This window comes from Pongo pygmaeus, chromosome 20, assembly GCF_028885625.2.
Source record: "Pongo pygmaeus isolate AG05252 chromosome 20, NHGRI_mPonPyg2-v2.0_pri, whole genome shotgun sequence".
Taxonomy (NCBI): domain Eukaryota; kingdom Metazoa; phylum Chordata; class Mammalia; order Primates; family Hominidae; genus Pongo; species Pongo pygmaeus.
In genome coordinates, this window is record NC_072393.2 from 54143154 (window position 1) to 54413269 (window position 270116).

The 270116-nt window shown below is 46.0% G+C and overlaps 5 protein-coding genes and 1 long non-coding RNA gene across 39 annotated transcripts in view; 3 read left to right on the forward strand and 3 right to left on the reverse strand.

The window, feature by feature from the left end:
* Positions 1 to 18264, reverse strand: part of PLA2G4C (phospholipase A2 group IVC) — a 63535-nt gene extending 45271 nt beyond the window's left edge. For 2 of the 6 annotated variants that reach the window (XM_063657272.1, XM_063657271.1), the window contains exons 1-7: positions 16955 to 17559; positions 12991 to 13030; positions 11876 to 11987; positions 11100 to 11236; positions 6183 to 6372; positions 4684 to 4804; positions 2015 to 2155 (exon numbers count right to left, since the gene is read on the reverse strand). In XM_063657272.1, the coding sequence (XP_063513342.1) occupies positions 2015 to 2155; positions 4684 to 4804; positions 6183 to 6372; positions 11100 to 11236; positions 11876 to 11987; positions 12991 to 12998 (709 nt within the window). In that variant the 5' untranslated portion in view covers positions 12999 to 13030; positions 16955 to 17559. Of the gene's footprint in view, positions 1 to 2014; positions 2156 to 4683; positions 4805 to 6182; positions 6373 to 11099; positions 11237 to 11875; positions 11988 to 12990; positions 13031 to 16954 lie in introns of those variants that run through there. The other 4 variants (XM_054462015.2, XM_054462017.2, XM_063657269.1 and 1 more) reach the window with 4 other exon arrangements.
* A 3659-nt stretch (positions 18265 to 21923) lies between these two features.
* On the reverse strand, positions 21924 to 75782 carry LIG1 (DNA ligase 1). 3 transcript variants are annotated; one of them, XM_054462024.2, is made up of 28 exons: positions 75467 to 75782; positions 71368 to 71441; positions 68593 to 68682; positions 67701 to 67836; positions 63379 to 63505; positions 60276 to 60371; positions 57791 to 57895; positions 56647 to 56769; positions 56323 to 56401; positions 50463 to 50543; positions 50123 to 50179; positions 46544 to 46716; positions 44110 to 44276; positions 43596 to 43672; positions 42684 to 42775; positions 42338 to 42437; positions 40618 to 40703; positions 39614 to 39729; positions 37718 to 37813; positions 34556 to 34666; positions 33924 to 33995; positions 29828 to 29972; positions 29588 to 29670; positions 27806 to 27958; positions 25815 to 25868; positions 24123 to 24266; positions 22352 to 22444; positions 21924 to 22211 (listed from the first exon to the last, which is right to left on the reverse strand). In XM_054462024.2, exons 2-28 carry the CDS (start codon positions 71382 to 71384, stop codon positions 22128 to 22130), a joined length of 2757 nt encoding a protein of 918 aa, XP_054317999.1. In that variant the 5' UTR covers positions 71385 to 71441; positions 75467 to 75782; the 3' UTR covers positions 21924 to 22127. The 3 variants fall into 3 exon arrangements, with proteins under 3 accessions (XP_054317999.1, XP_054317998.1, XP_063513320.1); XM_054462023.2 differs by having other exon boundaries at positions 57791 to 57898; positions 75467 to 75781; XM_063657250.1 differs by lacking the exons at positions 40618 to 40703; positions 42338 to 42437 and having other exon boundaries at positions 57791 to 57898.
* Positions 75783 to 75798: 16 nt separating this feature from the next.
* ZSWIM9 (zinc finger SWIM-type containing 9) lies at positions 75799 to 103444 on the forward strand. Of its 4 annotated transcripts, none has more exons than XM_054462021.2 (4): positions 75799 to 75940; positions 77009 to 77292; positions 88580 to 88892; positions 100477 to 103444. In XM_054462021.2, the coding sequence occupies exons 2-4, from the start codon at positions 77018 to 77020 to the stop codon at positions 102649 to 102651; spliced, it is 2763 nt and encodes a 920-aa protein (XP_054317996.2). In that variant the 5' UTR covers positions 75799 to 75940; positions 77009 to 77017; the 3' UTR covers positions 102652 to 103444. The 4 variants fall into 4 exon arrangements, with proteins under 4 accessions (XP_054317996.2, XP_054317995.2, XP_054317994.2 ...); XM_054462020.2 differs by having other exon boundaries at positions 75868 to 75936; XM_054462019.2 differs by having other exon boundaries at positions 75939 to 76618.
* Positions 103445 to 113987: 10543 nt separating this feature from the next.
* Positions 113988 to 228121, reverse strand: CARD8 (caspase recruitment domain family member 8). 22 transcript variants are annotated; one of them, XM_063657261.1, is made up of 15 exons: positions 227939 to 228108; positions 221860 to 221956; positions 221632 to 221742; positions 213119 to 213220; positions 210679 to 210828; positions 206698 to 206838; positions 206192 to 206275; positions 204754 to 204794; positions 203961 to 204111; positions 203078 to 203307; positions 202739 to 203001; positions 192415 to 192540; positions 183072 to 183213; positions 178423 to 178467; positions 176101 to 177601 (listed from the first exon to the last, which is right to left on the reverse strand). In XM_063657261.1, exons 4-15 carry the CDS (start codon positions 213175 to 213177, stop codon positions 177336 to 177338), a joined length of 1698 nt encoding a protein of 565 aa, XP_063513331.1. In that variant the 5' UTR covers positions 213178 to 213220; positions 221632 to 221742; positions 221860 to 221956; positions 227939 to 228108; the 3' UTR covers positions 176101 to 177335. The 22 variants fall into 22 exon arrangements, 21 of the variants coding, with proteins under 21 accessions (XP_063513334.1, XP_063513337.1, XP_063513336.1 ...); XR_010124818.1 differs by lacking the exon at positions 221632 to 221742 and adding an exon at positions 178877 to 179108 and having other exon boundaries at positions 177569 to 177601; positions 227939 to 228118; XM_063657264.1 differs by lacking the exons at positions 176101 to 177601; positions 178423 to 178467; positions 183072 to 183213; ... (2 more) ...; positions 203078 to 203307; positions 206192 to 206275 and adding exons at positions 113988 to 117902; positions 121245 to 121289; positions 124891 to 125032; ... (1 more) ...; positions 136622 to 136884; positions 136961 to 137190 and having other exon boundaries at positions 227939 to 228117.
* LOC129019466 (uncharacterized) lies at positions 227804 to 230356 on the forward strand. The gene is made up of 2 exons (XR_008495638.2): positions 227804 to 227941; positions 228499 to 230356. It is a non-coding gene; the product is annotated as an uncharacterized LOC129019466 (long non-coding RNA).
* Positions 230357 to 246657: 16301 nt separating this feature from the next.
* ZNF114 (zinc finger protein 114) lies at positions 246658 to 262597 on the forward strand. 3 transcript variants are annotated; one of them, XM_063657285.1, is made up of 6 exons: positions 246658 to 246688; positions 246858 to 247020; positions 247298 to 247399; positions 254690 to 254767; positions 257335 to 257461; positions 260760 to 262597. In XM_063657285.1, exons 4-6 carry the CDS (start codon positions 254759 to 254761, stop codon positions 261869 to 261871), a joined length of 1248 nt encoding a protein of 415 aa, XP_063513355.1. In that variant the 5' UTR covers positions 246658 to 246688; positions 246858 to 247020; positions 247298 to 247399; positions 254690 to 254758; the 3' UTR covers positions 261872 to 262597. The 3 variants fall into 3 exon arrangements, with proteins under 3 accessions (XP_063513355.1, XP_054320621.1, XP_063513356.1); XM_054464646.2 differs by lacking the exon at positions 247298 to 247399; XM_063657286.1 differs by lacking the exons at positions 246658 to 246688; positions 247298 to 247399 and having other exon boundaries at positions 246843 to 247020.
* The last annotated feature ends 7519 nt before the right edge of the window (positions 262598 to 270116 follow it).

Below are 270116 nucleotides of genomic sequence, written 5' to 3' on the forward strand. Positions count from 1 at the left end.
TTCTAAGTTTACACACCCACCCCAATCCATGCTCAGAGAGAGAGAGAGAGCGAGACGTTTTACAATATAAACTGAATCGGTCACCACCCTAATTAAACTGCCTCCCTGGCTCTCCCATCGCACTTGGAATCCAAACTAAACTTCATCTGTGTCCTTCAGGGTCCCATATGATCTGGACCCTGCCTACCTCTCCAGCCCTCTCTCTCAGCCTCATTCAGGAGGCTCCAGCCTCACTGGTCTTCTCATTGGTTCTAGAGTAGGACAAGCATGGTCCTGGCTTAGGGTCTGATATGGTTAAGCTTTATGTCCCCACCCAAATCTCTCGAGTTGTAATCCCCAGATGTTGAGGAAGAGACCCGGTGGGAGGTAATTGGATCATGGGGGCAGTTCCCCCCATGCTGTACTCATGACAGTGAGTGAGTTCTCACGAGATCTGATGGTTTTATAAGTGTTGGGTAGCTCTTCTTTGGATTGCTCTTCTCTCTCCTGCCACCATGTGAAGAAGGTTCTTGCTTCCCCTTCACCTTCTGCCATGATTGTAAGTTTCCTGAGGCCTCCCCAGCCATGTGAAACTGTGAGTCAATTCAACTTCCTTTGTCTATAAATTACCCAGTCTCAGGTAGTATCTTTATAGTAGTATGAAAATGGACTAATACAGGGTCTCTGTATTTGCTCTTCCCTCTGTCCATGATGCTTTTCCTCTAAGATATCTGCATGGCTTCACTTTTCATCAGGTCCATGCTCAAAGGCCATCTCCTGTCAGAAGCTCTGACCCTCAATTAAAAATAATACTGTGGTCACTCTCCAGTCCCTTACCATGAATTATTTTTTAAGATAGCATTTACTATGATCTGACATTATAATATATACTTATTTTTGTGTGTGTTCATTCATCATCTCCTTCCCTGGAGTGCAAACTTCATAAGGGAATGAGCCTTCACTGTCCTGCTCATGACTGAATCCCCTGCATTTAAAATAGTATCAGGCTCCTAGTGTGCCTCAAAAGTGTATGCTAAAATCATGGAGATTCAACCATCCTTAAATTCCTACCATGTGCTGGGCACTGAGCTGATTGTTTTATTTGTAGATCATACCCAACTCTCACACCCACATTTTGAGGTAACTACTTTCCCTATGAGAAAACCGAGGCTCAGGTAACATTAATGACTTTCTCAAGCTGGCATGGTTGGTCCTATGTAGGGGAGCTGTCTGCCCAGCAGGGTAATGCCTTCAGACCCTGAGTGCTGAGAAGATTATGAAGCCACAACTAAAAGTGATACCAGTGTGTAAGCTACAGTCAAGGACATTTAATCAAGTTCTGATTTTACTCACTATGACTGTTTTGTTTTTGGTTTTTGTTGTAATTTTTTCTGGAAATACCCTATTTAAAAAAAAATTGTATGCCCCTTGCTTTGCTGGTGCCCAAAACACATTCTAGTTTTTTGGTTTTTTGTTTGTTTTGAGACAGGATCTTTCTCTGTCATCCAGGCTGGAGTGCAGTGGGGCAATCATAACTCACTGCAGCCTTGAACTCCCACTGCCTTCCACTGCCTCAGCCTCCTGAGTAGCTGGGACCACAGGCACATGCCACAATGCCTGGCCAATTTTTAAATCTTTTGTAGAGACACAGTGTTGCTATGTTGCCAAGGTTGGTCTCAAACTCCCAGTCTCAAGGGATCCTCCCATGTCAGCCTCCCAAAGCACCATGTAATCCCAAACACATTCTGAATCTGCCTATTGGAAGCCACAGCCCTGGACTTGAGCCCCTCTATTAAGCTCCCTCTCCTGGATTGTTTGATAGGATATCAGGTATCTGCCACATTAAGGAGACCTTTGACAGACACTGAAGACTCAGCAGGAGGAACACACCATTCCTCTTTCTGGAAGCCTACCAAGTCCTTTTCTTTCCCCCCAGAAATTTAAGAGCTGGGCAAAGCTAGACCCTCGGGAGGAAAATTCTCGCCTCCCCTCCACTTCCCACTCCCATTTAATCCCCTCTGACCCCAGCGCTGACCTCTCAGGAAAGTCAGGTCTCTCTCAGGGTGAGTTCTGACCAGTCTTCCCTTCTTGAATTTGCTTCCGAAGTGGGTTATGGAAACATAGGCCCCCAGTGCAGGGAAGCCAGCGTGGTGAGGGGTGAACTCGAACCAGGTCTCTGCAGAGGAAATACAAGGGCAAGTGAGTCCCAGCACAGAACCTAGAATGTAGCGGGTGTGCAAGAAAAAAAAAATCTATTATGAGGAATTACAACCATGACAGGAGAATGCTAGAGATGGGCTGTGTGGTATCAGAAACCACTGGGGATCTCATCCTCAGACCTGAGTCTTTACGCTGCTGGTGGCAGCTCATAACTTCCACAGCAGCCTGTTTCCAATATTTTCCAGAGCTTGAACCCTCAGCCCTGCCTCTCTCTTCCGTCTCATTGTGGCTGCAACTCTATGGAATCCTGGAGTGCAAAGGAAGAGTGTAGCCACACGATTGCACGGACGATTGTCTGTGGGCATAAATCTAATGCATGATTCCAACGTGAGTCATTAGAATATTCCAGGGAAGAAAATGACATGATCAGATTTTCATCCTGGAAACTTCCATCAGGTAGCCAGGGAAGGAGGTGGACAGCTTGGGATGGGCGGGTCAGTGAGGAACTAATTACAAGAGTCTCACAGGAGACTGGGAGACCTGGTTGGGGGTGATGTAGAAGAGCACAAAGGATGAAAATGAGGAGGGGGTGATTTCTAGGTCTGGGAAGGACTGAATTTGTGGGGCTTATGGAAAGGACGGAGTCAGCTGTATCTGCTCTGGTGAGAAAACAGCACAAGGATCCACACCAAGGAGATAAAACATTCATAGCCGGGCACGGTGGCTCATGTCTGTAATCCCAGCACTTTGGGAGGCGGAGGTGGGTGGATCACCTAAGGTCAGGAGTTCGAGACCAGCCTGATTAACATGGTGAGACCCTGTCTCTACTAAAAATACAAAAATTAGCCAGGCGTGGTGGTGCATGCCTATAATCCCAGCTACTTGGGAGGCTGAGGCAGGAGAATCACTTGAACCCAGGAGGCAGAGGTTGCAGTGAGCCGAGATCATGCCATTACACCCCATCCTGGGCAACAAGAGCAAAACTCTGTCTCAAACAAACCAACAGACAAACACCATTCACACTGGGGGCTTCTGAGCCTTGAGATGCCAGGAGATGTCCAACCACAGGTAACTGGTAACATTGCCTGATGTATCGTGAGAAACCAGGACACAGTTGCTGAACAAGTGAGTGCACTTTATGCTTAGGAAATAGGGTAAGGAGGTCTGGATCTCAGGAAAGAGATGAGCTCAAAAGAAAAACTGGAATGTCTGGAGAGCTGCCAGCATTTGGGTGATAATTGGACCTATGGAGAAGAAAGACATCTAAAAAGTGAGAGACGGCCAGGCGCGGTGGCTCATGCCTGTAATCCCAGCACTTTGGGAGGCTGAAGCGGGTGGATCACCTGAGGTCAGGAGTTCGAGACCAGCCTGACCAACAGGGAGAAACCACGTCTCTACTAAAAATACAAAATTAGCAGGGCGTGATGGTGCATGCCTGTAATCCCAGCTACTCGGGAGGCTGAGGCAGGAGAATCGCTTGAACCTGGGAGGTGGAGGTTGTGGTGAGCCGAGATTGTGCCATTGCACTCCAGCCTGGGCAACAAGAGAGAAACTCCGTCTCAAAAAAAAAAAAAAAAAAAAAAGTGAGAGACAGCCCCAGCAACCCACCCTGCCATCCTTCAAACATCCCTTATTACAGTTTTCTTTCCTTTTTTTCTTTTTTTTCTTTTTTTGAGACAGAGTCTTGCTCTGTCGCCCAGGCTGGAGTGCAGTGGCGTGATCTCAGCTCACTGCAACCTCCGCCTCCCAGGTTCATGCCATTCTCCTGCCTCAGCCTCCCGAGCAGCTGGGACTACAGGCACCCGCCGCCATGCCCAGCTAATTTTTTGTATTTTTAGTAGAGACGGGGTTTCACTGTGTTAGCCAGGATGGTCTCGATCTCCTGACCTCATGATCCACCTGCCTCGGCCTCCCAAAGTCCTGGGATTACAGGCGTGAGCCACCGTGCCCAGCCCCTTTTTTTCTTTTGTCCCTCCTCTCCTCTCTTTTCTTTTTTCTTTCTTCTTTTTGGGGGGACAGGGTCTCACTTTGTCACCCAGGCTGTAGTGCAATGGTGCAATCACAGCTCACTGAAGCCTTGAATTCCTGGGCTCCAGTGATCCTCCTGCCCCAGTCTCCTGGGTAGATTCTTCAGGTTCCTGCCACCATGCTTGGCTAATTTATTGTGTGTCTTTTTTTTTTTTTTTTTTTTTTTAATGTTGTTGTTTTGAGATGGGCTCTCACTATGTTGCCCAGGGTGGTTTCCAACTCCTGGTTTCAGGCGATCCTCCTACCTCAGCCTCCCAAAGCACTGGGATTACAAGCGTGAGACACCATGTTGGCCTCTTAAAGGTTTTCTTGATCCATGCAAAGCAAGTGCATGTCCTCTGGTCACTTCTGGGACTTCCCTCTTCTCTCCTCTAAGCTGAGCACCCTGTTTTCTGCAATCCTGAGCCCTTCCCTCTTCCTGGGCTCCCCAAGGGAAGGGCAGGGAAACATTCTTCCATTTCACTCCGTGCCGTTCCATCCCTTACTACCTCTCCCTCCCTCTAAATGTTTGCTTACCTGGTGCTCTTGCCTCCTGCCAGGAAGGTTGCAGGTCATTGTCAATGGCTGCAAATATCGGGTAGGGTAGTGTCCCTTCTTCCACGGGCTTCTTCATATTGGACAAATGGGACTCTGACAGCTTTGGGAGAAGGTGCCAAGACAAAGTGTGAGGGAGGCATGTGGGTCCCACAGGGTGGAACCTCTGCACGTAGGCCGCATTTTTTTTTTTAGAGGGGTCTCAGTCTGTCACCCAGGCTGGAGTGCAGTGGTACAATAATGGGCCACTGCAGCCTCAACCTCCTGGGCTTGAGCAATCCACCTGCCTCAGCCTCCCAAGTAGCTGGGACTACAGATGCATGTCACCATGCTCGGCTAATTTATTTTTTGATAGAGACAGGCTCTTGCTATGTTGCCCAGGCTGGTCTCGAACTCATGGCTTCAAGCAATCCTCCCGCCTCGGCCACCCAAAGTGCTTGGATAGGCTAGGTGCAGTGGCTCACACCCATTATCCCAGCACTTTGGGAGGCTGAGGTGGAAGGATCACTTGAGCCCAGGCTTTGGAAACCACCCCAAGCAAAAAAGCAAAACCCTGTTTCTAAACAAAAAAAAAAATTAGTCAGGCCCAGTGGTGTGTGCCTGTAGTCCCAGCTACTTGGGAGGTTGAGCTGGGAGGATTGCTTGAGCCCAGGAGGTCAAGGCTGCAGTGAGCTGTGATTGCACCACTGCACTCCAGCCTGGGAGACAGAGTGAAACCCTGTCTCAAGAATAAACAAAAAACAACAAAAACCCAAAGTGTTAGGATAGGCTGGATGCAGTGGCTCATACCCGTAATCCCAGCACTTCGGGAGGCTGAGATGGGAGGATCACTTGAACCCAGTAGTTGGAGGATTGCTTGAGCTCAGGAGTTTGAGACCAGCCTGGGCAATATAGCAAGATCCCTGTCTCTACAAAAAAAAATTTAAAAATTAGCCAGGCATGGTGGTGCACGCCTGTTGCCCCAGCTTACTCAAAAGGCTGAGGCAAGAGGATTGCTTGAGCCCAGGAGGTCGAAGCTGCAGTGAGCCGTTATCTCGCCACTGCACTCCAGCCTGGGTGACACAGCAAGACCCTGTCTCAAAAATAAAATGAAATAAAATAAAATAGTAAATTCAAGACATCAAATGGCCAAGCAGAGATGGAGAGGAAAGTTGTCTTAGGTGTGACACTTTCCCTATTTCTGCCTTATTCCATCATAAGTCCTCATTGTTCTTCTTGCCCTGGATGTCTGTGTATCTTTCTAGTAAATCATATCACTTTATTTTTTGCATAAACGTAGCAGAGCCAATTTCTGTCACTTGCAACCACAGTAATCCTGATATACTTTAGTTTTGAGGCATCAACCGAAGTGCCCAGATTTTGATGCCTTGAAAGTCCTGAAGGACTTAGAAGGTGGTGCTGGTCAGGATCTTTGGTAACCCCACACCCTGAGACCTCTTGCTCCTATCCCCACCCCAGGTTCCCAGCTGGGAATGACTTACTTCTCTGGTGTGCTTGGAGATAACCATGTAGGCCCAGAAGTCGGTCAGAGAGTAATTCTCAGACCTCGCTGCTTGGATGGCTTTCTGTAGGCTCTTAGCCAAGTCCCACTCCTGTCGGGTAAATCGATGTTTCAGGTCAGCCTCGAGAGCTTCCATGTCCCCATCGCTGGTATAGAGAGAAGATATTGCCCTGGAGGACAGAGGAAGAGAGTGAGTTGGGCATTGTAAGTGTGGACGATGAAGACTGGGGAAGGATGTGTGCGAGGAGGTCCTTCACAGGAACACCTGCCTCATGGAGAGGGTGACACACAGAGGAAACGGAAAATTTACATGAAATAAATATAACTGCAGAACGATCAAGTTCAAAGGAGGACTCAAAATCATCTGGGACAATCCTTCCATTTCATAGGCAGGAAAATGAGAGCATGATGGGAGAAAGGCCTCATCAAATGATTTTTGCAGCCAGCACTTATTAAAGGTTTATATGTGACAGCAACAAACTGTCTTTAGTCTTTTATACCTATTAACTCATATAATCCTAGAAAATCAATGAATGGGGCCAGGTGTGGTGATTCATGCCTGTAATCCCAGCACTTTGGGAGGACAAGGTGGGAGGATTGCCTGAGGTCAGGAGTTCGAGACCAGCTTGGCCAACATGGTGAAACCCCGTCTCCACTAAAAATACAAAAAAATTAGCCAGGCATGGTGGCATGCGTGGTGGTGGGTACCTCTAGTGCCAGATACTCAGGAAACCCTGTCTCTACTAAAAACACAAAAATTAGCCAGGCATGGTGGCACACGCCTGTGGTCCCAGCTGCTCGGGAGGCTGAAGCAGAGGAGTCGCTTGAACCCGGGAGGCAGAGGTTGCAGTGAGCTGAGATTGTGCCACTGCACTCCAGCCTGGGCGACAGAGCGTGACTCCATCTAAAAAAAAAAAAAAAAAAAAAAAAAAAAGCTGGGCACGGTGGCTCACGCCTGTGATCCTAGCACTTTGGGAGGCTGAGGTGTGCAGATCACGAGGTCAGGAGATCGAGACCGTCCTGGCTAACACGGTGAAACCCCGTCTCTACTAAAAATACAAAAAATTAGCTGGGCGTGGTTGCAGTCCCAGCTACTATAGTCCCAGCTACTCGAGAGGCTGAGGCAGGAGAATGGCATGAACCCGGGAGGCGGAGCTTGCAGTGAGCCAAGATCATGCCACTGCACTCCAGCCTGGGCAACACAGCAAGACTCTATCTCAAAAAGAAAAAAAAAAAAAAGAAAAAAAAGACTTGATATTCATTTGTTCACTCAATAAATATATGTATATATATATTAATTTATAAAGAAAAGAGGTTTATTTAGCTCACAGTTCTGCAGGCTGTACAAGAAGCATGGTGCAAAAAGCTTCCACTCATGGCAGAAGGCAAGGGAGGTGGTGTGTCACATAGAGTCTATATATATATTTTTTTTTTTTTGAGACAGGTCTTGCTCTGTTGCCCAGGCTAGAGTGCAGTGGCATGATCCTGGCTCACTGCAGCCTCAAACCCCCAGGCTCAAATGATCCTCCCACCTCAGCCTCCCAAGTAGCTGGGACCACAACCCACCAGGTGCATCACCATGCCCTGCTCATTTTTAAATTTATTTTCTGTAGAGACAGAGTCTCACTATGTTGCCCAGGCTGGTCTCAAACTCATGGCCTCAAGCAATCCTCCCACCTCAGCTTCCCAAAATGCTGGGATTATAGGTGTGAGCCACTGTGCCTGGGCTCAATAAAAATTTTTGATGTTCTTAATGCTGCTTATCCGGTGCTATCTACCCTCACACCGTCCAATGTATTAAACACACATCGTAGCTCTTGAGTCCCTGAAGTGTGGCTAGCATGATTTTAAATCTTTATTTCATTTTAATTAGCTTAAATTTAAACACTGGTACTCCATTCAGTTATTGGGAAACTCTGAAGTATGTTTGGAACAAGCTGGGTATGAAAAGTTCTTTCCTTTAACATCTTTTTTTTTTTTTTTTTTTTGAGATGGAGTTTCGCTCTTGTCACCCAGGCTGGAGTACAGTGGTTTGATCTCGGCTCACTGCAACCTCTGCCTCCTGGGTTCAAGTGATCCTCCTGCCTCAGCCTCCCAAGTAGCTGGGATTACAGGTGCGTGCCACCACACCCAGCTAATTTTTGTATTTTTAGTAGAGACAGGGTTTCACCATGTTGGCCAGGCTGGTCTCAAACTCCTGACCTCAGGTGATCCATCCGCCTTGGCCTTTCAAAGTGCTGGGATTACGGGTGTGAGCCACTGCCCCGGGCCTCCTTTAACATCTAATGAGACTTCTGCATCCAACTTGGAATGCGCTCAGTATAAAATGCCCAGCAGTTTTCAAAGACCTAGTCTGACAAAAGGAATATCAAATATCTCATTAACAATTTTTTTCTTAATGATGTGTCAAAATGCTAATATTTTGGATATATTGGGTTAAAGAAAATGGATCGTTCATTTCACTGTTTCTTTTCACCTTCTTGAAGAGGATACTAGAAAATTTAAAATGGGCCGGACATGGTGGCTTACGCCTGTAATTCCAGCACTTTGGGAGGCCAGGGCAGGCAGATCACCTGAGGTCAGGAGTTTGAGACCAGCCTGGCCAACATGGGGAAACTCCGTCTCTACTAAAAATACAAAAATTAGCTGGGTGTGGTGGCAAGTGCCTGTAATCCCAGCTAATTGGGAGGCTGAGGCAGGAGAATCATTTGAACCCGGGAGGTAGAGGTTGCAATGAGCCAAGATCGCGCCACTGCACTCCAGCCTGGGCGACAAGAGTAAGGCTGTGTCTCCAGAAGAAAAAAAGAAAAGAAAAGGAAAGAAAGAAAGAAAGAAAATTTAAAATGATAGAATAGATGTGGCTCATGGTATATAGTTCTACTGGATAGCTCAGGTTGGGACCATTTGCATGTGTTTCATCATTTAATTCTCAAACAGCCCTGTGAGATCAGCACAGTTTGTTGCTGTCACATGTAAACCTTTAATAAGTGCTGGCTGCAAAAAACATTTGACTCTGATGAGGTCTTTCTCCCATCGTGCTCTCATTTTCCTGCCTGTGAAATGGAAGGATTGTCCCAGATGATTTTGAGTGCTCCTTTGAACTTGATCGTTCTGCAGTTATATTTATTTCATGTAAATTTTCCGTTTCCTCTGTGTGTCGCCCTCTCCATGAGGCAGGTGTTCCTGTGAAGGACCTCCTCGCACACATCCTTCCCCAGTCTTCATCGTCCACACTTACAATGCTCAACAGCGGAGGAAACCAAGGCACAAAGAAGTATGTCTGGGCTCATAACAGCCCACGAAGGACAGCTCCAGGAACTAACCCAAAGCTGTTGAAATATAAGGCTTTCGTTGTTGTTGTTTGTAGAGATGGGGTCTTGCTATGTTGCCCAGGCTGGTCTTGAACTCCTGGGCTCAAGAGATCCTCCCACCTCGACCTCCCAAAGTACTGGGATTACAGGTGTGAGTCCCTGTGTCCAGCCAGGCCTCCCTTTTTAACCACAGCAGTCTCGGAAAGATTGCAGAAGAAATCATGTGGTTCCTATCTCAACAGCGCCCCCTGGAGTTCTGCAATGTGCAGTACGGCTAAACCCCCACGCCATGTCACTCAACATGTTAGATGAGTCTTGGAGGAATAGAGGGGTCCGGTGTGACTCTGCAGGACCTTTCCCACTCCCAAGCTCTGCAGCTCTGCTCTTCATGCTGTCGTCTCCATGAACCTCATCCTCCACATCCAGCTCAGAACCCAGCTCCAGATCAAACTTTGAGCACAGAAAGGAAAACAAATCAGGCCGGCCAGGCTCAACATTCATGCCTCTGCCCTGCCTATCTCACTCGAGCCTCTGCTGCTCTGCCTAGCCGTACCTGCTGCTCTGAAAATGTGCCAAGATCGATTAGTCATGTCTGCCCTGGGCTTGGCAACAAACACGCAGACACGAGTGTTTCATACCTGCCATCTGGGGCCTCCTGAATGAGACAGTCCTACACAGATTAATGCAATACTTTATCATAGAGGCTGATAAGTTAAAAGGGCTGTATTCTATCCACCTGCAGTGTGAAAAGTGCACCTGAACATGTAAATCCTCCTTTAATGTCAGAAGATAAGTATTATTATGCTTTGTCCATGGCTTTGTGTAGTAAAGAAAGATACTTGGTGTTTTCCCCTGCTTCCTGGTGCAGAGTTCCTAAAACCCTTGGAATTTTCTTTTTTAGAAATTTTTTTTTTTTTTTTTTGAGACAGGGTCTCTCTATCACCCAGGCTGGTGTGCAGTGGTGTGATTGTAGCTCAATGCAGCTTCAGCCTCCCAGGCTAAAGCAATCCTCCTGCCTCAACTTCCTGAGTAGCTGGGACCATAGGCATGCACCACCATGCCTGGCTAATTTTTTCACTTTTTGTAGAGACGGGGTCTTGCTATGTTGCCCAGCCTGGGTCTCAAACTCCTGGACTCAAGCGATCTTCCTGCCTCAGCCTCCCAAAGTGCTGGGATTACAGGCGTGAGCCACCACACCTGGCCCATCCTTTGTAATACACCAGCAATTGTAAGTAAAGCGTGTTCCTGAGTTCTGTAAGCTATTCCAGTAAATTACTGAACATGAGGCGGAAGCTGTGGGAAACCCCAAACTATTGCCAGTCGGTCAGAAGCACCAGCGGCTAGGTAATTGCAACTCGTGTCTGAAGTGGCAGCAGTTTTTTGGGACTGAGCCCCTTTCACCTGTGGAATCTGACGTGAACTCCAGGTAGACAGCATCAGGATTGCTCAGAATTGTAGGACACCCAGCTAGTACCAGAGAGCTCGAGAAGCAGCGTTGGAATAAACCACACACATTTGGTGTCAGGAGGGAAAAAATAATCCCATTTATGTGTCAGAAAGCAATCTGAAACACGAGTGATGCTTACCAAGTGGATCCAGAGACCCCTGCGAGGTACGTGACAGCATCCAACAGACCCTGTTCTTTCATCTCACTCAGGACCCCAAGGCAGGCAATGTGAGCCCGCAGTCCTCCGCCTGAGCCCAGCACAGCAACAACTGGGGCCTAGGCATTGGGGAGAAAATCGATCAGAGGTTCAGAGCCTGAGGATGGAGGTGGGAACAAGAAGAAGGGTACCTGGGGCTGGGCACCGTGGCTCACGCCTGTAATCCCAGCACATTGGGAGGCCGAGGCAGGTGGATCACTTGAGGTCAGGAGTTCAAGACCAACCTGGCCAACGTGGTAAAACCCCAGCTCTACTAAAAATACAAAAATTAGCTGGCCGTGGTGGCACACACCTGTAATCCCAGCTGCTCAGCGGGCTGATGCAGAATAGCTTGAACCTGGGAGGTGGAGGTTGCAGTGAGCCAAGATCATGCCACTGCACTCCAGCCTGGGTGACAGAGCGAGACCTTGTCTCAAAAAAAAAAAAAAAAAAAAGAAAGAAAAGAAAGAAAAAAAGAAAAGTAAAAGAAAGGAGGAGGAGGAGAAGGAGAAGGAGAAAGAGACCTAGGATCTCCCTTAGGCAGGGGCAATGCCTGTCCCATAGAAGTTCATATCCTTCTATTTCTGTCCCATAGAAGTTTGTGTCCTTCTTATTTCCTCCCTTCGGTCCAGCTCTCCCTGGCTGAGATGGGCCCTGGACACTGGGCACAGAGGGGGCGATTCGGGGATCTCTGGGGCCACCCTCCTCCCCTCACTTACCTCATCGGCCTCAATGCTTAGCTTCTTCAGAGCTTTCAGCACATGAAGTCTTCGTCTCTCCACGGCCGCCTTTTCTTCTTTCTGGAGCCCAGGAATTATGGAAACCTCAGAGCTTCCCAGGAGAAAACACAAAGAAGTCCAGAAATTTCACAGGGAAAAGGGATAAAACACAGAATTTGACCTAGAACTGGGCTGTCCAAGCAGGTAGCCACCAGCCCACGGGTACACGGTTTCCTTTTGGGGCGAGGAAAATATTCTGAAACTAGATAGAGGTGATGGTTGTACAACACTGTGAATGCATTGAATGCCAGTCAATTATTCACTTTTCAAAATGGTTAATTTTGGGGCCAGATGCGGTGGCTCACACCTGTAATCCCAGCACTTTGGGAGGCTGAGGAGGGTGGATCACTTGAGCCCAGGAGTTCAAGACCAGCCTGGCCAACATGGTGACCTACCTACCTCCCTCCCTCCCTCCCCTTCCCTCCCCTCCCTCCCTTCCTTCCTTCCATCCTTCCTTCCTCCCCTCCCTCTTTCCCTCCCTCCCTCCCTCCCTTCCCTCTTTCCCTCCCTCCCTCCTTTCTTTCTTTCTCTCTCTCTCTCTCTTTTTTGAGACAGAGTCTGGCTCTGTTGCCCAGGCTGGAGGGCAGTGGCGCAATCTCAGTTCACTGCAACCTCCACCTCCCCGGTTCAATGATAAGACAGGGTCTTGCTCTGTTGCCCACCACCAGTGCGGTGGTGCAATCATAGCTTACTGCAGCCTTGAACACCAGGACTCAAGTGATCCTCATGTCTCAGCCTCCTACGTAGCTTGGACTACAGGTGTGTACCACTATGCTTGGCTAATTTTTAAAAATATTTTCTTTTATTGTAGAGATAGGGTTTCACCATGTTGCCCAGGTTAGTCTTGAACTCTGGGGCTCAAGAGATCTTCTTGCCTCAGCCACTAAAAGTGCTGGGGTTACAGGCATGGGCCACCATGCCCGACCTTCAGCTCTTTCCATCTATCTCCACCAAGCGAGAGGAACTGTCACAGCCCTCACCTCTTGACACTCACAATGCATTCTATTACACAAACGCTCTGCTTCCCCATGGTGGTCAGCTCTGAGAGGACTTACCTTCCCATGGTGCACTGCGGTCAGAAACTTCTCAGTCCTCCTGCCAAAGAAATGGTTCTTCTTAGTCCTGTGCCCACTGTTGGGCTTAGCAAAGGCAGTGGGGGAGGGCTGGGACTGTCACGGGCTCATGGGTTCTTCTTGTCCACTGCCCAGACAAAACCAATGCGAACAGCAGGTGTTGCAGCAAAGAGAGAGAGTTTAAGAAGCTCAGGGGCGGCCAAGCAAGGAGAATGGGAGAAATATTTCAAGCGCGTCTCTCTGAAAATTTGGAGGCTAGGGTTTTTCCTCTCTCTTTCTCTTTCTCTGCCTCTTCCTCTGTCGCTGTCTGTCTCTCTCTCTCTCTTTAGATGAAGTTTCCCTCTTGTTGCCCAGGCTGGAGTGCATCGGCATGATCTCGGCTCACTGCACCCTCTGCCTCCCGGCTTCAAGTGATTCTCCTGCCTCAGCCTCCTGAGTATCTGGGATTGCAGGCATGCACCACCACGCCCGGCTAATTTTTGTATTTTTAGTAGAGATGGGGTTTCTCCATGTTGGCCAGGCTGGTCTTGAACTCCCGACCTCAGGTGATCCGCCCGCCTTGGCCTCCCAAAGTGCTGGGATTACAGGCGTAAGCCATCGCGCCTGGCCTGAGACTAGGGTTTTTTAAGGAAACTTTGGTGGGCAAGGGGCTGGGGGAACTGAAACAATTGATCGGCTATGGATGAAATCACAGGGGTGTCCAAAACTATCTTTGTATAGCTGAGTCAGTTCCTGGGAGTGGGTCTCAGGACCAGGTGGTAGCTCTTGGTCTGCCAAAATGCTCACTCTGAAAACTATCTCAAAGACAAGTTCTTTTTTAAAAAACAAAAACAAAAACAAAACGAAACATTATTGCCAGGAGCAGTGGCTCACACCTGTAATCCCAGCACTTTGGGAGGCCGAGGCAGGCAGATCACTTGAGGTCAGGAGTGACCAGAAGACAAGTGTGAGCCCTCTGTCACGCCCGAACAGGGCCACTAGAGGGCCCCTTGGTCTAGGGGTAACACCAGAGTCTGGGAAGACGCACATTGCCTAGCGGACCTTGGTCTAGCGGTTGTGTCAGTGCCTAGAGACCGGGAAAGGGAGTCAGAGAAGACTCTGCTCCACCGCCTCTTGTGGAGGGCCTGAGTGATGTCAGGCCCGCCCGCAGTTATCCAGAGGCCTAACCGTCTCCCTGAGATGCTGTGCTTCAGTGGTCACGCTCCTGTTTCACTTTCCTGTTCCACTCTGTACACCTGGCTCCACCCTCTAGATAGCAGTAGCAGAATTAGTGAAAGTACTAAAATATTAAAGTCTTTGATCTTTCTGAAAAGAACATAAAAGAAATAATGACGTAAGCTGTCCTCTCTCTCTATGCCTTGGCTACCTAACAGGGAAGGGCCCCCGTCCAGTGGACACGTGACTCACCTGACCTTATCAATCACTGGAGATGACTCACACTCCTTACTCTGCCCCTTATTATCCAATAAATAACAGCGCAGCCAGGCATTTGGGGCCACTATCGGTCTCTGCGTCTTGGTGATAGTGGTCCCCCAGGCCCAGCTGTCTTTTCTTCTATCTCTTTGTCTTGTGTCTTCATTTCTACGATCTCTCGTCTCCGCACATGGGGAGAAAGACCCACAGACCCTGCAGGGCTGGTCCCTACAGTGGCGCAATCATAGCTCACTGCAGCCTCCAACTCTTGGGCTTAAGCAATCCTCCTGCCTTGGCCTCCTGAGTAGCTGGGACTAGAGGCATGTGCCACCATGTCTGGCAAAGTTTTAATTTTTTTGTAGAGATTGAGGTCTCACTATGTTGCCCAGGCTGGTCTCATTCTCCTGGGCTCATGCAATCCTCCTGCCTCAGTCTCCCAACAAGTGGGGATTACAGGTGTTAGCTACCACACCCCACTAAAAAGATGAGTTCTGTGTTTCACAATAGTGATATTATTTATAGGAGTAGCTGGGGAAATTATAAATCATGTGACCCCTGGTTACATGACTCTGGAGGACATATAGAAAAGGAAGCTAAGGGATGGCAGGTCATTGTTCAACCCACGACTGTTCTTTAGCAAAGTTCCAGCACCTTCATGATTCTAACCTTGTATTATGAATGTGGCTTCAGGCCAGGCGCAGTGGCTCATGACTGTAATCCCAGCACCTTAAGAGGCCGAGGTGGGAGGATCACTTGAGGTCAGGAGTTGGAGACCAGCCTGGCCAACATGGTGAAACCTTATCTCTACTAAAAATACAAAAGTCACCTGGGCATGGTAGCGGCCGCCTGTAATCCCAGCTACTCAGGAGGCTGAGGGAGGAGAATCACTTGAACTCGGGAGGTGGAGGTGCCAGTGAGCAGAGATCATGCCATTGCACTCCAGTCTGGGCAACAAGAGTGAAACTCTGTCTCAAAAATAAATAAATAAATAAATAAATAAATAAAAAGTAAATGAATGTGGCTTCAATCTCTCAACAAGGACTGGGGGTCAGTTTTCTTTGTCTCAAAGTTTAACTATGAATTAAATTCCTCTCATGGTAATTTTGGCCTCTGCACTAGAATAAGAAAAAAAAAAATCTAGCCTGTGAGGTTAGAAACAAGATGGTCAGTCATGTTAGCTTTCTCTCATTACTTACATTTCTGCGAAGGCAGTTTCAAGACCCCCCTTATGAAATTAATCAGCTTCCCCTCACCACCTCCAAATTCATATGTTGGACTTGTAACCCCCAGAACCTCAGAATGTGACTATACTTGGACATAGGATTCTTTTTCGTTGTTTGCTTTTTGAGACAGGGTCTTGCTTTGTCACCCAGGCTGGAGTGCAGTGGTGTGATCATGGCTCACTGCAGCCTCAGCCTCCTGGGCTCAAGGGAGCCTCTCACCTCAGCCTCCCGAGTAGCTGGAAGTGCAGGTACATGCTACCATCTCCAGCTAAATTTTTTATGTTTTGTAGAGATCAGGTCTTGTTATGTCACCCAGGCTGGTCTTGAACTCCTAGGCTCAAGAGAGCTTTCCACCTTGGCTTCCCAAAACGCTGGGATTATAGGCATGAGTCATCGCACTCGGCTAGATATAGGCTCTTAAAGAGGTGACTAAGTTAAAGTGGGGTCCTGAGGGTGGCCGGGAATTTGGTTTGATTGGTTTATTTTATTTTATTTTATTTTATTTTGAGACGGAGTCTCGCTTTGTGCCCTAGGCTGGAGTGCAGTGGCGCAATCTCGGCTCACTGCAAGCTCCGCCTCCCGGGCTCACGCCATTCTCCTGCCTCAGCCTCCCGAGTAGCTGGGACTACAGGCGCCCACCACCACGCCCAGCTAATTTTTTGCATTTTTAGTTGAGACGGGGTTTCACTGCGTTAGCCAGGATGGTCTCGATCTCCTGACCTCATGATCCGCCCGCCTCGTCCTCCCAAAGTGCTGGGATTACAGGCGTGAGCCACCGCGCCCGGCCTGATTGGTTTTATAAGGAGAGATTAGGGCCTCTGCAAGAGGCTTCAGGAGAAACCAACCCTGCCAACACCTCGATCTTGGACTTCTAGCTTCCAGAGTGTTAGAAAATAAATTCCTGGCCGGGCGGGGTGGCTCACGCCTGTAATCCCAGCACTTTGGAAGGCCGAGTGGGGTGGATCACGAGGTCAGGAGTTTGAGACCAGCCTGGCCAACATGGTGAAACCCCGTCTCTACTAAAAATACAAAAATTAGCCGGGTGTGGTGGTGGGTGCCTGTAATCCCAGCTACTCGGGAGGTTGAGGCAGGAGAATCGCTTGAACCCGGGAGGCGGAGCTTGCAGTGAGCCGAGATCGCGTCACTGCACTCCAGCCTGGGCGACAGAGCGAGATTGTCTCAAAAAAAAAAAAAAGAAAAGAAAAGAAAAAAGAAAAAGAAATCCTGTTATTTAATCACACCCAATCCCTGGTACTTCGTTATGGCCGCCCCAGCGGGATGAAACAGCCCTCCCTGCCCCCGCGGCTTGCCTGAGCCTGGGTCTGGGGCGTGTGCGCATGCGCGGTGGAGCTGGTACTCCGGAATCCGGGGCGGAGGCTTGGGCTCCCTGCGCTTAGCGATGTAGTCGCTGGACAGCTCCTTCTGCCGGAATCTCCGTGGGTGAAGACTGCGGGGATCCTCGGTGCCAAAGCTTCTGTGGTCCTCCTGCTTTCCTTTTCCCCCTGTGGGAGGAGGTCGCGGGCTGGAGGTGTTTCCTCCTGGTCCTGAGCAGGGCCAACCTGGAGGTAAAATGGCCCCTGCGCTTTTATACAGCCCTCCTCGGCTTGTGGGCCCTGCTTGGTTGCTCCAGCTTTTTCAGCTGTTCCAGAGCTCACCCGGAGCTATTTTCATCGGTGGAATCACGTGGAGGCCTGGGACTTTCCAGGCTTCCTTAATGATGTCACCCTTCTGTCATTAGGCACCCGAGACCAGTATTCAAAAAAAGGATGTTGTCGTTATATAACTACATTGGAGATAAGTATTCCTCAAAACAGATTAGGTAATCTTCCTATGCAACTAGCTGTCTAATAACCATCATGTATAATATCATACTCAAATACCCAGAAAAAGAAGTATTGAGGCCAGGCGTGGTGGCTCACGCCTGTAATCCTAGCACTTTGGGAGGCTGAGGCAGTTGGATCACGTGAAGTCACAAGTTCGAGACCAGCCTGGCCAACATGGTGAAACACCTTCTCTACTAAAAATACAAAAATTAGCTTGGCATGGTGGTGTGTGCCTGTAATCCCAGCTACTACTCGGGGGGCTGAGGCAGGTGCTTCATCCTGGGAGGTGGAGGTTGCAGTGAGCCAGATCCTTAGGGCCAACTCTGGTTCATTTAATGTCCACTTTTAGAAAATCTGTGAGCTCCATCCACAGTGAAGGTTTGAAGCCCAGACGTGGCCTCCCAACAGGGTACCACATTTCCCAGCACCTTTGCAGCTAGGTGTGGTCACGTGAGCGAGTTATGTGGTCATGTGACTGAGTTCCAGTCAGTGCAATGGAGCATCTGTGGGGAGCACCGCTTCCAAGAGTGGTTCCTAGAAACCTCCCTCACTACCCTCCTGCGCAGTCTTCCTGAAGCCCAGCACTAAGTGTCATCCCAACTTGATGGGTTTTGAATTACTTTTTTTTTTTTTTTTTTTTTTTGAGATGGAGTCTTGCTCTTTGTCGCCCAGGCTGGAGTGCAGTGGTGCGATCTCAGCTCACGGCAACCTCCGTCTCCTGGGTTCAAGCGATTCTCCTACCTCAGCCTCCCGAGTAGCTGGGAATATAGGCATCTGCCACCACGCCTGGCTAATTATTTTTGTATTTTTAGTAGAGACAGGGTTTCACCATGTTGGCCAGGCTGGCTCGAACCGCTGAACTCAAGTGATCTACCTGCCTTGGCTTCCCAAAGTGCTGGGATTACAGGCACGAGCCTCCGCACCCGGCCTGAATTCTTATTTTTTAAAAATAGATATGAGGCCGTAGTCCTAGCACTTTGGGAGGCCAAGGCAGGAGTATCACCAATTTTAGAACAGGATTTCACCAGGGGGGAAGATGGTCTCCCCTGCTCCCCCTAACGCCAGGCTCACCTCTTCAGTGCCCGCAACTCCAGCCATCGCAGGATCTTTTCACTCCTAGACCTGACCATGCCACTGCCCCGCCTGCGGGATAAGGTTCCACACCTCACAGGGGCTCATGAGGCTCTCCATAGTATAGTTAGTAGTTATAGATGCAGGGTCAAGGAGCTGATGGCATGGACCAAACCCTGGCCCACCACTTCCTAGATAGTGGACCTAGGGAAGGTAACTTACATCCCTGCGCCCCTCAGTGTCCTCATCTGTTAAATGGGGAGAATAAAAGTACCTACCTGGTGGAGCTATCATGAGGATCACTGAGGAGTGACGATGACCCTGACTAGCTCTAGCAGAAGGACATGGCGGCCGTGTGTGGCAGATGTGTTCCTGGGGCCCTGCACTGGTGCAGGGAGGAAGAGCCAAGCCCAAAGGAACCATGGTCTCCACGCAGAGCCAGACAGTGATGTGGGGATCCCCTGACATACAATATTTAAATACATATTTTTTTTTTTGCCTTAAACATTGTATTTGAAATTGAAACACAAATGCACACTAATTTGCCAGTTCTTTAAGGCAGAGCTGTATCAGGAACTCTGAGCTATGAGAAACAAAAGTCTTTTTAAATTTTTTTTTTGAGACGGAGTTTTACTCTTGTTGCCCAGGCTGGAGTGCAATGGCTCGATCTCGGCTCACTGCAACCTCCTCCTCCCGGGTTCAAGCGATTCTCCTGCCTCAACCTCCTGAGTAGCTGGGAGTAACAGGCATGTGCCACTACGCCCGGCTAATTTTGTATTTTTAGTGGAGACGGGGTTTCTCCATGTTGGTCAGGCTGGTCTTGAACTCTCGACCTCAGGTGATCTGCCCACCTCAGCCTCCCGAAGTGCTGGGATGACAGGCATAAGTCACTGCGCCCGGCTGAAAGCGATGTTTTAGAGTGGCATAATCGCCCTGGGACTTATTCTTCCCTACTCCCATAAACAAAAGCCCACAGTTAGGCAGCTGCTGCCCTTGGCTCGCCGGTTTAGGGTCGTCAGGAGAGTTTGTTACTCTCCTTTTTCCTCATCATTACAAGATGGTGACTTGGCTCCAGCCATCATCTCTAGTCAAGGCAGGAGGAGGAGAGGAGCTGCCACAACCAGGGCTGTCCTTTTTGGTCAGGAAAGATGTTTCTCCAGAAGCCCCCAGCAGCCCCTGTGCTTATGTCCCCTGGGTCTGCCCACACAGGGCCACAGGGCCACTGCTAGCCCCAAGAAGAATGGGAAGGCAATGTTGTATTCTTGGTCTATGACAAATAGAAACAAAACGCCCAAGAGATTGTGTGCACAAGAGACGATGGAGACACAGGAAGAGAGACAGGAAGGGTGAGTCACAGTGACAGACAGCAAAGTAAGCCTGGCACAGACTTGCACGGCAGAGAGCAAGGCCTCGCAGATACAGAGAACGAAGGGGAGACAGGGCGGGTGGGAGACAAGGGCAGAGGAACCTGATGAGAGAGAAGGGAAGAAGGGAGGGCAGATGTGAGAGGCAGAAAGAGTGTGAGGGGCAGGGGACGGCTAGGAGCCCTTTGTCCCTCCTGCGGGAGTATCAGGACATCCTGACACTCTCATGTCCAGAAGCTCATGTTCCACGCTGGGCCCCAAGGTCAGAGGCCTCCTGCTCTAGAAGACCCAAGCCTGGGCCCCACTCCGAGTGCAGCTGTTTTCCCCAACCCAGCCCCGTGGTGCCCAGGGCTGGGTGGGTGTCCCAGGCATCCCGCTTGCCTTGTCTGACCATTTCCCAATGGTTTTCCTCTAAGATATCATCCCACGTGGGGTGGCTGGAATAATAACAGCCCCCAGAGATATCCAGGTCTTAACTGCTGAAATCTTTGATGTGATCTATTTTTTTTTTTTTTTTGAGATGGAGTCTCGCTCTGTTGCCCAGGCTGGAATGCAGTGGCACGGTCTTGGGTCACTGCAACCTCTGTCTCCCAGATTCAAGTGATCCTTCTGCCTCAGCCCCACTAGTACCTGGGATTACAGGCACGCACCACCATGCCCGGCTAATTTTTGTATTTTTAGTAGAGACGGGGTTTTGCCATGTTGGCCAGGCTGGTCTCGAACTCCTGACCTCAGGTGATCCACCTGCCTCAGCCTCCCAAAGTGCTGGGATTACAGGCGTGAGCCACCACGCCTGGCCCTTTTACATTTTTATTAATTTTTATTAATTGTATTAATAAAATTAGAGGAGATGAAGTCTGGCTGTGTTGCACAAGCTAGTCTTGAACTCCTGGCTTCAAGTGATCCTCCCACCTCACCCTCCTCAAGTCCTCCCCAAGGCGTGAGCCACTGTGCCCGGCCTCTGTGAATGTGCGATCTTATGTGACTAAAGGGACTTTGGGATTGAGTTAGGATCCTGAAATAAGATTATCCTGGATCATCCAGGGGGCCCTAAATGTAACCACTTGAGTGCTTGGAAGAGAGAAACAGAGATCTGAAGGAAAGGACATGACCTGATGACCTCAGGAGAGAGATTTGCAGGCACGATGCTGCTGGCTTTGAGGACGGAGGAAGAAGCCATGAGCCTAGGAACCAGGTGGCCTCTGGAAGCTGGAAAAAGCAAGGACACAGTTTCTCTCCTGGAGCTCCCAGAAGGAACCGGCCCTGCCACCACTTTGATCTTAGCCCAGTAAAACTGAATTAGAACTTCTGACCTCCGAAACTGTAGGAGAATACATCTGTGTTATTTTAAGACACTGCATTTGTCTTCCTTAACAGGGCTCACGATGGTGCCTCCCTGTGGGATGGCTGGAAGGTTAAACAAGTTAAAAAATATATGTATGTAAAGATTTTAGACTACTGCTGTCCAGTACAAGTAAATAAAATATTTGGTATGGCTGGGTGTGGTGGCTCACGCCAGTAATCCCAGCACTTAGGGGGGCCGAGGAGGGTGGATCGCTTGAGGCCAGGAGTTCAAGACCAGCCTGGCCAACATGGCGAAACCCCATCTCTACTAAAAATACAAAAATTAGCCGGGCGTGGTGTCACATTCCTGTAATCCCAGCTACATGGGAGGCTGAGGCAGGAGAATCACTTGAACCGGGAAGGTGGAGGTTGCAGTGAGCTGAGATCTCGTCATCGCACTCCAGCCTGGGCAACAGAGCGAGACTCTGTCTCAAAATCAAAACAAAATAAAACAAATTTGCATCCTCTGTCATGCTGGCCACCTGTCAAGGGCTTGAGCATTGCAGGTGGCCAGTGGCAGTCACACTGCACAGAGCAGATACAGAAGACGCCCACCACTACAGGCAGTTCCATGGCTGGTACTGGCTCTGGCAGTTCCTAGGCCACGGCTACATGCTATGCAGGTGACATCCATGAGAGCTTTGCTCCCAGAGCTCAGCACAGACCTTGTCACAAAGTAGCTATCCAATAATTATTTATTGAAAGAAATGATGGGATGAATCCCAGACTCCGGAGTAAGCCACCCCCTCACACACACACCCCTCCCCTGACTCTCAAAAACCACAGCCTGCCACAGCACATTTGCTAAAAAGCAAAGGCAATAATAACCCTGGGTTCCGTCCAACTCATGCCCTGTACCCAGGCCCTAGGAGGGCGAGGGCTTAGTAGGTATCTTCAGGGTCAGAGCCTGAGTCCTCGCCTTGTTGGTTCTGAATCTGACTTTGCTTCCGGTACAAACAGGCCACCTGCGGAGAGAGGGTGGGACAGGGTGGTCAGAAGCTCCCTGGCTGCTCCCACCTCCACAAGGTTCCAGAGAGGCCACCACGCTAAAAAGCTGGTAGGGCCAAGCAGCTGGGCGGCCCACCCCTGCTTCCCAGGGCCTCACCTGGGCACTGGTGGTGGCCTGCTCCGGCTGCTTGTCTTCACGGACTCGAATAAACCGAGGGAAGCGAAGGGAGATCCCCTTGTCACTATCCACCTGCGGAAGCGGGATGGAGACTCCTGCAGTCCAGCCCCAGCGACTCCCTGCTCAGTCTCCTCCCTCCTCCACTCTGGACTGCTTCCTGATCCACACGAGGGGGCCGAACGATGGGTTGTCATAAGGATTAAACAAGTTGACAAAGTGCTTGGAACCGTACCCGGGGCACAGTAAGTGCTTAAGAAATGCCGCCTGTTGGCCGGGCGCGGTAGCTCACGCCTGTAATCCCAGCACTTTGGGAGGCCAAGGTGGGTGGATCACGAGGTCAGGAGATCGAGACTATCCTGGCTAACACGGTGAAACCCCACCTCTACTAAAAATACAAAAAGAAATTAGCTGGGTGTGGGGGTGGGTGCCTGTAGTCCCAGCTACTCGGGAAGCTGGGGCAGGAGAATGGTGTGAACCCAGGAGGCGTGGAGCTTGCAGTGAGCTGAGATTGCGCCACTGCACTCCAGCCTGGGCGACAGAGCGAGACTCCAACTCAAAAAAAAAAAAAAAATGCCACCTGCTACAGCCGTTACGATAATGATGGTAATTCGGGCTGAGAGGCTGAACTATGGGGCCAGGGCATGGGTTCTAGAACCTGACTGTGGGATTCCGATCCCAGCTCCCAACTCTCAGGACCCACGTGATCCGGGGCAGTTACTCAGGCTCTCTAGGGTTCTACATCCTCACCTGTAAGATGGAGATGCTTGTGTCACTATGTCTTAGGGATTTTGAGAGGATTAAATGAGTGTCTATGAGTGACATGCTGATGACCACACAGCACCCGCTGCACAGCAAGGGCCGGATACACACCGGCTCCTGTCCCTTGTTACTAAGGGTCCCTGGCTCTCTAACGTGCAGCATGGTAAAAACATTTTTAAAAATTAGATCAAAAATGTAAGTTCTTGGCTGGGCATGGTGGCTCACGCCTGTAATCCCAGCACTTTGGGAGGCCGAGGTGGGCGGATCACTTGAGGCCAGGTGTTTGTGACCAGCCTAGCCAACATGGTGAAACCCCGTCTCTACAGGCACAGGTCACCATACCCAGCTAATTTTTGTTATTTTTTGGTAGAGGTGGGGTTTCACCATGTTGGTCAGGCTGGTCTTGAACTCCTGACCTCAAGTGATCTGCCTGCCTTGGCCTCCCAAAGTGCTGGGATTACAGGCATGAGCCACTGTGCTTGGCCTGGGAATTCTTTTATTTAAGAAAATAATTTTTTTTTTCTTTTTTTGAGACAGAGTCTTGCTTTGTCACCCAGGATGGAGTACAGTGGTGTGATCTCGGCTCACTGCAATCTCTACCTCCCAGGTTCAGGCGATTCTCCTGCCTCAGCCTCCTGGGTAGCTGGGACTACAGGCACCCGCCACCACACATGGCTAATTTTTGTATTTTTGGTAGAGATGGGGTTTCACCATGTTGGCCAGGCTGGCCTTGAACTCCTGACCTCAAGTGATCTGCCTGCCTTGGTCTCCCAAAGTGCTGGGATTACAGGCAAGAGCCCCCATGCCCAGCCCATTTTTAAAGAAAAAAGGTTTTGACCTTTTTTATCTGACACTCAAATAAAATGCAAGCTCATCTTCCTGATCCTTACCTGGAAGAGCAGACGTGAGCTAAGGTCCCCTCCCTACTCTGCTCTCTGTGTGCCCGCCCAGAATCCCACACAGGGCCACGCCCAGGTCCTCTGCCACTCACCAGGCCCCGCGCAGCAGGGTAGATGGGGGAGAGGGAGAGGTCAGCACACTTCACCTCCCACACGGCGCTGGGGTCCAGCCAGTGGTCGGGAATCACAGCACCATCTATCCGCACGTAAGGGCGTGGGCTGGGCAGCACCAGGGCCTGCAGTGAGCAGAGGAAGAGAGGAACAGAGGGTCTGGAATCTCAAAGTCAAGGCCAAGTGTTGGAGGGCTGGGGAGAGGGAGGAAGGGAAAAAAACAGACACCCCCTAGAAGTAAACAGAAATAGAAAGTGAAAGAAGGGAAAAGAAACAAGACACCCCCTTGAAGTAAACAGAAATACAAATAGAAACAAAGTGAAAGAAGGGAAAAGAAACAAGACACCCCCTTGAAGTAAACAGAAATAGAAATAGAAACAGAAAGTGAAAGAAGGAAAAAGAAACAAGACCCCCTTGAAGTAAAAAGCTGGGAAAGGTGGGAGTTGGGAGGAATGGGAGATGGAAAGAAATGAAAGGCCCTGGGGGCTGAAGCAGGACATTAAAGACAAAAAGAGGCAGAGAAAGGGCCAGAGATCTGGAGGAAGGAGACAGAGACACAGTGGGACAGGGACAGAGATGTAGAGAGAGAAGGCAATGGAGAGAGAGAACCAAAGAATGGGACAGAGATGGTGTCAGGGTCCGTGTGTCCCCACCCACATCTCGTCTTGAATAGCTCCCATAATCCCCATGTGTCATGGAGGGACCTGGTGGGAGGTAACTGAACGATGGGGGCAGGTTTTTCCTGTGCTGTTCTCGTGATAGTGAGGAAGTCTCACGAGATCTCACGGCTTTATAAAAGGCAGTTCCCCTGCACATGCTCTCTTGCCTGGCGCCATGTAAGATGTGCCTTTGCTCCTCTTTTGCCTTCTGCCATGACTATGAGGCCTCCCCAGCCGTGTGGAACTGTGAGTCCAGGAAATCTCTTTTTATAAATGACCCAGTTTTTTTTTTTTTTTTTGAGACAGAGTCTCACTCTGTTTCCCAGGCTGGAGTGCAATGGCATGATTTTAGCTCACTGCAACCTCTGTGTCCCGGGTTCAAGCAATTCTTCTGCCTCAGCCTCCTGAGTAGCTGGGATTACAGGCATGTGCCACCACACCCAGCTAATTTTTCTATTTTTAGTAGAGAAGGGGTTTCACCATGTTGGTCAGGCTGGTCTTGAACTCCTGACCTCAGGTGATTCACCCACCTTGGCCTCCCAAAGTGTTGGGATTATAGGCATGAGCCACCACGCCCGGCAAGTCTTGGGTTATTTCTTCATAGCAGTATGAGTATGAAAATAAACTAATACAGATCCAATATGTAGGACAGACACTCATGCCTGAAATGCCTGTGACCATGACAACATACATTCACATTGATCAGGGCTCACAGGCACTTCACAAGGAGCAGCTATGGCACCTGCTGTGTCCTGTGGCTAACCCCTGATGTGAATGAGGCACAGGGCTTAGGGAGGTGAGGCTCCTTGAGCAGGATCACCAGCTAGTAGCTGGCAGGGCTGAGACATGAACCCGGAGATGCTGGACTCCAAAGCCAGCTCCACTGCCTGCTGCCCTCCTGCCCACACCTGGAGCCCCAAGATGGTGGAAGCCAAGAGCCCTGCATGGAAGGACTGTGCTGTCAGGGGCAGAGGGGAGAGGGGTGGAGGCTGAGGCGCAGCCGCCATGGCTCACCTTGAGGCTCTGGTGATGCTCCTCCAGCTCCTCGTCGCTGAAGCCAGTTCCAAGCTGCAGGGAGGAAGCGGGAGGTCAGAGGCTCAGCCGGCCACAGGCCCAGCACTTGCTCCTGCCATCTAAAGCTGTGTATACTCGTAGCCCCCACCCGCTTCCGGTCTACGCAGTATCCACAGAAAACCAGGGAAGTAGGGAGCTGGGGGTGTGGAGCATCCAGCCAGAGACTCCCGGGTGGGAATGCTCTCCCAGCAGACCTGCCGTGAACCACTCCCTGTCTTCCGCTTTATGGAGAAACTCTTGCTGCTTCCACTGACTCCCTGGCCCCAGGAAGTCACTCCCTTATGCCCACCCACAACCTCACTGCCCAGTAACTGGCTGTCCTCACTTCCAGTTTTTTTTTTTTTTTTTTTGAGACAGGGTCTAGCTCTGTCACCCAGGCTGGAGTGCAGTGGTGCAATCTTGGCTCACTGCAACCTCCACCTCCTGGGCTCAAGCGATCCTCCTACCTCAGCCTCCCAAGTAGCTGGGACCACAGGCCTGCGCCACCACGCCTGGCTAATTTTTTAAAAAAGTTTTTGTAGAGGTACGGTCTCACTTGTTGCCCAGGCTGGTCTCGAACTCCTGGGCTCAAGTGATCCTCCCGCCTCAGCCTCCCAAAGTGCTGGGATTACAGGCGTGAGTCGCCATGCCCGGCCCATCTCCAATGTTAACATTGCCAAGAGCTTCTTTCACCTACCAAAATAGGAAAGGCTAAAAACTAGCAGTAATGCTCGATGCTGGCAGATACGCAGCAAGTGGGCAATAACGACTGATATAAACGTCACCTGGAAAGCCCCTTTTGCATTGAGAGTCTTAAGGATTTTTTTTGCTTTTTGTCCTGACAATAGCTCGTTTAAAAATCATTCTAAATAATGCAAAATGGTGGCAATGTAGATTGGTGGCCAAAATATTTGTGAATTATAAAAATCACTTCTGTCGCTGATCATTTAGCTTAACGGACACTAAGTAATCACGTTACCCATAAGAACAAAGCTGGCAACAACTTGCCCACACAGCCACAGGGAGCTGTTTCAGGGCACTGGGGCATAGCACTTGAAAATTCTTGTGCAGGCATTCAAGTCCTGTTGCCATATTGCTTAAGGGCATATATAACATTGAAAATAAAGTACTTCCACAGTAAAAAGGCAGAAAATAAAATTACTCATAGAGAAGGATCACAACTTTGCAAAAATGTAAATAAAACATTCCCTCAAATGTCACTACTGTGTGTCTCTGGGCGGTGGGATTCTAGGTGATATTTTGTTCTGTTTCTGTGGCAAAAGACCCAGATTTGTTGGAGAGGGGAATATGGGAAATACATAAGAAAATCTAGTCCAAAATGTGCACAGCTTTAAAGAAAAACTTTAACTTGAAAAAAAGTAAATCACTTCACATTTCCCAGAATTCCTTCCGGCTAGGGGTGGGCCATGGAGCAAAGTGATGAGTAACAGAACTTGAGCAGAAGGTGTTCACTGGCTGAGGCTGACTCAGGGTCCAACCCCCTTTGCTCCTTCCTGGTGCGTGGAGCAGGCACAGCCATGAGGGCTGGAACTCCTGCAGCCACATTGTGATGATGAGGCCAGAGGCACACGACAAAAAAAAAAAAAAAAAACGTGGGGAGAGACAGGAGGAACCTGAATCCCTAATGGCATCAGACTGCCCCCTCCACACTTCTCATTTCATAAGAAGAAAAACCCTTTTCTACCACTATTTGTAGCTAATCTCAATCTCTCACTGACACACATTCCTGACATCTTTCTATCCCAGCCCATTTTTCTATATGAAGCAAGAGTTGCTTATAGAACCAGAAAAAGTAAATAAAAACTGGGGAGAACGAATCCTTCGCAGGGGGATGTGAGCGCCCCTCGGTCTGGGTTGTGCAATAGGAAGTCCCCCCGGGAGTCTAATCTCCTTCCCTCCTGCTTCTGTCATCAGCCCCAGTCCCCCAGGACCTTGCATATGGCCTGCAGCTCCTCACTGTCCTCGTCGTAGGAGGCCAACAGGAAGCCCCCGTACCGGCCGGCCCGCTTCCCCCGGCCCAGGTAGGCGCCGATCACCACCAGGTCCAGGGTGTCACCCACGCCATCAAGGTAGTCCTTCTTCAGCTGGGAGAAGGGGAGGCAAGAGATGAGAAGGGGGAGCGCCCAAGGCGGGGGCCTCACTGCTGGGCAGGGGCTCCTTGGTGGACTGAGGAGGGACTGGAGGTAAGTCTGAAGGGAACTTCCAGAAGGAACCCCAAGGATGGCCCCTGGGAAGAGCCTGGACATGGGAAGGGTTTCTAGGTTTAAATAAGAACAAATGGGGCCAGGCGCGGTGGCTCACGCCTATAATCCCAGCACTTTGGGAGGCTGTGGAGGGGAAGTGCGGGGGGTGGATCACCTGAGATCGTGAGTTCGAGAACAGCCTGACCAACATGGAGAAACCCTGTCTCTACTAAAAATACAAAATTAGCCGGGCGTGGTGGCGTGTGCCTGTAATCCCAGCCACTCGGGAGGCTGAGGCAGGGGAATCGCTTGAACCCGGGAGGTGGAGGTTGCAGTGAGCCGAGATCGTGTCATTGCACTCCAGCCTGGGCAATGAGAGCGAAACTCCGTCTCAAAATAAATAAATAAATAAATAAATAAGAACAAACGGGAAACGCAGGCGGGATCGATGGGACCTCAGGAGTCAGCCTTGTCGCCCTCCTTCTCTCAGGACAGAGACGTGGCCAACTCACTCTGGCCACTCCTCCAAAGGGAGAGCATTTTCCCATTCATTCAAACACGTTCACTAAGTGTTAACCATGTGCCAGGCAGAAGCTCAGCCTTGGGGGCACAACAGTGCAATTTCCTGAGACAGGAAAGGTCTGTGCTGGAGGGAAACCAGCCAGACAGACATAAGTACACAGGAAGAGCAGGTCAGCAGGCCTGGCCGGCTCAGTGCCACAGTGCCTCCCGCTCCGGTCCCCTTGTCCACCCCTCACTGCCCCTCTCCACTCAAACATCCATCAACTCTTACTAATGACAGGCTCCTGCTCGCTGGCCCTCAACACACCCGTCCTCCACTCAAGGGGAAACCCCAGGAGCTTCACACAATGATAACCTGACTGTGACTCCCGGCACGGAACCTCCACTGACTTCCTGAAACCCTCAAGAGGAAGATCCAGCTTTATCTCACAGTGGCCCCAGGTGCTGTCATCTGGGGCCTGCTCCCCACTCTGAGCTCACCTCGCGCCTCGCCTGCCCTTGCTCCCTGCACACGCAGAGCCTGCTCCTCCCTCAGGGTCTCTGCACCGGGGTTCTCCTCCCTAGTGCTCTGTCCCTCACCTTGGGAAAGGCTCTTTCCTGATCACCCGGGGCACTCCCAGCCCCTCCTTGCTAGTCCGGAGCTGACTTGCTTTTGTTCATGGCGCCCACTCCTGCCTGTCTTTCTCTTATTCATGTCCTGGCTGAATTCCTGCCCAAGAGCCTGGCCCAACACGGGCAGCAGGCTCAGGAGAGAGAACCCTCATCTACGCTGTACCTCGTGGGATCTGCGGGGCTCAGGCTGGGGCTGTTCTCAATCAGAACTCGTGAGCAAGGGCTTGCAGCAGGGAGAAGGTCTGAATTCGGCTTCAGCAGGGGGCTGGGGTGGGATTGTGAAAAGGGGCCCTGAGCTCAGACAGGGTACACAGTGGAGGCTCGAAATCCACTGCCCAGCTGGGACAGACCTCCAGACCCGGGGCGGGGAAGGCCTGGTTGGGGGGCGGGAATCACCTTGAGCCAGTTGTGCGATCTCTTGGCGATCTCGTAGGTGGCATCAACATCCAGGGTCTTCACCATCAGCCCCTCGCAGGAGTCTGAGGGAGACACAGAAGCGTGGTCCTTGGGAAGCCCTGGCTCATAAGCGCTGTAGCAGGCAGGATTCTGGTCAAACGGTCCAGGACTGGGGACAGGCTGGGAGGCCGGGGTCAGCGCAAGCTGCAGACCTCGGGAGAGAAGAGTGAGCACCCTCACCTTTCACCGACTGCTCCAGGAACTCAGCGATCTGCTCGACGTCCTTGGTGTCCAGGGAGGTGGCGAAGACAAACTCGCCCTCCGTCTCCACAAAGTTCTCCCGGAGCAGCTGCCGGCGCCGGGAAAGGGGCTCACGTACCAGGGACTGCAGGGCCGGGGAGGAGAAGAGAGATGAGACATCTTTGTGAAAATAGACAATAAGCCCTAAATGTGAGGCAAACAGGACATGTGTGGGTCACAACTAGTGACAGGGTTCGTGGAAAGCCTTGAGAGGGAAGAACCCCGATGTCAGAAGGATTCTGAGAGCTTAAAGCATGGGGCTAGTCACTGGCAAGAGGGCCCGACACCATTTAGAGTCGGTGACTTCAGGAGCATCAGACGGGGGGCTGCGGCCTCACTGGAGCTTGAATTAACACTTTATGGGCATCTCATCAGTTTTTTTTTTTTTTTTGAGATGGAATCTCGCTCTGTCGCCCAGGGTGGAGTGCAGAGGTGCGATCTTGGCTCACTGCAGCCTCCGCCTCCTGAATTCAAGCGGCTGTCTTGCGTCGGCCTCCCAAGTAGCTGGGACTACAGGTGCACGTCACAAGCGATCCACCCACCTCAGCTTCCCAAAGTGTTGGGATTACAGGCGTGAGCCACTGCACCCGGCCTCATTCCCAAGATAATTAAAAAAGAAAAAAAAAAAAAGTCCTCCTTTCCTTAGAATTCCAAAAGTTTTCACCGAGTTTTTCCAGTACATTTACAGTTTTGTGTTTTGCTTTGAAATCAGTTCCAGCTGGACCTTGCAAGAGTGTGTGTCAGAGAGGAAGGGGGTGATCTGAATGTTTTTAAACAAAGGACAAAGCAGTTGTCTCCACATATCAACACTGACTAATCCGTCTTGTGGCTTTGAATTGCTTTTCTCTTTTGTTTGATTGGTTCCCATCCACGCGCAGTGTTTCTGGTCTGCGCTTTGCTCAGGGCTTCTCTGTGTTGATGTTAAACTACCTTCACCGCTTGCCCTCCAGGGGGACATTCACGTGTTTTCCATCGACAGTTTTTTTCTGTTGTAAAATTGTGTTCATGAACATTTTGTATGAAAAGACGAGAGAGAGGAGCCACAAGGGTTAAGCAGGTACAATTTATCTGGGGTCAGACCATTTCAGGTTTACATCCCAGCCACACACTTCCTAGCTGGTGACTTCAGGCAAGCGTTTACCTCTGTGCACCTCAGAGCTCCCGTCTGTAAAATGCAGCAATACCTACTCAGGGCATGTCTGGGAAGATCAGCTGAGCCCATGCTACCCAGTGTAGCCGCCACCAGCCATGTGTAGCAATTGAGCCCTTGAAATGTAGCAAGTTCAATCTGAGATGTGCTAAGGGCAAAACAGTCATGGGCTTTAGAAGACTTAATCCAAGAAAAGAGTGTAAAATTCCATGTTATTAATTTCTTATATTCATCACACATTGAAAGGATAATATCTTAGACACTGGATTAAAGAAAATATGATTTTATCTGTTTCTTCTTACCTTTTAATATGGCCAGTAGAAGCTCTAAAATTAGAAATGTAGGCTACTGCAGTGGCTCATACCTGTTATCTCAGTGCTTTGGGAGGCGGAGGTGGGTGGATCACCTGAGGTCAGGAGTTCAACACCAGCCTGGCCAACATGGTGAAATCCCAACTTTACTAAAAATGCACAAATTAGTTGGATGTGGTGGTGGGTGCCTGTAATCCCAGCTACTTGGGAGGCTGACACAGGCGAATCACTTGACTGCCAGAGGCGGAGGTTGCAGTGAGCCAAGATCACACCACTGCATTCCAGCCTGGGTGACAGAGTGAGACTGTCTCAAAAAAAAAAAAAAAAAAAAATCTTGGGGATGAGGACACATTAAAGAGAAAAAAAATGATATACTTGACTACATAAAAACAGTTCATCCTTGTTCAACTACTACTAATAAAAAAATTTGTAAAAGTAATAGCTCAAACAAGTCCTATACAGCAAAATAGGCCATCAACAAAGTTTAAAGAAGGAATATTTGAAGGAATGAGAAGAAATATTTGAAATGCTCATGGGAGACAAAGGAACCAGCTGAGCAGGGATGATCAAATCCTGCAGAAAAATGCACAAAGTATCCAGCGTTTGGAAAGCACCTGATGCTTGATTTTCCTCTCCCCAGATATCACAGTAAACAAAAATCAGACTCCAACTGTCTTCCTACAGTAATTTCATGCAGTGAAACATCAGTTTGCATCATAAAATTGGGAGTTTGGGCACCGAAGGCATCTCTGCATTAGAACCACTACCAGCTCCACCTGTCCCGGCGAAGGACAGATGGACCTAACAGAGAAAAAACGTTTTCAGACCTGGAAGACATGAGTGAGAACCCACCAGACAGGCAGGCAAAAGACACGCGGAGGCAAGTCACGGAACAAATGCACGCAGCCAACAAACCTGAAAAGATGATTGATCATCAATATTCATTAATAAGACAGAAGTTACCAAGTTATCACAAGATCGTTGTTCATCTACCAGATTATCATCTGGGATGGGCCGGGCGTGGTGGCTCACGCCTGTAAATCCCAGCACTTTGGGAGGCTGAGGAGGGCAGATCACGATGTCAGGAGACCATCATGGCCAACATGGTGAAACACTGTCTCTAATAAAATACAAAAAATTAGCCAGGCGTGGTGGTGCGTGCCTGTAATCCCAGCTACTCGGGAGGCTGAGGCAGGGGAATCACTTGAACCCAGGAGGCGGAGGTTGCAGTGAGCCGAGATCATGCCACTGCACTCCAGCCTGGGCAACAGAGTGAGACTCCGTTGCAAAAAATAAATAAATAAATAAATAAAGATTATCTGGGATGATGATGATTGCAGCTAATTTTTTTTGAGAGCTTCCATGTACTAGCTACTGAGTTCCACACCCCTGTCCCACCGTTTAGCCCTCACCCTAACAGATAAGGCACCTGCCACTGTTAGCTCCTTACTGTAGATCAAGAAACTGACACAAAGAGAGGCTGAGTCATTCATCCGTAGCCACGCCGCTAGGAAGGTTAGGGCTGGGATATGAAGGCGTGTGGCCTGGCTCCAGATTCCTGACACCCTAAAGCAAGCTGTTCTCAAACTGTTGTCTTGAGACCTCTTTACACTCTTAAAAATTATTCAAGGCCAGGCATGGTGGCTCACGCCTGTAATCCCAGCACTTTGGGAGGCCAAGGTGGGCAGATCACCTGAGGTCAAGAGTTCGAGACCAGCCTGGCCAACATGGTGAAACCCCATCTCTACTAAAAATACAAAAATTAGCTGGGCCTGGTGGCGCACATCTGTAATCCCAGCTACTTGGGAGGCTGAGGCAGGAGAATCGCTTGAACCTGGGAGGAGGCAGTTGTAGTGAGCTGAGATCGCTCGTGCCACTGTACTCCAGCTTGGGTGACTGAGCAAGACTCTTATCTCAAAAAAAAAAAATTCTTCAAGACTCACTCCATAGAGCTTGTTCATGTAGGTTACATAATATTATAGTTATACCTATTAGAAATTTAAAATGAGAAATTAAAAAAATAAATCCAATATGCTAACCCAAATAATTTTTTTTTTTTTTTTTAATAGACACAAGGTCTTTCTATATTGCCCAGACTGGTCTTGAACTCCTGGGCTCAAGAGATCCTCCCGCCTCCCAAAGTGCTGGGATTACAGGTGTGAGCCACAGTGCCTGGCTCTAAATAACATATTTTGATGAAACATAACCTATGTTTTGAAAAAGTGGTGAGACTAGAGGCATTATTTTACACTTTTGCAAATCCTCTAATATCTGGCTTAACAGAGGCTGGATTCTCCTACGTGTTTCTGCGACACTCTTCTCATTGCAGGACCTGAGGAAGATGCACCTCACGCCAACGTGGAGTTGGAAAGAGAGGGACCTCGGAGATGTCCTTGAAAGAGTCTTAAGGAACCTCAGGGGTCCTCAGACCACACTTTGAGAACTGCTGCCCAAGTGTGGCCTCCTGGCCATGTGAAGTGGCAGAGTCGGAAATGGAAGTCAGATGGGCAGCTGCCAGGCTCACACCCCACCCCATCACCCCTCAGCTGCCCCTGGACAGGAAGCTGGAACTCACCTCTCCATTGAGGTAGATGAGGTCGAAGGCGTACAAACACACCTGCACCTGGATCTCGGATGCATCCACCTCCTGGGTTGGGGCACAACGGAGTTCGTGAGTGCAGGAAGGTGAGACGGGGCACTGTGCCTGAGGCCGACAGCATTCATCTACCGGTCTCCCTCTCACCCCACCTAACTGGCTGCCCATCTGTGAGGGCAGCCATGCTGCTGGCTCCAGGTGCTGGATCGTAACGGCTCTCAGCTAATTCCGACAACCTCATTCCCCTTCACCAGATATTTGCTCTCCTAGCCTTTTCTGCAGCTAATGGCAGTAACATGGCACAGTTCTGGCCAATGAGATGGAAAAGGGGAAACCTGTGGGGTACAGGTTGTGGGGGTTTCCAGAACAGATCTTCTTTCATAGTAAAACAACAGAGATGCAGGAAAAGGGCCCTTCCCCTCTTCCTACGTGGGATGCTGGGATGAGAATGTGATGGCTGGAGCTGTGGCAGCCATTCTGCAGAAGGCTGAGAGAACTGCATCCAGACTGACACTCTGCCCTTCTGGGCACTGGGCAGGACCTGCAGCCAGGACTGGGCGGAAGATGAGGAATTATGGGGCCTTGGCAAGCAGTGGAGCGGGTGATGCTACCTTGCGTTTGCGGGTGGTGAGCACTTGGAATGGCTGGATCTGCTTCTTTTCATGGTCCCAAGCCACAGCTTCGGTGTCCAGGATAAAGGATGTGACCGATGGAAGTTTAATCTGAAAAGTGAAGGGAGAGACCCAGGGCCTGTGAGAGGTGGAGGATGAGGTGGAAAGACAAACACGGGGAAATAAATTCCCTTTTCCTTCTGCAGCTCTCAAGATGCACTAACAAAGAGGCACGTGCACACAGATGCTTTTCTCTTATTCCCCACCAAGAGCATACAGAAACTAATGTCTCTGAGAATGAAATATTTGGTCCCACAAGCTGGAAACCCAGGAGCTCTTGTCATTTCCCTCCTCCTGTCACCCACATTCAGTTCCTCAGTAAACTTGATGATTTCCTAAGCCGTCCACTTCCCACGTCCTCAGCTCCGCCTACTGGGCTTCCCTGTCCTGCACCGACCCCCTCCAATCCAGCTTCCCCATAGCAGCCAGGGTGACACTGGCAAGCCCCAAATCCGATCACAGCACCTCCCTGCTAAAAACCATCCCCATGATTCCCCAAAGCTGTGGGGACTCTCCTGGGTCAGCCTGGGTTGTCCCTCGCCTCACCTGGCTCCCTGAGCCTCTCTTCACCCCAGCACGTGAGCCTCTCTGTTTCTCAAATAAATAGGTAATGTCTCTTCCACCACTGGGCCTTTGCACGTGCCGTTCCCTCTAGAACCCCTGCCCCTGTCTGTCTCCTCCACTGGGAAGCCTTCTTTTCCCTCAAGGGAACACTGTTGCCCAAGCCAGGGGCAGCATTCATGTTGTATCCTGGAGCCAGGTAGCTTCCCTGACACCAAGTCTAAGCCACGCCTGTTTCTTTTTGAGTCAGAGTCTAGCTCTGTCACCCAGGCTGCAGTGCAGTGGCGTGATCTCGGCTCACTGCAACCTCCGCCTCCCAGGCTCAAGCAATTCTCCTGCCTCAGCCTCCAGTGTAGCTGGGATTACAGGCACATGCCACCATGCCTAGCTAAGTTTTGTATTTTAGTAGAAACAGGGTTTCACTGTGTTGGCCAGGCTGGTCTCGAGCTCCTGACCTCAAGTGATCTGCCTGCTTTGGCCTCCCAAAGTGCTGGGATTACAGGCATGAGCCACCACGCCTGGCCTCTTTTCTTTTTTGAGACAGTCTCCCACTGTTGTCCAGCCTGGTGTGCAGTGGTGCAATCTCCGCTTAGTGCAGCCTCTGCCTCCCAGGTTCAAGTGATTCTCCTGCCTCAGTCTCCCAAGTAGCTGGGACTACAGGAGCATGCCACCAAACCTGGCTAATTTCTGTATTTTTAGTAGAGTCAGGGTTTCGTCATGCTGGCCAGCCTGGTCTCGAACTCCTAACCTCCAGTGATTCGCCCGCCTTGGCCTCCCAAAGTGCTGGGATTACAGGAGCCACTGCGACCGGCCAGGCCTGTTTGTTACATAGGCTCACAGAATGCTGGTCCTTTCCCGTGGAGCCCGGATCTCCACGTATAATTACAGAGCCAACTGCAGGACTCCCTGGTGAAGGTCTGCCTGCTCTGCTGGGCTGTGAGCTCAGTGAGGGCAGAGACCATGGCAGGCCTGCTACACTCCCAGCCTCCAGCACGGGACCTAGCTCGGAGCAGATGCCCAGTAAATACTTGCTGAACAAATGAGCAAAAGCAGCCAGATGCAAAAGACTAGTGCCGTATTATACCACCAACAGGAAGCTCTAGAACAGGTAAAACCAACCTGTGGCGACAAAAAAGCAGACTTGGGGTTCCCTCTGGCGCATGCATGGTGTGGGGCAGAGGAGGAGGCCTTGCTTGGCTAGGGACACGAGGAAATATTTGATTTTTTATTTTTATTTTTTTGAGATGGAGTCTTACTGTCACCCAGGCTGGAGTACAGTGGCCCGATCTCAGCTCGCTGCAACCTCCGCCTCCTGGGTTCAAGTTATTCTCCTGCCTCAGCCTCCTGAGTAGCTGGGATTATGGGGCACCTGTCACCATGCTCAGCTAATTTTTGTATTTTTAGTATAGACGGGGTTTCACCATGTCAGCGAGGCTGGTCTTGAACTCCTGACCTCAGGTGATCCACCCGCCTCAGCCTCCCAAAGTGCTGGGATTACAGGCATGGGCCACCGCGCCCAGTGGAAATATGATAGAATGATGAGAATGTGGAAATATTTTACACGTTTATTGGGGTGTTGGTTACTTGGGTGTACGAACTTTTCAAAACTCATCAAACAGCATAGCGCACACTGAAAATCACTAACTTTTAGGGAAATTACATCTTAAGAAAATCGATTTAAAAAACAGTGCTTGGCACTGAACAGGAGCTCCCCTAACACATGCACTGAACTGTGCCTCTCACCGTCACTGTCTCTAACAGGCAGAAAGCTGGGCACTGTGCCCCCTGCTTTCTTAAATAACTTATTTCCTATTTAATTAGGGGCAGGCAAAGAGAAAGGCTCTTTGATAGGGGACTCCTCGAACAGGCACAAGACCCCTACTGGGTGCAGAGAAGTCCTCAACTCTGGGGCCTGTGAGGCCCAGCCCTGTATGACTCTGAGCTGCTATTTCTGAGGCTTGGGGCCTATCCATGGGCTGGCCCCCTCCAAACTCGTCCTGACTCCTTCTCCCCACGTTCCTGGCTGGAGAGGCTGCAGAGTTAGACTCTGGCTTTCCAAGGCTTTGTTGCACTAGGGTGGCCATGGAACCCAGTGCTGGACAGTGACTCCCAGCTGCAGTCCACGGTAGGGGTGTGGGTGTGGGTGGGAGGTGTCCAGGAAAGTATTAACTCAAGCTAGAATCCCTTTTCCCTCTTTCTGTCTGGAAGAGTGACATCTGTTTGGGAAACTCTAAAGGGACAAGCACTGGCACTAAAAGCCAACCAGCCAAGGACAGCAGGGGATAGAGGTAACGATAAGCTGGGTTCAGCAGGACATCAGTGCTCAGCCAAGTCAGTGCTGGGGTGCCCGCCTCTAGATGTGAGAAAAAATCATATGTGCTTACACCATGCAGGACTGAGTGCTCTGTCATTTGCAGCCAAATGCAATCTGATCCCTCCCAATAAACCCTGCACTGTGCCACACTGGCCTAGATGGGCCTCAGGCCTTTGCAACCCTGACCACAGACCCTGGCAGAGTGCAAGTGCATGGCAGACGCCCACCTTGGGGATGCGGCTGATGATGTCCGGGTACTTCCCAGTGTTGTCTTCCTGATTCCTGCTGAAGATCTTCACCTCCCCGCCTTCCAGGGCGTGGATCTGTCAGGATGGGAGAGGGGAGGGGAAATCAGCCGAGTCCCCTCATGTGGCCTCACCTTTCTCTTCTGACCCCACCTGCACTGGTAGAAGGTTCTGGAAGCTCTGGAGGAGGAACTGGTGCGGAGCCTTGAGCGAATCATCTCCTCAGTTCCAACAGCACCTCCCAGCCCCGTCTCTGGAAGCCCCTACCATCATTTTCTTCTTCATTTCCAATCCCTACGCCTCTCCCCATGTAAGCACATGCACCTTGCTGCATGTGGGTGCTGATTTGTTTAAATGTCATTATGCTCTAGATCTCATTCTGATTTTTTTTTGAGGCGGAGTCTCGCCCAGGCTGGAGAGCAGTGGTACGATCTCTGCTCACTGCAACCTCCACCTCCCGGGTTCAAGACAGCCTTCCGCCTCAGCCTCCCAAGGAGCTGGGATTACAGGCGCCCACCACCACGCCTGGCTAGTTTTTGTTATTTTTAGTAGAGCCAGGCTGGTCTCAAACTTTCGACCTCAGGTGATCCTCCCACCTTTGCCTCCCAAAGTGCTGGGATTACAGGCGTGAGCCACCACGCCCAGCCTCTATGTCTATTTATTTTAAGACAGTCTGGTCACAGCCCTTGAGCAGGGCGGCATATATAGCATCTTATATGTATGTTATTATTTCGAGGAACAGTTGTCAAGAAATCATTGTCACTATCATAAATCATCTTGTGTCTTTTTTCTCAACACTATTTTGGAGAACCATCTCTGATCCTGTGTCTATTGGATCCATCCTTTTTTTTTTTTTCTTAAGATGGAGTCTCACTCTACCATGGAGGCTGGAGTGTAGTGGCACGATCTCGGCTCACTGCAACCTCTGCCTCCCGGGTTCAAGCAATTCTCCTGCCTCAGCCTCCTGAGTAGCTGGGATTACAGGCGCACGCCACCACACTGGCTCATTTTTGTGGTTTTAGTAGAGATGGGGTTTCACCATGTTGGCCGGGCTGGTCTCCTCAGGGGTCCACTTCCTATAACTGCCCTGAGCCCTGTGGCTTCCACCCACTTTGCCTGCTTACCTATCCCCAGGTGAGAAGGCCCCACACTTGCCAGGACAGAAAAGACACAACACATTCTTACAGACCCCAGGACCAAGGACGCCTGAGGCCCTGGATCACAGGACACACATGCACGTCACAGCATGAAGGGGTCATGTAGGCACCTCCCAGAATGGCTGTTAAAATGAACACACCCACCAGCAGCCATCAGCGGAGCCCAAGTTTCATGAGCTCCCACTATCATCGGTCAAGACTCTGGAGGATTGTAGCTTCGGATAAGCTGGTGAGGTAGTTAAGACCACACCCTAGAGGCCAGGCACAATGGTTCACACCTGTAATCCCAGCATTTTGGGAGGCCGAGGTGGGTGGATCATGAGGTCAAGAGATCGAGACCATCCTGGCCAACATGGTGAAACCCCGTCTCTACTAAAAATACAAAAAATTAGCCGGGCATGGTGGTGCGCGCCTGTAGTCCCAACTACTCGGGAGGCTGAGGCAGGAGAATCACTTGAACCTGGGAGGCAGAGGTTACAGTGAGCCGAGATCACGCCAATGCACTCCAGCCTGGGTGACAGAGTGAGACTCTGTCTCAAAAAAAAAAAAAAAAAGACCACACCCACTGCATGGAGGTGGATGCTGAAGCCCAGAGGGATGAGCAAGGGCACCTGGGCAGTCTGTGGCACAGGCTGGCTTGGAGCTCAGGCCTCAGTGACCCCACACCCCTGCTCTTTGACGTTTTCCTGTCTGTGGAAGGGACATGTCCCACTCCCCATACCTGTGCCCTCTGCCCATCATATTTGTATTCACAGGTGAAAGCTGCCTCCTCAAAGCGTTTCAGGACCTCGCTGACGCCCCGCGTGGGATGGGCCAACATTGGTTTCAGGGGAATCCCTGGGAGAAGAGGAGAGTGAGTTAGAGGAGAGGGAAGGCAATGGATTAGAGGGGGAGCATGGCGAGGAGAACTGCTAATGGGCCCCAGGACCATTCTCCTTTCTTGCTATTCAGTCACGAAGCCTCCCACATTTTAGAAGGGGACCTAGCCTCCCACTGGGCACTACAGCCCCCAGCCTTCCTTCCAGCTGGGAAAGGCCATGTGATTGGAACCCACGCAGCATGTGCAATGCCTGGCTCACATCCTTGCAAGGAATCTGGTTGCCTCCCCTCCCTCCTCTGCGTCCCTCCTCCCACAATTAGAACAGGGAAGTGAGCCACATTTGATCACAGACATTGGGGTGACAACCTGTGGAGGGCAGAGGGACAGGACACAGGAACCTGGGTCCCCGGGTCATCCCTGGGACACAGCTGCACACCTGTACCTTCCCTGGCCACCTCCCTTGCTCTGAACACTTCTGTGTGAGAGAAAGAAATTCTATCCGGCCTGACCCACTGCCTTCTGGCCCATTTTTATTTACTTATTTATTGTCTCACTCTGTCATCCAGCTGGAGTGCAGTGGCGCGATGACAGCTCACTGCAGCCTTGAACTCCTGGGCTCAAGTGATCCTCCCACCTCAGCCTCCCGAGTAGTTGGGATCACAGGCACACGCCACCATGCCCGGCTCCTGTTTATCACAGCAGCGACGCCTACACCCTATCTACTCCACAAGGGGAAATTCCAAGGAGAAAAGCAGTGGGTTTCACCACCAGGGAGGAGCATTTGGTTTTGGTGGGGAAGAGGACCCTGCAGGTTCTGAGAGGGGCGCCTACGATGGCCACCCTCACACCGACTCAAGAGGGGGCAAGGCTGCTGCCGGGCTGGTGAGCGCCCCTGGGGCCTGTACCTGGACTCAGCTTGCAGTGCTCCGGGAGACGTTCCAGGCCGTGCTCCAGCAGCACGGGGATAATTCGGTCCAGGTCGGGAACCTCGCTGGGGTGGGGGGTGAGAACAAGATAGGGGAAGCCTTTCTAGAACTCACAGTTTGGAAAGAGAGCTCGGCCTGCTCCCAGAAGCCTGGGCTCCCGGATGCCTCTGCCCACCTCAGTCAGCACCTGCCAAGCTCCTCTTGCCACCCTGTCTCTGTGCTCTCCCTTGGTGTCACTATCTGTTACTTTGTTTCCCTTAGTCTGGCCCTGCCCCTGTTCCCTATCTGTCACCACAAAACCAGCAATTACCTACTCGGCTACACGAGACCACTCAAGGATATAGTTTTTAAGAAAATGTTTTTGGCCTGGCATGGTGGCTCATGCCTACAGGCATCCCAGCACTTTGGGAGGCCGAGGTGGGTACATCACTTGAGCCCAGGAGTTCAAGACCAGCCTAGCCAACATGGTGAAATCCTGTCTTTACTAAAAATACAAAAGTTAGCCAGGGGTGGTAGCACATGCCTGTAGTCCCAACTACTCAGGAGACTGAGGCAGGAGAATCACTTGAACCCTAGAGGTGCAAGTTGCAGTGAGCTGAGATTGTGCCGCTGCACTCCAGCCTGGATGACAGGGCGAGACTCTGTCTCAAACAAAATAAAAATAGACAAATAAATAAAGGTTTTCAAGGCTAGGTTCCACCTACAAAGATTTTGATGTAGCTGGTGTGGGGTAGGCCTGAGGTCAGCAGCTGGTAGAGCCCCACATGCAGGCAGAGTTGAGCTTGCTGACCGGACCTGTTCACCGCTCTCTGCTCAGCACCCAGGGGGGGCCCTGGGCCCAGAGCAGCCCTGGCCCAGAGCAGGTGCTCTGAGGGCATCTGTGGAACTGCCATCGGCCCTCCTGCCTCTGACATCCTCTCTGGGGCAGTCATGATCTTGGAGTCACCAGCCCAGGGTCAGCTGCTGGCCTAGGTCCCTCCACATGGCTCTCTCTGGAGCCCTCGTGACCGCTCCATGGATGTCCTCTCCATGACTATCAAGACCATTCACCATGTGTCAGTCACCTGCTCTCTCTGGGTCCCTTAAGGCCTTTCTGCACGCACAGCCCTGTCTGGAACTCAGAAACCTCATGATGCCTGCTGCCCTCCCTTGCTGTCAGCCCCTTTCTTTTTTTTTTTTAAGACAGAGTCTCACTCTGTTGCCCAGGCTGGAATGCAGTGGCGTGATCTCAGCTCACTGCAGCCTCTGACTCCTGGGTTCAAATGATTCTCGTGCCTCAGTCCCCCAAGTAGCTGGGATTACAGGCTAATTTTTGTATTTTTAGTAGAGACGGGGTTTCACCATGTTGGCCAGGCCGGTCTCAAACTCCTGACCTCAAGTGATCTGCCCGCCTCGGGCTCCCAAGTGCTGGGATTACAGGTGTGAGCCACTGCACCCAGCCGCTGTCAGCGTCTTTCTATATCTCTCCTAGGGTCACTGACCCTTCACTGTTTGCCACCTTCCTGATCTTTGTCACCATCCTTGTGCCAAGCACCAGTCTTGTCTAGATCACCACCTCTGCTCTCAGTCACCCAATGACTGGCACTAGTGATGCCTGTCCATCACTTCACTGGCCCTGCCTACTGCTCCTCTGGCTCCGCCCCATTCCTGGCACTCTGCCCACAGCCCCTGGCAACTCCGCCCACAGCCCGGCTCTCACCAGAATGTCTGCTTTAGGATCATGCCTTGCTCCTCCAGCCAAGTCTTTCGGGCCTCTGCTGTCTTGCCCTTCCCAGCATCCACCACGGCTGGTGGGAATTCTAAGAAAAGACCCACCAGAGGCTTTGGAAGGCGCCCAGTCCTTGGCTACACCAGGGTGCACAGTGGGTGGTTTGCTGTATGGCAAGGAATGCAGATGCCACGGCCCAGGATGCTCCCCCCAGGGGAGAGGAGCCTGGGATGGCAGGGGCCTGCTGGGGAAGGGACGGGCATGGGCCTCTGAAGAGGAGGGGGGAAGCCCAAGTTAACTCCAGCGAGGGACACAGAGACAGGCCACAGGAGCTCACCTTGGCCTGGGGGCGTGAGGCTCACGGCTTGGGAGAGGGCGGCCAGCACCGACTGCTCTGCCAGCCCAAGGCGCAGCCGTCCGCTCAGGGACCTGGGGAGAGAGCAGGCCAGGGAAGGGGGCTTGTCTGCACCTCCCCGATCTTGCCTCCTCCCTTCTCTGGTCTCCCCAACCTTGACGTGTGTAGACCCTCTCCTCAAAAACCAGAAGAATTTTCTGAGCCTGGAAGGGACCCCAGACATCACACAGTCCCATGTGACAGATGAGGAAACTGAGGCCAGGCAGTAATGATCCTGCCCACTAGCATGGACTGGGGAGGGGCACAAGTAGGTGCACCAGCACCTCCCATCTCAGCTGCCCTGATGACTGTGATGGTCAGGACCCCAGCATGGTCCTTGCTTTGAGCCAGTAGCAGGAGGCAAGTGGCTTAGTTTGCCTCCCCGTGTCTCCATTTCCCCTTCTATAAACTGGAGGTGAGGGTAACAAGACCAATCTCACAGAGTTGCTGGTAGGAACTGATGAGATAAGGCACGTGGCACAGGGCAGGGCACCCAAGAAATGCTCCATGATGTGAGCCGTCAATGGATTTGCTCTCACTGTCAAGGCAAACAAACCCCGGCTTCCTGCTGCAGGGGCCGCCCCAAGCCGAGGCAGACCTCACTAATCAATCACAGCACGATTCACCCACAGGGGCCCAAGGGCCTTCTCTAGACAGCACTACCAAGGGACAGAAGCTGGCCTGTGAAAGGAAACAGTGTCCCTTCCCACTCTTCAGGAGCTGGGCCTCCTGCTCATGCTTTTCTCATCCAAGGATGGTCAGGGCATTTGTGATGATTCCAGCTGCCAGTCCCTCCCTCCTTTCACCTCCAAGCCTGCAGTCCCCCTCTGTAGCCTCACAGGCCCACACACTTACCTGGCGATGAACCGGGCTTCTGAGTGGTGGCAGGCCACAAAGAGGCCTTTGATGATGTCTATCTTCTTGGCTGTGGACTGGAGAGTCAGGGGAAGAGCCGTCAGTGCCTGGTGAAGGCAGGGACCACACCTCCACCCCACCAGCCGTGCTGCTGCCTTGCATTTTGGAATACCTGCTCTCCTTCCCTCACCCCATCCCCATGTCCCAGCTCCCATGGCCGCCCGCTCTTAGGGCAGTAAGAACAAGCTAGCTCTCCTCCTTGCCTCCCTCTCCCTTTATCCAGGAAGTATTTACTGAGTCCTGTCATGTGGCAGCCACAGCATTAGGTCTGCTAGACTCTGGAGAGGAGAATCCCCTAGGCTTGGGTACAGGAAGGAGGAGAGGAAGCTGTGCACCCCACGAGAAGGACTGATGCGACCCAGCTGATGGTCCACCCAGAAGCCTTCCTGACACACGCGTGGCCTCAGGTCCCCAAGATGTCTGGGGTCCGGGGTGAGCGGCCCGCCCCACTCACAGCACTGCCGGTGAGCCTGGCGATGTCGCGGAACTTGCTGAAGACCCCGGAGGCAGTGAGCGGAGGTGGTGGCAGCATGAGCCTCTGGGTGCTGCGGCTATTCTCGGCCACAAGCCCCATGTCGCCTTTCTCGGCTGCCTCAGCCCGGACGGACTCCAGATGCCGACCTTCAGGGGAGAGTGCGGGTGGGGGTGTCGAGGGTGACAGTTGTGGCTGCGTGTCTCCCTTCTCTAGTGGCCTGGATGAATTTTCTCCAGCTGTGTGCGCTTGTGGCGAGTCCCTGCACCTCCCTGTGTCTAACGCTCGCCCACTTGGTAGAAATGGCTTGAGGAACATGCCCCCAGCTACGCTGGCTGTAGGAAGCCGGCAGGAAAAGCAGTGGATGAACGAACATGACCACACTCGGCAGAGATATCCGGGCCGGTGTCATCAGGGCGCGGATGGGATTTAAAGCCACACGTGGGGCAAGATCACTAGGGAAGTGAGTGTGGACAGAGCAGAGAAGGCCAAGGGACCCTTTCCTCCGGCGGGTCATGAACATCTCTGGCAGTGACCAATGACCCTTCGGCTTGTTTTGGAGCCACCAGCTTACACACGTGGGATGTGCTCTGGCCCCACTTACTGTCCAGAGCTGGGTCCCGTGGGTGCCTGGATGTAAGAGCTGGGGAGGTAGAGCCTCAAGTCACGGTGACAGCTGTGACAAGCAGCTCTCAACCTATCAGAACCAACACACCCTTGTCACCAGATACTGTGTGTCACCTCTTTTCTGGTCTGAAATGAAATGGGGAGATAACATAACCTGCCTACACCTATCGAGATAGCACCCTAACCCTAACACAGAAAAGAATGAAAGGGAAAGCAATCCGTAATGAATGAACAAGCGCGCGTTTCAGTCCACAGACGCTCAGCCGCGGCACAGAGCACATGAGGGTGGGCCTCGCGCCCGATGCGAAACTGCCACAAATGGGAGAGCCGACGGTGTGAGCTTCATTGATGGGACGTTATCGAATCACACGTCAAAGGGGATGGGATTCTCCAAAGTGGCCAACAACTCACAACAAACCCGGGACTTGGACAGCCGCGGGGGCCACAAGGCAGCACAGCGAGGAGTGTGAGTGTGAACACGACACATCAAGGCTGGAGGCATGAGACAGTGGGAGAGGCCCTGGCTGCCATGGATTGTTGGGCAGGAAAGCCAGCATCTGCAACTTCTTTTGTGAGAAAAACAGATCCTTCTTTGTCCAAGCCAATGTAGTTGGGTTTTCTGTTACCTGCAGCTCAGAGTATTCTTAACCGACCCCGTGTGTGCTGGGTCTGGTATGACGTCAGTGCTCCCAAAACACATCTTGAGTGAATGAGTGAGAGAATCTTGAGTCTCATCTCCTCTGGCTTCCATAAGCCCGTAACTCTTTCCTGATCCAAGTCAACCTTTCTCAGTCCCTCTGTCCGCTCATGAAAGCCTGAAACCCCCGCCTTCTCTAAACGTTGGTCCCCATGGCCCTAAGCCAGCTCCAGTGCTCCCAGCACATCCTCTCCCCAGGCAGATGAGAACTCACCAGTGGGTTGTCATCCCTCCTACACTGACCACTACCAAACCCTGGGCTCTGAGCCAGACCTGACGAGCCTCAGACCCCTGTTTCCAAACTTCCTGGATGGCCCTGGGGGCCCACAGATAGAGGTTGCTCATGCCTGCCCCATGCTGGGGTGATTAATGCCCCCTGCAGGTGCCTGCCCCTCATCAGGGTCCCAAGCTGCCAATGGCTTTGTCATCCATCCAGTCACCCAGGGAGATCCTGGAGGCATTCCTCCTGCCTCCTCACCCTGACACCCACTGTCTGCCAGATCTCTCCTGCCCTCTTCTCTCTTCTCTACAGCTGGGGTCCAGCTCCTCTTCCCCCCGGATGCTGCCCCTTGCCTGCTTACAATCTTCCGTGGCTCCCCAGTGTCCTCACGATAAGCACCGAGCACTCCAGGCCCTTGGCAGGCGGGCCATCCGCATCACCAGCCTTTCCACCCAGCACTGGCGGCTGGGCCCCTTCAGGCTGCTGGCCCCCCACACGCCATGTTCTTTCCTCCTACTCCTTCCAATCCCTCCAGTCAAAGTCCTTTCAGACCTCTCTAAGCCCCAACCTTCCATCTCAGCCCCCAAATACTGCTGTCTCTGCCTCCAGCATCTTTCCCCAGCCCTCCCCTTCCCTGCACCCCACGGCCCCTATCCCAACACAGGCCTGGTCCTCCCTCACCTGAACTGCTGCCCCTATGTTCTCTCCCACACCCCTGCAAATCTGTCCCCATCAGGTTCTCCTCCCTCTGAGCCTTTTCCTCAACCCCGTTTCACAGCCTCTCTCCACCATCTCTCCGATCCACCTGACCTCTGCATTTTCTCTGGCTGAGCTCCTGTCCTTCCAGTCCCTCCAACCACAGTCCCCCTTACCTGTGGCCTGGGCCACCGCCTTGAGAAGGACGCCATCACCCACGCCAAGCTCCAGGCCCTGCTGGGGTGGCCCAAGGTGGTTGAGGCTGAGGTAGAGGACAGGGAGGAGGTCTGGAGGCGACAGGGCCACCACGGAGCGCAGCAAGTTGCTCAGCGTCTCCACCATCCGGAGCCTGGAGGAGGGGACGGGGGTATGAACACGTGGTTCTTCAAGGTCAAAGTGTGGTGTAGGGGTGGGGTGGGGTTTAAGGGGGCGGACATGAGAAAGAAATGGAGAAAGAAGAGGAAAGGGCTCAGAACAGTCCCAGGCTCTGGGGCCTGGGGCCATGAGGACAATCACAGATTGCCGGTAGTGAATCCGCCTTTGCGAAACCGTAACTGAGGAAACTATGACAGTGGAAAGAAATCACACCTAACCGACTCCATCTTGCTTCTAACCTTTAAGCTGTCCTTGTTCAGTCCCAGGCACAGGCAGAACTAACTTGGGGAAGGAATTCGGTTCATGGCTTGACTCTGAAACGAAATTCGTAATAGCCCTTTCTGGAAAAGACCCCTTTTTGCCTAAGGACCTGCCTTTGCCAGACTCACAAATTAGCTACAAAATTAGAAATTTAGGTTTAGGAGTCACGCAGCCTCTGGCTCCTCAGATTTCTCCTGGGAATAACATCACTGTGGTAAAACCTAAGATGAGTGCTTGAGATAGTTTGCAGACCCTGCACTCAGTCTGACACCACCCAGACTGTAATCTGGCTCAACCAGTTCTGCCATCCCACCCAGGAACAGAAGACAGCAAGAAAACCTCCCTTCGACCCCCTGTGAGTCCATCTCCAACCTGACCAATCAGCACTCCCCACTTCCCAAGCCCCTACCCACCAAATTATCTTTTAAAAACTGCTCCCCAAATGCTCAGGGAGACTGATTTGAATAAAAATGAAACTCCGGTCTCCCACACAGCTGGCTCTGCGGGAATTACTCTTTCTCCACTGCAGTTCCCCCGTCTAGATAAATCGGCTCTGTCTAGGCAGCGGGCAAGGTGAACCCACCGGGAGGTTACAGTGGGGGAGTAAGTGAGTGGGATGGTAACAGTGATAAAGATGGTGATGATCAGCCCAGAGAAATGACAGCTGATGCTACGGAGCATTTTCTAAATTCAGGAGCTGGCTTTGAGCACTTTGCACCTTTTTTTTGAGACGGAGTCTCACTCCGTCGCCCAAAGTGGAATGCAGTGGCACGATCTCAGCTTACGGCAACCTCCACCTTGTGGGTTCAGGTGATTCTCCTCCGGAGTAGCTGGGACTACCGGTGCGCACCACCATGCCCGGCTAATTTTTTTTTAATTTTTAGTAGCGACGGGGTTTCAACATGTTGGTCAGGCTGGTCTCGAACTCCTGACCTCAAATGATCCGCCCGCCTCGGCCTCCCAAAGTGCTGGGATTACAGACGTGAGCCAACACGGCCAGCCTTTTGCACCTTTTAACTCATAGAATCTTCACAGCTCCCCTCTGAGGTAGGTACCATTATTATTTCCGTTTTACAGATGAAGAAACGGAGGCACAGAAAGAGTCCGTGGCTTGCCCAAGGTCACAGATCGAGTAAGTATCAAGCTGAGATGTAAACCAAGGCCGTGTCCCTGAGGACTGTGCTCCCAGCCACTAAGCTGTGCTGCCTCTAAAAAGAAAACCGTGTTTCTGTCTAAAACATCAAAGCTGGAAAGAATGGGTTTGTTACTGGCAAACTTAGGGGGCCTCATTAGAAAGAGAAGCCATGTTTTTCTTACAGAAGTCTCATTACCAAGGTTTTTAAGATGCAGAGAAGAAATACAGAAACCAACATTAGGGAAATCCCTCAGTAATAACTGTAGGCAAGAGTCAGCACTGGATGGTGGAGTGGGTGGAACAGCCCCCACCAAAATGCATGTCCACTCAGAGCCTCACAACATGACCTCATTTGGAAATAAGGTCTTTGCAGAGGTACCTGTAGATTAACACGAGATCACAGTGAATTAAGGTAGGCTCTGAATCCAAAAAGCATCCTTACAAAATACAGAAGAAGGCCGGGCACGGTGGCTCAGGCCTGTAATCCCAGCATTTTGGGAGGCTGAGGCGGGTGGATCACTTGAGGTCAGGAGTTTGAGACCAGCCTGGCCAGCATAGTGAAACCTCGTCTCTATTAAAAATACAAAATTAGGGCCAGGCGCAGTGGCTCACGTCTGTAACCCCAGCACTTTGGGAGGCCAAGGCGGGTGGATCACAAGGTCAGGAGATCGAGACCATCCTGGCTAACACGGTGAAACCGTCTCTACTAAAAACACACACAAAAAAATTAGCCAGGTGTGGTGGCGGGCGCCTGTAGTCCCAGCTACTCGGCAGGCTGAGGCAGGAGAATGGCGTGAACCCGGGAGGTGGAGCTTGCAGTGAGCAGAGATCACCCCACTGCACTCCAGCCTGGGCGACAGAGCGAGACTCCATCTCAAAAAAAAAAAAAAAAAAACAAAAAAAACAGCGTGCTGGGAACAGCCTGAAATGCTCCACTCATGTTGGAGAACTGAGAAATGACATGTGCTATGTGAGAACGAAGGGACACTATCCAGCAGTCACAATAGGCTCGAACCACTTAACCAACATGGACACATGTGGAAACGGGGTTGATAGTGAAGGCAAGAAGCAGAATGAGCCGTACCCATGATAATTTTGTTTGTTTGTTTTTGAGACAGAGTCTCACTCTGTCACCCAGGCTGGAGTGTAATAGCGTGATCTCAGCTCACTGCAACCTCTGCCTCCTGGGTTCAAGTGATTCTCATACCTCAGCCTCCTGAGTAGCCGGGATTACAGGCACCCGCCACCATGCTGGGCTAATTTTGTATTTTTAGTAGAGATGGGGTTTCACCATGTTGGCCAGGCTGGTCTTGAACTCCTGACCTCAGGTGATCCACCCACCTCGGCCTCCCAATGTGTGGAATTAAGGCATGAGCCACTGCGCCCAGCCTCCATGATAATATTTATATAAACTAAATACACAGGGGTGAGTGCAGGGGGTGAGGAGGACAAGGAAAGAAGAGGAAATGGGGACAGAGAAGGGGGCTGGGCAGGGACAAGCGATGCTAACATGCTGCTGAGAAGGACCAGGGTGGGGCAGTGCCATGCACTGGGCATCACTGGGGTGGGGCGCTCTGCAGGGAACCTCTGTGAATGAGTAGGGGGTCCTCGCTATAACTGAGACCTGACCTTCTTTCGTGAACATGGAGACATGTAAGCAAGACTGAAGTCACTTTTGATGACTTAGGGTGGACTAGAAGTAATCACGGACTGTCTGCAGCAGTGCCAGCCATCCCAAGATGGAGCCTGTCTCCCGTGCATCTGGGCTCGCCATTGTGTCTTGCTCTGACCATGAGAATGAGGCAGAAAGTCAAGAGGACCTGCAGCCGCTTTTGTGACCATGTCTGACATCCATGATCATACGCCCGAGCGGGGTCAGAGGCCAAGTTGAAAGGATTTGGCGGAACAAGGCAGCACGGACTGCCATGCAGAGGACAGACCCAGAAGCGTCCCCGACCCCGCCCAGGCAGGCCTGATTAGTTACCGAGCAGACACCTCCTCGATCTTCTCAAACGTCCGGGCCACGGCCAGGTAAGGGACCCTAGGGAAGGAAAAGAGACGCAAGAGCTACAGTGGTGCAGGCTATACTACACTGCCCGTCTGGACCCTTGCTTCCTCACACCTCCTCGGGACACGCTTGCCAATACCCAAATGCATGAGCTCACTGCCCAGGGCTGTCTCTCTGTCCCTTTCAATGCTGCTGATTGTCGCCAAAACACAGGAGGGAGAGACTTGACCATTTCTCCCAACCAAGGCTCTGCTTAGAGAGCCTCCGGCGGCAACAGGAACTGGAGGGAGACAGTCTGAAAAGGGAGAAACCTCACTTCTGGCCCGGTTTCCAGCAGGCATCTTCCAAGGGATGATAGTTGTTCTTGGCAGGATTGTAACCGCATGGGTCCAAGGGTCTACGGAGGCAAAAGGGAGATTGAATTGCATAGAGCCCTGGGTCAAAGCGAAGTCATTCCTCCAACTGTGATGTGCCAGGCTCTGTTCAAGGCACATGGTGCAGAGCTGGATGAAAACAAAGTTTGCTAACCCGGAGCTCACACTCCAGCAGGAGAGTCAGAGGAAAGTGGGCAAAAAGCCCCCACATAAACACATCATTAATTTTAGGTGTTAAAAAAAATCTTTCAGAAAACAAAAGAAAGCCGAGTAGAGGGAGAGGATGAGATGACAGGTGCTGCTTCACAGGGTGGTCAGGGAAGGCCGGAGACATCTGGGCAGAATGAGGGGAGGGGTTAGCACAGTAAGCAGCAGGGGAAGAGTATTCCAGGCAGAGAGAATAGTGTGTGCAAAGGCCCTGAGGTGCAGACACACTTGAGAAACAGAAAAGGGATTGCATGGCTGGGGTGGGACAGAGGGAGGCGCGTACAATCCTGGGTGTCGCAAAGTGCCAGGTGCCGTGCTAACACCACATCGATTAACAATCAGACCTGGGAGGAAGGGACCTTTCCTTTTTTCTTGAGACAGAGTCTCACTCTGTTGCCCAGGCTGGAGTGCAGTGGCATGATCTCGGCTCACTGCAACCTCTGCCTCCTGGGTTCAAGTGATTCTTCTGCCTCAGCCTCCCAAGTAGCTGGGATTACAGGCACGCACGACCACAGCTGGCTAATTTTTTTGTATTTTCAGAAGAGATGAGGTTTCACCATGTTCGCTAGGCTGATTTTGAACTCCTGACCTCAAATGATCTGCCCGCCTCCGCCTCCCAAAGTGCTAGGATTATAGGTGTGAGCTACCGTGCCTGGCCGGAAGGGACCTTTCTAACTTCCTTTTCCAGATAAGGAAACTGGGGCACAGAGTGGTTAACTCACCCATGGCCACACAGCTGGTAAGCAGCGCAGCTCTAGAGACCGTTCCCAACCTCTATTTTTTTTTGAGACAGGGTCTCACTGTCACCCAGGCTAGAGTGCAGCAGAGCAATGCACACTGCAGCCTCAACCTCCTGGGCTCAAGGGATTCTCCTACCTCAGCTTCTCGAGTAGCTAGGACTACAGGTGCAAGCAACCATCCCCGACTGATCTTTGTAAAGATGGGGTTTTGCCGTGTTGCACATGCTGGTCTCCCACCTCGACCTCCCAAAGTCCTGGGATTATAGGCATGAGCCACTGCGCCCGGCCTCAACCCTTATATCCTGAGTGGCTCACACTGACCCCAGCCAAACTCTGCATTCAGACTCATCTGGGTTCCAATCTGCTCTGCCTCAGCCAGCTGTGCCTGCTGAGGAAGCAGCTTCCCCTCTCTGAACCACAGCATCTCCATCTGTCTGGGGAGCTAAGGGGTCCCTACTATGACAGGTTGTCCGGAAGGTTACATAAAAAATGACAGTGAGGGTTCCCACTCCTGGGTGCATTTTATGGAACAATGAGGACTCCCCAGCCCCAGGCCTACAGCTGTACCAAAATGGGGACAAGGGTTGGGGGCAGAAAGAGACCTCAGGATATTTTTCAGCTCTTCAGCTGATTCTGATGCTTACACAGGGCATGGATGGCCAAGACAGATAGTGCCACTGCAGGGCTGTGCACGGCCTTTGGTATGAACTTGGGTTTAGCAAGCGGTGGCCGTCATTACAATGCGGCAGCAGAATGTGGTGGGCAGGGGACTCTAGAGCCAGTCAGCCTGGCTGGAACCCCAATGCTGCCACTCCCCACCTGTGTGGCCTGAGCAAGGCACTAAAAACAAATAAGAATAGTAGCACCGTGACAATGTGCTGATCATAATCAACGCCAGACCCTGGGCTAAGTCTTTCAGATCCTCAGAAGAGAGACACAGAAAGGCTAAATCACTTCCTCAAGGTCACACAGCTAAGAGAGGTGGAGCTGGGATTCCTAGCCAGTCCTCAATACTGTCCCACCTCCCTGCTTTACTTTTCTCATCCAGGAAACCAGGACAACAACAGAATCTACTCCTAGCAGTGTTACGAGGATTTGGAGCACTGGGTCAGGGAAAGCCTGCTGCTGAATGCCTGGCACGTGGGGAAGAGTGAATGGAAGAACATGCTTCCTTTCATCACTCTGCCCCCATCTGAGAGGTGAGGAAATTGGAGGGTAGGAAAGTTTGCCTGTCTCTTGGAGGCAGCCATCGGAGACAGAAGGGAAGTGACCATGCTAGGAACGGTGCAAGAAGAGCAGTCAGGCCGGGCGCAGTGGCTCACGCCTGTAATCCCAACACTTTGGGAGGCCGAGGCAGACAGATCACTGAGGTTGGGAGTTTGAGACCAACCTGTCCAACACGGAGAAATTAAAGGTGTTTGGAATAATCCCTGCTGTTCAGCAGAAAAGACAGGTGGGTTAAAAAGTATGATGCAGTGAGTCCAAAATCTCTTTGATTTGGTGCCTCTAAAAATGAAACAGATAATCACAAGAAATTCTTTCAGCTTTAACATTTCATGATTAAAGTTTAAGTCTAACAAAAAAGTGTCCGTCTCTACTAAAAATACAAAAGTAGCCAGGTGTGGTGGCGAATGCCTGTAATCCTAGCTACTTGGGAGGCTGAGGCAGGAGAATCGCTTGACTCCGGGAGGCAGAGGTCGCAGTGAGCCGAAATCGTGCCACTGCACTCCAGCCTGGGCAACAAGAGGAAAACTCCATCTCAAAAGAAAGAAAGCAGTCATAGTATCACTTGAAATAGAAAACGGAACTTTATATACAGTAAGACATTGATTTTATTAGGGAAACATATTTATAAATACACAAACACGGACACACACTCAGGAGGCACGATATGGCAATGGGGAAGAAATAACTGCTAGGAGCCAAAAACATTCCTTAGGGTCCCAGGCCTGGCCCTACCCCCACCTCCCTGTGTGACCTGGCGAGGCCGACCTAACCTCTCTGGGCTAATCATGTCAATGTGTGTAAAATGGCTAAAGTGCTCCCTTCCTCCACAGGAATACTGCAGAGAGGAAGTTAACGTGCTATTTAACCTCCCTGATAAGGTCTCAACTGGGGGTGCAAAATTGATGTCAAGAATCCTCCGAACACTTTTTTGTTAGACTTAAACTTTAATCATGAAATGTTCAAGCTGAAAGAATTTCTTGTCGTTATCTGTTTCATTTTTAGAGGCACCAAATCAAAGAGATTTTGGACTCACTGCGTCATACTTTTTAACCCACCTGTCCTTTCTGCTGAACAGCAGGGATTGTTCCAAACCCCTTTTCTGTTAATTTTTTTAGCTTTCAGGACATCAAGAATTCAAGAGGGAATAAAGTCCACACTGCTAACACCATCACATTGTATTTGAAAACACAATCAATCTTCAGAGGAAAAAAATAACTTTAGATGGATATATGATTATGTAAGAAATCAGGCTGGCCGCGGTGGCTCATGCATGTAATTCCAGCATTCTGGGAGGCTGAGGTGGGAGGATCACTTGAGCCCAGGAGCTCAAGACTGGCCTGGGCAATGTAGTAGGACCCCATCTCTACAAAAACTAAACAAAAATTAGCCAGGCATGGTGGTACATGCCTGTAGTTCCAGCTACCTGAGAGGCTGAGATGGGAGGATCCCCTGAGCCCAGGAGCACCACTGCACTCCAGCCTGGGCAACAGAGCAAGACCCTGTCTTTAAAAAAAAAACAAAAAACAAAAAACCCAAGTTCTATAAAGTGGAATTTTTGTCTGATTTGTTTCCTACCAGATCTCTAGCATCTAAAATCCAGTAGCTAACACACAATCAGTCCTTTGTAAATACTTACTGAGTAAATAAATGAGTCCATGATTGACTAGTGAAAAAAAAAATCTGAAAGTGCTCATTTAAATTTCTTTCGTGGCAGATTTCCTGGGCTTCCTAGGGGCCAGCCCCAGTGCTGGGAGCTAGGCAAGAAGACTAAGAAGGCTGGGACCTCGCACAGCCCTGGCTCTGTGGGAAGGAGCTTATGTCTGGTTAGGGAGGCTCTTTACCATGTGACAAGACATAAAAGAAAGTCTGACTCAAGTGCTGGGGACACGCACCTCCTCTCACACACAAAGGGAGAGGCACCAGGCTTCCCCAAGCAGGTGCAACAGGAGCTGGGGCCTGAGGGAAGCGAGCTGGGGCCTGAGGGAAGCCTGCCGGGCAGGGTGGGTTGGGAACAGTGTTCTAGGCCGGGGGCAAGCATGTTCAGAAGCAGGGAGGAGGCTGGGTGTGGTGGCTCATGCCTGTAATCCCAGCACTTTGGGAGGCTGAGGCGGCTGGATCACCTGAGATCAGGAGTTTGAGACCAGCCTGGCCAACATGGTGAAAACCGGTCTCTACTACTAAAAATACAAAAATTAGCCAGGCTTGGTGGCAGGCACCTGTAATTCTGGCTACGTGGGATGCGGAGGCAGAAGAATCGCTTGAACCTGGGAAGTTGAGGGTGCAGTGAGCTGAGATCGTGCCACTGCACTCCAGCCTGGGCAACAGAGTGAGATTCTGTATCAAAAAAAAAAAAAAAAAGCAGGGAGGAACGACAGGACATGGGGACATGGTGTGTGGAGGGAGCAGGAAAAGGCTGCAGATGTCAGGAGGCTGCAATGTAAGGTGGACAGGGCTGGCTCATGAGGGCACTGGGAAGCCCAGCATATCCTCTATGCTGGGGAGAATCGCAGATGGGTTTTCAGCATGGCAGAGATGGGGGGTGACCTCATCACTTTATAGGATATTTATCCACCCACACATCCTATCATCCATTCAACCAATCTTCAGTGCAGCCTCCTGTGTGCATGTTAGGTGTCGTGGGAATCAGCCCAGACATCTCTTCAAATAATTAACAAAATTACAGTGAAGCAATTAATTGCTTAACAACCTATTCAGTGTCCCACAGCCCCAGCACACTATGCATATCACAAGGGCCGGGGCAGGGCGGCCAGCTCTCTATGGTTCATCCCCGTGGGCCGCCCAGGGCTGGCAAAGAAGGGGTGTTCAGTGAATTTTAAGGCAGAGTAGACATGCCTGCAGGCTTCCAGCGCATACACTAAATCTGGTGAGTTCAGGTCAGGTGTACTGGCTCACGCCTGTAATCCCAGCACTTTGGGAGGCCGAGGTGGGTGGATCACCTGAGGCTAGGAGTTCAAGACCAGCCTGACCAACACGGTGAAACTGTGTCTCTACTAAAAATACAAAAATTACCTGGGTGTGGTGGCATGCACCTGTAATCCCAGCTACTTGGGAGAATCGCTTGAACCTGGGAGGTGGAGGCTGTGGTGAGCTGAGATAGCACCACTGCACTGCAGGCTAGGGGACAGAGCAAGACTCTGTCTCAAAAATAAAAAATCTGGTGAGTTCAGAGCCAGAGAAATAGAGAGGTAGGAAGTGAGGCCAGAGAGGGAGGTGGCGGCCAGTGGCCAAATGGGCTTAGATTTTCTCCTGAGGGCTCTGGGGAACCCTAGAGGGGCAGAGTCAACTGTGGGTGTTGGAGAGATCCCCCAGGCTCTACAGGGATCAGACTGAGGATAAAAGACTGGAGGCGGGGTCAGGGGGTGGCTGGGGCCATGGTCAGCAAACTCCGACCCTGGACCGTTTCTACAGGTTCTGGGAGCTAAGAATGGTTTTGCAACAGGGGCCAAATGTGTCCCATAAAGCCTAAAATATTTACTCTCTGGCTCTTTATAGAAAAGTTTTGCCAAGTCCTGCAAGAGGAGGAAGCCTGAGCTGGGGGTGGGGCTGTGGGAATGCAGAGAAGGAAACACACCTCGAAGACCCTTTCCAGACCTGGACACTGACTCACCCCTCAGCAGTTCCCTCCTTTCCTGGAGCCCCCGGCTTCTCTTCCTTCACTTCTTTTTTGATTGCTGGCTTCCGGGGGGCTAGGAATGAAGACAGAAAACAGTGGGTCTTTTCTCCTTCCAGTAGCCCCCACCTCCCATCCATTCTGCACCCAGCACCACGCCAGTGCTCAGGGAGACGGGAGACAGGCTGGTAGAGACAAGGCCGACTTTCCAACCAGCAGTAAAGGAAGAAGGGTCTCGCAGCATCTCAGGCCTCTGGAGAGAGGCTCACCAGCCTTCTGCCTGTACAACCCCGGGAGGTGGGGTGAGCAAGGGAAACTCACTGAAGAAGCTGCTGAGCGTCTTGGGAGCTCTCGGGGGAGGCTTGGTCTGCTCCTCCTCCTCCTGCAGTTCCTGCTTCGTGGCCTCCTCAGGCTCTGAAACGCTTTCCGTCGGGGTCTCTGCTTCTGCGGTGAGAGAGCTCAGATGGTGATGCAAACTCTTTGACCCTGAGACTTTTTTTTTCTTTTTTTTTACCCCCAAGATCATTCTGACCCTGCAGATGGAAGATCTAACTACACCTACCCTTTTCCTTTCTGTTAGCTTTGAGCTGAGATCTCAGGCCTGCTGTCTACTCCTCAGTGCTAACTAGCAGAATTCCAGCACTTGGCCTGAAATAGGAGACTTAGGAATAGTGGTAAAAAGAAATCTCATCGTCATGAGAAGAAAATATTCCCACTCCTCCCAGCAGCTGCAGAAAATCAGATACAACTCTGTATCCCTAAAATTCTCCCTGCAAGTGTTGTTTCTAACACAGGGGCCTCATGGACACTTGGACCACCCTGGGAGGGTAACTTCAGCCTCTAAAATCCTGTAACTCAGTTTGGTTGTCTAACTTAATTAATAACATTTAATTTACACCTATGACTTCTGAAAGCTATGAATACTTTTTATCTTTTACTTTTTCTGAGGTGGGGGAGTTCTTGTTCTGTCACCCAGGCTGGAGTGCAGTGGTACAACCATAGGTCACTGCAACCTCCACCTCCTGGGCTCAAGCGATCCTCCCACCTCAGCCTCCCAAGTAGCTGGAACTACAGGTACGTGCCACCACACCCAGCTCATTTTTGTATTTTTTTTGGTAGAAATGGGGTTTCGCTATGTTGCCCAGGCTGGTCTTGAACTCCTGGGCTCAAGTAGTCCACCCATCTCAGCCTCCCAAAGAGCTAGGATTACAGGTGTGAGCCACCATACGTGGCCTAGGAAGATTTTTTAAAGAATAGCTGGCTCTTTCCTTCTTTCCCACATGCATGGGGAAAAATAATAATTAAAAAAAAAAATCCGAGTAATAAAAACTATTATTCTTCTAGATTTGGCATTTAAACAATAAGTTTGAGAATCTATGCCTTGTTTAAATTAATCGTCCTCCAAAGACTTCTGACCCCAAAATCAGGAGGTGGGGCAGGGCGGAGGAGAGGACCAGAAACTCACTGGAGGTCTTCAGGGGCTTGGGAGGCGTGGTGGGCTGGTCCCCGTCTTCTCCTTCCTTCTCTGTTGCCACTTCAGCCTCTGTGAGGCTTTCTTTCGTGGTCTCTGCTTCTGACGACAGACAGAACGGTCAGATGGCAAAAAAATCCCATTGAACCTACAAGGGCATTTTGACTCTGGAGACAGTCTGCCCTCATCTGTCATCTGTTCTTTTTTTTGAGACAGAGTTTCGTTCTTACCGCCCAGGCTGGAGTGCAATGGTGCGATCTTGGCCCACTGCAACCTCCGCCTCCTGGGTTCAAGTGATTCTCCTGCCTCAGCCTCCCGAGTAGCTGGGATTACAGGCGCCTGCCACCACATCCAGCTATTTTTTTGTATTTTTAGTAGAGATGGGATTTTACCATGTTGGCCAGGCTGGTCTTGAACTACTGACCTCAGGTGATCCTCCCGCCTTGGCCTCCCAAAGTGCTGGGATTACAGTTCTATCTTGTACCAATCCAATGTGCCTGTAAAGCAGCGGGCCATGTAAGACCCTGCTCCTTGTCAACCCCAAGCAAGGCAGCGACCTTGAGGGGGTCCAGCCCCCATTTGCCTATGTAGCTGAGACATAAATGGTGTGTCTTTCCTTACAAATGATTCCTTTAGTGTTATTCACCCCAAAATAGAATCTGAAAGGGTTAAAAATGCAAATGACAGCCTGTTATAGACAAAAATAAAAATCTTTAAAGTTAAAAAAACTTACCTCTAGGGTCACAATAAAAACTGCAAAAACCAACTTGGGAAAAATCTGCCTTAGTAGAAAGAGGCCACCCCCGCTGCCCCTCACTGGACACTGACAGTGGCTAAAAGTGTAGTTTACAGTAAAATTTGTACTAAAAATTGTCAATAAGACATCAAATCTTTTTTTTTTTTTTTTTTTTTTTGAGACACAGTCTCCCTCTGTCACCCAGGCTAGAGTGCAGTGGCACGATCTCGGCTCACTACAACCTCCACCTCCCAGTTTCAAGGGATTCTCGTGCCTCAGCCTCCTGAGTAGCTGGGACTACAGGCGCGCGCCACCACACCCAGCTAATTTTTATAATTTTGGTAGGGATGGGGTTTCACCATGTTGGCCAGGCTGGTCTCCAACTCCCAACCTCAAGTGACCCACCCGCTTCGGCCTCCCAAACTGCTGGGAGTACAGGCGTGAGCCACTGCACCTGGCCAAGAAATCAGATCTTAACCAAATTTAAATCTGCCCTGGGAAAATGGACCTTTTATTTGTTTGCGGAAACAAAAAACCCGACAACGTTAAAGGCTGCAATTGGTGTAATCTCATGCAGGCCCCAGAGGATCAACGGATCAGATCTTTATGGTTGTTTTCGGTGGGTTCACCACATGCAGGGAACTCACTGGGTACTGCAAGAGATTTTAGATTTTTCAAAGGAAACCCAGCGACACCTGCTGGCCACTGTGTGAACTACTAGTTCGAGGTATTTCAGTTTTCAGTATTAAATCACATTCCTTGCAATGACATTGCATCTCTGCAAAGCTGGGTTTTCATAGGTTGCTGCTATAAAAATCAAGTACTGTACAAAAATCAACATAGAACAGGAAATGATGGTGGCAGTTTTCAATTGGATTCCACTGTTTAAGATGTTACAGAGTATCCAAGGCATTTCCCACAAGTAATTATGGTTATTTAAGAACAAAATACAGGCTGGGGGCGGTGGCTCACGCCTGTAATCCCAGGGCTTTGTGAGGCCGAGGTGGGCGGATCATGTGAGCTCAGGAGTTCCAGACCAGCTTGGTCAACATAGTGAAACCCCGTCTCTACTAAAAATACAAAAATTAGCTGGGCGTGGTGGTGTGTGTCTGTAATCCCAGCTACTCAGGAAGCTGAGGTGGGAGAATCGCTTGAGCCTGGGAGGTGGAGACTGCAGTGAGCCCAGACTGTGCCACTGCACTCTAGCCTGAGTGACAGAGTGAGACACTGTCTCAAAAAAAAAAAAAAAAGCACAAATACTACTTTTTTTCCAATGTATGTATAGTATCTAATAGTTGTTTGGACATAACTACTTAATCAATAGAACTGACAAGGTATTGGCCTAGGGGCATCATAAAAAAATTACTAAGACATCAAGGGTGCTGTGAACTAAGAATTTTAGGAACCTCAACTTTATGGTAAAATTTACAAGGAAAAGGAAATCATTTAGAGGAAAAATAGTTTCCATTAAATAAATATAAAAACAGCAAATAAAAATGGGAAACTGTGCCTGAATTATTACTAAATTAAGATGTCCAAACAAATATATCCCACAATGTTTTCAGAACAAAAGTTCCCATATTGGTAGGTGGAATTCCTGGGGTTGACACAGGCATCAAATCGGCAGGGTCTAAACATCCTGAGCTCTCAGGCCCCTGCCCTTGTGGATCCCCCAACGCGCGCACGCGCGCGCGCGCACACGCACACACGCACACACACACACACCTCCTCCTGGGGGCTCACCTTCCTCCTCCTTCTTCCTCTTGGCGTCTCTGTCCTCGTCCTCACTCTGCTCTTCCAGGACTTCCTGAATGGTCCGTTTCGGGAGCTGCTTCCGAGCTGGGGAGGCAAAGGGCTTGGTGTGGCTGACCTCGCTGGCTCATGTGCTCCCATCCCGGATAGCTCAGACCCACTGATGTAGCCCCTGGAAGGCTCTGGGCTCTCTCCCCTTCTCTGCCTGCACACAGCCACTGCCCCAGTGCAGGCCGCACCCTTCAATCCCTGCTGCTTCCAGGCTGTGTGACCTTGGGCAGGTTACTTAATTTTTCTGTGCTTTGCTCTCTCACGACTGCAGAATGGAAATAATCCCCACGAGTAAACAATGATGTAAGGTAATCGGCATAGTACCGATTCCAGCAGGTCCCCTGAGCTCCTCACTGCTCCCCTCAGATCTTAACTGCCTCCACGTGTTCCAGACAGCTTCCCCGGAACCTCAGAAATCTGGAAGTGGCAGGGAATAAACTAGCCCCAGGAGAGGCCCTCACCCCATGATCGGCAGGAATTGGTGGATAAATACCCTAGCTGCCTCACATCTCGGGGGTCACTCTGGAGCATTTACACCGTTCCCCAGAGAATCCCACAAAACTAAGCTCCAGCTGCCCAGCGTGTAGCAGACCCAACAGCACATCCTATGTTGGCTGCTCCCCTGCCCTGAATCACCCTCTGTTCCCTGCACCTCCTAAACAAATCACTTGCACTTGAATCCCTGTTTCAGAGCTTCAGAACCTGCTTCTCTAAAAGCCTCAAACTCAAGTGAGCTCATGATGAAGAGCTCACACAAAGTATCTTCACTGTTATATCTCATGTTGGCCATTGTGCCACCTGGTCCCCAGTCTCCCGGCCCCCAGTGGCTCCTTCACATGGCCCCAGAGGGACCTTCTATCAGCAAGGCTGGCACTGTCTCTCCCTGCTCAAAACCCTTCCATGACTCCACATTCTCTGCTTTATCCAGGATAAAGTCTTTTGATGTCTACTCCGATCCTACCTAATCTCCATCTGACCTTCTAACCCTTCCCACACCACATACTCCACCTTCTTTTATATCACTGCTAAACTGGGGTGTTTCCAGACATACCAAGTGGTTTCACCCCTCCAAGCCTCAGCATGTGAGGTTTGGGACATAGCTCAGTGTCGCTCCCTCTGAACAAGATCCCCTGACACACCCCCAAGGCCAACCTCAGCGTCCACCTGGAGCTCCCAGCATGCCCTCAGCCACACTATGACTTCCTTATGGCCACCTTTCATTCAGGGATGAACCTGCCTCCCCAGCTCACAGCCTTTCCATGGCTCCCAGGACCCACAGCACGAAGCCCAGGCTCCTTAGCTGGGTGCACAAGACCTTTTGAGATCTAGCCCCCACTCTCCTCTCCAGCTCACCTCTCACCACGTGCTATCCTCAAACTCTCCCTGCTCCCCAGATCGCATCCGATTCTCCAGAAACAAGGAAGTGGATGAGAGGCCCCAAACATCCCGTGCTGTTCCCACCTTGAGGCCTCTGCACGCGCCTTTCTTGTTTGAAACGCGTGCCTCTGTCCTTTCTCAACATGGCCAACCCCAACCCATCGTCTAAGACTCGGCTCAGCCATCACCTCCCCTGGGCTGCTTGACTTCTGAGCTCCCAGAGTACCCTGCGTCACCCAGCATCGTCCGATGGAAAGATCTGGCAAGCTACGTATGTAACCTTAAACTTTCTTGCAGCCACGTTAATAAAAAGGGGGAAAAAACCAGGTTGAACTTGGTTTGAAGACTCTATCTTGCTCAATACACCTAAAATAGTATGATTCCAACATTCTTTTTTCATGCTACGTCTTCAAAATCCAATGAACTCACTGCACATCTCAAGTTGGACACCAGATTTTCATCGGAAACATGATCTGTGTAGGTTTCATAAAATGTACAGCTATTCACATACCAAAGCTGTTCCAAAATGACGTGGAAAAAGTGCAAAGTCTTTACTCACTGAATCACATATTAGCTTTCAAATGCAAATTCAACTGAAAGGATCTAACATGAAAGATTCAGCTCCTCTGTCACACTCACCACGCTAAAGGGCTCAGTAGGCCGGATTGGACAGCAAGGACTCACGCTGCCCCGCGTTACGTGTGGGTCTCTTGACCTGTTCTTCCCCCACAGCAAACATTACCAGTCCCTCTTAGGTCAAAGACGCTGTTCCCCAGGCTGGCTTTCCAGGACCTTCTCACCTAGTTGCTCATCGTCCCCAATCCTGTGCTCTACACGCCAGCACACCAGGCCCTCAGTGGCTCCCAGGCCTTCTCAATTTCTATGTTCCCCTTGCCTAGCATGCTCCCCTCTTCCTTTGCTTGTTGCCTCTTCTTTGTCCTAAAGGGCTCAGCTTGGTTAGCCTCTCTTCTGGATGTCTCCCTTGAGCCATGGCCCCATACTTGTGTTCCCATATGAGCTGTGAGGCCTCCATCTCAGTGGATAACTGCAATCACAATGACCCACAATGACTGAGCCCCGACTGAGGGCTGGGCCCAGTTCTGAGCAGCGTACGCGCGTTATCTCCTAACTCAGATATTTCTGTGCGGTAGGTGCTCTACAGATAAAGCAACCTAAGCTCAGAGAAGGTCAGTCATTTGTCCCAGGTCATACAGCCAGTGGATGACTGTGCTCTTAACCACAACCCTAAGACCAGAGCGGTCATAAGGATGACTACCTTGGATGGGAATCCAAGCAGGGAAAAAGGCAGGTGACTGGCCGGGTGTGGTGGCTCACGCCTGTAATCCCAGCACTTTGGGAGGCTGAGGCAGGCGGATCACAAGGTCAGGAGTTCGAGACCAGCCTGGCCAACATAGTGAAACCCCATCTCTACTAAAAATACAAAATTTAGCCAGGCATGGTGGCATGCTCCTGTAGTCCCAGCTACTCAGGAGGCTGAGGCAGGAGAATCGCTTAAACCCGGGAGGCGGAGGTTGCAGTGAGCCGAGATCGTGCACTGCACTCCAGCCTGGGCAACAGAGCAAGACTACGTCTCAAAAAAAAAAAAGAAAAGAAAAAAAAAAACAAAGGCAGGCGACTGAAGGGGCAGGGGCCCGTGTGTTCTCACCTGTGCGACGCTTCGGGATCCCTGATGGGGAACTGTCCATGGGAGAGGTGTCAGAGAGGGAAGCGTTGTTTTCAGGAGATGTGGCAGGACAGGGCGGGGAGACCTGTGAGCAGTCTGGGGCAGGCTTCTGCAAGAGGAAAGAACAATTCTGGAGCGAGCGGGGGAAGGAGGGACTCCATTTCCCAAAAGTTGAGAGTAGAGGGGACTGAAACCTCTCTCTGTGTCTACCCTCCTTTCTGACCCTATGGTCTCAGCCCTAACTCAGAGCTGGCCTCTTCATGGTCCCATCAAGGACCCCCATAGCTCTTCTGTTTTCTGCAGTAACAGAATCTTCGATTCTCCTGCCTCAGCCTCCCGAGTAGCTGGGACTACAGGCCTGCACTACTATGCCTGGCTAATTTTTGTATTTTTAGTAAAGACGGGGTTTCACTATGTTGGCCAGCTCTACACAATGGGATGTCAGGGGAAATGATATACACCTCTTCGTATAGTTTTATGTTTATTTATTTATTTATTGAGACAGGGTATCATTCTGTCGCCCAGGCTGGAGTGCAGTGGCGTGATCTCAGCTCACTGCAACCTCTGCCTCCCAGGTTCAAGCAATTCTCCTGCCTCAGCCTCCTGAGCAGCTGGGATAATAGGCACCCGCCACCACGCCCAGCTAATTTTTGTATTTTTTTTATAGAGATGGGGCTTCACCACGTTGGCCAGGCTGGTCTCAAACTCCTGAGCTCAAGCGATCCTCCCGCCTTGGCCTCCAGAGCACTGAGAATACAGGCGTGAGCCCCCGTGCCCGGCCTTCTCTCCATACAGTTTGGATATTTGTTCCCTCCAGATCGCATGTTGCAATTTGGTCTCCAATGTTGGAGGTATGATCTGGCGGGAGGCATTTGGGTCACGCGGGCAGATCCCTCATGAATGGCTTGTACCCTCCTTGTGTTAGGAACCGAGTTCTTCCTCTACTGGTTCACATGAGAGCTGGTTGTTTAAAATTCCTCTCTTGCCATGTGACACGCCTGCTCCTCTTTCACCTTCTACCATGACTGGAAGCATCCTGAGGCCACCAGAAGCAGATGCCGGCACTATGCTTCTTGTACAGCCTGCAGGACCATGGGCCAAAATAAACCTCTTTTCTTTATAAATTAACTGGTCTCAAGTATTCCTTTATAGCAACGCAAAATGGACTAACATGCATTTGCTGGTTCAAATAACACCCACTTAATGTTGAGTGGGGTGCCCGCCTCTTCCTGTTGGCAGAATATGGATGTTCACAGGGACAAGGGCATCTACAGAGAGCAAACGACAGCACAGAGGAAGCCTGGGCCTCTGACCCTGTGAGACAGTCACATGAATCCCGGACTCCGCACTCAGGAGAGAGAAAAATAAGTTTGCGTCTTGCCTAAGCCACTGCTACCGTGTCTCAGTTTCAACCACTCACTTATCTTCTTACGGGGCCCTGTGCCAGTTATTAAGTGATTTTCTTTCAGCTCCAAACCTGTCACTGTCCAGTCTCCCTCGTGATGCCAGGACTGGGACCCCACAAATCTCCTTGCTCTGGCGCCACCTCGGCATCAGGCAGTGCCAGTGGAGGGAAGCAGAGGGTACTGCATGATTGGAGGCACAGCCGGCTTGCCGGGGGCAGCTGCTGGATCCCACTGACAGTTTTTTCTAACGCTCAGGGGGCTTGCCACTTGGTACCTGATCAGAGACCCTGGCGTCTCCCACCCAGTGCTCCCTTCCTGAAAGATCAGAGTCGCAGGCTCTCAGGGCACCTTCTCTAAGCTCAGAGACCTGCCAGCAGTCCCGCCACAGAGGTGTGAATTTCAGCTCAAAAGCCACAGGGATAGTCACTGCACCCCGCAGTTGCTACCTCCATGATGCCTTAGAGTTAGTTCTCTTTTTATCCCTTCAGTTACCTATTTAACAACTGCATACCTAGTGACCATCCTTTAAACTCCCTCTGTTCAAATCACTGGTATGGTTTCTGTCTCCCATTGAGACCCTGATGGAGATACAGGTCTCAGATAATTTTTTTTTTTTTTTTTTTTTTGAGATGGAGATTCGCCCTGTTGTTCAGGCTGGAGTGCAATGGCACAATCTCGGCTCACCACAACCTCCATCTCCCAGGTTCAAGCAATTCTCCTGCCTCAGCCTCCCAAGTAGCTGGGACTACAGGCCCGTGCCACCATGCCCGGCTAACTTTTGTATTTTTAGTAGAGACAGGGTTTCACTATGTTGGCCAGGCTGCTCTCGAACTCCTGACCTCGTGATCCACCCACCTCAGCCTCCCAAAGTGCTGGGATTATAGGCGTGAGCCATCGTGCCTGGCCAGAAGAATATTTTAAACACTGCCCAGGACTAAATGAGCTCTGCCTCTCTTCTGCCCAAAGCTCCTCCTAGCTCCCCAGAAGCCTCAGGGTAAAGTCCAAGCTCCAAAAGAGATCTCTATTCTAATACCTGGAATCTGGGAATATGTTAGGTTACATGGCAAAGGGTAATTGAGGTTGCTAATCAGCTGACCTTCCGATAGTGGGATTAGCCTGGACTATCCAGGTGGGCCTGATATAGTCAAAGGGGCCTTCAAAGTGGAAGAGGGTGGCAGGAGAGGAAAGTCAGGGTGAGATGTGGCCACAGAAGAAAGGCACAGAAGGAGGCAATGCCACTTGCTTATTTATTTATTTATTTTTTGAGACAGAGTCTTGCTCTGTCACCCAGGCTGGAGTGCAGTGGCACGATCTTGGCTCACTGCAAGCTCCGCCTCCCAGGTTCACGCCATTCTCCTGCCTCAGCCTCCCGAGTAGCTGGGACTACAGGCGCCCGCCACCACACCCGGCTAATTTTTTGTATTTTTGATAGAGACGGGGTTTCACCATGGTAGCCAGGATGGTCTCGATCTCCTGACCTCATGATCCGCCCGCCTCGGCCTCCCAAAGTGCTGGGATTACAGGCGTGAGCCACTGCCCTCAGCCACTTGCTTTGAAAATGGAGAAAACGGGATCTCTAGCAGCTGGAAAAGGCAATTCCTGGATTCTCCCCTAGAGCCCCCAGAAATGAACGCAGACCTGCTGACACCTTGATTTTAGCCCAGTGCAACCCATTTCAGACTCACGACTCCCAAACTGTAAGACGATAAACTGACATTGTTTTAAGCCACTGCGTTTGTGGTCAATTGTCATGGCAGCAAATGGGAAGCTAACATAGGTGGTGAGGAAAGTTTCGCTGAGGAAGTGATATCTGAGCAAAGCGTGGAAGAAAGCAGGGGACTGAGCCAGGTGTGTATCTGGGAAAGAGAGTTTTAGGCTGGGAAAAGAGGCAGTGGCCCAGAGGTGGAAGTGCCCCTGGTGGGTGTGGGAAGCCAGGATGGAGCAAGCCGAGGAAGAGATGTAGATGCGGCTGCAGATGTGATGGGCAGGTGGAAGAGCGGAGGAGCAGAAGGGGCCTGGTAGGTTTCCACAAGGTCTGGCTTTGGCCTGTGGTGGTAATACCAGGGGGTTTGGGCAGGGAGTCATAGGACCTGACCTCATCATTGACAGAATAAGCAGCACCACACTTTGGACATCATCCACAAAGCAATGAACAAGCATTAAGTGACTTAAACAGGGGAAGAGGGTGATCCAATGTATTTGGAGAAGTTAAAAAGCCCTCTGACCGCAGGAGAGACTAGATATACTTTTGAACCCTTATTTTTTTGCTTTTTTTTTTGAAGCAAGGTCTTGCTCTGTCACCCCGGCTGGAGTGCAGTGGTACAATCATAGTTCACTGCAGCCTTGAACTCCTGGGCTCAAGCGATCCTCCTACCTCAGCCTCCCAAGGAGATGGCACCACAGGCATGCGCCACCACACCTGGCTAATTTTTAAAACATTTTTTTGTAGAGATGGGGTCTCGCTATGTTGCCCAGCCTGGTCTCGAACTCCTAGCCTCAAGTGATCCTCCCACGTTGGCCTCCCAACGTGCTGGGATTACAGACGTAAGCCATTGTGCTGGGCCTTGAGCCCTCGTTTTACATCAGGCATTATTCTCAGATCTGTATGTAAATCGACTCATTTCATCTTCCCAGCTACCCTATGAGGAAGGCGTTACCAGGAGCTGCATGTTACAGGTGAGGCACCCAAGACCTAACGTGGTGAAGGAGACCACCCGAGGTCCTAGGGCAGGGGCAATTAGGACCAGGTCGTGTCTGCACCTGACACAACCAGGAAACGCATCCACCTCTCCCGGGCAATTTCTCCAGAATTCTCCTGAACAGCTGCTGCACTCTGTTCCAGAGGCTAATGGGAATTAGTTTCTTCTGGTAAAAATGGGCAGGGTGATGGGGACCTACCTGGCCTTTAGCAGGGCTAAGGGCTTCATCCTCCTCTTCCCCTTCGCTGCCCAGGACCTGGGCCGCCTTCCTCCCTGGCCTCTTCACTGGAGAGTCACTCTCGGACACCACTCCATTCCACTCCTTCAGTGCCGCCCTGGAAGGTGGGGAAATGGGGGTGTAAAGGGGCGACTACAGCAGGCAGAGTGGGGGCACTGCCCGCAAACACTCTGGTTTCTTTGCTGTTTCCTCCCCTTCCTTTCAAGCATCCAATGAACATTTTCTAGTTGTCTCCTCAGCGAATCTCATCATTTCATCCATCAATGCATTAATCCACCCGCCCACTCATCCACTCACCCACCCATCACACATCTCTGGAAGCCTCCAGAGTGCCTGCCCTGTGATGGGTGATGCTGAGGAGCAAGTGGAGTCCCTGCCTAAGGCTGCCATTGGTCTCCAGCATCTATTGGTACGCCTTCCTTTTTTTTTTTTTTTTTTTTTGAGATGGAGTCTTGCTCTGTCGCCTAAGCTGGAGTGCAGTGGGCTGAGATCATGCCATTACACTCCAGCCTGGGCGAGAGTGAGACTCCATTTCAAAAAAAAAGAGTCCTGTTGTCTTCTACTTAGATGAGACAGCATAAAGACGTGGCCAGTGGCCAGCTTCTCTGCATCATGGAGAATGTCTGCTTCTAGAACGAGGCCAAGACCTGCAGAAACAGAGACCTACAGACAACTCCGAGGCCCTGGATCCAGTTGTGCCTGCAGCTGCTCTTGCTCTTGGACTTCCGGCCGCCTGGCTGAAAAAGTTTTTTGGGCCCCAAGACATTTTGCATTAGCTTTGAACACTTGCAACCAAGACAATCCTGACTCTGCTAAAGGAAAGAATTCACCACATCCCGGCCCTGTGACATACTTTGGAGGCGGCTCCGTCTCTCTGCTGCTGTTGGATGCCTCCTTCTCAGGCTTCTTCACTTTACCCTCTTTCTTGGGGTGGAAAAATGACCTAGAGGAGCATAAAAGGGGGTAAAAAAAGGAGAATAACAGCACCAATACCCTGCCTATCTATGCTGCATCCTATAACTTCCTTTTTTTTTTTTTTTTTTTGAGACAGAGTCTCGCTCTGTCGCCCAGGCTGGAGTGCAGTGGCGCGATCTCAGCTCACTGCAAGCTCTGCCTCCCGGGCTCACGCCATTCTCCTGCCTCAGCCTCCCGAGTAGCTGGGATTGCAGGTGCCCGCCACAACACCCAGCTAATTTTTTTTGTATTTTTGGTAGACACGGGTTTTCTCCATGTTGGCCAGGGTAGTCTCAAAACTCCTCACCTTAGGTGATCCACCCACCTTGACCTCCCAAAGTATTGGGATTACAGGCATGAGTCACCGCGCCCAGCCTAAAAAAATTTTTTTTGAGATGGAGTTTTCACTCTTGTTGCCCAGGCTGGAGTGCAATGGTACAATCTCGGCTCACTGCAACCTCCGCCTCCCAGGTTCAAGTGATTCTCCTGCCTCAGCCTCCTGAGTAGCTGAGATTACAGGTGGCCACCACCACGCCTGGCTAATTTTTTTTATTTAGTAGAGAAGGGGTTTCACCATGTTGGTCAGGCTGGTCTCAAACTCCTGATCTCAGGTGATCCACCTGCCTCCCAAAGTGCTGGGATTACAGGCGTGAGCCACTGCACCTGGCCTAAGCACTTATTATGTGCCAGGGCCTGTTCTGGGCCTGAGGGGTTTGGCAGTGACCCAGACACATGAAGTTCCTGCCTTCAAGAAGCTGACACTCTGGTGAAGGGCACAAATATTAAGCAAACAACTAAATATAAAACGTTGGAGCCTGGCGCAGTGGCTCACGCCTGTAATCCCAGCACTTTGGGAGGCCGAGATGGGCAGACCACAAGTTCAGGAGATCGAGACCATCCTGGCTAACATGGTGAAACAGCGTCTCTACTAAAAATACAAAAAAAATTAGCCGGGTGTGGTGGCGGGTGCCTGTAGTCCCAGCTACTTGGGAGGCTGAAGCAGGAGAATGGTGTGAACCTGGGAGGTGGAGCTTGCAGTGAGCCAGGATCGCGCCACTGCCCTCCAGCCTGGATGACAGAGCAAGACTCCGTGTCAAAAAAAAAAAAAAAAAAAAAATGTTGGAAGGCATGAACATTAAAAAAAAAAAATCTGGTAAAATCTGAATAATAAAGTATAGAGTTCAGTTAAGAGTAATGTACTGACATTGGTATCAGTGGTGAGAAACAGATCGTAGTAATGTACGATACTGACAATGGAAACTGGGCAAGGCTATACAGGACCTCTCTGTACTGTCTTTGCAACTTTCCCGTACCTCTAAAATTATTTCAGAATAAGAAGTTTATTTGATCTTCAAAAAGAAAAAAAAGAAAAGGAAAATCATGCAAAAGCAAGGGGACAGAAAGCAATCGAAGGCACCATCAGCCCTGGAGAGATAATCCCCAGATTCCTCATCACGGGAGAAAAATGGAACCCAGGATTTGTGTAAGCCACTACCGCCCAGGTCTGGGTCTCTCTTCCATCCATTTTCTCCTCCTGCTAACAGCCCCTCCATTTTCCTCTTCGGATGCTTCTTACCCCACGTTCTCACAGTACACATGATTTGAGTGGGCTGGCCCTTTTGCTCGTGACCAGGGGTGGACACATGACCCAGGCTGCATCCCTGTGGCTGGTTCAGGGATAGGTATGTGGCCCAAGCTGGGCCAGTGAAACTGGGCTCTAACACCCTCTTTCCATGGGGACCGCTAACCAGGGGAGAGCCCGCCTCAGGGTGAGGACAACCTCAAGGACAGCAGAGCTGAACAATGGAGAGAGACAGATTCCCAGGGAGAAACTTTTGGCAAATGATCGAACCAAGCCTGAGGCTGTTTACTCCAGCAGGTTTCAATGACATAAGTCAAGTCACACCCTTTCTTGTCTTCCTGAAGCCAGACTGCATTACCACAAGGTTTCTCAGCCTAGACACTACTGACATGTTGGACCTGATGGTTCTGTGTTGTGGGGGGCTGTCCTATGAACTGAAGGATATTTAGCAGCATGCCTGGCTTTTAGCCACTAGATGCCAATGGCAAACCTTGTGTCCCTAGGTCGTAACAACCAAAAATATCTCCAGACACTGGCCCGGCACGGTGGCTCACGTCTGAAATCCCAGCACTTTGGGAGGCCGAGGTGAGCAGATCACGAGGTCAGGAGTTCGAGACCAGCCTGACCAACATGGTGAAACCCCATCTCTACTAAAAGTACAAAACTTAGCCAGGCATGGGGGCACGTGCCTGTAATCCCAGCTACTCAGGAGGCTGAGGCAGGAAAATCACTTGAACTCAGGAGGCGGAGGCTGCAGTGAGCCGAGATTGCACCACTGTACTCTAGCCTGGGTGACAGAGCAAGACTCCAACTCAAAAAAAAAACTCCAGACGCTGCCAGATGTTCCCTGGGGAGCAAAACTGCTGCTGACTGAGAACCACTGCGTTAGGGTTTCTGTTCCTTGCAACTAAAAACTATTGTTCAACACACTGTCTTCCATATCCTACAGCTCATTTTCCATACTACTCGACTCCTGGAAATTCCAACGCAAAATCTAACGTAAGGGTTTTTTTTTTTTTTTTGGTACAGATTTAGAGAAAGAAACAGAGGACTTGGGGAATGAAAGACTCAGGGGCAAGGGAGGGTCCTCACATGATACTCCGCTGCATATTGGCGTCAGAATTCTCCCTTCTAGTCCAGCACTTTTCTTCGTCTGTCAGCTGCTCCTGGAACAGAAATCCAAACACTTGTTGAGGTGATTGGTTGTGCAGAGATCCAAACACACATAAAACCCTTTCTTTCAGAAAGAAAGAAAAAAAAAAAAAAAACAGAAACACGAATTTCCCCTTCAAGAAGAAACTCCTGTTTTTATGAACCAAATAATTTCCTGGTGAGATTTACTGGTGAAGAATAAAAGTTCCAAATCAGAGAAAAAGAAAAGAGGCCTCCTTTACCATAAGAAGACTGTTTTTCATCTAATATGAAGAATAGACTGAGGACCCGAAATGGGATTTTTTGGAGTTAAGTTTAAAGGTTAGTGAAAAATTGTTTTAAGGTGATGACATAATTCCCTAAAACAACTGTGGAAGCTTAAAAAATTGTACCTGCTGGTCTACATAAATTAGCTGTTGGACAATTTCTAAGGTATGCTGTTACTTCAAACAAAGGGCAGAATATCACAGGGTGTGTGCTACTGTACTGTGTAAAAGAGAAAGGCTATAGGCCAGGCGCAGTAGCTCACGCCTGTCATCCCAGCACTTTGGGAGGCTGAGGTGGGTGGATCACCTGGGGTCAGGAGTTCAAGACCAGCCTGGCTAACATGGCAAAACCTCGTCTCTACTAAAAATACAAAAATTAGCCAGGTGCGGTGGTGTGCGCCTGTATTCCCAGCTACTCTGGAGGCTGAGGCAGGGGAATTGCTTGAACCCGGGAGGCGGAGGCTGCAGTGACCCGAGATTGTGCTATTGCACTCCAGCCTGGACAAGAGTGAAACTCCATCTCAAAAAACAAAAACAAAAGAAAGACTATAAATGTAGCCACATACCTTGTATATGTACAGAACATCTCTGTTGGAAGACAAAAAACTGGTGATGCTGTCGCCTCAGGAGGGACAGACACTGGAGGGAGATTTTTTAATACACATACTTTTGCAGGCAGAACAATCGGAATACATTACCCCTTCAAAATATATTTTTAAAAATTAAATACTTTTTTTTCAAGTCTATTATTTAATGAAATCAATAACAGTCACTGGTGCTTCCACAGTTTAGAGTAACTCTAATGAAAGGGTTCCTAGGCCGGGCGTGGTGGCTGCTGCCCATAATCCCAGCATTTTGGGAGGCCGAAGCGGGTGGATTGCCTGAGGTCAAGAGTTCGAGACCAGCCTGGCCAACATGGTGAAATCTCGTCTCTACTAAAAATACAAAAATTAGCCAGGTGTGGTGGTGGGCACCTGTAATCCCAGCTACCGGGGAGGCTGAGGCAGGAGAATCACTTGAACCCAGGAGGCAGAGGTTGCAGTGAGATCACGCCACTGCACTCTAGCCTGGGCAACAGAGTAACACTCTGTCTCAAAAAAAGAAAAAAAAAAAAAGAGAGAAAGAAAAAGAAAAGAAAGCGTTCTTAATCTGGGGTCCACAGAACCCAGGAGTCCAAGAACAGAACTCAAGTGGTCTATGAAATTTGACAGGAAAGAAATTACGACTTTATTCTTGTAAACTTCTAATTGGAACTGAGCCTTTCCTTCCATTATAAATATTAAACATATAAAAAATTATAAATTTTCTATATCTTTAATATTTATAATGGAAGAAAATAAATTACACATTATAATTATGTAATTATAATTATTTACATTATATTTCCTTCCACTATGAATATATTTTTTAAAAAAGTACTAGCAGGACCTCTGTGTGGATTGCTTGAGTTGAGACCAGCTCAGACCAGCCTGGGCAACAGGAATGGTTTTCTTTGACTTTCCCTTTCTTTGTACAGAAATCTTCTTCAACCCATGGAGTCCCCTTTCATTTTCTAGAATCAGTCCTCTCTGTGCCGCACCACACGCCTCTAAGTCTCCACTCCTCTCTACAGCCTCGGCCGCCACATGCTGGCACCAGAAACTCAAACTCAATTTTGGAATAAAAAAACTCAGTAGGCCGGCGCTGTGGCTCACGCCTGGAATCCCAGCACTTTGGAAGGCTGAGGCAGGCAGATCACGAGGGGAGGAGTTCGAGACCAGCCTGGCCAGCATGGTGAAACCCCATCTCTACTAAAAATGCAAAAAATTAGCCAGGCATGGTGGTGCGCGCCTGTAATCCCAACTACTCGGGAGGCCGAGGCAGGAGAATCACTTGATCCCAGGAGGCGGAGGTTGCAGTGAGCTGAGACTACACCACTGGACTCCAGCCTGGGTGATGGAGTGAGACTCCGCCTCAAAAAAAAAAAAAAAAAAACCTCAGCAATTTCCAAACAGAGTTTCGCAGGGCCAGTTGGGGAGCAGGAAGTAAGCAATGCTTCAACCAAACAGTTCACAAAGAAAGCAGGTTAGGGACTTAGCCACCAAAACCCTGAGGGCAAAGGAGAAAACTATTACAATCCCTACTGAGTGTTCACCTGCCTAGGTACTTTACATTCTCAATTATACTGACTCTCCACAACAACTCTGTTACAGAAACTAAGGCACAGAGGGGTTTTTAAAGGAACTTAAACCTGCATCTGTAGTACATTCCACCCCAGGTCGGCCTGCTCTACAGCTCACCTCTTAACCACCAGACTGAGTTGCAAGGGAAGGAGAAAGAAATAAGTGTTTACTGGAAACCTACTCTATGCCTGACAGGCTGATGACATTCTCAAATACCCTCAATCCTCAAGTCAGCCCTCCAAGACAGGTGAGATCATCCTCACTTTATAGATGAAGGTACTGAGGACAGGGGGACATAGCTGGGGTTCAGGCAAGGCTTCAAACTCTGGTGTGGCTGGCTCCAAAGCCCACGTTCCTTCCTCCTTACCACGGTACTCAAGGTACTGTGAGTACATTGAAACAGTACTCACTGATAAAAAGAAACGAAGCACTGATACAAGCAACAACTTGGGTGGAACTCCAGGGCATTGTGCAGAGTAGAAAAAAGGTAACATCCTAATAATATATGATTCAATTTACATAACAATCTCCAAATGACAAAACTAGAGATGGTGAACACATTAGTGGTTGCCAGGGGCCTGGGGAGGAGTTCTTATGTGGAGAGGGAACTGTTCTATATCACATTTATGATGGGGGTTACACAGATCTATACAAGGGATCAAACTGCACGGGCACACAGATGCACAATCACACTCACACACACACACAAACTGGTGAAAACTGAACAACGTCTGTAATCTAGTTAACAGAACTGTACTAATGTCAATTTCCTGGTTTCGATATTGGGACTACATGAGATGTCACCATTAGGGGAAGATGGATATACTATTTTCACAACTTCCTTGAATCTATAATTATTTCAAAATAAAAAGTAAAAACAAGAGGTAAGCTCCACCCCTTTATCAAGCATACATTAGGCCAGACTTCTCCCCATTCAGATGATTCTCCATCTTTTACCAGCCCTTTACCTAGACCTGGACCTTACCACTGACCTCTCCCTGACACCACCCATCTGCCTCCAGTAGGGCCCACTCCTTCCAGGTGATGCTGCTGCCCGCGATTTACCTTCTAGCCCCGCCCCTTCCAGGTGGCCCCGCCCCTCAGCACTTCCGGTTCCCAGCCAGCCCCGCCCCTCGGCACCTCCACCTTCCAGGCGGCCCCGCCCACACGCAAATCTCTCCCCGGCCCCGCCCCTCAGCTCCCTTCAGCCCCTCCCCCTCCCAGATAGCCCCGCCCCCTCGGGGGGCCTTCCGCTCTCCAGCTGGCCCCGCCCACACACAATTTTTCCCCCGGCCCCGCCCCTCAGCTCCACTTGGCCCCTCCCCCTTCCAGGTGAACTCGCCCCTCAGGGCCTCTTCTCAGAGGCCCCGTCCAACTGCCTCTGTCTCTCGTCTACCCTCTACCTGGCCCCTCTCCCTCTGGGGGACACCTCTCTGCACCCTCCGGCGGCCCGCAGCCCGCGCTCTTCCCTCTCCACCGCGCTCTCGGCAACCTCAGCCTCCCCACGCCCGCTCCTCTGCAGACACCCCGACATGGCGAAGCATGGGCCCCAAGCATTCGGCGCACCCGCCGCCCTCCGTCTCCCATCTGCTTGCTGACGGCCCCACTTGCCTCGCGTTGGTCCCGCGCGCTGCTGCCCGGGCAACACACTCAGATCCGCCGGGCGCGCCTCTGCAGTCCCAAGTTCGCGCCACGGCATTCGCGCGCAGACGTCTGCGGGCGGGGGCGGGGCAGAGCCTAGGGGCGGGACCTGGGCACCGCCCGCACCGCCGCCGTCGCGCGGAGGACACTGGGAGTCGTAGTCTCCCGAATGGGAGGAGGGCGGGAAAAGGGGTGAAGTGGGGCGAGCCCTCCCGCAGAGCACACTGGGAAAATGCCCGAGCTTTCCCTCGCCCTGGATGAGCGGGTGTGGCTGAGGGTCTGAGGAGTGACTGGCAGGGAAAGAGGAGGAATCGGTGGAAGCGCCCGCGCGAGGCACGGCGGGAAGAGAGGCGGGAGACCGCGCGGGGCATCCCGGGAGCAAGGGCCGGGCCAGGCCTGGGCGCGGGGCATTGTGGGAGGTGGACGCCGCTCCGGGGCGGGTAGGTGAGTGGGGAGGGGCGGGAAGGGTGCACATCTTGGGGAGGGGAGAGGCACAGCTAGGTGGGACGGCGGGGCTGGAAGGTGCGGCAGCTGGCGGGGCGGGGAGTAGGAGGGTCGGGAGCGGGCTGGATGGGGCTGCTCGAGGGGAGACGCGCAGCTGGACGTGGGGGGAGCATCTGGGGTGAAGGAGCCCATCCGAGGACGAGGGGCCATGTCTAGAACGAAAATGCATATTGCGGGGAATGGTGGATGTAACTGGGAGGAGGGGCCCACAGCTGGACTGGGGGCCGCATCTGAGGAGGAGGGGACCACAGGTGAATACTGGTGACACTTCCGAGGAGAACTAGCCACAAGTGGGGCACACACCTGTAGGCGAAGCGTGGATAACTGCATGTGGGGAGTACATCTGGAGATGAGAGTGTCTCAGGGAAGCCCCAGCTACAGCTGCATGTGGCGAGCCATAGGGTCATAATCGCGGGAAGGGGCAACAGCTGCACGCCAGAGACACGTCTGAGAAGTGCGGAGCCACAGGTGCATGAAGCATGTGACCGGGTGAGGGGTCCGTGGCCTGGATGTGGGAGCACATCTGGAGATGCAGCGTCTTTGGAGGGGTTACAGCCAACTGTTGGCACATGGAAGGAGGAGTTCCAGATGAATACGAGCGCTAGAAGTTACTCTTGGGTGAGAGACACAGCTGGAAGGGGAGGAGGTTTTAGCTGGAATTTGAGAACACATTTGAGGAGATGTCCAGAGCTGAGCTTAAGGGTCGTATTTGGGGAGGAGAGATTCCAACTGTACCTAAGGGTCACATCTGCGGAGGAGGAGACGAGTTGGAATTAGGAATCAAGATGACAGGCTCCAAGTGAACCAGGGATAAGGCGGTGGGAGGAGGCCAAAGATAGGATGGAGGTTGATATTTATATATTTGGAGAAAAACAGGCACGTCCGACCCCGGGCTACCCACCTCGATAGAGGCACCAGCACCGACGCGGCAGGCCGAGAATGGAGTAGATGAGATACCCCGGGTGGGAATGGGTCTGATATCCACCTGTTCTCCTCTCCTCCACGCAGGCCCCCAGGATGGAGCGGCCGGAGCCCCCACCCGGCACGGCTGCGGGGCAGGAGGAGCAGGAGCTGCGGGAGCGGGCCTTCTTCTCGTGGGCAGAGTTCAGCCGCTTCTTCGACGCGTGGTGCCAGCAGCGGCTGGCGCTCTTCTTCGTCAAGAGCTCCATGCACCTGGCGCGCTGCCGCTGGGCCAGTGCGCCTCCGCTCTACACGCTCATCGACGTGCTCAAGTACAGCTACGTGCGGCTTGTGTGCAAGGACGTGCGTGCGCCCAGCCGGCCCGCCGTGGGGTGCGTGAACCTGAGCCGCTGTCCTGCTAGGGGGAAGGGGAGCACCGGGGGTGGGTGTGAGTGGGAGACGGGCAGAGAACACCCCACTCAGAGATGCAGAGGGGGAGAGGCCAACTGAGACAGCCAAATACACCTTGCAGAGAGGCGGGAGTCAAGAAGGGACATGTACTGAGAGACAGAAGAGGAGCTAGAGAGACAACGATACTCAGGAGCAAGAGATGGTGTGGGCCCGACTTACAGACTTTTTTTTTTTTTTTTCCGAGATGGAGTCTCGCTCTGTCGCCCAGGCTTGAGTGCAATGATGCCATCTCGGCTTACTGCAGCCTCCACCTCCTAGGTTCAAGTGATTCTCCTGCCTCAGCCTCCCGAGTGGCTAGGACTACAGGCACCTGCCATCATGCCCAGCTAATTTTTGTGTGTTTTTTTGTTTTTGTTTTTGTTTTGCTTTGTTTTTTTGAGACAGAGTCTCGCTCTGTCACTCAGGCTGGAGTGCAATGGCACAATCTCAGCTCACTGCATCCTCCTCCCGAGTTCAAGCGTTGTTTCTCCTGCCTCAACCTCCTGAGTAGCTGGGATTACAGGCACGCGCCACCACCATGCCTGGCCAATTTTTGAATTTTTGTAGAGATGGGGTTTCACCATGTTGGCCAGGCTGGTTTCGAACTGGTGACCTCAGGTGATCTGCCTGCCTCGCCTCCCAAAGTTCTGGGATTACAGCCGTGAGCCACTGTGCCCGGCCTGACTTACAGAATGTAATAGAGACTTCGAGAGGCAGAGCATAAAACACACACACCCTAAGAGGAGAAGAAGTCACGGAAAATTCCAGAAACATGGAGACATGAAGGCAGAGACACCAGAGAGAGCCAGGGAAACAGAAGAGCCAGGTTTTGGACATGTGACAAAGACTGGGAGACAGAGACTGGGAGACAGAGGCTGGGAGACAGAGGCTGGGAGACAGAGACTGGGAGACAGAGGCTGGGAGACAGAGGCTGGGTGACAGAGACTGGGAGACAGAGGCTGGGAGACAGAGACTGGGAGACAGAGGCTGGGAGACAGGCTGGGAGACAGAGACTGGGAGACAGAGGCTGGGAGACAGAGACTGGGAGACAGAGGCTGGGAGACTGAGGCTGGGAGACAGAGGCTGGGAGACAGAGGCTGGGAGACTGAGACTGGGAGACAGAGGCTGGGAGACTGAGACTGGGAGACAGAGGCTGGGAGACTGAGACTGGGAGACAGAGGCTGGGAGACTGAGACTGGGAGACTGAGACTGGGAGACAGAGGCTGGGAGACAGAGGCTGGGAGACAGAGACTGGGAGACAGAGGCTGGGAGACTGAGACTGGGAGACAGAGGCTGGGAGACTGAGACTGGGAGACAGAGGCTGGGAGACTGAGACTGGGAGACAGAGGCTGGGAGACTGAGACTGGGAGACTGAGACTGGGAGACAGAGGCTGGGAGACTGAGGCTGGGAGACTGAGACTGGGAGACAGAGGCTGGGAGACTGAGGCTGGGAGACTGAGACTGGGAGACAGAGGCTGGGAGACTGAGGCTGGGAGACTGAGGCTGGGAGACTGAGACTGGGAGACAGAGGCTGGGAGACTGAGGCTGGGAGACAGAGACTGGGAGACTGAGACTGGGAGACTGAGACTGGGAGACAGAGGCTGGGAGACTGAACGGCAGAGAAGCCACAGGATAAAGAAAAGGATCCATCTATTCAGTGAATAAGGGGACAGGTCCCATGCTGTGGGCAGGGGATATTCTAGTTGGAGCGACGGAGTTGGGCAAGAGACAAAAATCCCTGCCCTTCTGGTACTTTCTGAGTGGACGGGAAGATTGACATTAAAAGAACAAGCTCACAGGTAGTTCCCTACAACTGTGCAAAGATGGGCAGGTGGGAAATCCAGGAGAGCCAGAATCACACCCAGGTGGCCAGGGGTATTTTAATGGACCCCAATTTTATTTTATTTATTCTTTATTTTTTCTTTATTTTTTTGAGACGGGGTCTTACTCTGTTGCCCAGGCTGGAGTGCAGTAGCGCGATCTTGGCTCCCTGCAACCTCCAACTCCTGGGTTCAAGAGATTCTCCCACATCAGCCTCCCAAGTAGCTGGGACTACAGGTGTGCCACTATGCCCACCTAATTTTTGTATTTGTAGTAGAGATGGGGTTTCACCATGTTGGCCAGGCTGGTCTCGAACTCCTGACCTCAAGGAGGCCGAGGTGATCTGCCCACCTCGGCCTCCCAGAATGCTGGGATTACAGGCATGAGCCACCATACTCAGCCAAATTGACCCCAATTTTATTTTATTTTATTTTATTTTATTTTATTTTATTTTATTTGAGATGGAGTCTTGCTCTGTCATCCACACTGGAGTGCAGTGGCACAATCTCCGCTCACTGCAACCTCAGCCTCCTGGGCTCAAGCAATTATCCTGCCTTAGCCTCCCAAGTAGCTGGGATTACAGGCATGTGCCACCATTGCCCAGCTAATTTTTGTATTTTTAGGGTATCACCATGTTGGCCAGGCTGGTCTTGAACTCCTGACCTCAGATGACCTGCCTGCCTCGGCCTCCCAAAGTGCTGGGATTACAGGCATGAGCCATGGTGCCTGGTCTGACCCCAGTTTTAAACAGGGGTTGTTCCCCACACAATGTTAGGTTTCCAGCTTCCACTGGAACACCAGAAGAGGTGAGCCCATGTTTCCATTGGCAGACAGCCACCCCTCTTGGATGGGGCTTTGCTGCCCAGGTTTGCCCCAGACCCTGCCACTCTTTGCTGCCTCATCCCTAGTGCTGTCTTTTGCTTGTTTTGCCTGCCTGGTCCCAGTAGGTGTGTGAGTTTGAGACCCTTGGTTGGGGAGCTGTAGACAAGAACAGAGTGCTTAAGAACACAGGCTCTGCCTTCAGGCTGCCTGAGACATGCTCCATGACTTCCTGAATGGGTGACTTTGGGCAATGGACTTCACATCTCCAAGCCTCAGTTTTCTCATCCTTTGAAATGGGGTTACCATGATACCCACTTCATGGGGCCATTGTGAGGATACTGTGAGATGATACATGAGAAAAACGCATAACCCTGGTGCCTGGAACATGGGGTGGCTGATTAAGTGATAGCTGTTACAGGATTCAAGAGCATGGACTCTGGGCCATTGCACTGCTGATGCTTGGTGGATGCTGTTGAGCGAGTGACTCTACCTTTCTGTGGCCTCAGTTTCCTCATGAGGAAAATGGGAGACATAATAGTGTCTATCTCATAGGTAAATTATTCAGAAAGGCATCCAGCACAGAGTAAGCACTCTCTAACAGCTCTATCACCAGTAGTTATTTAAACATGTATTGTGAGATACATTCTTGCAACTTTTTTCTCACTACTTATTCTAGAAACAGAGACTCGGAGATCTGAAAGTGGAACAGCATCAAACACACACATCACCCAGAAACCTAGAACGTTAGAGCTTGCAAGAAGCTCAAAGAAGCTCAGGCCTAATCTGAAACCCATTAATGGAACCCAGTTCCAATGTAACAAATGCTTATTGAGCACCTACTATGTGCATGCCCTTCACTGGACATTTAGAATCCAAGACTGATCTCGGCTCTTGAACAGCTCAGAACTTAATGGGGTAGACAAAGACCAAAAAACAAAAAAAAAAATTATAGATAGTGGCCCATAGTAGTGAGAGTGAGATTGAGGGGGAGATGAGAGGAGGATACAAAGGGAGTGGTCAGCTCCACCTCAAAGCTTACTGGATGGTTCTAGAAGGCTTCCTGGAAGAGGTAACCAGTAAGCAGAACCTTGAAGAATTTTGTTGATATGTTTTACGTATGTATAGTATGTGAGCTAACAGACACACTAGGTTTACTATGTGCAGGTACTGTCCCAAGTGCTCTACAAATATCAGAGACAGCTAAGGAGCAGGAGAGACAGGGCTATGGAGGGGGCGAGGACAGGGCCCTGGGTACACTCTGGGGACTGGGTAGATGATGAGATGGTCTCAGAATGGGGAGTGCGGGAGCAGGTGGTTGATGAGCCGGTTCAGGAACGACATCTTGGAGCCGTCATGTCTCGCTCCCTCACTCTCTCAAGCTGCTCAAAGCAGAGCCTCTCCAGTACCACAGCCCAGGGACAGCCCATGGGCCGAGGTCAGGCTGGGGAAGTTAGTGTGTAAGGAAAGGCAGGACATAAGGCTGCAGTGGTGTCAAGGCCTGGATCTGGCAGGGCTGAGTACAGGAGTTGGGACTTTATCTGGGGGGTGGTGGGAGCCCTAGAAGGCTGTGAGTAGGGTCAGTTCTGGGTGGAGGAAGATCCCTCTGGGGCCGTGTGGGAGACGATGTGGGGGAGAGAGAAGGGATATGAAGGAGGAGGCTGGGGCTGAGGGTGCAAGGAACCAGGCAAGAACTTTCTTCCTGGCCACTCCTTCCCCCTTGCCAGAGGTTACACAGTGACTCTCTCGAAGTCACCACTGCTGCAGCTTCAGCTCTCCAGCTCCAGTTCCTTCCCGTGTCCCTCTCTCTCAGCACTTCCCCCCCGGAACAGAATTGCTCAGCCTTTCTCAATACACACCGGCCGTTGAAAACACAAAGATCTTGAAAACCTGAAAGATCGAGAATAAATGGGTAGTCGGGTGCGGTGGCTCTCGCCTGTAATCCCAACACTTTGGGAGGCCAAGGCGGGCAGATCACTTGAAGCCAGGAGTTTGAGACCAGCCTGGCCAACAGGGTGAAACCCTGTCTTTACTAAAAATACAAAAATTAGCCGGGCATGGTGGCAGGTGCCTGTAATCCCAGCCACTCGGGAAGCTGAGGCAGGAGACTCACTTGAACCCAGGAGGCAAAGGTTGCAGTGAGCTAAGATTGTGCCACTGCACTCCAGCCTGGGCAACAGAGCGAGACTCTATCTCAAAAAAATGAATAAATGGGTAAGTGGAAGGCAAAACAAAGCAAAGCAGCGGGTCCTTGAAAAAAAAGTTTAAAAAATAGCACGTACTATTTCTGCATTGTTTACTATGCACTAGCCCGTTTCTAACCACTTTACATAATTTAATCCTCTTATTTAGCCCTCTCTACAAGCCTGAGAGACTAGTATTACTATTGGCCCCACTTTCTAGGTGAGAAAACTGAGGCACAGAATGCTTAAAGATTGTTCCCAGGATAACACAGCAGCTAAGAGGGAAAACCAGGGTCTGGATCCTCATTCTGGTTACTAAGCCCATGATTTTAATTACCACCCTCCCGCCTTTCCTTCTCACTTTCTCTTTCTCTCTCCTTCCCTCATCTTTATTTCAATCATTCAACCCTCAGTGTGAGGGTTGACTGTGCCATGGGTACCCTAAAGATGTGTTGGTTCTGGCCACCAGCCTATCCGTCCCTTCACCCAAGAGGTTTTTGGGAGCCCCCGCAATGTGCAAGGTGGTGGTTTTAGATGCTGGGATTTCTGTGGGGAGTGTACATTACAGATGGACATAAATAAAAATCCCGGCCAGGTGTGGTGGCACACACCATAATCCTAGCACTTTGGGAGGCCGAGGTGGGTGGATTGCCTGAGCTCAGGAGTTTGAGACCAGCCTGGGCAACATGGTAAAACTCCGTCTCTACTAAAATAAAAATAAAAATAAAAATTAGCTGGGTATGGCGGCGTACACTTGTAATCTCAGCTACTTAGGAGGCTGAGGCAGGAGAATTGCTTGATCCCTGGAGGCGGAGGTTGCAGTGAGCCGAGATCGTGCCACTGGGGACAGAGTGAGACTCCATCTCCAAAAAAATAAATAAATAAAAATTTAAAAAAATAAAATTCCCTACATATGATGGACCGTGCCCTAGCCAGGATATGTTCAGGGAAGACTTCCTGGAGGAGGCGATGCTGGCTGTGAGGCCTGAAAGATGAGTAGGAGTTGACTAGGTGAAAAGGGAGAGGAATGTTTTATGAAGGAGGGAAGAACTTACGATAGGTTGTGGAAATGGAAAAAATGTGGATGGGTAGGACGTGGTGATGGATGGAGTGGTGGAATGGAGACCACATCCCAGAGTAGGTGTGCCAGGGTTTGTAGATTACATCGTGGGATTCAGTCACTGAATCATCACACACTTACTGAACACCTCCAGACGCCAGGTACTATTTTAGGTGCTGAGGATACAAAGATAAACAAAACAGACAAAAATTCCTATCCATGTGGAATTTGCATTTAGCCGGGGGATGACATTATTCCTCCAGATAGGTGGAGAGAAATTGCAAAAATGGTGTGTTGAAGCACCAGTAGGTGGTTATGTGAGATTCCGGGCCCCTGCAGAGGAGACGCACTGTTCTCTGGCAAGATTCATGGCTTCACAGAAGAGGTGATGTACCCAGAGCAAGAGGCTGTTCTAGGGCCTGAAACACCTAGGCTGAAGGAAGTCAGACCAAGGGTTTCACAAAAGCCCATGAATTATTCTAGAAAAATGTACCGGGTGGCATTCCGTGAACTTGCAATCTTGATAAATCAAACATGGCTGCACGTGGGGATTTCCTTTGCTTCCGCCTGATACCACATGGTGGCTGTAGGTTTATTTTATTCATATTTATTTGTACGTTGAATAATTTTCTAAATGTGCATTATTTTTGTATTTTTTGAGACGGAGCTTCGCTCTTGTCGCCCAGGCTGGAGTGCAATGGTGTAGTCTCAGCTCACTACAACCTCCATCTCCCAGGTTCAAGCGATTCTCCTGGCTCAGCCTCCTGAGTAGCTGGGATTACAGGCGCCCGCCACCATGCTCAGCTAATTTTTGTATTTTTAGTAGAGATGGGGTTTCACTATGTTGGCCAGGCTGGTCTCAAACTCCTGACCTCAAGTGATCCACCTGCCTTGGCCTCCCAAACTGCTGGGATTATAGGCGTGAGCCACCGTGCCCGGCCTTGTTACTTTAAATAAGGCATAAAGTCTCAAACTCTGTATTTTGATTTTTAAAATCTAGCAGGCTCCTGCGTTTTTCTTTACCTCGTGCATGTAGGAGAAAAAGGGGTGTGTCAAGGATGCCCTTCTGGTTTAACAAAGAAAATTTTTAAGCATTTATACTGGTGGATTTAAGCATTTCTCTGGGTGGATCCTGGGGAGAATCACCCAGTTGGGGGGCCATTTGGAAAAAACATAGGAGGGCTTTTAGGGGGTGTGTTACTGGGGTATTTACTACCTGGGAGCCAGGGTTTCTTAACTACATACCAGGCCCTGGGCCGTCTGTGTTACAAGGGTCAGCAAACTAGGAAGCCCTTGGACCAATCCAAACCTGCAGCCTACTTTTTTTTTTTTTTTTTTCTTCTTGAGACGGAGTCTCGCTCTGTCACCCAGGCTGGAGTGCAGTGGCGCGATCTCGGCTCACTGCAACCTCTGCAGCCTACTTTTTTTTTTTTTTTTTCTTCTTGAGACGGAGTCTCGCTCTGTAGCCCAGGCTGGAGTGCAGTGGCGCGATCTCGGCTCACTGCAACCTCCACCTCCTGGGTTCAAGCGATTCTCCTGCCTCAGCCTCCTGAGTAGCTGGGACTATGGGCGTGTGCCACCACACCTGGCTAATTTTTGTATTTTTAGTAGAGACGGGGTTTTACCACGTTGGTCAGACTGGTCTCGAACTCTTGACCTCGTGATCTGGCCACCTCGGCCTCCCAAAGTGCTGGAATTACAGGCATCAGCCACCATGCCCAGCCTGTAATTTTTATTTTTGATAAATGAAGTTTTTTATAAATGAAGTTTTATTGGAACATAGCCATGCCTGGTCATTTATGTATTGTCTATGGCTTCGTTTGCAATATAGCAACAGAATATATTAAACATTTACTACCTGGCCCTTTGCAGAAAATGTTTGACAGCTCCTGCTGTATAAACATAAAATCTGCCAAAAAATGCTGACATTACCCCACATGGAGAAACACTGAACCCCTCTTCAGAAATCAGATGCCAATTTAAATATTACTATCAGAGAAATACACTCTGATTTTTTTTTTCCTATTCCCTTTCTTTATTTTCTTTTTTGAGACAAGGTCTTGCTCCGTTGCCCAGGCTGGAATACAGTGGTGCCATCATAGCTCACTGTAACCCTGGACTCCTGGGCTCAAGTGATCCTCTTGCCTCAGCCTCCCAGAATAGCTAGGACTATGGGTGTATGCCACAATGCCTGACTAGTTTTTTATGTTTTAATTTTTTGTAGAGAAGGGCTCTTGCTATGTTGCCCAGGCTGGTCTTGAACTCCTGGACTCAAGTGAAGTGATCCTCCTGCCTCAGCCTCCCAAAGTGCTGGGACAACAGGTGCTAGCCACTGCACCCGGCCCTATTTCATTTTCTACAGTGCTGGTTGCAACTCCCTATGTTAATTTCATGTAATGGGCTATGCTCTGCAGTCTTGAGAACCGCTGTCCTAGACAAACTCTTGCTCACACACATAGAGAGATGTATAAGAGAGTGTTGTATCACACATTGGGGTGATTGAAGCATCATTCGTAAAAGAGGAGAACTGGAAACACCATCATAGATGGCAGAGCCATGGAGTGGAACACTGGGCAGCAGTAAAAGGAATGAAACTGAACAGTTTTGAAAATCCGAGTGAAAAGCCAGCTGAAAAGGCATCTATAGGGTGGGATGATTGTCTTAGTCTCAATCGATGTAACAAACTACCACAAATATGGTGGCTTAAAACAATACCAATTTATTTATCTCATGGTTCTGGAGGTCAGAAGGCCAATAGGGGTCTCAGAACTAAAATCAAGGCATTGGCAGTGCTGTGTTATGGAGGCTCTAAGGAGAATCTGCTTCCTTATCTTTCCAGCTTCTAGAGACCACCCATGCTCTTTGGCTTGGAGCCTCTTCCTCCATTTATTTTATTTATTTTATTTATTTATTATTTATTTATTTATTTTAGACAGAGTTTTGCTCCTGTTGCCCAGGCTGGAGTGCAGTGGTGCGATCTCAGCTCACTGCAACCTCCGCCTCCTGGGTTCAAGTGATTTTCCTGCCTCAGCCTCCCAAGTAGCTGAGATTACAGGCATGTGCCACCACGCCTGGCTAATTTTGTATTTTTAGTAGAGACAGCATTTCTCCATGTTGGTCGGGCTGGTGTTGAATTTCCCACCTCAGGTGATCCGCCTACCTCGGCCTCCCAAAGTGCTGGGATTATAGGCATGAGCCACCGCGCCAGGCCATTCTTCCATTTTTTTTTTTTTTTTTTTTTTGAGAGATCGGGGTCTCACTAGTCTCACTATGTTACCCAGGCTGAACTCAAATGATCCTCCCAGCTTAGCCTCCTGAGTAACTGGGACTATAAGCAAGTGCCACCATGCCTGGTTCTTCCTCCATCTTTAAAGCCAGAAGGGTAGCATCTTTCAATCTCTCTCTGACTTTGATCCTCTTACTTCCCACTTTCCCTTATAAGAACCTTTGTGATGACATTTGGGCCTACCTGGATAATCCAGACTCTCCCCATCTCAAGACCCTTAATTGCATCACACCCGCAACGGTCCTCTTGCCATGAAGGCAGCATATGCACAGTTCCAGTGACTATGATGTGAATATTTTGGGGAACCATGATTCTTCCTACCACAATGCTCAGAAACAAAGAGTTTTCTTTTTCTTTTCTTTTCTTTTTTTTTTTTGCTTTGAGACAGGGTCTCGCTCTGTCATCCAGGCTGGAGTGCAGTAGTGCGATCTCGGCTCAGTGCAATCTCTGCCTCCTGGGTTAAAGCCATTCTCCTTCCTCAGCCTCCCAAGTAGCTGGAATTACAGGTGTAAGCCCATTAGCCTATTATTGGCCACCACGCCTGGCTAATTTTTTTTTTTTTTTTTTTTTTTTAGTAGAGACAGGGTTTTACCATGTTGGTCAGGCTGATCTCAAACTCCCGATCTCAGGTGATCTGTCCCCCCTCAGCCTCCCAAAGTGCTGGGATTACAGGCGTGAGCCACCACGCCCGGCTAAAAACAAAGTTTTTTCTAAGTAGACTTTTAAAAAATGTAACACACATCCAGAAAAGTACACACATCATATGTGTGCAACTGAATGAATTTTCCCAAAATAAAATTCAGAGGTAACCAGCACCCAGAACGAGAAACAGAATATGTCCAGTCCCAAGAAACCTCCTGATGCCCCCTTACAGGGTTAACCACTTAAGGGTAACCACTATCTAGTCTCCTAACAGCAGAGGTTAACTTTGTCTGCTGTTGAACTTTATATAAATGGGAATCATATCACAGTTTCTCCTTCATGTCTGGCTTCTTTCACTTGGTAGGTTTGTGAGATTCGTCCATGTTGTTGGAGGTTGTAATGGTGTGTTCATTCTTGGTGCTGATTAGTGTTTTATTTTAGGAATATACCACAACTTATTTTCTCACTGTATTGTTGGATATTTAGGTTTCAAGTATTTGGCGAATATATATAGTGCTGCTATGAACATTCTCTTACACATCTTTAGATGCCCATTTATCTTGAGTGGCACCACTGGGTCACAGGAGAGGCATAAAATCTGCTTTAGTAGATACTGCCATGAAGTTTTCCAAAGTGCTTGTGCCATTTCATGCTCCCATCAGTGATGGGTGAGAGTTCCAGTTGCTCCACGTCCTCATCAACACTTGATGTTATCAGTCTCTTTTGTTTGACCTTTCTGCTGATGTGTAGTAGCATTTCCTTAGGGTTTTAATTGTTAGGTCTTTGATGACTAATGAGTTTGAGTCCTTTTTCATGTATACAATGCTTTTAAAACAGAGAAACATACCTCCCATTGTTCATGGGTGCATAAAAATATACATGGAATGCTAATAGATAATTTTGATAGTGGCTGCCTCTGGGGGCAGAGGGAAGGAGGATAATTTGTTAGGGCAGCGTTCACAGAAGGCCTCAACTTTCGATGTTATTGCTAAACCAGAAGCAGATACAGGACTATCTGAAATTTTTTATTTCTAAAAAAAGTTAAGGTAAATACAATAAAACATTCACTCACTTTTGACAGAACTGAGGGTGGTAGGTATAGAATTTTAGTGAACACTTACTGCTTGCCATATTCCAGACACTGCGTAGGTGCTTTACCTATATTAACTCTTTTCATGCTCATGATGATCCTATGAGGAAGGTATGATGAGTAGGACCTCCTTTTAACCTATGAGGAAACTGAGGCATAGAGACTTGAAGTGACTTGCCCCAGGCCACACAGCTGGCATATTCTTAGGGCCCTCTACTCTTCTCTATGCCTGAAACAATTCTTAGTTTAAAAAACAAAAAAGGTGAGTGGAAAGGAAGAAGAGGGCAGCAGAGTGATGTGACCAGGGCGGTGGTGGTTCCTCCCACAGGCCTCCCCAGCCCGGCTGCCCCGCCTTCATCATCGTCAAGCTGAGCCCGCTGCGGGACCGCCTCGTGGTGACGGAGTGCCAGCTGACCCACTCACACCCGGCCTGCCCGCTGGAGTTCGCGTACTACTTCCGCCCGGGCCACCTGCTGGCCAACGCCTGCCTGCCGGTGCGCACCACCAACAAGATCTCCAAGCAGTTCGTGGCCCCAGCCGACGTGCGCCGCCTGCTCTCCTACTGCAAGGGCCGCGACCACGGCGTCCTGGACGCCCTGCATGTGCTCGAGGGCCTCTTCCGCACCGACCCCGAGGCCAAGGTGGGGTCTCGGGAGAGGCAGGCGGGGGGAGGGGGCGGGGGAGAGCCACGCTGAAGACTCGTGGATCATTCGTTCCTTCATCCGCCCTCTCATCCCTTCACTCCTTTCCTCCATCCATTCATTCATTCAATAAGTACTTACCCAGGCATTGGGGATGCAGCAGCAAACCAGACCCATGTGGTCGCTGTCCGCAGAGAGCTCACCTTCTAGTGTAGTGCTGTCCAGTAGAACTTTCTTCCAGGATGGAAACATTCTGTGATTCTGCACCCCCAGGCACACGTGGCTATTGAGCACTTGAAATGTGTCCAGTACACTGAGGAACTGAATTAATTAATTAATTAATTTTTTTGAGACAGAGTCTCACTCTGTCGCCCAGGCTGGAGTGCAGTGGTGCGATCTGGGTTCACTGCAACCTCCACCTCCTGGGTTCAAGCGATTCTCCTGCCTCAGCCTTCCAAGTACCTGGGACTACAGGCCGTGCCACCACACTGGCTAATTTTTTTGTATTTTTAGTAGAGACGGGGTTTCACCATGTTAGCCAGGATGGTCTCGATCTCCTGACCTTGTGATCTGCCTGCCTCGGCCTCCCAAAGTGCTGGGATTACAGGCGAGAGCCACCGTGCCTGGCCTTAATTTGTTCTAATTAATTGAAATTTAAATAGCCACTTATGGCTATTGGCTGCCTTGCAGAGGTAACTGCCGGAACGCCCCTGCAGTTCTGGCGGGAGAAACCAACAACCGACAAACACGCCCAAATGTGATATAACATCATTAGGGGCTGGGTGCTAGCAAGAAGAGGAGCCACAGTGATGACAAGTGCTATGTAAGTTTTTCTTAAAAAACAAATCTTTTTTTTTTGAGACAGGATCTCACTGTCACCCAGGCTGAATGCAGTGATGCAATCACAGCTCACTGCACCCTCGATGTCCCAGGCTCAAGCAATCCTCCCACCTCATTCTCCCAAGCAGCTGGGACAACAGGCGTGCACAACCACACCCAGCTAATTTTTTAGTTTTTGTAGAGATGTTGGGGGGGGGTCTCCCTATGTTGCCCAGGCTAGTCTTGAACTCCCGGACTGAAGCGATCCTCCTGCTTCGGCCTCCCAAAGTGCTGGGATTACAGGCATGAGCCACCACACCAGGCCTACTTAAATTTTTTTTTTTTTTAAGTTGAACTGCACAAATAGAAAATGCACAAATGATAAATACTTAGTTTGATGAATGTTCTCAAGGGGAGAACACACCTGAACCCACCACGCAGATGGAGAATTAGGAGAAGGAAGAGTGCTATGTCCTGTAATGTGATGGAGCGATAACTATCATAAAGGAGAAAAAAGCCGGGGCCTGGAGCGGGACGGTTCTAAGGGTGCTGTTTGAATTGTTCAGGGAAGGTCTCTTTAAGCACATGATGGTGAAGCAGAGGAGATGGAACAGAGGCAAGGGACCCTCATTCTGTCATCAGAGCGAAGACAGTTCCAGGCAGAGGGAACAGCCAGTGCAAAGGCCCAGAGGCACGAGCAAGCTTGTGTTGGAGGAACAGTGAGGATGGCTACTGCTCCATAAGGAATCTCTGTGGCTTTAATCCAACTTCAAGTTTGGGGTAAACTTGAAGTTTAAAAAGGAAAGAAAGATGAGAAAGTGGGGTAAGAACTAGTTTCTCCTCCTGGCTGTGCCTTTGTCTCCCTTGTGTGTGGAAGAGGCCCCAAGGCAGGGTAAAGTCGAGATTCAGCTCTGGCACACTCTTCCTGCCTTCATCTCATGCCCAGTAAGAAGCCCTGATTCAAGCCACCAGCCCAAGCCCAGGCCTCTGTCCTGACATAATAATAATTTTAGCTAATGTTTATCAAGCACTTACTATATGCCAGGCACTACCCTAAGTGCTTTACATACCATAACTCATTGTAATCTCACCTGAGCCCTATGAGGAAATAGTCCACCATTCTCATCCCCATTTTACAGACAAGGAAACTGAAGCACAGAGAAGTCAAGTAACTGGCTCAAAGTCACACAGCTATTTAGTGACAGAGCTGGGCTTCGGACCCACACAGCCTGGATCCAGACCCATGACCTTCACCATGGGGACAAACACACATGCGCTTCCTACTCCACTGGTCTTTACTGACCTAGTAACCGTCCTCCACTACCCACTATGACATAAATAAGCCTCAGCTGTTCTTCCCTGAAACCGCCCTCTGCAGGATTGTTCCTGTGCAAAGCAGCTCATTCATAAATCAGAGCCTTCCCTAGAAGGGGAATTGTCTTTTCATTTTGAAGTCTGTCTTGGAATCTCGGCTAAACCAAGGTTGGCCCCTGGGTCTGTGTTTTGGCCTGCTTTAATACTTTTTTTTTTTTTTTTGAGACAGAGTTTCGCTCTTGTCACCCAGGCTGGAGTGCAATGGCGGGATCTTGGCTCACTGCAACCTCTGCCTCCTGGGTTCAAACGATTCTCCCGCCTCAGCCTCCTGAGTAGCTGGGATTACAGGCATGCGCCACCACGCCTGGCTAATTTTTGTGTTTTTAGAAGAGACAGGATTTCTCCATGTTGGTCAGGCTGGTCTTGAACTCCTGACCTCAGGTGATCCACCCACCTTGGCCTCCCAAAGTGCTGGGATTACAGGCATGAGCCACCGCGCCCAGCCCCTTAATACTCTTAAAAGAAAGGAGGAAGAAGTTCTAGGACAGGAGAGACAGATTAGTGAAGCAACATTTAAATATTTACTTTTTGAATATGTCATACATTCACATGGTTCTAAAAAGGGTATGTGGTGAAAAGTCTTATCACATCCTGTCCCCCAGGTCCCCTCCCCCACAGAGTTATTAGCAGCTTATAAATCATATCTAGCTTTCTATCCTATGGACCAGCACTGCCCAGTGGAACTTTCTACAATGATAGAAATGTTCCTTATCCAGGCTGGGCATGGTGACTCACACCTGTAATCCCAGCACTTTGGGACTCTGAGGCAGGCGGATCACCTGGTGGCAGGAGTTCAAGACCAGCATGGCCAACATGGCAAAACCTGGTCTCTACTAAAAATTCAAAATTAGCCAGGCATGGTGGCAGGTTGCCTGCAATCTCAGCTACTCGGGAGGCTGCGGCACAAGAATCGCTTGAACCTAGGAGGCAGAGGTTGCAGTGAGCAGAGATTATGCCACTGCACTCTGGCCTAGGTAACAGAGTGAGACTCTTGTTTAAAAAAAAAAAAGAAAGAAAATGGTTCTTATCTGTACTGTCCAATCCAGAGGCCGCTGGCCACACATGGCTATAGAATACTTAATGAAGCTAGTATGACTGAGGAACTGAACTTGTCATTTAGTTTATGGAAATGTAAATAACCTAATGTGGCTAGTGGCTGCTGGATTGGACAGCACAGCTCTGCGCATATACAGGTCAATTTGCACGTCTGTATTTTTAACTTTAATTTTTAACCTTATTTCCTCTTTCTGTCCCCCCACCCCCCACCCCCAGCAAGCAAGGCAGCCTATTGTACACGCTGTTTTTGTTTGTTTGTTTTTTGAGACAGGGTTTCACTCCTGTCACCCAGGCTGGAGTGCAGTGGCACGCTGTTGGCTCTGTACAACCTCCACCTCCTAGGCTCAAGTGATTCTCTTGCCTCAGCCTCCTGAGTAACTGGGACTATAGGCATGCACCACCATGCCTGGCTAATTTTTGTATTTTTAGTAGAAACAAGGTTTCGCCGTGTTGGCCAAGCTGCTCTCAAACTCCTGACCTCAAGTGATCCACTCACCTTGGCCTCCCAAAGTGCTGGGATTACAGGTGGGGGCCACCGCACCCAGCCTGTACATGCTGTTTTGCATCTTGCTTTATACGTTGGGGAGTGCCAGATGTCACCATCTTTTGTTCTTCCTCTGGAGCTGGTCAAATCCCCCTGAGAAAACTCCTCCAGCCTCCTGGCGGGGGGTGAAGGCCAGGCTGCCAGGGCAAGGCTACCAGGGCCAGGCTGCCAGCTTGTGGGAGCCACAGGGCAGAGGCAGGGAGCTGTCAGGCATTCAGCCAGCAAGACGCACTCAGTCCCCACTTGGGGTTCAGAATCCCCCTCCCTCATCTTCAGATGGGCCAGATGTCCCCAAAGCCAGCGGCCCCTTTCTGTTTTGCCCTGTCTACAGAATAAACCCCAGTCACTGGGGGTGGGGGAAGAGTAAGGGGAGAGGGGAAACGAGATTTGGAGGTCTAGCTGCTGCTGAAACAGCCCTCAGTTCGTCTTTATTTTGCCTTCCGCAAAACTGGCCTGGTGTTGCCAGCTCCTTTTGAGGACTTTGCTACTGGTTCTCAGCATCCCTCAATTGCTGGCTTAGGATTCATGGGTTTTGGGGGGTGGGGTGGGATTGGCATGTCCAGCTGCTTTCCAGTTTCCAAAGTTCTGTCCCTATCATATTGCCTCTGATTTAAAAAAAAAAAAAAAGCCATTTAAAAAAATAGATGTAATTGAGGTTCAAGAGAGAGTGAAACTAGAGAGGTGTTCAATCCATCACTTTTACACAGAAGTTTCACCTTTTTTTTCACTTATACAATCTAATGAAAGAGTTCTATATTATTATGTTAATAATACAGTAGTAACAATATAATGTAATAGATAATATAATATTAATATTATAATATGTAACGCATAACATGTAACATTAATAATATAATAGGTGCGATGGCTCACACCTGTAATCTCAGCACTTTGGGAGGCCAAAGCAAGAGGATCACTTGAGCCCAGGAGTTCAAGACCAACCTGGCCAACATAACGAGCACCTGTCTCTACAAAAAATAAAAAAAAAATTAGTCAGACATGGTGGCCTGCATCTGTAGTCCCAGCTACTCGGGAGGCTGAGGCATGAGGGTTGTTTGAGCCCAGGAGCTTGAGGCTGCAGTAAGCTATGATCACACCGCTGCATTCCAGCCTTGACAACAGAGTGAGACCTGATAGATAGATAGACAGACAGACAGACAGACAGACAGACAGATAGATAGCGAGCTTTAAATTTTCATCCCAAGCCTAGGTCAAGCAACAGTCTTTCCACTTCCCAGCAGTCTTCCAAAGGAAGGATTATTTTGTAAAAAGTGCCCGGCACTTCCTGAGTTGGGTTGCTCTCTTGATCTTTGGAGGGGATCAGACAAGAAGGATGTACCCAAAGCCACAAGTCATGATTTATGGGCAAGATTGGGGGGCGACTTCACCCAGGGAGGTGTTAACACCTTAACACCTTTTTTTTTTTTTTTAAGACAGAGTCTCGCTCTGTCTCCCAGGCTGGAGTGCAGTGGTGCAATCTCGGCTCACCACAACCTCCGCCTCCCAGGTACAAGTGATTCTTGTGCCTCAGCCTCTCGAGTAGCTGGGACTGCAGGCGCGTGCCACCAGGCCTGGCTAATTTTTTGTGTGTGTTTTACTAGAGATGGGGTTTCAGCATGTTGGCCAGGATGGTCTCGATCTCCTGGCCTGGTGATCTGCCCGCCTCAGCCTCCCAAAGTACTAGGACTAGAGGCGCGAGCCATCATACCCAACCGTTAACACCTTTTATCACCTTCCCTGCTTGGTGATGATGGGCTTTGGGGTCCAGTCACACCTCCATTCCCTCACTTGTGGCAGGCACCAGGGTAACCAGCAAACAAGCCCTGAAAAGAGAGACCTTGCCCGGAAATGTTGCAGCTTTCTCTTATGTGTATGCTTTGCCTTCTGAGAATGGTGAGCATTGATGCAAGTGTGTTCCTTTTAAGAATACCCGATGGGGCCAGGCGTGGTGGCTGACGCCTGTAATCCCAGCACTTTGGGAGTCCGAGGCAGGTGGATCATGAGGTCAGGAGATCGAGACCAGCCTGGCTAACACGGTGAAACCCCGTCTCTACTAAAAATACAAAAAATTAGCCAGGCGTGGTGGCGGTGCCTGTAGTCCCAGCTACTCGGGAGGCTCAGGCAGGAGAATGGCGTGAGCCCGGGAGGTGGAGCTTGCAGTGAGCCAAGATCGCGCCACTGTACTCCAGCCTGGGTGACAGAGTGAGACTCCGTCTCAAAAAAAAAAAAAAAAAGGAATACTCAATGGGAAGCTGGTATGATGTCAGTGGAGGGCAATTTAGCAATATCTATCAAAATGACAAGAACACTCGCCCTTAGGCCCACAATCCCACTGCTGGTGATTTATCCTGCAGATGTAGTTGCACAGCTGTGGAAGGACTTACTTACAAGGTTAATCATTGTTATTTGTGAAAGCAACAGATTAGAAACAACCCAAACTCCACCAATGGGTAATGGTTACATAACTTGTGGTATATCCATCCATGGATTACTACACAGCACTAAAAAAGAATGAGAACTTTGGGAAGCCGAGGCGGGCAGATCACAAGGTCAGGAGATCGAGACCATCCTGGCTAACATGGTGAAACCCCGTCCATACTAAAAATACAAAAAATTAGCCAGGCATGGTGGCGGGCACCTGTAGTCCCAGCTACTCAGGAGGCTGAGGCAGGATAATGGTGTGAACTCAGGAGGTGTAGCTTGCAGCGAGCCAAGATCGTGCTACTGCACTCCAGCCTGGGCGACAGAGTGAGACTCTGTCCTTAAAAAAAGAAAAAAAGAATGAGAACAAGTCTAGGAACTATTTTGAAAGATCTCTCAAACACATTTTTAAGTTAAAAAAGCAAAATGCAAAACTGTACATAATATGCTGTATTGTCTATAAAATAGAGCAAATAAGAATTATAGGTATGTTTACTTGTATTCATATAAAGAAACTCTAGAAGAATACCAAGAACTGTGGATGAGGGTAGACTAGTGAATGGAAACAGGCTGATTAGACTAAAGAGGTGGGAGTAAGACCTTTTACATATCGCTTTACATTATTTGACTTTTGGACCATGTGGATGTTTGCATATTCAAATAATTAATTCTTAAAAAGAAGATGAAAATAGAAGGTGGGCGCAGTGGCTCACACCTGTAATCCCAGCATTTTGGGAGGCTGAGGTGGGTGGATCACTTGAGGTCAGGAGTTTGAGACCAGCTTGGCCAACATGGTGAAACCCCGTCTCTACTAGCCAGGCATGCTGGTGGGTGCCTGTAGTCCCAGCTACTCGGGAGACTGAGGCAGAAGAATCACTTAAACCTGGGGGGGGCAGAGGTTGCAGTGAGCCGAGATCATGCCACTGTACTCCAGCCTGGGTGACAGATTGAGACTCCATCTCAAAAAAAAAAAAAAAAAAAAAAAAAAAAGACGAAAAATAGGCAGTAGTCCCAAATAGTCCCAGCATACTAAACGCATTTGTTTCTCTCCTCAAAGGAAAAATTAGAGGGTGAATTATAGAGGGTCTTGAGGCTGTGTGAGTCAGGATGGCCTGGGTTTTGCTGTAATAATGAACAGCCCTCAAATCTCAGTGGCTGAACTCATTGAATTTTATTTCTTGCTCACTTACACGGCCACCATGGGATGTTGGGGCAGTACTGTTTATCTGAGTCATTCTGGGACCCAGGAGGATGGTCATTCAGCCCAACATAATTACCGTGCCTGGCAGGGGTGGCTGCGAAGGCTTCTCCTTGGATGCGATGCCGCAGCTCCCTCCCACTCACACTTGATTGGCCAAAGCAAGTCACATGACACTGCTTACTTGCAAGGGGGCAGGGAGGTGCAATGCTACTAAGTGCCCGGGAGAGGGAGAACTGCAATTTCTTGGCAAGCGGCAAACAGGATACTGTTTCATCAAGGGCCGCCCAAAGCCGTGTCTGAATATGGGGCTCGTGTTTCCCCTGCTCTGTAGTTACACAGGCCTCCTGCAGCTTAGTTTCAGCTTTTCTAGCTTTTCATGGCTCCCAAAGGGAATATTTTCTATGCCGTATAGCCTGTTTTTACATCAAGCCATTTTTGGGGTGTTATAGTAACAGCTGGTGACTTGATTTTATTTATGTTGATACGTGCTAAAAGCTTTATGAACGTTCTGGCTGTGCCAGTTACTAGCTGTGGGACATGGAACAAGTTATGAACAAACTATTTACCTTCTCCAACCCTTAGTTCATTTATCTGTAAAATGGGGATAATACTATCTTATAGGGCTGTTGGGGTTGTTGTGTGAGAATTAAAGTGCAGTGTGTATGTGTGTGTGTGTGTGTGTGCAGAATGGGTAGAACCGTGCCCAGAAGTAGGAAGCCCTGCATATGTTCAATATTTAGCTATTATTTTGTTGTTGTTGTTTGTTTGTTTTTTGTTTTTGAGATGGAGTCTCTCTCTGTCGCCCAGACTGGAGTGCAGTGGCACAATCTCGGCTCACTGCAGCCTCCACCTCCCGGGTTCAAGCAATTCTCCTGTCTCAGCCTCCCAAGTAGCTGAGATTACAGGCACACACTACCACGCCCAGCTAATTTTTGTATTTTTAGTAGAGGTGGGGTTTCACCATGTTGGTCAGTCTGGTCTTGAACTCCTGACCTCAGGTGATCCACCCACCTTGGCTTCCCAAAGTGCTGGGATTACAGGCATGAGCCACTGTGCCTGGCCTTAGCTATTATTTTTATTCCTTCAATTTTTTCTTTGGGGCAGTCTGGAGAACAGTATCATTCTGATCACATGAAAAAGGGAGGATTTACTCACGTGTTGGAAGAGGTGTGAATGGAAGGTAGTAAAGGCATGGTTTCTGATGTTCATGTTTGTGGAATCTGCTGTCTATGGCAGATGCTTCCCTGTGCTACCAGTTTGTGTATCTGAAAGGACACCCGTGCAACTCATTTGCATCCTCAAAATCTGTTCCTCCGTGCGTTTCTCCATCTCTGCAAAATGCACTGCTGTCCACTGTGTGCCTAAGCCAGGCCTGTTTGGTCCATTTTTTTTTAAGGCTGTAGGGTAGAGTGGTCAGGAACAAGAGGCCCTGGACCCAAGCTGTGAGGGCTCAAATCCCAGCTCACCTGGTATTGCAAATCACATGGGTGACACCAGGCAAGCAACTGAAGCCCTGTGTGCCTCGGTGTCCTCATCTGAAAAAGGGGGATGATAATCATAGTATCTGTCTTACAGGGATATTGTAAGGATGAAAGATTAATTGTTGGAACCGTATCTGGTGCAGAAAAACTACTTCATGTGGGCTTTGCACACCTGAAAACTTCATTTTTATATTTATTTATCCTTGGCCTGCGGGCCGTCTCCTCTCACTCAGTGGTGTGTCTCATTTGTTCTCCTCTGTGCCTAGCCAGCACATCATATTTTCTCAGTAAATATTTGGCAGAAAAATGTATTCATCAGCCTGGCCAACATGGTGAAACCCCATCTCTATTAATAATACAAAAATTAGCCAGGCGTGGTGGCGGGCACCTGTAATCCCAGCTACTTGGGAGGCTGAGGAGGGAGAATCGCTTGAACCCGGGAGGCAGAGGTTGCAGTGAGCCAAGATCATGCCACTGCACTCCAGCCAGGGCGACACAATGAGACTCTGTCTCCAAAAAAAAAAAAAAAAAAAAAAAAAAAGCATTCATTTACATAGCCGTGACTTCATCAAATGTCACCCTACCTCTTAAAATACTGTCCACACATGTTCTCCCACCTACTGCTTTTGTTTCCAATCATTCCTAATGGCCTGGATCCATTGGATCCCAGCATCACTGCTTATTAGCGCGGTGGCCTTGGGCAAGTCACTCTTCTGGTGTAGCTGGGGGTCCCTAAGACCACCCTCAGTTTCCATGATTCACTAGAAGGAATCACAGAACTGAGAAAAATTGTTATAGTCAAGGCTACAGTTTATTACAGCAGAAGGATACAGAATAAAATCAGCAAAGGGAAGAGCCACATAAGGCAACCCCATCAGTCTCTCTGATTCCTTAATTATCCCGCAGCACCACATAGGGCAGAGGCCAAGAGAGACCAGCATGAGCTGCCAGATGTCCTCTCTCAGTGAAGTCCCATGGACAGTGCTCAATTCTCCCAGCAATGACATGTGACAACAATGATGTATTGCCAGCCAGGGACACTTACTTGGGCCTTGGTGTCCAGGGTTGTTATTGGGGTCAGCCATGTAGACTTGTGCTGAATACTGCTGAGAGATCGAGACAGACGGTAAGAACAGCTGAGAGCTGATGCACGCCAGGTGTCCTTCCATGCGTTGGCCAGGAGTGATCTCATTTTAGCCCATCCATGACCCTGTTAAATGGACATCCCCATTTTTCCAGACAAGGAACCAAGGCTCATTGAGGGGAGGTCACTTGCCTGAAGTCCCACGGCTAATAGGCAAATCCAGGAGTCTGATCCTTGAACCTCCACCCTTACAGATGTGGCCTTGGACATGGCTGCACACCCTCACGTGAGTTCACTCACTCAGGATGTACTGAGCCATTGTTCTGGAGCAGGTGCCATTGAAAGCATCAGGGGTGCTGTTATAGCCAAGGCTACAGTTTATTACAGCAGAAGGATACGGAATAAAATCAGCAAAAGGAAGAGTCACATAAGGCAGAGGCCAAGAGAGACCATCCCGAAGGGGAACATCCCTGTGCTTGTGGGGCTTACATCTTAAGGAGGGCAAGCAGGCAATGGGCAGATCAGCAAACGAAGATATCACTTGCCAAAGGGTGGTAAGTGCTGTGGCCAAAAGGAGCCAGAGAGAGATGGGGTGTTTGCTTAGTTGGGAAGTCAGAGAAGACCAGGACGTGATGTTTGAACAGAGATGATAATTATAATGGCCACTTTCAGAACACTTACTATTTGTTGGATAAGTAATAACAGTAATATTATATGTACCAGGCAATGTTCTAAATGCTTGAATGCATCTCATCTTTCTAATCACAGAGATGCTCTTATTATCATCACTTTACAAATGAAAGGGAGGTTAGGGAAGTTGGCAGAAGGCACACAGCCAGGAAGCAGGGGCTCCAGGATCTCAGCCCAGGGATCTTGGCCTCAGAGGCTATGCTTTTCACCATTGTCCTGCCTCTCAGTGCATGGAGAAATGAATGTTCAGTGCCTAGAAGGGATAATCAGGGAATATGGAGGTTAAGGAGGGAACTGAGGCACAGAGAGGTTAAATCACAGGGTTCAGAAGTGGTGGGGGTGGGACTCAAAAGCTAAACGATGTGCCTCCACAATCTAAGCTCATTACCACTAGACTGGTCATCCTTAACTTAAGCATGCATAGGAGTCCCCTGGAGGGCTTGTCAAACTAGATTGCTGGGGCCCGTCCCCAGAGTTTCAGACTCAGTGGGTCTGAGGTGGCCCCGAGAAGGTGCATTTCTGTCAAGGTCCCAAGAACCGATGGTGATGCTGCTGGTCCAGGGCCCACATTTTGAGACCCACTGCCCTAGACTGCCTCTCAGCACACGGAGGAATGAATAGCCAGCTTCTGGCGGAGGAAACTGAGGCTCAGAGAAGCTAAAAGTGTCATGTGGAAAAAATCACATAGCTGTTAGACTGTGGTACCTGGATCTCAAACCCAGGCGATCCGGCTCCAGAGTGTTTTTAACCATTTCCCTGCACTGCCTCCTGCCTGTCAAAAGAATAAATGCATATGCAGGCAAGAATGAATGGGTTCCCATTTCCGTGGAAGGGGAAACCGAGGTCGGGGAGCTGGGCGGGGAGACCCCAGCATCCTCTGACCTATTTCCTTGCGTCCCTGCCCCCGCCCGCAGGTGAAGCTGGTGTTCGTGGAGGACCAGGCAGTGGTGGAGACGGTGTTCTTCCTGACGTCGCGCACCAGGGCGCTGCTGCGGCGCTTCCCGCGCATGCTGCTGGTGGACCGGCTGCCGGGGCTGCAGGGCGCGTTGGATCTGCTGGCCGTGCTGTGCGTGGACGGCTCGGGCCGTGCGCGCCAAGCTGCTTGCTGCGTGGCGCGCCCGGGCACGCCGAGCCTGCTGCGCTTCGCGCTCGCGTCGCTGCTGCAGAGTGCGCCAGACGTCAAGGGCCGCGTGCGCTGCCTCACCGCCGGGCCCGAGGTGGCGGCGCAGTTGCCTGCAGTGCGCCAGCTGCTGCCCTGCGCTCGCGTGCAGATCTGCCGCGCGCAGGGCCTGGAGACGCTCTTCAGCAAGGCGCAGGAGCTGGGCGGCGCCGGCCGCGAGGACCCGGGCCTGTGGTCGCGCCTGTGCCGCCTGGCTGGCGCGTCGTCGCCCGCCGCCTACGACGAGGCGCTGGCCGAGCTCCACGCCCACGGCCCGGCCGCCTTCGTGGACTACTTCGAGCGCAACTGGGAGCCCCGCCGCGACATGTGGGTCCGCTTCCGCGCCTTCGAGGCGGCCCGAGACCTGGACGCGTGCGCCCTGGTGCGAGGCCACCGCCGGCGACTGCTGCGTCGTCTCAGCCCCTCGCGTGGCGTGGCGCAGTGCCTTCGCGACCTGGTGGCCATGCAGTGGGCCGACGCGGCTGGGGAGGCGGTGCCCGAGGGGCCCGATGGCGGGGGGCCTTGGCTGGAGGATGAGCCAGGGAGGGGGGCCCAGGCGGAGAACGAGAGGGTGAGGGGCCTGGAGACAGGCGACTGGGGAGGGTCTCCGAAGGAAGGAAGTATTTGGAGGGGAGCCCAGATGGAGAAGGAGTGGGCAAGAGCACTGGAAACCAGAGACTGGGGCGGGGCTCAGTTCGAAGGTGAGAAGGGGAGGGCACTGCAGATCAGAGATCGGAGAGGGGGTCAACTGGAGAATCAGAAGCCGAGGGGACTGGAAGAAGGTGTCTTGAGAGGGTCGAAGTTGGAGAAAGGGCACCTGAGAGGGCCAGAGATTAGAGACTGGAGGGGGCCTCAGTTGGAGGGTGAGAAAGATTGGGGACTGGAAGGTTATGTCTGGAGGGGGGCCCAGTTGGAGGACCAGGCGCTAAGAGGATTAGAAGGGTATACCTGGAGGGTGGCCCAGTTGGAAGATCGCAGGAGTACCACCGACCTGAGGGGGACCCAGTTTGACTATGAGAGGGTCAGGAGTCTTGAAGGAAGCCCCTGGAGGGGGGCGCAGCTGCACGATGAAAGGGCAGGGGGACTGAGAACTGCAGAATGGAAGGGGCCGCAGTCAGAAGTAGAGAAGGGGAGGGGGCTGGAGGTCAGAAACTTGAGGGGGATCCCCTTGGAGAAGTCCCTGGAGTTGGCCCCTGAGAACGGAGACCAAAGGGGACCCCAGTGGGAAGATGAGAGGAGGAGAGGGCCAGAGATTGCAGAGGAGAGGGGAGCGAGGGTGGGGGTCAAAAGAAGAAGGGGCCTGGAGGATATAGTTCTGGTCCAGCTGGGAGACACGAGGGTCACAGGCGTGGAGAATGGAGATGGAGGGGGAGCCCGGTCCGTGGGCCCCAAGAGCCGAGCTGGACGAGGGATGGAGTGGGGAGACGCAGGAGGGCGGTGTCTAGGGCTGGGGAATGGAGTCGTGTCTGGCGCCCCGATGGGGGCTGTATTGGAAGGCAGCCCAGAATGGGCAGCGGCGAGGAGTGAACACCTGGCTGCAGGTGACGGCCTGCAGGAAGGAGGCGAAGATGGCCCCAGGGAACCAAAGAGGCTTTGCCGACCCCCGGGAGAGGAGGAGGTGGACTGGGAACCCCTGGCCAAATTCCGAGCAGCCTGCGGGCCAGAGCTGGCAGACCTGGTGGCTGAGGAGTTGGCCTTTGCTAGGCAGCATGGGACCCGGGGTTTCCACTGGACCGGAGCTGGCTTTGCCCTTAAGGACGGCACCTCGGACTTCTTCCTGGATGGGGCCCTGACGCGCTGCAGCTGCTCAATTCACGCCGCCCGCCGTCTGCCCTGCAGACACCTCTTTGCAGCGCGCCTCCTCACTGGGGCTGCCTTATTCCACATGGACCTGCTCAGGGATTGCTGGGGGAGAGCCCCAGAGCCCTGACCCTTCATGCCTCTGCCCACCACCCTCCACCAGGAGGGTCGGAGGGCATTCTTCGATCCCAAAGATAATAGGGCTGAGGCCAAGGAGACCGCTCCAGTCCCCCTGGCCACCTCCTGGGGCATCCAGGGACCTCCTCATGGCAGTTTGCCTCTCTGGGTCCAAGGGCAAGCTGTAAGTGGTCTCTGAGGTCCTGGAGCCACAGCTGGGGAAGGTGTTGATGGCCAGGGCGGATTCTGAGGGCTTCCCTCTGGAGAGGAAGCATGTGATGAAAGGTGTAGACAGGGTCAGGCTGAGGCAGAAGGAAGGAAAGGGGCAGAGCTGGGGGGAGGGGGAGGACGTGATGATATGGGGAGTGTCTGGCAAGAGTAGACTGGCCAGTCTAGGGAGTGCAGGGGGGAGAGGGGAAAGGGAGAAAGTACAGAAGACAGATGAAGGAGAGGAGGTAAGCGAGAAAAAATGGAAAGGGGAGCCAGAAATGGAGGAGAGAGGACAAGCAAAGAGACAGAAATGAAGACATGAGGAAAAGCTGGGGGAAGGAGGAGAGGAAGGGACGGGATGTAGGAGGGGGAAGAAAAATCGGAGATGAGACAAAGGAAATGTGTGGGAGATGGGTAGAGAAGAAATGGAAGGGGCATGGTTTTGGTTTTTCTCCAAGACCTGGAGACATCGACCCCCTTCGCCTTCTGAAGAGAGGGAGGGCGGGCACTGGGGGTCAGGAGAGTCTCCAGCAGGGGAGGGGAATTGTTTGGACTATTGTTCTTCCGGATTGGAATAAAACAATCTTATTTTGGTTTCCGTGATGAGTTCTTGGCTTCCGAGGTTGGCTGGGAGTCCCAGATCCAGGGAACAGTTGAGATGGTCCAGCGTTCCTTCATTCTTTCTACCAACAAGGCCTCCTGGGGCCTGAGGGATACAGGAGTCACAATGAATTCATCTCCGTAGCAACTCAAGCTTCCTTCTTCATCATCTGGACCAGTGCGTCCCCGTGGCAACTTCTTGACATGAGTCGATTCTACCTTCAAATGACTGACTCGTGCCAAATGTCCTGGCCACAGAATGGGCATGTGACCCAGTCCTGGTCAACGAGTCTGCTCAGGTTGAGGTGGGAGGCTTTTTTATTTTTATGTTTTTGTAGAGACAGGGTCTTGCTATGTCACTCAGGCTGGTCTTGGACTCCTTGGCTTAAGCAATCCTCCTGCCACAGCCTCCCAAAGTGCTGGGATTACAGGTGTGAGCCACTGTGCTCAGAACTAGGAAGCTTTGCTTTTTTTCTTTTTTTCTTTTTTTTTTTTTTTTTTTTTGAGAGTCTTGCTCTGTTACTCAGGCTGGAATGCAGTGGCACGTTCCCGGCTCACTGCAACCTCCACCTCCCAGGTTCGAGCGATTTTCATACCTGTCACCTGAGTAGCTGGGATTACAGGTGTGTGCCATCACACCTGGCAAATTTTTGTATTTTTAGTAGAGATGGGGCTTCACCATGTTGGCCAGGCTGGTCTCAAACCCCTGACCTGAGGTGACCTGCTCGCCTCAGCCTCCTGAAGTGCTGGGATCACAAGCGTAAGCCACTGCGCCCGGCCTAGGAGGCTTCTAATAAAGATTCTGTCACTCCTAAGAAGGCCTAGAGACATGATCCAGCCTAGACCTGCTGATGATGACCTTGGTATGGTGTGATAACGAAGTCCACACTGAGGATGACACAGCTGAGATGAAGAAAATCTGGATCTTTGCTTGGCTCAGTTGAGTCTCTGGAGTCTGCTCTACCATGGGGCTTCTTAAGTAAAATATATCTTTTTTGTTAGAGACAGGGTCTCGCTCTGGCCCAGGCTGGAGTGCAGTGGCGCAAACATAGCTCACTGCAGCCTTCCAACTCTTGGGCTCAAGGGATCCTCCAGCTCAGCCTCCTGAGTAGCTAGGACTATAGGCTCATGCTACCACCTAGCTAATTTCTTTTTCTTTTCTTTTCTTTTTTTTTTTTTTTTTTTTTTTACTTTTTGTAAAGATGAGGTCTCTTGCTACGTTACTTGGGCTGTTCTCAAACTCCTGGCCTCAAGCGATGCCCCTGCTTCAGCCTCCCAAAGTGCTGGAATTACAGATGACAGCCATTGTACCTGGCCAATCAAAGATACCCTAATGATTTAGGGAAGTTTGAGTTGGGGTTTCTGTTGTCGCAACTGATGAAGGGGATTTAATTCTATTATAGGTGACAAAGTCCAGGTTGAAGTACCTCAGCACTTTTCAAATTTTAGTGTGGACACGAGTCACCTGGGCACCTTCTTAAAATACAGAGTCGGACTCAGTAGGTCTAAGATGGGGCCCAACATTCTAGCAAGCTCTCCGATGATGTGGTTGTGCTGGGTTGTGGAGCACACTTTGAGTAGCAATGAAGGAACTTGAGATAAAAGACAATTCAGGCCAGGTGTGGTGGCTCACACCTGTAATCCCAGCACTTTGGGAGGCCGAGGCAGGTGGATCACTTAAGGCCAGGAGTTCAAGACCAGCCTGGCCAACAAGGCAAAATCCTGTCTCTACTAAAAATACAAAAATTAGCCAGATGTGGTGGCGGGTGCCTGTAGTCCCAGCTACTTGGGCGGCTGAAGCATGAGAATTGCTTGAACCCGAGAGGCGCAGGTTGCAGTGAGACAAGATCGTGCCACTGCACTCCAGCCTGGGTGACAGAATGAGACTCTGTCAAAAAAAAAAAAAAGAAAAAAGAAAAAAGAAAAAAATGATTCAGTGATCCAAGTCATGAGAAGTCAAAGGCTTTGATGGCAGCTGATTGCAGGGGCTCAAACAATGTCAGGTTTCTCCTCTCTCGCCTGCTTTTCGTTCAATGGATTTCTTCAAAAGACAGCTCTCTCCTGAGAAAGCTGGGGACTAGAAGTTCCCATATCACACCCTCCTATCTTGATCTAAAAATACCATTCTATCAGCATTCATATATTAAGTCTCAAGGAAGCAGCAGGTTGGATTTATGGAGGGTATCAGTTATCTATGGCTACATAAATGCTGTGTTAACAACTGTAAAACTTCCGAAGTATGTAACAATAAACATGTATTTGGAATCAACCTAAATGCCCATCAATAATCATAAGCTAGATAAAGAAAATATGGTACATATACACCATGGAATACTATAGAGCCATTAAACGAAAGAGATCCTGTTCTTTGCAGGGACATGAATGGAGCTGGAGGTCATTATCCTTAACAAACTAACACAGGAACTGAAAACCAAATACTGCATGCTCTCACTTATAAGTGGGAGCTAAATGATGAGAAGAAATGACACACAGAGGGGGGGCAACACACATGGAGACCTACTGGGGGGTGGAGGATGGGAGGAGGGAGAGAATCAGGAAAAATAACTAACGGGCACTAGGCTTAATACCTGGGTGACAAAATAATCTGTACAACAAACCCCCATGATAAAAGTTTACCTATACAACAAACCTGCACATGTACCCCTAAACTTAAAAGTTAAAACAATAATAAAAATGAACATGTATTGCTTATGAGTCTTGGGTCACCTGAGGGTTTGGCTAGACCCTTGCTTTTCAAAGCGTGGTGCATGCAACAGTGTCATGAACATTCCTTAGGAGCTTGTTAGAAATGCAGATACTCAGCTGGGCACGGTGGCTCACGCCTGTAATCCCAGCACTTTGGGAGGCTGAGGTGGGCGGATCACCTGAGGTCAGGAGATCAAGACCATGCTGGCCAACAAGGTGAAACCCTGCCTCTACTAAAAATACAAAAATTAGCTGGGCGTGGTGGCGCGCCTGTAGTCCCAGCTACTCGGGAGGCTGAGGCAGGAGAATCTCTTGAACCCAGGAAGAGGAGGTTGCAGTGAGCCGAGATCGCTCCACTGCACTCCAGGCTGTGCAACAAAGTAAAACTCCATCTCAAGAGAAAGAAAGAAAGAAAAAAGAAAGAAAGAAATGCAGATGCTCAGACCCATTCCAAAACTACAGAATCAGAATCTCATTCTAACAAGATCCTAGTATGCATGTTATACTTTGAAAAGCAAAGCAACTGATCATAAACCTACAATTATCTGAAATAGGCTTCTTTAAAAAAAAATGAAAGCAGCTAATCTTGATAAAGTAGCTAATCTTCGTTGGGCTTGCCCACATATTGGGAGTCATCTGGCTTTTGGGTGAACTAAAAAGGCCTTGGCAGGGCTTGGTGGCTCATGTCTGAAATCCCAGCACTTTGGGGTGCCAAAGGGAGGACCGCTTGAGCCCAGGAGTTCAAGACCAACCTGGGCAACATAGGAAGACCCTGTTTCTACAAAAATAGAAACAAAATTAGCCTGGTATGATGGTGCACGTCTGTGATCCCAGCTACTCAAGAGGCTAAGGTGGGAGGATCGCCTGAGCCTGGGAGGTCGAAGCTGCAGTGAGCCATGATTGTTCCACTGCACTCCAGCCTGGGTGACAGAGTGAGGCTGTCTCAAAAAATGCCTTGGCCGGGAGGACTAGGGTAACTCGTTCAGCACGTAGACCCCTTCAGCACAACCCTATGAAACTTCCCTGCAGCCCTTGCCTTTGCAGACAGCTCTTCCTCTGCTGTGCTGCCCATTGCTTTCTTGCAATGTACTATCTGTCTAATAAATCTGCCTTTCTTTCCCTACGACTGTCTTGATAAATGCCTTTACCTCCCATGACACTGGCCCCAGCTAGTCACACCCACGATGCCCATCTCTTTTTTTTTTTTTTTTTTTTTTTTGAGACGGAGTCTCGCTCTGTCGCCCAGGCTGGAATGCAGCGGCATGATCTCGGCTCACTGCAAGCTCTGCCTCCTGGGTTCACACCATTCTCCTACCTCAGCCTCCCGAGTAGCTGGGACTACAGGCAGCCGCCACCACACCTGGCTAATTTTTTCTATTTTTTAGTAGAGACGGGGTTTCACTGTGTTAGCCAGGATGGTCTCGATCTCCTGACCTCATGATTCACCCACCTCAGCCTCCCAAAGTGCTGGGATTACAGGCGTGAGCCACCGCGCCCGGAGATGCCCATCTCTTAAAATAAAAAATAAAAAATAAAAGAAAGGAAGGGAGGGAGGCAGGACGGATCCTGGGAAGGCAAACAACAGCAATTGAGTGCAAACCAAATCCAAAACTTCTCCACTTGCCTGTTTTATCATTAGATTCTTAGATGTGGGTTATCTGGTTAGTGACGGGAAGCTGAATTAATTCATTAATTGATTCACCAAATCACACACAGAGCCCTGGGGTGGAAAAGAGCTCAGCCCACAAGGTAAAGAAAAGATGGGCCAGTGTAGATGGGTCAGAGCGTGAGAGAGGGAGAGATTTGGATAGTGAAATCTGCAAGCCCTTAAAGATAGAAGATGAGGTAAGTCTTTATCCTGGGAGGTATGGGAAGCCTTCAAAAGGTTTTAAACAGAGAGTGGCTTGATTGGATGTACATTAGAATAACCACCTCCCCTGCCCCAGAAGCTTTACTGTGACAAATGGATTGGATGAGTCCAGACTAGGAAGAGACATATGTGACCATAAACAAACAAATAAAAAGAAATTTTAAAAAACAGGCAGAAGGATCTTCACAGAACTGGACCTTGAAGAATGTGTTTACCAGGGAAAGAGAATGAAGAAGTACGTTCCTATTGGAGGGAACTGCACGTATTACAGTATTTGGCCCTTCAGGAAGGCAAGAGGAAACTAAAGGTTAGTGAAACTTAACCCTCTATATGCCCCACATGTCCAGCTCACAAGTGTTAAATCAAGTTTAGCCTAAAGCTGCCTCCTTACATATTTTAAGTTCGGCCTGAAGGTTGTTCTGTACATCGTGAACTATAACAAGTGGAGGTGTAAACAGAAGGTGGCCTACACTTGTGCCAATCACCAAGTTTGGGGCAATCAAATGTAGCCAACTTTTTGAATTGTGTTCAAATAAGGCAAACACCGAGCTGTAATCAATCCAGCTGTTTCTGTATCTCACTTACGTTTTCTGTATGTCACTTTCCTTTTTCTGTCCATAAATCTTCCACCACATGGCTGTGCTGGAGTTTCAGCCTACTCTGGCCCGAGGATGCCTGATTCGTGAATCCTTCATTGCTCAATTAAACTCTATTTATTTATTTAGAGATGGAGTCTCGCTCTGTTGCACAGGCTGGAGCGCAGTGGCGCCATCTCAGCTCACTTACAACCTCCACCTTCTGGGTTCAAGCAATTCTTGTGCCTCAGCCTCCCGAGTAGCTGGGACTAGAGGTGCCCACCACCACGTCCAGCTAATTTTTGTATTTGTAGTAGAGACGGGGTTTTACCATGTTGACCAGGCTGGTCTCAAGCTCCTGACTTGAAGCCATCCGCCCTCCTCGGCCTCCCAAAGTGCTGGGATTACAGGCATGAGCCACCGTGCCCAGTCAATTAAACTTCTTTAAATTTAATTCGCCTGAAGTTTTTCTTTTATCACAAGTCACATCAATCACTCAGGCCCCTGCTCAAATGCCACCTCTTCCTGAAAGCCATCCTTAAGTAGTCTCTCTAAAGAGCCATCCCAGCCCCTTTCTTTGCTTTATCCTTCGCAGCACTTATCACTACCTGAAATTATGCCACACAGCTATTTACCAGTTTGGCATTGTGATTAAGTTTATCAAGTATGAAGCCATACTGCCTGGGTTCAAATCCCAGCTCCACTACTTCCTTGTCATGTGACCTTCAGTTGTTCAGCCTATGTTACAGTTGAGGGGTCATAATAGTATCTGTCTATAGAGCTATGTGAGGATAAATGAATTAGTGTGTGCACCAGTGTTCTAACATTGCCTGCATTTCCATTTTCCCCAAAGCAGCCCAGTTACTTATTAACATACTGCTTTTTCCAGTGACGTGTTCACCGTTATTAAGTCGATCTCCTCCCGCCAAAATATAAGCTCTGTTTTGTTTTCCATTGTATCCCCAGTGCCTAGAACAGTGCCCGTTGCAAAGTAAGCTTTGAGTTAAAAAAAAAAAAAAAGATGAAAGAATGAAAATGGCAGACTGCCTAGCAGAACTAGCCCTTCCCGATGCTTCATTGTTGCTATGGTAACGATTCAGTCTGCACGAAGATCTCAGCTTCCTTAACCTTGTTCCTACCTCCAGCAAGCTCACCCATTGGCCACCTGTATCTCCTGCTGTAGCAGCCAGAAAGCTACAACTCCCAGCCGGCTGAGCGCCACCAGCGCTTTCGCGCCCAAGTCCCTTTGCTAAGCGTGAGGGCCTGCGCAGTGGAATCCGCGGGCCCAGAGCTCCATCTGAGCATGTGCAGGCTGCGGGGTGTTTCCTTCGTCGGCTGGCGGGAGAGGAGTGGGGAGGACCCTTTACACGCTGAGTATTTTGGGGCCCGCTTGGATCTCCTCGTCCAAAGGGTCTGGGCCCCGGGGCTGCAGTCTCTGGGTGAGGAGGCGGGGGCGGGAAACCTGCTTCGGTCTCCATGGTTACGAGCCGCTCAGCGCGCACGAGGGGGATTCAAAGGTTGGCGTTGCCACAGTAACCCTGGAGTGGAGGGGGACGGGGATTAGAAACCTCGCGGGAGAAATTAGACTAACAGCCTGGGAACTGAAGGGATGGAGAGTGTGCCGGAGGAATCAGTCTGCAGTAAGGGGAGTTGGGGTGATATTAGGGGAAATGGGATGTTTTCAAGGAGAGGGAGTGTTTTGATGAATTCCTATGTAATAAGAAGATTTGGGGAGATCATTGAAATCGACATGTTACTAAGTACTTGGGATGCTCAACGGGGAAGTGGAAACGCAGTAGGATCCGCCCGCCTCAGCCTCCCAAAGCAGGATGGAAAATTGGGGTATTAAGCTCATTTGCCATTCTGCAGTTATTTATAGAGCTCCTGCTGGAAGCCAGGCACGGTTGACAGTACTGGTAAACAGGACAGATGTGACTATAGAAGGAATTGGGGTTTCATGGAGAAGGGGAGGTATAAGAAAAGGGGACTGTTGTCCTCTATAGGAGGGACTGGGAGGCGACTGGGAAGAACCGGCGCTGTAAGGAGAAGCTGGAAGTTTTATAAGGGAATTGAGGTATTATATAAGTTAATTCTGTTGCTATTTATAGAAGGCCAACTCAGTAGCAGCCTCTAGGAAGCACTGGGGATTCCTCAGTATGCAAAGGCATTTAGTGATAGAGTTACCAGATTTAGGGGGAAAGCAATGGCCAGTTAAATTCTAATTTCAGAAAATGCATAATATTGTAGTTACTCTCTGTTGTTTATCTGAAATTCAAATTTAGCTGGGCATCCTGTATTTTATTTGGCAACTCTCATTATGGTTGATTTAAGTGTTTGTGAAGAGTGGGTTATTATAGGGGAAACAGGTATTATAGAGTAATTGGGTTGTAGAAGGAGCTGGGGATGGTCAGGAAAAGTTGAAGTGTTGAAGCTAACGCTAAGATCAGCACTTACTGTGTGCTGGAGACTATGCTAAGTACTCCTATTTTAAAAAACGTTTTATTATGGAAAGTTTCAGCCATATACAATTGTTTGCTTGTTTTTGAGATGGAGTCTTACGCTGTTGCCCAGGCTGGAGTGCAGTGGCGTGATCTCTGCTCATTTCAACCTCTGCTTCCCGGGTTCAAGCGATTCTCCTGCCTCAGCCTCCTGAGTAGCTGGGATTGCAGGTGCGCACCACCACCCCCGGCTAATTTTTGTAATTTTAGTAGAGAAGGGGTTTCACCATGTTGGCCAGGCTGGTCTTGAACTCCTGACCTCAAGAGATTCACCCACCTCAGTCTCCCAAAGTGCTGGGATTATAGGCGTGAGCCACTGCGCCTGGCCCATATACAATTGTTAAACAGATAATATATAATAAAGCTACTTGTACCCATCTCTGCTTTACAATGACTGCTGTGTGGAGGCATCCCAACATTCCTATGAGGTGGCGTTACTGTCACGCCCCCATTTTACAGATGAGAAGACTACACCACAGAGAGGTTAAATAACTTGGCCAGAGGTGTTAGAACCAGAATTTGGACCCACACAATCGGGCCCCAGAGTCTGGGCTCTCAGCTGCCATGTCACATGTAACCTCCGTCTGGGAAATGTGAGTAGGGAGTGAGGCATGATGGGAGCAATAGGAGAGTAGTAGTAAGGTATAAAAGGAAAGGTAGAGAATTGGGCCGTTTGAGCATTGTGCAGTCGTTATAGGATTTTTATTTTTATTTTTTGAGACAGAGTCTCACTCTGTCACCCAGGCTGGAGTGTAGTGGTGCAATCTTGGCTCACTGCAACCTCCACCTTCTGACTTCAAGCAATTCTCCTGCCTCAGCCTCCCGAGTAGCTGGGATTACAGGTGTGCGCCACCACGCCCGGCTAATTTTTGTATTTTCAGTAGAGACGGGGTTTCACCACGTTGGCCAGGCTGGTCTCGAGCTCCTAACCTCAAGTGACCCGCCTGCCTCAGCCTCCCAAAGTGCTGGGATTACAGCCGTGAGTCATCGCCCCCAGCCAGTTGCTATAGGATTTTTATAAGATGTTTTGGGAGACTGGGGGAGTTACAGAAGAGTTTGGTGTTTTGAAACATTATGGGAAGTTGTATAGCTGCATTTCAATAGAACAGTAGCAGCTAGCCACATGTGGATGCATTACATTAATTATAATGAAATAAAACTCAGCACATTTCAGGAAGTGCCTACTGTATTGGACAGTGAAGATCTAGAGCAGTCCCAATGAGTCTGGATAACAGGGATTTAGGGTAACCAAGGGTTAAGGCACAAGCAGGTGCAGCCAGTTCTAGGCAAGATTGGGCAGCATCCAGGCCACATCCTCACTCCTGTGATAACAAGACAGAAGTCTCCACTTCAGCCTCTGATTGGTCATGGGCCAATCCTTCATAGGGTGTAACCAATTGGAGGCCTCTAAAGGGCACCTAGGGGTGTTACCAAATTCTTTTAGCTTAATGAAAACTCTAAAGAGCACTGCAGTCCGGGGCTCTTGAGCCACTTGCTCAAGCCCACTCCGATTCTGTGGAGTGTACTTTCACTTCCATAAATCTGAGCTTTTGTTACTCTGCTCTTTTGTTGCTTTGTTTGTGCATTTTGTTCAATTCTTTGTTCCACACACCAAGAACCCTAACAACTCACAGTCAGGACCTTTCATAGGGTAACACCATCACTGCAGAAAGTTCTGTTGGAAAGCCCTGATGTGTGGGGTGACAAGTGACAGGAGGCTTTCCTGGTTCCTAACAGTTTGGCCTCATCTCTTAGCAATTGCTCTCGTACTTCCTCTGACTCACCCCTAACTTTCTCCTCTCTGTTCTACTAAAAATACAAAACTTAGCTGGGCGTGGTGGTGGGCACCTGTAATCCCAGCTACTCCGGAGGCTGAGGCAGGAGAATCACTTGAACCTGGGAGGCGGAGGTTGCAGTGGGCTGAGATCACGCCACTGCACTCCAACCTGGGCGACAGAGAGACTCTGTCTCAAAAGAAAAAAACAAAAAAACAAAAAAAAAAAAACCATGCTGAATTGGCCAAATATTTATCTAGGACTTCCCAGCCTGCAGAACTGTAAGAAATAAAATTTTACTGTTTAAGCCACTGAGTCCATGGTATTTTGTTATGGCAGCCTGAGCAGGATAAGGTAGTATACATACCTTTAACTTCACTGTATAACTTCAGATTAATTTCCAAAATCAAGCATTACCAACAGCAGAACTTACATCTGTGCTCCATATACTCACCAAGTAGTAGGCATTACTGACTTCTTAATAAATGGAAGTTTGATGAATATAAAATGTAGTATTTTTATGGTTTTTAATATGAGGTTTCTGATAACTAGACGTATGAAATTCTACTTTTGTTCATTGTCCATTGCGATTTACAAACTGTAACATTTTACTCATAACCTTTGCCCATTTTTCACAAGGAGTTTTCTGTCTGTTTACTCATGTTGAATCATTTTTATGTATTGTAAGTATCACCTGATATTTACATCTTCTTCTTAGTGGCTTCATTCTAATGAACTTCTTCTTTTTTTGTTGTTTTGTTTGTTTGTTTGTTTGTTTTTTGAGACAGAGTGAGACTTTGTCAGCCAGGCTGGAGTGCAGTGGTGTGATCTTGGCTCACTGCAACCCCTGCCTCCCAGGCTCAAGTGATTCTCATGCCTTAGCCTTCCAAGCAGCTGGGATTACAGACCTGCACCACCATGCCCAGCTAATTTTTGTATTTTTAGTAGAGACGAGGTTTCACCATGTTGGCCAGGCTGGTCTCGAGCTCCTGGCCTCATCTGATTCACCCACCTCGGCCTCCCAAAGTGCTGGGATTCCAGGTGTGAGCCACTGCATCCGGCCTTCTATTTTTAATTTAGCATACTCAAATAAATCAATTTAACTTCTAAAAATTTGTGCCTTTTTGTTTTAATAACATTAACCTATTTTTTTATTTTTGTAAATTTATGAAGTACATTCTTCAAATGTAACAATTTAGTTCTACTTCAAGATAAGGTATAGACAACTGCAAAATTCCACTGTCCTCACTATCACAATCATGAAGAGGATGGAGCTGCAGAATCTGAGCATATAAAGACTTTTATGAATTCTAATGCCCAACCCCAACTTGAGCATTCATTGCACTGGTCCTAATTCACATTCAAACGCCCTGAGAATGGAGCTAACAGGATACACTGCACCCAGTCTCACAGGCACACACAGGATAGATCCAAATACCACTGCAAAGACTTTTAAAATGAGCTGATATTAAGACCTCAGTTCACAGAAAACTAAATAAATAATAAATATCTTCTGTTGGATACAAATAAAACACAGAGTCTCAGAAGATAACATTCATATGTCAAGGGTACATATCAAAACTACTGAGAATACAAGGATGAGCTGCAAAAATCTCCATTTGTCCGGCAAATGACAACTCAGTGGACACCAAACACTGAATAACACGTACGGTGGAATTATCTGACAAAGACTTTAAAAGAGACATTATAAAAATACTCAAATGAGGCCAGGCGCAGTGGCTCATGCCTGTAATCCCAGCACTTTGGAAGGCCGAGGCGGGTGGATCATGAGGTCAGAAGATCGAGACCATCCTGGCCAACATGGTGAAACCCTGTCTCTACTAAAAATATTTTTTAAAAAAATTAGCCAGGCATGGTGGCATGCACCTATAGTCCTAGCTACTCAGGAGGCTGAGGCAAGAGAATCACTTGAGCCCAGGAGACAGAAGCTACAGTGAGCTGAGATCACACCACTGCACTCCAGCCTGGATGACAGAGCGAGACTCCATCTCAAAAAAAAAAAAAAAAAAAAAAACTCAAATGTGCCAGGTGTAGTGGCCTGTAATCCCAGCACTTTTGGAGGCTGAGGTGGGTGGATCACTTGAGGCCAGGAGTTCAAAACCAGACTGGCCAACATAGCAAAACTCTGTCTCTACTAAAAATACAAAAAATTAGCTGGGCTGTGGTGGTGCATGCCTGTAATCCCAGCTACTCAGGAGGCTGAGGCACAAGAATCGCTTGAACCAGGAGGCAGAGGCTGCAGTGAGCTGAAATCGCACCACTGCACTCCAGCCTGGGTAACAGAGTTGAGACCTTGTCTTGAAAAAAAAAAAAAAGCTCAAACAAGCAAATGCTGACACATTTGCAGGAAAATAGAATATAAGCCAAGAAATTTAAAATATAGAGAACAACAAAATGGAAATTTTAGAACTGATACATACAGTCACCAAAATTTAAAAGGTGGTGAATGCACTCAGTGGGACAACACAGATAACAGCAGGTGAACACTCTAGCAAATTTGAAAATAGACAAATTAAAATTACCCAATCAGAATAATGGAAAAAATGAAAAGATGTCCTAATAAGTAGAATATCAGGGATATTTAGGAAAACATAAAAGTCTAACATTTCCACAATAAGAGTTTCAGAAGAGGAGGAAAAAAAATATAATATTGATTGATTCAACATAAATACTATGGTTTATTTCTAGATGGCAAGCAAAATCACATGTAAGAGGTTTCCATTTAAAAGAATTCCACTATTCATCAAAATTTTCATCTATTCTCAAGACTGTTTATTTCAAACTAGGTTTAGAGTAGCAAAACATATGAATTTTACAGTAGAAAACATGAGAAGGATATATAAGTTTGTTTTCTGTATCCTTTCAAAATTCTTATTTTGAAGGCCTTCTGGGCATATAAGCTATTGGAACTTGTCATCACTGAAACTATTTCCTATAAAGATGAGAATCAGGCTAATAAAAAATATTTTTAGAAATTATGGCTGAAAACCTCTGAGTCTGGTAAAAGACATAAAACTGCAAATTATTTATGAAATGGAGCAAATTCCAAGGGGAATAAAACAAGGAAACTCATCCCCAACATAATGAAATGGCTAAAAACTAAAGATAAAGAAAAATACCTTGAAATCTGACAGAAAAATGGCACACTACATACAGGGAAACAACAATTTGAATGATTGCAGATTTCTCATCAGGAAATACGGAAGCTAAAAGGAAATTGCTGAACAGAAAACAATGTCAACTAAAAATACTACATCAAGCAAAAAACATCACTGAGAATGAAGGTGAGAAAAAGATGTCCTCAGAGGAAGCAAAAAATAAGAGAATCTGTACCTATCAGAACCACTCGAAAAGAACTAAAAAACATCTATCAGACGAAGTGGAAATTTGCAGAATGAAATTTGGAAAATAATGAAGGAAGAGCAACAGAAATGGTAAATATCTGGGAAAACATAACAGATTACTCTTCTCATGAGTTTTTTAAATCTTCTGAGTGATTAAAAGTAGAAAATATATAATAATTTATTGATGGGTTTTAAGATACAGAAAGATTATGTAGAAGATAACTATATCCTAGATGAGAAAAGGTAATAGGATCTAAATGGTGATAAAGTGCCTAGATTCCACTTTAAGTGGTACAAATGTGATAACAGTAGAATGGAAAAAGACATAACAAACTGGCTGACTGAGGATAAATCCTAACATATTAATAATTACATTAACATAAGTAATTGAAATTTTCCAGTTAAAAGAGACTATCAGAATGGGTTCAAAATACACCATAAAAAACTGACTCAACCAGATGGTGTCTACTAGGAACTTGTTTTAAACAGATTAAACATAAAAGGATGGAAATATGTGTGCCATGAAAACATTAATCATGTTTTTGTAGCCATTTCAGGCAGCTGAAATGGCTACAAAATGACAGAGTCTATGGTAGAATCCAAATGTCAGAGTTGGCTTATTTTTTATATGGTACATTGCCAGGAATGTCTGTCTCAGAATAAGCTGAATTACCCTCATTTTCTTTTTGGTGGTTCTGTGGAGTTGATTTACCACATTTCATCTCAGTATTCCTTGGAGTTGACCATGAACATTTAATCCAACAACTCCTTGTACCAGGCTACACACCAGTGGGAAAATATTTTCTGCTCATGTTTGCATTTTCTCCCATTTTTGTGCTCTCTTTCAGCAAATACATTTACATTATTCTAATAATAGTAGCCATAGATAAAGTGTTAAAGTCCTAACATATAAAAAAAAAAAAAGACTATCATCATGTATGCCTTGAGTGTCCTCAGCTAAGAAGCTTTTGTTAGCTTTTCTGCTTTTAGTTATGAGAAGGTGATACTTCAAATGGAGTGTCCCTAGGAATTATTTTTCACATTAATCAGGAAAAGTTGCCTTTCCAGGCCCTATCATTCATAAACACACCTATCTGGATGTCCTTTATCCTGGGTCTTCAAGAAACATGTCAATGGATAAAATAGTGATATATCAAGCCATGGTTGGAAAAAATTTAAAAGGAATATTACTACCTTCTTCAGACATTCTTGAGGTAAATGCATGAGGATACAGTCAATAGGTACATGCCAGGTTACAAGTCTGTCCTGAAAGCCTGTGTGATAAATGTTACCCAGTCTTCTTCTGTCTTGAACACTGAAATCAATGATCACATTTCTGTTTATCCATTTCCAATGAGAAGGCTGGATTCTCTCTTCCAGACTATCTAACTGACTCATCTTACAAATTCTGCTGTCTAAGACAGGACACGAGGTAAGGGTCCCTTTCACTAATGCTTCTGAAGAGCACGTCCAGAGCCAGGTCCCCTTTCTTCTCCACCATGCTCAGCAAGGCCTCATTCTTGCTCTGCCGTGTCTTTTCCTGTTCCACCAGCTCCTTCTCATTCTCAGTGAGAACCTCATTGTCTTGGAGATCATCGAGCACCCCTTTCAGGTCCCCCATCCTGACTTGGAGTTGCCGGTGGTTCTCCTTCACAAAGGCTGCACCTGGATGAAAGGGGGAGTTTCAGACTTTGAGAATCGCTCACTTACAGGATTCAGGATCTATACCAAGCTTAGAGTGAAAATTCGGGGGTGGGAGATTGCTCCTTGTCTTGTGTCTGTAGCTTAATTTGTGGATATACAAAATCACACACATTCACAGAGCAAATATACCCTTTGCAGTATCAAATGCATCGAGGTGTCTCAAATAATGTATCTTCCTCAGTCCTACTCCTCTCATCAATTTCTTGAAGCCTATTTCTTCCTAGTTGGTGTTTTTCATTGAAATCCTAGACAGAGCTCTATCTTGCTGTACATACATTTATATATAAATCCCTCTAACAACGAAACACAAATCTTCTAGTTCATACATTGTCAGAAACTGTGCATGATGCTAGAGGTATGGAGAAGGATTCAGCTGGATCCCCAAAGCTTAGCTGGCAGAGCTATGAAAGAAGAGATTTAACTGGAGACATACAATGCATAGAAAAGGAAGAACATGGGAGAAGATACAGACTTTTTTCCATCATGTAGACTCAGGGTTTACGTTGTGCCCCATATAATGTCTGTATAAACTTGGCTGAATCATATTACTTCCATATCACGTGGTTTAGGATGCATGGAGGTTGAGGTGTGACTTTGATTCAAGACATGTTCTGGACCAGCTTCCTGTAGACTGAGCTACTAAGCTTTGATTTCAACGTGCAGGCAACAGGTGCTATACTTTGCTCCACATCCTAAACATTATATTTAGGAAGGGTAGAAGCCTTTTGTTGGTGCTTCTCAGCCTGCAGTCACCACCTACAGAGATGTTCTTTGATTTATTTTCGGACGTCACCTTTATCTGATTCTTAACCAAGCTCCTTAGCTGATCCTCACTGCACCTCCAGATGTGAGGCATGATTTCTTTTTATTTAATCTGCCTCAGTGGCCTTCCAGGCAACAACAGCTAGGAAATGGCATGATTGCCATTTCAGAAGGTGCTCTCTTTTTTCTCCCAGTGGTCTGTTTTGAGACATGAGTTCGGAAACTTACACTGTGTGGAGCCTGACAATGAAGCCAACAATATGGAAGGCGGGATGAAGACATGGAGAAACATTCCTCCCTTGTGATGTTTTTTGAGCCCATGAATCAGCCTCCCTGGAGTCAGTCCCACATCTCTTCCTTGAACTCGCCTGAGCCATGACACTCTTGATAATTTTACTCCATTTAAGTTAGACTTTCTGTCATTTGCCACACAAGACTTTACACAGATCCAGAGGACATTGCAGATTGCTGCCTTGGGTGATTTTTAAAATTAATGTGGACATGAAGGCATCAGGAGACAAGGAGTTCCAGACCTGGATTTATTGCTTACTAGATGATAGAAACTTGGTCCTCTCAGTGTTAACTCTTTATTTTATTTATTTATTTATTTATTTATTTATTTTGAGACAAAGTCTCACTCTTGTCCCCAGGCTGGAGTGCGATGGCGCGATCTCGGCTCACTGCAATCTCCGCCCCTGGGTTCAAGCGATTCTCCTGCCTCAGCCCCCCGAATAGCTGGGATCACAGGCACCTGCCACCATGCCCGGCTAGTTTTTGTATTTTTAGTAGAGACAGGGTTTCACCATGTTGGCCAGGCTGGTCTTGAACCCCTGACCTCAGGTGATCCACCTGCCTCAGCCTCCCAAAGTGTTGAGACTACAAGTGTGAGCCACTGCACCCAGCCAACTCTTTATATTAAATAATGTAAATAATTTTTTCTCTGCTATATACTAATTCCAGTGTCCTTAACAGATCCTTGGCTGATACCTGCTCTTGACTTTTACAACAGCCCCACAGTTCCCCACTTCCTATTCATTCCCAACCCACACTCAATCATCCACGCTGTTTTGAAGAGCCAACATACTGTTATCCATCCTTTAATAGTTACTCTTGCCTTTCCGTCTAAAGTCCAAAATATTTCAACTTTTATTCTTGGACTTTGAACTTCCAGCTCTTGACCATCCTTCTCATGTCACCTTTACTCTGTCCCTCTAACAGTTTAATTCACAGTTCCCCAGATGCAAGATATTAAATATTTACCCCCCAATAATTTGCTGTTGCATGCTCTTTTGTGTCTACATGATGTCCTCACGCCCTTCTGTAATTAAATCATACTCATTGTTTGTCTACGACATCAGTCATTCTTGGCAGATGACAAGGATGGAAGGAATGGAGCCTGGCTGAGAGATGTTGTTACAGCAGGTAGCTCGTCAGATATGAGCAGGGCAGGAGAGGACTCCTCCTCACCCCACCAGAAATGTCAGGCAACCATCAGGTGATGGTCAGGCAGTTGTTAAACCGTCTCTCTAAAATAATAATTGGTTGCAGCCGGCACCAGGGAAAGGCCGTCTCCTGACAGAGAGAAAACACCTGAAACTGGTGATCAGCAGCTTCCCAATAAGATCTCGGGAACTGGGCCAGTGGGCTCAAGAATGTGCATTAAGAGCAGAGTTTAACTGGCCTATAACCTCTTAGGGAGGTTGAGCTGATAAGGGAAGAATGCCTCAAGTGAGCATGCATACGACTCCAATGAACACACTGCGCATGCTCCCCTTCCGAGCGCCTGCGGGCCACTATGCAGGCAGATAGCCCACCCCAGGCGAAGAATCAGGGGAGGAGGGATGCAAGACCCCGGAAGTGTGCCAACATATTAAACCCCAAGTCAAAAGGTCAAACCGTGCACTTGTCTTTCAAGTCACCCCCTCGGCCGTCTTCCAAGTGTACTTTCCTCCTTCCTTTCATTCCTGCTGTAAAGCTTTTTTTTTTTTTTTTTTTTTTTTTTTTTGTAGACGGAGAGTCTTGCTCTGTCGCCCAGGCTGGAGTGCAGTGGTGCGATCTCGGCTCACTGCAACCTCCGTCTCCCGGGTTCAAGCCATTCTCCTGCCTCAGCCTCCCGAGTAGCTGGGACTACAGGTGCCCGCCATCACGCCCGGCTAATCTTTTGTATTTAAGTAGAGATGGGGATTTCACTGTGTTGCCCAGGCTGGTCTCGAACTCCTGAGCTCCAGCAATCCACCCGCCTCGGCCTCCCAAAGTGCTAGGATTACAGGCGTGAGCCACTGCGCCCGGCCTCTTGCTGTAAAGCTTTTTAATAAACTTTCTCTCCTGCTCTAAAACTTGCCTCGGTCTCTCCTCCTGCCTTATGCCCCTCAGTCAAATTCTGTCTTCTAAGGAGGCAAGAATTGAGGTTGCTGCAGACCCATACGGATTTGCCGCCAGTAACGTTCTGGTGCCATGTGACTTGGATACCTTCCACTGTCACTCAAAGACCCCTTGATGTCTCATACATACCCTTGGCTTTAATGTAAACATTTCACTTACCTGAGAAAGGAGGAGGGGCTGATGCAGCTGCAAGCTGGAGATCCACTACAAAAGAGGGAAAAATTATATGATGAGATGAGATAAATCATGTACCCTTATTTAGCTTTTCTAGTCTTTGATGCAACCAACTGAAATAATTTAATTCTACATATGTCATAAGGATCTTGTTTTGCACACTAATACACTGAGGAAACCCCATTAAGTTGTGGGTCACTCACTGACAATTCAGAAAAGGCATCGGAGGAAGAAACATATTTTTCCAATTTCTTTCAACTTGCAGACCAATATCTTAGGAACTATGGGGGCTACAAAAGCATATCATACAGTGCTACATAAATTACAGTCAAAGTGTTTTAGACATGAAATAACAACGTTACATGAGTTAATTAAAACATGTATTTTTTGGATGTGATTGTACCAAGATTGTTGATGGTGCAGAAATTTCGGTACCCTTATAAGTTGATAGAGATTTGCTAATTGGAGCTACCATTTTGGAAAATAATTTTAAAATATTTCCCATGATGCCTTCAATGTGGTTTTACACTTTCATCTAGACTCCTTGATGTTTTCAAAGTTCAGATGAATTTTGCAGCATGCCCCCCCCCCGCCAACCCCACCTTTGGCAGCAGCCCCCCCCCCCCGCCAACCCCACCTTTGGCAGCAGCCCCCCCCCCCCAACCCCACCTTTGGCAGCAGCCCCCCCCGTCACCATGCCACCAAGAGAGAATAAATATGAGCTTCCCATCTCCTGTGAGGTCTCACAATTGAGTTTCTGGTCATTTGACTTCTGGGCAGAACATGAGCTGCCTTGAACCAGCACACTCATCCAAGACCCTGCCATCCACAATCTCCCCCATTTCATCTAGAATTTGCTATTGAAAAAAAAAAAAAAGCATGATTGTGACACCTGGAAAAAATCTTTTTTAAATAAAGAAGTAAACAATGTAAAAATATTCTGATGTTTACAGAGAAATGGAGAGTGTGGTGGCATTTGCTTACTCAAAATATGTATCGCGTGTTGGCTGTGAACTAGACTGCATTTTAGCCACTGATAATGCAGGCTATGGGGAATCAGACATCTGCACGGCTTCTTCGCATATTAAACACCACAAGGAGAGCTGAGAAGTTGCACAAACAAAACTCTTACAATCTGAGATGCTAAGACATTTTACAGACTGGAGGGAGGAGGCAGGGAGGGTGCATGTGGAGGTGCACTCATGAGATGCTACTCATGTGGAGATGAGGCCTGGGTCGGTTGAGCATCATCCAACCCTGCAATGTGCCTGGAACCTCCAAGTGCAGTCCCAGCTCATGTGCATAGCCTCAACAAGAGGGCAGTTTGCCCAGAGAAGGGGAGGCACAGCCATGAAGCTGATCTTGAACTCTAGACACCATTGCGGGGAAAGGAAGGTGATGGGATTGTGAGGATTCAGTGTAGGAAGGAAGATCAGTGACTGAGGACCACAAAGAGCAGACAGTCTACACCAGTGGTCCCCAACCTTTTTGGCACCTGGAACCGGTTTAGTGGAAGACGATTTTTTCCACGGACTGGAGAGAGAGGGGATGGTCTCAGGATGATTCAAGTGCAATACATTTATTGTGCACCTAAGTTCTATTATTACATTGTAATGTATAATGAAATAATTATACAAACAACTCACCATAATGTAGAATCAGTGGGAGCCCTGAGCTTGTTTTCCTGCAACTAGTGGTCCCATCTCGGGGTGATGGGAGACAGTGACAGATCATCGGGTGTTAGATTCTCCTAAGGAGCATGCACCCCAGATCCCTCACATGCGAGTTCACAATAGGGTTCGCGCTCCTATGAGAATGTAATGCCGGTTCGCGCTCCTATGAGAATGTAATGCCGCCACTGATCTGACAGGAGGCAGAGCTCAGGCGGTAATGCAACCAATGGGGAGCAGCTATAAACACAGATGAAGCTTCGCCCGCTCACCCTCCACTCACCTCCTCTGTGCAACCCGGTTTCTAACACGCCACAGACCGGTACCAGTCCCTAGCCCGGGGGTTGGAGACTCCTGGTCTACACAGTCAACACTGTTACAATATTGCCTCAAACTACTAAAATACAACAGCAGCAACAGGCAAAACTCAGTTGAAATTGTTGAAAACCATTCCACAACATGTACTCACACATTTGTTCAACTATGTCCTTCTTCCTGGGCATTCAGGTTGGTTTCATTTCTTTCCCACCACCGACAATGCCTCAAATAATATCACTGCATACAACTTAGCTTCATATGGATGCTTTTATGTTATAGTATGGAATTCTAAAAGTGACTTTTTGTTCAAGGGACTTGTTTTAAAATTAACGTGTGCCCATACAACTACATAAAAGGTTAAAGCAATTTATAGCTCCTATGCAAATGTTGATATCCTTCCCTTCATAGAGCTTCATTGAAATTTTTCATGCTGTGTTACCCAAGACAAGGATCTGCTACTATTGAAGATACTGATTTCTGCATCATTGTAGGTATTCAAACAGAGCATGGCATTTTACAAATGCATTGGAGATATAAATGTATCTCCAGAGATTCAAGGAACTATCAGGAGATCTTTGGCAAATTGTCTGGGAGTTTCTAAACTTTAAAAAATTGTGTTTATGATGTTGAGCTTCTGTGAATGGATAAAACATTTTCCAGAACTTTTTAACAGATTATCTAAGGGAATATGACACCCCAAAAATGAAAAGCATGAGTATGGAAGAAATGATTAAATTGTGAAGAAAATGGAACTAAATAGTCCTTATGTTCCTTCTGACTCTTAGAATCTTCTGTTCTTTACCCCCTAAGTTCGAGGGTTTCCACCCCTCTCCCAGGCCCCTTGAGCATTTCACTTCCTAGAGATGAACAAGTGCTACCATGGTTGTTTTATCACACTGATAATACACTGACAATAGATTTCCCTTTTTTTTTCTTCTTTTGGCAAGAACATTTTATTTTATTCAAACTATTTTATTTTTTTAATTTAATTTAAGTTCTGGGATATATGTGGAGGACATGCAGGTTTGTTACAAAGTTAAACATGTGCCATGGTGGTTTGCTGCACCTATCAACCCATCACCTAGATATTGAGCCCTGCATGCATTAGCTATTTATCTTCTTTTCTTTTTTTTTTTTTTTTTTTTTTGACAGAGTTTCGCTGTTGTTGCCCAGGCTGGACTGCTGTGGCGCAATCTTGGCTCACTGCAACCCTCAATCCTGGGTTCAGGTGATTCTCCTGCCTCAGCCTCCCATGTAGCCGGGACTACAGGCATGTACCACCATGCCTGGCTAATTTTGTATGTTTAGTAGAGACGGAGTTTCACCATGTTGAGCAGGCTGGTCTCAAACTCCCGACCTTAGGTGATCCTCTCCCCTCGGCCTCCCAAAGTTCTGGGTTTACAGGCATAAGGCACCGTACCTGGCCTTTTAGCTATTTATCTAGATGTTCTCCCTCCCCACATCACCCAAAAGGCCCCAGTGTGTGTTGTTCCCCTCCCCGTGTCCATGTGTTTTAACACTGACAATAGATTTCTTATCCTCTCTGGGAAAGAACCATAAACAAGATTTCTTCTTTGAAATCCAAGGATAGAGGTACATGATGGATCCCTGTCTAAAAATGCCAGCCTCGCCCACTCACCTACCTGGCTTCACCTCAGTATCCCACACCAAAGTCCCATGTCTTTTTTCAGTAATTTCAAGTTGAATGGGTTCCTTCATCTGCCCAGCATAGAATTTTGAGAAGTGCTGAATTTCTCCAGGGCTCCTGTAGGACAATTTCAACTCCTAGAGGAAACACATCAGTTGACTTGAAGCAGTGGAGGGTGGAAATGCCCGGCTCCCTGCAGTGAACTGGCCAATGGAACTTAACCCGTTTCCTGTGCAATGTCATGGCTGGTTGAGTGGGAAACAGAGGGAGAGAGGTAAACAGCTCTTTACATTTACAATGTTAGGAAATGCTTTTATATCAGGAAGGGAAGAATAACCTAGCTGTCAACACCACATGAGTCAGAGAAAAACTATCTGAGCTACCAACTGAATACAAACATCTTAGATTTTGAGGGTTTTGAGGCCCCTCATTAATGATGCCACCAGCTCAGAATCCGAGATTCTATAGAGAAGCAAGAAAACTTCTAAAGCAGCCCCATCAGGTTTCTCTGAGCCTCGCTGGGAAGCTGGGGTCAGATATGCCATTTCAGGTCCCTCTCTCTGTTTTGCCCCCAGTCTCCCCAGGATTCCTAAGGAAAGCTGCCCTGGGGAGTAGGAAAGTCCCTTAGGTGGGACAGAATTAGGAAAAGCTTAGCTCGTGCAAATCTCTAGTTTCTTCAGAAAACAAGCCCCCCCAGCTCTTGGAAAATAGGGATTTAAAAAATTGCAAAGAGTGAGATTGTTGGCTGGAATCTTTTTAAATGGAAGATGACTCTGAGGAGAGTTTACCTTGCTCAAGATCATCACCTCTAGGGTGGGCATGGTGACTCACGCCTGTAGTCCCAGCACTTTGGGAGACTGAGGTGACCGATTGCTTGAGGTCAGGAGCTCAAGACCAGCCTGGCCAATATGGTGAAATCCCTGTCTCTACTAAAAATACAATTAGCCAGGCATGGTGGCAGGTGCCTGTAGTCCCAGCTACTCAGGAGGCTGAGGCAGGAGAATCGCTTGAATCCAGGGAAAGAAGGTTGCAGTGTGCAGAGATTGCGCCACTGCACTCCAGCCTGGGCGACAGAGTAAGACTCTGTCTCAAAAAAAGATTATCACCTCAGGTTGCAATTGCCACTTCTTATCTCACGTTTACTATGTTGTATCATTATGGATGAAATACCCTGTATTTTATTTATTTATTTCTATTTCAGCAATGTTTATGGAAGGTTCTGCAACAGCCAAGAATGTATCTTGCCTGAAGGACAACCAAACTTCTGGGAAAGGCAGTCCCTGCTTCATATTAATTGCTGTGGAGTTTATCAAGGAAACTGGGAACTAAAATCAGAGCAAGGTTGGGCACTTTATTAAATTCCTATGCTCTAGTATACTTAGAAAAAGATCACTGAACTGATGTCTGCAATAAGCTTCACATCTTGTTGTCTATATGACTGGAAAAATCATTTTTCCTATTTTAGCCTTAGTGTCCAAAAAGGAGACATGTAAATATTGACACCTAACCCTGTTGCTTCTCACCTCTTCCAAGGTCCGCAAATAGGAAAAATCTATCTATGCCAAAACAATAACATTGGTCCGTCCCATTCTTAATTAAAGACCTTGAAATCACTGGGATGTGTTTTCCCATTAAAACTGGAAAACAATTAAATCTTGATACTTTGTTCTACAGATGGTATATTGTGCTGGACAACTTCATCTTTATTTTAGAGAACATATGCTGTGAGACATCTTTGAAAATCTATTTGGGGTCAGGCGTGGTGGCTCGAGCCTGTAATCTCAGCACTTTGGGAGGCCAAGGTGGGCAGATCACGAGGTCAGGAGTGCGAGACCAGCCTGGCCAACATGGTGAAACCCCGTCTCTACTAAAAATAAAAAATCAGCTGGGCATGGTGGTACATGCCTGTAATCCCAGTTACCCAGGAGGCTGAGGCAGGAGAATCACTTGAACCTGGAAGGCGGCGGTTGTAGTGGACCAAGACCATGCCACTGCACTCCAGCTTGGGCAACAGAGTGAGACTCCGTCAAAAAAGAAGGAAAGAAAGAGAGAAAGAGAGAAAGAAAAAGAAAGAGAGAAAGAGAGAAAGAAAAAGAAAGAAAGAAAGGGAGAGAAAGAGAGAGAGAGAGAAAGAAAGAAAGAAAGAAAGAGAGAAAGAAAGAAAGAGAAAGAAAGAAAGGGAAAAAAGAAAGAAGAAGGAAGGAAGGAAATCTATTTGGAAATACACTAGCTTTAAGTTGGTTAATACTCTTTGAATCAGTAATTTCATTTAGGACACTCTAGCCCTGCAGGAAAAATGTAAAACCATATGAATGGAAAGACTTATTGCCAGGGCACTTCTTAGGAGAAATTACATGCGACTAAATGTTGAATAATCATGAAATAATGAAAAAAGCTCTTGGGATTTCGCTACATGGCATATCATGTCCCAGTAAATTTGTATGTAGGAATAATTTAAATTGCACAGAATTATATAGTAATCTCCATTTAAAAATACATAAAATGAAATATATAACATAAAATCAGCTCTTCCTTCAACTACCTTAACAAATACATATTAAGTGCGTTAGTTAGGCAAGACATCAGGACTGAAGATAATCATAACAGGGAAATGCAAATTTCAGTTTAGGAAACTCAATGTGTAGTTTTAACCTAATATAAGTACATCAAATACTAAAATGTTACCTCTGCCTGTCTTAAGGTCTTGGAAATATGTAATATGATTAATACTATTTTTCTATAATTTCAATTTTTTAAAGGGCATATTTGTGATTAATAAAGAAAAATGTTGCATTTTGCTAAGATTCTTCCATTTGTTTCAGAAATATAAAACATTCTGAAACCTGCTGAGTTGGATTTGAATTCTACTAACCTTGGGCATTACTTTCAGGTTAGCAGAATTAGACACAATATAACTGGAACCAAAGTTCAGGGGTTCCATTGGGGGCGAAGTCTGCAGGCGCACACCATGGAAGCGATCTTCCTCATCATCTATCGCCTAAGGAAGAAGGGGCAGAAACATTAGAGAGCAAAAGAAATAGTAAAGCAAATAGTGGCACAAAAAGTTATTTATATGGTATATTAAGTAGCATGTAGGATATGATTCAATTGATATAAAGATTAAGGTATTCAATTGATATAAACATTATGATAGGTAGATAGATATGAATGAATATGTCTCTATGTACAAAGAGACATATTGATGAAATTTTACTGAAAGATATCTCAGGGCCAAAGGATTTCTTGTGAATGTGAACTTATAAATTCTTGTATAGTTTGCTTTTATTTTTACACTGTGGAAAGACTGGCTGCACACTTATGAAAGCAGAGGACAGAGGGACTTCCTCTTGGTGCCTCAGCAGAGGACTGGTAGCTCAGCTGTGTCTGTGAACACGTCTATGATGGACAAGGGTAGAGATGTTACTTCTCTCCGTCATAGGGCTGTTGTGAGATGCTCAACCACCTGACGATCAACGAGCAGATACAGTCACCTCTGCGAGGCCCAGCAGCCAGAGCAGAAAGCGAGACCTCAAAACTATCTCTAAGCGGCCAGGCACGGTGGTTCACACCTGTAACCCTAGCACTTTGGGAGGCCGAGGTGGGCAGATCACAAGGTCAGGAGTTCGAGACCAGCGTGGCCAGCATGACGAAACCCCGTCTCTACTAAAAATATAAAAATTAGCCGGGCGTGGTGGCGGGCGCCTGTAATCCCAGCTACTCTGGAAGCTGAGGCAGGAGAATCACTTGAACCCGGGAGGCAGAGATTGCAGTGAGCCAAGATTGCGCCACTCATTCCAGCCTGGGCGACAGAGCAAGACTCTGTCTCACCAAAAAAAAAAAAATCTATCTGAGCAGCCATCAAAGACACACAATGTAATTCAAACAAAACCCTCCTACCTTTGGGAAGTCTCAGGTACAACTCAATAGAGACTTTGCAGAATTAATGAGCAAGGAATTTATGCTAAAAACAATGACTGTCAGTGATATTATTAGTCCAGCTGATCGACTCCCTTGCAGGATAATGACCAAGAGGGACACAAGGGGACTTCGGGGAAGCTGGTGATGTCCTGTTGCCTGTTCTAGGTGCTGCATACGTGAGTGTGTCAACTATGAAAATTATGAAGCAATAAATTATGTACATATTTATTAAAAGTAGAGGCCAGGTGCAGCGGCTCATGCCTGTAATCCCAGCACTTTGGGAGGCCGAGGCGGGCAGATCACCTGAGGTCAGGAGTTCGAGACCAGCCTGGACAACATGGTGAAACCCCATGTCTACTAAAAATACAAAAATTAGCTGGGCGTGGTGGTGAGTGCCTATAATCCCAGCTACTCGGGAGGCTGAGGCAGGAGAATCGCATGAACCTGGGAGGCAGAGGTTGCAGTGAGTCGGGATCACATCACTGTACTCCAGCCTGAGCGACAGAGCAAGACTCTGTCAAGAAAAGAAAAGAAAGCAAAGAAAAGCAAAGAAAAGCAAAGGAAAAGAAAAGAAAAGAAAAGAAAGAAGGAAGGAAGGAAGGAAGGAAGGAAGGAAGGAAGGAAGGAAGGAAGGAAGGAAGGAAGGAAGGAAAGAAAGAAAGAAAAAGATGTCAGCAGATATCTATGAAGAAAAGGATGGCCCATGCAGAAAACCTGAATTGGGCCTGGGAGATCAAATAAAAGAAAAATTTCATATTATATTGAGCAAAGAGATGAAACTATGATGGGGGTAAGGCACAGAAGGGATGTGGAGAACTATCCAGGAGGCATCCCATGTATGTTTAGAAAAAGAACCAGTTTCCGTAGGGTCAAAAGAAACTGATGGGGGAAAGAAATAACATATCGTATCATCTCTGATGAACGATTATTTTACATGAACAGATATGTTTAAATTAAATTATAGTAATAACAGATTAGAACTAAATCACCAAATAAATCCATATCACATTGCTAGGATTATCATTACGGACAGATTTCTGTAGGTGTTGAGAGACATACCACTGGATTAATTTTCTTAACCTTTTTTATTTTTTATAGTTCTTATCATATGCACATATATTTTTCCTATAGCATTCCATGTAATATCTTTGGTTGTCATGTTTTTGCCTCTTTTGTTCACTGATGTATATCCTCAGCCTCTAAAATAGTGTCTGGAATATATAAGGCACACAACAAATATTTATTGGATGAATAAATGGGTTTCCCTGGAACAGTACTGTTGAATAGAAATGTAATGCAACCCCCAAATGCAATTTTTTTTTTTTGAGACAGAGTCTCACTCTGTCACCCAGGCTGGAGTGCAGTGGTGTGATCTCAGCTCACTGTAACCTCTGCCTCCCAGGTTCAAGCGATTCTCCTGCCTCAGCCTCCTGAGTAGCTGGGATTACAGGCGCGTGCCAGCACGCCCGGCTAATTTTTGTATTTTTAGTAGAGACGGGGTTTCACCATGTTTGTCAGGCTGGTCTCGAACTCCTGACCTCATGATCCGCCCATCTCGGCCTCCCAAAGTGCTGGGATTGCAGGCGTGACCAAATGCAATTTTTAATTTCATAGCAGTCACATGTTTTAAAAACAGCAAAGAGAGGCAGATGAAATGGCTTTTAGTAATGTATTTCATTTAACTCACAATATCATTTAAGCACGTAACCAACACAAAAAATAAGTGCTATTTATGTGCTTTCCTTCATATTGTCTTCAAAATCTGTGTATGTGTATTAATATGTGTATTAAAACTTAAATACTTAAGTTTTACAGCACATCTCAGCTCACATACTCAATAGCCACATGCTATTGCCGGCCATTCAAGCCTATAGCTGGCCAGTGGCTATAGAGCTGAACTGTGCTGCTCTCGAAATAGGGAAGAGAAGTTCTCAGTGCAACAATAGATATTTAGAGTTTGATTGTGGTTTGAAGTAAAGAAAAGGTTTCTCCTCTCTTCTTCCCTTATACTACCCTCAATAGGGAAGAAGAAGACAGACCACTTTTCATTCAATGGGTCAACAAAATTTCAAGAGGTACCTACAACAGGCCTCACCTTGCACTTTTTTTTTTTTGAGATGGAGTCTCACTCTGTCACCCAGGCTGGAGTGCAGTGGTGCCATCTCGGCTCACTGAAGCTCCGCCTCCCAGGTTCACGCCATTCTCCCACCTCAGCCTTCCCAGTAGCTGGGACTACAGGCACCCACCACCACGCCTAGCTAATTTTTTGTATTGTTAGTAGAGACGGGGTTTCACAGTGTTAGCCAGGATGGTCTCGATCTCCTGCCCTCGTGATCTGCCCACCTCGGCTTCCCAAAGTGCTGGGATTACAGGCGTGAGCCACCGCGCCCGGCCCTCCTTGTGCTTTTAACTAATTTATGATTAAACAGAAATGGTCCCGCCCATGATATAGAGTACGCAATTTACAGAGAAGCAGATCATAAATAAATAAAGAGATATGTGAACACAACAGAGGGAAGGAAGAGGGTACAATGATCAAGAACAATGGGAGAACTGGAGGGCATGGTGGCTCACACCTGTAATCTCAGCACTTTGGGAGGCCGAGGTGGGCAGATCATTTGAGGTCAGGAGTTTGAGACCAGCCTGGCCAACATAGTGAAACCCCGTTTCTACTAAAAATACAAGAATTAGTGGGGTGTGGTGGCGCATGCCTGTAGTCCCAGCTACTCGGGACGCTGAGGCAGGAGAATCAGTTGAACCCAGTAGGCAGAGGTTGCAGTGAGCTGCGACTGTGGCACTGCACTCCAGCCTGGGCGACAGGGCAAGACTCCATCTCAAAAATAAATAAATAAAGGGAGGGATGGACCAGACTAGAGGGCCTACTAAAGGCTTTCTGAAGCAGAAATCTTTAGGTAGAGACTAGAAAGATGAGCAGGAGCCAGTCTTGCAAGGGAAACACAAAGGGTAAGAGCCCAGAAGCAGGAATTCTTGGAGTATTTGAGGGATGAAAATTCAGGACAGAAGTGCTGGAACATAATGAGTGAGAAGAGAGTGACAGGAGATGGATAACTGAGATGTTCTAGGGTCACAAGAAGTCATGGCTTCAGCTGGGCACAGTGGCTCGCGCCTGTAATCTCAGCACTTTGGGAAGCCGAGGCGGGTGGATCACCTGAGGTCAGGAGTTCAAGACCAGCCTGACCAATACAGTGAAACTCTGTCTCTACTAAAAATACGAAAATTAGCCGGGCATGGTGGCGTGCGCCTAGAGTCCCAGCTACTCAGGAGGCTGAGACAGGAGAATTGCTTGAACCCGGGAGACGGAAGTTGCAGTGAGCTGAGATCACGCCACTGCACTCCAGCCTGGGGGACACAGCAAGACTCCATCTCAAAAAAAAAAAAAAAAGCCATGGCCTCCAGGCCATAGTAAATAATTTGATTCATGTTCTAAGTGTAACGTGAATCCATTAAAGAATCTTTGGCCAAAGTGTGATGTAGTAATGTATTTTTTAAGTGTATTAGAATTAAAATTTTTTAATTTTTTTCTTTCCAACATTTATTTTATTGATTGATTTATTTAAGACAGAGTTTCGTTCTGTTGCCTGGAGTGCAGTGGCGAAATCTTGGCTCACTGCAACCTCTGCCTCCCAGGTTCAAGCAATTCTCATGCCTCCACCTCCCAAGTAGCTGGGATTACAGGCATGTGCCATCACATCCAGCTAATTTTTTGTATTTTTAGTACAGATGGGGTTTCACCATATTGGCCAGGCTGGTCTCAAACTCCTGGCCTCAAGTGATCTGCTCGCCTTGGCCTCCCAAAGTGCTGGGATTATAGGCATGAGCCACCATGCCCAGCCACATCATTTATTTTAGGTTCAAGAAGTACATGTGCAGGTTTGTTGTATGGGCCAATTGCATGTAATGGGGGTATTACTTATTTTGCAAAAGATCTCCCTGTTCCTAGATTTTAAAAATAGGTGGTAGATGAAAAACAATGGAACCAGTGAGATAAGCTTGAAGACTTTATCCATATTTCTAGCAAAAATGGCAGTGGATGGCACGAAAGCTGGCAGTGAAGCTGAATGGAGTAAAACTGGTTCAAGTTATGCTATGAAAATGAAAAGAATCAAAATTGATGAGACGCTGGATGTGGGAAAGAAAAGAAATCGAGGCCGAAGGGGGGCAGATCACTTGAGGTCAAGAGTTCGAGACCAGCCTGGCAAACATGGTGAACCCTGTCTCTACTAAAAAATAAATACATAAATAAAACAAAAAAATACAAATAGCTGGGCGTGGTGGCAGACACCATAATCCCGCTGAGGCATGAGAATCACTTCACTTGAACCCGGGAGGCAGAGGTTGCAGTGAGCTGAGATCACACCACTGCACTCCAGCCTGGTGATACAGCAAGACTCCGTCTCAAAAAAAAAAAAAAAAAAAAAGAAAGAAAAAAAAAAAGAAAAGAAAAGAAATGGAGGAATTAAAGATGAATGCTAGAGTATGGCTTGAATGACTCGATGGAATTTAGTCTCTACCCTGAATGGGGAAGAGAGTTGAATAAACCACTTAAAGGGAGAAAGTTGAGTCAATATATACAATTAGATATGCCAAATAAACACTCATATGGAGAGGTGAGGTTGGCGGTTCCAAGTTGGAGCTCTGGAGAATGTTCAGGACTGGAGATATAGACTGAGAAATCCTCTGCTTGTGGGGAATTCAGTTACGAGACTGGAAGAATTCACGAAGTCCGTCAGTGAAGACAGAAAAGAGAAAGGAGAGTCCAAGATTCAGCCCTGGAAACTCAATATTCAGAGAAGGTTTCAGAGCAAGAACCTGCAGAGGCGATTTGAGGAGAGACTCAGAAAAGTCACGGAGATGCCAGGAGCAGTGGTTCATGCTTGTAATCCCAGCACTTTGGGAGGCCAAGGCGGGCAGATCACAAGGTCAGGAGTTCGAGACCAGCCTGTCCAACACTGTGAAACCCCATCTCTATCAAAAATACAAGAAATAGCCAGGTGTGGTGGTGCGTGCCTGTAATCCCAGCTACTTAGGAGGCTGAGGCAGGAGAATCACTTGAACCCAGGAAGCGGAGGTTGCAGTGGGCTGAGATCGCACCACTGCACTCTAGCCTGGGCAAGAGGGCTAGACTCCATCACAAAAAAGAAAAGAAAAGTCATGGGGAAATTGGGATAATATGGTGTCATAGGATCACATAGAGCAGAGATCCCCAACACCCGGGCCACAGACCAGTACCAGTGTGTGAGCTGTTAGGAATCAGGCTGCACAGCAGGAGAGGAGCAGTGAGGCAGCAAACCTTCATCTGTATTTACAGCCACTACCCATCACTCACAGTACTGCCTGAGCTCCTTCTGTCAGATCAGCAGTGGCATTAGATTCTCATAAGAGCGTGAACCCTGTTGTGAACTGCCCATGCAAGGGATCTAGGTTGCACACCCCTTATGAGAATCTAATGCCTGATGATCTGTAAGTGTCTCCCATTACCCCCAGATGGAACCATCTAGTTGCAGAAAAACAAGCTCAGGGCTCCCACTGATTTTACATTATGGTGAGTTGTGTAATTATTTCATCATATATTACAATGTAATAATAATCAAAATAAAGTGCACAATAACTTTAATGTGCTTGAATCATCCCAAAACCAACCAACCACCACCCTGGTCTGTGGAAAAATGGTCTTCTGCAAAACTGCTTCCTGGTGCCTAAAAGGTTGGGAACCACTGTTATAGAAGAGTGTTTCCAAGGAAGGGCGTGGTCAATGGAATAGCATTCCACTGAGACCCGAGGTAAGAATTAGTTGACACAAAGTCATTGACTGGGTGATGCTAAACAGAGCCATTTTAAGGAAGGGTGGCAAAGTCATCCACATGGAGAGATCTGGGAACAGAGTGAGAACTGAGGAATATGGAGACTTCGGGTACATAGAGCTGTTGATCCATTCATTGAGAAGCATAAGGGAAAAATTGGAAGTATGACTGCAGGAGGAAGAGCAGTCAAGGACAGCATTTCCAATGTGGGGGCCATTCTAGATTTTGGCGGGTGGAAGGGAGTGATGCCCTAGGGTAGGAGAGATTGACGGTGGAGGGGAAAGAAGATGCCTTGGGTGTGGCTCCCACATAAGGGAAGAGGGAAAGGGATCCAAGACTCATGTTAAATAGTGTCCTTGTATAAGAAGAGGGAGGTGGCCAGGCACGGTGGCTCATGCCTGTAATCCCAGAACTTTGGGAGGCTGAGGTGGGTGCATCACTTTAGGTCAGGAGTTCAAGGCTAGCCTGGCGAACATGGTGAAACCTCATCTCTACTGAAAATACAAAAATTACCAGGACGTGGTGGCACACATCCGTAATCCCAGCTACTCGGGAGGCTGAGGCAGGAGAATCGCTTGAACCTGGGAGGCGGAGGTTTCAGTGAGCCGCAATCACCATCACCACTGCATTCTAGCCTGGGCAACAGAACAAGACTCTGTCTCAAAAAAAAAAAAAAAAAGAAAGAAAAGAAAAGAAAAAAGAACAAGGAGGCTTCTTTGGTTTCAGAGGAAAGAAATAGGTGAAGATGGGCCAGAAACAGGCTCACAGAGCTGACAGTGAAACAATGAGGTTATTTCCATCCCATTTTGTTTCTAGTATATCAATAAGGTATGAAGCAAGTAAGCATATGAGATTTGGGAATGATGAAAGAAGAGGCACTAAGTGAAGGATAGGAAAAGGGTGGGCTCCGAATGAAAACAGAAGTCATGCAAGAATTTACTGGAATGTATGTATTTCTGGCCCACTCTAGGAATGGTCATCTTTATCATTCAGATTAAAATGTTTTCTCCTGTTATTTAAGTACCCACAGTCACTCACCACCCTAAGTCCTGACAGGCAGGCACCTGCCTCTCGTTCTTGGGATGTTGGAGCATTAAACGGCGGGACCATATAATTTAATGTAATCTTTCTGGCATAATCGCCCCACCTAGGCTGGAAGGACAGAAGTGGGACTTTATCCAGGTGCACAGCAGTTGTGGAGCTACAGCAACCAGCACATCTGCTTAATCACTAACCCAGAAGAGAGTGTGGGAATATGAGCCTTTAATAAATGCATTAGAGGGAGATGCTACTGAACAGGAGGAGGGTTACTCCAGAGATGTGAGTGTGCCTGTGAGTGTAATTCAGATATTATCCATTCAAAATTTGGTGAGAGGCCAGGGGTGCTGGCTCACGCCTGTAATTCCAGCACTTCGGGAGGCCAAGGCAGGTGGATCACCTGAGGTCTGGAGTTCAAGACCAGCCTAGCCAACGTGGTGAAACCCTGTCTCTACTACAAATACAAAAATTAGCCAGGCATAGTGGCAGGCGCCTGCAATCCCAGCTACTCGGGAGGCTGAGGCAGGAGAATCGCTTGAACCCGAGAAGTGGAAGTTGCAGTGAGCCAAGATTGCGCCAGTTCACTCCAGCCTGGGTGACAGAGTAAGACTCTGTCTCAAAAAAAAAAAAAGAAAAAAACAAATTGGTGAGAAAATCTCTGCATCTTTTCTGTCAGCTGGTCCCCCAAAATCACTAACTTTCTCCTTCTTGACAGCCAGAAAAGGGAACTTCCCTTTTCAGTAGCACTGAATCACTGTTGAAGATGGTTAGGGAAGCACATAGCTCCAGGGTCAGCACCTTGGATGAACCTCAGGAAGGGTGACTCCTGCTTCTGTCCATGAAAACCATGCCTTGCCATTTCTGTTCCATGAGGAACTGGAGGGGCCGAGGGGATAACCTGGAAATATAACCGTCATCTTCTCTGGTCTCCTAAATCACTCAGCTTACCTTCGTTAGCAAGGCGTCGCTGGGGACAAGGTACAAGTGGAACTTAATATCTTCGGGGTGGGGGTGATAATAGATCAACGTGTTGGAAGTGATGGGGATGGAGAGGCAGGTCCCGCTGGCGATCCGCAGCAGGATGCCCATCAGAGAGAAGCTGGGCTTTCCCAGGACGGCATAGAAAGGCTCCACCCGGGCTGGATGCTCCAGGACCATCCCTTCATCCTTAAAATGGGCAATGAGGAACCAGGAGACATCCACCTCACCTGCTGCAGGAGAACCACAACAGCAGTGAGACAGCACGCGCCCCAGCGGCCCCCACAGCCTCCGCTCACCCCACATTACCTTGGAGGGAGATGAAGTGGGGGAGGTGGATTTCAGAGACAGCCTCCTCTGGCACTGCAGTGACATCAAACAAGGGGCCGCCCACCAGCCACTGTTCATGGTGCTGCAGGTCCAGGGCCAGGTGCTGACTCCAGGAACCAAATGCAATCGTCAACGTGACCGCATCCCTTACCAGGAAGCCGAGGCCTGTGGCTGGCCACAGATACCAGCCAGCAGTGGGGAACCGAACGCTGAAAGGAGCCAGAGTGATGTCGTGATGGGAGAACCCCAGGACTTGGATTTAAGCAGCGATGTGCAGAGGGAGGTGGGATTTGAAGTGAGGCAAGGTTCAGGACCCATCTGCGACTTTCACTACATTAGAAAATGCTGGGGAGTTCATTAACCTCTCTGGGCCCCAATTTCTCTGCATTCTATATATGTTGAAATTAAAATACCAGTTTCACAGTGCATGAAATAAACATATTATTGATGAAATTTTAGCTATCATAAGGGACGGAGCCTACAGACTTCCTTTATATCAGAGCTGTTTTCAAATCATCAGCATCTTCCATTCTTACCTGTATCTGTTTGTGCTCTTATCAATCAACTCAACATCCACATTTCCTTCAGGCCCCAGAAACTGATGATTTGTATAATCTTGTTTGACCTCAAAACAGAGTTTAGCAGCAAAACAGGAAGTTATTTTATCCTCTTCTGAGGAAACAGCTCCTGAAATGAAAATACTAGACATGTAAGAGGTAAAGAGTTGGAAGAGGCATGGCCTGAAGGACTCCTGGAGGCTGAATTGCACAGGTGCTGTTGGGATACAGATATCGAATGAGAACAGAGAGTGACCAGAATATGGAGTTTTGCTCATGACTAAAAGTATACCCCAAATTCCATAGGGTTTTCTGGGAAGCCAGGCTGGACAGCTTCGGTGGGAGGCACCATTTGCTGAGGACTGGAACCAATGCACTGCTACTGGTCCCAAGTAGCAGATGACACCTTCTGCTGGTGAGGAAAGTCCAGGTCAGAAAAGGATCAAGCTCCAAAGCTGAAGAAGTGAAAGGGCATGCATCCTTCCTAGTGCCTGCTGCTGTCCCCAGCCACCAGGACAATCCCCTGGTTCCCCTGAGCATTTCTGTGCCTCAGCAGTGAGAGGCTTACATGTCCCCATTTAAACTGCACAGTGCACTGTGGCTGAGGTAAGAAAAACCACTCCCAATCTTCACTGCACAAAAGACCCTAAATTGCCTTCTCCACATAAAACCACAGAACAATTCCATCAATCCACACACCCTTCACTCCTCTCCCTATTAGCCCATTACCTGAATCTTGTCCCTCTGAAGATTCCTGGTCTTCTGATACTCTGTAGGTTGGTATAGAGAGTAAAATGTCCCTCTTCGAAGTTTCCCTTCTTATTAAAGAATAAATCATAAATGTTAGAAATAACAGTTTCTTTTAAAGACTAACTTCCTTCAAGCCTCCTTGCTTTGTGCTAATAACTCTTCGTTAAGCCCTCTCCTGTGTAGCTGTTAAACATGCTCACAGGCACACAGTACATTCTATATCCTTGTACTTTAACCAAGATATTTGTGCTAGACATGCTCACAGGCATGTTCCAGCTTGCAGCCTATGCTCCTTCCCTATTTGGCATAAGCAACTTCCTCTTTTCCTTTGTCTTTCCATTACTTTTACCTATTTAGAAAAGTTTTAAACCGTTAGCCAATCGGGTTTCAGTTTAGATTGTGAGGTCTGACTCCAGCCAACAGAGACAGAACACAGCAGGAAGGACAAACTGGGTAAGGAATAAAAATTGCTTACCCACTTTGTTCAAATGTGCTTTCGCCATTCTTCCATCTGCGATGAGCACTCTTTCTGCAGAAAGTAAAAATGGCCTTGCTAAGATAATTAAATTTATGTTCAAGGGCTGTTTCTTCGCAGCACTGGGGAACAAACATTCTATTTCCAAATAAACATTTTTACATGTAACAGTTGGGATCCTCATGTTACAAAAATATGAAACATATCAAGAATTAGTTGATGAAGATGAAGATGACGTTATTGAAAACCAGAGCTGCACTGTCCCATAGAGTAGCCACTACCCAGATGTGCTATTTAAATTTGTATGAATTAAACTTAGGTAAACTTGAGTTTCTCGGTTGCACTATCCATATTTCAAGTGCTCAACACCTACATGTCACTCACGTCTATAACACTGTATAGCAGAGAACGGAACGCTCCCGTCATCACAGAAAGTTCTCTTAGACAGGATGGGCCTAGACTATCAAAAAATAGAAGACATTTTGAATAAAGATATTTTACCCAGATTTATAAATAATAGAGCTAACGTGCTTCCTTGAGACAAATGTGTCTTGACATCTCTTCCCTCTTCTCTTTGTACTATGCCCATGTTCAACGTGGACACAGCCAGGTTCTCCAGCTTAAATTGCTCCAACTGGTTTCATATGATGTTGGAATCAAAGACTGACGCAGTAATTGACCAATGCGTGAGATGCATGCATTATATATTCCAAGGTAATTTCGACCTTGACCATACCTGGGAAGCTTTAAAAACCACCCAATACCCAGGTCAAAGCCCACACCAATTGAATCAGAAGTCTGGAGGTGGGACCTAAGCATCAGCACTTTCAAAGCCTCACAGGTGATTCCAGTATTAGCCAGCATGGGCTCTTAAGATCTACACGGTGAGCCAATGGTTCGTCAGGTCCCTGGAGAGAAATCTGCCCTAACACAGGTGATACCTTCTGGAGGAAGGCAACCAACTCCATCAAATTCTCTGCCTGGAGGTGTTGAATGTGGAACAAATCAAGACTAGGGGAGTCAGAGGGTGAAATTTCCAGTCCCTAAGAGGGGCAATGATGAAATAGGCAATAAAAACGTTTACTTCTGTGGCAATAACAGTTACTGCATAACAGATGCTGCTGTGGAATCATGAAACATGGTTTGCTTTTCTCCCAACATTTCCTTAGATTCCCTGATCCTTTGATCTATTCCTTGAGGTGTCTGTTTATTTCAACATGAAGAGACCAGCAGAGAAACTGACACTGACATGGATTAGGTTTAAAAAGAACAGGTACCTGGAGGAGCAGGATGAAGAGAAAAGCTCTACAGCTCTTTTCTCAGAAGGATTCTGTGGGCAAGCCAAGCATGGAGAGGCCCCTGGGCTGACATCCTAAGATTGCTTGCTGTCTGCAGCTACCCATTTCACCATGGATTTGGGTAGCCACAGGCAAAGCAGCAAGAGTAAACATGCCATTTTATATTCTGTCTCCTGGCGCATGTGCATGCTGGAGTCTGCCTGCTGAGGAGGGGTTTAGAAGGTGGGAGGAAGCCAGCGCAGAAATGCAGACAATGCATCCCAGATCATGAGAGCCATTTTCAGGGACTCTGCAAGCAGGTCGTTCAACACAACCATTAGTCTAAATTAAACTATACGTACTAGCGTTTAGAGAAATCATATTAAAAACAAAAGGAATACATACTGAAAACACACCCATTTCTAGTCATTTTTCTACACTTTCCAGTAGTCTATGCCCTTGAGGTTATTTATGTCTATTGTATCTGTGTAGTGAAAGTAAGATGATGGACTTCTGTGTGTGTTCTCCCAACTCCCTCATAAAGAGCTTCACCTTGGTAGTTTGAAATCTGCCACGATGGGGATATTCACTCCTTGGAAATTGGCATATGCTACAAATAGTCACATTCTCCCCTCCCCAGTGTTAAACCTCAGGACCCCACTGCAGCCTTCAGCCTCATCATTAGCCAGTTTCCTAGAGAATTAGGTTGGTTTTATCCACTGAGTAACAGCTCAACCAGAATAACGCACTGGTCTTTGCATTGCTCCTTGCCTTTTTGTATACAGGTTCTCCAGATACCTCCATGGAAGAAAATGTCATTGCCTAAGATCTGATTCAAAAATTTCTGGATTCATTGGCAATAATGCTCATGCATTCTAATGAATAATATTGATGCATAATGAATGAGCTTATGATTATTCATTAAACAATTCAATGAATATTATTCAATGAATAATCACAAGCTCATTCATTATACCCATTCATTAGGCTTATTCATAATGAATGAACATAAGCTCATTCTCTCTAATGACTTTTGTGAAACATATTTTTAAATACCTATTCACCATTCGTGTGTATTTTTGGCAGTGACAAAATGTCTATTCAAATTATTACCTCATTTTAAAAATTGTGTTTTTGCCTTTTTATTATAGCTTGTATTCTGCAGTTTAAAATCAGAGGACTTTAAAATATTTTTCGTCCCTATGTTTTCATTCTTTTTGGTTCAATTTTGATTGTATTGTTTTCTCAATTATATTTTCAGAATGTCCTAGCTACTACACAGAAATCCAATTAATATGTGTATTTTGATCTCATAGTCTACAACATTGATAAACTTATGACTTACTTTGAGTGGGTTTTTAGAAAATTGCTCAGGGGATAAGGTCTTGCACATTTAAAGAAAATTACTTCTCTTCTTAGCAATCTTGGATCCTTTTCTTCCTGCATGATTGTTTTCTGTAGCAAAATTCTGCAGGACAATGTTTAATAGAAGGGGAAAAGGTGAACCTTTGTGTCTTGTTCTCACTCTCACGGGGAAGACAGTCTTGCTTTCCACTGAGTATAATGTTTACTGTGGGTTTTCTGTACATGTCCTTTACTAGGTTGTAGATGTTCTATTCAACTCCTAGTAATTTTTAAAGCTTTAATTATAAAATGGAATTAGTGCAGTGTTTTTATTCTGTGTCAATGAGATGATCACATCTTAATCTTCCTTGATTTTCTTAGTATGGGATATTATATTAAATAATTTTAAACAGCTTTATTGAGGTATAATTGATCTACAAAAAAAACCCTTCATGTTTAAGGTACTCAAGTTGATGAGACTGAATATACACCTGTGATATATCATTTTCTCTGATTCCAATGAAAATCACCTAAATTCCCCCAATTCTCATGTTCCTCTGTGATATTGAGATATAGCAACCAATACCGTCAGCTTTTCTCAAAAATAGTTTCCCTTACCTGGAATTCTTATCCTCAGCGGGTTGATGTGGTTGTGGCTCAGGAAGAATGCTGTACTCTGATTCCCCTGCCTCCCTCTGATACGCAGGCATTGGGATATTTTGTGTGTTGCTTGTCTCTTCCACACTTGAATGGCATGATCCTCCAGGTGTCCTAAGGAAACAAAATGGGATTTGTACTACAAATATAGGGTAGGTGCCTGGTGGTATCATAGACTCTGCAGGAAGATTTTATGTTAATAGCCAGAGACCCCATATTTTGTCTTTAGGAAAGGCTTTTCTCAGGCTCCCATGGCACCGTCTCACTTCTCGTTATATTGAATTTAAGAGTCTTTCTGTCTCCCACTAAATACCATGTGTTTACATTCAGGAAGCAGACCTTAGTCAATTTTTAACACTTAACATTTGACACAAGGTTTAGTTGCATAACAGGTCAACATATATGTTGACCTAAACAACCTTCCTGAAAAATGTAGGGAAAAACTGACATTCCTGGTTTATACTCCACGTTCACCCATCATTTGTGTCAAAGAGAATGGAACCCTAGGATGATTGACTTAAAGTCCAGCACATTAATGAGATTGGGCATGTGTGATAAGAACCCATGGAACAATGGAGCTCCTCTTCTGCCCTCTGCTTCCACACGGTGAGGGGAGGCTGGGTAAAGACGAGAGTGCTCAGACGGAAGGAAATGATGGATACTGCACTTACTTCCTACTTCCATCAAGGATCCTTATTCAGATATAGCACATGAAAGCCCTATGCTAGATCCTTTCCTTGTCTTCATTTTCAAGGGCTGGGATCTGGTCTCCTTTGGGTGGCAGGAATCAAGATTGGGGTTAGGAGCAAGGAGGTGTCTATTGCGTCAAGATCTTCACTAGCTAATATGACAGCCACTAACCACACATGCCTGTTTAATTTTTTTTTCAATTTTAGAGCATGTACTGTTTATTAACTGACCAGATTAGAAAAATAATCATGGTAAACACCTTAGTATCTTAGTTCATTCTTCTAAGAAGCCTGTGGATCTGGTCCTCCCTGTTGCCAGCATCTCCACCTTCTACAAAATGGGCAGTCTTTTTCTTCATTCCACCTCATGGAGAGGATAATTTGAAGGGCCACAGGAAGTCGTTTGCCTCTTCAAAATGTTTTCCAGCAGTACAGAGCTCAGGAATCTGATCTTCCAGGCTGAGGATGCCATATTTACCAAGAGGTCAAGCAATCAGTGTTATCCATCAAAGCAATTCTTTTCTTCTTGATTTTGCCATAACCACACTTGTAGATCAGTTCATTTACTGGCCTCAGCTTTGGGTACCTCCATGCAGTATATGGTTCTACAATCCTCAGCATGTTAATTGAAGTTTGTTGAGCTTCACAAAGGTTCCATTAGAGATTTGATGGAGGCAAAGAAGCTGCAACACCTTTCGACCTTTGGGCTCCCACCATTGACCCCTCTGATCCTGATGACAAAGGCCAATTTGGGTTCTGCAGGTACACAGAAGTTGCCAGATTTTCTTGACATCCTCGCCATTCAAATTGCAGTTCTGTCCAGCTGCCTATATTCCTTGTGATAGTGCCTTGCTTATTCATAGATAAGTTTCCTCCTTCCCTTTTGAAGCATCTTTTGGGCAAACTTCTTTCTCAGGCACTTGATCTTCAGCTCTGCACAATCCCTTTGCTTTTTCTCCCATCCAAGTACTAACCAGGCCCGACCCTGCTTAGCTTCCAAGATCAGAAGAGATTGGATGCATCCAGGGTGGTAAGCCAGAGACTCCTTTCCTTTTTCTTAAGGGTTTCTGGCACAGCAGGAACCTTCTTCTCTGCGACACCTTCCATGGTTCCAGTCAAAAAAATAAATTTTAATTTTAATGAACTAATTAAATGTGAAAATCAGTTTCTCATTTGAACTAGCAAATTTCAAGTGTTCCGATGCCACCTGTGGCCAGTGGCTTCCATATTGGACAGCAGAGATAGGGAACATTTTCATCCTGGTAAGAGCTCTCTTTTGGACAGCACTGACTTTACTTATCTGCTGCACTCCAGTTGGCCAAAAAATCCTGCTTTGGGGTGTCTGGCATTCACTTAACCAAACAAAGTGGTTCTTTGAGCCGTGCCATCAGTGGTCTCCTGTGTGTAGCACTGCCCTTGAAATATCCCAAGGGGAAGGGGTGGATGGACTAAGCAAGACTGAGGAATGCCTGTGTTCATTAGCAGTACATTCAGCCTGTCAAATAGCACCTGGAAATAGAATCTATACCTGAGCTAATACCAACGTATCAATATCAATGTCCTGTTTTTGACAATGACTAGTCTTATTAAAAAGTACTGGCTGGGCACCGTGGCTCACGCCTGTAATCCCAGCACTTTGGGAGGCCAAGGCAGGTGGATCACTTGAGGTCAGGAGTTCGAGACCAGCCTGACCAACATGGTGAAACCCCATCTCTGTGAGAAATACAAAAAATTAGCTGGGCACGGTGGCACACGCCTGTAGTCCCAGCTACTCAGCAGGCTGAGGCAGGAGAATTGCTTGAACTTGGGAGGTGGAGGTTGCAGTGAGCAGAGATTGTGCCACTGCACTCCAGCCTGGGTGACAGAGCAAGACTCTGAAAAAAAAAAAGAGGAAAGAAAGAAAGAAAGAAAGAAGGGAGGGAGGAAGGAAGGAAGGAAGGAAGGAAAAGAACTAAAAAATTATAACAAAAAAGAAAAAGAAAACAATATACTGATTTTATGCAATTAGCCTAAATGTCTCTGCTTCACATAAATTTTATATGAGACAGAGAAATAAGATTCAAAATCTTCCATTTGTCTCCAAAGAATACATGTTTCTTACTTATGGAATGCTATCTGATGGGAAATGGAAGCTGCTGCAGTCATGTCTGGTTTGCCACGGTAATGCTCTCTGTAACGGCAGCAAGGCACAGAATACTCCTTCGTTGAGCTCTGATTGCATCTGCATCCACACAGCCTGGGAAAAGAGAAATGGAGTTGGGATGTAAGTAGGTGGGAGGGACCTGATGCTAGGACAGTCTCTTCACTGTGATGCAGTGTGAAGCAGCCCTTGATCAGGTGCCCATCTTTAGAGACACCTTCTCTGATGCCCAACCTATAATAAAAGCCCATTCCCCCACATTTTTGTTGAATTAACCGCATCTCTCTTTCCACTGTCTCAGCAGGCATGCCTCCTTTGATTCTCAATCCCTGGTGGTCACCACAGTCTATCACACTTGATGACATTCACTACGGGCTTCTGAAACAATACCGCATTCTTGTAAGTAGTAGAAGCATAAGAAGGGGCCTACTCTTCTATCCATCACTGATCCTTAAAAGGAGGGAATGTTGGGGATCCGTTCCAAGATGGCAGAATAGGAACAGCTCCAGTCTGTAGCTCCCAGCATGATCGACACAGAAGACAGATGATTTCTGCATTTCCAACTGAGGTACCTGGTTCATCTCACTGGGACTGGTTGGACAGTGGGTGCAGCCCACAGAGGGTGAGCCAATGCTGGGTGGGGCATCACCTCACCCAGGAAGCGCAAGGGGTCGGGAGATTTCCCTTTCCTAGCGAAAGGAAGCCGTGATAGACTGTACCTGGAAAAACGGGACACTCCTGCCCAAATACTGTGCTTTTCCCATGGTCTTAGCAACCGGCAAACCAGGAGATTCTTTCCCATGCCTAGCTCGGCAGATCCCATGTCCATGAAGCCCTGCTCACTGCTAGCACAACAGTCTGACATCGACCTGCCAGGGAGCAGCCTGGTAGGGGGAGGGGTGTCCACCATTGCTTAGGCTTAAGTAGGTAAACAAAGCAGCTGGGAAGCTCAAACTGGGCAGAGCCCACCACAGCTCAGCAAGGCCTACTGCCTGTATAGACTCCACCTCTGTGGGCAGGGCATAGCTGAACAAAAGGTGCAGAAACTTCTGCAGACTTAAATGTCCCTGTCTGATAGCTCTGAAGACAGCAATGGTTCTCTCAGCATGGCGTTTGAGCTCAGAATGGACAGACTGCCTCCTCAAGTGGGTCCCTGACTCCATGTAGCCTAACTTGGAGACACCTCCCAGTAGGGGCTCACAGACACCTCATACAGGTGGGTGCCCTCTGGAACAAAGGTTCCAGAGGAAGGATCAGGCAGCAACATTTGCTGTTCTGCAATATTTGCTGTTCTGCAGCCTCTGCTGGTGATTACAGAGGCAAACAGGGTCTGGAGTGGACCTCCAGCAAACTCCAACAGACCTGCAGCTGAGGGTCCTGACTGTTAGAAGGAAAACTAACAAGCAGAAAGGAATAGCATCAACATCAACAAAAAGACATCCACACCAAAACCTCATCTGTAGGTCACCAACATCAAAGACCAAAGGTAGATAAAACCACAAAGATGGGGAAAAACCAGAGCAGAAAAGCTGAAAACTCTAAAAACCAGAGCGCCCCTTCTCCTCCAAAGGATCACAGCTCCTCACCAGCAACAGAACAAAGCTGGATGGAGAACAACTTTGATGAGTTGACAGAAGTAGGCTTCAGAAGGTCGGTAATAACAAACTTCTCCGAGCTAAAGAAGCATGTTCGAACCCATCGCAAGGAAGATAAAAACATTGAAAAAAAGTTAGACGAATGGCTAAGTAGAATAAACAGTGTAGAGAAGACCTTAAATGACCTGATGGAGCTGAAAACTATGGCATGAGAACTACATGACGCATGCAAAAGCTTCAATACGCAATTCGATCAAGTGGAAGAACTGATATCAGTGACTAAAGATCAAATTAATGAAATAAAGTGAGAAGACAAGTTTAGAGAAAAAAGAGTAAAAAAGAAACGAACAAAGCCTCCAAGAAATATGGGACTATATGAAAAGACCAAACCTATGTTTGATTGGTGTACCTGAAAGTGATAAGAAGAATGGAACCAAGTTGGAAAACACTCTTCAGGGTATTATCCAGGAGAACTTCCCCAACCTAGCAAGGCAGGCACACATTCAAATTCAGAAAATACAGAGAACACCGCAAAGATACTCCTCGAGAAGAGCAACCCCAAGACACGTAATTGTCGGATTCACCAAGGTTGAAATAAAGGAAAAAATGTTAAGGGCAGCTAGAGAGAAAGGTCAGGTTACCAACAAGGGGAAGCCCATCAGAACAGCAGTTCTCTCAGCAGAAACCTTACAAGCCAGAAGAAAGTGGGGGCCAATATTCAACATTCTTAAAGAAAAGAATTTTCAATCCGGAATTTCATATCTAGTCAAACTAAGCTTCATAAGTGAAGGAGAAATAAAATCCTTTCAGACAAGCAAATGCTGAGAGATTTTGTCACCACCAGGCCTGCTTTACAAGAGCTCCTGAAGGAAGCACTAAACATGGAAAGGAACAACCAGTACCAGCCACTGAAAAAACATGCCAAATTGTAAAGCCATCAATGATATGAAGAAACTGCATCAATTAACGAGCAAAATAACCAGCTAACATCATAATGACGGGATCAAGTTCACACATGATAATACTAACCTTAAATGTAAATGGACTAAATGCCCCCATTAAAAGACATAGACTGGCAAATTGGATAAAGAGTCAAGACCCATCAGTGTGCTGTATTCAGGAGACCCATCTCACATGCAGAGACACACATAGGCTCAAAATAAAGGGATGGAGGAAGATCTACCAAGCAAATGGAAAGCAAAAAAAGCAGGGGTTGCAATCCTAGCCTCTGATAAAACAGACTTTAAACCAACAAAGATCAAAAGAGACAAAGAAGGCCATTACATAATGGTAAAGGGATCAATTCAACAAGAAGAGCTAACTATCCTAAATATATATGCACCCAATACAGGAGCACCCAGATTCATAAAGCAAGTCCTTAGAGACCTACAAAGACTTAGACTCCCACACAATAATAATGGGAGACTTTAACACCCCACTGTCAATATTAGACAGATCAACAAGACAGAAGGTTAACAAGGATATCCAGGACTTGAACTCAGCTCTGCACGAAGTGGACCTAATGACATCTACAGAACTCTCCACTTCAAATCAACAGAATATACATATTCTCAGCACCACATCACACTTATTCCAAAATTGACCACATAGTTGGAAGTAAAGCTCTCCTCAGCAAATGTAAAAGAACAGAAATCACAACAAACTGTCTCTCACATCACAGTGCAATCAAATTAGAACTCAGGATTCAGAAACTCACTCAAAACCACACAACTACATGGAAACTGAACAACCTGCTCCTGAATGACTACTGGGTAAATAACGAAATGAAAGCAGAAATGAAGATGCTCTTTGAAACCAATAAGAACAAAGACACGACGTACCAGAATCTCTGGGACACATTTAAAGCAGTGTGTAGAGGGAAATTTATAGCACTAAATGCCCACAAGAGAAAGCAGGAAAGATCTAAAATTGACCCCCTAACATCACAATTAAAAGAACTAGAGAAGCAACAGCAAACAAATTTGAAAGCTAGCAGGAGGCAAGAAATAACTAAGATCAGAGCTGAGCTGAAGAGCAGAAGTCTTCAAAAAATCAGTGAATCCAGGAGCTGATTTTGAAAAGATCAACAAAATTGATAGACCGCTAGCAAGACTAATAAAGAAGAAAAGAGAGAAGAATCAAATAGATGCAATAAAAAAATGATAAATGGGATATCACGACTGATCCCACAGACATACAAACTACCATCAGAGAATACTATAAACACCTCTATGCAAATGAACTAGAAAATCTAGAAGAAATGGATAAAGTCCTAGACACATACAACCTCGCAAGACTAAACCAGGAAGAATTTGAATCTCTGAACAGACCAATAACAGGCTCTGAAATTGAGGCAATAATTAATAGCCTACCAACCAAAAAAAGTGCAGGACCAGACAAATTCACAGCCGAATTCTACCAGAGCTACAAAGAGGAGCTGGTACCATTCCTTCTGAAACTATTCCGATCAATAGAAAAAGAGGGAGTCCTCCCTAACTCATTTTATGAAGCCAGCACCATCCTGACACCAAAGCATGGTAGAGACACTCACAAAAAAGATAATTTTAGGCCAATATCCCTGATGAACATCAATGTGAAAATCCTCAATAAAATACTGGCAAACCGAATCCAGCAGTGCATCAAAAAGCTTATCCACCACAATCAAGCTGGCTTCATCTCTGGGATGCAAGGCTGGTTCAATGTATGCAAATCAATATACATAATCCATCAGATAAACAGAACCAGCGACAAAAACCACATGATTATCTCAATAGATGCAGAAAAGGCCTTCAACAAAATTCAACAGTCCTTCATGCTAACTCTCAATAAATTACGTATTGATGGAATGTATCTCAAAATAATAAGAGCTATTTATGACAAACCCACAGCCAATATCATACTGAATGGGCAAAAACTGGAAGCATTGCCTTTGAAAACTGGCACAAGACAGGGATGCCCTCTCTCACCACTCCTATTCAACATAGAGTTGGAAGTTCTGGCCAGGGCAATCAGGCAAGAGAAAGAAAGAAATAAAGGATACTCAGTTAGGAAAAGAGAAAGTCAAATTGTCTCTGTTTGCAGATGACATGATTGTATATTTAGAAAACCCCATCATCTCAGCCCAAAATCTCCTTAAGCTGATAAGCAACTTCAGCAAAGTCTCAGGATACAAAATCAATGTGCAAAAATCACAAGCATTCCTATACACCAATAACAGACAAACAGTGAGCTAAATCATGAGTGAACTCCCATTCACAACTGCTACAAAGAGAATAAAATACCTAGGAATCCAACTTACAAGGGATGTGAAGGACCTCTTCAAGGAGAACTACAAACCACTGCTCAAAGAAATAAGAGAGGACACAAACAAATGGAAGAACATTCCATGCTCATGGATAGGAAGAATCAATAACGTGAAAATGGCCGTACTGCCCATGGTAATTTATAGATTCATTGCCATCCCCATCAAGCTACCAATGACTTTCCTCACAGAATTCAAAAAAACTACTTTAAGTTTATATGGAATCAAAAAAGAGCCTGCATAGCCAAAACAATCCTAAGCAAAAGAACAAAGCTGGAGACTTCACGCTACCTAACTTCAAACTATACTACAAGGCTTCAGTAACCAAAACAGCATGGTACTGGTACCAAAACAGATATATAGACCAATGGAACAGGACAGAGGCCTTAGAAATAACACCACGTATCTACAACCATCTGATCTTTGACAAATCTGACAAAAACAAGAAATGGGGAAAGGATTCCCTATTTAATAAATGGTGCTGGGACATATAAACAACCAAAGACAAAAACCACATGATTATCTCAATATATGCAGAAAAGGCCTTTGACAAAATTCAACAGCCCTTCATGCTAAAAACTCTCAATAAATTAGGTATTGATGGGACGTATCTCAAAATAGTAAGAGCTATTTATGACAACCCCACACCAATATCATACTGAATGGGCAAAAACTGGAAGCATTCCCTTTGAAAACTGGCACAAGACAGGGATGCCCTCTCTCACCACTCTTATTCAACATGGTGTTGGAAGTTCTGGCCAGGGCAATCAGTCAAGAGAAAAAAATAAAGGGTATTCAACTAGGAAAAGAGGAAGTCAAATTGTCCCTGTTTGCAGATGACATGACTGTACATTTAGAAAACCCTATTGTCTCAGCCCAAAATCTCCTTAAGCTGATAAGCAACTTCAGCAAAGTCTCAGGATACAAAATCAATGTGCAAAAATCACAAGCATTCTTATATACCAATAACAGACAAACAGAGAGCCAAATCATGAGTGAACTCCCATTTACAATTGCTTCAAAGAGAATAAAATACCTAGGAATCCAACTTACAAGGAATGTGAAGGACCTCTTCAAGGAGAACTACAAACCACTGCTCAATGAAATAAAAGAGGACACAAACAAATTGAAGAACATTCCATGTTCATGGATAGGAAGAATCAATATCATGAAAATGGCCATACTGCCTAAGGTAATTTATAGATTCAATGCTATCCCCATCAAGCTACTCATGACTTTCTTCACAGAATTGGAAAAAAACTACTTTAAAGTTCATATGGAACCAAAAAAGAGCTCGCATTGCCAAGTCAATCCTAAGCCAAAAGAACAAAGCTGGAGGCATCACGCTATCTGACTTCAAACTATACTACAAGGCTACAGTAACCAAAACAGCATGGTACTGGTACCAAAACAGAGATATAGTCTAATGGAACAGAAAAGAGCCCTCAGAAATAATACCACATATCTACAACCACCTGATCTTTGACAAACCTGACAAAAAACAAGAAATTGGGAAAAGATTCCCTATTTAATAAATGGTGCTGGGAAAACTGGCTAGCCATATGTGGAAAGCTGAAACTGGATCCCTTCTTACACCTTGTACAAAAATTAATTCAAGATGGATTAAAGACTTAACTGTTAGACCTAAAACCATAAAAACCCTAGAAGAAAACCTAGGCAATACCATTCAGGACATAGGCATGGGCAAGGACTTCATGTCTAAAACACCAAAAACAATGGCAACAAAAGCCAAAATTGACAAATGGGATGTAATTAAACTAAAGAGCTTCTACACAGCAAAAGAAAATACCATCAGAGTGAACAGGCAACCTACAGAATGGGAGACAATTTTTGCAATCTACTCATCTGACAAAAGGCTAATATCTAGAATCTACAAAGAACTCAAACAAATTTACAAGAAAAAAACAACCCCATCAAAAAGTGGGCAAAGGATATGAACAGACACTTCTCAAAAGAAGACATTTATGCAGCCAACAGACACATGAAAAAATGCTCATCATCACCAGCCATCAGAGAAATACAAATCAAAACCACAATGAGATACCATCTCACACCAGTTAGAATGGTGGTCATTACAAAGTCAGGAAACAACAGGTGCTGGAGAGGAGGTGGAGAAATAGGAACACTTTTACACTGTTGGTGGTACTGTAAATTAGCTCACCCATTGTGGAAGACAGTGTGGCGATTCCTCAAGGATCTAGAACTAGAAATACCATTTGACCCAGTCATCCCATTACTGGGGATATACCCAAAGGATTATAAATCATGCTGCTATAAAGACACATGCACACGTATGTTTATTGCGGCACTATTCACAATAGCAAAGACTTGGAACCAACCCAAATGTCCATCAGTGATAGACTGGATTAAGAAAATGTGGCACATATACACCATGGAATACTATGCAGCCATAAAAAAGGATGAGTTCATGTTCTTTGCAGGGACATGGATGAAGCTGGAAATCATCATTCTCAGCAAACTATCACAAGGACAGAAAACCAAACACCGCATGTTCTCACTCATAGGTGGGAATTGAACAATGAGAATATCTGGACACAGGGTGGGGAAGATCACACACCAGGGCCTGCCAGGGGGTGGGGAGCTGGGGGAGGGATACCATTAGGAGAAATACCTAATGTAAATGACAAGTTGATGGGTGCAGCAAATCAGCATGGCACATGTATATCTATGTAACAAACCTGCACGTTGTGCACATGTACCCTAGAACTTAAAGTATATTAAAAAAAAAAAGAGGGAATGTTAACTTGATTGAGTCCAATTGCACAACATTGGATGGACTGAACTTCTTTAAAAGCAGAATCTCTTTATTTTGTGGATCATGGACCATGCAGACCAGGGAAATTTGCATTAAAAGCATTTGTGGGCCAGGCGCTGTGGGTCACGCCTGTAAACCCAGCACTTTGGGAGGCTGAGGCAGGCGAATCATGAGGTCAAGAGGACGAGACCATCCTGGCCAACATGGTGAAACCCCATCTCTACTCAAAATACAAAAATTAGCTTCGCATGGTAGTGGGCACCCATAGTCCCAGCTACTCAGTAGGCTGAGGCAGGAGAATCGCTTGAACCCAGGAGGCAGAGGTTGCAGTGAGCTGAGATAGTGCCCCTGAACTCTAGCCTGGGCAACAAAGCAAGACTCTTTCTAAATAAATAAATAAATAAATAAATAAAAGCATCTGTGGACATTTCTTAGTAGCTACAGACGTATCAAAAAACTTAACCTCTCTGAGTATCATTTTTCTAACTTGTAGAATAAGGATGCAATACCATCATCACAAATATTTGTGGTGATTAATTACAGAAGGCTAAAATTACTTAGTACAAGACCTACTAAACACTGGGTTCCAGAAAATAACTCACTACAGTTACCTTCAACATTCCCTAATCTATGGTCTTGTATGCATGTCATGGGATTTAGTCAGTTCAGGCTACTATTTTAATTTAAAAAACAGCAACAACAACAACATAGGCTGGATGAGCTATGAACAGTATAAGTTTACATCTCACCATTCTAGAGGTTGAAAAGTTCAAGACCAAGGCACTTGCAGATGTGGTAGCTGCTGAGGTCCTGCTTCCAAATTCATAGCCAGTGGTCTTTCTGTGTCCCCACATGGCAGAAGGGGAAAGGAGTTCTCCAGAGTCTCTTTCATAAGGGAATTAATGCTACACGTGAGGGCTCTACCTTCATGACTTAATCACCTCTCAAAGGCCCCACCTACTAATATAATCGTTGAGAGTTAGGATTATAACAAATGAATTTTGGAGGGACACAAACATTCAATCTACAGCAGATTCTGAATTGTGTACGTACAAATCTTGGGATATATTCATTTATTCTTAGTTCCAAGACCGTGCGAAACAGTGCATTGATTTGCCACAATTGAGATGTGAGCCTCGTGCTATTAAGGAGCTGCTAAAACACAGATAGGGTACAGCTTAGTGAGTCAGGCTGCATGGTTCTGCCCTGATCTGCGAGCTATGCTATGAGATTGTCAAGAGCATAGTCAAAGTCACGTGGCACAATGAACAAGGGAAAGAGCTGGAAGAACAGCCCTAGACTCACTTTTGCTCAGGTATGAAGTCACCATGGTTAGAGTCAGGGATGGAGAGAGAAGGTCTAAAAAGTACACCTGGGTTCTCATGGGGGTTTTCCCCTTCAGTCATGCAGAGATGAATGAGTGAATGAATGAATTAATGAAACGTAAGCAGAGCCTTAACCTACAGAATGAGAGAAAATTTCTGCAATCTAACCATCTGACAAAGGTTTAATATCCAGAATCTACAAGGAACTTAAAACAAGTTTACAAAAAAAAAACAAACAACCCCATTAAAAAGTGGGCAAAGGACATGAACAGGCACTTCTCAAAGGAAGACATTCATGCAGCCAACAAACATATGAAAAAAAGCTCAACATGGCTGATCATTAGAGAAATGCAAATCAAAACCACAATGACATACCATCTCACACCAGTCACAATGGCAGTTATTAAAAAGTCAAGAAACAGTAGATGCTGGCAAGGCTGTGGAGAAATAGGAATGCTTTTACACTGTTGGTGGGAATGTAAATTAGTTGAACCATTGTGGAAAACAGTGTAGCTATTCCTCAAGGATCTAGAACCAGAAATACCATTTGATCCAGCAATCACATCACTGGGTATATACCCAAAGGAATATAAATCATTCTATTATAAAGATACATGCACACATATGTTTATTGCAGCACTATTCACAATAGCAAAGATTTAGAATCAACCCAAATGCCCATCAATGATAGACTGGATAAAGAAAATGTGGTACATATACACCATGGAATACTATGCAGTCATAAAAAGGAATGAGATCATGTCCTTTGCAGAGACATGGATGAAGCTGGAAGCCATTATCCTCAGCAAACTAACACAGGAACAGAAAGCCAAATACTCTATGTTCTCACTCATAAGTGGGAGCAGAACAATGAGAATACATGGACACGGAGAAGGGAACGAAACACGCTGGGGCCCATGGGGTGGGTGGGGGTAGGAAGAGCATCAGGATACATAGCTAATGCATGCAGGACTTAATACCTAAATGATGATGGGTTGATAGGTGCAGCAAACCACTGTTGCACACATTTACCTATGTAACAAATCTGCATGTCCAGCACATGTATCCCAGAACTTAAAATAAAATAAAATAAAAAAGAAATGTAAGCAGATCCTTTTCCCCAGAAAATATCCATTGTGCTCTGTAGCTTATGAAAAATAATGAGATGCAGAAGAATGAGCCAACAAGAGCCCTCATAGAGCATACAGTCACTCACCATCTGAAAAGCCATTTCGGACACTTCTTTTTTGAACATCTCCTTCTTCCCATTTATCAAAAGTTGTATTGATTTATTTCTCCACTGTATCTCTATTAACCCTGAGAAAATAAAAGAAGATTACATTTAAGCAAGTCAGAAGAACCTTCAGATAAATGCTAGCTTCCACATCTCCACAAGATAGACAAAAGCGCTTATTACCTAAGAGCCCGGGAAGTAAAACAATAAAGTAAAAAAAAAAAATACAAAAATGAACAACAAAAGTGTGTATTACAATTCAAAAGAGATGCATCAGTGCCATCATGCCCAATAGTGGTAGGCATTTAGGACAGAGGCCAAAACACGGAAAGTGGTAAAATAAAAATTTGTGGTCGGTGGGGAGGTTGTGGGGGGTGGGCTCGGTGGCTCATGCCTGTAATCCCAGCACTTTGGGAGACCAAGGCAGGTGGATCACTTGATGCCAGGAGGTTTGAGACTAGCCTGGCTAACATGGTGAAACCCCGTCTCTACTAAAAATACAAAAAATAATTAGCTGGGCATGGTGGCACGTGCCTGTAGTCCCAGCTACTCAGAGGCTGGGGCAGGATAATCACTTAAACCCAGGAGGTTGGGGGTGCAGTGAGCCGAGATCGTGCCACTGCACTCCAGCCTGGGTGACAGAGCGAGACTCTGTTTCAAAAAAAAAGAAACTCTTTTTGCCTAATATAGTAGGAGTATGGATTTTTTTAATTCTTTTATTTTTTAGATAGCCCTCGGTATGCAAATTTAAAAATATCCAGCCATCCCATTACTGGGTATATACCCAAAGGACTATAAATCATGCTGCTATAAAGACACATGCACACGTATGTTTATTGCGGCACTATTCACAATAGCAAAGACTTGGAACCAACCCAAATGTCCAACAACGATAGACTGGATTAAGAAAATGTGGCACATATACACCATGGAATACTATGCAGCCGTAAAAAATGATGAGTTCATGTCCTTTGTAGGGACATGGATGAAATTGGAAATCATCATTCTCAGTAAACTATCACAAGAACAAAAAACCAAACACCGCATATTCTCACTCACAGGTGAGAACTGAACAATGAGAACACATAGACACAGGAAGGGGAACATCACACTCTGGGGACTGTTGTGGGGTGGGGGGAGGGGGGAGTGATAGCTTTAGGAGATATATCTAATGCTAGATGACGAGTTAATGGGTGCAGCACACCAGCATGGCACATGTATACATACGTAACTAACCTGCACATTGTGCATATGTACCCTAAAACTTAAAGTATAATAATAATAAAATAAAAATAAAAAAATAAAAAATATGTAGAAAAAACAACTTCTAGTACAAGAAATTCCAAACTGATAGAGGCAGCGTGTTGTTGTTTTTCTTGTTTTCCATACTTCTCTCATACAGGAACTCTATTTGTTTTTCTTGCCTCTATATTCACCTTTATTTCTTTAAAATAATTAAGTTTATGGACAATTGTCCAATCCATTACCTTCTCATGCTCTGTTCTGAAATCTTTTTAAAGATAGGATTTTTTAAATAACCTCTTCATAACAGAATTCACGAACGATACAATTCATCCACTTAAAGTGTGCAATTCAATGTTTTCCACAGTGTGTTTAGAGAGTTGCATGACCATCGCCGCAATCTATTTTAGGATAATATCATCACCCCAAAAAGAATCCCATTAGCCAGCGCTCCTCATTCCCCGACATGCGCACACACGCAGCCATAGGAAACCACTAATCTACTTTCTGTCTCCATAGCTTTGTTTATTCTTGACATTTGATTTAATAAGAATTGTTATGGACTAAATGTTTGTGTCCACCCTCAAATTCATGTGTTGAAATCCTAAGTCCAAATGGGATGAAAGGAGGAGATGGGGCCTTCGGGAGGTGATGAGGTCATGAGAGTGGTCTTCACGAATGGTCTCAATGCCCTTAGAAAAGAGATCCCAGAGACCTCGCTCCCTCTTTCTACCATGGGAGGGCCCAGCAAGACGTCAGTCATCTATGAACAAGGAAGCAGGTCCTCTCCAGGCACTCAATGTACCAGTGCCTTGATCTTGACCTCCCAGCCTCCAGAACTATGACAATAATTTCTATTTTTTAAGCCACCCCATCAACGGCATTTTTTGTTAAAGAAGCCCAAACTGACTAAGACAGGAATCAAACAATATATTGTCCTTTGTTATGGATTCTTTGACTTCGCATAATGTTTTCAAGGTCCACCCATGTTACGCAACATAACCTTCTTTGTTTTTATGGCTGTATATTCCATCATATGGATACCCCCACATATTCTCTATCCATTCATTAGACGATAGACATTTGGGTGAGTTCTATTTATGAAAAATGCTACTGTGAATATTCAGGTACAAATTTCCATGTGGACAGATTATTTCATTCTCTTGGGTACATACTTAGGAGTGGAGTTGCTGGGTCATATGGTAACTCTATGTTTAACTTTTGAGGAATGGCCAGACTGTTTTCCAGAGTAGGTATGACACTTTCCATTCCCACCAGCAGTGTAGGAGGATGCCAGCTTCCCCATATCCTCACCTATAATTATTATTGGCCTTTTGAAAATGGCCATTCTAGTATGTGTAAAGTGATATCTTATTGATTTAAAAGATTAATTTTTATATAATAGTAAAAATACATATTAATAGCATTGTAGACACTTTGGATAACAGAAAAGAAAATTAGAGTAAAAGAGCTAGTCTGATACCTGAAATAGAAAATCAATAATAAAAAAAACCATTGCTCTAGAAACATATGGGCAAGGGATATGAACAAAAAATTCAGAAAAATGGAAACATAAATGATTCCCAAGCATGTTCAGAATGAAAAATCACCATGCTGAATGAAAATTAAAGCTATTCTTGAATATTTTCCTCCATGAGTTTAGAAATTTTGCAAAAAGTCTAAAAATTCATCTAATGACAAGGCTGTGATAAATCTGGCATTCTCATGTTGCTAGTGGGAGTGTCAATGCTATTCATTTTATGGACGGCAATTTTCTGGACATCTATTGAACTCACAAATCATATCCCATTTGAGAAATATATATGAAAGTGGATTACATTTGACTACCCTTATGTAAGCCACATCTGGACGAGAACAGTTGCAAAGAGTTTGGTCTCTAAGTTTATTCGTACCCAGCAGATCAGCTTCTGCAAAATTGCTTAACAGTGTATTAGTATTAGGATAGTGAATAAAATGGGAGAGTTTTACATGTATACTTATTATCTTGCTCAGTATTTTATCCCACTTGTTCTAGAATTTTCTGTAAACTCTGCTACTTGGTTTGAAGAGTTTTAGTCATCCTTTAACAATTTTTTAAAATTTAGTTTGTAGATTCCATTTGGTTAGGAAATCAACATTGGAAGTAAGGCTAAAATCTTACAATACGAAAAGAGATCCACTCATATAGCTTATGATTATTAGATTTGGACTACTTTTAATCATGGAATAATCCTATGTATTGGTGTAAGAGTTGATGAATGACTTTAGCTGTATGGATATATAACAGTCAAACTGCAAACATTTTGCATCCCTTTTGTGACCTAATTTACAGACATTTAAATTGTGTTGTAGTTCTGCTTTGCCATTTCATAAGCTGTTTCAGAGGTTAAAAAAAATCATATCCCGTTTGAAAGAGTAATTCAATTTGGAGTAATTTATTCTACAGATATACTTGTCCTTGTATGACCTGATGAATGTACGTGTTTATTCACTTCAACATTCTTCATAAATAAAATAAAACTTGAAATGGCCCAATTGTTTATCCATAGGGGAACTAGTAAAGGGCCATGATGATACATCCATATGATGAAATAGCATTAATTTTCATAAGAATGTCAAAGATCGCTAAAAACTGATGCTGAAATAGTATTAAGATCTATTGTTAATGGAAAAAAGCAAAGTAAATAACAATGTGCAAAACTTTTACTCTTCAAATAAAAAGGCAGAAAAAGTACAAATGTGTTCCTATAACCGTAAAGAAACTCTGGACACTCATGTATATAAAATAACACCATGGGACATATTTAACTGTGTTTGAGGAGCAGATTATGTGAATTTATTACTCCTTATGAAGTTAATAAATTCTTTAAAAACCTCCACTTAAATTTTTCATGTGAAAAAATACATTCATGTACATAAAACTTTCATAATACTATGTGGATGTCACACGAACCAAATTAAAATTGCGCTAATTTTCATATTAAAATTACATTATTTTTATCATTCATGATACACATTCTATCAGGTGTATTTTCAATAGAAATTTTAATTAAAATTCAATTTGCCACCCATTAAATTTCACTAACAGGATTTCAATTGAAAACATTTTTATACTGCACTTAAATTTTGGCTATTTAAATTTATTTTAGAAATCAAATTATTTCATGGGATTCAAATATGCTACATCTTAAATTCCTTTAATTTTTAAATTTCTCACAAGAATCTGTATGCATCTCCACAGGAAAATAAAATGCAACATTACATTCTTTGAATACAACTTCAAATACTAAAATCCTTGCTTACAAAGTAATGCATTTTATAGGACATAAATTTTTCAAAACATTTAATACAAATTTCAGCCAGGGATGGATGTGTATGCCTATAGTTCCAGCTACACAGGAGGCTGAGGTGGGAGGAACACTTGAGCCCAGGAACTTGAGAACAGCCTGGGAAACATAGTGAAGCCTTGTCTTTTTTAAAAATGTATAGGCCTTTGGGAGGCTGAGGCGGGCGGATCACGAGGTCATGAGATCGAGACCATCTTGGCTAACACGGTGAAACCCCATCTCTACTAAAAATACAAAAAATTAGCCGGGCTTGGTGGCGGGCACCTGTAGTCCCAGCTACTTGGGAGGCTGAGGCAGGAGAGTGGCGTGAACCCGGGAGGCAGAGCTTGTAGTGAGCCGAGATAGCGCCACTGCAGTCTGGCCTGGGCGACAGAGCGAGACTCTGTCTCAAAAAAAAAAATAAATAAATAATTTTAAAAATAACATGTATAGCCAGGCACAATGGCTCACGCCTGTAATCCCAGCACTTTGGGAGGCTGAGGCAGGTGGATCACAATGTCAGAAGTTCGAGACCAGCCTGGCCAACATGGTGAAACCCCGTCTCTACTAAAAATACAAAAATTAGCCATGCGTGGTGGCGGGCGCCTGTAATCCCAGCTACTCAGGAGGCTGAGGGAGGAGAATCGCTTGAACAAGGGATGCAGAGGTTGCAGTGGGCCAAGATCGTGCCATTGCACTCCAGCCTGGTCAACAAGAGCAAGACTCTGTCTAAAAAAAAAAAAAAAAAGTATAAAATTCTCAAATTTTGAATAAAATTTATTATTCCTTGACATACTAAAGACACAATAGAGAAATAGGAAAATGATATGAATAAGGAATCAAAATGATAAAAACACAAATGTCCTGAAAATATTTTTAAATTTAAGTGACCATGGAAATAAATATGAAAACCACAATCAGATATCATTCTCACCCACAATACTGATGGAAATAAGAAAATCTGACAAAATCAAATTTGAATATGAATACGTGGCAATGGAAACTCATAAACCAGTAGTGGATTTCAGAGAAAACAGCCACTTTGGAGAATAACTTGGTTATATCTACTTATAACTTGGTATATACACATACCCTTGAAATTAACGTGTGCGCAAGAAAGTGCTTTAAAAAAAGTCCATTGTATTATGGTTGCAAAAATGGACACATTGATTATAATATGATCATTGCCTTAATGCTTTAGGGCAGTTAACATAGATTGTTGAAACCACATGTTAAACACTGACAAATATTAACAATATAATATTGGTTAAAATTAAATTGCAGAAGAAGTTGTAAGCATGACACCAAGTAAATGCAATTCTTAAGTAATATAAAAAATGTTATTTAAAATATAAGCAAAATACATAAATCATGAAGGGAGATTAAGACCCGTTTCTACGTAGTGGTAACAGCCGAAAGGAGCAAGATGCATTCCAGAAATTTCATATACTACTTCAATTTTATTTTAAAAATTTTATGTACTGCCTATGTTGTATGTGTTATTTTAAATAATGGACAAGGATATTATAAACTCTGCAGAAGCAAGTGTAATCGTGTATTTTCCTGCCCACATTAAAGATGGCCCAGATGCTTGCACTGACCCCATTGACCGCCCACAGCCACCACGGCGACCGGAAGTCTTCAGAAAGTCCTCCTCCTCTGTGAGTATTATTTCAAAAAAAGCTGAGAAGTAGAGAAACTGAAGCCTAAGGAGATTCTCCCATTTGCCCCTTCTTCCCCTAAAGTCACCACCTGCTGCTTTCCTGGAGCGCTTACCAGCTGAGTTTCAGGAGCCCCAGGGAAGAAGCGGAGGCTTGTTGCTAGGACACCGCCAGGCTGCTCTGTGTTCTGTTCCCCTTGGTCAGCAAGGAAGGAGTACCCCAAAGGGAGAAGTCCATATGAGGCTGTCAGAAAAGGAAACAGGGCCCTCTCCTTGTTAAAAAAGAAGAAGAAGAAAAAAAGGAAGTTCTGCATCCTGTTAGTCATAGCTTAATTTTTTTCCAAGTTGCTTTTGCCAGGATGTAGCTTTGACAACTTTAGTCACCTCTCTCATACTCAATTGTTTGAAGTTTCTGTAATAACAATTTTTATACTAATGTTTATGTTCTTAATAGTAATAATTTTACATTGCAACTGTAATACTTTAATTATTAGAAGTGTCAGTCTAAACAAGCATATGAAAGCTTTCTTTAAAAAAAAGCAGTGTTTATTTGGGAATAAAGCATTGCAATTGGGAATATGCACACCATAGTAAACTATGTGTATATTGACGTGAGGGAGGAGAAAAGGAAAAAACAGTTAGGTAGACAACTAAGGATGGTCCTCGGAGAAGCAGACTGCCTGAAAAATCACAGCTACAGGTAAAAACAGAGCAGCTTGGGGAAAACTCAGACTGCAGTGCAAAGATAAGCAGGCAGATAAGCAGGCAAGGTCCAGCATAGAAGCCTTTTGTTCTTCCTGTGATTAGCAGATTCCCAGGAAAAAGCTCCCTCCCCTTTTCAGATATGTACATTGCGGGCTCCCTGGGAGCTTGCATGGGGAGGGTAAGGGGGCTTGCATATAACAAGCCCACAGTTATACAAACAAGAGAAGCTATGCTTTGTGCTTACCTAGAGACATTCCACTGCTGCATAGATAGGGAAAGTATACAGACAGTTTTACAGATAAGAGAAGTTACTCAAACAGCTATAGAGATGAGAGGAGTTTCTTATAAAAGTTTTTGCATTCAACTGTAAAATGGCTCCTCTCTCCCTTGCAGAGAGCTTTCTTCTTTAGCTTATTAAATGTTTACTCCAACCTCACCCTTTGCATCCATGCTCCTTAATTTTCTTGGTCATGAGACAACTAGCTGAATAACACCTGAGACAACAAGACCATTGACCCTGATCTGTTTCACAGGGACATAAAGGAAGGCAAAAATGGAGAGGATTGCATATTGTTTTGAAATAATGAGGCTTGACTACAGAGATCAATAACAAGAGTGACACTCATCTGAAGTTGGACAGGCAGTTGCTGGGCAGCTTTCCTTGCAGAACTATTTTTTGTTTAAGGTTGCAATTATCTTTATGCAAGGCTGAGGGTATTGTAATCTTTTTCATTATCAGGGACACAGGTGTGAGACCACTTTCTTCATTGCCTTTCTGGTTTTATTTGTCAGGGTTTTCTTAACATTAGTGACTCCATTTTTATTCTGACAACTTTCACATTACTCTTTGTATTCAAGATCTTTCTCTGAAAAAAACATTGATTAATCATTCTCTAATTAAATTTTGATGTCCCTCCATGCCAGGATGGACCTGTCCCAGTTGCTGGTCTCATCCCATGTTGTGGGGGTTGATTAGTGACTAGGAGTCAATATCAAAACTACTTTTAGGGCTGGGTATGGTGGCTCATGCCTATAATCCTAGCACTTTGGGAGGCTATAGAGGGAACATGACTTGAGCTCAGGAGTTTGAGACCAGCCTGGGCAACATAGTGAGACTTCATCTATAAATAAATAAATAAATAAATAAATATAACAACCCACAAGAGAAAGACGGAGAGATCTAAAATCAACACCCTAACATCACAATTAAAAGAACCAAAGAAATAGAGAAGCAAAACCAAACAAATTCAAAACTTAGCAGAAGACAAGAAATAACTAAGATCAGAGCAGAACTGAAGGAGATAGAGACACACAAAAAGAAATCAAAAAATCAATGAATCCAGGAGGTGGTTTTTTGAAAGGATCAACAAAATTTATAGACCGCTAGCAAGACTAATAAAGAAGAAAAGAAAGAAGAATCAAATAGATGCAATAAAAAATGATAATGTGGATATCACCACTGATCCCACGGAAATACAAACTACCATCAGAGAATACTATAAACACCTCTATGCAAATAAACTAGAAAATCTAGAAGAAATGGATAAAGTCCTGGACACATACACCCTCCCAAAACCAGGAAGAAGTTGAATCTCTGAATAGACCAATAACAGGCTCTGAAATTGAGGCAATAATTAATAGCCTACCAACCAAAAAAAGTGCAGGACTAGACAAATTCACAGCCAAATTCTACCAGAGGTACGAAGAGGAGCTGGTACCATTCCTTCTGAAACTATTCCGATCAATAGAAAAAGAGGGAGTCCTCCCTAACTCCATTTTATGAAGCCAGCACCATCCTGACACCAAAGCATGGTAGAGACACACACAAAAAAGAGAATTTTAGGCCAATATCCCTGATGAACATCGATGCGAAAATCCTCAATAAAATACTGGCAAACCGAATCCAGCAGCGCATCAAAAAGCTTAACCACCACAATCAAGTCAGCTTCATCTCTGGGATGCAAGGCCGGTTCAACGTATGCAAATCAATAAACATAATCCATCAGATAAACAGAACCAATGACAAAAACCACATGATTATCTCAATAGATGCAGAAAAGGCCTTCAACAAAATTCGACAGTCCTTCATGCTAAAAACTCTCAATAAATTACGTATTGATGGAATGTATCTCAAAATAATAAGAGCTATTTAAGACAAACCCACAGCCAATATCATACTGAATGGGCAAAAACTGGAAGCATTGCCTTTGAAAACTGGCACAAGACAGGGATGCCCTCTCTCACCACTCCTATTCAACATAGAGTTGGAAGTTCTGGCCAGGACAATCAGGTAAGAGAAAGAAATAAAGGATCCTCAGTTACGAAAAGAGAAAGTCAAATTGTCTCTGTTTGCAGATGACATGATTGTATATTTAGAAAACCCCATCATCTCAGCCCAAAATCTCCTTAAGCTAATAAGCAACTTCAGCAAAGTCTCAGGATACAAAATCAATGTGCAAAAATCACAAGCATTCCTATACACCAATAACAGACAAACAGTGAGCCAAATCATGAGTGAACTCTCATTCATAATTGCTACTAAGAGAATAAAATACCTAGGAATCCAACTTACAAGGGATGTGAAGGACCTCTTCGAGGATAACTACAAACCACTGCTCAACGAAATAAGAGAGGACACAAACAAATGGAAAAACATTCCATGCTCATGGATAGGAAGAATCTATATCGTGAAAATGGCCTTACTGCCAAAGTAATTTATACATTCAATGCTATCTCCATCAAGCTATCACTGACTTTCTTCACAGATTTGGAAAAAACTAAACTTCATATGAAACCAAAAAAGAGCCTGCATAGCCAAGACAATCCTGGGCAAGAAGAGCAAAGCTTGAGGCATCACGCTACCTGACTTCAAACTATACTACAAGGCTACAGTAATCAAAACAGCATGGTACTGGTACCAAAACAGATATATAGATCAATGGAACAGAACAGAGGCCTCAGAAATAGCACCACCCATCTACCACCATCTGATCTTTGACAAACCTGACACACACAAGCAATGGGGAAAAGATTCCCTATTTAATAAATGGTGTTGGGAAAACTGGCTAGCCATATGCAGAAAATTGAAACTGGACCCCTTCCTTAGACCTTATACAAAAATCAACTCAAGATGGATCAAAGACTTAAACATAAGACCTAAAACCATAAAAATCCTACAAGAAAACCTGGGCAATACCATTCAGGACATAGGCATGGGCAAAGACTTCATGTCTAAAACAGCAAAAGCAATGGCAACAAAAGCCAAAATTGGCAAATGGGATCTAATTAAACTAAAGAGCTTCTGCACAGCAAAAGAAACTATCATCAGAGTGAACAGGCAACCTACAGAATGGGAGAAAATTTTTGCAATCTATCCATCTGACAAAGGGCTAATATCCAGACTCTACAAAGAACTTAAACAAATTTACAAGAAAAAAACAAATAACCCCATCAAAAAATGGGCAAAGGATATGAATAAACACTTCTCAAAAGAAGACATTTATGCAGCCAATAAACATACGAAGAAAATGCTCATCACTGGTCATTAGAGAAATGCAAATCAAAACCACAATGAGATGCCATCTCATGCCAGTTAGAAAGGCAATCATTAAAAAGTCAGGAAACAACAGATGCTGGAGAGGTTGTGGAAAAATAGGAACACTTTTACACTGTTGGTGGGGGTGTAAATTAGTTCAACCATTGTGGAAGACAGTGTGGCGATTCCTCAAGGATCTAATACTAGAAATACCATTTTCCCCAGCAATCCCATTACTGAGCATATACCCAAAGGATTATAAATCATCCTAAGATAAAGACAAATGCACATGTATGTTTATTGCAGCACTATTCACAATAGCAAAGACTTGGAACCAACCCAAATGTCCATCAATGATAGGCTGGATTAAGAAAATGTGGCACATATATACCATGGAATACTATGCAGCCATAAAAAAGGATGAGGTCATGTTCTTTGCAGGGGCATGGATGAAGCTGGAAACTATCATTCTCAGCAAACTGTCACAAGATCAGAAAACCAAACACCACACATTCTCACTCATAAGTGGGAGTTGAACAATGAGAATACATGGACACAGGGAGCGTAGTATCACGCACCAGGGCCTGTGGGGGGTGGGGGACTATGGGAGGGATACCATTAGGAGAAATACCTAACGTAGGTTACGGGTTGATGGGTGCAGCAAACCACCATGGCACGTGTATACCTATGTAACAAAACTGCACGTTCTGCACATGTAACCCAGAATTTAAAGTATAATACAAAAAATTAAAAATTAAAAATTAAAAAAAACACTTTTGGGCCACAAGGAAGGTTCAAAGGTTGTGATTCTCAGGATAAGTCTACATGGAGTCCATTAGTGTGTTCTGTAGTCTTTTGCTCTCATTTTAAAGTGGTGGGCCAGCATTATTTTGCTAGGAGTTGTACTGCTGCAAAAATTTAACAAATAACAGATACAAAATTTTAAAAGGAGAAATACAAAGTAAGGGGAAATACAAATTAATTGCAATATCCGTTTCAGTTTCCAGTTATGTGAACTGAATTTATGCAAACTGAGTTATGCAATTATGAAACTCAAAAGCATTAGCTATTGAGCCATAAACCTAGATTCCAAGACAGCTAATTGAATAACTCAAATGACAATAAGGAGCTAGGTGAGACATGTTGTAGCCATGTGGCCTGCTTTTTTCTTTTGGATACATGGGTCTCAGAGGAGTTTATCTCATAGGAATTTTTATCAGAGGTATTTATCTAGGTACAGCATGTAGTATTACCAATTACACAGACATTTTCTTATCTAACCAAGGGATACTAGAGGATTTCTTAGGTTATATTTTGTTAAGTTATGAGCAGAAGCAACTGATTGTGAAATTTCAATTATACACATTAACCTGCCAAGTTGCAAAAGTAATATTAAGGGGGGCAAAAAGCTAATTATGATATCCTTGTTCCAATGTTTTGGGAAAAGTTATACAGTGTAAAAACATCAACTTTTTCTCCTGGTTTGCAGATTGAATGTCTCCAGTCATGATATTGGCCAGTTTGGTGAACTCTTTATGTGTTTCACACATCAGCCTTGAGGCTTGCCTTAAGATTCATCTAGTTTCAGTTTCTAGGGCTTTAAGAACAGAGTGGCAGCTGGGCATGGTGGCTCACACCTGTAATCCCAGCACTTTGGGAGGCCGAGGCAGACGGATCACCTGAGGTCAGGAGTTCAAGACTAGCCTGGCCAACATGGTGAAACCCCATCTCTACTAAAAATACAAAAATTAGCCAGGCATGATAGTGGGTGCCTGTAATCCCAGCTACTCAGGAGGCTGAGGTGGGACAATCGCTTGAACCCAGGAGGTGGAAGTTGCAGTGAGCCGAGATCATGCTGTTGCACTCCAGCCTGGGAGACAGAGTGAGACACCATCTCAAAAAAATAAATAAATAAAAACAAAAAAATAAAAAATAAAAGAACAGAGTAGCTTGTAGCTTTTGTTTCAAGTTGGAGAAATTGTAGCCAAATATTGAGGGAAATCAGGAGAATTCAGGATCTAGTTTAGTCTACAGGTAGATAACAAGAACATGGAAACAGTGCACAGGGCCACAACCTAATCACAGGTGTATTATAGTTTTTACTCAGAAATATAATTTTTCACAGGGTGCAGTGGCTCACGCCTGTAATCCCAGCACTTTGGGAGGCTGAGGCAGGTGGATCACGAGGTCAGGAGATCAAGACCATCCTGGCTAACACGGTGAAACCCCATCTCTACTAAAAATACAAAAAATTAACTGAGCATGGCAACATGCGCCTGTAGTCCCAGCTACTCGGGAGGCTGAAGCAGGAGAATCACTTGAACCCAGGAGGCAGAGGTTGCAGTGAGCGAGACTCCGTCTCAAAAAAAAATAAAAGAAATATAATTTTTCTCACTATATTGATTATATACAAATCTCAGATTTTAAAACCTCTTGAGGCTACGAAGCCACAGCAAGGCAAACTCTACATATTATTTATAGTCGTAAGGTTCTTGGGCCTGCCAGGAGGTGACAGCTCTTATTCACTCACTGTAAGTATGGGAACTCTTAAAGTCAAGCATTTTATTCACATTCTTAACATGACATTTGGTTATATAGCCCATGTTTCCAATTGTATCCTGCTTTTAAAGAGAGAGGATTTTTATTGAACTTATATAAATAAGTATACTCATGAATAGTTTCCAGATTGTGGAGGAATCAAGTAGAGAAAAAAGCAAATGCTTCCATGTTTTTTCACAAAAGTACACTTTTTAAAAAATTGATGTAAACTAAAGAAAGCTTATGAGAGAAAACTCATAAATCTGAAAAAAAAATTAAAGAACCAATAACTTTCTTATTCATCATCCAACAAGATGAAAGAACCAACAGTGTTTTCCATAAAAGTCATAAAAATATAAATTACTTAGTTTCATATAATTAATGTTTTCTTTTGCTTGATCTTGATTAGCAGTTTTATAAACCTGTCAGTTTCTTTATGAGAGTTCTGGACATTTTTATTTAATCCAATAAAAGTTAACAGAAATATGTGTTCAGTAGTACTTCTTAGAGTCTTTTTCATGTAAAGTAATTTTGGACTCTACCTGATTACAAATATGTTTAGAGAAGAATTCAAAACAATATCTGCAAATGATATAAATTTAGAATATCCATGGTTAAAATCTGAATACATAAACCAGATAATATTTGAAGATGGCTGACTACATGCAGCTGGGAAGTGCCACTTCCATGGAGAGGATGCAAAATATCAAGTGAATCTTTACACTTTCAGAAGATGTTTTGAGATAAAACACTGAAAGTTGATAGAGAGGCTGATACGGTTTGGCTCTGTGTCCCCACCCAAATCTCATCTTGAACTGTAATCCCCAGGTATCCAGGGAGGGACATGGCGGGAGGTGATTAGACCATGGGGGTGGTTTCCCCCATGCTGTTCTCATGATAGTGAGGGAGTTCTGAGATCTGATGGTTTAAAAGTGGCACCTCCCCCTTCACTGTCTCTTTCTCTCCAGCTGCCATGTAAGACGTGCCTTGCTGCCTCTTCACCTACCGTCATGATTGTAAGTTTCCTGAGGGCTTCCCAGCCATGCAGAACTGTGAGTCAATTAAACCTCTTTTGTTTGTAAATTACCCAGTCTTGGGTAGCTCTTTATAGCAATGTGAAAATGGACTAATACAGAGGCAATGCAGACACTGTGACTGAAGATGGAAAAAGTAGCGTAGCCTGCTCAAAGTTGCCAGGCACCACGATTGGCCCACAGACGTGAACCAGACCCAAACAAAGAGTGAGTAAAGGAACCCCAGGGCACCACATTCCCACCATGGACTTCTGAGATCCAAGCAACCGGAGCTCCCATGACCCAGGTAGAACCTTTGGATTGGCAGGAGGACTGCCTAGAGAACATGCAGAGGTGCAGTTTGAACCTCAATGGAGCCCAGAAGGCTTTGCTGTGCTGGACAGCTGCAGTAAAACACGATCCTGGGTGCCCATCCTCTGAGGCTGCCCATCCTGCACTGAGTGGCTGCAGCTCCTGCTGTCTGCCAGGCTGGGATAGGGCAGTCCCCAGGCATACTCAGTCACAAGCCCAAGACAGGTCCCATCACCAGTGCCGCAGGACTGAGATGCATCTGAACCACACAGCACCATGCTTGCCAGTCCCTCCCAAGATCACCTGTCTGGACGTTCACACAGGAGGATGCCCACAACACAGCCTTCACTGCCTCACCTGAGGGTTTTCTTTACAACCTGGGAGCAGTTCACCATATCACAGCCAGTGTGGCCAGAGGACAAATCCACGGGGCAAGTCCCAACTCCCCAGGACTCAAGCACACCACCCAGGGGTATGGAGTAGAGATTTGTGTCCTGATCCCAAGGGGTGAAGGAGCTCCCACTGTCAGAAGACAGACTAGATGGTGGTGAGGGTTTATGCATGGGACTCCCTTCGTAAGACAGGACTGGGAAGGGTTTGGCTTGATCACTGCAGTTTCTCCCCTGGGGCGTTCTGAGGCCCAGAACACCTGGAATGGCTCAGCAATCTGGGCAAAGATGCTTGAGATGAGCCTAGTCCCTCAGGCCTACTGCCGGGGCCAAATGTAGGAGGGAGACCCACTGGGTCAGGGAAGCATGAGCTGGATGGGCTCCAGGGCCAACCACTAAGCTGAAAACTCCAGGCTGCCCGCTTCCCCTAAGCAAGCTCTGTGGGTCAGGAAGGGGCCTCTGTTCCTCCCTCAAGAGGTGTCCCAGCAGCCTGAGAACTGCCCTTAGCCTCCCACAAACGTCAGTCTTTCACCCACCTGAGGGAGCCTAGTCGCAGGCTTGCCCAACCCAGGCCCACCCAGTTTTCCTCCTTTAGCCCCATCACAGCAGAAGGCAGAATGGTACGCCTGGGAGCCCCGTGCCATGCCAATCAGCAGGAATGTCCCTGCATTTCTTCTGATAAACAAAGGCCAAGTAAAATTTTCACTGCCATCACTGCAATTGACTCTTTTTTCTTGAGACGGAGTCTCAGTCTGTCGCCCAGGCTGGCGTGCAGTGGCCCAATCTCCACTCACTGCAGCCTCTGCCTCCCAGGTTCAAGCAATTCTCCTGCCTCAGCCTCCCCAGTAACTGGGACTACAGGCGCGTGTGATCACACCCAAACAATTTTTTTATTTTTATTTTTATTTTTATTTTTTATTTATTTTTTATTTTTTTGAGACGGAGTCTCGCTCTGTCGCCCAGGCTGGAGTGCAGTGGCGCGATCTCAGCTCACTGCAAGCTCCGCCTCCCGGGTTCACGCCATTCCCCTGCCTCAGCCTCCCGAGAAGCTGGGACTACAGGCGCCGCCACCACGCCCAGCTAATTTTGTTTTGTATTTTTATTAGAGACGGGTTTCACCACGTTGGCCAAGCTGGTCTCAAATTCCGGGCCTCAAATGACCCACCCGCCTTGGCCTCCCAAGGTGTTGGGATTTCAGGCATTAGCCACCGCACCCGGCCACTGCAATTGACTCTGCAAACGCCACCTACTGGGCAGGTCAACGTGCACAGTCCATCACAACTTTATCTGACGTCTTTGTACAGCACTCAGCTGACTTTTACTTACAAGCGACACCTACTGGCCTATAGTGTGAGCAGCCCAACTCAACAAGCGTCTGCTGACAAGTGCACACAGCACTGGGGAGCAAGCTAAGCCTCCAGAGACTTCCACCACCCCATCCCTGTAGGAGACAGTGAGCCTGAATACATGCAGAGTTCACCACTCCTACAACCTACAAATAACCAGCATTTGAGAAAACTAATACAATAAAGCTATCTATAAACAAAGAATTCCTAGAGAGACTAGCCCCCTAAAAGCACATAGAAGCAGACTGGGCATGGTGGCTCACGCCTGTAATCCCAGCACTTTGGGATGCTGAGGAGGGCGGATGGATCACTTGAGGTTAGGAGTTTGAGACCAGCCTGACCAACATGGTGAAACGCTGTCTTTCCTAAAAATACAAAAATTAGCCGGACTGGTGGCACACGCCACCAGTACAGGCTGTACCGACAGCCTATAGTAGCTGTAATCCCAGCTACTTGGGAGGCTGAGGCATGAGAATTGCTTGAACCCAGGAGGCAGAGGTTGCCGTGAGCTAAGATCGTGCTATTGCATTCCAGCCTGGGGGACAGAGCAAGACTCTGTCTCAAAAAAAAGAGAAAAAAAAAGAATTTTAGAGATTGAAAACCAGTCTCTTGCACTAATCCAGTTAAAGAAAAACAAATTTTAAGTAGCAAACAAAGACTTTGAGAAATATGAGATAATATAACGTAAGCACCGTACAACAAATTACCATTCTCGAGAGAGAGGAAAAAGTGAGCAGCTTAGAAAACATATATGAAGGAATAATTCAGGAAATTTTCTCTAATCTTCCTAGAGAGTTTGGCATTCAGATTCAGGAAATTTAGAGAACTCCTGTGAAATACTAAACAAGATGACTATCCCTAAGGCATACAGGTATCAGACTACCCAAGATTAATACTAAAGAAAAAAAATCTTAAAGGCAAAGAGACAAAAGGGCCAAATTACCTGAACAAAAAAACCCATCAGACCAACAGGGGACTTATCAGCAGAAATCTTACAAGCCAGAAGAGAATTGGGGCCTACTTTTAGCCTCACTAAATTAAAAAATTGCCGACGAATAATTTCAAATCCCACTAAACTATGCTTAATCAGGAGAAATAAAATATTTTCATGACACACTAACACGAAGGGAATTCACTACCACAAGATCAGCCCTATAGGAACTGTACAAAGGAGTTCTAAACATGTAGATGAAGAAATGATACTTGCTACCACAAAAGTACATGTAACTACAAAGCTCACAGACCCTATGAATCAATTACACAATTGAGACTACAAAGCAACTAGCTAAAAACACTATGACAAGGAAAAAGCTCATATATCAATATTGAATGTAAATGGCCTAAACTGTTCACTTAAAAGACATGGAGTGGGGCCAGATGCGGTAGTTTACACCTGTAATCCCAGCACTTTGGGAGGCCGAGGTGGGCAGATCACCTGAGGTTGGGAGTTCGACACCAGCCTGACCAACATGGAGAAACCCCGTCTCTACTGAAAATACAAAATTAGCTGGGCGTGGTGGCTCATGGCTGTAATCCCAGCTACTCGGGAGACTGAGGCAGGAGAATCGCTTGAACCCAGGAGCCAGAGGTTGCAGTGAGCCGAGATCACACCATGGCACTCCAGCCTGGGCAACAAGAGCTAAACTCCATCTCAGAAAGAAAAAAAAAGACATGGAGTGGCAAATTTGATTTTATAAACAAAAAACAACCTTCTGCCCTGAAGAGACCCACTTCATATGTAATAACACACACAGACTCAAAGTAATGGAATGAAGAAAGATCTAACACGCAAAAGGAACACAAAAATAAGAGGATTTTGTTGCTATTTTTGTGTCAGCTAAAACAGACTTTAAACACACAAGAGGGAAAAAAGCAAAGAAGGATATTATACAGTGACAAAGGGCTCAATTGAACAAGAAGATTTAACTATCTTAAATACCTACACATGAAACTTCAGAGCACCCAGATTATAAGCCAAATACTACTAAACCTGAAAAAAAAAGACAGCCATACAATAATAGTGAGGGACATTACTCCCCACTGACAGCACTAGACAGATCATTGAGGCAGAAAACTCACAAAGAAAAACTAGACTTAAACTAGACTCTTGACCAAATGAATCTAACAAATCTATACAGCACACTCCACTCACAACCATAGAGTATATATTTATCTCATCTGCATGTGGAACATTCTCTAAAATTGTGTGCATACTTGATCATTAAGCAAGTCTCAATATATCCAAAGAAATCAAAATTATATCAACCATCTTATCAGACCACAGTGGAATAAAATTAGAAATCCATACCAAGAGGAAATTCAGAACTACACAATTACATGGAAACTAAGCCACTTGCTCCTGAATGATTTTTAGATAAATAACGAAATTAAGGCCGAAATTTAAAAAAATTGAAACAAATGAAAACAGAGAAACAACTTCTAGGATATAGGAAAAGCAGTGTCGAGAGGAAAGTTGATCATACTACATGCCTACATCAAAAAGATAGGAACATCTCAACTTGAAATCCTAATGTCGCACTTAAAGTACAGGAAAACAACAAAAACAATTAAACCCAAAGCTAGAAGAAGAAAAGGAACAACTAGAATAGAGCAGAACTATATGACATTGAGACCCAAAAATTCATACAAAGTATCAATGAAATGAAAAATTGGTTCTTTTAAAGGATAAACAAAATGGATATACCATCAGGTCGATTAACAAAGAAAAAAATAGAGAAAATTCAAAAACCATAATCAGAAAGTACAAAGGAGACATTATAAATGATGGAATGTAATTACACGGAATTACAAAAGATCATGAGAGACTAGTATGAACATCTCTATGTGCACAAACTGGAAAATCTAGGTGAAGCGAATAGATTTCTCAAAACACCCAGTCTCCCATGATTGAACCAGGAAGAAACTGAGATCCTGAATAGATCAGTAATGAGTTATAAAACTGATTCAGTTGGCCGAGCACAGTGGCTCACGCCTGTAATCTCAGCACTTTGGGAGGCCAAGGTGTGCAGATCACGAGGACAAGAGATTGAGACAGGCCTGGCCAACATGGTAAAACCCCATCTCTACCAAAAATACAAAAATTAGCTGGGCATGCTGGTGCACTTCTGTAGTCCCAGCTACTTGGGAGGCTGAGGCAGAAGAATCGCTTGAACCCGGGAGGCAGAAGGTGCAGAGAGCTGAGATCGTGCCACTGCACTCCAGCCTGGCGACAGAGCAAGATTCCATCAAATAAATAAATAAATGAATAAATAAATAAATAAATAAATATAAATTTTAAAAAAAACCTGAATCAGTAATTAAAAAAAAAAAAAAACTACCAATCAAAAAAAGCACTGGACCAGACAGATTCATGGCCAAATTTTGCCAATGTACAAAGAAAGCTGATACCAATCTTACTGAAACTGTTCCAAAAAATTGAGGAGGAATTCCTCCTTAACTATTCCTATGAAATCAGTGTCACCATGCTACCAAAATCTGACAAGAACACATGAAAAAAAACTACAGGCCACTATTACTGATGAACACAGATGCAAGGCCAAGGAGGGCAGATCGCTTGAGGTGGGGAGTTTGAGACCAGCCTGGCCAACATGGTGAAATCCCATCTCTACTAAAAATACGAAAATCAGCCAGGTGTGGTGGTGGGCGCCTGTAATCCCAGCTACTCAGGAGCCTGAGGCAGGAGAATTGCTTGAACCTGGGAGGCAGAGGTTGCAGTGAGCTGAGATTGCACCACTGCACTCCAGCCTGGGTGACAGAGCAGGATCCGTCTCAAAAACAAAACAAAGGAAAAAAGAAAACCCACCATCAACATCATACTGAACGAGAAAAATTGAAAGCATTTTCCAATAACTGGAATAAGAAAAGGATGTACCCTCTCACCACTCCCATTCAGCACTATATTGGAAGTCCTAGTCCGAGTAATCAGGCAAGAGAGAGAAATAAAGGGTATGCAACAAGAAAAGGAGAATTAAAATGATTTCTGTTGAATAACAACATAATCTTATACCTAGATAACTCTAAAGATTCCTCCAAAAGAGTCCTAGACCTGAAAATGACTTCAGTAAAGTTTTTGATACAAAATCAACATACAAAAATCAGTAGCATGTCTGTATATCAATAACGTTCAAGCTGAGGATCAAATCAACAAGGCAGTTCCATTTACAATAGCTAAACACATACACACACACACACACACACACACACACAAAATACCTAGGAATACATTTAACCAAGAAAAGTTTTCTACAAGAAGAACTATAAAAGGCTGGTGAAAAATATCATATGTGACAAAAACAATCTAGAAAACATTCCATGCTCATGGATTGGAAGAATCAATATCACTAAAATGGCCACATTGCCCAGAACAATCTACAAATTACATGGTTTTCCTATCAAACTACCACTGTCATTTTTCACAAAATTAGAAACAACAATTCTAAAATTTCTGCTATCTGCCCATCTGACAAAGGGCTAATATCCAGAATCTACAAAGAACTTAAACAAATTTACAAGAAAAAAACAAACGACCTCTTCAAAAAGTGGGCAAAAGATATGAACAGACACTTCTCAAAGGAAGACATTTACGCAGCCAACAGATGCATGAAAAAATGCTCATCACTGGTCATCAGAGAAATGCAAATCAAAACCACAATGAGATACCATTTCATGCCAGTTAGAATGGTGATCATTAAAAAGTCAGGAAACAACAGATGCGGGAGAGGATGTGGAGAAACAGAAATGCTTTTACACTGTTGCTGGAAATGTAAATTAGTTCAACCAGTGTGGAAGACAGTGTGGCAATTCCTCAAGGATCTAGAACTACATATGCCATTTGACCCAGAGATACCATTAATGGGTACATACCCAAAGAATTATAAATCACGCTACTATAAAAACACATGCACATGTATGTTTATTGTGGCACTATTCACAATAGCAAAGACTTGGAACCAACCCAAATGTCCATCAGTGATAGACTAGATTAACAAAATGTGGCACATATACACCATGGAATACTATGCAGCCATAAAAAAGAATGAGCTCATGTCCTTTGCAGTGACATAGATAAAGCTGGAAACCATCATTCTCAGCAAACTATCGCAAGGACAGAAAACCAAACACTGCATGTTCTCACTCATAGGTGGAAACTGAACAATGAGAACACTTGGACACTGGGGGCAGGGGGAACATCGCACACTGGGGCCTGTCGTGGGGTGGGGGCGGGGGAGGGATAGCACTAGGAGAAATACCTAATGTAAATGATGAGTTGATGGGTGCAGCAAACCAACATGGCACATGTATCCATATGTAACAAACCTGCATGTTGTGTACATGTACCCTAGGACTTAAAGTATGATAATAAAAAAAGAATAACACATATTAAAGGAAGTTGTGAACTCGAAAAAAAAAAAGTACAAGATATATAGTAATTTCCCAAGGGTTTTTCTTTTTTTTTCCTTTTTCTTTTTTCTCTTTTTTTTTTTTTTTTTTTTTGAGATGGCGTCCCGCTCTGTCGCCAGGCTGGAGTGCAGTGGTGCGACCTCGGCTCACTGGAACGTCCACCTCCTGGGTACTTGTAGAATAATGTACTTACATTATTCTAGTAATAACAGCAATAGACAAAATGTTAAAGGGACAACATATATAAAACCAATACCATCAATAAATACCTTGGATATCTTCAATTGAGAGACTTTGTTAGCTTTCCTGCGTTTTGTGGTGGAATGGTGAGACTTCAAAGAGTATCCATAAAAGCTAGTTTTCATGTTAATCAGGAGAATTTTCCTTTCTAGAGCCTGTCATGCATAAACAGAACTGCCTTGACTTTCTTCACCCCGGGTCTTCAGGAAATGTGTCAATGGACGGAATAGTCACAAATTGAGCCACGGTTAGAAAAAAATTAAAAGCACTATTGTTATTTTCTTCAGATATTCTTGAGGGAAAGGCATGGGGATACAGCCAATGGGTATCTTCCAGGTTACGTATCTGTCCCCAAAGTCTGTGTGATGGGCAAATGTTACCCAGCCCCTCTCTGTTTTGGACACTGGAATCAAGGATGCATTTCTATTCATTCATTTCCAATGAGAACACTGGATTCTCTCTTCCACACTCTCTGACTGACTCACTTTACAAACTCTGCTGTCTAAGATAGGACACGAGGTAAGGGTCCCTTTCACTAATGCTTCTGAAGAGCAGCTCCAGGGCCCGGTCCCCTTTCTTCTCCACCATGGTCAGCAGGGTGTCGTTCTTGCTCTGCCGTGTCTTTGCCTGCTCCACCAGCTCCTTCTCATTCTCAGTGAGAACCTCATTGTCTTGGAGATCATCGAGCACCCCTTTCAGGTCCCCCATCCTGGCTTGGAGTTGCCGGTGGTTCTCCTTCACAAAGGCTGCACCTGGATGAAAGGGGGTGTTGCAGACTCTGAGAATTGCTCTCTTATAGGATTTAGGATCTGCACCAAATGAAGATTCATAACTCCAGGGTGGGGGATGGGTCTTTTTTATGTATGTATGTATGTATGTATGTATTTATTTATTTATTTATTTTGAGAGGGAGTTTCGCTCGTTGCCCCAGCTGGAGTGCAATGGCACGATCTCAGCTCACCGCAACCTCCGCCTCCCGGGTTCAAGTGATTCTCCTGCCTCAGCCTCTCAAATAGCTGGGATTACAGGCATGCGCCACCATACCCGACTAATTTTTGTATTTTTAGTAAAGGCAGCATTTCACCAAGTTGGTCAGGCTAGTCTTGAACTCCTGACCTCAGGTGATCCACCTGCCTCAGCCTCCCAAAGTGCTTGGATTACAGGAATGAGCCACCATGCCCGGCCAGGGATGGCTCTTTATCTTGTGGTGTTGCCTAACCCACCTTCATTTCATTTTGGATATTTTACTTCTGGCTGTTGATTAACTTTCTAGTCTCGTATTTACTATACTTTTTCAAAGTTCAATATAGAACTACTTTAACTTACGGTTCCCCAGATGCAAGATATTTACCCCAATAACTTGCTGTCGCCTGCTCCTTTGTGTGGACGTGATGTCCTCACGCCCTCCCATAAGTAAATCATACTCATTGTTTGTATTTTTCTCTGGCATCGCTTGTTCTTTGTAAATGACAAGGTTAGAAGGAATGGAGCCTCACTTGGTAATGTCAAAGCACTCAAAGGCCTCTTGATATCAGATACATCCCCCTGGCTTTAGTGTAAACATTTCACTAACCTGAGAAGGCAAGAGGGGCTGATGCAGCTCCAAGCTGGATATCCACTACAAAAGAGGAAGAATTGGAGATGACATACAATGAATCATATACCGTAACTCAGCTTTTCTAGTCTTTCATGTGCCAACTAAAATAATTTAATTCTACATATTTTATAAAGCAGGGATCTTGTTTGGCACACTAATATACTAATGAAACCCAATTAAGTCATGAGCCACTCACTGCCCATTCAGGAAATGTATCAGAGAAAGGAGCACATTTTTTCAATATTCTTTCTTTTCTTTTCCTTTCTTCCTTTCTTCCTTCCTCTATCTTTCTCTCTCTCCCTCCCTCCCTCCTTCTTTCTTTCTCTCTTTCTTTCTCAAAGTCTCGCTCTGTTGCCCAGGCTCTAGATTGCAGTGGCCCAATCTCAACTCACTGCAACCTCTGCCTCCCAGGTTCAAACAATTCTCCTACCTCAGCCTCCTGAGTAGCTGGGATTAGAGGCATGCGCCACCATGTCCGGTTAATTTTTTATTTTTAGTAGGGACGGGGTTTTGCCATGTTGGCCAGGCTGGTCTCGAACTCCTGACCTCGGGTGATCCGCCTGCCTCAGCCTCCCGAAGTGCTGGAATTACAGGCATGAGCCACCGCGTCCAGCCCATTTTTTCAATACTCTTTCTATGCGCAGGAGAATGTCTTAGGAACTCTGAGGATTACAACAATATCATACCATACTGTCTTACATAAATTACAGTCAAGGTAAATGTGTTTTAGACACAAACTATCAACATTAAAAGAGTAAATTTTTATACATGTTGGTACCAGGACTTACAAGTTGATAGAAGATTTGATGAGTGGAGCTAACAATCTGAAAATAATTGAAATGATCTTTCCCAGGAGGCCTTCAACATGGTCTTACACTTTTATCTAAAATCCCTGATGTGGCTTAAAGTTCTGATGAATTTTGTGGCCCCTCCGTTGGTAGCAGCTCAGTCTCCACGTAACAAACACAGAATGAATCTGATGAATCTGAGTCTCCCATTGACTATGAGGTCCAAAAATTAGGTTTCTGGTCATTTGACTTCCAGGAAGAACATCAGCTTCATGGAACAGCACATTCACCCAGAGGCCCAGCCACCCACAGTCTCCCCATTTCATCCAGAATTTCCCTATTAAGGAATTAGCATGGTCATGACACCTGGAAAAACATTGCTGTTTTTTGGGGTTTGTTGTTGTTGTTGTTGTTGTTGTTGTTTGAGACAGCGTTTCCATCTCGTTGCCCAGGCTGGAGTGCAGTGGCCCGATCTCAGCTCACTGCAACCTCCGCCTCCTGGGTTCAAGTGATTCTGGTTCCTCAGCCCCCTGAGTAGCTGGGACTCCAGGCACTCTCCATCGTGCCCGGCTAATTTTTGTATTTTAGTGAAGACGGGGTTTCACCATGTTGACCAGGCTGGTCTGGATCTCTTGACCTCAAGTGATCAGCCTGTCTTGGCCTCCCAAAGTGCTGAGATTACAGGTGTCAGCCACCTGTAATCTTTTTTTAATGAAAGATTAAATCTAAGCCAGGTGCGGTGGCTCATGCCTGTAATCCCAGCCCTTTGGGAGGCCAAGGCGGGCAGATCACGAGGTCAAGAGAACAAGACCATCCTGGCCAACATGGTGAAACCCCGTCTCTACTAAAAATACAAAAATTAGCCAGGCGTGGTGGCGCACACCTTTGGTCCCAGCTACTCGGGAGGCTGAGGCAGGAGAATCACTTGAACCCGGGAGGAAGAGGTTGCAGCGAGCCGAGATTGTGCCATTGCACTCCAGCCTGGTGACAGAGTGAGACTCTGTCTCAAAAAAAAAAGATTAAATCTAAACCAGGGAAAAATCTTTTTTTTTTCTTTTTTTGAGACGGAGTCTCACTCTGTCACCCAGGCTGGAGTGCAATGGAGCCATCTCTACTCACTGCAACCTCCGCCTCCCAGGTTCAAGCGATTCTCCTGCCTCAGCCTCCTGAGTAGCTGGGACTACAGGTGTGCGCCACCTTGCCTGACTAATTTTTGTATTTTTAGTAGAGACGGAGTTTTACCATGTTGGTCAGACTGGTCTCGAACTCCTGACCTCGTGATCCACCTGCCTTGGCCTCCCAAAGCGCTGGGATTACAGGCGTGAGCCACCGAGCCCAGCTGGAAATATCTTTTTTTAATGAAAGAAAAGTAAGCAATGTATAAATATTCTGGTTTTTAAAGATAAATTGAGGGGGCAGTGGCATTTGTTTGCTTTCTCAAAGTGTGTACTGCATGTTGGCTGTCAACTAGACTGCATTCTAGCCACTGAGGTTGCGAGCAATGGAGACTGAGACCTCTGCACTGCTTCTTCCCATATAAAACACCACAAAGACAGCCAAGAAGTTGCACAAACCAAGCTCTCATCATCTGAGATGCTAAGACATTTTAGGGAATGGAGGCAGGAACAGGGGAGGTGCGTATGGATGAGACTTGGCTGAGCTGAGCACCTTCCAACTCTGCAGTGTGCCTGGAACCTCTAAGTCCAGCCCCAGCTCATGTGCAGGACCTCAACAAGACCACAGTTTGTCTGGGGGAAAGGATGCACAGCCATGAAGCTGATATGCAACTCTCTCTCTCGCTCTTTTTTTTTTTCTTTTTTTTTTTTTTGATGGCGTCTCGCTCTGTCACCCAGGCTGGAGTGCAGTGGCGCCATCTCAGCTCACTGCAACCTCCACCTCCCAGGTTCAAGCGATTCTCCTGCCCCAGCCTCCCGAGTAGCTGGGATTACAGGCACATGCCACCACGCCCGTCTAATTTTTGTACTTTTAGTAGAGACAGAGTTTTGCCACATTGGTCAGGCTGGTCTTGAACTCCTGACCTCAGGTGATCTGCCTGCCTTGGCCTCGGCCTCCCAAAGTGCTGGGATTACACGCAGGAGCCACCATGCCCGGCCTGACCTGCAACTCTCTTGACATTAAGAGGTGATGGGATTGTGAGAATTCAGTGAAAGAAGGAAGACCAGTGGCTGACGACCACAAGGGCCGGATTAGCCAACACCATCAATGCTACGAAAATATTGTCCCAAAATACTAAAATACATGAGCAGAAACAGGCAAAACCCATTTGAAATTGTTCCAGAATATTCTACAAGGTACTCATATTCCAAAAGAACGCATATGTTTGTTCAACTATTCCTGGATTCCTGGGCATTCACGTTGGGTTCATTTTTCCCTCACTACAAGTAATGCTTCAAGGAATATCACTGCATATAACTTCCCTTCATAGGTGTACTCTTACATTATAGTATAGATTTCTAAAAGTGGTTTTTGTTCAAGGGACAATTTTTTTTTCTTTTTTTTGAGACAGGGTCTTGCTCTGTCACTCAGGCTGGAGTGCAGTGGCACAAACTCGGCTCACTGCTCCCTCCTCCCTCTGGGGTCAAGTGAGCCAACCACCTCAGCCTCCAAGTAGCTGGGGCTACAGGCACATACCACCATGCCCAGCTAATTTTTGTATTTTTTGTAGAGATGGGGATTCACCATGTTGCCTAGGCTGGTCTCGAACTCCTGACCTCAAGTGATCCTCACGCCTCAGCCTCCTAAAGCACTGGGATTACTGATGTGAGCCACCAATCCTGGCCACAAGGGGCAATATTTAAATTAATGTATGGACATATTACTGCCTAAAAGGTTAAAGCAATTTACGGTTCCTGTGCAAATGTTATCTTAATGTCCTTCTCTTGATAGAGCCGTAGTGAAACTTTCCTAATGTGGTACTGAAGATAATGATCTGCTGCAATGGAAGACACTGATTTCTGCATCATTGTAGGTATTCAAACAGAGGATGACATTTGCAAGTATTGGAGACACTTAAATGTATCCACAGAGATTCAAGGACCTCTGAGGACATCTTTGACAACTTTTCTGGGAGTTTCTAAATTCCATGAAATTATATTTATGATGTTCAGTTTGTATGAATGAATGAAACATTTTATAGGATTTTTCATCAGACTATCTGAAGGAATATGACACCCCAAAAAATAAGAAAGGTGAGTATGGAAGAAATTATTAAATTGTGCAGAAAATGGAATGAAGTAGTCTTCAGGTTCGTTCTGACTCTTAGAGTTTCCTGGTTTTTGCCGGGCATGGTGGCTCATTCCTGTAATCCCAATACTTTGGGAGGCTGAGGCGAGTGGATCACTTGAGGTCAGGAGTTTGAGACCAGCTTGGCCAACAGAGCAAACCCCCATCTCTACTAAAAATAAAAAAATTAGCCAAGAGTGGTGGCATGCACCCGTAATCCCAGCTACTCGGGAGACTGAGGCAGGAGAATCACTTGAATCAGGAGGCAGAGGTTGCAGTGAGCCGAGATCGCATCACTGCACTGCAGCCTGGGCGACACAGCAAGACTCCGAAAAAAAAAAAAATCTCCTGTTCTTTACCCCCAGGTGTGAGAGGTTTCCATTCCCATGGCCATCCCCATTCTCTGGCTCCTTGAGCATTTCACTTCCTGTGGACAAACCACGGCCATCACTTTCGTTTTCCTCACATTGGCGATACACTGACAATGGAGTTCTTATCTGGGCTGGAATCATAAACAGGCTTTCACCTTTGACATCCAATAGTAAAGGTACATGTTCCCCTCACCTAAAATGCCAGCCTCACCCACTCACCTACCTGGCTTCACCACAGTCTTCCAGACCAAAGTCTCATGTCTTTTTTCAGTAATTTCAAGTTGAATGGGTTCTTTCATCTGCCCAGCATAGAATTTTGAGAAGTGCTGGATTTCTCCAGGGCTCCTGTAGGACAGTTTCAACTCCTAGAGGAAACACAACAGTTGACTTGAAGCAGTGGAGGGTGGAAAGGCCTGGCTCCCTACAGTGAACTGGCCAATGGAACTTAACCCCTGTTTTCTACACAATGTCATGGCTTGTTGAGGGGGAAACAGAGGGAGAGAGGTAAACATCCTGAACATCCTGTTTTTGTTTTTGTTTTTGTTTTGAGACGGCGTCTTGCTCTGTCACCCAGGCTGGAGTGCAGTAGCGCAATCTCAGCTCACTGCAACCTCCAACTCCCAGGTTCAAGCGATTCTCCTGCCTCAGCCTCCCAAGTAGCTGAGATTACAAGCGCGTACCACCATGCCCAGCTAATTTTTGTATTTTTGGTAGAGACGGGGTTTCACCATATTGGCCAGGCTGGTCTCGAACTCCTGACCTCATGATCCACCCCCACCCCCCACCCCCAGCCTCCCAAAGTGTTAGGATTATAGGCATGAGCCACTGTGCCCAGCTGGTAAACATCCTTTTAAATGTACAATGTTAGGAAATAATTTCATTCTATGAAAACAAGAGTAACCTAGCTCTCAACACCCCATGAGTCAGAGAAAAATGATCTGAACTGAGTATAAAAATTTGAGGTGTTGGCCAGGCACAGTGGCTCACACCTGTAATTTTAGCACTTTGGGAGGCCGCGGCAGGCAGATCACCTGAGGTCAGGAGTTTGAGACCAGCCTGGCCAACATGGTGAAACCCCGTCTCTACTAAAAATACAACAAATTAGCTGGGCATGGTGGTGGGTGCCTGTAATCCCAGGTTCTTGGGAGGCTGAGGCAGGAGAATTGCTTGAACCCGGGAGATGGAGGTTGCAGTGAGCCAAGATCACACCACTGCACTCCAGCCTGGGCGACAAGAGCGATATTCCATCTCAAAAACAAACAAAAATAATAATAATAATGCTACTAACTCAGAATCTCAGACTGTACAGAAATGTGGGAAAACTGGCAAAGGCAGCTCATCAGGTCTGTCTTGGCCTCACTGGGAAGCCAAGAGTCAGATGTGGCATCGTGCTTTCATGTCCTTCCTTCTCTTCGTTCTGCACCCGACTTCCCCAGGATTCCTAACCAAAGCTGCCCTGGGGAATAGGAGCTAATCTCATAGGCAGGACAGAATCAGGAAAAGCTTAGTTCATGCGAATCTCTAGTTTCTTTAGGAAACAAGCCCTACAACTCTTGGAAAACAGTAATTTAAAAATTCTTTTTTTCTTTTTTTGTTATACTTTAAGTTCTAGGGTACATGTGCACAACGTGCAGGTTTGTTACATATGGATACATGTGCCGTGTTGGTTTGCTGCACTCATTAACTCATCATTTACATTAGGTATTTCTCCTAATGCTATCCCTCCTCCATGCCCCCACCCCACGACAGGCCCCAGTGTGTGATGCTCCCCGCCCTGTGTCCAAGTGTTCTCATTGTTCAACTCCCACTTATGAGTGAGAACATAAGGTGTTTTCTGTCCTTGCCATAGTTTGCTCAGAATGATGGTTTCCAGCTTCAGCCATGTCCCTACAAAGGACATGAACTTATCCTTATTTATGACTGCATAGTATTCCATGGTGTATATGTGCCACATTTTCTTAATCCAGTCTATCATTGATGGACATTTGGGTTGGTTCCAAGTCTTTGCTATTGTGAATAGTGCCACAATAAACATACATGTGCATGTGTCTTTATAGTAGCATGATTTATAATCCTTTGGGTATATACCCAGTAATGGGATTGCTGGGTCAAATGGTATTTCTAGTTCTAGATCCTTGAGGAATCGCCACACTGTCTTCCACAGTGGGTGAACTAATTTACAGTACCACCAACAGTGTAAAAGTGTTCGTATTTCTCCACATCCTCTCCAGCACCTGTTGTTTCCTGACTTTTTAATGATCACCTTTCTAACTGGCATGAGATGGTATCTCATTGTAGTTTTGATTTGCATTTCTCGATGGCCAGTGATGATGAGCATCTTTTCATGTGTCTGTTGGCTGCATAAACGTCTGCTTTTGAGAAGTGTCTGTTCATATCCTTTGTCCACTTTTTGATGTGGTTGTTTGATTTTTTCCTTGTAAACTTGTTTGAGTTCTTTGTAGATTCTGGATATTAGCCCTTTGTCAGATGGGGAGATTGTAAAAATTGTCTCCCATTCTGTAGGTTGCCTGTTCACTCTGATGGTAGTTTCTTTTGCTGTGCAGAAGCTCTTTAGTTTAATTAGATCCCATTTGTCAATTTTGGCTTTCGTTGCCATTGATTTTGGTGTTTTAGTCATGAAGACTTTGCCCATGCCTATGTCCTGAATGGTATTGCCTAGGTTTTCTTCTAGGGTTTTTATGGTTTTAGGTCTAACATTTAAGTCTTTAATCCATCTTGAATTAATTTTTGTATAAGGTGTAAGGAAGGGATCCAGTTTCAGCTTCCTACATATGACTAGCCAGTTTCCCCGGCACCATTTATTAAATAGGGAATCCTTTCCCAATTTTTTGTTTTTGTAAGGTTTGTCAAAGATCAGATGGTTGTAGATATGTGGTGTTATTTCTGAGGCCTCTATTCTGTTCCATTGGTCTATATCTCTGTTTTGGTACCAGTACTATGCTGTTTTGGTTACTGTAGCCTTGTAGTATAGTTTGAAGTCAGGTAGTGAGATGCCTCCAGCTTTGTTATTTTCACTTAGGATTGTCTTGGCAATGTGGGCTCTGTTTTGGTTCCATATGAACTTTAAAGTAGTTTTTTCCAATTCTGTGAAGAAAGTCATTGGCAGCTTGATGGGGATGGCATTGAATCTATAAATTACCTTGGGCAGTATGGCCATTTTCATGATATTGATTCTTCCTATCCATGAGCATGGAATGTTCTTCCATTTGTTTGTGTCCTCTTTTATTTCGTTGAGCAGTGGTTTGTAGTTCTCCTTGAAGAGGTCCTTCATATCCCTTGTAAGTTGGATTCCTAGGTATTTTATACTCTTTGAAGCAATTGTGAATGGGAGTTCATTCATGATTTGGCTCTCTGTTTGTCTGTTATTGGTGTGGAGGAATGCTTGCGATTTTTGCACATTGATTTTGTATCCTGAGACTGCTGAAGTTGCTTATCAGCTTAAGGAGATTTTGGGCTGAGACAATGGGGTTTTCTAGATATACAATCATGTCATCTGCAAACAGGGACAATTTGACTTCCTCTTTTCCTAATTGAATACCCTATATTTCTTTCTCTTGCCTCACTGCCCTGGCCAGAACTTCCAACACTATGTTGAATAGGAGTGGTGAGAGAGGGCATCCCTGTCTTGTGCCAGTTTTCAAAGGGAATGCTTCCACTTTTGGCCCATTCAGTATGATATTGGCTGTGGGTTTGTCATATATAGCTCTTATTATTTTTAGATACGTCCCATCAATACCCCGTTTATTGAGAGTTTTTAGCATGAAGCGCTGTTGAATTTTGTCGAAGGCCTTTTCTGCATCTATTGAGATAATCATATGGTTTTTGATTATCTTTGGTTCTGTTTATGTGATGGATTAGGTTTATTGATTTGCATATGTCGAACCAGCCTTGCATCCCAGGGATGAAGCCAACTTGATCTTGGTGGATAAGCTTTTTGATGTGCTGCTGGATTCGGTTTGCCGGTATTTTATTGAGGATTTTTGCATTGATGTTCATCAGGGATATTGTTCTAAAATTCTTTTTGTTGTGTCTCGGCCAGGCTTTGGTATCAGGATGATGCTGGCCTCATAAAATGGGTTAGGGAGAATTCCCTCTTTTTCTATTCATTGGAATAGTTTCAGAAGGAATGGTATCAGCTCCTTTTTGTACCTCTGGTAGAATTCAGCTGTGAAACCATCTGGTCCTGGACTTTTTTTGGTTGGTAGGCTATTAATTATTGCCTCAATTTCAGAGCCTGTTATTGGTCTATTCAGTGATTCAACTTCTTCCTGGTTTAGTCTTGGGAGTGTGTATGTGTCCAGGAATTTATCCATTTCTTCTAGATTTTCTAGTTTATTTGCGTAGAGGTGTTTATAGTATTCTCTGATGGTAGTTTGTATTTCTGTGGGATCAGTGGTGATCTCCCTTTTATCATTTTTTATTGCGTCTATTTGATTCTTCTCTCTTTTCTTCTTTATTAGTCTTGCTAGTGATCTATCAATTTTGTTGATCTTTTCAAAAAACCAGCTCCTAGATTCACTGATTTTTTGAAGAGTTTTCTTTGTGTGTGTGTCTCTATCTCCTTCAATTCTGCTCTGATCTTAGTTATTTCTTGCCTTCTGCTAGCTTTTGAATTTGTTTGCTCTTGCCTCTCTAGTTCTTTTAATTGTGATGTTAGCGTGTCGATTTTTGATCTTTCCTGCTTTCTCCTGTGGGCATTTAGTGCTATAAATTTCCCCCTACACACTGCTGTAAATGTGTCCCAGAGACTCTAGTACATTGTGTCTTTGTTCTCCTTGGTTTCAAAGAACATCTTTATTTCTGCCTTCATTTCGTTATTTATCCAGTAGTCATTCAGGAGCAGGTTGTTCAGTTTCCATGTAGTTGTGCGGTTTTGAGTGAATTTCTTAATCCTGAGTTCTAATTTGATTGCACTGTGGTCTCGGAGACAGTTTGTTATGATTTCTGTTCTTTTACATTTGCTGAGGACTGCTTCACTTCCAATTATGTGGTCAATTTTGGAATAAGTGTGATGTGGTTTTGAGAAGAATGTATATTCTGTTGATTTGGGGTGGAGAGTTCTGTAGATGTCTATTAGGTCTGCTTGCTGCAGAGCTGAGTTCAAGTCCTGGATATCCTTGTTAACCTTCTGTCTCATTGATCTGTCTAATATTGACAGTGGGGTGTTAAAGTCTCCCATTATTATTGTGTGGGAGTCTAAGTCCTTTTGTAGGTCTCTCAGGACTTCCTTTATGAATCTGGCTGCTCCTGTATTGGGTGCATATATATTTAGGATAGTTAGTTCTTCTTGTTGAATTGATCCCTTTAACATTATGTTATGGCCTTCTTTGTCTCTTTTGATCTTTGTTGGTTTAAAATCTGTTTTATCAGATACTAGGATTGCAACCCCTGCTTTTTTTTGCTTTCCACTTTCTTGGTAGATCTTCCTCCATCCGTTTATTTTGAGCCTGTGTGTGCCTCTGCACGTGAGATGGGTCTCCTGAATAAAGCACACTGATGGGTCTTGACTATCTAATTTGCCAGTCTGTGTCTTTTAATTGGGGCATTTAGCCCATTTACATTTAAAGTTAATATTGTTATGTGTGAATTTGATCCTGTCATTATGATGTTAGCTGGTTATTTTGCCCGTTAGTTGATGCAGTTTCTTCCTAGCATTGATGGTCTTTATAATTTGGCAGGTTTTTGCAGTGGCTGGTACTGGTTGCTCCTTTCCATGTTTAATGCTTCCTTCAGGAGCTCTTGTAAGGCAGGCCTGGTGGTGACAAAATCTCTCAACATTTGCTTGTCTGTAAAGGAGTTTATTTCTCCTTCACTTATGAAGCTTAGTTTGGCTGGATATGAAATTCTGGGTTGAAAATTCTTTCTTTAAGAATGCTGAATTTTGGCTCCCAGTCTCGTCTGGCTTGTAGGGTTTCTGCCGAGAGATCCGCTGTTAGTCTGATGGGCTTCCCTTTGTGGGTAAGCCGACCTTTCTCTCTGGCTGCCCTTAACATTTTTTCCTTCATTTCAACTTTGGTGAATCTGACAATTATGTGTCTTGGGGTTGCTCTTCTTGAGGAATATCTTTGTGGTGTTCTCTGTATTTCCTGAATTTGAAAGTTGGCCTGCCTTGCTAGGTTGGGGAAGTTCTCCTGGATAATATCCTGAAGAGTGTTTTCCAACTTGGTTCCATTCTCCCCGTCATTTTCAGGTACACTAATCAAACGTATATTTGGTCTTTTCACATAGTCCCATATTTCTTGGAGGCTTTGTTCTTTTCTTTTTACTCTTTTTTCTCTAAATTTCTCTTCTTGCTTCATTTCATTAATTTGATCTTCAATCACTGATATCAGTTCTTCCACTTGATCGAATTGGCTTCTGAAGCTTGTGCATGCATCACGTAGTTCCCATGCCGTGGTTTTCAGCTCCATCAGGTCATTTAATATCTTCTCTGCACTGTTTATTCTAGTTAGCCATTCGTCTAATCTTTTTTCAAGGTTTTCCTTTGAACATTCTCCTTTAGCTTGGAGACATTTGTTATTACTGACTTTCTGAAGCCTACTTCTGTCAACTCGTCAAAGTCATTCTCTGTCCAGCTTTGTTCCATCGCTGGTGAGGAGCTGCGATCCTTTGGAGGAGAAGGAGTGCTCTGGTTTTTAGAATTTTCAACTTTTCTACTCTGGTTTCTCCACATCTTTGTGGTTTTACCTACCTTTGATCTTTGATGTTGGTGACCTACAGATGAAGTTTTGGTGTGGATGTCCTTTTTGTTGATGTTGATGCTATTCCTTTCTGTTTGTTAGTTTTCCTTCTAACAGTCGGGTCCCTCAGCTGCAGATCTGTTGGAGTTTGCTGGAGGTCCACTCCAGACCCTGTTTGCCTGGGTATCACCAGCGGAGGCTGCAGAACAGCAAATATTGCACAAAAGCAAATATTGCTGGCTGATCCTTCCTCCGGAAGCTTCGTCTCAGAGGGGCACCCAGCTGTATGAGTCGGCCCCTACTGGGAGGTGTCTCCAAGTTAGGCTACACGGGGGTCAGGGACCACTTGAGTAGACAGAACTCAAATACCGTGCTGGTAGAACCACTGCTCTCTTCAGAGCTGTCAGACAGGGACATTTAAGTCTGCAGAAGTTTGTGCTGCCTTTTGTCCTGCTATGCCCTGCCACCCGAGGTGGAGTCTACAGAGGCCCTTGGGCCTCACTGAGCTGCAGTGGGCTCCACCCACTTCGAGCTTACCAGCTGCTTTGTTTACCTACTCAAGCCTCAGCAATGGCGGACGCCCCTCCTCCAGCCAGGCTTGCAACCTCGCAGTTCGATCTTGAACTAGCAGTGAGCAAGGCTCCATGGGCGTGGGACCCGTTGAGCCAGGTGCAGGATATAATCTCCTGGGGTGCTGTTTGCTAAGACCGTTGGAAAAACGCAGTGTTTAGGTGGCAGTGTCCCAATTTTCCTGGTACAGTCTGTCACGGCTTCCCTTGGCTAGGAAAGGGAAATCCCCCAACCCCTTGCGCTTTCTGGGTGAGGCGATGTCCCGCGCTGCTTTGGCTCGCCCTCCGTGGGCTGCACCCACTTTCCAACCAGTCCCAATGAGATGAACCAGGTACCTCGGTTAGAAATGCAGAAATCACCCATCTTCTGCATCAATCACGCTGGGAGCTGCAGACCGGAGCTATTCCTATTTGGCCATCTTGGAATGAACCGGAAAATAGTAATTTAAAAATTCTAAGATGTGAGGTCCTTGTTTCTCCTTTTTTTTTTTTTTTTTTTTTTTGATATGGAGTCTCACTCTGTCACCCAGGCTGGAGTGCAGTGGCTCATTCTCAGCTCACTGCAACCTCTGCTTCCCAGGTTCAAGTGATTCTCCTGCTTCAGCCTCCTGAGTAGCTGGGAATACAGGCACATGCCACCACACTTGACTAATTTTTTGTATTTTTAGTAGAGATGGGGTTTCACCGTGTTAGCCAGGATGGTCTCAATCTCCTGACCTCATGATCTGTCTGCCTTGGCCTCCCAGAGTGCTGGGATTGCAGGTATGAGCCAAAGCTCCCGGCCTCGGTTCTCCATCTTTTTAAAAGGAAGATGACTCTAAGGAGATTTTACCTTGCTCAAGATTATCACCTCATATTACAATTGCCATTTCTTTGTTTGTTTGTTTGTTTTTGTTTTTGAGACAGAGTCTTGCTCTGTCGCCCAGGCTGGAGTGCAGTGGCGTGATCTCGGCTCACTACAACCTTTGCCTCACAGGTTCAAGTGATTATACTGCCTCAGCCTCCTGAGTAGCTTGGGACTACAGTTGCACACCACCAATCCCAGCTAATTTTTGTATTTTTAGTAGAGATGAGGTTTCACCATGTTGGCCAGGCTGGTCTCGACCTCCTGACTTCAAGTGATCTGTCCACCTTGGCTTCCTGAAGTACTAGGATTACAGGCCTAAGCAACCGTGTCCAGCCTTACGATGACCATTTCTTATGCCATGCTTACTATGTTGTATTTTTTTTTGTAAGGAACTTCCTGTATTTTATTTATCTCCATACCAGCAATGTTTATGCAAGGTCCTGCAACAACCAAGAATGTATCCTGCCTGAACGACAACTGAACTTCCGGAACTGTCTGGCTGTTGTTAACAGAGACAGAAAATCATTTAGGTAGATAGTTAGGGTGAAGATTCCCCAGAAAAAAATTTCCTTCTAACAAGAAGTAGCTCAGAAATTGCTCCCTTTCTACCCTCAGGCAGTTCAAAGAAATCACTTCGCTCCTAACAAAGAGCAGCCTGGAAGATAAGGCTATAAAACATAGATAAGCTCTGGGCACAGTGGCTCACACCTGTGAGCCAGTAAAAATACAAAATATAAAATACAAAAATGTAATGCATAATATAAGATATCATATTTCTTTTATTTTTTTAATTTTATGTTTTTGTTTTTGAGATGGAGTCCGACTCTGTTGCCCAGGGTGGAGTGCAGTGGCATGATCTCAGCTCACTGCACTCTCCAGCTCCCGGGTTCAAGTGATTCTCCTGCCTCAGCCTCCTGAGTAGCTGGGATTACAGGTGCACGCCACCACACCCGGCTCATTTTTTGTGTATTTTTTAGTAGAGAAGGGGTTTCGCCATGTTGGTCAGGCTGGTCTCGAACTCTTGACTCATGATCTGCCTGCCTCGGCCTCCCAAAGTGCTGGGATTACAGGTGTGAGCTACTGAGCCCAGCCAAGATATTATATTTCTTCATTCAAACACCTTAAAAAATACTTGTTAAGTGACTTAGCTAGGCAAGATGTCAGGCCTGCAGGGAACCATAACAGAGAAGTGGAAACTTCAATTCAGATAACTAAATGTACAGTTTAAATCACAATATAAGTGCCCCAAATGCTAAAATGTTACCACTGCTTGTGTTAAGGTCTTAGAAATATGTAATTTGGTTAAGACTGTTTTCCTGTATTTTCAATTTTTAAAAACTTTGTATTTGTGATTAAGGAAAAAAATTGCATTTTGCTAAAATTCTTCTATTTGTTTCAAAAGTACAAAATATTCTGAAATCTGCTGTGTTAGATTTGAATTCTACCAACCGTGGGTATTATTTCCAGATGAGCAGAATTAGACACAATATAACGGGCACCAAAGTTCAGGGGTTCCACTGGGGGTGAAGTCTGTAGACGCACACCACAGAAGCGATCTTCCTCATCATCTATCATCTGAGGAAGAAGGGGGAGAAACATTAGAAAGCACACAAAAAAGGAAATAAGCACAAACAGTGGCATAAAAAGTTTTCTATATATTGTATTAACTAACACGTAGGATATGATTCAGTTGATGCAAAGATTGAGATGATAGGGCCAGGCACGGTGGCTCATGCCTGTAATCCCAGCACTTTGGGAGGCCGAGACAGGTGGGTCACCTAAGGTCAGGAGTTCGAGACCAGCCTGGCCAACATGGTGAAGCCCCATCTCTTCTAAAAATACAAAAATGAGCTGGGCGTGGTGACGCACGTCTGTAATCCCAACTACTTGGGAGGCTGAGGTAGGAGAATCGCTTCAACCTAGGAGGCAGAGGTTGCAGTGAGCTGAGATCTCACCACTGCATTCCAGCCTGGGTCACAGAGTGAGACTGCATTTCAAAAAAAAAAAAATTGAGATGATTGATTGATAGATTATATTTTTAATTAATAAAATATGCAAATAATTTATTGCTCCATAATTTTCACAGTGGACACACCCATGTAGCCAAGACCGAGAAGGGCACACAGAGATAAATAGGCAGATAGATGGTAGAGTGATAAACTAGATAGACAGATGTAAATATGCCTCTATGCAAAAAAGATATATTATTAACATTTTGCTGACAGACATCTCAGAGCCAAAGGATTTCTTGTGAATGGTAAACTTATCATAAATTATTGTATAGTTTGATTTTATTTTTACACTGTGGAGAGTTTGGCCAGGGGACTTATAAAACCCAAGGACAAAGAGGCTTTCTTTTGGTGCCTCATCTGAGGACTGGTAGCTTGGCTGTGTCTGTGAACAAGCTTATGATGGGCGAGAGTAGAGATGTTACTTCTCTACATCACAGGGCTGCTGTGAGATGCTCGGCCACCTGAGTACCAGTGAGCAGATACAGAAGAATGAGGTCCCCTCTGAGAGAACCAGCAGCCGGAACAGAAAGTGAGACCTCAGAAGTCTCTGAGCAGCAACCAAAGACATAGAATGGAATTCAATCAATAAGAAAACCTTTCAGAAGACTCAGGTGTAACTCAATAGAGACTTTATGGAATTAACAAGCAAGAATTTAAACTAAAAGCAATGACAGTAGGTGGTATTATTAGTCCAGCTGTCAGACACCCTTGGGGTAATGACTGGGAGAGGGTTCAAGGGGGCCTCAGGGAAGCTGGTGATATTCTGTACTTGCTCTGGGTGCTGGATACATGGGCGTGTCCACTGTGAAAATTATGGAGCAATATATTATGTGCATATTATATTAATTTAAAAATATCAATGATATCGATGAAGAAAGGATGCACAAAGCTGAAACCTAAACTGGGCCTGGAAGATCAAATAAAAGAAAAAAATTCAAGTCATATTGAGGAAAGGGATGAATTCATGATGGGAATTAAGCAGAGAAGGGATGTGGAGACCTATCCAGGAGGCATCACACATATGCCTACAAAGAGAACCAACTCCAGAAGGATAAAAAGGAACTGACAGAGGAAAGACATGATGTATCATGTCATCTCTGATGAATAATTATTTTAAATGAACAGATATATTCAATGTAAATTATAACAACAGACTGGAAGTATAAGAACCAAACACATCAGTATAACATTGGCAAGTTTATCATTATGGACCAATTTCTTTAGAGGTTGAGAGACATACTGCTGTACTTATTTTCAAAGAATGGAACAGCATTCTTTATTTTTTAGAGTTCTTACTATCCACACATATATTTTTCCTACAGCATGAACATTCCATGTAATATCATAAGTTCTCATGTTTTGTACTATTTCTTCACTGATGCATCCCCATCCCCTAAAATAGTACCTGGAATATACAAGGCATACAATAAATATTTGTTGAATAGATGTATTAGTCCGTTCATATAAAGGACTGCCCAAGAATGAGTAATTCATAAATGAACGAAGTTGAATTGACTCACAGTTCCACATGGCTGGGGAGGCCTCACAATCGTGATAGAAGGCAAAGGAGGAGCAAAGTCATGTCTTACATGGCGGCAGGCAAGAGAGAGCCTGTGCAGGAAACTCCCTTTTATAAAACCATCAGATCTCATGAGACTTACTTGCCATCATGAGAACAACACAGGAGAAACCTGTCCCATGATTCAATCACCTCCCACAACATGTGGGAATTATGGGAGCTACAATTCAAAATGAGATTTGGGTGGGACACAGCATTATAATAATGGAAGTATGAAAAATCAGGGTGTTATGACATCCCCAAAGGAACACAGTAATTCTCTACCAATGGATCCTAACCAAAATGAAATTTTCAAAGTGCCAGATAAATAATTCAAAAGATTGAGCTTAAAGAATCTCAATAAGAGATGCAAGATAAATCTGAAAACGAATACAAAAAAAATTGTGAAAATTAATTCAGGATGTGAACTAGAGATTTACCAAGGAGACAGATACCTTAAAAAAATTAACATCTAGAGGGAGTTTCCAAGATGGCCAAATAGGAACAGCTCCAGTCTACAGCTCCCAGCGTGAGCAATGCAGAAGGCAGTTGATTTCTGCATTTCCGACTGAGGTAGTGGGTTCCTCTCACTGGGGCTTGTCAGACAGTGGGTGCAGCCCACAGAGCAGGGCAGGGCATTGCCTCATGCAGGAAGCGCAAGAGATCGAGGAATTCCCTTTCCTAGCAAAGGGAAGCCGTGACAGACGGTACCTGGAAAATCAGGACACTCCCACCCTAATACTGTGCTTTTCCAACAGCCTTAGCAAACGGCACACCAGGAGCTAATACCCCACGCCTGGCTCGGAGGGTCCCACGCCCATGGATCCTCACTCACTGCTAGCACAGCAGTCTGAGATCGAACTGCAAGGTGGCAGCAAGGCTGGGGAAGGGGCATCCGCCATTGCTGAGGCTTGAGTAGGTAAACAAAGCGGCCTACAAGCTTGAACTGGGTGGAGCCCACCGCAGCTCAAGGAGGCCTGCCTGCCTCTGTAGATTCCACCTCTGGGGGCAGGACATAGCTGAACAAAAGGCAGCAGAAACTTCTGCAGAGTTAAACGTCCCTGTCTGACAGCTTTGAAGAGAGTAGTGCTTCTCCCAGCATGGTGTTTGAGATCTGAGAACAGACAGACTGCCGCCTCAAGTGGGTCCCTGACCCTTGAGTAGCCTAACTCGGAGACATCTCCCAGTAGGGGCTGACTGACACATCATACAGCCAGGTGCCCCTCTGAGATGAAGCTTCCAGAGGAAGGATCAGGCAGCAACATTTGCCGTTCTGCAATATTTGCTGTTCTGCAGCCTCCGCTGGTGATACCCAGCTAAACAGGGTCTGAAGTGGACCTCCAGCAAACTCCAACAGACCTGCAGCTCAGGGTCCTGACTGTTAGAAGAAAAACTAACAAACAGAAAGGACATCCACACCAAAACCCCATCTGTACGTCACCATCATCAAAGACCAAAGGTAGATAAAACCACAAACATGGGGAGAAACCAAAGCAGAAAAGCTGAAAATTCTAAAAATCAGAGCGCCTCTTCTTCTCCAAAGGAATATAGCTCCTCACCAGCAATGGAACAAAGCTGGACGGAGAATGACTTTGACAAGTTGAGAGAAGAAGGCTTCAGACAATCGGTAATAATAAACTTCCCCGAGCTAAAGAAGGATGTTTGAACCTATCACAAAAAAGCTAAAAAACTTGAAAAAAGATTAGACGAATGGCTAACTACAATAAACAGTGTAGAGAAGTCCTTGAATGACCTGATGGAGCTGAAAACCATGGCACGAGAACTATGTGATGTGTACACCAGCTGATTTGATCAAGTGGAAGAAAGGGTATCAGTGAATGAAGATCAAATTAATGAAATGAAGCAAGAAGAGAAGTTTAGAGAAAAAATAGTAAAAAGAAACGAACAAAGCCTCCAAGAAATATGGGACTATGTGAAAAGACCAAATCTACGTCTGATTGGTGTACCTGAAAGTGACGGGGAGAATGGAACCAAGTTGGAAAACACTCTTCAGGATATTATCCAGGAGAACTTCCCCAACCTAGCAAGGCAGGCCAACTTTCAAATTCAGGAAATACAGAGAATCCCACAAAGATACTCTTCAAGAAGAGCAACCCCAAGACACATAATTGTCAGATTCACCAAAGTTGAAATGAAGGAAAAAATGTTAAGGGCAGCCAGAGAGAAAGGTCGGCTTACCCACAAAGGGAAGCCCATCAGACTAACAGCGGATCTCTCGGCAGAAACCCTACAGGCCAGAAGAGAGTGGAGGCCAATATTCAACATTCTTAAAGAAAAGATTTTTCAACCCAGAATTTCATATCCAGCCAAACTAAGCTTCATAAGTGAAGGAGAAATAAAATCCTTTACAGACAAGCAAATGTTGAGAGATTTTGTCACCACCAGGCCTGCCTTACAAGAGCTCCTGAAGGAAGCACTAAACATGGAAAGGAACAACCAGTACCAGCCACTGCAAAAACATGCCAAATTGTAAAGACTATCGATGCTAGGAAGAAACTGCATCAACTAACATGCAAAATAACCAGCTAACATCATAATGACAGGATCAAATTCACACATAACAATATTAACCTTAAATGTAAATGGGCTAAATGCTCCAATTAAAAGACACAGACTAGCAAATTGGATAGAGAGTCAAGAATCATCAGTGTGCTTTATTCAGGAGACCCATCTCACGTGCAGAGGCACACACAGGCTCAAAATAAACGGATGGAGGAAGATCTACCAAGCAAATGGAAAACAAAAAAAAGCAGGGGTTGCAATCCTAGCCTCTGATAAAACAGACTTTAAACCAACAAAGATCAAAAGAGACAAAGAAGGCCATTACATAACATTAAAGGGATCAATTCAACAAGAAGAGCTAACTCCTAAATTCATATGCACCCAATACAGGAGCAGCCAGATTCATAAAGCAAGTCCTTAGAGACCTACAAAGAGACTTAGACTCCCACACAATAATAACGGGAGACTTTAACACCCAACTGTCAACATTAGACAGATCAGCGAGACAGAAGGCTAACAAGGATATCCAGGACTTGAACTCAGCTCCGCACCAAGCAGACCTAACAGACATCTTCAGAACTCTCCACCCCAAATCAACAGAATATACATTCTTCTCAAAACCACATCACACTTATTCCAAAATTGACCACATAGTTGGAAGTAAAGCAGTCCTCAGCAAAGGTAAAAGAACAGAAATTATAACAAACTGTCTCTCAGACCACAGGGCAATCAAACTAGAACTCAGGATTAAGAAACTCACTCAAAATCGCTCAACTACATGGAAACTGAACAACCTGTTCCTGAATGACTACTGGGTACATAACGAAATGAAGGTAGAAATAAAGATGTTCTTTGAAACCAATGAGAACAAAGACACAACATACCAGAGTCTCTGGGACACATTTAAAGCAGTGTGTAGAGGGAAACTTATAGCACTAAATGCCCACAAGAGAAAGCAGGAAAGATCTAAAATTGACACACTAACATCACAATTAAAAGAACTAAAGAAGCAAGAGCAAACAAATTCAAAAGCTAGCAGAAGGCAACAAATAACTAAGATCAGAGCAGAACTGAAGGCGATAGAGACACAAAAAAGAAAGCCCTTCAAAAAATCAGTGAATCCAGGAGCTAGTTTTTTGAAAAGATCAACAAAATTGATAGATCGCTAGCAGGACTAATAAAAAAGAAAGGAGAGAAAAATCAAATAGACGCGATAAAAAATGATAAAGAGGATATCACCACCAATCCCACAGAAATATAAACTATAATCAGAGAATACTACAAACACCTCTATACAAATAAACTAGAAAATCTAGAAGAAATGGATAAATTCCTGGACACATACACACTCCCAAGACTAAACCAGAAAGAATTTGAATCCCGGAATATACCAATAGCAGGTTCTGAAATTGAGGCAATAATTAATAACCTACCAACCTAAAAAAGTCCAGAATCAGATGGATTCACAGCCAAATTCTACCAGAGGTACAAAAAGGAGCTGGTACCAGTCCTTCTGAAACTATTCCAATCAATAGAAAAAGAGGGAATCCTCCCTAATTCATTTTATGAGGCCAACATCATCCTGATACCAAAGCCTGGCAGAGACACAACAAAAAAAGAGAATTTTAGACCAATATCCCTGATGAACATCGACGCAAAAATCCTCAATAAAATACTGGCAAACTGAATCCAGCAGCACATCAAAAAGCTTATCCACCAAGATCAAGTTGGCTTCATCCCTGGGATGCAAGGCTGGCTCAACATATGCAAATCAATAAACGTAATCCATCACATAAACAAAACCAAAGACAAAAACCACATGATTATCTCAATAGATGCAGAAAAGGCCTTCGACAAAATTCAACAGCGCTTCATGCTAAAAACTCTCAATAAACGAGGTATTGATGGGACGTATCTAAAAATAATAAGAGCTATATATGACAAACCCACAGCCAATATCATACTGAATGGGCCCAAACTGGAAGCATTCCCTTTGAAAACTGGCACAAGACAGGGATGCCCTCTCTCACCACTCCTATTCAACATAGTGTTGGAAGTTCTGGCCAGGGCAGTGAGGCAAGAGAAGGAAATATAGGGTATTCAATTAGGAAAAGAGGAAGTCAAATTGTCCCTGTTTGCAGATGACATGATTGTATATCTAGAAAACCCCATTGTCTCAGCCCAAAATCTCCTTAAGCTGATAAGCAACTTCAGCAAAGTCTCAGGATACAAAATCAATGTACAAAAATCACAAGCATTCTTATACACCAATAACAGACAGAGAGCCAAATCATGAGTGAACTCCCATTCACAATTGCTTCAAAGAGAATAAAATACCTAGGAATCCAACTTACAAGGGACGTGAAGGACCTCTTCAAGGAAAACTACAAACCACTGCTCAACGAAATAAAAGAGGACACAAACAAATGGAAGAACATTCCATGCTCATGGATAGGAAGAATCAATATCATGAAAATGGCCATACTGCCCAAGGTAATTTATAGATTCAATGCCATCAAACTGCCAATGACTTTCTTCATAGAATTGGAAAAAACTACTTTAAAGTTCATATGGAACCAAAACAGAGCCGGCATTGCCAAGACAATCCTAAGCCAAAAGAACAAAGCTGGAGGCATCTCACTACCTGACTTCAAACTATACTACAAGGCTACAGTAACCAAAACAGCATGGTACTGGTACCAAAACAGAGATACAGACCAATGGAACAGAATAGAGGCCTCAGAAATAATATCACACATCTACAACCATCTGATCTTTGACAAACCTTACAAAAACAAAAAATGAGGAAAGGATTCCCTATTTAATAAATGGTGCTGGGAAAACTGGTTAGCCACATGTAGAAAGCTGAAACTGGATCCCTTCCTTACACCTTATACAAAAATTAATTCAAGATGGATTAAAGACTTAAATGTTAGACCTAAAACCATAAAAACTCTAGAAGAAAACCTAGGCAATACCATTCAGGACATAGGCATGGGCAAAGTCTTCATGACTAAAACACCAAAAGCAATGGCAACAAAAGCCAAAATTGACAAATGGGATCTAATTAAACTAAAGAGCTTCTGCACAGCAAAAGAAACTATCATCAGAGTGAACAGGCAACCTACAGAATGGGAGACAATTTTTACAATCTCCCCATCTGACAAAGGGCTAATATCCAGAATCTACAAAGAACTCAAACAAATTTACAAAGAAAAAATCAAACAACCACATCAAAAAGTGGACAAAGGAGATGAACAGACACTTCTCAAAAGAAGACGTTTGTGCAGCCAACAGACACATGAAAAAATGCTCATCATCACTGGCCATCGAGAAATGCAAATCAAAACTACAATGAGATACCATCTCATGCCAGTTAGAAAGGTGATCATTAAAAAGTCAGGGAACAACAGGTGCTGGAGAGGATGTGGAGAAATAGGAACACTTTTACACTGTTGGTGGTACTGTAAATTAGTTCACCCACTGTGGAAGACAGTGTGGTGATTCCTCAAGGATCTAGAACTAGAAATACCATTTGACCCAGCAATCCCATTACTGGGATGGATTATAAATCATGCTGCTATAAAGACACATGCACACTTATGTTTATTGTGGCACTATTCACAATAGCAAAGACTTGGAACCAACCCAAATGTCCATCAATGATAGACTGGATTAAGAAAATGTGGCACATATACACCATGGAATACTATGCAGCCATAAAAAAGGATGAGTTCATGTCCTTTGTAGGGACATGGCTGAAGCTGGAAACCATCATTCTGAGCAAACTATGGCAAGGACAGAAAACCAAACACCATATGTTCTCACCTATAGGTGGGAATTGAACAATGAGAACACTTGGACACAGGGTGGGGAACATCACACACTGGGGCCTGTCGTGGGATGGAGGGATGGGGGAGGGATAGCATTAGGAGATATACCTAATGTAAATGATGAGTTAACGGGTGCAGCACACCAACATGGCACATGCATACATATGTAACAAACCTGCACATTGTGCACATGTACCCTAGAACTTAAAGTATAATAATAAAAAAATTAACATCTAGAAATGAAAGATTCATTGAAAAAATTACAAAATACAGTGAAAAGCTTTAATCATAGACTAGACCAAGCAGAGGAGAGAACCTGAAGACAAGTCTTTTTAATTAACCCAGTCAGACTAAAATAAAATAATAAATAAAAAAGAATTATAGGACTACATAAAGCAATGAAACTTATGAATCATCAGTGTTTCCAAGGAGAAGAAAAAGCAAAAAATTGGGAATCTAAGAAAATAACTGGCAAAAATTTTCCTAGCCTAGCAAGATATTTAAAGATCTGAATACAGGAGGCCCAAATGATCACCAGCAAAATACACTGCAACATGAACTTCAGCATGATATGGAGTCATCAGACTGTCGAACGCCAAGTGAAGGGAAATTCTGAAAATCAGCAAGAGAAAACCAACTAGTCACCTAGAAAGGAAACTCCATTAGATTAACAGTAGACCTCTCAGCAGGAACCTTACCAGTCAGAAGAGAATGGAGTTCTATTTTCAAACTGCTTTAAAAAACACTGCCAACCACAGACACCACCACGCCTGGCTAATTTTTTTATTTTTAGTAGAGATGGGAGTTTCACCATGTTGGCCAGGCTGGTCTCGAAATCCTGATCTTAGGTGATCCTCCCTCCTCGGCCTCCCAAAGTGCTGGGATTACAGGCGAGAGCTATCGCACACAGCCAATTTTCTCTTGTATTTAAAGTACCCAGAGTTACCATCTTAAATACAGCCAGGCAAGCGCCTGCCTCTTGTTATTGGGATGCAAAGGTGTTAGGTGCCAGGACAGTAAAGTGTAATGAAATCTTCCTGGCATAATCTTCGCACCAAGGCTGGAGGCACAGAAGCAGCATTTTATTCAGAGCTATGGAGCTGCAGAAAGCAGAACATCTGCTTCATCCCTAACCTAAGAGGGTGTGGGACCATCAGCCTTTTGTGAATGCACTAGAGGGAGATGCCACTGAATGGAAAGAGTTACCCCAGGGATGTGAGCGAGTGTGAGAGTGTCATTCAGATATTATCCAGCTAAAACTTGGTGAGAGAGGCCGGGACCGGTGGCTCGTACCTGTAAACTCAGCATTTTGGGAGTTCGAGGCAGGAGGATCACTTAAGGTCAGGAGTTCAAGACCAGCCTGGCCAAAATAGCGAAACCTATCCTGACTTAAAATACAAAAAAATTAGCTAGGCGTCGTTGTGTGTGCCTGTAATCCCAGCTACTCAGGAGGCTGAGACAGGAGAATCGCTTGAACCCAGGAGGCGGAGGGTGCAGTGAGCTGAGATTGTGCCACTGTACTGCAGCCTGGGTGACAGAGCAAGACCCTGTCTCAGAAATAAAATAAAATAAAATGTGGTGAGAGAATCTCTGCATATTATTTCTTCTGCCCATCTCCTCCTTGAGAGCCAGAAAAGGAAGTTCCCTTCTCAGTAGGCCTGAATTTCTATGGGGATTGTCGCATGTGGCTCAACATTCAGCACCTATAGATGACCCTCGGGGAGAGTGATGCATGCTGCTCTCGGTGAAAACTGTGCCTTGCCCTTTCTGTTCCACTGGAGGGGCCAAGGGGATAACCTGGAAATATAACCGTCATCTTCTCTGGTCTCCTAAATCACTCAGCTTACCTTCGTTAGCAAGGCGTCGCTGGGGACAAGGTACAAGTGGAACTTAATATCTTCGGGGTGGGGGTGATAATAGATCAACGTGTTGGAGGTGATGGGGATGGAGAGGCGGGTCCCGCTGGTGATCCGCAGCAGGATGCCCATCAGAGAGAAGCTGGGCTTTTCCAGGACGGCATAGAAAGGCTCCACCCGGGCTGGATGCTCCAGGACCATCCCTTCATTCTTAAAATGGGCAATGAGGAACCAGGAGACATCCACCTCACCTGCTGCAGGAGAACCACAACAGCAGTGAGACAGCACGCGCCCCAGTGGCCCCCACAGCCTCTGCTCACCCCGCATTACCTTGGAGGGAGATGAAGTGGGGGAGGTGGATTTCGGCGACAGCCTCCTCTGGCTCTGCAGTGATGTCAAACAAGGGGCCACCCACCAGCCACTGTTCATGGTGCTGCAGGTCCAGGGCCAGGTGCTGATTCCAGGAACCAAACCCAATCGTCAACGTGACCACATCCCTTACCAGGAAGCCGAGGCCGGTGGCTGGCCACAGATACCAGCCAGCAGTGGGGGACCGAACGCTGAAAGGAGCCAGAGTGATGTCGTGACGGGAGAACCCCAGGACTTGGATTTAAGCAGCGATGTGCAGAGGGAGGTGGGATTTGAAGTGAGGCAAGGTTCAGGACCCATCTGTGACTTTCACTACATGAGAAAATGCTAGGGAGTTCATTAACCTCTCTGGGCCCCGATTTCTCTGCATTCTATATATGTCAAAATTAAAATACCAGTTTCACAGTGCATGAAATAAACATATTATTGATGAAATTTTAGCTATCATAAGGGATGGAGCTGATATGCTTCCTTTTATATTTATACTTTTATTTATTTATTTATTTTGAGACAAAGTCTGGCTCTGTCACCTAGGCTGCAGTGCAGTGGCGAGATCTCATCTCACTGCAACCTCTGCCTCCTGGGTTCAAGAGATTCTCCTTTCTCAGCCTCCTGATTAGCTGGGACTACAGGCGGGTGCCACCACGCCTGGCTGATTTTTGTATTTTTAGTAGAGACAGGGTTTCGTCATGTTGGCCAGGCTGGTCTCGAACTCCTGATCTTGTGATCCGCCCTCCTCCACCTCCCAAAGTGCCGAGATTACAGGCCTGAGCCACCACGCCTGGCCTACACACTTCCTTTATATCAGAGTGGTTTTCAAATCATTAGCTTCTTCCATTCTTACCTGTATGTGTTTGTGCTCTTATCAATCAACTCAACATCCACATTTCCTTCAGGCCCCAGAAACTGACGATTTTTATAATCTTGTTCGATCTCAAAACAGACTTTAGAAGCATAAGAGGAAACTATTTGATTCTCTTCTGAGCAAATGTCTCCTGAAAAGAAAATACTAGACATGTAAGAGGTAAAGGGTTGGAAGAGGCATGGCCTGAAGGACTCCTGGAGGCTGAATTGCACAGGTGCTGTTGGGATACAGATATCGAATGAGAGCTGAGAGTGACCAGAATATGCAGTTTTGCTTCTTTGAATCCAGACAAAGAAAGGCACAAGAATGTTCTTTGTCATGACTAAACGTATACCCCAAATTCCATAGGGCTTTCTGGGAAGCCAGGCTGGACAGCTCTGGTGGGAGGCACCATTTGCTGAGGACTGGAACCAATGCACCTACATTTCTACTGGTCCGAAATAGCAGAAGACACTTTCTGCTGGTGAGGAAAGTCCAGGTCAGAAAAGTATGGAACTCCAAAGCTGCAGAGGCGAAAGAGCGTGCATCATTCTTAGTCCCTGCTGCTGTCCCCAGCCACCAGGACCACCCACTGACTCCCCTGAGCATTTCCATGCCCCAGCGGTGAGAGGCTTACATGTCCCCATTTAAATTGCACAGTGCACTGTGGCCAAAGTAAGGGAAAGCACTCCTGATCTGCACAAAAGACTCTAAATTGTCCTCTCCACCTAAAACCACAGAACATTTCCATCAATCCACACACCCTTCACTCCTCTCCCTATTAGCCCATTACCTGAATCTTGTCCCTCTGAAGATTCCTGCTCTTCTGATACACTGGAGGTTGGGATCCCCATGTTACAAAAAGATGAAAAATATCATGAATCAGTTGATGAAGATGAAGACGATGTTATTGAAAACTAGAGCTGCACTGTTCCGTAGAGTAGCTGCTACCCGGATGTGCTATTTAAATTTGTATGAATTAAACTTAGGTAAACTTGAGTTTCTCAGTTGCACTATCCATATTTCAAGTGCTCAACACCTACATGTCACTCACGGCTATAACACTGTGTAGCAGAGAATGGAACACTCCCGTCATCACAGAAAGTTCTCTTAGACTGGGCGGATCTAGACTATCAAGAAATACAAGACATTTTGAATGAAGATATTTTTATCCACATTTATAAACAATAGAGATAACATGCTCCCTTGAGCCAAATGTGTCTTGACATCTCTCCCTCTTCTCTTTTTATTATGACCACGTTCAATGTGGACACAGCCAGATTCTCTGGCTTAAATTGATGCTCCTATTGGTATCATACAATGTTGGAATCAAAGACTGAAGCAGTAATTCACCAATGCGTAAAATGCATGCATCTATATTCCAAGGTAATTCCAAACTTGACCACACCTGGGAAGCTTTAAAAACCACCCAATACCAGGTCACAGCCCACATCAATTGAATCAGAAGTCTGGAGATGGCACCGAAGCATCGGTGCTTTCAAAGCCTCACAGGTGATTCCAATATTAGCCAATATGGGTTCTATGACATACAGCGTGAGCCAATGGTTCGTCATGCCTCTGGAGAGAAATCTGCCCTAACACAGGTGATACCTTCTGGAGGAAGGCAACCAACTCCATCAAATTCTCTGCCTTTGATCCATTCCTTGAGATGTCTGTTTATTTCAACGTGAAAGAGACCAGCAGAGAAACTGACACGTGGATTAGGTTTAAAAAGAACAGGTACCTAGAGAAGCGGGATAAAGAGAAAGGCTTTACAGCGCTTTTCTCAGAAGGATTCTGTGGGCAAGCCAAGCATGGAGAGACCCCTGGGCTGACATCCTAAGACTGGTTGCTGTCTGCGGCTACACATTTTGCTATGGATTCGGGTAGCTACAGGCAAAGCAGCAACAGTAAACATGCCATTTTATATTCTGTCTCCTGGAGCATGTGCATGCTGGAGTCTGCCTGCTGAGGAGGGGTTTAGAAAGTGGGAGGAACCCAGCGCTGAACTGCAGACAGCGCATCCCAGATCATGAGAGCCGACGGTTCCAGTTTCAGGGCTTTTGCAACCAAGTTGTTCAACACAACCATTAGTCTAAATGATACAAGCTAACATTTAAATAAATCATATTAAAAACAAAAGTAATACATATTAAAACATACCAATTTCCAGTCATTTTTCTACACTTTTCAGCAGTCTATGCCCTTGAGGTTATTTATGTCTCTTGTACCTGTGTGGTGAAAGTAGGATGACAGACTTCTGCATGTGTTCTTTCAACTCCCTCATCAGGGGCTTCACGTTGGTAGTTTGAAATCTGCCATGATGGGGATATTCAACCCTTGGAAACTGGCATACCCTACAAATAGATGCATTCTCCCCTCCCTGGTGTTAAACCTCAGGACCCCACTGCGGCCTTCAGCCTCATCATCAGCCAGTTTCCTAGAGAATTAGGTTGGTTTTATGCATTGAGTAACAGCTTAACCAATAACCCACTGGTCTTCGATTGCATTGCTCATTGCCTTTTTGTGTATAGGTTCTCTAGACACCTCCAAGGAAAAAAACGTCATTGCTTCAGGTTTGTTTCAAAAATTTCTGGATTCATTGCTAATATTGCATAAGCTCATTCATTCTCCCCTGAGTTCGATGAAAAACACCCAAATTCCTCTAACTCTCATGTTCCTCTGTGATATTGAGACACAGCGCCCAATAGTTTTCCAACAGAATAGCTTTTCTTACCTGGGAATGTCCCACCCACATAGTTGACTCTCAGGAACAGCATGGAACAAGAATGGCTCTGCCTCTGTCTCATCATCTTCTTGGAAAAAATGTGAGATGTCATAACGGATCTCAGAAACACGGGGTAGCTCCCTGTATACCCTGGAAAACAAGAATAGAATTTTTACTATGAATATAAGGTAGGTGCCTGATGATAGCATAGGCTGTGCAGGAAGATTTTATGTTAATAGCCATAGACCCCACATTTTATCTTAGGGAAGTCATTCCTCAGGCCCCTATGACTCCATCTCACCTCTCAGACTCCCATCACTCTTTCTTACGTCTCATTATGTTAAATTTAACTGGGTCTCTGTTTCCCACTATATGCTGCTCTTTCCATCCTAGGAAGCAGACGTCAGTCAGTTCTCAACATTTAGCATTTGCCACAAACTTTGGTTTCATAATAGGTCAACATACTTGTTGACCTATATAACCTTGCTAAGAATTTTAGGGAAAGGATGAGATTCCTAATTTGTAGTCTCCCTTCATCCATAATTGGTGCCTGAGAGAATAGGACCCTAAGATGACTGGGATTGCAGGGCATTAGTGAGATTGGGCATGTGTTATAAGAACCCATGGAATAGTTATCTCCTCTTCTCCCTTCTGCCTGCAAATGGTGAGAGGGGTTGCGTAAAGCACAAAAATGCTCACAGAAAAAGAAAATTATGCATATTGTACACATTTTCTTTTCCTATCAAGGATCCTTCTTCAGATATGGAACATGAGAGTCCTATGCTAGATCCTTTTCTCTTCTTCTTCATTTTTGAAGGCTTGGCACTGTCCTCCTATGGCTGGCAGGAATCAAGATCAAGGTTAGGAGTGATGGAGTGTCCTTTATGCCAAGATATTCAATGGCCAATATGACAGCCACTAGCCACACATGCCTATTTACATTTTAGTTTTAAATTGTTAAATGTGAAAATCAGTTCCTCCTTTGAAGTAGCCATATTTCAAGTGCTCAAAAGCCACACGTGGCTCTTGCCTGCCACCATGTAAGACATGCCTTTGCTCCTCCTTTGACTTCTGCCATGATGGTGAGGCCTCCCCAGCCACGTGAAACTAAAAGAATTTTTCTGGGTAATGGACATAGGCATAGGACGTCTGGCAACAAAATCTGCTTTGAAGAGGACCCCAGGGAACAGAGATGAGGTCTCAGGCTGGTCTTGAATTCCCGGCCCCAAGAAATCCTTCCACCTTGGCATCCCAAAGCACTGGGATTACAGTCATGAGCCACCACACCCAGCCTGAGCATTACTGTTTGATAGATATTCCCAAATCACCCTCCACAAAAGGTTACAACAGTGAACACTTCCATCAGCTGAATATCCGTGAAAGCAATTGTTGAAAGATTTTGAAGTAAGTTCAAAACCAAACTGTAGAAAAAAATCATTGATAAAAAAGGAAAGCAAAAAAAAAAGAAAGAAAATAACTGAGGAATTATTACTAAAGACAACTTTTGTCCAAAAAAAAAAAAAATTTGCTTGCAATGTAAAATCGGGTTCCAGCTGGAAAATTAAGCCTGTTAAAAACAACAACAAGAGCAAAAATCCTGAATATTTTTTCAGCAATTCTAATTAAAGCATGTATGTTAAAAAAAAAGAAAAAGCCATGTGTGGCCAGTGGCTTTCACACTGGATACCACAGACAGGGAACATTTCCATCCTGGGTAAGAACTCTATTGGACAGCATTGACTTTAGAACCTCTGCTGTAGTCCAGTTGAACAGAGGGTCCTGCCTTGGGGTATCTGCCATTGGTTTCATTTCTATTTTTATTTTTATTTTTTAAATTGAGACAGAGTCTGGCTCTGTTGCCCAGGCTGGAGTGCAGTGGCATGATCTTGGCTCACTGCAACCTCTGCCTCCCGGGTTCAAGCTATTCTTCTGCCTCAGCGTCCCCAATAGCTGGGATTACAGGCATGTACCAGCACACCCGGTTAATTTTTTATATTTTTGGTAGAGATGGGGTTTCATCATGTTGACCAGGCTGGTCTCCAACTCCTGACCTCAAGTGAACCACCCACCTTGGCCTCCCAAAGTCCTGGGATTACACCTGTGAGCCACCGCACCCAGTCTGGGATAGGTTTTATTAAACAAAGTAGTTCTTTGAGCTCTACCATCCATGGTGCCCAGCGTGCAGCACTGCCTTTGAAATATCCCATGTTAAAGGGGTGCATGGACCAAGCAAGACTGAGGAATTCCTGTCCTCATTAGCAGTGCTTTTCAGCCTGTGAAATATCACCCTGAAATAAAATCTATACCTGAGTTAACAGCATTGTATCAACATCAGTTTCCTGGTATTAGCAATGAATGTTTGTATTGGGTCATTCTGGTTTTCTTGTTTTTTGTTTTTTTGATGGAGTTTTGCTCTTGTTGCCCAGGCTAGAGTGGAATGGCATGATCTTGGCTCACTGCAACCTCTGCCTCCCGAGTTCAAGCAATTATCCTGCCTCAGCCTCCTGAGTAGCTGGGATTACAGGCATGCGCCACCACGCCCAGCTAATTTTGTATTTTTAGTAGAGACGGGGGTTCCTCCATGTTGGTCAGGCTGGTTTCGAACTCCCGACATCAGGTGGTCCGCCCCCTTCAGCCTCCCAAAGTGCTGGGATTACAGGCGTAAGGCACTGTGCCTGGCCTGTATTGGGTCATTCTTGCATTGCTATAGAGGACTATCTGAGACCAGGCAATTTACAAAGAAAAGAGGTTTAATTGGCTCATGGTGCTGCAGGGATGTACATCATGGGACCAGCTTCTGCTTGGTTTCTGGGAGGCCTCAGGGACGTTTAACTCATGGTGAAAGGTGAAGTGGAGCAGGCCTGTCATATGATGTCAGCAGGAGCAAGAGAGTGAGGGGGGAGGTGCCACACACTTTTAAAGAACCAGATCTTGCATGAACTCAGAGTAAGAAGCCACTTATCACCAAGGGAATGGTGCTAAACCATTCATGAGGGATATGCCCCCTTGATCCATTCACCTCCCTCCAGGCCCCACCTCTGACACTGGGAATCACATTTCAGCATGAGATTTGGAAGGGACAAACATCCAATCATATCACTATTGTTACAGGAAGTATTATCGGCTGGGTGCAGCGACTCATGCCTGTAATCCCAGCACTTTGGGAGGCTGAGGTGGGAGGATCACTTAAGGTCAGGAGTTTGAGACCAGCCTGGCCAACATGGTGAAACCCCGTATCTACTAAAAATACAAAAATTAGCCAGGTGTGGTGGCAGGCACCTGTAATTCCAGCTACTTGGGAGGCTGAGGCAAAAGAATCGCTTGAACCCCAGAAGCAGAGGTTGTAGTGGGCCAAGATCACGCCACTGCACTCCAGCCTGGGCAACAGAGCAAGACTTTGTCTCAAAAAAAAAGAAAAAAAGTATTATCATGAGGGGAAACTTGGTGAAGGCTACATGGGAACTCTGCCCTTTTCTCCCAACTACTTTATCATTAACATTGTTATTATTTTTTTTTGAGACGAAGCCTCACTCTGTCTCCCAGGCTGGAGTGCAGTTGCATGATCTCGGCTCACTGCAACCTCCGCCTCCCAGGTTTGAGCAATTCTCCTGCCTCAGCCTCCTGAGTAGCTGGGATTACAGGTGTGGGCCACTATGCCCGGCTAATTTTTGTATTTTTAGTAGAGATGGAGTTTCACCATGTAGGCCAGGCTAGTCTCAAACTTTTGACCTCAGGTGATCCACCTGCCCTCGCCTCCCAGTGTGCTGAGATTACAGGTGTGAGCCATTGGGCACAGACCTTTTTTTCCTACTTCTTACAAGATACAAACTCTTTTGAAATAAAAACTTAAGATAACAAAGAAGAAAAGTAACATATATACTAATTTTTATGCAAATAATCTACATGTCTTTGCTTCTTATGAATGTACATAAACCAGTGGAGCAAAATTCCAAATCTTTAATTTTTCCCCAACAAATAGATGTCCCTTACGTATCATCTGTCACACAGGCCTCAGCCTGAATAAAAATTCCAGTTTTTGGGTATTGCAGTTCCTGTAAGCTATTGTCAACCAACAGTTTCCGTGGTCCTTGTAGTATTATGAGTTCGGATGCATCTACATTCCTACTGGATCCACTGTCCCTGGGAAAACACAAATGGAGTTGGAATGTGAGCATGTTAAAGGAGCTCGATGGTGGAACAATTCCTCACTGTGATGTAGCGAAAGTAACCCGATCCTTAGAGACATCCATCCTTAGACATGCCCATCCATAGAGATGCCAACCTTAGAGATACTATCCTTAGAGATGCCATCCTCAGAGATGCCCATTCTTAGAGACACCTTCCTTGATGCCCATGCTAGAATAAAATGCCATTCCTCCACATTTTTATTGAATTAACTGCATCTCTGTTACCACTTAGTAGACAATGATCTTATCTCAGGAGGCATGCCTCCTTTGATTCTCAATCCCTGATGTTCATCACGGTCTGTCACACTTGGCGATGCTCCCTACTGGCTTCTGAAAGGATACTGTGTTTTTGTAAACTATAGGAGCATAAGAAGGGCCCCACTCTTCTATCCTTCGTTGGTCCTAAACAGGAGGGAATGTTAACCAGATGAAGTTGTTTGCACAACACTGAATGGACTGAGCTTATTTGAAGGTAGGATCTCTTTATTTAGTGTGAGCGTTTCAGGGATGATGGACACTAGAGAAATCTGCATTCACTGCCTTTCACAGACATCACTCAGCAGTCACAGACCTGTCAAAGTTGTTGCTTAACCTCTCTGAGTATCAGCTTTCTAACTTGTAAAATAAGGATACAGTACTCTCGTCACAAATCCTGGTGGTGATTAATTATAGAAGGCTAAAATTACTTAGCACAAGAATTGGAAACACTGGGTTCCCAAAGCAAACAATTCATCCTAGTCCGTGGTCTTTTATGCATGCCAGAGCATCTGTCTCCGTCATTTCAGAATTTTTTTTTTTTTTTTTTTTGAGACAGAGGTTCACTGTGGTCGCCCAGGCTGGAGTGCAATGGCACGATCTTGGCTCACTGCAACCTCCACCTCCCAGGTTCAAGTGATTCTCGTGCCTCAGCCTCCCGAGTAGCTGGGATTACAAGTGCTCGCCACCATGTCCAGCTAATTTTTGTATTTTTAGTAGAGATGGGGTTTCACCATGTTGGCCAGGCTGGTCTCGAACTCCTGACATCAGGTGATCCACCCGCCTCCGCCTCCCAAAGTGCTGGGATTACAGGCGTGAGCCACCATGCCCGGCCAAGGTTGCTATTTTTAAAACCTATGGACTGAGAAGCTTGTAGACAATATAAATGTATTTGTCACAGCTCTGGATGCTGGAAAGCCCAGGATCAAGGTGCTGGTAGATCAGTGTCTGCTCCTGATTCATAGAGGGCAGACTTCTTGTGCTGTCCAAGCATGGGGAAAGAGAAAGGAGCTCTCCAGGGTTCCTTCATGAGGGAACTAATTCCATTCATCAGGGCTCTACCTTTATCACCTGACACCTCTCTAAGGCCCCTATCTCCTAATAACATCACATTGGAAGTTAGGATTTCAACATATTAATATTGGAAGAACACAAACATTCATTCTGCAACAGTGTCTGAATTGCATACATGAAATATTTGGTCAGATTAATTTGTTGTGAGTTCCAAGACAATGTAAAACAGTGCATTCATTTTCTACAAATGAGACATAAGCCTGGTGCTCATGAGGAGCCACTGAAACACACAGCGGGAGAGCTTAGTGAGTCAGGCTGCTTGGTTCTGCTCTGATCTGGGCGCCGTGCTATGGGATTGTCAAGAGCATGGTCAAGGCAATAGGCCCATGCATCAAGGAAAGAGCTGGAAGAACAGCCCTAGACTTGCTTTTGCTCAGGTATGAAGTTGCCATGGTCAGAATCAGGGAAGGAGAGAGAAGGTCTAAAAAGTACACCTGGGCCAGGCACAATGGCTCACATCTGTAATCCCAGCACTTTGGGAGGCCGAGGTGGGTGGATCACCTGAGGTCGGGAGATCCAGACCAGCCTGGTCAACATGATGAAACCCCGGCTCTACTAAAAATACAAAAATTAGCCAGGCGTGGTGGTGCATGCCTGTAATCCCAGCTACTCGGGAGGCTGAGGCAGGAGAATCGCTTGAACCCAGGAGGCAGAGGTTGCAGTGAGCTGAGATGGTACCAGCACACTCTGGCCTGGGCAACAAAACAAGACTGTGTCAAAAAAAAAAAAAAAAAAAGTACACCTGGTTGCCCATGGGAGCTTTCCCTTCATTCATGCAGAGATGGGTGAATGAATAAAATTAGAGCAGAACCTTTCTTCCAGAAAACATCCATGGTCCTCTGTATCTCATGAACTATAATGAGACGCAGAAGAATCGGCCATCAGGAGCCCTCACAGAGCGCAAAGTCACTCACCGTCTCGGCAGCTCTTTCTCACTGCTGCTACTCTTTTCTGGACACTCCTTTTTTTCCATTTGTCAAACGTGGTATTTATGTCTTTACTGTATCTTTTTTACCCTGAAAAAATAAAAGGAGGTTGTATTTAGGTACTTGGGAAGAACATCAGATAAATCTTAGCTTCTGTGTCTCTAAAAGGTTGACAAAAGCGCTTATTGCTCATTCACAAGAGATGCATCAGTGGAATTGCTCCTAGTAGTGGTAGGTACTTAGAACAGAGGCCGAAACAGGAGAGTTGTAAAATAGAAACTTCCTTTTTTTCTTTTTTTTTTTTTTTCAGACGGAGTCTAGCTCTGTCGCCCAGGCTGGAGAGCAATGGTGAGATCTTGGCTCACAGCAACCTCCACCTCCTGGGTTCAAGCGATTCTCCTGCCTCAGCCTCCTGAGTAGCTGAGATTACAGGCATGCGCCACCATACCCGGCTAATTTTTCTATTTTAGTAGAGACAGGGTTTCTCCATGTTGGTCAGGCTGGTCTCAAACTCCCAACCTCAGGAGATCGGTCCATCTTGGCCTCCCAAAGTGCCGGACTGCAGGCATGAGTCCCATGCCCTGCCGGATTTTTCAAATTCTTTTATTTTTAATGTAGCCCTGGGTCTGCAAGTTAAGTCATGTAGAATAGTAACTTCTAGAGATTCCAACCTGACAGAGTCAAAAGTGTGATTATTTTCCTTGCCTTCCATTCTTCTCTCGTACAACTCTAATGGTTTCTCTTGCCTAAATTGTCACCTTGATTTCTTTAAAATACTTGGGTTTAGGACCGTTGACTAATCCATTACCTTCACCGGCTCTGCTATGACATTTTTTAAAGATTAGATTTTTAAAATAATGGCTTTATGGATATATAGTTCACAAACCACACAATTCACCCACATAAGTCTACAATTCAATGTTGTATATATAGTATAGTTACGAAGTTGTACAACCACCACCACAATCAGTTTTAGGACAGCGTCATCGCCTCAAAAAGAAACTCATTAAGTGGCACTCCCCATTCCCCACAGGCACGCACATCCAGCCACAGGCACCCACGCATCCACCTTCTGTCTCCATAGGTTGACTCACTCTGGACATTTGATTTAATAGGAGTTGTTATGGACTGAATGTATGTGTCCACCCTCAAGTTCCTGTGTTGAAATCCTAACTCCAAATGTGATGATAGGAGGAGATGGGACCTTCAGGAGGTGATGAGGTCATGAGGGTGGAATCCTCATGAGTGGTCTCAACGCCTTTAGAAAAGAGACCCCAGAGACCTCGCTCCCGTTTTCTACCATGGGAGAATGCAGCAAGAAGTCAGCCATCTATGAACAAGGAAGCAGGTCCTCTCCAGGCATTGAATGTACCAGTGCCTTGATCTTGGACTTCCCAGCCTCCAGAACTGTGAGAAATAAATCCTGTTGTTTAAGCCGCATGGTCTACGATACTTTTGTTAAAGAAGCCCAAAGTGACTAAGACAGGCATCAAACAATATATTGTCCTTTGTGATGGATTCTTTCACTTTGCATAATGTTTTCAAGGTCCATTCATATTATACCACATAACAGCACCTCCTTTGCTTTCATGACTGAATAATATTCCACCGTATGGAGACACCACATATTCTCTATCCATTCAGCAGACAATAGACATTTGGGTGAGTTCCACTTTGGGGCTGTTATGAAAAATGATACTGTGAATATTCAGGTACAAATTTCCATGTGGACAGATTATTTCCTTCTCTTGGGTACATACTTAGGAGTGGAGTTGCTGGGTCATATGGTAACTCGATGTTTAACCTTCCAGAAACTGCCAGACTGTTTTCCAAAGCACCAATTTCCGTGCTCGCTTCGGCAGCACATATACCAAAGCGCCAATTTCCATTCCCACCAGCGGTGTAGGAGGGTGCTAGCTTCTCCATATCCTCACCTATAATTGTTATTATGGGCCTTTTAAAAATGGCCATTCTAGTACGTGTAAAGTGATAAGTTATTGTGATTTTTGAAGATTAACTTTTATATAATAGTAAAAATACATATTATTAATAGCATTTCAGAGACTCTGGATAACAGAAAAGATAATTAGTGAAATACAAATCACTAATTTGTAATTAGTCACCAGGCTGCTCCGCCTCCCAGGTTCAAGCGATTTTCCTGCCTCAGCCTCCCGAGTAGCTGGGACTACATGCCTGAGCCATCACGCCTGGCTAATTTTTTTGTATTTTTAGTAGAGACGGGGTTTCACCATGTTAGCCAGGATGGTCTCGATCTCCTGACCTGGTGATCCTCCCGCCTCAGCCTCCCAAAGTGCTGGGATTACAGACGTGAGCCATTGCCCCTGGCCCAGAGAAATAATCCAAAGATTTGAATTCCAAAACCCTATACAAATGTTTTATTTTACCACCAATGAATTTATCTGCAATAACTGAATGTCTATTTATATGCATAATAATCACTAACAGGCTCCAACTAAACAAACCAAATATTTCTATCCAATTTTCAACAAAAATATTAAAATCTGCATATTTCATTTATTCATGTTTAATTATTATGCTTCTCATAGCCTGTGAAAAATTTAATTCAGCTATCCTCTGAACTACAAGCTTTCCCTTTGTTATAAAGAACACTTTTCTTTTACTTAAGTATTGTTATTCCAGAGTTAATATAGTATGCATTCAAATTATTTCTTATTTAGTATTATTTTATCTAGTACCACTATATATTTAATTTTTTCTCCTGAAGCCAGGCACAGTGGTTTGCGCCTGTAGTCCCAGCTACTCGGGAGGCTGAAGTGAGAGGATCCCTTGATCCCAGGAGTTTAAGGTTGCAGTGAGCTATGATGGTGCCACTGCATTCCAGTCTGGGCAACAAAGCAATACCTCATTTCAAGAAACAAAATGGAATTTTTTCCTTATAAGAATCTTAAAGAAGGTGTACATTATCTTGGCTAACTTTCTATAGGATTGAGTAGAAGTTATTGAGACTTGGTCTACAGTCTTCTTTTCTTCATGAGTCAAAAATCATCTCTCACTTTAGTTACATCTGTATCAGGAGAGTTATGATCAATTACAGCAGTTGTAGTTTCTGAGAACTTGGATAAATACAAACCTGAATTACACAGAATTTATATAAATCCAGATATTCAAAAATGAGAAATAATGTAATATATGACCAAAGTAATATCAAGACAACACACAATTAAATCACTCAACAATTACTGGGAATATGTATCAAGGCTTATTTGTAAAATTCTACCCGGTACTTCTGAAATGAACAAGGCAATGAGAAATAAGTTTATCTTGTCTATTACTGAGTATCAATTAAAGCAATAAGGTGAATGGAAAAGTCCATGCAAACTCCATTTTCAGAATAATGAGGAGACAGATTTAATTCACAGATCCAAATGTTTCTCACCAGCTGACGAAACTGTGTTAAGTCAGGGTGAAGCATGGTGGAGGAACAAGGAGGAAGTGCAGAGTGAGAAAACATAAAGAAGTCAGGAAGGGCCAGACGAGTAATTTCCTGTGAGTAAAGCCTCATACTCAGTGATTTATCGATAGAGTTTGAATACAAGAGCTGTGAGGTCTGGGCAGTTAGAGTGGAGGCTGAGCAGGAGATAAATGTGGTAGAGGCAGTGTGGATGGGAGATCCTTCAAAACAAAGAAATGCCCTAGTGTGACAGAGTACAGAAATACTACAAAAACACACTTGTAGAAAGAATGTTCTGCATATAATCAGGCATGGAACGGTCGGTCCCATGCATTCCATAATAATTAAGAAAAAGATATTACCAGAGCATTGCTTAAAGGCACTACAAGAAAACAGGTGAGAAGACCAGGAAGTTGTTGTTTTTTGTTTTGTTTTGTTTTAGATAAAGATCATCAAAGGAAAATGATGGACCCAAGTTAACAATCACTCTTGGGGAGAAAAAAACTCCACCCACAATTCCTAAGTAGGAAGGATTACACACATTCTCGGCATAATATGTCTCTCTCATGAAAAAGGATAAACTTGTGCTTCAATATATTCCAAAATATTGGACAAATTCCAAATACAGTGATTGAAAGGAAGGAGATTAAACTAAAACTCACTACACGTTATTTTCCTCTATAGAGAAACATAACGAATCACCTGAAATAAGCTACAAAAGTAAGAGAAACCAGTAAGTTAGAGAAAGAATCTTTTTTTTTTTCTTTGAGACAGGGTCTCCCTCTGTCGCTCAGGCTGTAGAGAAGTGGCACAATCTCGGCTCACTGCAACCTCTGCTTCCTGGGTTCAAGTGATTCTCCTGCCTTAGCCTCCCAAGTAGCTGCGATTACAGACATGCACCACCATGCCTGGCTAATTTTTTTTGTATTTTTAGTAGAGACGGGATTTCACCATGTTGGATAGGCTGGTCTCAAACTTCTGACCTCAGGTGATCCACCCACCTCAGCCTCCCAAAGTGCTGGGATTACAGGTGTCAGCCACCGCACCGGCCAGAAGAATCTTAATATACAAAAGTGAATAGCTTCTTAATATAACAGACTATCCCAATTCCATGAAAGAAGAAAATACACTCATTAAAACAGAAACTATGGTGTCTAGAATTAAACTATACAAAAAACTACATGACCCATATAATGTTTTTATTTTGAAATAATTTTAAACATTGAAAAATAGCAAAGATTCACGTAAATCCTCAACCAGCTTATCCGAATGTTAGCTATATATAATTGTATTATATATAATAATTGTTATATATAAAATAACTATATATAATTTATTGTATTGTATATTGTATTATATATACATTTATTGTATTATATATAAATAATTGCATATCTACATTTAATATATTATATATAATATACAATTGTATATGTAATTGTAATATAATAATTACATATATAATAACATATATAACACAATTATCCAACCAGGAAATTGATGTTAGCATATTGTACCATTACCTAATGTGCAGACCTTATTTGAATTTTGTCAACATTTGTCTGAATGTCCTCTTTGTTCTCCAAGATCTAATCGAGGATCTCACATTGCACTTACTTGTTATCTCTCCTTAGATTCCTCTAGTCTGTGACAGTTTCTTATTCTTTCCTTGTCTTTTGTGATTGTGACATTTTTGCAGAGCATGGTCAATTATTTTACAGAATGTTTACCAATTTGGACTTCTTTGATGTTTTCTCATGATTAGGTTGAGGTCATGCATGTTTGTCTTCTGTGTTCAGTCAACATGCCCCATCCTTTCTGGAATATTTCTTCATGTTCTGGCATCACAATTTGTTCCAATGTTATCCTGTATATTCCTGCCCCAGCCCTGGAAGTAACCACTTCTCCACAGATCCTTGGCTCCCTTGTATTCAAAAATAGTATTTAGAAACCAAGATCTGGGAACTATGTGTGTTTACAGCTACTAAGGTATCTTTGTCCTAATCTCTCTCAGTGGAAAGACCTGGGGAATCCATGCATGTATACCGAACTGTGCCTACACATGCCTGTACTTACTTCTCGATAGATAGACTGACAAACAGATAGACCAATAGAGCATAGCAGAGCAAAAGAGCTATTCTGATACATGAAATAGGAAATCAATAATAAAAAAACAACATTGCTCTAGAAATAGGTGGACAAAGGATATGAACATGAAATTCACAGAAATGGAAAAACAAATGGTTCCCAAGCATGTGCTAAATGAAAAAACACCATGCTGAATGAAGATTAAAGCTACTCTTGAATATTTTTTCTCCATGAATTTGGAAATCATGTGAAAGTCTGAAAACTCATCTACTGACAAGGCTGTGGGAAATCAGGCATTCTGATATTGCTGATGGGAGTCTCACCTGCTATTCATTATATGGATGGCAACTTTATGGACATCTGTTGAACTCATAAATGACATCCCATTTGGAATGGTAAATCAGTTTTGAGGAATTGATATACTCCTATACAAATATACTTACCTATGTATGAACTCATGTTCACATGTTTACTCACTGTGGCACTCTTTATAAATACAATTGAGGCCAGGCGCTATGGCTCAAGCCTGTAATCACCACACCTTGAGAGGCCAAGCTGGGCAGATCACTTGAGTTCGGGAGTTCCAGACCAGCCTGGCCAACAAGGTGAAACCCCGTCTCTACGAAAAATACAAAAATTACCTGGGCGTGGGCCTGTAATTTCAGCTACTCGGGAGGGTGAGGCAGGAGAATCGCTTGAACCGAGGAGGCATAGGTTGCAGTGAGCCAGGATGGTGCCACTGCACTCCAGCCTGGGTGACACAGCAAGACTCCATTTCAAAAATAAAAAGTAAAATAAAATAAACTAAAACTTGAAACGACTGAAATGTTTTTCAATAGGGGAATGAATAAAGACATCATGATACATCCAATGATGAAATAATATGCAATTTTAAAAGAATGTCAAAGATCTCTAAAAACTGATACTGAATTATCACTAAGATCTATTGTTAATGAAAAAAGGCATAGTAAACAACAGTGTGTAAACTTTCTACTCTTCAAGTAAAGAGTAAAAATTTGTATATGCATAAAGAAACTCTGGATATATATATATATATATATATACAGTTACACCACAGTACATATTCAACTGTGTTTGGGGAGCAGACTATGTGAATTTATTACCCTTTATAAAGTAAATAAATGGTTTAAAAATCTCCACCTAAAATTTTCACATGGAAAATTTTAAATATATATATTATACTTTCATGACACTATGTTATTGTGTATATATATATACACACACATAATGCTTCCATTTGTTTTGATGTCACACAAGCAAAATTAAAATTACACTAAATTTTAAATTTTAACGTTAAAATACACATGATTTTTACCATTTGTGCTACACATTGTATCATATGTATTCTCAATTGAAATTTCAATTAAAATTCAGTTACCTCTCATCAAATTTTACTATCACTATTTCAATTGAAAACATTTTCATATTGCATTTAAAAAGTTTTGACGGTTTACTTTTATTTTAGAAATCAAATTATTTCATGAAAACCAAATACTCTTCACCTTAAATTGTCTTTTTTACTCCCACAAAAATCTGTATTCATCTTCACAAGAAAAAAATGCAAAATTACATTCTTTAAAGTTCAAATACTAAAATTCTTGTATAGTATTTTATGTGACATTGGAAATTTAAAAAACATGTAATAAAAATCACAGCCAGGCATGAAGGCGTAGCCTTGCCTGCACGTATTGCCTGTAGCCCCAGCCACCCGGAGGCCGAGGTGGGAGGATCACTTGGGTCCAAATGGCTGAGACCAGTCTGTGCCACATAGCGAAGCCCTGTCATTTAAAAAAAATTCCTAAACTTCCAAAAATTGGAATAAAATTCATTATTCCTTGACATATTAAAGAAACAAACAACAGAGAAATGAATTAATGATATAAATAAGGAATCAAAAGGATAAAACACAAATGTCCTGAAAAGATGTTAAAATTCACTAGTAATCAGGGGAATGTGCATGACAACCACTATCAGATATCACTCTCACCCACAATACTGATGGAAATAAGAAAATCTGACAAAATCAAGTGTGAATATGAATGTGTAGCAATGGAAACTCGTAAACCAGTAGTGGAGATGACTGAAAACACAGCCGCTTTGGAGAATAAACTGGCTATATCTAGATCTCAAGACACACCTACCCTTGAAATTATGTGTAGACAAGAAAATGCATATAAAAAGTCCATTGTATTATGGTTTGCTATCAGAAAACAGGGTAACAAACTGAATGTCCATCACCAAAGAATGGATACATTGATTATAATATCATCATTGCATTAATACTGTAGCGCAGTTAACATAAATTATTAAAACCAAATGTAAACATGGATAAATATTTAAAATGTAATATTGGGCCGGGTACGGTGGCTCACGCCTGTAATCCCAACACTTTGGGAGGCCGAGGCGGGCAGATCACCTGAGATCAGGTGTTCGAAGCCAGACTGCCAACATAGTGAAACTCTGTCTCTACTAAAAATACAAAAATTAGTCGTGCGTGGTAGCGGACGCCTGTCACCCCAGCTACTCGGGAGGCTGAGGCAGGAGAATTGCTTGAACCTGAGAGGTGGAGGTTGCAGTGAGCCGAGATCACACCACTGGACTCCAGCCTGGGTGACAGAACGAGACTCCGTCTCAAAAAAAAAAAAAAGGAATATTGATTAAAAATCAAATTGCATGAGACTGCACAGCATGATACCAAGCAAATACAACTTTTAAATATTACAGAAAACAATATTTAAAATACAAACCAAATACATAAATCATGCAGGGGGATTAAGACGTTTCTGGATAGTGGCAACAGCCGACAGTGGCTGGATGAATTCCACAGAAATTTCATGTATTGCTTCAATTTTATTTAAAATATATTATTACCTATGTCTTAGATATTTTATTGTAAATAATGGGCAAGGATATTATAAACTCTGCAGAAGTAAGTGTAATCGTGTTTTTTCCTACTCACATTGAAGATGGCCCAGATGCTTGCACTAACCCTGTTTACCGCCCACAGCCATCATGGCGACCGGAAGTCCTGAGAGCTTGTTTCCCTCAAATCTCAGAAAGCCCTCCTTCCCTGAGAACATTATTTCAAAAGAAGTTGAGAACTAGAGAAACCGAAGCTTAAGGGGATTCTCCCATTTGGCCCGTCCTCCCCTAAAGTCACCACCTGCTGCTTTTCTGGAGCGCTTACCAGGTGAGTTTCAGGAGCCCCAGGGTGCAGGAAGGAGGGGCCGAGGCTTGTTGCTTGGACACTGCCAGGCTGCTCTGTGTTCTGTTCCTCTTGGTCACTTGGGAAGAAAGGAAGAGGTTCATATGAGGCTGTCGGAAAGGGAAATGGGGCCCTCCCCTTGTTGAAAACAAAACAAAACTCTCAGGAAGCTTTGCATCCTGTTAGTCACAGCTTAAATTTATGACTTCAATGACTTGGCTGGGACAGTCTTAATAATCTCTCCATACTCAAGTTGTTTTAATTTCTGTAATAATAATTTTATACCAATGTTTGTGTTGTTAATACTAATAATTTTACATTGTAACTGTAATCCTTTAATTATTACAAGTGTTAACCTAAATAACAAACGTATGAAAGCTTCCTAAAGGAAACAGTGTTTATCTGGTAACAGCATTGCAATTGGGAATAGATATGCCATATTAAACTATGTATATATCCAGGAAGATAAAGGAAGACAGAAATGGGGAGGATTGCATATTGTTTTGACATGATTTTCCTTGGCCACAAGGATCAGGCACAAAGGTGACATTAGTCTGAGGTTGGACAGGAAGTTGCTGAGCAGCATTCCTTGCAGAAATATTTTTTGTTTAAGGTTGCAATGACCTTTATGCAAGGTTGTGGGTTTTGTAGAGTCTTTTTCATTTTCAGGCGTACAAGGACAAGACCCCCCTCTTCATGGCTTTCCTGGCTTTATTTGTCAGGGTCATCTTAACATTAGTGGCTCCATTTTGTTCTGACAACTTTCAGATTTCTCCTTGTGATCAAGAACTTTCTCTGAAAGCATCATTGATCAATCATTCTGTAATTAAGATTTGATGTCCCTTGATGCCAGCATGGACCTCTCCCAGTTTGCTGGTCTCATTCCATGTTGTGGGGAGTGATTGGTGACTAGGAATCGATGTCAAAAGCATATTTGAGCAACAACAGAGATTTGAAGGATGTGGCTCTCAGGCTAAGTCTCCCTGGAGTCCATTAGTAAGTTCAATTTTGTCTGTTCTACAGTCTTTTGCTATCCCTTTAAAGTGCTGATTCAGTATTATTTTGTTAGGAGCTGCACCTCTGAAAAATTTAACAAGTAACACATACAAAGTTTAAAAAGGAGAAATACAAAGTAAGGGGAAATACAAATTAAGAGCAATATGAGATTTTCAGTTTGCATATGGTTTTGAGCCATAAACCTAGGTTTAAAGACAACTAATTGAAGAACTCAAACAGTTATTCGAGACAGTAGGGAGTTAGGTGAGACCTGGGGTAACCACATGGCCTGCTTTCTTATTTTGTGTATAGGAGCCTCAACTTTTCTCAGAGGAATTTATTCAGGTATAGCATGTTGTATTAGCAACAGCACAGACAATTTCTTGTTTAACCAATGGATACTAAAGAGTTTTGTAGGTTGGGTTCTGTTACGTTATAAGCAGAAGGAATTGGTCATAAAATTTGAGTTACACCATTATTCTGCTAAGTAGAAAAGGTCGAATTAAGTGAGATGAAAGTCTCATTATGATATAGAGTCTTGTTTCAGCATCTTGCAGAAAGTTACACAGTGTGAAAACACCAACTTTTTCTCCTGGTTTGTAGTGTGAATGTCTCTGGTTACGATATTGGGCAGTTTGGTAAACTATTGTGTGATCCGCATATCAGCCTTGAGGTTTGTTCCCTCTTTCATTTTCCTCTGGATCACCAACATGCTAATCTATGTTCACATCATTGAAACCGTAGAGGCCAATACCAATTTCACCATTTTTGGTCCTGGATATTCGCAAGACTATTGTCAAACTAGGCCATACATACAATAATTTAATATACATTTGGGGCTTGGATTATATTTCTGTTAAATTGCACTGCTCTATGGGACTTCTTTTATTCATTCCACAAATATATTTTGCACATGTTCCTTATTCTTGGTACTATTTAATGGATTTGACATACATCCGTGATCTAAACAGATAAAACTCCCCCAAGGATCATTTATAAATGTCATGGTGATTCGCCATGTCCTGTTTGTGTTCCTCATGGTCTGGACCAGCATCAACATGGCCAGTCTCCTCTGCAGACACCAGTGGAGAGCCCAGCGTCTGCACAGCCCCAGCCTCTCTTCCCAGCCATCTCCTGAACACAGAGCCACCCACACCATCCTCCTGCTGCTTGGTTGCTTTGTGTGCTTTTATTGCTCAAACAACTTCATCACCCTTTATTTCTTTTATATATCTGAGAAAAAACAAAGACTAGAGATGATCACTGGAATTATTTCATCATGCTACCCAACCATCTGCCCTTTTGTGCTAATGAAAAATAATAAAATTATTTCCTAATTTACATCTTCCTCTCTAAGACAAAAATGATCAGTTCTCACGGAGCTTTCAATGGCTGACCTCAAACCCCATACTTTCTTCTGCAGCTGGAAAGTCTCCATGATGACTTATGTGGAGAAAGTCATGCAGTTATTGAGCAGTTGAATTGGGGCTAGTTCGAATTGAGGTGTATCATAAATTTAAAAAGCATTCAGGTTTTGAAGTCAATATAAATAACAATATATAAATATTAATAATTTTCACATTACTGACAAGTTTAAATTATGACATTTGGGGTAAAACATATGTATATGTTTTATTATGTTTACATATATATGCATATTTAAATAAAATACATATATACACATATGTAAGTAAAACATAAGTGTATATATATATATATATATATATATATTTTTTTTTTTTTTTTTTTTTTTTTTTGAGACAGAGTCTTGCTCTGTCACCCAGGCTGGAGTATGCAGTGGTGTGATCTCAGCTCACTGCAACCCCCACCTCCTGGATTCAAGCAATCCTCTCACTTCAGCCTTCCAAGTAGCTAGGATTATAGGTGTGCACCACCATGCCCACCTAATTTTTTTTTATTTTTTAGTAGAGACAGAGTTTCCCCATGTTGGCCAGGCTGGTCTAGAACTCCTGACCTCAAGTGAACTGCCTGCCTCAGCCTCCGAAAGTGCCGGGATTGTAGGTGTGAGCCACCACACCGGCCTTATCAGTATATATATATATATATATATATATATACACATATATATATACACACACAAACACACACATGCACACACATATGTGTATACATATACAACTACATATGTGTTTTTAAAACTATCTGCTTGTTTTTGCTTTTTTAAATGCATTTGCTAGAAAATTTAATATACCTTTGGGGCTTGGATTATATTTCTGTTAAACTGCACTGCTCTATGGCACTTCTTTGATTCATTCCACAAATACATTTTGCACATGTTCCTTATTCTTGGTACTATTTAATGGGTTGGACGTACATCCGTGATCTAAACAGATAAAACATAATAGCACAAGAGATTATACAGAATGTTTGCAGTACAGGAAAAGGTATATGTACACATGATAGGAGCTAAAAAGAATAGGACTGGTTAAGAGAAGGTGGTGTGTGAGAGTGCAGGTGCAGGGAGCTGCGGTGACTGGGATTACAGGTATGCATCACCATGCCTGGCTAATTTTTGTATTTTTGTAGAGACGGTGTTTCACCATGTTGGCCAGGCTGGTCTCGAACTCCTGGCCTCACGTGATCCTCCTGCCTCAGCCTCCCAAAGTGCTGTAATTACAGGTGTGAGCCACCGTGCCTGGCCAACATTTATCATTTTAAATACTCATCTGCAAAAATGTTTCCAAGTGGGGCCACTTCCCCACCCCTCATATGACAGTGGCAGTGATATACCATATACATGGTTATTAAAAAGAATCTGGAGCAACAATATGAATGTCAGACAAATTAGGCTTCAAGAGCATTTCCCTCCATCTTACAGGAGATAAACCCAAAGAAGTTATATTAAGATTCCAATAAAAGAATGCAAGATGACTATCTGTGTAAAAATGTAATCAATGGGGAGCAGGTGCACCTCCAATAACGTTAGACAAAATATATTTTACCTAAACAGCATCACTAAGTATAAAGTAGATCACTTCAATAAGAATAACAATTTTAATTTTGTGTATACATATTCACACTTTCAATATGTATATAGTATATATGGGTAGAATGATAAACAGATATAGAATAATCCTCCACTCTTGTGGGAAATCTGATCAATAGTCTTCTAGCAATTAACAGAATAACACAGTATCAGTAGAGATATAAAAAATTGACCAAAGCAATTCATATTCTTGACCTAAGTGCCCTAGAATAACAACTCACACAGCCATTGAAGAATCCCTATCATCCTATCTCAAGCATAGAGGAAACACATAGCATATGTAGCCACATAGCAAACACAGAAATGACTATCAACAAAGTAGAAGAGTTTAATTCACAGATTAAGTTATCTGAATATATGTATAATGAGTTATAAATAATAAATCATTGAGCCAGGTGAAGTAGTACATGCCTGTAATCCCACCTACTTGGGAGGCTGAGGCAAGAGTTTGAGCCCAGGAGTTTGAGTCCAGTCTGGGCAGCATTGCAAGATCCCATCCCCCAAATAATAAACTAACTAACTAATTAAATAATCAATAATTGAATGAGAAAAGTTAGCTCATATTTCAATATGTTCAATCTTAGGATATATACTTCCAGGCAACCACTTAGTGACAAAAATTCTGTAGAAATCCATCATTGAAAGTTCATTATGTAAATAAATATGAAGACTAGATAAGAACCACAGAACACAATGACATTGGAAAAAATGCCACAGTAATTCTTTGAAAAAAGAAATGCAGGCCGGGTGCGGTGGCTCATCCCTGTAATCCCAGCACTTTGGGAGGCCGAGATGGGCAGATCACAAGTCAGGGGTTCGAGACCAGCCTGGCCAACATAGTGAAACCCCGTCTCTACTAAAAATACAAAAACAATTAGCTGGGTGTGGTGGTGGGCACCTGTAGTCCCAGCTACTCGGGAGGCTGAGGCAGGAGAATGCTTTCAGAGTCTTGATCACAAGGGGAAATCTGAAAGTTGTCAGAACAAAATGGAGTCACTTATGTTAAGATAACCCTGACAAATACAGCCAGGAATGCCATGAAGAGAGGGCTCTTATCCTTGCATGCCTGAAAATGAAAAAGACTCTACAAAACCCACAACCTTGCATAAAGGTCTTCACAACCTTAAACAAAAAATATTTCTGCAAGGAATGCTGCCCAGCAACTGCTGGTCCAAACTCGGACTAATGTCACCCTTGTTACTCATCTTTGTAGCCAAGGAAAATTCTGTCAAAATAATATGCAATCCTCCCCATTTCTGTCTTCCTTTATCTCCCTGAATATACACATAGTTTAATATGGCATGACTATTCCCAACTGCAATACTCTATTCCCAAATAAACATTGTTTCCGGCCGGGCGCAGTGGCTCACACCTGTAATCCCAGCACTTTGGGAGGCCGAGGCGGGCTGATCTCGAGGTCAAGAGACGGAGACCATCCTGGCCAACATGGTGAAACCCCGTCTCTACTAAAAAATAAAAAATTAGCTGGGTGTGGTGGCACACGCCTGTAGTCTCAGCTACTTGGGAGACTGAGGCACGAGAATCGCTTGAACTTGGGAGGCAGAAGTTGCAGTGAGCCAAGATCATGCCACTGCACTCCAGCCTAGCCACAGAGCAAGACTCCATCTCAAAAAGAAAAAAAAAATCGTTTCCCTTAGGAAGCTTTCATATGTTTGTTAGTTTGGTTAACACTTCTAATAATTAAAGTTATACAGTTACAGTGTAAAATTATTAGTATTAACAACATAAACATTGGTATAAAAATTATTACAGAAATTAAAACAAATTGAATATGAGAGAGATTATTAAGACTGTCCAAGCCAAGTCATTGAAGTCATAAATTTAAGTTATGACTAACAGGATGCTGAGCTTCCAGAGGGTTTTGTTTTTAACAAGGGAAGGACCCTATTTCCCCTTCTGACACGCTCATATGAACTTCTCACTTTGTCGTACCCCTTCCTTGCTGACCAAGAGGAACAGAACACAGAGCAGCCTGGCGGTGTCCTACCAACAAGCCTCCGTTTCTTCTTCCTGTACGCTGGGGCTCCTGAAACTCACCTGGTAAGCGCTCCAGAAAAGCAGCAGGTGGTGACTTTAGGGGAGGACGGGCCAAATGGGAGAATACCCTTAGGTCGGTTTCTCTGGTTCTCAACTTCTTTTGAAATAACGCTCGCAGAGGAAGCGGGCTTTCTGAGAACTGAGGGAAGTAAGCTCGCAGGACTTCCGGTCGCCATGATGACTGTGGGCAGTCAATGGGGTCAGTGCAAGCATCTGGGCCATCTTTAATGTGGGCAGGGAAAAAAACACGATTACACTTACTTCTGCAGAGTTTATAATATCCTTGTCCATTATTTAAAATAAAATATCTAAGATATAGGTAATAATATATTTTAAATAAAATTGAAGCAGTATATGAAATTTCTCTGGAATTCATCCAGCCATTCTCGGCTGTTACCACTATCCAGAAACGTCTTAATCCGCCTGCATGATTTATGTATTTGGTTTGTATTTTAAATATCATTTTCTGTAATATTTAAAAGTTGTATTTGCTTGGTATCCTGCTATGCATTCTCATGCAATTTGATTTTTAATCAATATTACTTTTTTTTTTTTTTGAGATGGAGTCTCCCTCTGTCACCCAGGCTGGAGTGTAATGGAGCAATCTCGGCTCACTGCAACCTCTGCCTCCCAGGTTCAAGCGATTCTCTTGACTCAGCCTCCTGAGTAGCTGGAATTACAGGCACATGCCACCACGCTCGGCTAATTTTTTGTATTTTTAGTAAAGACGGAGTTTCACCATGTTGGCCAGGATGTTCTCCATCTCTTGACCTCGAGATCAGCCCGCCTCGGCCTCCCAAAGTGCTGGGATTACAGGAGTGAGCCACTGTGCCCGGCCTTGGTTTCTAAATACTATTTTGAAGGAGCTGTGGAGAAATGGTTACTTCGAGGGCTGGGGCAGGAATATATAAGATAACATTGGAACAAATTGTGACGCCAGAACATGAAGAAATATTTCAAAAAGGATGGGGCATGTTGAGTGAACACAGAAGACAAATATGCATGACCTCAGCCTAATCATGAGAAAACATCAAAGAAATCCAAATTGATAAACGTTCTGTAAAATAATTGGCCATGCTCAGCAAAAGTGTCAGAATCACAAAAGACAAGGGAAGAATAAGAAACGGTCACAGACTGGCGGAATCTAAGGACATAACAACTAAGTGCAATGTGAGATCCTCGATTAGATCTTGGAGAAGAAGGAGGACGTTAAGAGAAATATTGACAAAATTCAAATAAGGTCTGCACATTAGGTAATGGTACGATATGCTGACATCAGTTTCCTGGTTGGATAATTGTATTACATATACTATTATGTATATAATTATTATATTATGATTACATATACAATTGTATATTATATATAATACAATAAATGTATATATACGATTATATATAATACAATAAATGTATATATACAGTTTAATATATAACAACTATTATACATATAATACAATTATATATATATCTAACATCAGGATAGGCTGGTTGAGGATTTATATGAATCTTTGCTAGTTTTGCATGTTTAAAATTATTTCAACATAAAAAAATTGTATGGGTCATGTAGTTTTTTTGTACAGTTTAATTCTAGGCACCATAGTTTCTATTTTAATGGGTGTATTTTCTTCTTTCATGGAATTGGGATAATCTGTTGTATTAAAAACCTATTCATTTTTGTACATTAAGATTCTTCTGGCCGGGCACGATGGCTCACGCCTATAATCCCAGCACTTGGGAACCTGAGGCAGGCAGATCACCTGAGGTCAGGAGTTCAAGACCAGCATGTCCAACATGGTGAAACCCCATCTCTACTAAAAATACAAAAAAATTAGCCAGGCATGGTGGCGCATGCCTGTAATCCCAGCTACTTGGGAGGCTGAGGAGGAGAATCACTAGAACTCAGGAAGCAGAGGTTGCAGTGAGCCAAGACTGCACCATTGCACTCTGGCCTAAGCAACAGAGGGAGACTCCATCTCAAAAAAAAAAAAAAAAAAAAAAAAAGATTATTTCTCTAACTTACTGGTTTATCTTTTATAGCTTATTTCAGGTGATTTGTTGTGTTTGTCTATAGAGTAAAATAACATGTCTAATGAGTTATAGTTTAATGTCCTTCCGTTCAATCACTGTATTTCAAATTTATTCCAATATTTTGGAATAAGCTTCCAATATTTTAACTTAAATAGGGAAGGTCATACTTGGTATTTTCCTGACCTCAGCTGGAATGCTTTCATAGTGTTCACATGAACACATTTGGCCTGAGAGAGACTTATTATGCCGAGAATGTGTGTAACCCTTTTTACTTAGGAATTGTGGGTGGAGTTTTTTTCCTCTCCACCAAGAATGATTGTTAATTTCCGCCCATCATTTTCCTTTGATTGTTCTTCATCTCGAAAACAAATAATAAAATAAATAAATAAAACTTCCTTGTCTTCTCACCTATTTTCTTGCAGTGCCTTTAAGCAATGCTCTGCCAGTATCTTTTTATTAATTATCATGGAATGCATGGGACCGTTCCATGCTTGATTATATGCAGAATGTTCTTTCTACACGTGAGTTTTTGTAGTATTTCTGTACTCTGTCACACTAAGCCAGTTTTCTATCTTCAGGGATCTCCCATCCACACCGCCTATACCACATTTATCTCCTGCTCAGCCTCCACTCCAACTGCCGAGACCTCACAGCTCTTGTATTCAGGCTCTATAGATAAATCACCGAGTATGAGGCTTTACTCACAGGAAATTACTCCTCTGGCACTTCCTGACTTCTTTATGTTTTCTCACTCTGCACTTCCTCCCTGTTCCTCCACCATGCTTCACCCTGACAACACAGTTTTGTCAGCCAGTGAGAAACATTTGGATCTGTGAATTCTGTCTCCTCGTTATTCTGAAAATGGAGTTTGCATGGACTTTTCCATTCACCTTATTGCTTTCATTGATACTCATTAATAAACAAGATAAACTGTTATTTCCCATTGCCTTGTTCACTTCAGAAGTACCAGGTAGAATTTTCCAAACAAGGCTTGATACATATTCCCAGTAATTGTTGAGTGATTTACTTGTATATTGTCTTGATATTACTTCGATCATATATTACATTATTTCTCATTTTTGAATATCTGGACTTATATAAATTTTATGTAATTCAGATTTGTATTTATCCAAGTTCTCAGAAACTACAACTGCTGTAATTGATCAGAATTCTCCCAATACAGGTGTAATTAAAGTGAGAGATGCTTTTTGGCTCATGAAAAAAAAGACTGTAGATCAAGTCTCAATAACTTCTAGTTAATCCTGTAGAAAGTTAGCCAAGATAATGTATAGCTTCTTTAAAATTCTTACAAGGAAAAAATTCCATTTTGTTTCTTGAAATGAGGTATTGCTTTGTCACCCAGACTGGAATGCAGCGGCGCCATCATAGCTCACTGCAACCTTAAACTCCTGGGCTCAAGGGATCCTCTCACTTCAGCCTCCTGAGTAGCTGGGACTACAGGCGCAAATCACTGTGCCTGGCTTCATGAGAAAAAAATTAAATATATAATTGGTACTAGGTAAAATAATACTAAATAAGAAATAATTTGAATGCATACTATATTAACTCTGGAATAACAATACTTAAGTAAAGTAAAAGTGTTTGTTATAACAAAGGGAAGCTTGTAGTTCAGAGGATAGCTAAATTAAATTTGTTGCAGGCTGTGAGAGACATAACAAACATAAGCACATGAAATATGTAGATTTTTATATTTTTATTGAAAATTGGATAGAAATATTTGGTTTGTTCAGTTGGAACATGTGAGTTGATTATTATGCATATAAATAAATAGACATTCAGTGTAGGGGCCAGCCCTGCAGGGTCTATGGGTCTTTCTCCCTGTGTGCGGAGACGAGAGATCTTAGAAATAAAGACACAAGACAAAGAAATAGAAGAAAAGACAGCTGGGCCCGGGGGACCGCTACCACCAAGACGCGGAGACCAGTAGTCGCCCCGAATGCCTGGCTGCGCTGATATCTATTGGATACAAGGCAAAAGGGGCAGGGTAAGGAGTGTGAGTCATCTCCAATGATTGATAAAGTCACATGAGTCACGTTTCCACCGGACAGGGGGCCCCTCCCTGTTTGGCAGCCCAGGTGGAGAGAGAGAGGAGACAGCTTATGCCGTTATTTCTGCATTTCAGAGACTTATAGTACGTTTACTAATTCTGCTACTGCTATCTAGAGGGCGGGGCCAGGTGTACAGAGTAGAACATGAAAGTGAAACAGGAGCGTGACCGCTGAAGCACAGCATCACAGGGAGACGGTTAGGCCTCCGGATAACTGTGGGCGGGCCTGACTCATGTCAGGCCTTCCACAAGAGGTGGTGGAGCAGAGTCTTCTCTAACTCCCCTGGGGAAAGAGAGACTCCCTTTCCTGGTCCGCTAAGTAACAGGTGCCTTTTCTAGGCACTCACGCTACCGCTAGACCAAGGTCCGCTAAGTAACAGGTGACTTCCTAGACGCTGGCATTACTGCTAGACCAAAGAGCCCTCTAGTGGCCCTGTCTGGGTGTGACAGAAGGCTCGCACTCTTGTCTTCTAGTCACTTCTCATCGTGCCCCTTCAGCTCCTATCTCTGTATGGCCTGGTTTTTCCTAGGTTATGATTGTAGAGCGAAGATTATTATAATATTGGAATAAAGAGTAATTGCTACAAACTAATGATTAATGATATTCATATATAATCATATCTATGATCTAGATCTAGTATAACTATTCTTATTTTATATATTTTCTTTATTATACTGGAACAGCTCGTGCCCCCAGTCTCTTGCCTCGGCACCTGGGTGGCTTGCCGCCCACAACTCAGGTGTTGCAGACAAATTCATTGGTGGTAAAATAAAACATTTGTATAGGGTTTTGGAATTCAAATCTTTAAAATCACTTCTCTGAATTTCCATTAGATGATTATTGCTACTAATAAAATTTTAGTAGGTAAACACAACCACCTTCTAAGAAAGAACTCTCAGACTGGGCACAATGGCTCACGTCTGTAATCCCAGAACTTTGGGAGGCCAAGGCAGGCAGATCATCTGAGGTCGGGAGTTCAAGACCAGCCTGAGCAACATGGAGAAACCCTGTCTCTACTAAAAATACAAAATTAGCAGGCCGTGGTGGCCCATGCCTGTAATCCCAGCTACTCAGGAGGCTGAGACAGGAGAATTGCTTGAACCTGAGATCATGCCATTGCACTCCAGCTTGGCAACAAGAGAGAAACTCCGTCTGAAAAAAAAAAAAAAAAAAAAAAAAAGAACTTAGAACTCTCCAATATTAAATGGCCAGTTCCCTCAGAATAAAAACCAAAATATTTCAACCAAGATGAACTTTGAATAATTAATTCAATTGTTACACTTTCTTCTTAAAGAAGTTGTGAAGAAGTTCAAAATGACGTGACTATATAACAATAGTGAGATGCAAACAAAGAACAAAAACTACCACAAAAGAAATTGTGAATTTCATTCAGCAGCTTTACTGTTAGTCTTAATATGGTGCTAATTAGGAGTTGGTTTTGCATTGCTCAGTAGCAGAGATATCATTATGGCTTGTTATATGTGGTGATATAATATAAAAGTATACCCTCTCTAGCCTTGTCTACTGACAGAATTACGTGCAATGTCACAGCAAGAGCCTGATGTATCTGCCCAGAATTCATGTTTTGATCTGTAAATCTCTAATAGTAATTGTGAAGAGCTCAACTCAGTATGGAAACTGATCTGGTCACATATTTTTTTTCAGCATCTTAAATAAACAGCACAGAGTCTGAGGTCACACTATGCTGGACATACTGTAATTGCACAAACAAAATTGTAGGGCTTTGTTCCAAGATAGTATTAAGACTTGATCTGTGGATAAGATCAACTTGGCGATTCAGAGGTGCACCCACTAGTTCCCTGCAACCAGAAATTGTAAACCTACTTGTGTGTTTAAAGATGCTTGAAACAATATTGCAGAGAGAGGATGGTGAGACAGTGGAGTGCTGTATGATAGCGAGTGTTAAACACAGTTTGATTTATTAAAATTAAGTTGCATTCCTTGGATACAAATAGTTCATTTTAAAAAGTAGGCATAGTATTACCCTATTTTTTTAATTTATTTTTTGTTTTGAAGACAGAGTCTCACTCTGTCACCCAGGCTGGGGTGCAGTGGTGCGATCTCAGCTCACTGCAACCTCCGCCTCCTGGGTTCAAGCAATTCTCCTATCTCAGCCTCTGGAGTAGCTGGGATTACAGGCGTGTGCCACCACACCCGGCTAATTTTTGTATTTTTAGTAGACATGGGGTTTCACCATGTTGACCAGGCGAGTCTGGAACTCCTGGGCTCAGGTTATCCACCTGCCTCAGCCTGCCAACGTGCTGGGATTACACGCCTGAGCCACCGCGCCCGGTCACCCCATTTTAATATATTTAATAAAACCAAATAGTCAAAAAGTTAAGATGGATTATTTATGGGTGTTTGGATTTTGAGTGATTTGTAATTCACTGATTTTCTTTTCTGTTATCCAAAGTGTCTACAATGCTATTAATAGTATGTATTTTTACCACTATATAAAAATTAATCTTCAAAAATTACAATAAGATATCACTTTACACGTACTAGAATGGCCATTTTTAAAAGACCAATAATAACAATTACAGGTGAGGATATGGAGAAGCTAGCCCCCTCCTACACTGCTAGTGGGAATGGAAAATGGCGCTTTGGAAAACAGTCTGGCAGTTCCTTGGAGGTTAAACATAGAGTTACCATATGGCCCAGCAACTCCACTCCTAAGTATGCACCCAAGGGAAGGAAATAATCTGTCCACACGGAAATTTGTACTGAATATTCACAGTAGCATTTTTCATAACAGCCCCAAAGTGGAACTCACCCAAATGTCTATCATCTGCTGAATGGATACAGAATATGTGGTGTCTCCATACGGTGGAATATTATTCAGCCATGAAAGCAAAGGAGGTGCTGTTATGTGGTATAATATGGATGGACCTTGAAAACATTACATGAAGTGAAAGGATCCACCACAAAGGACAATATATTGTTTGATGCCTGTCTTAGTCACTTTGGGCTTCTTTAACAAAAGTATCATAGACCATGCGGCTTAAACAACAGGATTTATTTCTCACAGTTTTGGAGGCTGGGAAGTCCAAGATCAAGGCACTGGTACATTCAGTGCCTGGAGAGGACCTGCTTCCTTGTCCATAGATGGCTGACTTCTTGCTGCATTCTCCCATGGTAGAAAGCGGGAGCGAGGTCTCTGGGGGTCTCTTTTCTAAGGGCGTTGAGACCATTCATGAGGATTCCACCCTCATGACCTCATCACCTCCCGAAGGCCCCATCTCCTCCTTTCATCACATTTGGAGTTAGGATTTCAACACAGGAACTTGAGGGTGGACACATACATTCAGTCCATAACAACTCCTATTAAATCAAATGTCCAGAGTGAGTCAACCTATGCAGACAGAAGGTGGATGCGTGGGTGCCTGTGGCTGGATGTGCATGCCTGTGGGGAATGGGGAGTGCCGCTTAATGAGTTTCCTTTTGAGGTGATGATGCTGTCCTAAAACTGATTGTGGTGGTGGTTGTACAACTTTGTAACTATACTATATATACAACATTGAATTGTATAGTTTAAGTGGGTGAATTGTGTGGTTTGTGAACTATATATCCAGAAAGCCATTATTTTAAAAATCTAATCTTTAAAAAATGTCATAGCAGAGCCAGTGAAGGTAATGCATTAGACAATGCTTCCTAAACCCAAGTATTTTAAAGAAATCAAGGTGACAATTTAGGCAAGAGAAACCATTAGAGTTGTATGAGAAAAGAATGGAAGGCAAGGAAAATAATCACACTTTTGCCTCTGTCAGGTTGGAATCTCTAGAAGTTACTATTCTACATGACTTAACTTACAGGACCAGGGCTACATCAAAAATAAAAGAATTTGAAAAATCCCACTTCATTAGGCAAAAAAAAAAGGGAAGAAGTTTCTATTTTACAACTCTACTGTTTCACCCTCTGTCCTAAGTACCTACCGCTATGAGGAGCAATTCCACTGATGCATGTCTTGTGCATGAGCAATAAGCACTTTTGTCAACCTTTTAGAGACACAGAAGCTAAGATTTATCTGACGGTTCTTCTCACGTACCTAAATACAACCTCCTTTTATTTTTTCAGAGTTAAAAAGATACAGTAAAGAGATAAATACAACATTTGATAAATGGAAGAAAAGGAGTGTCATAAAAAGAGTAGCAGCAGTGAGGAAGTGCTGCCGAGACGGGGAGTGACTTTGCTCTCTGTGAGGGCTCCTGATGGCCGATTCTTCTGCGTCTCATTATAGTTCATGAGATACAGAGGACCATGGATGTTTTCTGGAAGAAAGGTTCTGCTCAAATTTATTCACTCATTCATCTGTCTATGAATGAAGGGGAAAACCCCCAGGGGCACCTGGGTGTACTTTTTTTTTTTTTCTGAGACAGAGTCTCATTTTGTCACCCAGGCTGGAATATGGTGGCACCATCTCAGCTCACTGCAACCTCCGCCTCCCAGGTGCAAGTGATTCTCCTGCCTCAGCCTCCCGAGTAGCTGGGATTACAGGCACACACCACCATGCTGGGCTAATTTTTTGTATTTTTAGTAGAGACAGGTTTTCACCATCTTGGCCAGGCTGGTCTCAAACTCCCGACCTCAAGTGATCTGCCCACCTCGGCCTCCCAAAGTGCTGGCATTACAGACGTGAGCCACTGCACCTGGCCCAGGTGTGCTTTTTGCTTTTCTTTTTTTTTTTTTTTTTGAGACGGAGTCTCCCTCTGTCACCCAGGCTGGAGTGCAGTGGCACGATCTCGACTCATGGCAACCTCCACATCTCCAGTTCAAGCGATTCCCCTGCCTCAGCCTCCCCAGTAGCTGGGACTACAGGCATGCACCACCACGCCCAGCTAATTTTTGTATTTTGAGTACAGACAGGATTTTACCATGTTGGCCAAGATGGTCTCAATCTCTTGACCTCTTGATCTGCCCACCCTGGTCTCCCAAAGTGCTGGGAATACAAACGTGAGCCACCATGCCTGGCCCAGGTGTACTTTTTAGACCTTCTCTCTCCTTCCCTGATTTTCACCACGACTACTTCATACCTGAGCAAAAGCAAGTCCAGGGCTGTTCTTCCAGCTCTTTCCTTGATGCATGGGCCTATTGCCTTGACCATGCTCTTGGCAATCCCATAGCATGGCGCCCAGATCAGAGCAGAACCAAGCAGCCTGACTCACTAAACTCTCCCACTGTGTGTTTCAGTGGCTCCTCATCAGCACCAGGCTTATATCTCATTTGTAGAAAATGAATGCACTGTTTTACATTGTCTTGGAACTCAAAACAAATTAATCTGACCAAATATTTCTATGTATGCAATTCAGACACTGTTGCAGAATGAATGTTTGTGTTCTTCCAATATTCGTATGTTGAAATCCTAACTTCCAATGTGATGTTATTAGGTGACGGACCTTTGAGAGGTGTCAGGTGATAAAGGTAGAGCCCTGATGAATGGAATTAGTTCCCTCATGAAGGAACCCTGGAGAGCTCCTCTCTCTTTCCCCATGCTTGGACGGAACAAGAAGGCTGCCCTCTATGAATTAGGAAGCAGACTCTGAATCTACCAGCACCTTGATCTTGGGCTTTCCAGCATCCAGAACTGTGAAAAATAAACTTATATTGCTTATGAGCTCCTCAGTCCACAGTTTTTAAAAACAGCAGCCTTGGCCAGGTGCAGTTGCTCATGCCTATAATCCCAGCACTTTTGGAGGCCAAGGTCAGGAGTTCGAGACCAGCCTGGCCAATGTGGTGAAACCCCATCTCTACTAAAAATACAAAAATTAGCCGGACATGGTGGTGGGTGCCTGTAGTCCCAGCTACTCGGGAGGCTGAGGCAGGAGAATGGCATGAACCCGGGAGGCGGAGCTTGCATTGAGCCGAGATCGCGCCGCTGCACTCCAGCCTGGGCGACAGAGCAAGACTCCATCTCAAAAAAAAAAAAAAGAAGCCACTAGGTTTCCTTTCTAAGTGACATGTGTCACTGAGAGCTGATGTTACCATTTCACTTCCAAAAGTCCTTTTCGGAAGATAGCCTTTTAATTAATTTTAACACAAAGTGTACAAAATATATTAGTTTACTAACTCTAGTTTTGTCTTATATTGACAAACTCTTTAATATCTAGAGACTAGATATTATAAAATTAGGACCCATTTGTCCAGTACTTACACAACATATACAGTGTAGCAAAGTTAAATAAAATACAGGCTGGGCACGGTGGCTCACGCCTATAATCCCAACACTTTGGGAGGCTGAGGCAGGCGGATAACCTGAGGTTGGGAGTATGAGACCAGCCTGACCAACATGGAGAAAGCCCGTCTCTACTAAAAATACAAAATTAGCCAGGCGTGGTGGCCCATGCCTGTAATCCCAGCTACTTGGGAAGCTGAGGCACGGGAATCGGTTGAACCCAGGTGGTGGAGGTTGCAGTGAGCCAAGATCGTGCCACTGCACTCCAGCCTGGACGACAGAGTGAGACTCTGTCTCAAAAAAAAAAAAAAAAAAAAAAAAGAGAAAAGTTCCATTAACTGGCAAGTAATGGATCCGGGTCTACAATGCTCTATCTCCTAATGTCATCTCCAGATTAATTTTTTAAATCACCCAGGGCAGCAATCTGCAATGTCCTCTGGATCTGTGTAAACTCTTGTGTGGCAAATGACTGAAAATTCAACTTCAATGCAGTAAAAATATAAAGAGAGTGTCCTGGCTCCGTTGAATGCAAGGACAGGAGGTAGGACTACCCCAGGGAGGCTGATCCATGGGGTCCAAAAACACCACAGGGAAGGAACGTTTCTCCACGTGTCCACCTTGCGTTCCATGGTGTTGGCTCCACACAATATTCACATGAAGCTTCACATCTCACAAGAGAAAAAAGGGAGAAGAGCAAGGGCAGCCTCTGATCCCTCCCAATGAGGAGGAGGCTCCTCGGGATGTCGTAATGTCTCGCAAGCCGATTTCCCAGCCGGCTTATGTTTCCAGGAAGTCAGGGGAGCAGATTAAATTTTCAAAATCATGCCTAGAGGAGGGTCAAGATGGCTGACTGGACACAGCCCGGAAGCACCACTCCCACCAAGAGAAACCAAGATATTGGATAAACCAACAGACTTAGAGAAGATCTTTGTAGGGAAAACACCAAGAGTTGGTACAGAGGCATGCAGACAACAGGGCTGAAGAACGAGGAACCTGGGAATGTGGTGTGGGGTAGCTGAACGCTAGGGCCAGTTCCCAGCACTGAAAGGCTCCTAGGGGAGGGGTGAGTGAAGGGACAGAGGGACGACAGGCTCTCACCACAGACCGCTGATGTCCCAGCTATAGGAGACTGCCCAACTTCCATAGACATTTTTTTTTTTCTTTTGAGATGGAGTTTTCCTCTTGTTGCCCAGGCTGGAATGCAATGGCATGATCTCAGCTCACTGCAACCTCTGCCTCTCAGGTTCTAACGATTCTCTTGCCTCAGTCTCCCAAGTAGCTGGGATTACAGGTGCCCGCCTCCACCCTCAGCTAATTTTTGTATTTTTAGTAGAGACGGGGGTTTCACCATGTTGGCCAGGCTGGTCTCGAACTCCTGTATTCATGATCCACTCGCCTCAACCTCCAAAAGTGCTGAGATTACAGGCATGAGCCACCGCGCCCGGCCTCCATAGACATTTTGTCAGAGGCATTTGAACCACAGCAACTCCATCTTGAGTAGGAGCTGGACAAAATGAGGCTGAGACCTACCGGGCTGCATTCCCAAATGATGAAGGCATTCATCCTTCATCCTATCTCACAGGATGAGATAGGAGGCCGGCACAAGATACAGGTCATAAAGACCTTGCTGATGAAACAGGTTGCAGTAAAGGAGCTGGCCAAAACCCACCAAAACCAAGATGGCGACGAGAGTGACCTCTGGTGGTCCTCACTGCTACACTCCCACCAGCGCCATGACAGTTTACAGATGCCATGGCAATATCAGGAAGTTACCCTATGTGGACCAAAAAGGGAAGACATGAATACTCCACCCCTTGGTTACCATATCATCAAGAAATAACCACAAAAATGGGCAACCAAGGCCGGGCACAGTGGCTCACGCCTGTAATCCCAGCACTTTGGGAGGCTGAGGCGGGCAGATCACCTGAGGTCAGGAGTTCAAGATCAGCCTGGCCAGCATGGTGAAACCCCATCTCTACTGAAAATACAAAAAAAATTAGCCGGGTGTGGTGGTGGGCGCCTGTAATCCCAGCTACTCGGGAGGCTGAGGCAGGAGAATGGCGTGAAGCCAGGAGGCGGAGGTTGCAGTTTGCTGAGATCACGCCATTGCACTCCAACCTGGGCAACAAGAGCGGAACTCCATCTCAAAAAAAAAAAAGAAAGAAAGAAAAACATGTTAAATGACAACACAAGGATCTAATTGGCAAAACTGAAACCAAAGAAAATTTTACAGAAAAAAATGACCTAGTTTCTACAACAATAACAATGTTTGAATGGGGGGATGGAATTAGATAAGTGGCAACTTAGATTAACAAAGAATTAACACATACACACAAAAAACCTATTATAGTGGACGATTTGTATCTCTATGCAAAGCAATAAAGTAAAAATAAGAACCAGGGAAATGACAACATTAACGGGATATTTTATGATGTCCTGAATGATGATTACTTTTAATTGTAAGGGAGTATTCATGTGAGACAGTAAAGCATTTTTTAACTCTTCATCTTTTAAACATACATAGCAATATTTTGATTTTTTATTTTTTATTTATTGATAGAGTCTTGCTGTGTCACCCAGACTGGAGTGCAGTGGCAAGATCTCAGCTCGCTAAAACCTCTACCTCCTGAGCTCAAGCGATCCTCCCGCCTCAGCCTCCCAAGTAGCTGAAGTAGCTGGGGCTATGTGCACCACACGCCTGAGTAATTTTTTTTTTTTTTTTTTTTTTTTTTTTTTTTAGAGACAGGGTTTTGCCATTTTGCCCAGGCTGGTCTTGAACTCCTGAGCTCAGGCAATCCACCCACTTTGGCCTCTCAAAGCATGAGCCACCGCGCCTGGCCATCGTAGTGGTATTTTTACAGGTGAAATAATATAATGTTCCCAATTTTCTTTAAAAAGATACACCTAGCAGTGAAGGCATAGGTGAAACGGGATATTGAGGATACCCGAAAAAAAGCAGGTTTTTTGTCGAGTTTTTTGGATTTTTTTTTTTTTTTTTTTTTTTGAGACGGAGTCTCACTCTGTCACCCAGGCTGGAGTGCAGTGGCGCAATCACGGCTCACTGCAACCTCCGCCTCCTGGCTTCCAGCGATTCTCCTGCCTCAGCCTCCCAAGTAGCTGGGATTACAGGTGTCCACCACACCCAGCTAATTTTTGTATTTTTAGTAGAGATTGGGTTTCCCCATGTTGGCCAAGCTGGTCTCGAACTCCTGATCTCGTGATCCGCCCGCCTCGGCCTCCCAAAGTGTTGAGATTACAGGCGTGAGCCACCGCCCCTGGCCAAGAAGCAGGTTTTTGAAGGGACAGGATGAGAAAACAAGGAACGGAAGCACTGCTGGAGGAGATGAAGACCCAGAGAAAATAGAAGGGAATTGGACACCTACAACCACTAGAGGTCGCAAGAGGAACAGCCTTTAGTGCCCTGAGCCCAGCCCTGAACCAAGGTTTAACAGGGTTCTCCTCAAGTCCTTGGACTTCTTCGGTCGTAATTTGGGAGCCTCCAAAAAGGAGAGCCTGAAATGAGGGCTTACGTGCAGGTAGTTTATTTGGGGAAGAGGTCAGAAATTTTATTTCTTTTTTTTTTTTGATGGAGTTCCGCTCTTGTTGCCCAGGCTGGAGTGCAATGGCACACTCTGCTCACCGCAACCTCCGCCTCCCGGGTTCAAGCGATTCTCCTGCCTCAGCCTCCCAAGTAGCTGGAATTACAGGCATGCGCCACCACGCCCGGCTAATTTTGTATTTTTAGTAGAGACAGGGTTTCTCCATTTTGGTCAGGCCGGTCTTGAACTCCTGACCTCAGGTGATCCACCCGCCTCGGCCTCCCAAAGTGCTGAGATTACAGGTGTGAGCCACCGCCCCCAGCCCAAGGTCAGAAATTTTCTTAGGCCACATTGTACTTTTTTTTTTTTTTTTTTTTTTTGAGACGGAGTCTCACTCTGTTGCCCAGGCTGGAGTGCAGTGGCACAATCTCGGCTCACTGCAACCTCTCCCTCTCAGGTTCAAGCAATTCTCCCGCCTCAGCCTCCCGAGTACCTGGGACTACAGGCATGCACTACCACGCCCGGCTCATTTTTGTATTTTTAGTAGAGACAGGGTTTCACCATGTTGGCCAGGCTGGTGTTGAACTCCTGACCGCAGGTGATCCGCCCGCCTCAGCTTCCCAAAGTGCTGGGATTACAGGTGTGAGCCACCACGCCCGGCCATACATTTTACTTTTTAACACTACATACCGTGGAATACTGTTCAGACTTTAAAAGGAATGAAATACTGATACATGCTTCACCATAGGTGAACTTGGAAAACAGTGTGCAAAATTAAATACGCCAGACACAAAAAGGCAAAGCCTGAGTGATTCCATTTCTAGGAGATTCCTAGAACAGTCAAATTCCTGGACACAGAAAGTAGAACAGAGCTTACCAGGGACTGAGAGAAAAAGGGAATGAGGTGTGATTATTTAACAGGTACAGAGTTTTAATTGGGAAAGATGACAAAGTTCTGGAGATGAATCGTGATGATGGTTACACAGCGATGTGGCTGTACTTAATGCCACTGAAGCGAACACTTTAAAATGGTTCACATGGAGGCTGGGCGCGGTGGCTCATGTCTGTAATCCCAGCAATTTGGGAGGCCGAGGCGGGTGGATCACAAGGTCAGGAGATCGAAACCATCCTGGCTAACATGGTGAAACCCCATCTCTACTAAAAATACAAAAAAAATTAGCCGGGTGTGGCAGACGCCTGTAGCCCCAGCTACTCGGGAGGCTGAGGCAGGAGAATGGCATGAACCCGGGAGGCGGAGCTTGCAGTGAACTGAGATCGCACCACTGCACCTCAGCCTGGGTGACAGAGTGAGACTCCGTCACAAAAAAAAAAAAAAAAATGGTTCACATGGAAATTTTTGTGATGTATATTTTATCACCGTAAAAAAATGTAACTGGGGTAAGTATCAATCAATATTTGGCAATTTAAGCTTTATGGTAGAATTTCATTTCTAGAGTGAAGAAAGACAGTGCATAAAAAATAAATTATTTAGGCCGGGCGCGGTGGCTCATGCCTGTAATCCCAGCACTTTGGGAGGCCGAGGCAGGCAGATCACCTGAGGTCGGGAGTTCCAGGCCAGCCTGACCAACATGGAGAAACCCCATCTCTACTAAAAACACAAAACTTAGCCAGGCGTGGTGACACGTGCCTGTAATCCCAGCTACTCGGGAGGCTGAGGTGGGAGAATTGCTTGAACCCGGGAGGCGGAGGTTGTGGTGAGCCGAGATTGCGCCATTGCACTCCAGCCTGGGCAACAAGAGCGAAACTCCGTCTCAAAATAAATAAATAAATAAATAATTTAATTGACCAGATAGGGATTCCCAGCCCTTCCTTCCTGGGGAGCTCCAGGAGCTGGCTGGGCTGAGCTTAATCTTTCCTCCCAAAGAATCAGAAGAAAAAGAGATGCACATCAAGGCTTGCTGGGGACCCTCAAAGGAAAAGAAACGACGTAACTCGAGTAGAGGATAAAAGCTTTATTCAGCTGATTTGCATCAGGGGCACCTGAAGATCAAGCGACTCCCCTGTTAAGCAGAGTCAGGGTGAGAAACTGAGTCTGTGTCCTGGAGGTCTGGGTTTAGGCAGTCATTTTGGGTTTTGTTTTGTTTTGTTTTGCTTGTTTGTTTTGAGATGGAGTCTTGCTCTGTCACCCAGGCTGGAGTGCAATGGCGCTATCTCAGCTCACTGCAACCTCCTCCTCCCAGGTTCAAACGATTCTCCTGCCTCAGCCTCCCAAGCAGCTGGGATTACAGGTATGTACCACCACGCCCAGCTTGTTTTTGTATTTTTAGTAGAGACAGGGTTTCGCCATGTTGGCCTTGAACTCCTCGCCGCAGGTGATCTGCCCACCTCAGCCTCCCAAAGTGCTGGGATTACAGGTGTGAGCCGCCACGCCCAGCCAAAGCAGTAGTTTTAACTGCAACTTGCAGTTGGAGGTCTTTTCATCTCTTGGGAGGTTGTTGGTGCAATCCCAATAAAAGCATTTCTTTTTTCTTTCTTTTCTTTTTTTTTTGGAAACAGGATCGTGCTGTGTCGCTCAGGCTGGAGTGCCGTGACGTGATCACAGCTCACTGCAGCCTTGATCTCCCAGGCTCAACCAAACCTCCCACCTCAGCCTCCTGAGTAGCTGGAACTACAAGTGTGCGCCACCATGCCTGGCTAATTTTGTGTGTGTGTGTGTGTGTGTGTGTGTGTGTGTGAAGACGAGTTCTCACTATGTTGTCCAGGCTGATCTCAAACTCCTGGGCTCAAGTAATCCTCCTGCCTTGGCCTCCTAAAGTGCTGGGAATTATAGGAGTGACCCACCATGCCCGGCCAGAACAGTATTTCTGAGAACAGTTTTTGAAAACTGTCTTGAATGGTTAAAATAAGAGAATGACTAAAGTATGATTTCTCTTTTTTTTTTTTTTTTGATACGGAGTCTCGCTCTGTCGTTCAGGCTGGAGTGCAGTGGCGCGATCTCTGCTCACTGCAAGCTCCGCCTCCCGGGTTCATGCCATTCTCCTGCCTCAGCCTCCCAAGTAGCTGGGACTACAGGCGCCCGCCACCACGCCCAGCTAATTTTTTGTATTTTTAGTAGAGACGGGGTTTCACCATGGTCTCGATCTCCTGACCTCATGATCCGCCCGCCTCAGCCTCCCAAAGTGCTGGGATTACAGGCGTGAGCCACCACGCCCGGCCAAAGTATGATTTCAGGAACTCACTAGCAAGCAGTGTGGGTGTTTGGATGTGAGACTTGAGAGAATAACTGGAAAGCTGGCAGAGAGCAGCTCTGCCACAGCCTGAACTCTCCCTGTGTCTTTCCAAGTCTATAATATGTTTTGGAGTCCAGTAGTTGAGGCCAGTAATTCACATGTGTAGCTGGATAAAGCAAGACGATAATATTCTCACAGCAAGGGGGATACAATCCATGTTTTTATCACAGCAAAACATATGTCACTCAGGAAGCAAATTATGTAAGTGTTTAAAATCATTTCAGGCCAGATGTGGTGACTCACACCTGTAATCCCAGCACTTTGGGAGGCCAAGGCCGGAGGATCTCTTAAGCCCAGTGTCAGGCCTCTGAGCCAAAGCTCAGCCATTGTAACCCCTGTGACCTACACACATATAAGTCCAGATGGCCTGCAGGAGCCAAGAAGTCTGGAGCAGCCGAAAAACCACAAAAGAAGTGAAACAGCCAGTTCCCGCCTTAACTGATTAGCCCACCTTATGACATTCCACCCTTATGACTTGTTCCAGCCCTGCCCCAACTGATTAGTCGACCCTGTGACATTCTTCTCCTGGACAATGAGTCCCATGATCTCTCCACCATGCACCTTGTGAGCCCCTCCCCTGTTGACAACAGATAACCACCTTTAACTGTAACTTTCCACTGCCTACCCCAGCCCTATAAAGCTGCCCCTCTCCTATCTCCCTTCGCTGACTCTCTTTTAGAACTCAGCCCACTTGCACCGAAGTGAATAAACAGCCTTTGTTGCTTACACAAAGCCTGTTTAGGTGGTCTTCTATACGGACACGCGTGACACCCAGGAGTTTGAGACGAGCCTGGGCAGCATAGTGAGTTTTCACCTCTAAAAAAAAAAAAAAAATTAAAATTAGCCAGGCGTGCTTGTACGCGCCTGTGGTCCCAGCTACTTGGGAGACTGAAGTGGTAGGATCGCTTGAGGCTGCAGTGAGCCAAGATTGCGCCACTGCACCCCAGCCTGAAGGACAGAGCAAGACCTTGTCTCAAAAAAAAATAAGAAAAGGAAAAAAATAAAAAAGGAAGGAAGAGAGGGAGGGACAGAGAGGGAGAGAGGAAGGGGGGAAGAAAGGAAAGAAGGAAAGAAAGAAGAAAGAAAGAAAAAGAAAGGGAGGGAGGGAAAAAGAGAGAAAGAAAGAAAGGAAAGAGAAGAAAGAAGGGAAGGAGGGAGGAAGGGAGGGAGGGAGGAAGCAAGAGAGAGAAAGAAAGAGAAAAAAGAAAGGAAGGAAGGAGGGAGGGAGAAGAAAAGAAAAAAGAAAAGAAAGAGAAAGAGAAAAAAGGGAAAGAAAGAAAAGAGAAAAAAGCGAAAGAAAGAAAAAGAAACAAAGGAAAGAGAAAGAAAGAAAAAAGAAAAAAAAAGAAGGGCCGGGCGCGGTGGCTCACGCCTGTAATCTCAGCACTTTGGGAGGCCGAGGCGGGCGGATCACGAGGTCAGGAGATCGGTGAAACCCTGTCTTTACTAAAAAATACAAAAACTTAGCCAGGGTGGTGGCGGGCGCCTGTAGTCCCAGCTACTCGGAGGCTGAGGCGAGAGAATGGCGTGAATCCGGGAGGCGGAGGTTGCAGTGAACCGAGATCGCGCCACTGCACTCCAGCCTGGGCGACAGAGCGAGACTCCGTCTCAAAAAAAAAAAAAAAAGAAAGAAAGAAAAGAAAGGAAGGAAGGAAGAAAAAATCATTTCAAGGGTAGGTGACATGAGCCTTGCGGTTTAGCCGCTAGTCAACGGATGGGGGGAGTGGTAGCAAAAACATAAAAATGGGGACAAGAGAGAAACTGGAGACTCCCCAACCTGTCTGTTTCCGCCGTTTTACAGTACTGAGGAAAATAAACGCCTTCTTTCCTTGGGAAATGCAGGAAGCCAGCAAGCGGCCGGCGTCTCCGGAGCCCGCAAGGAGGCGCGTTGGCTGCGCAGAGAGCGCGCTTCCCAGCTGGAGAGCCCAGGAACGGTGGCGCGGGCGGAGGCGACAGCGAGGACCCAAGGCTGGGGTTTCCTGCTTGGATCAGGAGTGCCTGGGGAGTAAGTTCTACAGGAAATGTCAATCTACTGGCGGTGGGGGTCAGACTCTGGGGTCGGATCGATCGGGTCCCGGGGGCGGGGGGTGCGACGGAGGTGGGCAGGCAGGAGTGCGGGCGCTGGGATCCCCTGCCTGCTCGGCTCCCCTCTCCTCCCCCTAGTCCCTTACACCGTCCATTTTGAGGAAGGGGTCAAGAAGCGAGTACAAAATGTCTGGGCAGGACGAATCTCCGTAGTCGGTCCTTCCTGGCGGCCTCGTTAGGTTGATTTATTTCAACAGTTTGATCCCCATCCTGGTGCAGCTGGGAAACGCTCCTGGGCTGCGCGCGCTTTTGGGCTGCGCCACCCACAGACACATCTAGAAGCCGGAGCTAGTGGAAGAGTAAGTGTGCCTGAGTGTCCGTACTAAGGGCGGGACCGGGCCGGGGCCCAGGGACTTGAGAGTTGCTGTCTGCAAAAGCCTCATCGTCTCTACCCTTCCGGGAGGAAAGGGAAAGGCAGGAATGACCCACGTGTTCGGCCCCCGAGCGCGCCCTTCACCTTGGCCCAGGGAGAAGGGCGCTTCCCCCATGCGGTGCTGCAGGCTTGCGAAAGCGCCTGTCCCCGGGCTTGGGCAGCAGAGATGCCCGCATGCAGCGGTTGCAGGGGTTGTGTTCTTTGCATCCATGAAAGTATTGGAGCTGGCCAGGCGCGGTGGCTCACGCCTGTAATCCCAGCATTTTGGAAGGCCGAGGTGGGCGGATCACCTGAGGTCAGGAGTTCGAGACCAGCCTGGCCAACATGGTGAAACCCCGTCTCCACTAAAAATACCAAAATTAGCTGGGCGTGGTGGCATGCGCCTATAATCCCAGCTACTCAGGAGGTTGAGGCAGTAGAATTGCTTGAACAGGGAGGTGGAGGTTGCAGTGAGCCGAAATCGAGCCATTGCACTCCAGCCTGGGCGACAGAGGGAAACTGTCTCAAAAAAAAAAAAAAAAAAAAAAAAATTAGCCGGGCATGGTGGCGGGCGCCTGTGATCCTAGCTACTCGGGAGGCTGAGGCAGGAGAATCGCTTGAACCTGGGAGGTGGAGGTTGCAGTGAGACGAGCGCCTGTAATCCCAGCTACTTGGGAGGCTGAGGCAGGAGAATCGCTTCTACCTGGGAGGTGGAGGTTGCAGTGAGCCGAGATCGTGCCACTGCACTCTAGCCTGGGCGACAGCAAGACTCCCTCTCAAAAAAAAAAGAAAGAAAGAAAAAAAAAGAAGTATTGGATTGGAGCCTGTTGTGATGAGGGTGAACTGAAAAGTCCCGGGCAGGGCCAGATGTGCAGGATGTGCTGGTATCTTAAAGAAAGAGCTTTTTTTTTTTTTTGAGAGGGAGTCTCGCTCTGTGGCCCAGGCTGGAGTGAAGTGGCGCGATCTCGGCTCACTGCAAGCTCCACCTCTTGGGTTCACGCCATCCTCCTGCCTCAGCCTCTCAAGTAGCTGGGACTACAAGCGCCCGCCACCACGCCCGGCTAATTTTTTGTATTTTTAGTAGAGACAGGGTTTCACTGTGTTAGCCAGGATGGTCTCCATCTCCTGACCTCGTGATCCACCCGCCTCGGCCTCCCAAAGTGCTGGGATTACAGGCGTGAGTCACTGCACCTGGCCAGAGAAATAGCTTTGAGGGTTTGAGTTCCGTGTGCTGAACATGTTCTTTTATGGGAACTGAGACCTCAGCAGAGGAAATGTATAAAAAGGACAAGCTGCAAGGAGAGTGGTGTGAAGGTGTCAGGATCAAACCCCACGGTCGGAACAAGATGCATTTTTATTACTAATCCACTCCAGTGAGGTCTGATTTACTAGAACTCAGGGCAAAGGTGGGAACGTGTTTCATCAGCCAGGTATATTTTCGTCATGGACAATCAGGCAAAAGCCAGCCTCAGCCTGTTCACCTGGGCTGACTCGCAATGATGCGTTGTTTTTCTTTTTCTTTTCTTTTCTGTTTTTTTTTTTTTTTTTTTTTTTAACTATTGTCCTGAGCTGATGTGTCTGAGGTTACTAGGGTCAGAACCGGCGCTCCAATTGTATTGGGGAAAGGACGGAATTCAGGGAAACTTAATTGAAATAGGCGGTTTTATCTTCTTAGGTAGGCTTAGAGCTGAGATGCGTGTAATGGGGTTAGCATCAGGTGTGGCTGTTTCCTTGGGAACTATAAGGTCAAGATAGACGTGGAATGTTGTGTCTCAAAAACTCTTATCTACAGCTCAGCCCCTGAGTTGCACAGGCTTGCTTCTGCATCAAAGTGACTTGGATCCCCCCAGGCAACAGTGGGACTTTTTCTTTTCTTTTTTTTTTTTTTTTTTTGAGACGGAGTCTCGCTCTGTCTCCCAGGCTGGAGTGCAGTGGCACAATCTCAGCTCACTGCAAGCTCCGCCTCCTGGGTTCACGCCATTCTCCTGCCTCAGCCTCCCGAGTAGCTGGGACTACAGGCGCCCGCCACCACGCCCAGCTAATTTTTTGTGTTTTTAGTAGAGACAGGGTTTCACCGTGTTAGCCAGGATGGTCTTGATCTCTTGACCTCGTGATCCGCCCGCCTCAGCCTCCCAAAGTTCTGGGATTACAGGCGTGAGCCACCGTGCCTGGCAACAGTGGGGCTTTTCATGTTTACTGATAGGATGTCAGAAAGCAAAGTTTTTGATAAGCTGTGAATTTTAGAGTACAAAGTTTCTCAGGAAGCAAGAAAATTATAAGAAAAAATAATAACCTCAAAGATAGGGCTTGTTATTCATATTTCCTTTAGACTGCTGCTGGCTTGATCGAGTCTGATATCTCCTCCTGATGCGTGGTAGGGCAGGTTTTCATATTATTTCACAATGAGAAGGCTGCCGTGTGATCCCTGGTTTGCCCAAGCATGCAATCGCTTTTTTTCTCTTTTTCTTTTTTGTTTTGTTTTGTTGTTTTGTTTTTGTTTTTGTTTTTGATTTTGAGATGGAGTCTCACTCTGTCGCCCAGGCTGGAATGCAGTGGAGGCTCACTGCAACCTCTGCCTCCCGGGTTCAAGCGATTCTTCTGCCTCAGCCTCGCCAGTAGCTGGGATTACAGGAGTGCACCACCACGCCCAGCTAATTTTTACTACTCAGGAGGCCGAGGCAGGAGAATTGCTTGAACCCGGGAGGCGGAGGCTGCATTGAGCCAAGATCATGCCACTGCACTCCAGCCTAGGCAACAGAGCAAAACTCTGTCTCAAAAAAAAAAAAATAAATAATAATAATAATAATAAAATACTCAAAAGGAGAGCTGATTGATAATTTTTTTTGTATAAAAGTGAGTATTTACATTGAGGAAAGACATCAAATAATCACAACTTTTTTTGAAAATGTTTGAGAAATAAAAAAGAAATCCCCAAACCATCACAAAATCAAGAAAATTTGACATCGTTGGTTAGAACTGACTGGAAGACTGCTATACTGTATCTCTTCTACTTGATCATATACCCTTTGAGTACTCCTATTTGATAATGTCCTGTGGAGAATATATATATATGTGTGTGTGCATGTGTATATGAATATATATATTTGCCACAATATATAAAAATATATCTATATATACAAATATATATATGCATATATAAATATATGTGTATACATATTTATGTGTGTGTGTGTATATATTATTTTCTTGTTTTTTTTTTTTTGAGACGGAGTTTCACTCTTGTCACCCAGGCTGAAGTCCAATGGCGCAATCTCAGCTCACTGCAACCTCTGCCTCCCAGGTTCAAGCAATTCTCCTGCCTCAGCCTCCTGAGTAGCTAGGACTACGAGCATGCACCACCACACCTGGCTAATTTTGTATTTTTGGTAGAGACAGCGTTTCTCCATGTTGGTCAGGCTGGTCTCGAACTCCCGACCTCAGGTGATCTGCCCGCCTCGGCCTCCCAAAGTACTGGGATTACAGGCGTGAGCCACCACGCCCAGCCTAGAGTTATGTTTCTTTAGGCAGGATGCAAACACATTGTGTGAGTTTCTCTTCCAGGGCTCACACCCTCGAACTTGCCTCCCTTTGTTCATGACATTAACTAGTTGGAGTCCCTGGGTAGTCAGAATAGCAGAACGTCCACGCCTGTGGATTTGTGTCGTTGTTCCTTGTGTTGTTGAAAGTTAGACCTGGCCAGGTGCGGTGACTCACGCCTGTGATCCCAGCACTTTGGGAGGCTGAGGTGGGAGGATTGCTTGACCCCAGGAGGTCAAGGCTACAGTGAGCTCTGATCACACCACCGCACTCCAGCCAGGGCAGCAGAGTGAGACCCTGTCTCAAAAAAGAAAGAAGAAAGAAAGAGAGAAAGATAGAGAGAGAGAGGAAGAGAGAGAAAGAGAGAGAGAGAGGAAGAGAAAGAAAGAGGGAAAGAGAGAGAGAGAAGGGAAGGAAGGAAGAAAGGAAGGAGAGAGAGAAAAAGACAGGAAGAGGAAGGGAAGGAGGGAAGGAGATAGAAACATCCTAGGTTGGTCAGGCTTGGTGGCTCTAATCCCAGCACTTTGGGAGGCTGAGGCGGGAGGATCATCTGAGGTCAGGAGTTCAAGACCAGCCTGGCCAACATGGTGAAGCCCTGTCTCTACTAAAAAAAATACAAAAAAAAAAAAAAATAGCCAGGCGTGGTGGTGGGCATCTATAGTCCCAGCTACTCGGGAGGCTGAGACAGGAGAATCTCTTGAACCCAGGAGGCTGAGGTTGCAGTGAGCTGAGATCTTGCCACTGCACTCCAGCCTGGGCGATAGAGCGAGACCTCGTCTCGAAAAATATATAATAACAAAGAAAAATTTAAACAAAATAAAAATGAAAGATACATCATAGGTGGTGTGTTCATCACATCAGTGTAACTATAATGGCTGTTTGTTGCCGGGCACGGTGGCTCACGCCTGTAATCCCAGCACTTTGAGAGGTCAAGGCAGGCAGATCACCTGAGGTCAGAAGTTTGAGACAAGCCTGGCCAACATAGTGAAACCCCGTCTCTACTAAAAATACAAAACTTAGCTGGGCGTGGTGGCCCAAGCCTGTAATCTCAGCTACTCAGGAGGCTGAGGCAGGAGAATCGCTTGAACCCGGGAGGTGGAAGTTGCAGCGAGCTGAGATCGTACCACTGCACTCCAGCCTGGGTGACAGAATGAGACCTTGTCTCAAAAAAAAAATTTAAAATACATATATATATTTATTATATTAGCTGGACGTGGTGGCAGGCGCTTGTGGTCTCAGCTACTTGGGAAGCTGAGGCAGGAGAATCACTTGAACTCGGGAGGCAGAGGCTGCTGTGAGCCGAGATCTCCCCACTGCACTCCAACCTGGATGACAGATTGAGACCTTGTGTCAAAAAAAATAAAAAATAAATATATAGCTGGAATTCAGTAGTTTTCCGTCATCCATAAGGCTATTCCATTTCTTTTCTTATTGGAAAGGCAAAGTAAAGGCTTAATTTTTCCTCTTTATTAACCAAGGCTTGTGTTTTTTCCCCCTCTGGCTTTCTCTTTCTGGGTATCATTATGAGCGCAGGTATTTTTAGTGTTCAGTGTGTTTCCATCAATTGCAATGATTCACTTTGTAGTTCAAATCCGGCCGCTGGGAGACCTTTCCAGCCACTGTGCATCTTCCTAACGCAGTCTAGGGCAGCTCCCCTGCCATCTGGCACCGCAAGGCTCACACTGGAAATTTCCTGTTCCCGGATCAGCCATGTCTCCGAGGGTGTTCATCGCTTCCTGCTTGTTAATTCTTCTAAGCATTTTCTATGAATAGACTGACCAGGGAGACATTGTGTGTGTGTGTGTGTGTGTGTGTGTGTGTGTGTGTTCATGATGATATGAAGCCTTTTCATCTTATATTTGAAACTTTTTCCTCTTACACTAAAATCTGACTTCCCAGTAACACGAACACTTTTCATCTTATATTTGAATTTTTTTTTTTTTTGAGACAGAGTCTCGCTCTGTCGCCCACGCTGGGGTGTGCGGTGGTGCGATCTCAGCTCACTGCAACCTCCGCCTCCCAGGTTCAAGTGATTCTCCTGCTTTCAGCCTCCCAAGTAGCTAGGATTACGGGTGTGCGCCACCACGCCTGGTTAATTTTTGTATTTTTAGTAGAGAGAGGGTTTTGCCATGTTGGCCAGGATGGTCTCAAACTCCTGACCTCAAGTGACCCACCTGCCTCGGCCTCCCAGAGTCTTGGGATTACAGGCTTGAGCCACCACGCCCGGCCCAATTCACCTTCTTAAAGGGTGCAATTCAATGGCTTTTAGTATATTCACAGACGTGTATGTCCCTCAAATTTAGAACATTTCCATCACCCCCAAAAGTAGCCCTGTATCCTTCAGTGGTCATCTCCCAGTCCCTCATCTCCCCCAGCTCTGGACAAAACCTCTGATCTGCTTTCTGTCTCTATAGATTCGCCTATTCTGGACATTTCATTTTCAATGGGGTCATACACTGTGGTCTTTTGTGTCTGGCTTCGTTCACTTGGCATCCTGTTTTCAGAGCTCATCCGTGTTGTAGTGTGTGCCAGTGCCTCAGTCCGTTTTATGGCTGGATAATATTCCATGGTGCGGATAGACCACGTTTGCTTTCTTTGTTCATGCATTGATCAATATTGGGTTGTCTCTACTTTGGGCTGTAACGAATACCACTATGGGCCAGGTGCAGTGCTCACACCCCTAATTCCAGCATTTTGGGAGGGCGAGGCGGGCAGATCACTTGAGGTCAGGAGTTTGAGACCAGCCTGGCCAACATGGCGAAATCCCATCTCTACTAAAAGTACAAAAAATTAGCCGGGTGTGATGGCAGGCACCTGTAATGGCAGCTAATCGGGAGGCTAAGACAAGAGAATCACTTGAACCAGGGAGGCGGACGCTGCAGTGAGCTGAGATTGTGCCACTGCACTCCAGCCTGGGCGACAGAGCGAGACTCCGTCTCAAAAAAAAAAAAAAATGCAATTAGATTAGTGGCTGCCAGGAGCTGGGTGAAAGGGAGAATGGGAAGTGACTGCTAAGGGGGATGGGGTTTTATTTTGCAGTGATGAAAATTATTTGGAACTAGGTAGAGGTGACGTTTGTACAACATTGCAAATGCACTAAATGCCACTGCATTGTTCACTTAAAATGGTTAATTTCATGATATGCAAATTTCACCTCAATTAAAAAACAATGCTGCTTGAGGCCAGGAATTTGTGACCAGCCTAGGCAACATAGTGAGACCCCATCTCTATGAAAATAAATATGAAAAATTAGGGGGCATGGGGGCACATGCCTGTACCTTCAGCTACTCAGGAGGCTGAGGCAGGAGGATCACTTGAGCCCAGAAGTTTGAGGCTGTAGTGAGCCGTGATTGCACTACTGCACTCCAGCCTGGGCAACAGGACAAGACTCTGTCTCTAAAAAATTAAATTAAAATATAGGTGTGTGTGTGTGGGTGTGTTGGGTGGGGGTGGGGGGATCGGAGGGTGTGGGTGTGAGTGTGTGGGGGGATGGGGGTGTGTGGGGGTGTGTGGGTGGGTGGGTGTAGGGGGGATGGGGGGATGTGTGGGTATGTGTGTTGGGGGGTGGGGGTTGTGGGCTGTGGTGGGGGAGTGTGTGCACACACACATTTATACGCTGAGATTAATGCCAGGCAGGATCCATATACGAGTGTGGGGAAGCAGGGTGCCTGGATTCTCATAGCTCCATTCTTCTCCCAAGCTCTGCCTCACCTGCCTCCTTGAAGGAAACACGGGGAAGCCAGGACTGGCCGTCGCGTCGCTGACAAATATGTCCCAGGTAAGTTGTCAGCTCACCCTCTCCCAGAAGTGTGTTGTCGTTCCCACGAGTGAATGTGCCTCTGCCTGTGGCTGGGAGTCAGGTAAAGTGCGTGGAGCCAGGCAGGGCCCACCGCCAGCCGTGCTGCCCCAGGTCTCTGCACCTCTGCTTGGAGAGAGACGCTGCCCTGGGGATTCTCCTGGGGCCACCCCTACCCCAGTACTGAGCAGTCCTTTCCACGCCTCATCCTGGCTGCCCGTGAGCTTCACGTTCTGCTGCAAAGCGCACTAAGAAAGGAGCTGAAAGTGTCTTTGGTGGGGCGCAGTGGCTCAAGCCTGTAATTCCAGGACTTTGGGAGGCTGAGACGGGAGGATCATTTGAGGCCAGGAGTTCAAAACCAGCCTGGGCAACATAGCAAGACCCCCGTCTCTATAAATATTTTAAAAATTTGCCTGGTGTGGTGGTGCACGGCTGTCGCCCCAGCTACTTAAGAGGCTGAGGTGAGAGAATCGCTTGAGCCCAGGAGGTCGAGGCCACAATGAGGAGTGATCACTCCACTGCATTCCAGCCTGGGTGACAGAGTAAGACTCTGTCTCTAAAAATAATAATAAAGTAAAATAAAAAGAAAGTGTCTTTGTCTTAAGGAACTCAGGGTCTCACAGGGGACGCTAGGCATTTATGGAGTGGGCAGTGCTCTCCTGGTGGCAGCATCTCCCGCAACTGTCATGACCTGCAGATAACAAGGAGTGGACTGAGCCATGCCCCACTCCAATTTTTTTTTTTTTTTGAGACGGAGTTTCACTCTTGTTGCCCAGGCTGGAGTGCAATGGCATGATCTCGGCTCACTGCAACCTCCGCCTTCCAGGTTCAAGTGATTCTCCTGCCTCAGCATCCCGAGTAGCTGGGATTACAGACACCTGCCAGCATGCCCGGCTAATTTTTGTATTTTTAGTTGAGATGGGGTTTCTCCATGTTGGCCAGGCTGGTCTCGAACTCCTGACTTCAGGTGATCTGCCCACCTCGGCCTCCCAAAGTGCTGGGATTACAGGCATGAGCCACCGCGCCCGGCCAGGGTTTAAGAATTTTTAAGCCACCCCTCTGTGATCGTTTGTTATAACAGCCTGAACAGGCTAATGCATGAGAAAGACACACAGTCGGTCAATTGGTAGAGATTGAAGTCCGGTCGCATGACTCAGGTACTCTTTTTCCTAAGACGTGGCCACACGTGATGGTGTGTGCCGGTTGTCCCAGCTAGTTGGGAGGCTGAGGTGGGAGGATCGCTTGAGCCCAGCAGTTCGAGGCTGCTGTGAGCTGTGTTTGCACTACTGCACTCCAGCCTGGGTGACAGAGCAAGACCCTGTCTCAGAAGAAAGAGCACCTGAGTCATACGACTGGACGTCAGTCTCTACCAATTGACTGTATGCTCTTCCTGTTGCATTAGGCTGTTCAGGCTGCTGAAACTATCACAGATGGGGTGGCTTAAACAACAGACATTGATTTTCTCGCAGTTCTGCAGGCTGGAAGTCCAAGATCAAAATAGCGGCAGAGTTGGTTCCTTCTGGAGGCTCCAAGAAAGAATTTATTCCATGATCTTACCTAGCTGCTGGTAGTCACTGGCGTCCTTGGCATTTCCTGGCTTGTGGACCCATCACTCCAGTCTCTGCCTCCCTCACCAGATGACATTCTTCCCTCTGTGTCCCTCCGTCTGTCCACATTTCCCCTTCTTTTTTTTTTTTTTTTTTTAATTTATATTTTATTTGTTTTTTTGAGACAGGGTCTTGCTCTGTTGCCCAGGCTGGACTGCAGTGGCAGGATCATAGCTTATTACAACCTCCACCTCCCAGGCTCAGGCAATCCTCCCTCCTCAGCCTCCCAGGTAGCTGAGACTACAGGCAACCACCCACACTCACGGGTAATTTTTTTATTTTTTGTAGAGACGGTCATCACTGTGTTGCCCAGGCTGGTCTTGAACTCCCCACCTCAAGCGATCGTCCCACCTCAGCCTCCCAAAGTGCTGGGATTACGGGCATAAGCCACTGCACCTGGCCAGATTTCCTCTTCTTATAAGGACACCAGTCATTGGATTAGGGCCCACCCAACCCCCAGTATAATCTCATCTTTTTTTTTTTTTTTTTTTGAGACAGTCTCACTTTGTAGCCCAGGCTGGAGTGCAGTGGCATGATCTCGGCTCACTGCAACCTCCGCCTCCCGGGTTCAAGCATTTCTCTGCCTCAGCCTCCCAAGTAGGTGGGACTACAGGCACCCGCCACCACGCCCGGCTAATTTTTTGTATTTTCAGTAGAGATGGGGTTTCACCATGTTGGCGAGGCTGGTCTCGAACTCCTGACCTTGTGATCCACCTGCCTCAGCCTCCCAAAGTGCTGGGATTACAGGTGTGAGCCACCGCACCCGGCCACAACCTCATCTTAATTCATTGACATCTGCAAAGACTCTAGTTCTCAAATCAGGTCACCTTTGCAGGTACCAAGGGTTAAGACCTCAATGTACCTTTTTTTATGGAGAAAGGGGTCACAGTTCAAACTGATAACAGGACACCCCACTGAGCCAAACTGCGTGTGTTGTTTTAGGACTCGGTGACCTTCGCAGACGTGGCTGTGAACTTTACCAAAGAGGAGTGGACCCTGCTGGACCCAGCTCAGAGGAATCTCTACAGAGATGTGATGCTGGAAAACTCTAGGAACCTGGCATTCATAGGTAAGGAGGCCCCCTTCCTGCCCTTAGTCAGTGATGGGACCAGTGCTGGTTTGGAACCGTGTTCTGGCAAGTGCATTGGAAAATGGGAACTGGGTTAAATTCCAGAGACACAGCTGCTGCCCCCCAGGTAGTAGATGTAGGGTTCACCGTGAAACTGGAAATCAGTTTGTTGCATTACTTTATTTTATTTTATTTTATTTTATTTTATTTTATTTTATTTTATTTTATTTTTTGAGATAGGGTCTCACTCTATCTCCCAGGCTGGAGTGCAGCGGCATCATCTCAGCTCACTGCAACTTCCGCCCCCCAGGTTCATGCAATTCTCCTGTCTTAGCCTCCCTAGTAGCTGGGAATACAGGTGCACACCACCACACCTGGCTAATTTTTGTTTGTATTTTTAGTAGAGGCAGATTTCACCACGTTGGCTAGGCTTGTCTTGAACTCCTGACCTCTGGTGATCCTCCCACCTCAGCCTCCTGACATGTTGGGATTACAGGCGTGAGCCACCACACCCAGCCTTTATTTTTCTTTTCATTAAGAAGGGGTCTCACCCTGTCACCCAGGCTGGAGTGAAGTGGTACCATCTCGGCTCACTGCAACCTCCACCTCCTGGGCTCAAGCAATTCTCCTGCCTCAGCCTCCTGAGTATCTGGGATTACAGGCATGCTCTACCACCCCCAGCTAATGCATTACATTTTTATTCTCTTCATGATTGAACAGAATTTGGGGGATCCTTATGTAGGTGAACATGGTGCACAGGAAAAGGGTCGTTTTGAGCCCTTTTGGCAGAATTTTAGTGCATTGATGAGAAAAGTAGAGGGACCCCTGTTGCTCTTCTATTCACACATCATCAGCTTCAGAACCCCAGCAAACCAAAGCCTGTGTCCATTTCACAGAAAGTCTCGCACAGTTCCTTTACACCACGTGCGTGCCCAGTGAGCAGGATTTCAACTAGGCAAACCCAGTCTGCCCTCTCATTTGGAGCAAGAAGTGGTCTGAAAACAGTGCAGGGCAGTTTTGTCCAGGCATTTATGCATCTCAGTGCCAGGTAGATGCGAACATTACAGGACCAACAGGTTTGTAAGCCAGCAGCATGGTAACAGAGCAACAGGCTCATGCCACTGAGACAGCAGGGTTTGCAACAGAGAAAGTTTCATGATTACAGGGTGCCAACCAAGGAGATGGGAGGAGACGCTCAAATTCTTCTCCCTGAGGGGTTCTGGGGTTTTTGTTTTTTTGTTTTTTGAGATTGTGTTTCACTCTTGTTGCCCAGGCTGGAGTGCAGTGGCGCAATCTCCGCTCACTGCAACCTCTGCCTCCCGGGTTCAAGCAATTCTTCTGCCTCAGCCTCCCGAGTAGCTGGGATTACAGGTATGCACCACCACACCCGGCTAATTGTTGTATTTTTAGTAGAGACGGGGTTTCACCGTGTTGGCCAGGCTGGTCTCGAACTCCTGACCTCAAGTGCTCCACCCACCTTGGCCTCCCAAAGTGTTGGCATTACAGGCATGAGCCACTGCTCTCATTTTTAAGGGGATCATGGAGGGCAAGGGACTGGAGAATTGGAGATGTTGATTGGTCAGAGGAAGGGGGATGAAATCGGGATGAGGAAAGTACATTCTTTGGTGCGTCAGTTTCTCACGGCATTCCTCAGATCAGTGAGCGTAGTCATTTCATCAGAATGCAGGACCTGAAGGAATATCTCAAAGGGAAAACTTAATGTTTTATAATTTTCAAGTGGTTATCTACAGAGCAGCTAAGGAGACCTATAGGCCCGGCACAGTGGCTCACACCTGTAATCCTAGCACTTTGCAAGGCTGAGGCAGGAGGAGGATTACTTGAGGCCAGGAGGTCGAGACCAGCCCAGCCAACATGGCAAAACACTGTTCTTTTTTGTCTTTAAAAGCAATTTTTTTAATTAAAAGAAAAAAAAGAAAAAAAAAACAGGCACTCTGTTGCCCAGGCTGGAGTGCAGTGGCTCAGTCTCAGCTCACTGCAATCTCTGCCTCCTGGATTCAAGTGATTCTCCTGCCTCACCCTCCTGAGTAGCTGGGACTACAGGCATACGCCACCATGCCCGGCTAATTTTTGTATTTTTAGTAGAGATGGAGCTTCACCATGTTGGCCAGGCTGGTCTCAAACTCCTGACGTCCGGTGATCCACCCACTTCAGCCTCTCAAAGTGCTGGGATTACAGGCATGAGCCACTGTGCCTGGCTGAGCTTATGTTTTTTGACTTTTATCCATCCTCTCGTATATTCATTTTTCCCAGAGAAAGGCCTGTTCCTTTTCTCCTTAAAATTGCACATGGAGCCAGCTACTCGGGAGACTGAGGCAAGAGGATCACTTGATCCCAAGAGCTCAAGGCTGCAGTGTGCTATGATCACACCTATGAATAGCCACTGCACTCCAGCACTTGGGCAACCTAGTGTGAAACCCTCATCTCAAAAAAATAAAAATTTCACATAGACTGTCTGTCCAATTCTCTTCCACTTAGAATTCCTGATCATTTCCTTGATCTCTGCAGAACCGTTCCTCAGTAACATGACACTCTCCATGTTGAACCCCTGACCTTACCGTCATCACATTCCTGACACTGTGGAATCTCTGATGTCTTTCTCTGCTTCCTTCCTCTTGTTTTCTTCCCCTTCACATTTTTATCATACATGTTGAGTGAACATTTAGAAAGAAATCCACACAGAGGCCTGGCGTGTTGGCTCATGCCTGTAATCCCAGCACTTTGGGAGGCTGAGGCAGGTGGATCACATGAGGCCAGGAATTCAAGACCAGCCTGGCCAACATGGTGAAACCCCATCTCAACTGAAAATACAAAAATTAGCCAGGCATGGTGGCACACACCTGTAATCTCAGCTACTCAGGAAGCTGAAGCTGGAGAATTGCTTGAACCTGGGAGGCAGAGGTTGTAATGAGCCAAGATCATGCCACTGCACTCCAGCCTGGGCCACAGAGCAAGACTGTCAAAAGAAAAGAGAGAAAGAAGGAGAGAACGAGAGAGAGAGAGGAAGGAAGGAAGGAGAAGGAAGAGGAAGGAAGGAAGGGAAGAAGGAAGAAAGAAGGAAGGAAGGGAAAGAAAGAGAAAGAAAGGAAAGAAAGAAAGAGAAAGAAAAGAAAGAAAGGAAGGAAGCAAAGAAAGGAAGGAAGGAAGGACAGAAGGAGGGAGGGAGGGAAATAAAGAAAGAAAGAAAGAGAGAAATCTACACGGACATTGCCTATGTCATCATCTCTAACCCACCTTTACTTTCAGCAAAGAATTTAACTTTTGTGCCACTGTATTTCAGATTGGGCGACTCCATGTAAAACCAAAGACGCAACCCCTCAGCTGGATATTCTTCCTAAAAGAACATTTCCTGAAGCCAACAGAGTGTGCCTCAAGAGCATCAGTTCCCAGCTCTCCACATTAAGAGAAGACTGGAGATGCCCCAAAACAGAGGAACCACACAGGCAGGGGGTGAATAATGTGAAGCCACCTGCAGTTGCCCCTGAGAAAGATGAATCTCCTGTTAGCATCTGTGAAGATCGTGAAGTGAGGAACCACTCTAAACCTACCTGCAAGCTTGTGCCTTCAAAGGGAGATTCCATAAGACAATGTATCCTAACATATGACTCAAGTATTTTCAAGTATAATCCTGTCTTAAACGATAGTCAAAAAACACATGAAAACAAACACAATGGAGTCTTGGGGCAGAACATTCAGTGGGTTCCGTGTGGGAGAAAAACAGAGCTGAAATCAAGCACATGGACTGGCAGTCAGAACACTGTGCATCATATACGTGATGAAATTGATATGGGAGCCAACAGGCACCAACGGAATCCATTTGGAAAAGCTTTTTGTGAAGACGGATCCCTTAGGGCACACAACACTCATGTTCGAGATAAAATGTGTGATTTTACTCAGTGTGAGAACACCTCCAGAAATAACTCAATTCATGCCGTGCAGATGCAGTCGTATACCGCAGAGACAAATAAGGATTGTCAAACTGGGGCAACCTCTGCCGACGCTCCAAATTCCGGTTCACACAAGAGTCATTGCACTGGAGAGAAAACCCATAAATGTCCCGAATGTGGGAGAGCCTTTTTTTATCAGTCATTCCTTATGAGACATATGAAAATTCACACTGGAGAGAAACCGTATGAATGTGGGAAATGTGGGAAAGCCTTTAGATATTCCTTACACCTTAATAAACATTTAAGAAAGCATGTCGTGCAGAAGAAGCCCTACGAATGTGAAGAATGTGGGAAAGTCATCAGGGAGTCCTCAAAATATACACATCTGAGGAGCCACACTGGAGAGAAACCCTATAAATGTAAGACATGTGGAAAAGACTTTGCAAAGTCGTCAGGACTTAAAAAACATCTTAAGACTCACAAAGATGAGAAGCCCTGTGAATGAAAGGAAGGTGGGAAAATTTTTATTAATTTTCTAACTGTACTGAACATGTGAGGAGGACATATTGGAAGGGAGCTCAAGGGGTTAGCATGCATGAGAACGTCTTCTCTGAACTCTCCTATCTTACAGAAATGTGAAAAAAAAACCCTGTGAAGGTAAAGTCTACAGAAAGCCTTTCATCTTCATTCATCTTGAGTAGACATTTGTTCTCACCCTGGAGAGAAACTGCCAATCTAAAAGGAATAAGACAAAGCCTTCAGTGTGGTCTCAAATTCATGGTTCATACAAGAACTCACACTGCAGAGACTCCTTACAGAAATAAAAAATGTAGGAAAGACCTGTCGGCCGCGGTGGCTCACGCCTGTAATCCCAGCACTCTGGGAGGCCGAGTCGGGCAGATCACGAGGTCAGGAGATCGAGACCATCCTGGTTAACACGGTGAAACCCCGTCTCTACTAAAAATACAAAAAAAAAATTAGCTGGGCGTGGTGGCGGGCGCCTGTAGTCCCAGCTACTCGGGAGGCTGAGGCAGGAGAATGGCGTGAACCCAGGAGGCGGAGCTTGCAGTGAGCCCAGATCATGCCACTGCACTCCAGCCTGGGGGAAAGAGCGAGACTCCGTCTCAAAAAAAAAAATGTAGGAAAGACCTCTTTAAACACTTACCACTCATGTTACATGTGAATCCACATCTTGGAGGGAGGCTACAATTGGAATAAATTAAGAAAGCTTTCAAGGCCTGGTGCAGTGACTCACACCTGTAATCCCAGCACTTTGGGAGGCCGAGGTGGGAGGATTGCTTGAGTCCAGGAGTTTGAGACCAGCCTGGGCAACATGGAGAAACCCCATCTCTACAAAAAAAAAAAAATGCAAAAATTAACCAGGCGTGGTAGCACATGCCTGTAGTCCCAGCTACCTGGGGAGCTGAGGCAGGAGGATTGCTTGAGCCCGGGAGCTTGAGGCAGCAGTGAGCTGTGTTTGCACCACTACACTCCACCCTGGGTGACAAAGTGACACTCTGTCTCAAAAAAAAAAAAAAAAGCTTTCAGGTCCAGCCCTTCACTTAGGCACAATGAGCACACAGTAGGACTGAAACACTGTAAATATTCATGATTTTTCAGTTTTTCCTTTTTAAAAAAAAATGCTACAAGATGAAGGCTATCCCTCTTTGCACCCTCCCAGCTGTGCCACATAAATGTTGACATATAGCAGGTTCATTACAACTCACATACACATGATCTCATTTTCCATGTGAAGCCTTCTTTGAGCCTCATTCAATTTAGACTTGGGATTCATATACTCCATGATACCATTTTTGTCTTATTGGTCACTGTTCAACTGCATTATGGTCAGAGTATGTGGTCTTTCTGGTAACAACTTGGGGTACTTGTTATGACTTTGTCAGTCTAATGTACCCTATTCTGTCAATTTTCCTGCCATCTCCATTCTTCTCATCTTCTTTACTAAGGGCACATAGATTCACCTTCCACAATGAGCACTATTTAATGTCTTATTTTTATTTTATGTATGTATGTATTTATTTGAGACAGAGTCTTGCTCTGTCACCCAGGCTGGAGAGCAGTGGGGCAATCTCGACTTACTGCAACCTCTGCCTCCCGGGCTCAAGTGATTCTCCTGCCTCACCCTCCTGAGTAGCTGGGATTACAGACACCCACCACCACACCCAGCTAATTTTTCTATTTTTAGTAGAGACGAGATTTTACCATGCTGGCCAGGCTGGTCTCAAACTCCTGACCTCAAGTGACCTGCCTGCCTTGGCCTCCCAAAGTGCTGGGATTACAGGCGTGAGCCACTGTGCCCGGCCTCTTTTCAATCTTTTAAAAGTTGGGAAACGGCCGGGCATGTTGGCTCATGCCTGTAACCCTAGCACTTTGGGAGGCCAAGGTGGGCAGATTGCCTGAGGTGAGGCGTTTGAGACCAGCCTGACCAACATGGAGAAACGCCATCTCTACTAAAAATATAAAATTAACCAGGTGTGGTGGTTAATCCCACCTGTAATCCCAACTACTCAGGAGGCTGAGGCAGAAGAATTGCTTGCATCTGGGAGGCGGAGGTTGCGGTGAGCCGAGATTGTGCCGTTGCACTCCAGCCTGGGCAACAAGAGTGAAACTTACCTCAAAAAAAGTAAAAATAAAAATAATAAAAAATAAAAGTTGGGAACTATGACTACCTGAAAATGTATGAAAATGTACATATACTTTTTTTTTTTCGAGATGGAGTTTTGCTCTTGTTGCCCAGGCTGGAGTGCAGTGGCGCGATCTCGGCTCACTGCAACCTCTGCCTCCCAGGTTCAAGTGATTCTCCTGCCTCAGCCTCCTGAGTAGCTGAGATTACAGGCATCTGCCACCACGACATTTCTAAGTTAATAAAGTGATCACCCTTATACTCACCATCCAAGCCCATAAACAGCTCATCAATAAACACTAGGCAATTCACGTCTGTGCCTCACAGATGACATCTGCAGCCCCAAGAGGAAACTGCCATAGTTCATTTTGTATCATTCGCCCCCCTCGCTCATCTTTATGTTTGCACCTATGCAGAAATCCCCAAATACCCTGTTTTCTAGTTTTGATGATGTTTATACTACATATGATGGCATGGCATAGAATATTTCTTTGTGCCTTGCTTCTTTCAGGAAAACAAAGGCTAAGCAGGTAGGGTGCAGGTGGCATTCATTCTTTCTTAGTTATATTCATTCCAGAGACCCTGGGTCTATATCTCACTTTAGAGATTATAAACATGACTGCTAACACCAATTTTGCAAAGCCCTCCCAATGAGCATTTTATAAAAGTCATTCTTGGCTGGGCGTGGTGGCTCACGCCTGTAATCCCAGCACCTTGGGAGGCCGAGGCGGATGGATCACTTGAGGTCAGGAGTTCAAGACCAGCCTGGCCAATGTGGTGAAACCCCGTCTCTACTAAAAATGCAAAAATTAGTCAGGCATGGTGGCATGCACCTGTAGTCCCAGCTACTCAGGAGGCTGAGGCAGGAGAATTACTTGAGCCCAGGAGGCGAAGGTTGCAGTGAGCCAAGATCGTGCCACTGCACTCCAGCCTGGGCAACAGACAGAGTGAGACTCTGTCTCAAAAAAAAAAAAAAAAAAAAAAAAAATTGGCTGGGCACGGTGGCTCATGCCTACAATCCCAGCACTTTGGGAGGCCGGGGTGGGTGGAACACTTGAGGTCAGGAGTTTGAGACCAGCCTGGCCAACATGGCGAAATCTCATCTCTACTAAAAATACAAAACTTAGCCAGGCATGGTGCAGACATCTGTAATCCCAGCTACTCGGGAGGCTGAGGCAGGAGAATCACTTGAACATGGGAGGCAGCGGTTGCAGTGAGCTAAGACTGCACCACTGCACTCCAGTCTGTGCGACAGAGCGAGACTTCGTCTCAAAAAAAAAAAGAGAAACGCCACTGGTAAGAGCAGAGGTCCTCCTAGGCGCGCATTCTGCATGGCCCCAGCACTGCTAAGTTCAGCTTTCAGGGTTTGGGGAAGACCTGCAGGTCAGGAACCCCCACTGTGGCTGAGGGGGTTCAAGCTTGGCCCTTTCTCCCGGAACCCTGCTGCCTGCGTTTCCCAGGAATCTGCTGCTTTATCCCAGAATCTGGGTGACTCGTGGCCCTCCCCATCCTGGAAGGAATGAAGAGGAGGAGGGGAGGCTGCTACTCCAGGACAGTCCCAGACCTTGCCAAGGGGCCTGGGTCCATTCCCACCCCCAGGGAGCGCTGTGCGGAGGAAAAGGACCATGGCTGAAATCAGAATTCCTGGATTCAACCGGGGGTGGAGGGGGCCGGGGCGGGAGGGAGGAAATATCTGTAGGTGAGGGGACACCCCTCCCGCCTCCAGTCGCTGAGGCTGAACTTAGCCGACTTTGGGGATTCCCCATCCCTACCCCCAGCTGGTCCTCAGTTCTCACAGATGTAAACAGAATTTTCAACAATCGGTTTGGCAAACATACGCCAGGCCCCCTTCTGAGCGCTTTGCACCTATTGACTCATGCAACGCCTGCAACCCTATGAAGTGGCTGCTGTTATCACTACCATTTTACAGAGGGGGGAACCGAGGCACAGCGAGGCCAAGCACGATGCCCAAGATCACACAGCCAGCAGGTGGCCGGGAGGGGCTCGACGCCGTGCTGTCAGGCACCAGAGACTCGGCTCTTCAGCCCCAGGCAGGAGCCTCCCTGCACTGACGGGGTCGCGAATGAGGGGCAGGAGAGTTCGTGTGTGTCCTCACCCCTCGGACGCGAGCTCGGGGGACGGGGGACCTCGTCTGGCGTGGGAGGCAGTCAATGTGCGCCATGAACTGAAGCCAGGACGGTCTTAGGAGGGCCACTTCCCTTCTTGGCCTCCTGAAACCCTCTACAGGGTTCTGCTTCTGGAACTGCATTCGAGGTCAGAGCTTCTAGTACGAGTAAAGCGGATCCTCGGGAAGAGACCCGACCAGAAGGAAATCGCTGTCTTGGAAGATCTAAGTACAGGATGGGACAAAACCCACTCCGGGCGTGGGGCGCGCGCCACCTGGCGGCGGATCCTGCTAAGGCAGCGCCGCCCGGAGACCAGAAACGTTCGATTTGGGCAGTGGGGCGAGGTGGTTGGAATTGGCGAATGGGCAGTTGTCTGAAAATCACTGTGTGAAGCTAAGGACTGTCTACCAGTGGCTTCCAAAATTCTGACGCACAGTAAGAAATCATTTTGCGTCAGCATTTTTTTTTTTTTTTTTGAGACAAGGTCTTGCTCTGTTGCCCAGGTTGGAATGCAGTGGCACGATCGCGGCTCACTGCAAACTCCACTTCCAGGGTTCAAGCGATTCTCCTGCCTCAGCCTCCTGAGTAGCTGAGATTACAGGCGCCCGCCACCGCGCCTGGCTAATTTTTTATTTTTAGTAGAGGTGAGGTTTTACCATGTTAGCCAGGCTGGTCTCGAACTCCTGGCCTCAAGTGATCTGCCCGCCTCGGCCTTCCAAAGTGCTGGGATTGCAGGCATGAGCCACCGCGCCCGGCCGAATCAGCATACTTTTACAAAAGAATACTATCCTGCCGGGCGCGGTGGCTCACGCCTGTAATCCCAGCACTTTGGGAGGCCGAGGCAGGCGGATCACGAGGTCAGGAGATTGACACCACAATGAAACCCCGTCTCTACTAAAAATACAAAAAAAAAAAAAAATTAGCTGGGCGCGGTGGTGGGCGCCTGTAGTCCCAGCTACTCGGGAGGCTGAGGCAGAAGAATGGCGTGAACCCAGGAGGCGGAGCTTGCAGTGAGCCGAGATTGCGCCACTGCACTCCAGCCTGGGTGACAGAGCGAGACTCCGTCTCAGGAAAAAAAAAAAAAAGAATACCACCCTCTATAGTCAACAATAATGGATTGTATACTTCAAAATAGCTAGAACATTTTGCATGTTTCACCACAAACAAATGGCAAGTGTCTGGGATGATGGATTTGCTAATAACCTTGATTTGATCACTGCACAATTTATATATGTATCGAAACATCACACTGCATCCCATAAATATGTACAATTAAAAACAAAATTTAGGCCAGCTGCGGTGGCTCACCCCTGTAATCCCAGCACTTTGGGAGGCTGAGGCGGGTGGATCATGAGGTCAGGAGTCCCAGACCAGCCTGGCCAAGATGGTGAAACCCCATCTCTACTTAAAAAAAAAAAAAAAAAAAATTAGCCGGGTGTGGTGGTGGGCACCTGTAATCCCAGCTACTAGGGAGGCTGAGGCAGAGAATTGCTTTAACCCAGGAGGCAGAGGTTACAGTGAGCCGAGATCGTGCCACTGCACTCCAGCCTGGGTGACAGGGCGAGACTCCGTCTCAAAAAAAAAATTTAGTTTTAAAAATACCACCCTGTATTACACGGCCCTATATTACACGATGCTTTATATTCCACTCTATTCCTTTTTTTTTTTTTTTTTGAGACAGAGTGTCACTCTGTCACCCAGGCATGATCTCAGCTCGCTGCAACCTCTGTCCCCCAGGTTCAAGCAATCCTCCTTCCTCAGCCTCCCTCAGCCTCCCGAGTAGTTGGGATTACAGGCTCCCGCCATCATGCCCAGCTAATTTTTGTATTTTTAGTAAAGACAGGGTTTCACCATGTTGGCCAGGCTGGTCTCGAACTTCTGACCTCAGGTGATCCGCCTGCCTCGGCCCCCAAGGTGCTGTGATTACAGGCATGAGCCACGCACCCAGCCTATTCCTATTTTTAAATGCTGGTCAGATCGCCTTAAAATGGTTTCCTGACTCTCTAAGAGTCTGGGATAGGGTTTTCCACTGTTCTAGATTATCCCCATGTTTTTCCACTTGACAGAGATTCTGATGAAGAACGGGTTCACACCCACACTGCCTCCCAGTGAGCCTTCCCCACCACACAAAGCTGCCTCCAGGATTCGCTGCCAGCTCTGATTTCAGGATGAGTAACAGCTCAGAGTGCTGAAGACACTGGCCCAAGACCACACAGCCTGGATGTGACAGTGCCTGTTTCTGCCTCACTCCTGGAGGAGGAGAGCGACTAAATACCCCTAATTTCACTGCTATTGAGTACAATTTAATTCACCCTTTCTCCACTTTGGCTGATAAGATTGAGCTGCACTCGCCTGCTGTTCTCTTAGACTGTACCATGTCAATTAAAGGCATTTCAGAGGCCAAACTTTAAAATGTCCTTTTCACTTTGGGAGGCCAAGGCAGAAGGATCACTTGAGGCCAGGAGTTCGAGACCAGCCTGGCCAACATGGTGAAACCTCCATCTCTACGAAAAATACAAAAATTAGCCGGGCGTGGTGGCGCACACCTGTAGTCCCAGCTGCTCAGGGGGCTGAGGCATGAGAATCACTTGAACCCGGGAGGTGGAGGCTGGAGTGAGCCGAGATTGCACCACTGCACTCCAGCCTGGGCAACAGAGCAAAACCCTGTCTCAAAAAAATAAAAAATCAAAAATCTAGGTTGAATTCTCAGGTGTCTCTCTTTAGAGACACCTGGCCTTCGATGTATTCTGAGCTGGGTGCTGCAGGGTTGACCATCTAAAAGTGGCGAGCCCAGCCGCGGTCCAGGGGAAGGTAGAGGAAGTGAACCTGCTTGGTGTAGGACTAGGACCCTTGAGGTGACAGAGCTGTGGTTAGCCTGAGTCCATCGCACTGTGGTGGTCTATGAGGCCGCTTTGCAGGGGGAGCAAATCAGAAGCCTCGGTCTGCTGTGCTTACTCTGCTGTCTTTGGAAGGAAAGAGGAGGAAATGGCTCCTAAATGGTAGATAGGGCTGGTGGTCACAACTCAGCTCCACACCAAGATGAGACTTCCTGGGCCCCCAGGGAGGAAGAATAGCAGCTCCACTGCCAGGAGCCACGCCTCAGAGGAGCTGCCTTTCCACCTCCCTCCTGAAATGCCATTTTCAAATTTCTCCTTTACTCTTCCATCCCCAGAACTTAGTGCAATATATGGCACATAGTACATGCTCAATAAACATTTATCAAATTAATGAGAAAAGATATGTGGATATCCCCCTCCTGTGCAGCTGTAAGGGGAGAAATAGAGTTCTTTTTTTTTTAACTTTCCTACACCAGTTTTATTTAAAACACAAAAATAAGTATTTCTCTTTCTGTAAGGAAAAATGGCTCAAATATTGCTGAACACAGGCCAGACTCATTGGTTCACGCCTGTATTCCCAGCACTTTGGGAGGTCAAGGTGGGAGCATCACTTGAGGTCAGGGGTTCGAGACCAGCCTGGCCAACACGGTGAAACCCCATCTCAAGTACAAAAAAAAAAAAAAAAAAAAAAAAAAGCCAGGCATGGTGGCAGGTGCCTGTAATCCCAGCTACTTGGGAGGCTGAGGCAGGAGAACTGCTTGAACCCAGGAGGCGGAGGTTGCCGTGAGCCAAGATTGCGCCACTGCACTCCAGCCTGGGCGACAGAGCGAGACTCTGTCTCAAAAATAAATAAATAGAAAACACTACACTCCTTTCCATCTTTATCGCTGTCCTACTAATAGTTACATGTATTTCTGAGCATTTACTATATGCCAGGTACTGTTCTGAGGGTTTCTGTGTATCAGCTCATTTTATTCTCACACAAAGAAGTGTGTACTATTATCAAGCCATTTCATTTATTCTTTATTTATTTATTTATTGATTTATTGAGATAGAGCTTCACTCTTGTCTCCCAGGCTGGAGTGCAGTGTCGCGGTCTCAGCTCCCTGCAACCTCCGCCTCCCGGGTTCAAGAGATTCTCCT

Coding starts and splice junctions, on each gene's coding strand:
- LIG1 (XM_054462023.2), bottom strand. Junction 27,959..29,587: donor GATCGCACAACTGGCTCAAG/GTGATTCCCGCC, acceptor CCCTTCTCCCAG/CTGAAGAAGGACTACCTTGA. Junction 22,445..24,122: donor ACCCTGCTGCGCGGGGCCTG/GTGAGTGGCAGA, acceptor CCGCTTCCGCAG/GTGGATAGTGACAAGGGGAT.
- ZSWIM9 (XM_054462019.2), top strand. CDS start 76,589: ATGAATACGAGCGCTAGAAGTTACTCTTGG. Junction 76,619..77,008: donor GCGCTAGAAGTTACTCTTGG/GTGAGAGACACA, acceptor TCCTCCACGCAG/GCCCCCAGGATGGAGCGGCC. Junction 77,293..88,579: donor CCCAGCCGGCCCGCCGTGGG/GTGCGTGAACCT, acceptor TTCCTCCCACAG/GCCTCCCCAGCCCGGCTGCC.
- CARD8 (XM_054462025.2), bottom strand. CDS start 155,157: ATGGGAAGAAGGAGATGTTCAAAAAAGAAGTGTCCGAAATGGCTTTTC. Junction 138,357..138,763: donor AGCACATTTGAACAAAGTGG/GTAAGCAATTTT, acceptor TTCTTTAATAAG/AAGGGAAACTTCGAAGAGGG. Junction 127,894..136,621: donor GCGACGCCTTGCTAACGAAG/GTAAGCTGAGTG, acceptor CTTCTTCCTTAG/GCGATAGATGATGAGGAAGA.
- ZNF114 (XM_063657285.1), top strand. Junction 257,462..260,759: donor TAGGAACCTGGCATTCATAG/GTAAGGAGGCCC, acceptor ACTGTATTTCAG/ATTGGGCGACTCCATGTAAA.